Source organism: Apteryx rowi, unplaced genomic scaffold (assembly GCF_003343035.1).
Source record: "Apteryx rowi isolate R43461 unplaced genomic scaffold, aptRow1 scaffold_15, whole genome shotgun sequence".
Taxonomy (NCBI): Eukaryota; Metazoa; Chordata; class Aves; order Apterygiformes; family Apterygidae; genus Apteryx; species Apteryx rowi.
In genome coordinates, this window is record NW_020447752.1 from 2951679 (window position 1) to 3240036 (window position 288358).

At 40.5% G+C, this 288358-nt stretch overlaps 3 protein-coding genes across 6 annotated transcripts in view; 2 read left to right on the top strand and 1 right to left on the bottom strand.

The window, feature by feature from the left end:
- The first annotated feature begins 60615 nt into the window (after positions 1-60615).
- TMEM132C (transmembrane protein 132C) lies at positions 60616-214015 on the top strand. Of its 2 annotated transcripts, XM_026058830.1 has the most exons (8): positions 60616-61391; positions 122589-122735; positions 158759-158942; positions 184977-185120; positions 201732-201937; positions 202449-202722; positions 203748-203939; positions 212816-214015. In XM_026058830.1, exons 1-8 carry the CDS (start codon positions 60631-60633, stop codon positions 214013-214015), a joined length of 3108 nt encoding a protein of 1035 aa, XP_025914615.1. In that variant the 5' UTR covers positions 60616-60630. The 2 variants fall into 2 exon arrangements, with proteins under 2 accessions (XP_025914615.1, XP_025914616.1); XM_026058831.1 differs by lacking the exons at positions 60616-61391; positions 122589-122735; positions 158759-158942; positions 184977-185120 and having other exon boundaries at positions 201774-201937; positions 212816-213320; positions 213366-214015.
- A 39293-nt stretch (positions 214016-253308) lies between these two features.
- SLC15A4 (solute carrier family 15 member 4) lies at positions 253309-284641 on the bottom strand. The gene is made up of 8 exons (XM_026058790.1): positions 283970-284641; positions 275681-275976; positions 274652-274820; positions 273499-273576; positions 268183-268351; positions 264762-264917; positions 258517-258675; positions 253309-254779 (listed from the first exon to the last, which is right to left on the bottom strand). Exons 1-8 carry the CDS (start codon positions 284543-284545, stop codon positions 254628-254630), a joined length of 1755 nt encoding a protein of 584 aa, XP_025914575.1. The 5' UTR covers positions 284546-284641; the 3' UTR covers positions 253309-254627.
- A 178-nt stretch (positions 284642-284819) lies between these two features.
- GLT1D1 (glycosyltransferase 1 domain containing 1) overlaps positions 284820-288358 on the top strand; it is a 65450-nt gene continuing 61911 nt past the window's right edge. For 2 of the 3 annotated variants that reach the window (XM_026058759.1, XM_026058761.1), the window contains exons 1-2: positions 284820-285392; positions 286271-286352. In XM_026058759.1, the coding sequence (XP_025914544.1) occupies positions 286294-286352 (59 nt within the window). In that variant the 5' untranslated portion in view covers positions 284820-285392; positions 286271-286293. The remainder of the gene's footprint in view (positions 285393-286270; positions 286353-288358) is intronic. The other variant, XM_026058760.1, reaches the window with a different exon arrangement.

A 288358-nucleotide genomic window follows, 5' to 3' on the forward strand; every position in this document is an offset into this window, starting at 1 on the left:
GCCCGGAGCGCGGCACCAGTTGATCCGCAGGCTGCCCCGGCTGCCCCGCAGCCCCTCGGGCGCTGCCTGAGGCTCCTTCCTGCGCGAGCTTCATGTTTGCCACCGTAGCGGCATGTGAACGAAATGACTTGTTCCTCCTCCTTTCCCCCTTGTCTCTCTCTTTTTTTTTTTTATCCTCTTTTTTTAATCCTCTCCCTGTCTCTGCTGTTTTAAAATTTCGATTTTTCTCTCATGTTTATTTGTTTGTTCAGAAACCTTGCAAGTTTGCTTTTGACTGATACGAGAGAACGGGGAGTTTCCTTTCTTTTTGCCTCAAGATGTATTTGCAAATAATATCGTTAATTATTGCATTGTAATACTGGGATCTTCTCTATGGGAGAGTGTGTCCCAGTTTGGGACAGAGTTTGTGGCAGGGTGAAAAGATTGTCAGAGGCACTAGTAGTACAGTGGCARTGTTCGGGTTATGGACTAACCTTCGTAGCTGATGCGGGAGCCGTGCGATAATGGAGAGTGGGCAGAAACCCGCGACCCGCACGGGGCGCGATGCGTGTGATCTTGCTGCGGTGAGGAGCGGGTCTGTGTCAGCAGAGGGGTCGTTCGCGTGATCTGATGATCTTTCCATCACTGAGCTTYTGGGACCACGGAGCTCCTCCGGCAAAGGCAGATCTCCTCTGAAGTGATACAGGGATGCGAACTGTGGTATGTGCCTGATCGAAACAGGGATTTTTTTGTGCAGAATTGTAGGTGACTGCCGTGTCTCGACACTTCCCAGTTCTTGCTCAGAGCAAGGTAGTTGTGGATGTTATTTTATTAAGACAACCGTCCCCCTTCCTCTTTGGGGGAGGGAAACTTTTAAGCCCTCTGTAATTCTGTTGTTGCCATCCCTAACAACAGAAAATCATTTTGCTTTTTATCCTGTTGGTATTAGTGGTGCTGTTTGACTGATATAAGAAGATTACTAATAAAAGACTCTTCATTGTTTAGTTTGTTCCAGTCCTCCCAACCCCTTCCCCAGGGTAGTTGATTGCAGAGGCAGCCATGAGATATACAGAAGTACCTCAAGAGTGAAGCAGAGGCCAAATCAGTGGCATTTCATAAAAGGACTTTTCCCAGATTGGTAGGGGAAAACAAAGTGCCTGGCAGAAAACTGCATGGCCTGCTTAATGCCAGTCATTTTAATATAGTACATTAAAATTRATGGACATCCCAGTGACTCAACATGCTGTAAAAGTGCTGATGTGAGGAATCTRAAATATGGGATTCTGTTTTGATTGCTGCAGTCTGGAGGTGAGAATTATATTAGCCTCCTGCTCACCTTCAGAGACTGCAGGAGATTGAGACTTGTAAAGAGGATCTGGCTTTCTTCTAGAGCAGTACATCTCTCCTGCCACACTGGTTTGACAGTCACAAATGCATCTTCTCAAATAATCATTTGCATTAGACTTAGAGTTAGGCACCAATATGTGGACATTTTCTRTCTGAAAACAATTTTATAAGAGAGGGACCTGTAGGTTACACCACTTAAAGGTGGGAGAAAGCGCTACAGCAAGAGGTTATAAACAACCAGACCTCGTTAAGCCATTTCTCTCTGCTGGAACCTGGGTCAATGTTGACCAAACCACRCTCTAAAAAAAGTCAGTAGCGGTGCCAGAGCTAGCCACTACTAGCAGCAGCTGCTGTGAGGTTCTGGGCCATGTTCATTGAGAATAAAAGAGGAAAAAATATTAGTTTTCTGCAGAGGAGTAAAGCAAAGCTTCTGAGCAAGGAATTTGCCTCTCAGCATTGCTTTGCACAGTACGATTTAGAAAAGAGCCAGTTAATTAAACTTATTAAATAAGGTGTTTGTGTGGTTTCCTTGTGAGGCCTTAACAAGTGTTTCATTTGCTCTCCTCTTGTGTATTTGCACTCTTTTTGTTGGCATGTTAGGATAGGGATTGTTCTTGGGAGCTGAAGTCCGGCTAAATGAAAGTCACTTTCTAGTTCAGAAGCAAAAGGTTTGTAAATGTGCTGAGAAACTTACTATTATAGACAAGTTGTCATTTGTTATTTAAAGAACTATATTTACTTCTCTGAACTCATTAACATCTCCTATCAGGCCCGAATTTCTAAGAAAATTCTCCTGAAACGTTGCCTTAGGCTTCAGTGTGGCATTATACTGTGGTTATTATCTGGCTAATAATGTTAATTCATTCAATCTCAAGAAAGAAGCTTGGCATTTAATTTAAGCCATGCCTCTAGTCAGACCAAGTTGTATAAAAAAAAGTCAGCATGCAAAAGTGCTTCTGCATTTAGGTACATGCACATGCTTTACATACTAATTATTGGATGACTGTGTTCTAGGTGGAGCGTATGTGTGTAAAATCATATTTGCATAAGTAAATCCCAAGTGTATATAGATATTCCTTTCAGGAAATGACCTCTCTTCAACAAAGTGCTAATGCATGTGCTTAAATCTCTTTATAGCCAATAGGAGGTATTCATGAGCTTGAAGCTAGGTATCTGCTTAATTGTYTTCCTGAATCAGAGCATTAAGTGTGAAGGCAAGTGTGCATATTTATTTTACTATTTAATATATAGATAACTGGGAATTCTCRGTTTCAGACTTGCTGTGAGCTAGAACAAGAATTGTAGAAACTGGAAATACAGAATGTAGGGAGTCCTAAAAATGAACTCAAGGATGGATGACCACAGTATAGATTCACTTGCAGAAATATGCATGTACAAAGAAATATTGAACATGAACAGCAGKCAAACGTGCATGGAATTACCTGAATTTTAGGCACTCATGATAGTGATTGTACAAAATGCATACACAGTTGTTCATCCGGAGGTTGGCATGGCAGCTGCTTTGGTTCTGCACTCATTTGTACCACAATTGTTTGATATAAGTCCTCATTTTAGTTAGTGATGTGAGAACTGACTGAGGATCTTTATTTTGAATATCATTTCATTCCAGTTTTAGACTTGTCACACAGTGGCATTTTTATAACTTATTTTGGAGGTTCAATAGCATGGCATACCTTATCGTTATGAAAAAATATCCTAAATTTTCTATTTCTTAATTTCATCCCATTAGTGCTAGCTAAGAACACAGCAGGGACTTGCATTATGTTAAATTATAATAGCATAGAGTTTTATAAGTGGATAATGTCTTTTGCATATAACTTTTAAAATGGAAATAGTGCTATTAATATTCTAATTTATCTTGTTTTCATATTTTGTAGTAGATCTTAAAGTTTGTTGGACACCGTGCTTAACTAGTGAAGCATGTAGCAGTTGCTATATTGTAAATGGCTGTTCAGACATGCTTCTAAATGCACATCTGTGTGACAGAGAAGTGATTACAAGTATGACATGTCTTGTAATGCATAATATGTGGCTGGCTCTTGAACTGTGTAACTAAGTATGCATATGAAATAAGGTGATAGCACACTATTAAGCTTTCTTAAATTGATTAATATTAGTAAGTATTGACGAAATATGTTTGAGCTGAAAGGATAGGGATTTTATAGAGATTTGGGGTTTAGTTTTTGGGGGGGGTAGGGTATGAGCTGAAGAAGTGGTAGGTCAGCACCACTGAAAAATTGGCTTGTAATGAATAGCTAGAAACTCTTGTGAATAATAGTAAATTTGCTGGAAGTGTTGGCATACAAACTTTTTTGTGGTGGGGTTTTCAAGGAAATGCCCCTTTGCAGTGAGAGGAGCAGTTCATATGTCTGAGCTGTTTGTAACTGCTGTTAGGGCCATGTTGAACTTTAAGGCAGTTAGTCTAAGGCAAATGGATTAAGGAAAGTTTGAGATCTTCAGCGTATCATCATGCAACTGAAGAAGAGTCAGGTTTGTTGCACTGTATTCTACTTTTCTTCAAGCCTGTAGTAAACCCTTTGACTGAGGGAATTTGCTCATACGCTGCATGCCAATTAGTGCTGCCACACTGAGATTTTGGCAGTGGTTCACATCTAGCAGGCTACACTAGATGTGTCCTAGCTATTGAGTGAAGCAAAAAGCATGATGAAAGATGTGAAAGCAAAATGGCAACAAGTTGAGAGAACGTGGAAGAAGTGTGTAAATACAGTAATTGAAAATCATCTAATATGCATACTAGGAAGCTGAACTGAGCATATAAGACAGAGAAGGCAAACAAATATTGTGGGAGACTTATGAAAATATTCATCCCTCAGTTTGAAGGAGACATATACTGGGTAGATTTGATGCCAAAGAGGAATGCAAAAAGGGAAGCTGCGTGGCAGGAATCGCATCTTGCCTCTAGTGCCGGAGATACCACTGACTTGCTGTCTGAGTTTTGGTCAGTCATTTCCCTCTTACTCCTGGTCCGTCTTATGCACTGACATTATGGTTTCCTTGGCACAAGACCTGATCCTTGCTTTGCTGCTTTGTCCAGTGGACCTTTTTATTTTTTTATCATCTAAACACTACTGCAGTACAAATACAGGTAATATTCTATGATGCTGTAAGGCATTAACTCAAGGTCTTTCACTGAAATGTGAGTGATACCTCCTTCATAGTGATGTGCAATAACTTAATGGCCAGCCAGCTTGCCTTGTCTGGTTCAAACTCTGTTATCCTGGCTTGCTCTTACAGGCCTGCGTCCTTTATATTTTATTCAGTCTTCCTACAGACTCAGTACCCTAGAAAAAACAGTTTCGCAGTGTTCAGCTCTTCAAACAGTTGTACTGTTTTGTGTTCTGTGGACTGGCTCAGGCTCTAGTGACAGATGTGACCCCTTTGAAACAGGGACGGACAAATGGTGCATTGAAAGTTCATAGCTTCTGCAGTCTCCTCACTTAGAGGTATCTGGTAAAAGCCTGCGGATGCTTCTAGCTTTGGAAATAATTTTACTCCAGTAGTGCCTGTGTCTGTTTTAGTTAGTAAATGGAAATACTCTCTTTATCTATTTGTGCACATATTTTTGGGTCAATACACAGCCTCGGGTCACCATTTTTCTTTTCAAGTGTACCTGGTGGAGTGACCCAGTGAGTCTACTCTTTTATTTTCTTTGCTATTCTAAAGCATATTAATCTGTTGAGCTTGAATTCCATAAACAATGTGTCATCCCCATCACTAAAATTACAGGCATCTTTGCACTACTGGTCAATTAGCTGAACTTTTCTTTAGGGAAGTACATTTTGAATAAACGGTTCTTTGCCACTGTGCTTAAGAAATGTGCTAATGTCTCACTGTTGCATCATTGACGTCTTGGGTCAGTAACTTTGTCCTCAGAGACAATGTTTTCTGGCACCACTTCTTTGCTTGAATAACACAGATCATGCTAATCACAGCTTCACTGTCATTATCAAAAGTACTGTGCAGTTTCAGCAGCTTGACAAATGTAAACAGCTAGACAAGCCTCCTTAAGTGGACACTTCTTTTATTATATACTGCAGTAAGAATTTAATCTGATTTTAGCATCCGCAAGTGTCATGTGTAAGGTCAAGCACCCTTTTTGTTAATTGTTTCTTCTAGTATAACGTTTTCCACTTTCTTCTACAACTCTTATAAAAGATTCAATTTTGTACAAGGACAATGTGAAATTTGTAGAATTTTTATCATAAATTCAGAAACTAAGAGAGAGTGGAGCCCTATCCATTGGTTTCTGTTGTGACCAGAATTTGTGCAGTCAGTACTTTTTTGTTGTGCATGTTGCTCTTTAAGGATCCCCAGACCTGCTGCAGTGGGAGACTGAGAATTATTAAGTGAGTTGGCCTTTTCAATAATTTGAGGCAAACACTTAAGTCAGCGAACAGTGGTCAGGAATTTGACACTTACATGGAAACCTTGAAGTTAAATAAATAAGAATGCAAAGGGGGATGAGAGTTTGCTCAGTTATGAAAACAGACTTCTACTAAAATGTTTATGTGTTTGGATGGAGCAAATCCTTAATGGTCTCCTGAGCACATATAAAAGCCATTTTTACTGTGCATTAAGAGGAAGTCTTAAGTAAATAAAAGGTATGCAGAAATACCATGATATTGGTGTAACAGAGGGGTTGGTCTGCTAGTTTTTGCTGTTTGTTAACTGTAACATGGAATCATAGAGTTCAGAGGCTGAAAAATACCTACCAGTACATCTAATGTTGTATTACTTATGTAATTGCTATATTTTTCCACTTGATAAAATTTTTCAACTGATCAGTGTTTTGTTTAATTATTTTTCCCATTCTATTTTGTAAATTATATCCATTTCAGAAATATTTCCAAACAATTTACTTTGTTTTTTATTGTACTTTCATCTAAATGAGTTTTACTTTATTTTTCATTCAGGTAACTATTTCACTTCAAATTATCATTTTTGCTTCCACTAAATATATGCTATTGCCAGTCCGTATTTGAATACATACTATGTAGAATGTATCATTAGTATTTTCTAATATGTTGTTTCTGTATTACAAAAATGAACCATCTTGATATGATTACTCTGAAAAGATTTGTCATTCCAAATAACCTTTGAAAAGAACTCTGATTTTACGTAACAATTTAATTTCTTCTTCTGCCTTGGAAAGAAGGTAAACTTTAAAACTTTAGCATTTCTGTTCTTTTGAAATTCCATTTTGTAGCCAGTTATATTGCCTGAGGGTGCAATTCCTCATCMGTTTAAGGCAATGTAAATTGGTACTGCCAAGTTTCTGGTTCCTGCCTCTCCCAAGCTAAGCAACCCTGCCCAGACCGCTTGATTTGCTCATCCTCCTTTTGTGCCAGCAGTGGCATGTCTCTGATTCCTCTATAAGCTGCTTCAAGGAGATAAAACACATAAAATATATATACACACTCACTTGTAGGAGGGTAAGTTTATATCACCTTGGGATCAACTGACTGCTTGTATAAGCAAAAGAGGATGGGCCCAAGTGAGGGAGGGACAGCTTAAACAGTTATGGCACTGCAGCCTAACACTTAGAGCCCTATGGCTTTAATTTGTTCTGTGACAACTTAGTAAGAAGAGATTGTTTTGGGAGTTGCTTAGATTATATGTTCAGTGCAGGATATTAAACACTGAGAGGTTAGAGAACGTGAGAGGCACTTGGAGGCACTATACAACTTTGATTTCTGTATTGAGTGTTTTCTTTTTTCTAAGTGATGCTTTCATTTAAATATCTCCATATTCTCATGCAGATAAATGTAATTTTTAATACTTAAGTTGTTTTCCTGAAATAAAACTAAAAATATTAAAACTTTCATGCACTGTTATTACAAACAGGACTAGTGGCGTTGCTTGTTGTTATAATTGCCATTAAAAGACTTTGGTTTTAGTTTCTTATGAGCTCTCCAAGCATTAACTGTTTCAGCTAAAATACTCCATGCCAAGCATCTGCTTCTGATTGAATATTTTTCTTTTTTCAAAACTTCAGTCAAGAGTTCAGTGGTTTACAAGAACAAAGCTGGGGAGAGGGGAGAAAAAGTGCCAGTACTTACTGGGCTGTTACAGCATGTTTGTTGTGTGCACTCATCTTCAGTGTTGCCTCAGATGGTGTTGTGTATGTGCTGGTGGAGAATGTAATTATGCCCTATCAGTCTTTAATCTTTTAAACCTGATTTATTTTTGCAAGACCTGAGGGTTTGTTTTTTTCTTTTTAATTTCATATCTCTGTAGAAAGAGCCAGAGTGTTTGCACTCTGTAGAATCAAATGACTTATCGCTCTGCTGGCATGAAATAAGGAGAAGCAAATACAATAAATAACTACTGTGGAGAAGGTAATATAGTATTGACCTCCCAGTGCTTGTTAATTTTCACTGATCATAACATCGGGGAAGACAGAGACTGAATATGGTTGCCCCTTAGTGAGGCTGGACTACTGCTTGTATTAGCCTGTAAACTCTGGAGCGTTCCTGTTTTGCACTAGATTTATTTAAAAACTCCCCAAAAAGCAAATTGTATTATACTTTAGTCAGACTTCCTAGCGACTCTAGGTTGTCACTCCTCAAATGTTTCTGCATTTTTCAATGATTAGATCAATTTAGAGTTTCCTCTGCATCTGCCCTGCTCTTCTAGTTGGTACTCTGCTTGATACTTGATGTTGCTTTTCACAGCTCCTGGTGTGCAATAGCAGACTTGTTAGATGGAAAAGATGCTTTTCTTTGTCTGCAGCCGTAATACAGGATTCAGACTTGAGTCATACAGCAGCTATGAGTGTCTCCATGGGGAGCATGACTAGAAAGGGCTCCAAATTTTGTGGAGGCAGCATCTGTGGCATAAAATGCTTGCTCATTGAATTTCTATGTGAGACACTTTGTACAAGTTGTGGCATTAATAGCCAAAGAGAGCTGCAATTGCCCAATGCAAGCGTAAAGCCTGTGCCTCTTGTAAAAGCTGGTATGATGCTACCTGAGTTGCTCTTTATTCTTGACTGGTCTTTCATGAGTCTGTCTTGGTATGTCTTTGAGTCTCACTGCTTCAGGTGGCAAAACTTACTGTTAAAAAAAAAAAAGTTTCAGTTAGCAAAGTGACTCTACCTAAGTGTTCTCCATCTTGGTTTTTAAAGGTGCTCACAAAAGGCTCTCTTATGAGAAGACACTGTTGAGCTGATGCCGCTTTTAATGCCTTTGTGCTTCTCCAGTTCATGCCACTGACACCTTCAGAATGAAATCTATTAATAGAGTTCAGAAATAGGGAGCTCTCTTCTCAAGATGATGCCCTCTTGTCATTCCATTTTGGAGGGAAAGGGACTTCTTGCATGAAGAACAAGAAACTGTGAGCAGGATCTCTTGGTTCCTTTAGTAATTTTTCTTCCGACTGAAGTGCAAATGTAAATGCTTCGGTAGCCTTTCTCTGATTTAATTTGCTCATCTGTAAAAGGGATGTGATTATAGCACTTGCTTACCTTTTTGTTATCATAATGCGGGTAAAAAAATATTTTTTTCTTTGGGGTGAAATTGCGCATTCTTTTTACAGTAACATCTGCAGCTGATTAAATAGTAATGTGAGTTATTACTGTTTCAGTTTTATCCAGAAAAAAAAACCACCTTGATCTGAGATCGGTGTCATGTAATGGCACTCAGCAATTCACTGGAGCTGCTCATTAGCTTATGGAATCAGTCCAAAAAAGATGACTAATGTATCATGCTTTGGAACATTAGTAAAATGGTAGAAAGAATTTTTCTAGTTGTGTGTGGCACCATGGAACCAGTCTTTTCTCCTTGGAGCATCGCAGGCAGTCTGTGGCTGAAAGGAGGGTGCTGCTTGTGAAAAACAAATGCAGTGATCTGGTCTGAAAACACCTACAGTGCAATGTCCATCTGGAAGGTCTCATTTTGTTAAATTTAAGCAGTTATTCAGAGAACTGTAGATTCATGGCACTGTCTTGGTTATTTCATGGATGAAATTTGTATGTCCCTGTATTTCAGGCTCAAAGCTTCACAGGTCCTCAAAGCTTTAGGCTTCCATTGAAATTTTGTCTGGGTTTTGAAAACACATTTTAAATTAGCTGTAGTGACGAAATTGTGGCACTTTAACTGGAAGTATCAGGTGACGTTTAAACATGATCATGTAGTGGTATAATGTCAGAACAGGTCTGAGGTAAAAATCGTGCCTTTATGCAGTATTGCTCAGGAGAGTCACAATATGCAAATAGCCTCTTTGAAGAGTAACTTGCATTGGTGTGTGTGGTGGGGTTTTTTAAGTTCTGTTTGGGAAGGGGGGAAAAAATTGCTTTCATAAGTAGTAATGATGTATAAAGCTGGGGTTGAATCTACAGTTCTGATTGCATGTATGATTTCTAATTGCATATATGATTTTGGATCCTGACCTAGACCCTGAAATGAATCTCTTACCCTTGTATGTTGAATCAAACTAACAATGCTCCAGATGCACTTAAACTTCAGCAATGTTCTGACCTTTTTTTGTACTGTGTGGCTCTTGTACCTACTCTCTTCATTTATCATTTAATAAGAGTGTGTCAAATTGAATCCCTGGGGTCGCCAGTGCTTATTAGTCTCTCATGGCTTTTTGTAATTCATTATTGTGTGCCTGTGGACTCTTCTGGGGGGAAAAAAATTGGATTTTAGTGTGAGATCCTGAGCATAAGTAACTGCCAAGACACTGGCATAAACTGTTAGCTGGTCAAGTTCTAGCTCTTCTGTAATGAATGATGCGCTTCATGAGTGAAATCCTGGCTCTACTTACTTCAATAAGAGTTTTGCCATTCATCACAGTTTCAGCCCACATATGCATTGGTCTGTATATCTACCAATTCATGGCTGCTTGCTGAAGTGTCCTCACCCTACCTCATTTTGCCATGCAATTTCCCTTCCTATTAAAGGGAACATATTGGATGAAGAGGACGTTCTTAGTGCTATTCACAGGCAGAGAACAATTTTGTATGAATTCTTCTTTTACAGCATTTACATATCCACTTGCTGGAAAAGGGGACCTAGTTCAGGTGCCAGATAAAATTTGGCACTGCTAATTATGCTGTCAGAGTTGAAGTGATTTTGGAAGTCTCGGTCTCTCTCTCCCTCCCCACACCCTCCATAATTAGTCTGCATTTATAAATGGTAGGCGCAATTTAAAAATTACTGTTTCAGTATACTTAAGGGGAAAATGTTTTAAACACTGTATTTGAGTTCATGCGTTCAAATAATTTTAAATACATTTAATCCATATTATATGGCTGTTACAAGCACAGGAGTTTAAATTTATGCTTACTTATTGCTTTGGGGTGAAAACATTAATTATAAAAAAGTAACCAGTGTTTTGAGTGATATGGCCCCTTGTTTTGCGATAGCCCTGCATAGAGTTTTAGGTGGCACAGAAAGAAGCTCAGACATTGGATGGAAGTTTTGTCAGCACAGCAGTTGCTCATTTTATCTATTATTTTGCTGAATAATATTTAGTTCATGTAGTGCTTTCTCTCTTCATCTAACCCTCACTGCTCCTGGATGTTAGCCTTACTTTCTGCCTTTTATAGCTGAGGGATATGAGAAAAGACTGAAAGAAAGGACAGTATTTTCACTAGTAGTCTGTAGAATTTGGATGCTTTAGCTCTTAGAGTTGTGGTTGGGGGTTGAAGATTGCTTAACTTCTGGAGCATCAATTGCGTTGCACCCATTACAGCCATCGGTGATTTGGTCAGTAGTCTGCGGTGTTCAGGAGTGTGATCCATCTGACCAAAYGCAGATGTGTGCTTTAGAGTGAGGTGATTTGCTCTCTGGGTTTCACTGAGAATGTTGGCTGCATCTTCGCTCACTACAGTGGGAGCAGCAGCTCATCCACGCATAAACATGTACATTATAGCATCATAAATATAGGTGAGATTAATTCAACCCTTATAGACTTATTTTTCAAAGAGCAGATGTGCCTGTAATCTCTAAGTGGTCAGCACTTCTTGGAAAACCATCCAGTTAGCCCAGATTCATATTCGAGCTTAGGTGTCTAAGTTAAGATCCTAATTACTCTGTTCCCTTGGTCACTGGAGAGAGATAAATGCTTCCAGAGGGTGACTCAGATTGATATGAATTTGTCTGACCACATCTCAGATTCTACTTCCTCTTAACTGAAAATGAAATCAAACACTGTGAGCTTTAAGGAAACGGTTCTGAAGAAACAGAAGATGTAGACTACGTGGAACACTCGGATTATGAAGACCCAGTGAAGAAATCTTTCTTCATTGGAAAAACTAGTGGGTTTACTAAGCAACACTTCAAAGCTGTTTAAGAAGATGAAAAGTCTGTGGTCTAATTCATTGCATATGTGATATTTCCTAATGGCTCAGTGTTATATCAAAAAAGAAGTTGAGGAAGTGTAGCAAAGTGGGTTTATTTTTTGGTCTGAATTGATAGTTTATAAACTAATTTTCGTCACAAGTTTTAATCAAACCTGTTGTAGATATCCGTCTATCAGAAAATCGCATCCAGATTACAATTGTTTGGCACTTTTCATTATAATACACTTAAAAATAAATAAATAAAAAAATAAAAGACTTTCTCAAGCTGTAACAGCTCTAGCTGAAGTTTTCCATGCTGCATATTTTCTGACTGATTTGGGAAAGTTCAGTGAAGTGGTTCAGTTGTTTCCAAGARCAAAGCCAGCTGGAAATCCGGAGTTCTGGGCAGCTAGAAGTGTTTCAGTAAACAGCACTAGTTGGGTTAAATCTTGTGATTTTTTCACTGTTGGAGGAAAAGATAGATGATGTTTTCCTTAATCTCTTTTTCTGAAGTGGTGATGATATATGAGTGCCAGCATTCATTTTTAATAAGCAAGATTCATGACTGCAGATAACTCCTGCAAACTTATTCCAGCATTAAAAAGACAAATAAAAGCAGGGCTAAAAATGTTTTTTCAGTTTGTTTTTATGCCGTATAGATTTCGAGCTAATTCCACTGAAAAAAAATCTATTCAAAGTTGCCACAGGTCTATGTCTGAATGTTGGGTTTAGTCTATTCTAATCGTGGACTTGAGAGAGAGAGTGGCAGGTAAATTAGCTGAAAACCTTGTCCTTGTGGAGCGTGCTGCATCTCAGATGCAGGAACCTATGTACAGATTTTGCAGGGTATGTTCCTCTTAACTTCCATACGTCTCTATGGGCCCAGCTTCCAGGGCAAAAGCTGTGGAGCCACAGAGGCTGTCTCACTTGTTCTCAAAATGTCTCCTTCCTCTATTCCATTTCATGCAGAAAAGGAGGAAGCAATCTCATGGGATGACAAGGGTTAAGGAACAGGTGGTTATCTACAGGACTGCTCTCTCATTTTGTACACAGGATGGATAGCTTCCTGGGAATAAATCCTGTTTTTGTACTGAAGGAGGTTATTGTCTGTGGACTTCTTTCATTTGCTACAGAAGTTGGAAGGTGTGTAAATGTTACAGTCTCGGTATAGTTTAACTTCTGAATCTGAATCTGTACAGAGAGAAACTTGGCATTTTTGAGTATAAACAGCCTCTGTGGCTGTCACTGTTTTTCATACTCAATGTTGGTGACAGCATCCTAGAACACATTTTTAATAGCACCTCAAAGACCACATGATTGTCCTCATGAGGCAAGTGGAAAGTACAGAAGGAAGACAGAGGATGTCTGGTTCAGAGCATCTGATGTTATCTCTCAAACTTCCCTTGGCAATCGGTACTCCATTTTCTGAATCCTTTCTTTATTTACTTAGCCAGACGTGCTGGATAAGTTTGCAGGTTAACCTGTGTATCATGGAAGAAGTAGAGACTGTAGAAAGAGAAAGATGGTTAAAGCATTTTAGTAAGACTCTGGAGAACTGGATTCTGTTCTTGCTCCTGACACAGAGTTAGTGTTATGCTTGAAAAATGCATGTTTTTACGTTATGCATTCAATTTTTTCATAGCTGTCTCTAAAGATAGCAAGAGATTTGTTGTAAACTTGCACAAATACTGTATTCTTTAGAAAATCAGGCCAAAGGTTTTCCAAATTAGGCATCTGTATTAGCAACTGTACTTTCAGAAGCATCTGCTAATTTTGCTGTACTGCAGGTCACTCTCTTGCAATAAAAAAATCCTGTTCTAGGAAGGCATTGTGAAAATAAAAGTATTAATATTTGTGAAGTGCTCTGTATAGTACTGTGACAAGCAGCATAAAAAGCTTATCAGAATATTAATAATTCAGTACCACACTTACATATTGTGTCTTGAATTAGTACGTAGGGTCATACATAACAATAAAGAAATGGTGAGCAGCTGTCCATTTTGTCAGCATTAAGGCAGAAGTTCTTTGGAAGAAATAATACATCATTAAAGACTGCATCTTAATGCATATGTATGTGGGGATGAATTAAGTTTAAGTGTGGATTTCCTTATTACTTTTTTGGTGCTTGACTTGGCAAACTTAACATTCTTTTTTGTGAGGGAACCTTCTGGCTCATTGTAGGCTATTCCTGCTGCTTTTAATATCCTTTGAGATTGATTCATGGAGTGCCAACATCTTGAGCTGTGGAAGGAGAATAAGAAGCCTGAAGAAAGTTCCTGGGTACATGGGAATGGATTTGAACTCGGATTCTTTCAGTGCCACTTTGTGCTGAAAGAAACATCTTGTGGTTCAAAGAACTTTTCTCTACCTGACTGGGGGAAATCCATTAATTCAATCATTTCCATTTTGATTAGAAACTGGCAGTGTCAGTTAGCAAAGAATGTAAAGAGAGAGCATTTGGCTACAGTTTATTGGAAGGATATCTTAGGGAACGTAGAGAGGTGTGTTGGGTAGCTTTTGAACTTATCTATATGTAGTACTACTTTGAGAAGATTGCTGTGGGCAGGTGAACTTAAGAACGCTTTTGTATTATTGTCATTCAAGAGGTGAATGTCCTGGTGTTGGATAGACCAGAGTGTGTTTACTCCYCATCAGAGGAGAGTGGAGTTGTGAGGAAAGATTAGAGAAAATGCAAGTTCAGTGGAAATATTTTAGACTGCTTGGTACATCTGCATGGGATGGAGGTGGACCTGCAACCCAGATGGATCTGAGCGGTGTTTTTTGGAAATTTGCCAGTCGCAGAGGTAATGGAAGGAAGAGCCTATGACTGCACTTGGCTTCATTTCACAGCCCTTTGAACAGAGTGCAAGAAAAAAAATCAAATGTGTTTCCCTATAAACTAGTTAAGGTTAGCCCTGTTTCTGGCTTGCTGCGTGTGCTCCTCTGAGTTGTTTTAGAAGTATCTGGTTTAGGAACACGTTCATAAGATGATTTTAGTAGCTTTCAGCTGAGATAAAGCAGCAGCAACTGTACACAAATAAATGATAGACTTTTATTTGCCTCTTACCTGTGTCACTTTATTGACCTGCAGGAGAGGTAATAATGGCTCCTTAGAGGCAACAGAGATAGCAAAGCTGCAACTTGAGGCTTGATCTTGCCAAGATCAGTAAACTTGCTATTAGACTTGATCTGGAAGCATTCTTGTCTCTCCATTGATTATAGGGAGAGCTGAAGGAGACAGACTTCAGATACTGTGCAATCCCTTAGTGTTTTACTGCTATCAGGGAATGTGGGCTCAACACATTGCAGAAGAGGCTGAATGCATTCAAGGTCAAGAATGATGCTGACCTGTGGGCTTGATAAGGAAGTGGTCAAGATTATAGGAACTACTCCTAATTTCTAATCTGATGCATTTTATTGTCTCTACCTTTAAACTTTTTTTATTCTTTTCTTTAGGCTCCTACAATAAAAAGCAGTCAGTTCCTTTAAGAGCTGACTTGGTAAATGCTCTGGCAAATTAAGCTATTAAGTGTGGAGTAGAGAGAATCTATTTACAGATTTTAAATGTGGTAGTTAATGTTTTGAAAATGGCCTTGTCTGCTGTTTATGTTATTATGAAAAGAAATTCCTGGGGTATCTTTCCGAAGAAGGGGAAGAAGGAGATAGCAAGGGTCTATGAAAAACAAAGCAAAACTAACTGCAAATCCAGCACAGAGATTGGATGCACTGTGTCATATTATAAAACCCCAACTGAGATCCAGAATTTTAGTACAGACAGTGAACCCAGAAGCTGTACTTCAGTCAAGTCTGGAGGATGCTCTGCAAAGCACATGGGACCCTGTCTGCTGTATGCATTCAACAGCTCTGTATATCACCAGAACAGTATCGGGCAGCTTAATTTGCTGCTGTTCCTACTCACATGCAAATTATAAGCAGATCTGCAAACATGCTGTGCTTTTTGTCAGTCCCCGGACCCGTCCTCAAGAACTGTATGGACACAGTCAGTGAGCTTTCCTTTCGATACAAAGGTAAGTCCCCTGATTCCTGCCATGGGTACCAGGCATGAGTTTGGGTTCTGGCCWGKTGGTCCTTGTCARGACAAGATTTATTTGCTCTTGTTTTATACTTTGCTTGTTTTTTAAATGTGGGAACTTGGCCAATGCAATGGTCATAGTAAATTATTTTCTTTAATGTACCTAATTCATTCTCATTCTCAATGAAACAAACCAATACATTTAGGATACCACACTAAAAACTGTAGCTCATTGTGTTCTTGTGGTGTATGACATCAGTAGAATGCCACAAGTTAATTACATTCTTAATTACAGCTTTGTATTGAATTAGGGATCTATTATACATAGAATAATTGAAAACCTGCTGAGATCACGTCTGGTAATGTCTAATTGTATCCCATGATTTTTTCTTAAACTTTAAATAAAAACAGGTATTTCACTTAGCATGGTTTTAATTAATTGACAAGAGAAATGTAATTAGAGCTGAGGCAATGGACCAACTATCTTAAAATAATCACTTGGAAATTAATCACATTTTGGAAAACAATTAACAGTTTCCAGAGTAGCAGCTGTTCTGCTGCATTTCTGGAGAAATGTCTAGCAGGCGTTTTTGGAGAAAGGACTTAGAAGAAAGAGATTTGAATGTTCAGGAGGTATTCAGAGTGCTGAACATAAGGAAACTTGATCTCCTTGCAGCTTCAGGCATCAGAGACCTAGGAATAGTACAGGAATAGAACTAAGAACTGCATTTTGTCCTGAGTATTGAGAAGGACAGGGCATGGCTGTATTGTGCCAAGAGTAGAAGAGGTGGCTGGTGGCCTGAAGGGCTGAGCTGCTCTTTCCCAGCTTTCCTTGACTTCAGTGGTATTATCTGCTATTTTCCAATAGTGGAAGACTTTCACCTGAGCATCGGCAAGTGCAGGTTGTGACTTGGACTTCTTGAACTTTCTGCCCTTGTTTGCTGAAGTCCTTCCTACCTATGTGGATGTGGCATAAGTTTTATGGAAGCAGTCTTTGCCATCCACCATCCAAAGAGCGCTACTTCAGGGAACATGGAAACATTACTTCCTCTTTCTTTCTGAAAGTGTTAGCCCACTCCTGTTCTTAATATCAGGACCAAGTAGTCTGCTAATTTAGGGAGGATCTGGTAGTGAGAATGGTGATCAACTAGTGGGCCAACGCATTGGTCATTGCTCTTTTTGTTCAAGAAAATCTTGTGTGATCATAGGCARAAATCTGGATTTTAAGGGAGACATCTGAGAAGGAATTCAGTGCAGGGCCTCTGAGGAGCTTAGGAAATGCTACTGAAGTACTTTCAGTGACGATTTCATAGGCTGACATCTAACAGGAGGTTTTAGTCCATTCCTCTTTCTTTCTTCCCCTTTGTAGAAGCTTTGAAAGATGTTTTTTGGAAAGGATTGTGATATTTTTCTATTGGTATTTTTCCAGAGAGTCACAGCCTTTTCATTTTAATCAACCTGCAACAAAGCTTTAATTTCGTGGTGAAAAATAATTTCACTTTGATTGCTGTTTGCAGAAGGGTTCATTTATTTTGAGATGTGCAGTTATATTTGCTGTATGTTGCCTGAATTAGATGATCTGACTTTTTTCCTGTTATCTTCAAAATTAATGTGGAAGTATTTGGATCTGTCTGTACATAAATATGCATATACTTGGTTTATAAATGGAGAGCATATGCAAGGATAAAAATGCTGTGTGAGAGCAGGTTTAAGAGATCTCACTGTACTTGGACACAAGCAGAAAAATGCTGGGTGCATCAACTGAAAACTGGCTGGCAGCCATGGCATACAGAATGGAGGGAATGTTTGCCTAAAAGACTAGATTGTGTCAGGCGTGACTAAGCAGGAATTTTAGCTAAAGTGTGTTAGCAAATTGAATGCTTAGAGGAAAATGAGAACGTTTGTGGTCTTATCTGTGTTCACTTGAGACTGGACTTGATATTTAATATAAAAATCAATGGTAAAAGAGAGTTCTGGGTGTGTTTCTGGATTTCAGGAATGCTTATATAAGTACTGAATGTTTTGCTATGGCTATGCTGAAATTTCTTTTGGAATATGCTTGCTTTTTRATAGCCTTATTAATGGAGCTTTGGGGTGTCTGTACATTGCAGGTCTCAAATCTGTAGGGATATGAGAATCACCACATTTGGCAGCAGACTGCAAAGTGATAGGTTCATGGAGTAAGTTACCCAACAGGTCAGAGAGCCTAGAGCTGAGAGTGTTAGAGATTTCCTTCCCTTGGTGTAGGACCTTTCATACATTTAAGACAGGCCAAAATGGTATTTTTCTTCTTTTCTCTTCCTTCAGATTCTTCTCACTTCTTGGGAAATGTGTGGGTGTTTTATTTGTCTTAACATCTTTTTATTTGTCTTAACCTTTCTCCCAGGTAGAAGTCTTTAGCAGTTAAATTGTGCTCACATTGAACAGGTGAGAACCCTGGTTGCAAAAATGTTTCTGAAAAGCTGTCTCTTAATTAGTGAAGAAGATAGTATACCTTTCTAAAATATGACCCTGTGCACTTGATCTTATTCACATTTTTATTGACTTTTAAAATTTTTCTTTTAATGTTCTTTGTTCATTACTTTTCACATATTATACTTATTGGGTATGTATGCAAATTGGTAAACAAATCACAATATTAATGTTTCTATAATCTGGCTAGGCTTAGCATGTAAAACATTACTGCTCCGGCAAGGTTCTGGGAACATCTGGAATGTAGAAAACACTAAGGGCTGCTGGAGGGCTCATAGAATAGCTAAGCAGTAATTCTTCTACTGCTTTATTTTACCTATTTCTGGGAATATGGGAAAAGAGGATTTAGCAGTGAAGCAGGCATGAAATAGTGTGGTTAAGCTATTAGAGCTAGGGACCATTACCTGTCACAGCTAGTGAATTCAGCCTAGCCTTACAATGAACGATTTCCATTGTGTCACAAGAAAGAGCTGGGATAGAGCTGCACAGCTTGGATCTGTGTGAGGAATAGCATTGGAAGAGAATAGCAGGAGTCAGTTGGTGGGAAATAATGCTAAGAACATTGTGGAGAGCCTACCTGTGGGACTCCCTTCTCCAGAAAATGCTCATCTTGTTTCCTAAAGTCAGGAAATATATTGTAGGAATGTTGATTATTCACAAAGCATGCATTACAAACCCAGGAAACTCAGCATTAAGGTTAAATTTATATCCAGGGTGCTTGCACAGAAATCATCTTGTGATAAGCGTGTGGGAACAAAAGAGGAGGACATAGCAGGCCAGTAGCCAAAGTGGTGAATTTGACAATTGGTGAATTAAATTTTTCCTGACAAGTGATTTCTCAAGGATTCCTGACTCCTGAAGGCTATAGGAGTAGGCACATGGAATGAATCGACAATAATAGGAAACGATCTTTTTCCTCATCTCCCTCTGGTTTTGCTGAAGCCTCCCATTTTTCAGTGATAATAGTAAATGAAGCACGRGTGTGACAGCAGCCAGGTGTCAACACATGGCAGAAGGTTTTAATTCTGCTTTTAGAAGCTAGATAAGTGGTGTGCTAATACAAGCTAACATAAGCGCAACATCCCTTCTCATTTGGACAGCTTGAGAGTGAAGATCACAACACTGCCATGTTGTAGCGTTTTGTATTGGAGAGCTTGTTAAAGCTCTAATTATTACAGCTGTCTCGGTATAATACTGAGACAATATTTTACAATCTATTTGATTATATGCAATGATGGAGTAACTAGATAGCAATAATTCTCTGTGAAGCTTTTTGCCTCTGTATCATGGATGTTTTCCCCCTGTTGTGCTCATACTCTGACACTGTTCAGGATTCATAGATGCTGTTCTCTTCCACCCACCCCTCCTGTTTCGACCTCAGAAGCTGTACTTCTGAGCAATCAACAGGTTATGCATTTAGCGGCTTCCTCTCTGAGATTCCCTAATTTCTTCAGGTGCCTTGCAGCCACAAAGTATGCTGTAACTTGTACCCAGTACAAGCTTATAATGCTGTAGTATATGCTTTCTGGTGATTAGTGAAGAGTGAATGTATAGACAGCTTTTGGTTTCAGTGAAGAAATTCGAACCAGAATGCCTCTGCGTTCTGCACAGAAATGGACTGAAATTGGTGTTTTAATGTTATTTAAAGTACTGCTTTTTAGTTCTGTTTCTCATTCTCTGCAGAATTTAACCCCTTCTACTGTTCAACAAAACTTTCTGCTTGTGTGTGTGTGGKTTTTTTTGTGTGTGTGTAATCTTCTAGTGTAGGGAAAGATTTTTCTTTTGTGCCTTTTTTTAGGTGTGGGATTACTGTGAGTCATTTTAGAGATCAGTGCTGAAAAGAAGTGACTGTCTTTCACTCTGAGATCTTCTGTTTATGGAATATGGGGATTTCTGCACTAGGATATGCCAATTACAGATGAGCCTGAGATAGTCATCTGACACATCTTTGGCATTGAGAGATGTTAGTCTGAGGCTGGATTTGCACAGGATAGTGCTCTTTTGAATGGATCCAAAAACTGGATCTAAAAGGCCGGACTATTGCTGTGTTGGATGGGTGCACAGAAGAACATGCTGCACTTTAGACTGAATTAGAGTTTATATAATACAGGACAAAGCTGTGACAGTACACTCGGAAGCGGTCTTCATGAGTCCTTTGCCAGGCTGCTGTTTGCCAGCTGAATTTAGTCCTCTGGTTCCCCTGATCAATGAATAGATTTCCCTCAGATCCTCTTTTATTTTTTGGTTTCCTCTCCAGCTTTTTTCCTGTGGAAGATGAAATCCATCACAGGGACTTAGATTTGTTAACCGCTGCCTGAATCGCTTTGCGTGATGTCAGGGGAGGAGAGAAACTGATTGTATCCTTAGAACTGACTTAACAAAAAGGCTTTGGATAATTCCTTAGATTTTTAAGATGTTGAGTTGGCTGAAATGATTAGTGTGAAAGCCTTAGAGAAGACTTAAATATTTAAGGCTCCCTTACTTACACCCATGCATAACTCTGAATTTTCACATTTGAATGAAAAAGTATTTCTGTGTGTGTGTGTGTGTGTGTGTGTGTCTCCCTCCCCCCTTCTCTCCTCTCCCTTATTCAGATCACACAAAGTTGGTATTCTCCCCTCCAGTGCTTGGTGAGCCTCTAGGGAATGTTGCCAGGTACATGGGAAGGGGGAAGGCGATGTGTGGAAGGGGGAGGAGTGGTTCCCCACGGGCATGTGACACATCCTTCCCTGTTCCTCACCAGTGCTCATATAGATGCCCCTGAATTTGTCACAGTAACAGCTCCCTTCAGGTTTAATAGCTCAGAATTTGGGGATGAATGCTTTATTCTTTGCTACCTTGCTCCATTTTGCCCCCCCCCCCCCACTGGAAATCATCTTCCCTCTCCCAGCTCCATGACTCTCCTCTTCTGACAGAATCTTCTCTCCTCTTCCATCTCCCTGTATGGGCTGCCATGTAAAACTCTTCAGTTGTTGTTGGGTGTACCTGCAGTCAAGGTGGTAACCTCGTACTCAGAGTGTTGGCATCCACTGCTGCACATCTAACGATGCCAAGCGTAACACTGCTGCTGAGAGCAGGAAGGCCTCTCTTCAAAATGGGCCACAATGTGCTAATGAACATCTGAAAGTAGATGCCGAACAATCCCCAAGGTGAATGGTTGGCCAACTATCATAACAAACAAGATGATAAAAACTGAGTTTTCTAGCCCCCATAGGCACCCATGGGGGAGTTGGCAGCCTGCAGAGATTAGCATGGGGGAAGGAGATGAAGAACAGAGAAACAAGCAGGGGAGTCTGATCTCTTGCTGCTGAGATATCTACTGTTAGTTGAAGATCAAAATCTGAATGACACTTAAAGTTGGTAGTTGCTCACAGAAATTTATATATAGATATGTAGCTTTTTGCTTGTATGTGATGCATAGTAACAACTGTGCAGGGAATGGACATTATCTTTGCCTACTACTGATTCTCAAATCAGACTTCTGCTCAGTTGTGCCCAAGTGCTTGATCTTCTGCCAGTTCCTTCTACTTCTTTACTAGGCCTACAGCTTATGGGACATAAGCTGTGAGAAGAGGGTTGGTGTATTGTTTGCAAGGGGTCAGAAAACATAGCATTGATGCTGACTGGTGATCTCCATTTGGTTGGGCTAGTTTGCAATACCAGTGTACCTGGTATAACGGTATCACCATTCCCAGTAAAAGACAGTGCTTCAGCTCTGTCTCTTTAAAATGACTGCTGGGTGCTATTCTTATCATGATCCCATTTGCCATCTGTAACAGCAGAGTCACTAGGAACTGTTCAGTCAAGGTGAAAAGCTCACTCAGCCTAGGATTTACTTTTTGCAGTCCCAGGTGTAATGTGTTCGTTAGTGAAGTCTGAATTCAGTGTGGAAAGGAGTGGCTTGGTCTACTCCGTTCCCTTGGAGCATTTCATTAGTGAGTGCTTTTCAGTTACGTGTGTAGGAGCTAAACTGTGGATTTTGTCTATGCTAAGTGGATTCTAGTTATTCTCCCTAACCTTCAGCTCCTCTCTCAAAAGTTCATGCATCAAGGAACATACTTTGATGCTGTTCTAAGGAAAGTCTATATCTCTTGGTTTTCAATACCTTTACAGTATGAAGGTATTAGTCAGGGTATCCAGGCAGCCTGACAGCATGACTGGACTGGATAACACAGTTGGCACATCCTGTATGCCTCAGACAAGGTATCAGTCAGTGTCAGTGAAGACTTAAATTAGTCAATGGATGTATTTTGCTTTCTAACTGGCTGTTCTGTGTGGTGACTCAGAGGGATGAGGAGGCTGGATGAATTGCTTGAGCTAATTGCATTAGATTAGCCAAACAGAGCTGCTTGCCTTTTGCCTATCTTTAGCCCTTTCAGACAGGTGTTTTCATGCCATTTGAGCCAGGGCTTTGTATCCTGCTAAGCTTAAAATTATGATTTAGAGAGATGCTGAATATCYATCCACCTTTCAGTGAAGTTGCAAAGCCCAGAAAGCTCTTAAAAGAACACTGCTCTAATTGTTCAGAATAGCTCTTTAAGGACACTCGGTAGTTAGTGTGTAGAGATGCTCTTAGTGAGCATTGATGTTCAGATAGGAGCACCTGTTGGTTTACTTGGAAAATCTCACCAAGCCAGCGAATGGTAGAGCTTGCACAGCTGACAAGTCTGTAGAGCTTCAGAGCCGCTACTGAAAGGTAGCGAGTCCTCTGAGGAGGGTCTGTCCTAGGGATTCCTGGATTCAGAGAGGGTCAGGATGGCGCTTGGCTGTAGGTGAAAGGCTAGTGGAGGAAGATGTACGATAGTCTAGCTGTTCATTATCTGGTACTTGAAAATAGAAAATTAATACCTCAACTCACAACTGAGTGAGCATGTTTTAGTGTAGCATTGGAGTGGGTGAAGTTGCTATAGGAGTCATTATTCCCTTCCTTTTGTGAGAGGATAAGACTTCACTTTCCTTTTGCTATATCAAAGGATGTATTATGTCAGAGAAACCAGTATGTTAATGTAGCTGTTCATGTTGGCAATTTTTTTTTTGTGCTGAAAATATATACTCCAGTGGTGTTGCTGACTTCCCATTGCTTCTTTCCATAACCCTGTGCTTGCAAAAACACTTTTTTTGGTGTGAGCTGCTTATGTCTGACTTGCATTTGGCATGCACAAATTGTGTGGTAACTTGTGTTTTTATGTTGAAAGGTGGCAGGGGTGTTACTTCAGGTTTGCTTAATGATGCACTGGTGTTTGGCCAATAGGGATGAGGAATGRTAAGTTTGTTCTTAAACTCAATGACAGATTGCCAGGGGAATGAGGGCTATGAAGCCATTCATTTGGCCATCCTCAGGGGAGAGTCAGCCAGCCAGCTGAGTCAGCTATAGCAATAAGGCAGGAGAAAATCTCCAGCTAGCCAGCACATTTAGAAAATGTGCTAGCTGCTTCTGGGGATTAATTTAGTTAATCAGGTTAGTTTAGCAAGTGTCAAGAAAAGAACTGACCAAGTGGCCACTAGGTCAAGCAGTCCATGTAAAAGAGAAACAATCAGTGGCAAAAGATAGTATTTTTTCCATGAATAAGGCATTTCAAATTATAAATATTTAGCAGCATATTTATTTATTCCAGCACTGTTACACTTCCATATTAACACCTGCACTTGGATCAGTTTGAAAGGGTTGAGACTTATATTATTGTTTTGAATTTACTTCTTTCCAGCTCCTTGCATGTTGCTTCCTTTCATATTTTCTGTGCTGTTAACCATCTCTCACCAATACCCCTTTTTCCCTTCAAATTCTTCTTTAAAGACTCAATGAGCTACAAGAAATGTCCTGACACAGTGAACTTTCACTTTGAATCATGGAAACACCTGTATTGTATCCCTTATCTTTTTATCCTGCTTTTGTCAGTGAGGATCTGGGCCAGCTCACATTACAGTCAGTGGGGAGCAGGAGATGGGTAGGAATTTGCAAAGTAGAGAGAGCAGCACTTCAAAATGGGCTCATGAGCTCAGTGGAAACTGAATTGCAAAAATTGGGTGCCCAGCATCATCAAAAATAGGATTTTTCAGTAGGAAATGGTGAACCAGAAGTGTAAACTATTGAGCTACTGCACCATTTATTTATATCTTCTGTAAAATCCTGCATATAATTAAAATGCCATGAAAGTTTAGCTGGTGGAAAATTATGATAGTCTTGTAATATTGAGGGAGCTCTTTGACTCTCACCAGTTGAGAATCTGGTGTTATATATGTGTGCGTGTGTGTATATATATATATCTATATATATATCTCATAAAAAGGATACACCTATGCAGCTGTCTCTATGCTCTTCATCACTTGAACCCATTTTCAGTACAAACTCTTCAAATGTATTGTAACATGCTGAATCAGATTGCAGTGTTCTTCGTTACACTGAATAGCATCTCTTACCATGAATGTTTTAGTCAAAATCAATAAAGAATAATATACTAGTATTAGTAAAATCCTCACAAAATATTTCTAAGGAAGCTCCTTCCTGCACCCCCCCCCCAAGATGTTTGGTGGCTTTACTTGCAAATATTTATTTATTTTGAGGCATTTTCATTACTTTTGTAGGAGACTAATTGCATGAGCTCACATATTCTGTAGTTTGAGGAATTAGCCATTAAATGGCAATGGCCTAAAATCTTCTGTGATTGATTACATATAACTGCCTGAATTGTAACAGTAATTCAGTGTAACAGGCCTTGCTTATGAGGTGAAGAAGTAATTTATCCTCCTAATAAAACATCGATGTACAGTTCCTAAGAGAAAATATTAAACTCATTCTTGTTACTCTACATTTTTGTATCTTAATTCTGATCAAATTTCTGCTGTGATATTAAAAAAAAAAAAAAATCAGTCGCATCTTTTTGTGAAGATGACTGAAATCCTTTGCTGTGAAAAAACAAGACAAAGAACTGCCAAACAGAAGTTATATTCTGTGAATGTAAATTGGTTCTGCACCATAATTAGTGATTTTCTAGGGCTGGACTGGAGGCCCTGTATTTTCATGGGAAAATCCGTTTGATGTGTACCATCCCTAATTTCTGCAGTGCTGAATAACCAGGCTCTAATTCTGTTGTAATGAACCATGTGTTAATGCTACAGCCTTCTGTCCAGCCAGAAGCCAAAACACCATGTCTGACTTTGTAATGAATCTTGCAGTCATCTTGTTGACTCCGTGGGTAGGCTTTTATTCAAAATCTGTCCTCGAATATTGCTAGTTTTCATTGAAACTTCAGTGCTTCCTAGATTTGCGCTAGTGTTTACTCAATTTGCTCTCTTTCCTGGAGAGCGTAATACATTTTTCCCGTCTCTTTCATTGTTTTTTTGAAAGACATTTTAAAACAATGGAACCGGAGTTGTTTATATTTCAGTTTAGTTTTTTTTATGAATGGCTCTAGCGTTTTGTTTAAAGAAGATATGAATTAAACACAGAACTAGCACAGAGGTGAGGGTCTGTTGTGTATCTCTAGGTGGAAGGTTTATTTTTACAGTCACTTGTTTCTCAATATGTCATTTAGTAATGGTTAGTTTCCTCTCATTTGTTTTTATATTCTGGCCAGTAATTTTTTTTATATGCACTTTTTTCATCAAATGAACTTGCTTTCTGCTACCAATTTGTGAGGCACTTTCATATACAATAATTAAATGGATATTGACTTTTTTGCTCAAGTTCTGCTTGTAGTAAGGTTGAACTTAAGTTTTAAACTGGCAAACAGAACATAGTTTTACTTGATAAAGGTATGGATACAGTTAGACCCAGGAAGAAACTGATTGGGTTCAGAGACAGTTCAGTACTGAGACTGAGTTATTCCAATCCTAATCAAACGTGCGGAGCCTAAGCAGAGGGAATGCCTCCTCCCCTGCACAGAAAGCCTCTGGGAGACCATTTCTGCACTGCTGATATGCCTCCGAGTCCAGCAGCGGCCAGAGCAATGCTCTTCAAATACATGSCTTCAGTAGCAGATCTCCATACAGTATCTTGATGGAGTGGTGGCTGTGGTGTTGTCCCATTAAGATATGACTGTCCTTGTGGCTGGGAGAGACCTTCCACCTCCAGGCGAGGAGAGGCCCGTTTCCAAAGCTTTGGGGATTTACCTTATAGGTTACAAGCTCATGTGGAGATTTTATCGCTTGTGCAGAAGCGGCATTGGTGGCTCGCACAGAATGTAAAAGGCTTAGATAAAGAATACGCGAGTCGAGGCTTTCGTCCATTGTAAATGTTGGTCTATGAGGTAGGTTTCTTTCCAGTTTTGTTGATTTGCAGACATGTATAGCACCATTGGTTTACATATAGAGAGCCTAACCCAATTCAACTGAGCACTTGTATTCTTTGTCTGCACAGCTTCTCCCCATTAGCATAGTTGTTACTCCTGAGAGTATGTGTTCATTCATTGCATCTCAGTGTGGCAGTCAAAGAATTAATTACTCTGAGAAGGGACAGGGCTCTTCTAAAGAGTTTCACAACTTCAGCTTTTAATGGATCTCTCTCCCCTGCTGAGGCTGCACCACAGCTTGTCAAAGCATTCGCGGCAGCTCCACGGGTCAGTGGTTCCCAATGGAGAGACAGTGTTAGAGGAACTGTGACACTGGTTCCTAAGGCAGATTTACTTGGAGTTGGGGGGAGGGARCAAGGAAGAAGGGAAATTGTAAGCCCTTGGGTCATTGTTCGCAGGAAGCAGGTTTTGAAATTCTCATTTAAAAAGGTACTTTTTATTTTATTTTTTTTAAAGCATGTGCAACTTGTACGTTCAAGCACTAACCTCATTGGTTACTTCCTACATGGCCTGCCTGCAGTGCTGCTAGACATTTGTTTCATTATCTAATGTCACTTATTGATTTTCATTAAAAACATGTCAGCATTGATTTTTCTAAAGCACCCTCGGAAATGCGTTTTGACCCCTTTTTTTTATGTTGAATCCACTGCAATGTCTCCCACTGAATTCGTCTAAAGCAGGATTATTTTCTGACTAAGAAATGTTGATTAAATATTTTGATGTATGAGTGGTTAAGACTGCTTTAAGAACAAAGCATGCCACAAGGAAATGAACTGAGACAAGAGAAATGCTGAAAGGGAGGATGCTATAAAACAGGCACTCTGTCCATTCATGCATTGTTATTTAAAGTTAGTGATGTAAATCAGCTGAGGATCTGGTCCCATGCATTACCATCAGTTAGCACACCAGACTGTATCAACAAGATGCTGATACAAGAAATAAAATGTTGTTTTCAAACATATTTAAATCTGAACATAGCCATGTATTGTTTCTTCTCTTTCCTAGGAAGACATGAGCTTTCAAGGAGCCTGGTGTATTTGTTCCTCGTTTTAAAATGCTGACGATCAGCACTTAAGTTGATCAGCCACTTTTGTCATATGCCTGTGTTGCTTATTTTGTATCTCTCCCGCTTTCCTCCTGTGGCTCATCACACTTATTTTTCATATTTGAAAAAATGCTTGTTATTAAATGTGTGTGGTGCTGTGCAATGACATGTGAAACATGTTCTGTGGACCTTTGTGGAGCAAATCTCTAGCACAGCTGCCTGTGTTTGCAGCACACAGCTCACTGGCCTAAGCCTTGTTTTTATTTCTTTGCTAGTTAACACTGTGGCTATTTTGGCAAAAACTTGATTTTGAGTAATTAATGACTTCTTGTCACAGTAGTGACAAAGAGCTGAAGACCACTGACTGAAAAGTTCTGGTACTGGTGAATTGGCTATTGAATTTGAAGCTGTTGTGTAGTTTGGGTAGCAGTGGGCAGCAGAAATCCAAAATCACAAATGAAAGTGGGAAAAGGCTTTTTAAACCAGCTTCATGTGCATCTCTTTCTAAGGATGGACAAGCCAGTTTCCCTAAAACCTTGAGTCCCCTCCTATAATCTGTATTTTGAATAAATTATCTCTAATGTAGTTGTTTACTAGATTCTARTATTCTGTGGCAGAAAATGTGGATGTAGATTTCTGTACAACAGATTTTTGTCTGCTGGAGAAACAACACTGTGCATTCATTACCTAGTTATTAGTCTTGTTTGCCTGGACTGGATCCCAAGAAGATTTATAAAGAGAAACTTAGCTTTGAGTTTGCTGTGGGGAGAAATGAATTTGAGGCATATATCTGTCACTACTCACCCATTTTACACTGCAAATGACATCTCTGAGAATAATGTGTTACCTGATATAAGTAAGGTGGCCAAACATGGTGAGGCAGAACAGAGTGGATTCTCAGCTGATGGAAGTTACTCTTGTCTTGCTGGAATATAACACAGGCTTCCACTTAACTGATAAACTCATGGGAGGCAAAAGCATCATTGATAGAAGGGAACATTCAGAAACTTGGTAAGGATGTGCCACTCAATGCATGGTTTGAAGAGCATGTGAAGTGTTCAGCTCCATGAGGTTGCTACTSTGTCCTAACTTTCTTTTTAGAAAGAGGAGAGTGGGTAAAAAGTACAACTAGAGTCTTTTGGGAGGTTTTACGTTTTAAATACTGCTGACCAAGTGTGACTTATGTCGTCTGCATTACGAAGCTGTAAAATATAAAGCTCATGACTTTCCCCTTCTGGGGGTGAGCGTGATGGACAGTTGTACCATAGTGTCTGTTGCAGTAGTTCTTGACCTCTTGATCGGAGATGCATATACCCCAAGGGAAAAATCTTTTGAGTGCCTCTCCACGTGCACCCTAGCGGACAGCTCTTTAGAAGCTCTCTGCATGGAGATCACGTGTGCTGCTGCTTTCTTTCTCTCTCTCTTCTCTGTGTGCACTACGTTCTTTTCTCCTGCTGCCTCCTCTGTTCGTAGTGCATGTTCTTATACTGTGTCTGCCTTTTCTTTTCCTCCTTTAACGGGCTCATAGGAAAGCTGAACCTCGTGATCAGTGACTCATTCTGCAGAGTGCTGCCAAATAATTCATCGATATAAATCAATGCATAGRTGTTTGTAATATTACTTTTCACTACCTTGTTTCTTGGCTTTTTATCACACTTGGGATTTGCCCAGGTCTGAGTGGCAGCTGTTTCCTTTCTTCTGTCAGACACTCCCAAGAGTCCATCTTGTGCAGTGAGGACCAGCTGGAGTATATATTGCTACCCCAAATAACTACAATTTCTAATCAGTAGATTAGAAATACTAGTCCAGGCATGCATCTGTTGTAACCTGCATTCATTATAGTCATTGCGCTGTTACTTTTAGTCAATGCTCCCTGTCCTGCAGCACAGCAGATTTGGGCTAGACATCTTTACTCACTTTTTCAAACCCTTGAAATCCAGCATCTGTTTAAGTGGGCCCAGCAGCTGCAAACAGTGTTGCTTGCTTATGTCCTCCACCTCTGGCAGGTCCGTAGATCTCTAAAGGCAACTGGACTGCTGCAACTCCGTTGCGTAATCTAATGGCTAGCTTCTACAAAAGCACCAACTTCTTGCCTCTTCATGTAAACTTAACTATTGTTACACAAAAGCGGGGACAGGGGTACAGACTAGTGGTCCATCAAATACGGTGTCCGAGCTCTGGAGGTGGCCTTTCTCAAAGGCCTCGGAGGAATGCGAAAGAAACCCCCTAACGTGCCTGGCCAATTGTGCGATTCTGTACGATGGGGCTGGAGGGAGGGACTGGATTTTGTCCTGACCCCCACCTGTCAGTCAGCTTAGCTGTGGAGGATAAGCTGATCTTTTGAAGTCAAGGCTTAAAATTGTTGGGACTGGAGGGCATTTCTAATAGGTTACTGGGTTAGCAAGGAAAAGCGATGGTGCTGTGTATGGTATCAGCTTTGCTTTGATCAGACATTGTGATGTTGCACACACACAAGAGTTTAATAGCTCCTACTTAATGCTTGTCTACATTGTCTGCATTACTAAATCAGAACCAGAGGGTGTATGTAATACAGTCCTCTCCTTGAGAAAACAGATCTGAGAGCTTTTTCCTGAGGTGGTGACTAATGAAGCAGYTCTCTGTTTACTGATAAAACAATGAAGGAGAAATGCATGAGCTCATGTTTTCCCTCTATGTGTGTGTAAAATCCTAGGAGGATGCCCTGGGTTGGAGCTTTCAGTGCTAGTAAAATACAGATAATGCAGGCAGAAACGGACACAAACCCACCAGGAGCAAAGCACTGAAAATAAAACTTCTAAAGGGGAAACACCTTCACCCCTCACAAACCACCATACCATAAATTTTCTCCCTCTTTTGGTTTTATTAGTGCTGTTGTAAAAAGCCCAGGCCTGCTTTAAAAACCTGAAACTTTCTTTTGCAATGACCAGGGCTGAGCTTTGAGACACTGCCACAATTGATTGTCTGTGGAAGAACCCTTGCTGGGAAGGCTGTGATTTATATCAGCCTGCCTGTCATAGGGTGAAAGGAATGCCCAGTTTTTCATTTTGATCAAATGTTAAGTTTGAAAACCACCCACTGCTGTAAACTCAGTTGGAGTGGAGAGATGAGATGGAGCACATTGCATGCTTTGTTGCTGAGATAGTGTTTTAAGGCTTTTGAATCTGTTTCCCATTGCTGAGTGCAGGGAGGAAATATGTGGATTTAAAGACGGGAAAATTAAACTGAGAAGTTTTTGCTCTGCACCTCTTCCAGTGCAATAGAAAATGGGGTGAGGGCAGTTCAAGATGAATACTTAGCTGCTGTTGAAAACTGGGGGACCTGCCCTTATGGCCGAAACTGAGAAACCCAGTCTTGTTCTGTAATTGGATTTATTTTCTTTCATCAGATTTCTCCCCTCCTCCCCCCTTAATTTTTGTCTTCTGTTTGGCAACTTTCAYGTGAACTTTTCTTTCTGAAAGGAAGGATGCTAATACAGTTCTAGGACCAGGGTATTATTTCCATTTAGAAACAGGCAGTAATTTCTGTGGGATTTTCTACTGCTCTTGACTGTGTTGGTAACAACACATAGGACTTTCCCTGGTTTTATGTTTCATCACAAATTTCCAACTCAGGCCAGCCTTGTTAAGGTATAAAAGCATCTGATCTGAGTTTGTGGCTTTGAATTAAAATGATGTTCAATTTGTGATCTTTCTTAGATTAGTTCTCGTTTTGCCTGAGTTTCATGGCTCAGAATATCATTTTTACATCACTAATACTACTTGTGTTTGCTTTTCCCTAATATGAGTATAATAAAAATCAGAATTTGAGATTCTAATTTCAGAGTTTGGGAGCAGCCCTTCCTAAGACTATATGAAATTAAAAATATAAGAGGTGCCTCTAGACTTGTGTGTTAAGGATGTAAGAAATTCTCTGCTCCAGAGCTTGGCTGTAGTCTCACGATCTTCAGTTAGTCCTTATGATGCCACTGGGCAAGTTTCATGAGTAAGGACTCAGCTCTATGAGTAAGAGAAGCTTTATATCTTACCTACCTCTAGTGGTATTACATTTGTAAGTGTAAAATGTAAAATTAGAGGGTGTAGATCAGATTTCCCCGGTCTGCCACAAGCTGTCTGTGTAACCGTGGGCAAATCACTTCGCATCCCTGTCTGTGTTCACCTGATACAAGAAGGGATAATACAGTCTTGTAGAGGTGCTTTGAAGCTAAGCACATTCAAGATTAAGATATTATGGTGACAGTGGCAAGAAAAATATCCAGGGTAATTTGACCAGTATATTTGATCAGTCCTTCAGGTCAGAGCAGATTTAAAGGCCATCTGTGGTGTGACTCCATTGACTTCTGTAAAACAGAATCAAACTTGATTCATGTATTTGTGTGGTCTGACCCCTCTGCATTCTCTGGTCAAGTTATGTTAGGAAGGGAGAGTAATGCAGAGGTTCGCCTTGATTTTTTTTTTTTTTTTGGTGTGTGTGTGTGTGTGTATCTTTATTTAAAACAAAACCCTGTCAGTAGCTGAATGCAATATTTGGATTTTGCAATTTTTATCAGAATTTTGGGGTCAAATACTTCTAAAAATTTGAAAGGCATATATGAGCTTGTTACTTCTCACAGGTGTTGTGTCCTTGTTTGTAAGGCAGTTAATGTGGATATTATAAAGTATTAAAGCTGTAAGCTTTCATATGATTTTTTTTTAACATAGCATATTCTAATGTGTTTTAATGACAAAGTAAGCTGCCATACTAGAAGTTTAGTTATTTTATGGGTACATTTTAAAAACATTGTTGTTCAGTCTTTTTTTTTCTTTGTAGATTGTACCTCTATTGTTTTTATATTTCCAGGCATATGGAAAGGAATCACATACTTCTGATCCCATCTGGGAATGACCGAAAGGACTGATTGATTACAGTACCTAACAGTCTGCTCTGTAAAGTTGACTTAAAAATGTTAATTTTAAAATGTTTAAAAGTGTGCCTCATCAGGGCATTAAAGGATGAGTTTCTGAAAATTATGCTACTGCTAATTCCCAGCTGGAATGTGTTCACTGCAGCCAGTATTGTTAGAAATGGCAAACATCAAGTAAYATTTTACTTTTGAGCTGGAAATGCTTCTCGAACCTCTTACAGCTCATTTTCTTGAAATCTCCATCCTGCATTTGTCCTTGTAAGGTTCAGCTTTTTTTTTTTTTTTTTCCTCTCCACCCTGGTATTAATTTTGTTTGTTCCGCTTAACATATGGCTTACTACCGTCTTGAGTACTAAATGCCAATATTTTTTCTGAGAGTTTTTCATCAGAGATGTAACTGAGGAAACCACTTGCTTCTTCTCTATTTCCATGTTGTGCCCGTCCCTCTGGTATGAAAGCAGGGTTGAGTTCTGACAGGTATGCACCTGAAACTATTGCCGGGAAAGATTTTAGAGTTTGAATGAATAGCCTCTTAGTTTTGAAAATCGTTCAGACAATATTACAAAGCTTCTGTCAGTGAGAACTCTCACTTGTTGGTAAGAGCTAAGATCTCATTCTCAGCAAATCCTTAGGTGTGGGCTGCAGTGCTTTTCCRAGGAGGAACGCTGCTCAGAACTGGGACCCAAACTCCGTAATAAGACCTTGCACAGTGCACCTTGGTGTACCATCAAACAGATTCTTCCTGTTTGGTAAAAGAAATTATCAAATGAGAAATACAACTTAGGTTTATTATAACACTCCATATTAAATGAAGCAAACTGAAAAGTTATCATTTCTCCATTTTATTAGGTATTCATATTTAATTGTTGCATTTCTATCACTTAGATAATGAAAAACAGATCATCTTCATCTATAATCTTATTTGTTTCATTTGTGAGCTTTCGAAAAGGGATGCAAAGCTAAATTTGTTCATGGCAAAAACTGAAAAGATGAAAGGAAGTAARAAGGCATCGCTTACACTTTGAATTGATGTGATATTACAAACTTGAGACTGGATCATCAGTTAATATACCTACTGTATAGCATACGTATCTGATTCCTTGGTACTGTGTTAAAAAGTAAATAAAGCTATAGCAACATAATTGTGGAGTTAGCAGTAAGTAGAAGAAGAAGAAGATCTGATCTTACTACGATCTCCAATTAAATTGTTGGTGTATATTACAGAGTCTCTTGAACCAATGCAGTTTAGGTCTGGAAGTTCAGGGACATCAGGATCTCACAGAAATGCTTACACCACTGACCCTGATGCAGGGATCTGCGGATGGCTGGAGGGATAGGTTCTGATCTCTCTTGTGAGACTGGTGTTTACTTAGAGTTCATGAAACTCCCTCCCACGCCTCAGTTTTGCTGTTGCATTTGTTGCATACGTTTTGCAGACCACAAAAGGAGTGCTTCTAAAAGCTTCCTTAAAAAGGCAGGCTGAAGAGATTGAGGGGAAAAAAGAGAGCATGCATTCTTTTTACTCCCCTTTTGTACAAATAATTTACAGATTAAGGAGTTTGATCAAGTAAGATAGGGGCTGAAGGCTGAAATGTGTGGCCCCCATGTGGGGCTCACACAGAGCAGTTGAAACCAGGAATGCTTCATTTCAATAAGCCACTGCACAACTTCCTTCTCTGTTCTCAGGGAGATGAAGAAGAAGAAAAAAGACGACGACTTTGCAGTTGATTAATCATCAGGAAACAGTAATCGCTAGTGGTGTGTTTTGGATCATTATTCAAGGACTTTCAGACAGAAGTAAACCAGAGAACTATAACAGTAGCTTTGTCTAATTATTTTCCTGTGCTCAGCCCTGCTTCATGTATTGAGCAAATCATTTCTCTTCTTCCAATTTATAGTCAGTGATTTCTGGGGCACAGATTCAAAACATCCTGCAGAGTTTATTCTAGAAGCTCACTTGATGAGAGCATATTTACCTCTTTAAAAGAGACTATTTATTATGAAATTAATTCAGGCTCCAAAATCACAGCTCAGACTTTATAGCATACTTAATGTATATATCTGAAAAATATTTTGAGACAGATCTTTACCGTGTGTAAATTGGCACAGCCTCTCCATAGCTGAAAGAAATTGAGCTCATTTACACCCACTGATGTCTGGGCCCTTTTGATTTTTCTTTCCTCCTCCGTGTGTATAATACACTGARAAAGAAGACAACCCTCTTTAATCTGTGGAGAATTTAGACACTAATCAAGCACTAAAGAGGCACCATGCCGAGGCTGAGAGCTAAAATCCTAAGGATGAAATCAAGTAATTGCTTTATCTCTTTCTTTTCAGACATCTAGAAAGATGCTTAAAGGCAAAACTAAAAGTAAATGTATGAATTTAGCCAAGTGGATTTAGCTGTGGATGGATGTATTAACTTTCCACTGAAAGTAGCAGCAAATAGGTGACATTCAGTGCCGCTCACACAKGCTAACACTAGACAACACGAGCTTTCAGGGATCAGTGTGGTTCTCTCTGATTTGRTATATCCTGTAAGTACATCAGACTGCCCCAAATCAATGGAAAGAATGGTTGATTTAAAAATTAAAAAATCTAATTTTTGGTTAAAAGTAGCTCATAATGGAGAAACTACAATAAATATTAATTTTATTCATAGTTCACTACCTTCATTTCTATAATTTCTCTGAGATTCCTATATATGCTCAAGTGCTGAACAATCTTAGTAGTAGAGGAAGTCTTTTTAAGTGATCTTCCCATGAATAGAATTTGTGTAAAACTTGCTGCTATCAGAAAGGAGCAAACCTAAAAAATCTAGGGGTGGAAGTGCTGCGAAGAGATGGACCCATTTTTATAAAATGAGCTATTGAGTCTGCATGACACCATCTAGCAGACACTTTATGCTTTGCTGATTGAGATACAATTATTGGTATTGGTGGGATTTCTTTTTTCCTACTTCTTCATCTAGATGGTTTTATGATTCTGATCTAGACTAGGAATAAAAAATGCAAATGTCTTACCAAAGACTGAGTAGCAAAGCTGTTTCCAAGAAAAGGTTCAGGTTTGGRTTTTAGGTCTGGACAAAGAATTTACAATATTTTTGAGTTCACTTAGTAAAACCAGTAAACTAATAATGATACTGCAAAATCAAGTAAGGGTAGAACTAGAAGAGTTAAATTTCCCTGTTTGTACTTCAGATTCCTTATTTGTAGTGAGCAGCCTTGTTGCACATCAATCGCTTGTTCTGCGTGTGGGAAACTCATTGACATCAATTAGATTTCCAACTGCAGAGTTAGGGGATCTACGCTGCAGACTGGATTTTTCTTAAACCCCAGGGGCCAGACTTTCAAACGAGCTTAGCCCTCAAGTAAATACGGAAAGAAATGGCCAAATTTCTAGAGCCCTGTATGTTTAGTTTCAGAATTACAGCCTCTGGGTGCTGGACTCCAACTGCAGTTATGCAAGTTAATGCTTGAAAGATTGCGCCCTAGATGTGCTATAACCTTAATCTTGGTTCCTGGGAAGGGGAATTAGCTCATAAAGACATAACAGCAGTTCATCCTCACTTTAATTAGCCATGGATGTGATCCTATTTAGTATAGGAAACATAGTAAAATGGTGCTCAGATTTCCCTTTAGGAGTGCTGTTTCAAAGATACCATCACTCAGGAATGAACTGATGTTGTTAGATTTCATAAACAATCWCCTGAAGTAAAGAGTTGTCACAGAAGCAGGCTTAAGTAGTGCTTTAATGTAATATCAAAGGCACTGTTGCACAGTGGACAGAACTAATAGAACCTGCCTCCCTCCGGAAAGGAGGAGGTCATCCCACCGTGGTCTTGCTCACCTGAGTGGCCGGGTGGTATTTGTTCAAGATTCACCTCTTTCTTCTGGAAGTTAGAGATCATTTGTGAGGCAGCCGAACCTTTCCTAGCATCTGCCCTGGAAACGCGCGCATAGCGTGTGTGTGTACATCAGCTCTGTCTGGTGGTGGTATTTCAGTTACTGAACTGATTTCTGAACAATAAAGAAATGTGATAGAACAGCAATAAATTCAAAAGAATGAATATCATGGCCAAAATGAAAGAATACGTACATTTTCCTTTCCATATCCACTCTTTAAATGTATGAAGTAAGGTGTGGTTGCACATATACTTATTCTGACTTGACTAGTAGAACTGAATATTACAAACAATCACTTTTTTTATGGTGGGTGATGGTAGTCTAGGCAGAAAAAAATCTGCATGGAAAAAGTGTGCGCTCACTGTTTTTAGATACTGAGACTGCATTCAGCTTTTCCCCTCATGTTACGACCTTTGCAAAGGAGAGATGTTACTGTACCTCCTAAAAGACAGCACCTTGCCAGAAGTATAGATGAGAAGTAAATCTGGCTAATTGTTCGGCAGCTGTGTTGCTTGAGTATGTAAGGAATTATGGTATTTTGGGTTTCTTGTTTAGATGAATTAACACGGTCACAATGCAAAATACAAATGGTTTATTCAAGGCATTTGCAGTTCACTCATGGTTTTAACTCTGAATCCTGTAATCAGGGAGATGAAACGATACCATTTGACCTGTGCCTGCTCAATGCAGTGTGAATTATAAATATTCGCAGTTCATACCTGCTGGCACTGAAACAATTATTCACTGCAGAAATGCATACATATTTCTAATTATTGCTAAATATGCAATTCTTTGGAAATGTAACTAATGGTAATACTCAAACAAGGCAATACACACTTTAACTATTTGGTCACTTTTCAATTATTGAACACATAGCTGCTTCTCTGATTTTTTCCAGTCAATTCAGTAAAAATACTTTCTTTGACTGCAGAAAGACCATATCAGAGTCCAAATTACAATGAGCTTGATACCTTTGTGCAAACAAATGATTTCTAGCAGGAGCTGGCAACGCCATCTAGAGTCGAGGCTGCCTGACATTTCCTATTATTGGGCTTTTTTTCTGTTGTCTGTAAATGCATTGTAAATGAAATTGAAAATTTCAGCACCAGATGTTTGTCTCTGCCTGAATTTTACTTTTTGAAAAATGAAAGATATTCAGTTTTTATGAGAAAGAAATTAGAGAAAAAATGTTTCGTCTGATAATCTTTAGTTAATATCTTACATTTCATTGAGGTTCTCTAAAGCCTTCATGCTTTGAAGAAAGGACTTGAAATGTAGTGGGGTTATTTTCATAGCATTTTGTTTCATGAGTGTAGGCCCTGTGAGAATGCCAGGTAGTCATACAATTTAGCATTACATATGCACAACAGAAGGAAATTAAGATTGCACATAGATTGAACTCTTGCACTTCCTAATTTAAGAATTTCATAACTGTCTTAGCATTTTTTAGGCATAGTTTTTATATGTAATTCTGAATATATACCTGGTATTGTGTTCTATAGCGTGTGTGCAGCCATATCAAGAACTATAATTTCATTTTTATATGTGGGTAGTACCTATAGCAAACAACACTTTGTTATATTTATTCAGCTTCTCTTCAGTCCTTAATGGATTCTAATACTTTCTTTTGATCTTCAAGAGAAGATCTAGAGGTTCCTAATCATCATTAGGAATGATTTAAAACAAACAAACAAAAAAAAAACTTTGAACACCYTGAATGTGGTACAGTATTGTCTGCTTGACTTCTTACTAGAAAGCTATAGAGAGACTAGTTTTTGTGCATAGATCTGGTGTAATGCAAGTAACTAAAAGAAGCAAATCAAATTAATGATATGATATGCTCTTTTCCTTTTAATTGTTATATCATCCTTGAGTTCAGAGATGATTCTTTGTCCCCTCAGCGTGTTTCTTTTCTCTAGATCTCCTAAGCATGTCCTGCTGAAGCAAGAGGCCATCATGTTTTCTGGGGTCACTCAAATAAAAATTTCAAGACCAATACTTTCCCATAAAAAAAGATTAATGATGGGAGGGAACTATCAGCACAGGCAGTGAATATACTGGGACAGTCTACACCTCCCACTGCACTTCAGAGACTTTGGTTCATTTCCAATAACACTGAAGTCTTAACCACTGCAATTACCACTGAACCTTCAGATTCCTAGCAACTAGCAAAGGAACAGGGAAAGCAGTTATCTGGGTAACTAGGGAATTTAACACCAGAACAGCCTTCTGTTTCACTGCCGCATTAACGTGCAATGATTACATACCCAGAAGACAGAATCTAGCTAAGCTTCTGTTGAAGGCAAGAATGCAGAGCAGCAACAATCCCAGATGTCTTTGGAGGAAGAAATGGGGCATTCTGTAAATAGCTGGAATAAATTTTAGCCTTAAAATTGGGATATGAATTTCCCTGCAGTTTAGGGCTACCTGGAGTTTTTTGCTGATCTGTGTAAAATAGATGAAGTTCCTTTGATATGAATATGTATTAATATAGTTGTCCTTGGCATAACAGAAGAACTGCTCAGAACAGTTTTTTCATCCTCATGTCTCAAGTCTTGTGCAATTRCAGTGCTGGTCCTTCAGTCCTGTAGTTCAATAGACTCTGGTTTTGGTTCTGCCATGAGTTGGGCAGATTGTTTCATCTGTTCCTCAGTTTCACTGTCTGTAAAACTATGAAAATGATACTGACTTCCACTGTGAAGGACGGGGATGCTGATGCATAACAGGTGTTTTCYTCAAATCTGTTTTTCACATGTATAACTGATGTATCTAAAAGTAAAAAGCRAATAACTGGAATTAAAACAGAATGATTAACAGTTTGAGATAAATAAAGGAAATGCTTATCTTGCAATTATCCTGTTCTCTGCAGATGCAGACATACCAATGCATTATTCCAACAGTGCCTGTTTGTAGAGGTTGGAGACAGATTGCATAAACAGTGAAAAACCCACAAAAATAAAAATCTGTGTATTACTTCTGCTGTTCTAGGATGGATCTGGATTTTCTGGAGAACTGCATAGGATTTAACTTCAGTGTGAGTCTAGCAGTTAAATCTTAAATAGTTTTTTTAGTATATAGTGGTAAAGTTCTACTTTCATTTACATTTCAGATGCCTAAGTGTTCAGCATTAAGTTAAAATAAGAAAAATACTTAAAGCATGTTTCTCAGAACTTCTTTGGCAGACATACTATAATAGAAATAAAGAAACATTATCCTTTAGAAGAGCTGTCTTATACAACCTCACAAGCATACTGAAAAAGAGACTTGCTATAAGATCATTCTCRTTGCTCATGGGCTGGTTTTCATTTTTCCCCAAAGCAGTTGTCTTTTAAAAAAGTCTTTCTGCTGCTTGAACTCTATTCCTTAGCGCTTGATTGCCACATATGGTGAGTTCTGACACACCCAATACTCCTTCTCATATCTGTAGTTACAGAAACCCAGACAGATCTAAACCTACACCGGAAACATGCTGATTTAATCTTGGTTTTGATCAACTGTTGGTTTCCCCCCTTCCCGCCCTCCACCCCCCCCCCCCCCCAAAGTGTTTCAAGATGCTTTCATAGTAGATGTGAGGGAAGCCTGGGAGATGGATATAAGAATTCATATGTAAAATGTGGGATTTGAGAGGGCTTAAAAAGAAAGATTAATTGGGTGAAATGTTTAGATCTGAGTATTTCCTGCTGAGAATGCATTTTCAATTGGAAAGGAAGGATGAGCTGTTGTGAATGTTGCRTAGCAGTACATATGTTGCATAGCAGTATGTATCTTAAAGGACTGAAACAGTAATAATGCTATATATTTTTGCGGTCTTTTTCCTCCAGCATACTTTAAAGGATGAACCGAGACACGGTTAGGATGGGTATTGTCCCAGGTTAGCCAGAAATCTGTAGTTTGTTGCATATCAGTGATGGTAAGAATTTGAGTTACAAGTGAAGAAAAAATCCGGACTGCAAGTAGTTACTACTTAMGTAAGATTGAAAAGAATCAGTATCTAGTATCTTAATCTAGAGATGTAGGAATAAAATCCAGATGTGCCAATTCAGTTTATTACTCTGACCATTAGACCACACTTACCTGTAAAGGACTATTTCGATTGGTGGCATTTCTAATGAGAGTTTCAGAAGTTAAAAAGCCAAAGGGACATTTAGTCCTGAGGTTTTTTTGTTGTGAGGTTTGTTACGGTTCAGTAGAAGCTCTTGGAGCTGCCGATAGTATTTCAGAGTTGTGCCTGGAAGGAAACAAACAGAAAATGTAGAACAGGAGATTCAACAGGACAAAGTGGTTTATGCCATCATTTGCCAGTTACAGGAATTAAGATCTGCTCAAGAAGTTACCTACTTGAGTATATCATGAAATGSATTCCTGACGACAAACACTGCTGGTACTCTATCAGGGAAGCTTATTTATGCTGTTGTATTAGTAATTTTAAAAACACTATCAGAAAACCATTTATTTACATGAATAATACCACTAATATTTCATGAATCTGTTGCACTTATGGCTTGTAGCTGCTTAAGGAGATATGGTAACTCAAGTGTATAAACTAAAGGAGTATCAGGAGAGCCCCTTTTGTTAAAGGGGATGAGTCTAAAGCTGTCAGATCTTAGGAAATGTTCTTCTAAGCCTACATCAGATTCAGATATTGGTTTATGTGAYAACTAAGAGCTGGTCCTGTAATTGCAGCTATGAAACAGAGATGTTTGCCAGATAATATTAAATAGGTCTGCTCCTGACATTCGAAGCAYGTGCATCATTTGAGACTGCATTTGCAGAAACCACACTTCTTTTTGCACTCAAAATGGATAGAATACCTGAGGAAGACAAGAGTCACCAATGCTGGCGTGGTGGAGGCTGATAGAAATTTTCAGAAAGAATAGCTCTGGTTTGTCTTTAGGTACTGGAAGTTTGCAGATATCTCTAACAATTGCCATTAGTCTATAGAAATCAGTAGCATGCATAACTAGACRATATAGACTTACTGAATAAGGCCCACACATTTTAAGACTTACATATAGGTTATTCCTTAAATTTCTAACCAGATGTTAGAAGCAGTAAAAGAATATGGTATAGGAAATAAATTGATTAGCCTTTATTTTCTCATGTTGTCTGATGAGGCACAGTCAAGACTAGGCCTGTTTGTTCTGACTTGGAAGAAGGTTAAAAGTCATCAGGGACTGTCAAACTTCTGGTGATGTTAAGAATGTGGAAGCATGTTAGCGGTAGACTTCTTATAAACTAGTTTATGGAGATCAGATGGTAAATAACCTTACAGTGTCTTCTCTGTGACCAAGCTGTCTCTGCTAGGGGCTTGACGAGGTAGGTGGAAGGGTGTTGATTACCGTAAGATGATGCTGCACTAACAGTCATTAGACAGCAGTGCTTTGGAATATCTAACAGTGCAGAAATCCCTTGATGGCAGTGTGGAGTAGTGGTGGCAGAAATGTTAACTGCTGTACCAGTCCTTGCTCTTCAGATGTGATTTGTCTGGTTGATCTAACAGTGGACCAATTCCTCTTGCTGTGTGGCCTGCTGGAGAGGCAACCTTGGGGTGGCAGGACAGTTGCTGAGTTGCTCGAAGAGCTCCGCTGCTGACTGACAGCTGGGGAAGATGGATTCTGGGCTGCAAAACCAGCCGTGCATTTGCCATCGCAGTGTCAGAACTGAATATGCAGTGGGAGGGTCTGTGACCAAAGAGATGATAGTACAGGCGTGAGTCACCACCTCTTCTGCTGTATTTGGCTTTGATATTAGGGCAGATTTAGTAATGCTATTCGGTAGCTTGTTCAGCAAAAAGCAATGTTGATAGCTTTCAAGCTGAAAACACCATATAYACTAATGAAAAATGGTGTTAGTGCCTCCAAAACATTTAAATGTAAGGTAAGGCTGGTGTGGGATTTTGAAGTGCTGAGCAGTAAACATTTTGCTTAACTTTGCTTCTATTTAAAACTGAATCTCAGCAGATTTATATACAAATTTCATAAAGTGTAAATCTTTGTTCAGCCTTTGGTATGTGGATTTTTTTCATTAATTTGAAAGCATTTAGAGGAGGGAAAAAAACCCAATGTTTTTCTAACTGGGTAACCTAAAGTAAAATTGCTAAATCCATATGTAGGCACCAGACTGATTTGTTTCTTAATGGGGCTAATTTTACTGAGACTCAAGGGAGCTCAGCAGCATCTCTGAAATCAGATTACAAATGCAGGTGTTCAAGACAAGGTAAAGAGGCTGGTCCCATGCTGTAGAAGTAGGTGCCTGCTGTGAGGCGCACCAGTTGTATTTGCACAATGGTCATGCGGAAACTGTTACAATAATGCTGAAATCCAGATTATTTTTTTAATGACAAAAAGTTGCAGTTCTACATATTGAGAATGATTTTAATTCAATTTGCCTAGATTTTCACAAGTCAGTCCCAAGTACCAAGGAAGTTAGGAGGAGTAATTTCATTGACTTAACTGGATCAGTATCATGCCTTTCTTATTCTTAATAGGATTCAGACTTCCTGTACCTACTATAAAAAATATATATATATTCAGAGTGAAATTACTCAACTCTAGTGAGACTGACATCAAGTATCTAGTGGGAAGCAAACTGTAYCTCCTTCTTCTCCCATCTGTATTCATGCTGACATCTCTTGTCATGTGGAACAATATGAATGAATAAAGGATTCGTGAAAGTATATATTTAAATATGTATTTTGTCTCATTGTAATATTAGAGTTGACTATAATGTATTAAGGAAGCTTAATATGGTATGGTTMTATAATACTAATAATACCACTTTCCATTACATACTCTGATTCTTTCAAAGATCCCAAACCATTTTATGAGCACTAGTTAAGGCTCCGGGCATTTCTTTATGCAAAAGGACTCATGCTCATTTTACTTGGTGCCTCTATCTAAGTATAAATGAATTGCCTAAGGTAACTCGGCAACTCTGGGAGAACTGTGAATATTATGTGATGTCTGCATTTCGGGATTACCTTAAAATTACTGTTTGTAGCTAACAAAACCTTCATCTGAGTTCAGAATTTACCCTCTTATGGTAATTACAGTGAAGAGTTGTATGGTTTATTCTTGACCAGTTGATTTGAAGCATTTTACTTTTCTAATCATCACTGCTTCCACAGAGTTTTTCAGCTTTTGATCACTGCAGGTTTCTAAACTATAGTTTTGGAAAAGATGGTGTATTCTAAGTACTAAAAATTTAATTCCAGCTCTTTTTGCATTGGAAGATCTTGGTCTTATAAGAGTATTTTGTATTATTTCTTCTCTAGTAACCAGCATGAAAACTTTCAGAGGAACAGAGCTGACAAAAACCTCTTGGAACAGCAGGTCATTTGGCAGCTACTAAGTTCATGATGCCCACTGCAGTGCTATGGGAGGCTGAAACAGCAAGACGAGAGTCTGTATGGAATATATTTACTCYTTACCTGTTCTGCTGTGGATTAAATGAGAACAGATTTCTGGCTCTGAGCATCTGTGCATAAATTCAGTCTGAATAGGAGGCAAGTTATGAAATGAGATCAGCTCTGAAAAATAATACTAAGCACAACTAATTTTAAAATAAGAATATAAATGCTACCTTTTGAGCAGCCAAAGAAAAGTAGGGGCTTGTGTAGACTCTCAGGTTTTGCCAATTTTCATTCTTTAGCTTTTAGGCTAGTTTTCTTGCAAGTTTGTTTCAAAACAGGTGCGAGCTGTATGCTTTAAGTGAACRTGTGTGCATCTTCATCTAAGATGCGAGTACAGAATGCTGTGTGTAACACTGTTAGTTTAATGCAGATTCCTCCACTAATATCCCTCTTTATGACCTGAAGAGACTTTTCTGACCCTTTTTGCTCCCCGAGTTCCCCTATCATTGTGTTCTGCAAGTGTGGGCACTGCTCATGCCGCTGCTCAGACGTTGTGCAGCCTGGCTGCCACGCAGCTATCAGCTTGATGCAAGTTGCAGCTACTGCTTGGCTGGATTGGATTTGAACCAGTAGTCTGGAAGAGAGATTCTCTTTTCTTTTGCCAAATCTCCTGAGCATAAGGATGACTGGTAAGGGCAGGGGGCCTGGAAGATAAATTTAAAGAATACTAATCCTGTAAGGGATAAGGATTCCTGTAAGGCAGGAAACTCATAACAAAATACTAGCATGTCATTAAGAATAGCTCTTAGTGTGCAAGAGTATCATTTTCCATGCTTGATGAGATGAGTTCCCAGCATGGTGTGTATGCTGGTAGTGGTTTGCAAGCCCCTTTGAAGTAAGGCTTTGAATCATGCGAATGTGTAGATCTAAAATATACACCAATCTCTTGAAACTGGCTGCAAAGAGTGCCCACACTACTTTGCTGCAGAGGTGAGCCTATGCAGAGGGACTGCTTTCAAGAAACAGATTTCTTTGCTGTAGACTCTTTGACATTAGATAAGTTACCTATTCTGTCTGCCATAATGGTTCCCTCATTGTAAAATGAGGAGAATAGCACATCTGTCTCACACAAGGTCTTTTAGGGATAGATATATTACAGATTGTAAAGCTGTAAGATACTGTGGCGGTGACAAGGGGTGCTTGATTATCATGGATGGCCACGGACTACCACAGCATTTCAGTGTTTCTCCCAAGTCGGGACTAAGGTGCAGGGCAGAGCACATTGAGTAGCTCTGCACAGTGCCTCCCACTGTAGCTGGTTCTAATTAGTCATTTTTATGAGCTCCAGAGTCGGACAAAAATGAGGAGCCCTCCCCTTGTGTAGTTTCCTGTTTGCTGGGTGCATGTAAAAGAGATCTGGCCATGATGTATGTTAATAATGAGCTGATAATGTAAGCCAGCTGAGAGATGTGGAGTTAGTCTGGTATGCTGCCAAGCGGGAGGTGAAAGTTCAGGAACTGACTCATGTTGCCAAGACCTGTTCCTGCAGAGAAGGTCTGCCCATTAATAGATTGAGTTTCTCATTAGGGCTACACAGCATATGCTTACAGCTTTTGGGTTTCAAGCTGAAACCCAATACCGGTAAAAGCCTGCTGAACAGAGTGGCAGATTTACTGGTAAATAAAGGATTAAAGGAACACTTGGCAGGGTTGTTGGACTGCAAACCTGACTGGCCTTTGAAGATCCTCCCTTTACGTTTACACCAAGAGACTTTTTCCTCTCCTTACCATACAGTCAATCAGGCGGTTTTACGTTGTCTGCTCTCCTAAGAGCTGTATCCATCAAGGGTATAAGATGCTTMCATCTGTCTTTGAAACCCAAATGCATCCTATTGCCTCTAAAGCAAAACAACCCAAATAGGCTGTTAGCTCAGAGGAGCCTGGTGTAAACAGACTGCCCTTCCCCCCTGCTCCCCGCAGGCCTTGTCTTTCCATGGAGAACAAGTACCATGCATCGCTCTTCACAGTGAGTGGTTCAGTATTTACAGCATCTCTAAAACTCCTCTTGTTCTTTCTCTTCTGTTTTGAATGAGCATCTCCAGCAAGGGAGCAGGATTGCCTGCTCGGGTTACAGCATGTCACGTTTATTGCAGCCAGCCATGAATGGAGTTCATACGTGGCTAAACAGCTTTAGCTAACTTAAATTCAGACAAGTTTAAATAGCCTTATAAAGGAAAAAAATATATACTGCAGTAGTCCAAAAGCCCTACAGCTTACATGAGTGTTAATACAGTACTCTGGGACTTCAGGGTAGCATTGACTTTATATTTGTTTGTTGGAAGGAAAAATGATTCCCGTTACAGTTTTGGATTTTGAACTTGCATGACAGAATTAATGACTCTTGTACCCCTCTGCTTTAGTTGGCTAGCTTTACCTGAAGAAACACGGAGTCAAAAGGAACTGCAAGATAAGCATTGTAAATTGGTCATGTTCAAATAATGCCTGGCAAGAATCTTAATTTAAGGGAAAAAGTTAACTCTCTATTACGGGGAAAAAAATTAATCTGACCTTACTGTTTTATTAACTAATGAAAGTGGAGACTAAGCTGCAGATGTGGAGACGGCAGTGAATTTTATTTTATCCCTCTTCCAGCTCAAAGGTTTTCTTTGTTTCTGCCTGCCCAGAAGCCACAGGCATCTTTAATCATTGGTGACACAGTATTGTCTTGATTCCATTAGCCATGATAGACCGCAGTCTTTTCTGAAACAAGTCGTCTGGCTTCAGTAAAGTTACAAAAGGCGGAAGGTATTTAGCCCCTTCCTTGCTGAGACGGCATAACATRGTCAGCCAGTCCGAGTGTTAGGTCAAGACTTTGATTTACAGTTTATCATATAGAAGTGAACTCTTCTGTGTGCGTAAATATCTATTGCCTGTATGGTGGTTACATGCGTAAGTACATATACACTCTAACAGTATGTACTATTTTTTGTCATGTAAAGTTATAAGTAAATCAGAATTAGCAAAAAGTGTTTTTCAACTTGCTGCCTCCAAGAGAGCCTAGATCTGGGAGTACTGGCCAAGCTGTGGTTGTGGAGCCCACTAAGAACTTGGAGTTGCAGGTTGAATTTTACCTGTGAATGTCTTAGCTCTTATAGTCAGTGACTGAAAATCCTAAGGCAGAGAGAAGCATTTCTGAGAAAATGATCTGGGAATGAGCATTTGGGGTCCTGTATGGATCAACATGACAAATTATACACAGAAAAAAAATTGTAGACAGAAGCACACGACAGGTTGGTTTGTGTGTTACAGGCCTCCCTCCCCTTCCGTCACCACTGGGATTCACTCCCGAAGAACAGTGGGGACTGCCCTGTGCCCTGGCTTGGAGGCCAGCCATGGGGGAATGAAAGCTGTGCTCAAAGCCAGGGTTTTACAGGCTCTTGGACTTTGAGTAGGTCTTGGTCTTGCAGCATCTCACTGACAATGGAGCCCTTAACACTTCCAATGAAACCAGCTGCCTTTACTCGGCTGTAACCCCTGCTTCTGCTGCAAGTTCTTTTGTCACCGAAGCTGGTCTGGTTGCCCGCTGCGCATTGCAAACCAGCAGCATGTTTGTGCAGCAGACGCTACCAGTGGTGAAGAGTGAACTGTGCTCACTGTATTGAGACATCTTTGGCCAGCCATGTCAGCTTCTCTGGCCCTTAGAGGGCAGATTACTCCTAACGTTTAATAGGATAAATCCTGARGTAATCTTATGTAAACATATTCAGTGAGCATTCATTAATTTCCCTCAGGAGCCAGGCTGAATGAAGATGATTTGCAAAGAAATGAAAAAATTAATTTTATCTTTAAGAGCTGCACCTGTGTGTGTGGGGGGGTGGAATGTAGGAAGCATTTTGTGTCTTTAGCTGTGTGAATTAAACAGGGATCTCTGGCAGGTACATGGGAGAGGAGAAGGATTTGGAAGTTTTATTGGGAAAGGGCAAAAACACATCTTGCAAAATGTATAGCAAAGCTCCATTTCGTTGATTTGCAGAGAGGTCTCACTGATTCTTGAGCCACTGCACTTTAGGAGCATGCCACATTCAGCTTCTTAGTACAAGAGTCATTTGCTTGTCCAGTTTTGTGTCACTCAGCATATAACAAGCTGACATCCATCACAGTCATTTGTCTTTGTCAGTGACTTTAAGGACACTTGATGAGCAACTGTGAGGTAGGATTCTTAGAAAGGGATTCTGTTTTCTACCAGCCCCAGGAAGTACAGACCTATTGTACTTTCAGAATTGTACAGGACAATTCTTTCCTTGGCTCATTCCTTGAAGGCTCACCAGACTCTTGTTTTGCTTCATCTATTGCATCCAGGTTCTTCTAAGATATCTTCATCTTGGACATATCTCATTCTTCTTGGCCTCCAAGTTTATTCCTTGAGTATAAACTTTGTTTTGGAAGGAAGCACTTGGTCTCATTAGTTCCTGCATCCTAATTCCAAAATTGGAATTGCCAGATGTCCTCTCCCAAACACTTTCCTCAGGTATTGCACAGATGGTGTGTTTGTAGTTTGGCCCTTTCTGGACAGATGACAGAAAGACAACTGAAGAAAATAAGAGACTTTAAAGAGGGATTTCTAAACCATCATCTCTACTTTAAATGATAAAAACAGAACTACAAACACCTGTACACAATTCTTTTTCTGCATTTTCTCACTGTGTTTTAGCATTCCATGAGGCTTGTTTGTGTTCTTCTGGAGGATGCCTTCTCTTGGAACTCATTCTGATGCTTCCCYCCCATTCTGCTGCTGTAAGATACAGAAAACAACCATTTAATTTTCTGTTAAAAGTACACTGAGTTCATAATATCAACTGGAGTTCAGAAGTGATATGCAAAGAGGTCCGAAGGGCTATTGTATCCTCCTGCTTGTGATACCACTAGCACTGTTTCTTCAGTTCCCCTCTGAATGTAGAGGGCCTCCCTATGTCTACAAGAAAGATAAAGAATGTCCTAACCTTGCACAGTTTGGGGAGGAAGTTGCCTTGGGACCATTTTCTCTGCAGGGACTAAGCTCTTAGGCAAAGCAGAGACAAACTGATGCTGTTCCCAGAAACGCTAGTAGTGTTAGTAGCATCTTACACAGCGGTGTACAAAGATACYGTGAGTTTGGATGCCACAGGGTAGCTGTGCTTACTATGGAGGCAAGGTTTTGGGGCATGCTTTCAGAAGAGCATTGCAAACCCGGCTGCACTCAGGGCTGTTCCTAGTGCCCCTTGCCCACTCCTGTTTTTCCTCAGGCATTAATGCAGCTTTTAGCAGTGATTCCTCCCTGTCCCCTTCCTACCTTGTTTTCCCCTTTGGAGCCTCTTAAAATGGAAAGAGAAGGAAGAGTCGCCACTGCAACAAGGTCACTTTTTAGGTGATATCACCTTAGAGGCAGCTGCTAGAGGTGCTATGACCACAACATCGCCGATGCTTTAACCATCCCTTTTAACTGATCTCTGAGAAGGACTGTGTTTAACCAGAGAGGTTTCCACGTGGTTTCTGTGCTGCTGGTGTGGTGAGCTTGCTGTGCGCTCTGCGGCAAAGACTGCTTGGAGGTTAAAGGTGACACTGAGTTCATTTCTCTAAAGGGCAAGGCTACCCCTCACGTACCCACCCTGCCCCTGTAGCCAGGATTTTTAGATATTTTGACATCTTTCAAGGCATGTAGTTACATGCAAGTGCTAAAAAGGCTCATGCTTTGTCTCTTACTGTCCCAGATTTACTCATGTAGGAGGAAGAGAGAGAGAAAAGGGATAACTTTGTCTGTCTTCACAGTCAGATGAAATTTTCTTACAAATATTAAACTCTTTCAAGAAGCAATTAGAAAAAAATTTATAGGGATCAGGTTCTTGGTTAGTGTAGCACGTGATAGTTCTTCTGACTTTAGTGGAACCGTATTGATTTATACTAGTAGAGAAACTTTTCCATGGGTGGAGCTCTGCAACAGTTGAAGCTAATCTAAGTCAGGACTTCAGTGCTCTTGCCCTTCACAAATTATACCCTTGCACTAAGTTTGCATTGGTGTGGATGTCAGCTAGCAGAGATTTAGGCACTTAGTTACCACTCCTTAAAGTCTGGAGACTAGAATTTAATCTTAGAAGCATTTGCTATCTTGTCTTGCTGAATCTTATACATTCACCCTGAGACTTGCACGTTGTATTACCTTCTTAGACTGTCTTGTTCTGATGCTTTCACCAGATACGTGCCATATAGTGCCAATGTCTCTCTCCCGCTCCATGTACGGAGTGCAGCTAGTTAGCTTTATCTGTGATCTGCTGAAGGGGTATCTCCCATGCTCCCCAGAATGCAAACTAGCACTATTGCCATGTTGTGTGTCACCACCTTAGGCAGTTGTCAACATCTTTTCCATGTGATCCTGCAGGTAGATCTCAAGCATTGAAATGTAAATTGAGAGTTCTACTACTAAGCTTGATTTTTGCAGATTCTGGGCCTGGATTAAAGCAAACAAAACAAGGTGTTGTATAACAGYACTGGGGGGGATGATGGAACTGTTCTTTGCTAATAACATTTTTCTTCCTCTGTAAAGAAAAATTCCCTTGAGACCATAGGATGGGAAGCTGAAAGGTTTATTGAAGGCAATTGTTTAAAACTGCCACTAATCTAAGTCACATATCCCTTCTGTCAGCTATCAGTGCTCTTGTGTAAACATTTTCATTATGATGACAGGTCTAAGGAAAGTGCTATTAAAGAAATTAAGCTGCTATCCAGGAGGGGTTTTGCTTTGCTGTGTATATCTAAGACTGGTTGATGCATAGTCTACTGGAGCATGAAAAACTCTCAAGCCTGTAAACAAAACCCCAGGGAATCCATGTGGAAGTTGGAACATTATTGGACCTAAAGATAACTCGGATGTCCATTAAGACATATGGTGCTTGTACTAAGTTTTTTGTATTAGGAGACCAGTTCCTTATTTCAGCATTTCCAGTGGTGTGAGGATTCAAAGTCTGTTTTAAGTACAGGATCTTGAAAATGATTCTTTCCCAGTTATGGCATCCAAATCTGCGACTCTTTTCACAGATTAGGAATTTCTGTTCCTACAGTGTTCCCGTTGGCTTGCACAGGGTTATTGGCTGTTGCAGCAGCAAGTGTAAATTACCCAGACTCTTTAAAAAAACAACAACAATAAAAAAACAACAACAAAAAAAAMACCAACCACCTATGGCTTTTGCCATAATTTTGTCATCAGTCTGTATACAAAGAAGGTTCGGAAATGTAGGATGCCAGTCTTGAACATGTCAAGATGCATACTAAAAGTAGATTATTGCCCCCAAGAAAAGACTGGTCCAGGTCTGATGATGAGAAATCCTTTCTTTATCTTCAGCCTTAGAATTATTCACTGCCGGTTTATATCTAGCTCTTTGAGGAGTGTCCCTTATATTTGTACAATACAGAGCATAATGGAGATTGAATCTCAGAGTGAGCCTCTTGGAGCTAATATAATACAAAATCATGTTGTTTCTGGTTGATTTTGTTTCTAATTAGCTTCTGATAAGGTACCTATTTACAAAAATTGTTATTTTCCTCTTTTCTTATTGAATGATGGAAAGAAAACATTGCAGTTCATGTGTTGACTCCTCTGTGTCCTCCTCCTAAACCTGGGCAGCTGGCAGCTCCACCCTGCCCAGATCTGAGCGCTGCTCACGCCGAGCTTTGTGCTCACAGCTCTTGTTGATGTTTGTGACAGTGGAGAGTGCTGAGCAAATTGCGCCATTCAAGCTCTAAGATCCTAATCTCCTTTTAAACAAGGGGCCTGTGTAAAACAACTTGGTGTCTAAACAGAGGAGTGAGTGCCTATCAGCACCTAACAAAGGCTCAAACAGCAGAGGAAAGCACAGCGCTATTAAAAATGAGAGAAAGGGAGGACAAGGAACTGACATACTGCCAAGGCCAGAGCTGTCTGTTCCCTGTCTGTAACTTGCATGTGTGTCGCCATATTTACAGCGCTTCAGTAATTAAAAAATACTTTTTACTGTGACATGATCATGTAATAAACATTCTAGTCAAGGTTTTAAAATGTCATTGGGGATTTTGTGTGTCATCTTCTTGGTAGCTAAATTTGAGACGTCTTCTGTCCTGGCTTTCGCATGATTGTACTCCCCTGAAAAATCAGACCTCTTCAGCAGAGTGCCTCCAGTGGGAAATCAGCAATCCAGATCTCTCAAAAGGTACTGGTTAAGTTAGAAAATCCTGACTCTATAGCCTAATTATTCCCCACTTTCTGGCTTCTGTTGGGTCATTTTTGCCTGCTTTTAAGAAACGATTCATTCGGTGCTTTACTCAGTCTCTTGTCTGATGATCTCAATCTGTTTTAATCACAAGTCGGTCAAACTTAGTGATAGCTTTTTTCGATTCATAGCTAAAGAAACTGGGTTGCAGAGGTTGCCCGTGGCTACCATAAATCTTTGGCAGAGCTAGGAATAAACTCTAGTGTCCTAAATCCACCCCCCCCCCAACTATAGCTATCAGACGAAATCAGCTTAAGTGTTATTTGCTGTGGACTTCCAGTGCTGACACAATGAATGAATGCGGAAGCCATGGAGGGTACCACAATGAGGCAAGCAGCATTGCAGCGAAAGGCCATCATATGACATTTTACCTGCTGTATGTTGCTCTTAGGACACTGACATTTGCAGTTACTTGCAAGGGGAAGAAAGCCTAGGTACCTGAATGGTGCCTGTACAGAAGTTTTCTAAACCTTATCTCTTAACAAAAGCTTTCATTAGCCGAAATTTGAGTTCCAGATATTTATCTTTGATTCTAAACAGTACAACAGCTTAAATATGTCAGATGGCCTCAGCAGTACAGACATTCTGTAATGTCAGAACTGGGAGTGGGAGCCATTTCTGAAACCTTCACTGACCTTTGCGTACACACTGTTTTACAGAGTTTTAAGGTCATCAACCAGTCTGAAAACAGTTTATAGATTTCGGTCCTGAATGTCAGACGCACTCTTTGACTAACACACGTATCAATTATATGAACTGGGGATGATAGAGAAGACAGGTTTGCAATAAAAGGATATTTCAGAATTTCTACAGTGAAAGGGTCAGATATATAGAACTATGACCATCAAAAATTGTAGTCATTAAAAGATGGGAAATACATTTCTAACTACATGTTTTCTGTAGGTTTTCACTTTGTGTTTCTAAATTAGACTTTAAAGATGCTCTTTTCTGTTTGTAGAAAGGTTATACATCACAAAACAGCTATTTGTGGTTTATACACATGCGCCTGTAGGGTCAGTATTTTTGAGGAAAACGTAGCAACCTGACAGATTTTGGATAATGCCTTACACTGCATATGTCTAATCCTAGTTTCTAACAGATAAATACTGAAACAGGGAGTTCAAAAATTTTACTTGTAATTAATGACATTGCTGTAGATAGTCTGCATATCTTTCCAAACATCCAGATCATCAGTTTAAGTCTTGTTAAGTTCTTGGCCTCTGTGACTTCCTCCCTGGCAATGAGTTSCATCATCTAATCACACACTCTGAAACATTTTTCTTTTATCCACTTTGAATTCCCATCATTTAGTTTCAGTGAATGTGCCCTTGTTTTTGTGTGTTAAAGAAATACAGAAGTTCCTGGTGTACCTTTGTTCATTCATTATTTTAGGTACTTTTGTCATGTTCCCTGACAGTTCTGCAATATCAATGTTCTGCCTCTGCTGGAGAAGAATGGGGGAAATGTTCCTACTTGTACTAAATCCATGAATGTCTGTTGAGATTTACTGAAGATTTTGGCAGCAATAAGATACAGCATATTATTTCAGTTAAAGATATGCTTTAAGTATGTAAGAGAAGCTTATTTAATAGAATATTATTGCAGTTTTCATTTAACAAAATACTGAGTGAAGTAAGTTAATCTGTTTGTCTCACTTAAAATATGAAATTTGTTCAAAATAACTGATAATATTTTTCCCTGCCATTCTTTGTCTGATGTAGCATAACTGAACTCTGTGTGAACTGGACTAAATAAGGTTCAGTCTACATCTGGGCTTAAAATGTAGTGTCTGGTTGGTTACCAAGGGTATCCCTATGTGTGAATAGGGAATATGCCATTCCAGGTCAGTCAAGGAAATACTGCTATTTTATCATTGGACATCAGGTCTCAGTTTAATGAAATCTGGGTTCTAAAAAGAGCTGAGAAAATAATTTTGTTAGCTATCATTTATTTGACAAAACTACCTTCTTCCTGTGCTCACAGAATATGTGAGAATAGACTGCAGTTTCCCTCAGATACGTTCACTATATGGATTTCTTTGACAAATTTGTTTCCACAAATTAGTTCTAACTTCACGAATTGGTCTCAAGCATTCACCACAAGCATTTGACACTTGACATTGCCTACATGCAATTACTCAAAGAGTCCCTCTGTTCTCTCACTGGATGAGAAAGTACATCCGATGGACAAGCATGAGAAATTGAAAACGTGGCTTCTGCAATTATTCTGTCATGCAAGTTTTCTAATTGATTTTTCTTGAATGATTGTAGATCCATCTGATTTTAAGYCAGAAGGGAATATTAGGTTTCCTTTATCCCCGTACTGAAACAATAAGTTGTGGCTAACAAAAATGTGTCTTTCAGAAAGGAATCCAGTCTTGATGTGAAGAAATGGAGAACCCATTGCTCCCTTTGGTAGTTTGTTCCATTGGTTAATCAACCTCACAGTTAAGTGTGTTCCATATTTTTAATCTGAGTTTGTCTGGTTTTAAGTTCCAGCCAACCTTTCTAATAATAGCGAAATTGAATTTTCTGTATGTTAAGAAAAGGGAATGCAGAAGGGCTGAAAGTACAGCTAAGGTCATTTTGAAATCTAAATGAATATTCACTGGCATTTCTTTCCTGCAGTATTAGCTGAGCTCTGGTTCTAAGAAAAATACTTGCTACAAGATTTCACATGCTCTGAAGTCACTAGACGTGGTGCCAGTGTAGAAAATTAATGGAAAATGAGCAAGAAAACATAACTGTTGACATTTTGTGGCAAGGGAAACATCTGTATTGATTTAAATGCATCTTTCCTACTTTTATTCTTTCCCTACTTTCTCTGTATTCCCTGAGCTGGGATATGTGCTTTGCCATGCAGCAGCAGGACAGGGTTGGAATAGTGGAAGTTGGAATAGCAGAAGAAAATTGAAAGGTTGGGGACTTTTGTGAGAGGAGGGTTGGTATAATGTGCTTATCGCACATTCAGCATGTCTGGGGTAGGGGTAGCATGGGAATGAGAGCCCTCCTGAAGCATCGGAAGGGAGAGTGTTTACAGCATTTGAGTGCAGGGGTGTAAATAACCAATACTAGTTTGTTGCTCTTGCAAATCTATCAGCCTCGAATTTGGGCAAAAAAGTTTTAGTATGATACAACATGCAGTTGCAACTACATTTAGGAAGGGAGGGACGAGGCAGTGGGTAAAGCTATTATAAAAAGGAGATCCTGCCTTAAAAGTTACAGGATTCTTGGAAGCTTCAGCTGTACTGATGTCCTAGGGTATGTGCTTAGGGAAACAGGAGAATGCAGAGAGATGGAAATTTGTCTACTGCTTTTCACGTTTTGCTTCCTGGAAGGAGTAATTGTACATGTGCCTTTGAGGGCCATACAAGGTGCAGGGAAAGCTCCTTGCATTACTCCTGCTTTGCATAGGCAGATGACTTCTGCTTCTCACTGGCTTTCTCTGCCTAGGAGCTTTCTGGCTGGGGGGATAGGCAGATGGTTTCCTTGAAGGCTCAGTGGCTCATCAAACATCAGTCAGTGGATATACGTGGCCATTGGCCAGTAATCTCCCACCCACGATCTAAACTCTTAATTCCCAGTCCAAAAGAAAGTTCTTTCAAACCAACCTCATAAAAGGATGGCTTAAAAAATATTAGACTTTTATGATTGTTCCAGTGAATCCAGCACTCAGGGCTCCAGCTCTGTTAAATCCCCCCAAAGAAAATTCCTGTCACATTGGAATCCAAGAAAGAATAATAGAGATCACAGTTCACCATTTCATGTCCAGCTCCAAAAATGAACTTGCTAGGTTATAGGAATTTGAGCTGGACTGTCACACTGGAGCCAGTGATGTGCTTAACAGATGCCTGTTTAGGTTCAGATGAAGTGCTGCAAAAGCATGTGATGCCAGAAGAAGGATTACAAAGTCACTAGGCTGTTACAAAGGAGCAGTAATTACTTGTAAACCTTAACTTTTGTTCTTGGCTAATAGTAACTTTGTTTTCTGCCCCTCGGTCTTTTCCAGGCTGTACTTCATCTTTGGACAAGTTGGGCTTCCGTTTGATAATTCAGAAGGGCCAAAGCACTTATTGCCTATTCGTGAGTCAAGCCGGTTGTCATGAGGGTTAGTTTTCAGTACAGAAATGGTGTTTCAGCATTTCTTTTCTTACTCTCATCTGTATTCTAAATTTCTGTTTTAGCTTGAAAAAGCCCTCATGAAATGTGAGTTCTACTTACATGAACCCAATTGCAAGGTTGACAAGCTCTGTCTAAAGATCCAGACTCTGAGAAGAAGCATCCAGGGTCTGCTCAGGATATATATTTACACCCTTTAGGTAAACTGTTTAGAGAGATTCACTTCCCTGGTGTGAATGAGTTATATTAGTATAAATGTGCTTATAGTACTACTGTCACAGGAACACAGTTCCCTTTTACTGATACAGCTGTGCCCACATCAGAGACTGAACTGGCAGTGAAATATTGTTCCCTCAGGTGACACTATCATAGGGATGCAACACTTAAATTTCGGCCTTGCTTTAACATAAAACTCTAGAAATGTGTTTCAGTGATTGATCAGAAAAAAGTTTAAAACCAAGAAAACCATCCTGGAACACCTGAACATCACAGACAGGCTTGTTTTCTTTTTTCTTCTCTAGCAGGTGATCTTTTTATTTTTCAGCTAGCCAAAGTAACCTTATGCTTAATGCTTATTTAAAATAATAAATTATGATATGAAACRCAGGAAAGCCTTGGTATCTTGTTAAATAGATTCTCTGATAAATTAAAGAACTTTGTAGCAGAGCTGATTATCAAGCGTACTAAAAAGTTCTCTGGAGACACTGGTAATTAATTATACCAGGACATGGAGGTTATTGGGTAGAGATGAAGAGTATAAAACAAATCCCTTAAATGATGGCCTGTAGATGCTGCTGCACGTGATTGGGTTTCTAAAATAGTGGACATTTTTTAACTACCAGTTTTATCAGTAAATGGCTTGAAACATTTAAATAAATAGATTGTCTAAAGTACAGCCATCAGTATAGAATTATAGCATTGCATTATGTACGGTACAACAAGCAGAAATCTTTAGACCACAATAAAAAAGCAAAGCTTTTTGTTCTTTTTGCTTTCAGTCTGACCAAATAGATTTTGCAGTTTGCATTCAGTTTATTTAAGTGGAAGCTGCATGGCCATTTTTCTTAATATTGGGCCAAGTCCTACTTACGTTCTCCATGTGATTTGATTCGGAATAAATGGAGTGCCTGTGAAAATGAGATCAGTGTCTGTCTGAGGATAATGTGTTTACAGCAAAAGTCCTGAGAATTAGAGAAAAACAGCTGTTAAGATTTGGGCGTAGATCCTGATCAACAACCCTTTGAAATCATAGCAGTTCACTTGTCTCTGCAGCATGTGTCATGTATTTCTACTCCTTACCTGCCTGTTGAGGGCAATGGTGTTCCCTCAGCAGTAGTGGCTCGGGTGCTGGTTCTAGAGCACCCCTAATCATGGATACACTTCAGCGAGGTGTACCTCTGTGCTTAAGTCAATTAATGCTTACATTCAAGGAAGCGCTTATATGCTTTCCTGAATTAGAGCCTGCTTCCCTATAGTATTACAAACCTCTTGTCCTCTTGTTGGCAAGAGGATGCCTAATAAAGAAGTTCTAATGCTTCATGGAGTTAAATTCAGTATGCAAACTGATTGCTAAGATTGGTAGGAAACGAGCCATTTCTAAAAGAATGATGGTATCTGTCATGTAAATGACTGTGCCCTTTGCAAAGGGATTCAGGATGTTGACCAAATCTCAGCAGGCTCATCCATCGCGGGTGAATGAATATAGAGGGAAAAGTGAGACTAAATTGCTACTGCCTCAGTCACAACTAAGTTCCTGTTGTGCTCCTGGACCAGAAAGAATATGTAGACTTTGCTGTTTTCTTGAAGATCCATCGTGGTTCAGTGTATCTTCTTTGCATTTCTTATTTCAGTATTATATCACTTCAGGATGTAACCCTAAAAGACTGACACTCTGATTCAGCTAAGGGAAAATCTGTGCAGTAGGTGTCATCTGGAGATTCCTTTCCAGCAGAGTTAAAATGTATGCCAGGATTTGGAGACTTACAGAATTGTAACAGTATGCTGAACTGATGTTAGACTTTAAACATGACTCTGCTTGACAGAAAGGGTCTCGTGCTGGTAATTCACAACATGCTAGAATTTTCATTAACAGGCTTATTGCCTTTTTCTTTTTTCTCTTCTTGCTTTCTAACCTTTTGTTTGCTTGTTTTTGGTCTAGTAATGGCAGTTCACTCATTTATGAGAAAACTAATTCTACCATCCAGTGCTGGTGCATAAATTAAATATGAATGAACTTGATCAAATTTATGCCTTCCATCCTTTGTGAGCTCTKATTTTCTCCCTCTCTGCCTTTGTTTCTTTCCTTTTTCTTAATTGCCTAACACCTGCCTTCAAAGCTATTCACTTTTGCAGGGCTGAGTAATGCCAGTGCACCAGCAATGGGCTCACTCTAGAGAATTGTAGTCAAGCTGTCTATCTGTCAGCAGTAGCAATTGTAATGACAAATATTGATTATTTATTACTTGCAAACATTTCATTAAATTTGCCTGGATAATTAATGTGCTAGCAGCCAGACATGCTAGTGTGAATCTATTATTTGAAAAAATCCTCAAGCCACAGACCTTTGTGAGGAGGTTAATAGAAGAGTCTGTTTCTGCAGGGTTCTTTAGTGGTAGATGTTCCTGAGTGTTTCAGCAGAATCTGCGCTTTATATGTTGTCCTTGCTGTTGCCTTTCTTCTTTAAAGAGGTGCAGGTGTACAGAACCCTAAATCCTGACTCTGGGGTTCCCCAAGGACACTGGAACTGACACGTCTGAGGCAAAGTCTGCTTTTAAATACAAAAGGCAGTCCAGCATTGGGTGCATCATCATTTGCTTGCCTTCTGTGCCTATGGTTAGTCTCTTCAGTATGAGTTAGGAAGAGGAGTTGCGAGTATTATGTAATCTATATGTTGCACTTGTAGACTGTCCTATGTTTTTGCCTGCCCTAACCAGATAATAAATTTTCCCTTTCAACATCCTGTTTGTTCACATTTTATCTGTTATTAATCTTTATAACAGGCAAACCACATTTTGGTCAAAAGGAATTTGATATTCAGCTGAAACTTAAAACTGGCCACTATATACTAATATTGTRTGTGTGTTATATGTAAGCACCTGTTGAAATATTTCTAGCCTGTGTGATGTGCATCTAAGTTTAAATAACTTAGAAAGCAGAGTTACTGTCACTCTTAAGAAGGTGTAGACCATAGGGTCAGGGATAGTAACATGAGAGCCGAGTTTCTTGTTGGAGGAAACGAGTGAAGTGGGGTGTGTGTCAGTTCTTAGAAAAGCAACTTTTGTCTTTGGCTGTGGAACAGAAACGAACTTGGATCTCCTCACCAGCGTTCCTGCCATGGCGGCGATTAGCAGCCGCCCAAGGGCTAGGCCTCAGCAGACCTTACCAGTGCCCTGGATACCTTACACATGCTCCAACTGAACAGAAAGATTGAAAAGGCAGGAGGGAAGTTTCTAAGTGGGTGGAAATCTTATAAGGGGGTGCTATGGCCAGGAAAAGAGTGGGGAGAGTGAGCGCTGGTGGCTTAAAAGACACCCTGTGTATTTATGGAATTGCTTTGGGGAGACTTTCTTTGGAGCTGCTGATTTGTGGCCAGTCCCTGGCAGAGAATTGGTGTGAGCAAACTTGTATGTGTGCTTGAAGTTTTGTTAGGGGGGTGAGACATTGAACAGAAGTGAAAAGTAACCCATCTATTTCTCATCCAGGTGACAGCCAAATAAAGTATTCAATGAGTATTTCTCCAGTGAAGCCAGTTCCTCCAACAGAGTGATGTTGCTGTGTTATAACAAGGCTCCATATTCAGCTGTTGCACCCAACACTGCTGCAGTTCAGTTCAGCGCTATAAAATGGCTGTCGAGACAACCGTCAGTTCTGCCGTGTTGTCTGAATCTTCCTCTTCCCAATCCCTCCAGGGAAACAAAAACAAACAAATAAAAAAAAGAAGGTCATCCCAGACTTACATGGGGAAAGATTGTTATGGTCAGTTGAAGAGTGTGTGAAGTATAGGGCTTTGAGTCTGGCGTGGACATTAGCTGTAGCATCGGGCAAAAAAGACTGAAGTGCTCTGCTTCAGTTTTTCTCACTGTGTGTTGGAGGAAATGATAGCCACTTGCATGACCACAGTGAGCATAACTTAGTGGATATGCAACTCTAAATTGTGAGTAGCTGATCATGCTACAAACAACCTTTTCTGTGTACCAGCTCTGTGTCTATATGTGCATATTTATGACAGATGCTCTCACAGATAAATGCAAGGTAGCACCAATGTCTGCATCAATTTTTCTTTCTAGTGTGTAACATAGAAGAATATTAGCTGCAGTTGAGCATTTAACTACACTGTAAATATTTTTGCATTAAATTGTACTGGTCCCTAACTCATCAGGTAGCATCGTTAAAGTTACAGTAAATGTTCTTTTGAACCTGTAAGCAGTTCTGATCTAACCCACATAACCTTTTCTTTTATTAGTGACAGAGAGTCGAGGGGTCGTGGACAATATTCAGAGATTTTCTTCATTACCAACATACCTACCTGTGAGCTATCGGATCTTCAGTGCTGAGACATCTTTCTTTCTCAAAGAAGCCAACCAGGACTTCATGCGAAATTCCAGTTTGCAGTCTAGGGTGGAATCGTTCTTCCCATATAAAGCCAAGAGGCCACCTATATTAAATGCCAGCTATGGACCTTTTTCCGTTGAACAAGTTGTGCCCCAGGATCTAATGTTAACTTCCAACTTTTTTGGACCTACCAACAAGTTTACTTATAACTGGAAACTTAAGGCCTACATAATGAGTGACAAGATTTACCCAAGCAAGCCCAAAGTCCAGATCCTGTTCTACATTGTGGGCAGGGACTGGGATGACTATAGCACCACCGAGCGGCTGCCCTGCCTGCGGGTATTTGCCTTTCGAGAGACGCGGGAAGTCAGAGGCAGCTGCAGGCTGAAAGGGGACCTGGGGTTGTGTGTGGCAGAGCTGGAACTCCTGCCGAGCTGGTTTAACCCCCCCACGGTTGTTGCAGGCCGTAAAAAGGCACCAGATCAGTTTGAAGGGAGCCCTGTGGAGCTTTACTACACTATCCAGCCRGGAGATGAGAAGGGGGAGTGTACTGCTGAGGATTTAAGGAAGGGCAATGCTATCCGGCCAGGAAAAGATGACGCAGATGAAACCATGTCCCATTTACAGAGGATTGGATCCGTCAGCCTCTATCGAGGCCAGGAGACTTCTCAGCTTATGGAGCTGCGGCTGGATAGTAATATTGTCATCTGGTTGCCCTCAAAGCCTGTCAAACAAGGAGAGGTTGTGAATGTTTATGTGACAATCGCTAACAACTCTACGGTGGATCAGTTCATACTCAGGTATGGTAGGTTGTTTTTTGCCTGTTCCTAATGTGGTAGCACACACATGTTGGGGGCAGGGGATGGATCTCAACCAGCTTGGAGTTTTTCCACGCTAAAGGATGATCCTAGGCATTGAAATCCATTTTTTCCCCGCTCTTGAACACGGTGAAAAGGGCTGAAAGCCTCCATCACGAGGAGGCTTTTAACATATATGCCATTTAACACATGCTGACATTCTGCAACAACACACAAAACACCACAATTCGCTGCCTTAGTGGGGCCATTTCTATGGTATGACAGACAGTAAAGCACCTGAATAGTTCTTTGCTTTACAGACCTTTTAAAATCAGCTTTTTATTGCACAGGCACAGAGTTTAAGCATAGCAAAACTTCAATTACCTGCTTTCCTCTAAGTGCTCCAACAGTGCTTTGCCTCTCCCACACAGAGTGGTTTTGTTATGAGAACCCTTTGGGGGGAGGGGGGTTAACTATCTACTTGTGTTTAAGTGGCATTTGTCTTTTTGACAACACATATACCCATTAAAATAAGGCCTAATGTGTTTGATATAGCTGTTGATTGTAAGGGACTGTTAGAAGTAAGTGCCGTTATTTTGGAAAGGAGTGCCAAAAGGGAACCTGGGAGCAAGGACTGCCTTGCTCGGTCAGCTCAGTTTCCTTTCATTTTCTACTTCAGCAGTTTCCCTACCAATCGGATGAAAATCCTTTGAGGATGACAAAGGCTGGAAAACTTGTTAATCACTGAAATATTTGATGTATCTTTTTTTTCCGGTTACCAGGCTTTAAATTCAAGGAAAATTTCCACGGTGATAAGCAACAATTGCTCTTTAAAGCCCCAGGGAACCTGAGTTTCCCAAAAGATTCTGCACATGAAAGTATTTATTTCTAAGGCTCRTATGAATTAGATTAATACACAGTTGACAACTACCGAGGAGAATAGCCTTTAGAACAGGAAGTGTCGCTCGGCAGATAAAAGGCTTTTATTTTTAAAAAGGGGGATTTTAGTCATCCCAGAATCATTCTGATGTTTGCAGCTTTGGTTAAGTTGGTGAGATAATCTGCCAGACACCTGTTTACTGAGTGAAACCCCGATAGAGAAGAGTCTTTTCTGTGTTGCTTATCTTCTATTGAAAATTCTTTTTTCACAAAATAGTGGAGACAGAATACTTTTCCACATAACAAGCGTAGCTGTGGTGAAAGAAAAAATCTGAAGGCAATGGACTGGGGTGTTTGGGTGGATGGGAGAGGGGATCACCCTTTGAAGATCTGTGTGTCACTGGCTTTTATCTTCCTGAAAAGTGAGTTGGAGATAAACAAGCTTATTGAAATCTGATGGTGTATGTCTTTGCTCAGAAGTGAATCTGACTGCCTAGGTGAGGATRTCGTTTGCAAGCTGAGAGGTGCAGCAGAAACGGTAATGTGGGACAACAGGAGTTGCCTGTGTGACCTACTGTTATGGACAAACTGGATCAGCTTTGGTTTTGAGAACAGGTGATTCTGATTTATTTGAAGTGAATAATCTGACATTTGTTGGTTTATTGACTGTTCCATGTTATCATAAATGTAGAGCTTAGGCAATATTCCCTTGCTGATGTGCCCTTTTGCCAAAAACAGGCAAAAATTACTTTGAGTCAGACACAAGAACAAGAAGCTGAAGAGACCAAGATTCAAAAGATGGCTTTTGCCTGCTTCTAGCTGGGGTGGGAAGGTAGTGATCGCCTTGAGACATAGCATAAGGCTGACTCACTTTCTAGAAATCAGCACTGTTCAGTGTGCTTAGTCCTCTCTCTCCCTTCTCTCCACCACCAAAGAGAAGAAAAGCAGGGGGAGATATTCCAAAGCAACCATCAGTTTTGAAAATTTTGTCTTGCAAGCATGTTAGTCTCTTATTTCTACCAAAGGTRCTGATCTGTGCAGTTGTTCTTGTTCAGGCATCAGGTGGACGCCTTGGTTTGGTGAGGTGCAGAAGAGTAAGTCCGTGTGAGAGGAATGGAGATGGTTTTAGCCATCTACCTGACACTGCAGGAGGAAGTGACAGCTAACTGTCTCCCATAGCATCCTCATAGACAAGCTCAGGAAGTGTGGGTTAGATGAGTGGACAGTGAGGTGGATTGAGAACTGGCTGAATGGCAGAGCTCAGAGAGTTGTGATCAGTGGCACAGAGTCTAGTTGGAGGCCTGTAACTAGCGGTGTCCCCCAGGGGTCAGTACTGAGTCCAGTCTTGTTCAACTTCTTCGTCAATGACCTGGATGAAGGGACAGAGTGCACCCTCAGCAAGTTTGCTGACGATACAAAACTGGGAGGAGTAGCTGATACGCCAGAGGGCTGTGCTGCCATTCAGAGAGACTTGGACAGGCTGGAGAGGTGGGCAGAGAGGAACCTCATGAAGTTCAACAAAGGCAAGTGCAGGGTCCTGCACCTGGGGAGGAATAACCCCAGGCACCAGTACAGGTTGGGGGTTGACCTGCTGGAAAGCAGCTCTGTGGAAAAGGACCTGGGAGTGCTGGTGGACACCAAGTTAAGCATGAGGCAGCAATGTGCCCTTGTGGCCAAGAAGGCCAATGGTATCCTGGGSTGCATCAGGAAGAGTGTTGCCAGCAGGTCGAGGGAGGTGATTCTCCCCCTCTACTCAGCCCTGGTGAGGCCAYATCTGGAGTACTGTGTCCAGTTCTGGGCTCCCCAGTACAAGAGGGATGTGGCACTACTGGAGCAAGTCCAGCGAAGGGCTACAAAGATGATTAGGGGACTGGAGCATCTCTCTTATGAGGAAAGGCTGAGAGAGCTTGGCCTGTTTAGCTTGGAGAAGAGAAGGCTGAGAGGAGATCTTATCAACGTGTACAAGTATCTGAAGGGAGGGTGTCGAGAGGATGGGACCAGACTCTTTTCAGTGGTGCCGAGCGTCAGGACGCGAGGCAATGGGCACAAACTGAAACACAGACACTTCCATCTGAACATGAGGAAGAACTTTTTCACTGTGAGGGTGACAGAGCACTGGAACAGGTTGCCCCGAGAGGTGGTGGAGTCTCCTTCTCTGGAGATATTCAAAACGCGCCTGGATGCAATCCTGTGCAATGTGCTCTAGGTGACCCTGCTTGAGCAGGGGGGTTGGACTAGATGATCTCCAGAGGTCCCTTCCAACCTCAGCGATTCTGTGATTCTGTAATACCCACTGTTGAAACTACTGTGGCACTGTCCCCTGAGGCATGAACTGTGTGGCCCATTCTGTCACCTGCTGAGATTTCTTTTGTGTTTTTATGGGTGAGAGCTGGGGAAAGGCTGGCAAAGTCAAGCTCAGCTTCCTGTTCTGCGGGTGAAATCTGTTATCTTCAGTGAAACCTTCTTGGTATAAATGAGTGTAGAGTTTGACCCAGGAATCTATAAAGTGCCTATACAGAAAAAAAGTCAAGCAAAAAGAGCAGCCAGAAAGTGGCCAGTGCATATGCTGGGTCTGCCTAGGGGCTGCTTTAACCTTTTCTGCGACCATTTGCCTGGTCATATAGAGGGCTGTATGCTCTAGTATTCATGAGTTCCTGGCAGAGCAACCCCTACATCCTATGACATGCATTCACATTTAATCATCCTAAAGAAAAACATAGCACACATTATCCTCGGGCGTAGTGGGTTTGTTTATTTTCTGCTTCGTGTATATTATTCATTGAAGTATTGCAACATACAGTGCTGAAGCAAACAGCATGTGATCTTTGCTTGGGGTTGGGGGTGGGGAATAATAGCTACAAATCTTCTCTTGCAAAAGTAAAGTAGACTGGTCTAAATGACCTCATATCCACAAATCATTGGAATTGAAACTGTGTTCTTAAATTGTATCTTAATTCAGAATCCCATTACTGTATCCATAAATTTATCAGCCCAAGAACACCAGTAAAGTCAAAGAGAATGACTAATATGACAGGAAGTAAGGCGAATTATGCATGGGAGTGCATTAACGCAGTAGGAACGCCATCTGAATATACAGAGTTCTCCCTCTCTTGCATCAGGGGCTGTTGTGAAGTGGTTCAAACAATACTGGTAGGTTGTAGGATATAGATTCTGTTCGTGGCCCTGTCCTAGGCCTGCCATGTGATCTTTGGTAAGTCTTTATGGTTGTTTTTCTCTACATAAAGTAGAAAATGTGATGGTATGCCTTTCTTCTCAGGAGTATGAAGCCTATTTTGGTCCTATTCCTAAAAGACTCTGATTTCCTCTGATGGAAGGGGTTCCGGATTTGCCATATATTATCAGCAGTAGCTTGAATGGAAAAGTATGTAAGAGAACTTAAGAAATGAAAAAAAAGTTGTGCTGCCCTCCTACCATAGGGAGGGACTTAAGGACCCCCAAAAGAGAGATGGTGACTGCTCAGTCAAGAAAATTCCTTTCACGTCTAGCAGTTGGGTAAATTATGAACAGAAGAAATGTAGCRTCATTATAACTTCTCTTTAGATAGTAAGATACAACAAGAAACTAATAATATTTAAATTGTAGGTCACTTATGTCTTCTGTGATCTTCCCAGAGCTGTTGTAAATCAACACTTCTGGCTTCAGCAGAACTCCAGTGGCTGATTGTCATTTCACCAATTTTTGTAAATACAGATTTTTTTGAGTCATCAGTTGAGTATATTTAAGGATTAGATAGAAAAATCCTTAAGGGCAAGATCCTGTTCTTGAATACTCCTGTGAACTTCCCTCACACACATCATGCTACAGAAAAGGGGGAAAAATCATAAGCATACTGAAAACAGGCTACTCTTGTGAGTTTAACTTTTAAAAAATAACATGTAACTGTGTATATGCTGTGGTTGTGCTATTTGTAGGTAACTAGGAAGCTGGTCACTCAATTCCTATTTGTAGTACTGAGGAGTTTGTCAGCTAAACGCATTAGGCAGCTTTGAAAAGGTTGGCCTGTGTGCATAGCTGGCTTTGTTCTGTAGTTCTGCTTTTCCACCTACTACGTTATTAAAGGATCCTTCCATCTGTTTTTCATGGCGTGATATACCACATTTGATCTGGCAGGCTGCTATGTAGCACAGGGCCAAAGCAAAAGATGTGGGAGTGCTAAGTGTTTGATGTTACTCTGCTGGGCAGCAGCTAATCTCTAACTTACTGTAGGAGGTGCTGAACCGCTAGATAACCCTCTTTATGGTAGGTATTGAGCAGGATAAGTAGAGGGAAAAAGGATGAAGTTATCATCTGTCCTGCTTAGAGACAAGGAGTTAAAAACAGTGATACTTTTTGTCCACTTGGGATTATTAATTACAGATTTTGCAGTACAACTTTCATTGTTCCTGAAGGGTTGTAGTTTGTAAATGGTATTACTGAATTACCTTTGTCCAGCAAACAAATCAACCCAAGACAATGCATAATTAGTAGTGATAATAAGTCTGAAGATTGGAAGAAGGATAAAGGATAAATTCAGTGAGAAAAGCTATTAAACCAATCAGCTGAGGCAGCTTTATATGTCAGTTCCTGATGAGTATTGTCAGCAGTGCTGTATTAGGTAGTATGAAGAACAGCTGAAAGCCTAGAGGCAGATACACACAGAGTAGCACTAAAGAATAGCTGTAGCTAGGAAAAGTAATGATCATAACATCAGTGTACTGTTTGCTTGTGAATCTCAAGGATTCAAAGACAGCTATTCTGGAGAAGCCGTTCATGGAAAGGGATGATGTCCAGCACTAACTTTGCCTGTTTTGCATGGAAGACCTATTGGAGCCTCCCTAGGGAGCAAACTGCTTGGAGGAGTGGTCTGTGCTCAGCCCTGCCCTGAGCTGCTCTTCCTGTTGTATGTTAAAGAAACAAAAATAATGTTTGCAAGCAATTATTGTTGAATTTTAGATACAGACATCCTAATCTTACATTATTATGAAATAGTCCTTAATAGCCTGAGATTTACCTATGCTAATTGTTTATCATTTTTTAATGCTGAAATGTACTAGCATCACTGTCTGCAAATGAAGAGGACGTTGTAATGACTAGCTGAAGCTTAACCAGAATGCATGAGACCAAAACCAGAGCTGAGTTCACTCTGTTTTGTGTTTGACATGTAATTTGGGACAAATTGTCCCAGGTACCCATTTTCCACAGTAAATGGAATGTTGATTTCCAACTGTGAAATCTTTGGAGAGTGTGGGGTTTTCTACTGCTTCATATATTAAATCTAATACAGCTCAGAGTGAAATGAAGAAGGGCAGAATGATTCTGTGGGACACTYATCTGGGTGTACATGTGTGTCTTCAGATGTGAATCACAACAAAACCTTTTTCATTTCCTGTGCAGCTTTGCAGTACTTAAATATTTAAAAGTGATTTCACTATTGTTAGGAAACATCTAAGCACAAAAGCAATTCATTCCACATCTGAAGAGAAAGGAGTCTGAAGCCCTGGAAGTTGCCTCTGTAGTCTCATTATTTCATGTTCCATTTTCAGTTGAAAAGAAGATCTGATCTTCGGAAATCCAGATCCACAGCTTTAGCTATTGCATGAATATAAAAAATAAGAGACAGTCTCTGAATGCTAGATTTCCTTTTACTCTACCTTAAACCTTCTCTGTAGACATGCATTCTGTATTCTGAGGCGCAGATAAAACTATTTTCACTGGCTAATTCTTATACTGTAGAAAGAAAAGTGTGCATCTCAGGCAATCTGGGTAGCAAGCTGTCATTTGTTCTCACTTAAGATATAATCTCTGCATTCATGTTTCCATCTTGAATAAACAAAATGTAAACTTGTTGYTTAAGGTTTTTCAGGGTATTCTAGTCACATTTTTCTTTTTTTCTCTTTTTCAGTAACGTCAATTATTATGAAGTCAAAACTGAAAAATTAAAGTATTTCACTGTTCAGTTGAGATGGTCATTTAAGGTAGCGGTCTCAGAAACRAACCTATAATAAAGGTTCAGAGAAACTGGAGAAACTCTTCCCTAATCTTTCAGACCATCAAAGGGAATTTCCCAGTGATTTTATGGTATTGGATAGACCCATAAAATCAGATGCTAGGCCAGAGCTGGTTTGCAGAAGCATTCAGAACTAYGGATTACTGCTTGGGTCATGATGAAGGATTTATATACTTACTTGTCTGATGCTCAGCCTTGTGAAACTTTCATCCTTATTGAATTTTCAGATATCCCTTCTATAAAATGAATAGTAGTAGTTCAGCTACAGTTAAATAGTGGAGCAGGTTAATAAAGGAAAGATGATGGTCTGGTCACTGTTGTGCACTAATTAGGAAGAGAATCCAGATCTCTTGACTTCCTACTTCTGTCTAGGATTTACTGTGTGACCTTGGGCATATCATCTTGTCCCTGTTGTGTCTTCACCACCTTCTCAGATTGCTTGTTTGTACTATACACAATTCAGAGAAGAGACTGGGCCTTGCTCTGTATGTACCATTCAGTAGAGTGAGCCTCAGACCCCCATAGGGGATGTAAAGTGGCAGTAAATCATACAAGAGTTGTTACACTTTGGGCATTGCTGTTTTTGCAAGTGACAAAGTGTGGTAGCACTTTGCAAGTGTTTCGTTAAGATTTCTGCAAGATAAATGTCTGGTTAAAAATTAATAGCAATTTTGTGCTATCATCTTTTATATTCTGGTTCAGCAAGCAATGGGGACATGGTCTGTTGAAGTCCTGCTAATTCTGTCATTTACTGCAGGACATGACAGACTCCGTCATGGTATGTATGATATGTATCTCCCCATATAGTTTTAGAAAGCATTTGTGGCATCAAAAATGTATTTTCAAAGAAGGGAATGTGTTAATGTCATACTGAGAGAATGGCATCACACTCCAGTTAGTTTAATTTCATTAGCCCAGAGCAGGCACTTTTTATGGATACTAGTGTGTCACATCCAGAGACAGCTGGGYTCTCTAAACAAGTGACTCATTCTCAAAAATGATAAATTGGTGAGGATGTCTTTTAAACAGAGATTGAGAAAAGGCACTTCTCACCAGGATAAATGAAGAGGTGAAGAGCTCACTTGAGTCTGTGGTAGCAGTCATCAAGGTTTGGTAAAGTTTAGAAAGGAACTGATTTAAAATTGAAGCTACTTAGAGAAGAGAAAATGGGCACCTTTCCCTTGACCCTCTTTAAAAGCCTTTAAAAAAGGCTGTGTTTGAGAGACCTTCTGAATGTTTCCATTGACATCTTCTATGCAAGGTGCCCTTTAGCATTGAGAATAAACTCTGGATTTGTTGTTAGAAGACTGAGTCTCTCTTCCGTGCTTTGAAAGCTATTTACTGACTGCYGATGACTGAATCACTGGAGCGCAGCTCTGCAGCCAGTGAACCGGGGTCAACCTTGGATCCCAGGATGTTGAGAAGCTGAGCTCCAGTCGTGCTGGAGTCCATGGAAATCAGACTCYGAGTACTTGGTGTTAAGAATCAAATGTTATAGACTCCCTTTTGGTAACATCCTTAACACCTTAATTAGCTATCTGTAAAGCGGAATTCAAATCATGCAGAAGTCTTGTAAGGCTTAACTAATCAGTAGTGTCACACTGGTAGGAATGTTCTTTATATGGCGAAAGCAGGCATTTATACAGTGCATGCTTTGTTTAAATCTGTGGGATCTTTGAGCCAAATCCAGGGCCTTATCCACTTGATAGCCTGCACCTACAAACATGTGGGTGTTGCCTGTCACATAACCAGGAACACTGACAAAGACATGAAGTCCATTTAGCAGAGCACAGACAAACCTGAAGTACTATATCACCCCACAATAAAACACATTTGGATTTTTACACTTTAGGCATGTAAGTTTAAAATCTTTTCCCCAGTCTGCTCATTGGCAAAGTATAAGAAATTTAGTGGGGGGCACTGCAGGGGGAAGACCGTAAATAGCAGAGAACAAAACTATTGCATCAGCAGTCAGCCAGAGGATTGCTATAGATGCTTCATCAAATGCTGGAGCTGAAGTTTTGGGTTGACTTTTGGCAAATTTAGGTGCGTATTTGAGTTTTAAAAATGTTATACTGAGGCCTCTTGTTAAAATCGCCTCCTGTAAGTAGTTTCCCTTCCCATCCCCTCTAGTTGCAGCAAAGCAGTGAAGTCATTTCTGGCTTCTTTTCCAAAAGTGCTGCAGCACGTGTTGTTTAAATGCACGCTGGCGCCCCTGGCTTTTTCCTTCTGCTCAGAGGCACGGCTCTGAGGTTCGATATGCCTCCTGCTGGCTTCTGCTCTCTCCGACCTTTCCAAAAAGCCTGTGCTTGTGCAAGGCTGCTTAAAGATRAGATAAGGCACCTCTGCTTACTTTCTATATAGTCTATTAGCCACTTGTGTGACTGAAGTTACACCAGTTAATTAAATCYTTGGTTACCTGCCTAATTAGAAACAATGGTAGCTCGTTAAGAGATCATACTGTATAAACCCCAGCCCTCCCCAACTAACAGTAGGGAGGGAGATCTCGTACTACTGGGCGTGGGTTTTAGTTTAACAAAGATGATGATTTCTGGCCATCTGGAACAGGCTGTGTTCTGATGTGTTAGGGCTGCCCCTGGGAGCCCTCGGTGTGCTGCCTGACGGGCTGCGGGCTCCAAGGCCGCCCTAAGCAGCAAAGTGTGCAAGCCTGGCGGTCCAAATGGAAATGACTATTCCTGAGAAAAAYGTATCCAAAGGCTTTAAAACTTGGTGCATCTGTTTAAGCTGTAAAAGCAATAGTGACTTGCCAGAATGCTACTGGCAGGGACATCAGCAAGTCATAGCTCAAGGTTTTGGGGAAGTTTGTTTTGTTTTGGTTTTTTTGTTTGGTTGGGTTTTTTTTGCTGGGGGCGGCAGTAGGACAGTCCAYGAGTAGGTGCCTGGCCCAGTAGAACTCTAAAATCTGGTGGTTTCTTCGCTGTTGTTTTATTGGCACTTGTGGAGCTCATTATTTCTGACAGAAAGCATCAGATTGATGGCAGTTTCTGTTCTGGCAGGCTGTCCCTCCTCCCTAGTGACAGCACATGCACAGTGAACTTAAATTGTTTATAAGTTCTTATGGCACTTTACAGTTAAAACTTCCACAAAAGGCATGGGGACAATGGGAACTACTGATCTAGTCTTAGGAGTTCATTTCTGCACGATACTGAGCGTTTGACTCTGGTTGTGGTGGTGTTTCCTTTGGGACCCTTTTGGGGTGCYCTGTGCTGCCTTGAAAGCCCGTCCTGCTCCGCGTGTGCCGCCTCTTCAGAGAGGCGTGTTATGTTGTGTGTAACCTTCCCTCTGACAGAGAGTTGCATTTCTGTGGACCTTTCAGTGCATGGACAGGCTGATTATAGTTTAGATCAGACTGGCTTAAAAAGAAATTCACTGTATTTGTTTGCTTCTCTGGTTCCTGGTGTGTTATAAAATGTCTCTAWTAACGAAGCTGCCAGGGGGTTAATTTGCACTAGCAGTCTAATCATCCAACAAACCAACAAACGCCTTTTTAGGTTTTCAAATCACTGCTTAGATCAGCAAGACTAGAGAAAATACTTGAGGAATAAGACACATCTTGAAGGAAAAGAAAAGGGGGGAGCGGGTGAGAGAGCATTTCATGCCGTAGCCCTCTGCATTATCAGCTCCCAGACTGCTTTAAAAGATTTGCTTTTCCTTGGGAGCTCTGGTTCTAAGATGTAAGCCTTGGTTTCCAAAGTGCTATGAGACTGAGTCTTTTATACAAAAGAGACAGACTCATTAGAGGGAATATGTATTTAAAGAGGTACTTAAACACCAAAGTCTGGAGCTCGGTTCCTCAACCCCCCTTTGATGAGTTGTTAAACAGGACACGCAGTTTGTGCATCATGAATCACAACTCCGGTTCACAGATAAGAGTGCCCAATGTCCTAGACCTTAAAGTTGTACTAAGTGCTGCTATGACTTTGCCCCATGAGTCCTGGGGAAGATGTCTGAGCCCTAAAGAAGGGCATTAAGACACAAATCCACCTTCAGTGTTTTTGCTGACCAGCCTGGGGGGTTCCTTTTGTGGTATATTGGGAATTTGTGGCTTCCGTTTTGAGGAAACTAAATTTTCATATGCATTGCATGGCTTCTCACTCAGGATTCTGAGCTTTGCAATAGCTTTTAAAAAATAGGTGCTGTGATGTTAATTATTGCAGTCACTGAGTCACTTGGTGTATCTTGGCCTCAGCAGGTTGTAGAAATACCACCACTAGCAACAAAAATATTTTTCTGCTTGAGGTTATGTCTAGCTTAGAAAAAGGCCTGATTGCATAGAAAGCTCTTCCTATAGAAAGGAAACACCAACCCACAGTGGGAGCCCGTCACTTAGGAACATACCTAAATTTAGTCCTGTCGAAGCTAATGAGAATATTCACAAGCTTCAGGCTGCTTTTTATCCCTGCAGGTTCTGCRACATTCACGAGAAGCCACGTTAGCACCAGCTTCTGCTTTTCTCTAGCAGCCTCATTCTGGTTCTGCAGTAGAAGGGAACAGCCAAACACTTTTCTTTGTAGGTACTTAGTCAATGTTGGTTGTCTGTTGTTGATGACAATAGTGGACAATGCACACTTGCATATTTTATAATACTGTTTTCTTAGATGGTAGGTGGAAAAAAGGATGGTGTTGGAGTCTTAGTTCATTTGATTGCTCAGTACATTGTGAAAAGGACGGAGCTGGACTGAGCAGAGAGGCTCAGGACCCRTGCGAGAAGAGAAGGCAGGCAGCGCTGCAAGACAGCTGCAGTGTCAGGAGGGTCACGCAGCCTTGCAGGTAACACCAGCAACACTCAAGTGTGTGACCTGGATCCTTGACACTGGACTTAGATTTCGTGACAGATACTGCTGTGCTCGTGATGACATGTGAATGTGGTGTTTCCAGACCAAACGAGCTCAACTTCATAGCAGACTCTCTGGAGGGAGGTCGCAGAAACCTCGTGGCTTGTGTCCATTAGGGTCCAAGCTAGGTGTTGTTGAGCTTCGAAGCAATCCCCCAGTGACTTCTGTGAAGTGTTAGCATCTTCAGTCAAGCTGTACAGAGCCCTGGTAAGGGTCTTGCAAACAGCAGTCTAGCCTGGGCAGAAATCATGAAGTGGATGTGTAATCTCTATTTTCGAAGACTGCAGGGTACTGCTTAAGAATGTTTCTCTTGTTATCGGTCTGAAACTGATTACACAACACTCCTGTAATTAACCCTGGGCAGAAATAGTGACATGGTTAAGCAAAGATTTTATCTGCTGGCTATAGACAGTAACAGCAGGTTAATTTTAGTATTAGTTTTCCAAAAGAACTTCAAAGAAATCCTGGAGAGTTGTTCAGAAATTAGATATGCCTCATCTCTCCATGTTACTGAAGTTATGACTGTCATGTATGGTTTGCTTTCTTTAATTTTCATAGAGTCTCGGGTGATGGGTACTTTGTCCATTGCTATGGTAACAACTGTTTATATTTTGTGCTTGAAGTAAACATTGACATAAAACCCACTGTAATATGTTCTTTTTATTCATCATTCACAGGTCCCCACAGTGATCCTAATGGGTGCCATAGCTGTGCAAATGTGTCTTGACTGTAGTGGATAGAGAGCAATAAACTGAAGGTCTAGTGACCTGGTATTAGACTAGTTTTGCCTTTCGACTCGTGCATAATTTTATGTCACCTGCTTCAACTCTATTTTCTCTCCTACCCATGTTTAATTAGGTTTCAAATACTTCCGGGTGGGAACGGTCTCTGTGAGTGTTTAAAGGAAATGGGATCTAATAGCAGATGAGGCATGTTAACTTTGTCTTTGCACTTAAACAATTCCATTCTGAAGTTAAATTGATCCCCTGAACTTTTGGCAGTTGTTCAAAATCCCTCCTATCCTCATTCTGAATGTTAACGATGGGAGTAGCAGTTCTTCTCCTGTGTCAGTATTTCTATTTCATTGCCTTAAAAACCAAACATCCCGTGACAAGGGACCTGAAGACCTGGCAGCCGCAGTGCCTTCCATGAGGAGGAGGCAGGCTCTGCTACCCGTTTCCCTTCARCTACAAATTCCAGTTCCTCAGAAGCTGGGTGGACTGATGCAAATGCAGAGCTAAGTGTTACCATTCCTTCTTCACAGCAAGGGGAGCGATTTGCTTTGAGTYCTAACACGGAGTGGCCCACGTGCCACCTGCATGCAGGGAGAGCTGCTAGGGCTGGTTCTTCTGGGAGGAAAAAAGCCTGTTGGAAAAATCCTTCCTGCAAGGTTGGTAAGGCTCTCCCTGCCCCCCATCACCATTATCTGACAAATGTAGCAATTCTCTTTTAAAGAACCTAGTTTTTATCGACAAGAAGGGGCTTGCATGTTCAGTATTATATTCTGTATGCTTTTAGAGTAATTCAGATGGAACCTCATTAAACATCTTTATAGATCTCTTAGGTTTATATCTATTAAGTGTTACAGGGTTTTCCCATGAGGGAAACAGTCTGCACCACCTTGCTCTAAAAATCAAGCCCAATTTAGTCTCATAGACCATTGTACTGGGAACGATTGCATTAAAAATGCTATGCCTGAATATAAGTGCTTGCAAGACTGAAGTTGTAAGCCCAGTTCTGCAGAAAGAACGTTCATGCACCTAACTGCACCTAACATGCTCTGTGGCCAAAGTAAACGTGTGCAGTTCTTAAGATCATGCTTTTAAAAATATTTAATCCTTCAGGTGGGAATGTGCTATATGCTCTAATGAATATTACTGAAAGGGATCTAATTGCTTACTCACTTGATACAAATCAGCTAATACTTTTGTAGCTGTTTTAAAGCAAGAGAATGACAAAGCTAGGTTTTAATTGTTATTGATTATCCTAGTTTGGGGCTAGTATTCCTTCCTCCCATATTATTAAAGCTAATACCAGAAGGTGTCACTTCTGGGATCCCTYGCTTAACAACGTACACTAGGGATATTAGGTAAAAGTGCTCAATAGAAAGAGCCACAACAACTCTCTTGTTCTCATAGTGCTAAATGAGAGTGAGTCATGGCTAGATCTCGGCTGGATATAAGAGTGATCCCTGGGAATGGGAAATGGTCAAGAACTTCTTGTTCTGGGAAGCTCTGATTGTTCAGAAAGGCAATGRTTGTCCTGTTGTGTTGCATAATTATATCCACCTCTGCATGTCCCACTGCCGTTCATTTCTATTATGTGTTTTTATTTAAATTCTAGCTATTCAAAGAGGAAACTTAACAGATTCATGGCATGAGCAAGTGAGCATCCATGCGTCCTTCTCTACTAAAATATCTCAATGGTTAGGGATGTTTATTTTGGTAATCATTTAAATGGTGCTTAAGGGACCCCCTCTCAGTTAGTTACATTGGTTCCAGAGTTTGTCTTGTCACCAAACACTATCGATTCAGAGTCAGAACCATGAAAGAAGAGGGGGAAAAATGCAAGAGGGTTGTAGTAAGCAAGTCTTTACAAGTATAAGAAAATGAACGTGTCATATTCAAAATCACAGTTACTGCTTTGGAGAAAAAAAATATATATATATATATAAATATATATATAAAAAGCTTTTATTCTGTGGATATCTGTTGGTTTTGTTTTTTCTGGAACAGAGAAAAGATAAGGAACACAAATTGAGTTTAACGCAGTCTGGGCATATTCTTAAGATTTGGGGGGGGGAAAAACGGTAAACCTCTTGTCTTTTGTCTGCTCCATTTTAGAGCTTCATCATTCAGAGCAGAAAAGATCATCTTGTGGGAATTCATTCCAGATAGGGAGTTTGGAGAAAATTGGAACTGGGGTTGATGTTGGTAGCAAATTCTAAAATCCGGCTATTTATGCTTGTTGTGTCTTTCCAAGTATGTTGCCTAGGGTTTAAAACACCCGTAGAAAAGTGTTTCTTGTAAGATTCCAAGTGAGGTTTCCTGATCTCTGATAGCTAAAGCCGATTGTGCTAAATACACAAATTTGAGTTGTTTTCTGATCTAAACAGCTCAATTATCACCTGTGATTAAAAGCAACTGGGCAATGTATGAGTCTGGAAATCCTTACGTTGTCAGGGCAGACTCGTGTGAACAGTCCTACCAGAGCTTTGGGGCAGGTTCTGAGGGTCCAGACTACTCATATGAGTAAGAGCCTTGCATAATCATGCTTCTCTGAGGGAAACTTGGAGTGCTAAGTTTTCATGCTGTTTTGAAAAACGTTTCAGAAACAGGAGATCCAAAACAGAGATGGTCATGTAACRTAGAATAGAGATGCCCAGCTCAAGTGAGTGAATACGTCATTAAAGACCTGGACTGAATCGAGCTCTGGCCACACGTCTGCATCGCCATAAAACTTTCTGTTCTTGGACATGTTGCAGATTCTTTCTGCTACAGTATCTGCAATTTCCTGCTTGTCACAGTCTATCCAGGACACTCCATTAGTTACTGATTGGGCAAGAGACAGCTCATCCTCTTTCTCCATCTGGTCTGTAGTATATGCATGTAGAAAGCTGTCTCTGCTGCTACACCAGCAAAGAGCCTGCACCGCTGCCTTTTGATGGGTCACAAACCTAGAAAACGGCTTCACTGACCACTAGCTGCATGTGCTTGCGATAGTTATCACAAGCTCCCGAGCAATGTTTGCCGGAACCCTTACCCTGCTCTGAAATAKGCTTAGAACAGATTTTCTTACAGGCACAAGTATGATGTTATTGTAGAAGTGTAGCACTCAAATGGGTGTGTTGAGTAGAGATTGGGAAACAGCAGCTGTATAATGTGGGGGGGGGGTTGTTTGGTGGTTTGTTTGCTGTAGAGGGACAAGGAGATGCTTTCCAGCTTGTTTTAAGTTGAACCTTAATTCTTATATTTAATTTGTACTGTTTCTTGTGCAGATCTTGATGGGATCATTTCAGTTAAGCTTTATATTCTGATATGAGTAAATTTATAGAAGTGAGTAAGTATTGGTTGGGTTGGGACTTGAGATTTATTTTTCATGTATTCCTGTCTGTTTTCCTTTCTTCCTTTCTTTTCCTTTTCTTTTCCTTTAAGGAGCCTATTCATCTTTTTGCTTTATCAGCACCTTCCACTCCTTACATTCTCACTGGAGAGAGAAATATGGAGAATGGAGCTGTAATTTCCCTTGTCTGATTAAACACAATGCGAAACTTGCATTTGATCTGATGCATCTTGGGCTCTGTTATGCTGCAGTAATAATATCTTTGCAACATGTGATGAGAGGGGACAGAATATTATCAGTGTTCTGGTGTTTGTATATTAAATTTCCAAATGGTTAGGCTTCATAATAATAATGGTGAGAATTATTCTGACTTTTCTAAAATAATAGCTTTATAGACAAGTGTCTTTCTCATCATTTACTGTATGGAAGCAAGTGCGTATTACATGCTTATCACATACATGTAAGTATACTCCCTTGGTGCAAGTGGTAGTGCATAAGGGTTCAAGCAGTGGGCGATGGAGTAGGATACCCCTGGATGCCATCCCCAGTGCCACTAGATCAGGCTGCAGTCATTTGTCGCTCATTTGGTATTTCCATGTCTCATACATCCAACACTGGGACTGTAACACTGAACCAGCTGACAAGAGATCTGCAAGTACCCAAAGGGGTAGGGAAAAGCTGTATGCTAGGAGTTGTTCTTTCTCTCTTATCGCTGCACTGGTGTTAGTTGCAAATCCAGTCCTTGATCCACCTAAATACAAGGGCTGCTTGAGGCCACTGCAGACAGCTGCTAGAATGCCTCCATAGAAAGCACATTTATAAGCGTGTCCCCTCTGCATGGGGTGCAGAGCTGGAGGTTTGCGCTCAGCGCCTTTCAGACCGCTCCGCTGCACTGCCCCTGGCTTAGCCACCGGGCTCCAGAAGCTGCTTTGGGTCATGCGTCTCCGCCACTGCTGCCCCCACGAGCAGCAGCTGAGATCCAGCCGCTCCTCAGCCTTTGCGCTCTGGTGTGTAAATATGTGACCCATTACTGACTACAGTGAGATTTGGATCAGTTAGTGAGTACTGCCCAATATTATTATTTTATCATACTAAGAGGTTGCCTTTGGTGTAGGGGGAATTTATTTCCCTTTGAGCACAGTCACAGCAATATTTGTTTTGTAGCTTTTTTTTTTTTTTTTTTAAGTGCATACTTTAGCATAGAAAATTCAATGCATCCTCCTTTCATAGAGCCAAGTGGACTGTTGTTTTCTTGTTTGATTTGGCTGCTCTTGCTTAATCTGGAGCTAGGCCAAAAACATGAATATTCATGACACTGTTAAACAAGATTTTTATTTAAAACAAAAAATGAATTTGAAGTCTTTCATTTGTCATTCTGAACTCAGCTAGTGAAAGCCCCATGAACAGGAGCATTTATCACTGAGACTTTCTTTTTTTTTTTTTCTTTTTTTTTTCCCCTGTTTTTCTTTTCTTACTGCATAAAAAATTTTAGGGCCAAAGAAATAGTGCATGACTGTCCAGTAAGCCTAATGTTAAGATATTTTTGTATTCTCAAATAGTATCCTATGTAATACTTAAACAGGTGTTGAGCTCAAGTAAGCGTGCAAGCAGAGGACGGATTTAGCTGGGTTAACAAATGCTAGTCTTTGCTTTCCCCAGGGCCAGAGTTCATTTACAAAAAAAAAAAGCTTAGCTTTTAGATGACATGTGTAACTGATTTTAAATATCCATGTTCATTTATTTTGCAAGGTGAAGCTCTCTTGAGAGTTACCTGTTTCATCCTGCAATGCAGGATATAACTAGTATCTTTTCTTTCCAAGCACTTTATCTAGGAGAACCAGGAAAATGTCTGGGGATGCATTTGTGCAGAAGCAGGCACTTTGATCCCGACTAGGACCTTTTTTGCCCTATTACAACTTTTTTTAATTAGTAAAAACAATGTTGTGTTTTCATGATGGGTTTGAATTCCAGAATATACTGGTTCCCCTCACTGGAACATCCATTTTTCTGAGGCTCATTGAAATGCCTGTTATAATAGAAAGAGCTTCATCCAGAAATATTTTTCACATGATATGTTCACTTTAGAAACCATGAAATTCCCAGGTGTAAGCTTTCCACATTGACAAAACRTATATATAGATAAAGTGTTGGAGACAAGAGAAAAATTCTGCTTTTTATTAAGCATAATCAACTTGGTTCTTAGTAAAAATCACGTTCACAGAGTGCTCTGTGTTAGTCCTGTTGTAATCAGTGGTATGTTCAGACTGTAGATATTAATAGGAATTTGTTCAAGCTAACGGCCTCATGATCTGACCCATTTTGGCCGCAGGATTTTTTGGGTTGGTGTGGTAGTACCATAAAATTCACTTACTCAAGCATGTAAATGCTATGTAAAAGTTGCAGTTAATGGCATGGATTTAAATTGATCCAAAATCTGATCCCGTGACAACTTGTGTCAGTGTCAAAGCTTCCATTGACTTCAGCGAGGACACGATCAAGTCAAAAATTGAGTACTTGTGCTAAAGACTAGTAGCCTGTAACATCGCACTCCGACTCCTGATTCTCCCAGTCTCATCTTTTGGTAATTAGTCATACTGTTAAAAACAGATAATTAAACAAGAGATGTCCAGAAAGAGAAATAACTTCTGAAGCAGCAGACTCACTACTCTTTAAAGAGTTGTTCATGCAAGAGTACTAGTGAGGGCAGAAGTACAGCGTGAGGCTGAACAGAAGTGAAACGGCTTTGCTGGAGAAGTACGTTGGTGAAAGCACGACTGCAGCTTGCTTGTTAAATGCATATTGGTGGAGGCCAGTAAATATATTAGCAGAAAAAACATGGCATAAATGATCATGGACCTAGAGTACATTGATGGGGTGAGTCTTTCCGTCTGTATGGTGGGTGGGCCTTATAGAGAAGTGTAAATTAGCTGTTGCCTGCAAGCAAAGAGTTAAAGTCCTTTACTCACTGTTGTAATTTCCTACTTCTGGATTCAAAGGTCCTGTGTCCTCTGGATGCTTCAGTGCATGATGCCTTTGCACCTGGTTACCCAATATGTTAAGGCAGGGATATTTCTAAAATAAGAACGTTGTTAACCCAGAAGTCTTGTATAAGCTTAAGTGAGGCAAGAATTCTTTCAGACACCTTAAAAAAAAATCTTCATCCTAGCTAAAGGAGGATAGTGAGAGCTAATTCCCACACAGGAAGAGCTTGGAACAAAAGAAAAAATGCATCAACTACCATGCAGGAAGAGTGAACACCAAAGTGCCAGGTGTCATAGGTAACTCAGAAGCGAATCCTGTTTCAGTCTATTATAGAGTGTTATGTACCATTAAGATTTGCTGAAATTGTCATGACAGAAGTGCAAGAGCTGAAGTTTGCATGCAAACAATGGAAAGGGTTTGGAGCAACCTGCCTGAAGAAAGTGTGGAAGGAGCAGAGAGGACTTTGGATTCCTAGCTTAAGAAACCGGGAAGGCCTGTTGTGACAGAGGGAGAAAAATATGTAGCGCACCATCAAAGAGGGACTAGGATTCAAAGGGAAACATATGTCTAAAATATATGGGTCAAGTTTATTTGAAAGGAAAATTTGTTTGCTTTTGACTCTTTATAACATTACCCATGGAGACTAGCAAATAAAGCAGCCACATTTTTGGCAAAGGGGATCTTATACGAAACTTGAAACACTTATATACACATACTTGCATAGATATGGCATKTATTAGTTTCAGCGCTGTGACTTTCAACTCCTGCCTTTAGTAGTTAATTTTTTATTCTCCCCTATTGGCTGTATTTTAAGCTTAAAATTGGATTATTAATAAAAAAGGTGTTTTTATTATTGCTTTTATAGAAAGTAAAAGTAGGACAAGGTGATAAAAAAAATTTTCTTCAGTGGTTATGCCATGTTGCAAAGGTCTGCAGGACATGGGACCCTGGTGATAGACTACACTGTAAACGCTTTCTATAGAGTTCAGGGAGCTGGAAACCATCTGAGGTTTGTAGTTATTGAAAACCATTATTAAAATTGGTTGGCTGTTACAAAAAACATTTGGGTAGTAGTAACAGAGGAATTCTCTCTGGCTGTGCTTTTCACAGATGGCCATTAGCAAAGTTGAAATTCTGAGGTGGGGCAGGATAAAGTCAAATCAGGTCCTTTTTGCGAAACCACTCTGGCCTCTAGTGCCTTCCCTGGGCTGGAATAAGGTTCATTTTTTCCAAATAGCGAAGCTGAAYGCCCACCACTCTCTTTGATACAGTTCACTTTGTTTATTTTTACATAAACAGATGGCACAGTCCTCTCTGGGGCAAAAAGCTCTCACTGATGTTAGTGGGAGCCACACCACCTTCAGGACAAGAGGGTCAGGATCAATAGAAGAATGGCTGAAAGCTGGCCAGGCTTATATTCCCCTCTTCATAAGCATATAATAGTTGGAAGAGCAAACAATCTACTGAGACTTATTAAAATTAAGTGCATTTAAATTGCAGATTGTGAGTGTCGTCAAGGGATCGTAGTCAAAAGAATTAATATAAACCTTGCAAAGCCTTGGTGCAAAATGATGGGCGTGCACATGGCTACAATAATAGCCTTTAACCTGCAGCAGACTTGCAGTCTGCAAGTAGCTTGCAGTCTCCTGCTCTACTGGGTGTTTCTTAGTCTGGTGCTTACTGAAATATATAAATAAGTATTTGTATACAAGTATGTGCATATAAATTTATTTAGAAGCTACAGAAGCAGACTCTTCCTGTAAGCATACGACAGGCTGATGAACACTACGCCTGTTCTTAGACTCCACTTTTGGGTCCCCTGTCAACAGGCTGTGTAGGGCCTGGGACTAGATCTGGGATCTTATGGCTTGTGCAAAGAGTGGGACTTATGGGTCAAAGCACTTGCCTTCCCCTCCATGCAGGTGGTGTGCTTGCCTTTATATGTATGTTACAATACTTTAATGGCTGAAACAAGATAGTAGTGACAAACAGAGGGAAAATTGCCAAAGTTGTTCTGGCATAGTTTCCTCTCTCTGGCCCAAAAAAAGAGAGGGAGAGAAAGAACAGAGTCTGGCTATTTGTCTGTTTGCTTAGTGATCTGCAGACAGACGTATCTGTCTGTGAAGATGGATGGTTGCAAGCACTTATTAGTATGTGGTGCCAGTGATGCGTCTCAAGACAGCCGTCTGTCTTGTGAGGACATTGCTTACCCACCTTTAGTAATGAAGTGACTGAATCTTGCTCTTCTGACTTTTGACAGTGCTTTGTTGTAAGSCGGTGTCAAATGATTCCTAATCAAGCTAAGCAAGGTATGCACCCACAGTGGGGCCCTCTGTGAACTGTATGTCCCAAAACCTCATTTGTCTTCGTTATTTTTACAGGGGTATACCCATGATTTTGGGGGACTGATAAGGGAGTAAGCATGCGCAGATTGCGTTTAACACACACTGGAATCAAAATCCCTACTGCTGGGCTTCTCTGCTGAGAGGGATGCATATATATTCTTTAAATATTTCCTCACAGCTGGTGCAAAGATTCAGTGGTCTGCTGTGGAGGCAATGTTTTTATGTGGATCTCATGTAAAATAGAGTTTGGTCTTGGAACTGAGCTCAGGGAATTCTGGTCTTGGGATTCACAGATCATGAAATCTCCTGAGCTTTCAGGATCCAAAATGGCAGAACTATCAGGTTTGTCTGAATCTGAGAAATCAGCTTTCCTTTCAAGAGTGATTTTACTTTTAGGGTTCCTTGGAGCTTGAGTCTTATCCTCATTCATTTTAGTTCAGATATAYACTTCTCTATATCATTAGTTAATGAAAGCAATTTCATTTTTTCAGGAGTCAATACTTGTTTTCAGCCTCTCAGCTATAAACAAATTTAAGAAAATTCACTCCAACATAAAGATACAAAGAGGTTCTGCGCTACCTCTAGGAACAGCAGTAAATGGCAATGGAGTACTGTAAGGAGCCTTTTCCAGTGAGACTTCTCTCCAGACATATCTAGACTTTGTTTAGGAAATATGATTTCCCATAGTAATATAAAGTCCTCAGCCCAATCTTGTTTTGACTGTGTTACCCAGTAAACCTGAAGGATGGTCTCTTCAAGAATGACCTGGGATAAAAGTAGTATCTTCTTACAGAAGTGGGTGAAAGAGTTTTCACAGACCTTGCCAACAATGTTCCTGGCTCACAGCATTTCTACTTATCCTTCTTTTCCAAAAGCACTGAATTCACTTTCAAGTTTGAAAGCAGAAAAAAAATCGTTGGAGATCCAATTTGATGGTGCAACTGAAAGATCCAGTAGGCATTCCAGATGCATCTTGTATTTGAGTTGTTCTTGAATATTAAGCATCAAGATGCCTAATTATTAAATACTGGCAGTGTTCCCATTTGCCTAGTAAAGCAATCCTATTATAATTAATGTGGTAAAGCTTCTCTGTGTAGGAAAATGTTTATGGGATCTTCAGAGACCACAAAATGAGCCATAGTAAAAGAGTTCTGCCAAGTTTGGCTATGCAGATGAGGGACATATGGCTGGTGTGGCTGATGCTGGCAAAATCCTGTGACGCCTCATATGTCTTCTTACTGCCATCCATCACACTTCCACATAGTGGCAGGAGATGTCAGCAGAAGCTGTTATTTCACCTTAAAATAAACTTGGTGTGTGTTCTGCATTCAGGTGAAAGACTGCAGCTTCAAGCAAAGAAATCCAAGTAGAAAGACACAGTAACATTGAGCTTTGTTAGCATCTCTGTCCGTCTATCTTGTCTCTAGCTTGTTCTTGGAGTGTCTGTCACTGTGTAAGCACTTAACACCAGTAGCTTTGAATTTCTCATTATATTAATTTCTTTTGAAGTCTTGSGGCCAAACTGATTTTTAGATCTGCTGTTAAATAATCCCAGTATTAAATCACCATAAAAGAGAACAGAATTTGGCCTGGTATATACAGATAAAATAAACCATAGTGGAAATGCCAGTTAAAATTTTAATTTCTCATTTTGATTACTTCGATACTTTACTTTTAAAAATCTATTTTCTGAAGCAATAATACTTAAGATTATCTCAAAGTTTTTTTGTTTTTTAGCCTGCAGAATACCTAAAAGCTATCACTATTGTGATTTTTAAAAACAATGTTTACCTCACTGGAAGGGCATCGGCAATGGGGAGCGTGAAATGATGAGCAATGTAAACAGAAACATCCTTCACTGTCAGAGGAACTTTGCTGCAGAAGTGCGTTCAGTTGGTGCTGGTTCCCTCTCATTAAGTGGTGTCACTTAATTACAGCTCCAGGTGAAACAATGATTTGCAATAACCATATCAATTTAATTAACATGATACAAATATAAGCCTTTTTTTTTGCTCCTTGCATAATGCATAAACATGACCTCTTTAAATGTATTTACTTTTATTGACATTTAAATTGGCTGCCCACGCACGAGTTCTCTACACGGTGATTTCCATAGTAACAAAAGATAAATAATCATGTCACTCAGACTAAGAACCACGTGAAATTACATTGCTGGCCACATCCCATTTCTCTTCATGAGGGCAGAAGCATCCTTAAGAACCTGTAGTGCAAAGAGTAGAATAAGAGAGAAGATCGTATAGTGCTACCCTATGCTAGGCTTATGTATTTTAACATGACATGYGATTAAGATACTGGGTTAGTGGTAATCAGATCCCTGATAGAGCTCCCTGATCACTCATATGGGAGAAACTGCAAAGGAGAGATACTGCTGCTCTCAGAGTATTGTTTAGGTACTTTTATTTCTTTTTTTAAATCAGATGTGTTTGAAGGCAGTCTAGCACTGTAACACCTCTWCCCTCATCTCTAACTTTGTCCCATGTTGCAGTTTGCAAGTAGTTTTGCAAACTCTCTGTGTGGAGTTTAGGGTCATGGGCAATTTTGCCTCGTATTTCTATCTCCTTKTGCCAAATGGAATAGAAAAGCTTGTAAAATTGAGAAATTTAGAATTTTATTTTCCATTTTTCAACCTCCCCTCCACCCCCCCGTTCTTACCCCTGAACATTGCAAGTCAGTTCCATTTTTCATTCCCTGAGGAAGGATTGCTGGGCTCTTCCTGCTGCCTGAGGAAACCATAATTTCCCTCTTGCCAAAACCAGTTTTTATTAAGTCATACTGAAAACACATCTATTCCCCAAGAAGCAGAATACAGTATTTTGCTTGAAAAACTCAAATACAGGTTATTTTGCTTAACTAACTTTGGATTAGCTTTTCAGAAGTCTGTCTTTGTAGGATGCCTGAAGAGAGGCTTTAAGATATCCAACACAGAATGGGTGTCAGGCTCTCTTCTTAAAATTAAATCATATGTTACATCCTTTTCTGCATTTTTAGCTTTCTGAGTACCTTTAAAAATCTGTGYGAGTCTTGCTATGATTTTGGAAGTCTGTCTTTTGAGGCCCCCTGTTGGGCACCTCATGCCCCTTTATAGTGTCTCAGRTTGGGTATCGCATGTGACTAGTCACTGCTGAAAACTGTGGTCTTTTCTTAAATTAGAAGAAAATAGTTGCCAAGTCTATCTTGCAAAAATCATTACACCAATATGTGAGCTCAGAAATGAAACCTGCTTCTTTACTATGATGRTAGGCAGAGAAATAACTTGTAGTTCTCTTTTTCTCACTCATTGCAAAAATTACTTTCCTTCTGTGAGCAAATAGAGTTTTGCACCATGCCTTGAATGGCCGGTACTACTCATCTGTCTACAACTAATGTTCCAATTGCTCAGTTAAGTCATTTGAAAAGCCCCTCTTTTCCTTCAAGTAGGAAAATGTTCTGCAATGGTGTCACAAAAAGCAGCGATACAGAAGCAGACAGAAATTCACAGAAAAGAGRACAGACTTGTAAGAGACCAACCTGCAGATTACCACCAGTTCTAATAATTATAGATCAGTGAAAGAAACTGAGCTAAATTTTGCCAACATTCACCCTCTAACAGTCAGCTTATGATTAGTCATGTCATTAAAATATAAACAAATATAATTCAGTCATGAAAGCCTCATAATCCCATCTGCATGGGGCACAATTACTAGGAATAAAGCAATGTTGCTTTTTAGAAAGACTCAACAGGATTGTGTGTTGTCTTCAAGAGTCTAGTCTGAAAGCCTGTTTCTATGTACAGTATTTAGCAGGGTTGAAACTGCCATCAGAACCTCAACTTAGGACAACAGAGTGACAACTGTAGTGTTCGGCATGTGAATTTGCTGTTTTCAGGTTTAAAAAAATCTTGGCTGGCAATTGATGTGTCTAAAGTTGAGTTTTGGTTTATATGGCACAGGTAAAGAATGAAAATTTRATTAGTTCATGCACCATCAGCATAAAGAATATGAAATATGAATATTCTATTAACARGTTTGAAATARACAAATGACCATGTCTGCYAGCTTGCAAGCAAAGTATTTCACGGTCGCAGGAAACTATTCTGTTTATAACAAAGCATGATACATAATGCAATATTCAAGTATTCATCATTCTACAATAACATTCCTAGGACAGTTCCTGGTCTTCCATAAAAGCAAAAATTGGAGGTTGACATTATAAATGAGAAGAGAAAATTTAGAAGAAGTCTGAGCTCACTCTGCCTTGTGATTCTYATGAATGTAATGAAGAATGGTTGGTCTATATGAGTAGCTTGGTGAGGGTTCTACCATGTATGATGGACATATAGTATGCATCAGGAGAGAGAGCCAAAAAAAGTCCTGTTCTCATGATAGAGGTTGGTTTTCAGGTGAGATGCAACCAAGAGTCTCACTAGCTGTGGTCATTAGAAACTCTCTTCTTGCTCCCTTTGAGATGTGGTATATTGATCTCMTATTGTCTTACATAAAATAACTCGATCAGATCTTCTGTCTTCTTGAAATGCTTTCCGTAGCTGCAATTCTATAAACAGTTCTTGTGCCCTTGCCTCTTGTACTGTTTTTCTGAAATGTTATATAGCTCCCTGTTTCCAATAATAGGAAAAACATCATCTTTATGGTGTTCTAGTTCAGGGTTATTAGGAGCTGAGCTTGACTGAATTCTTGGCAAAAAGATGTATTCTGCGAAGAGCACAATTTTGGAGCAACTGAAGAAATTARTACAGCAAATTTTATTTTAAGAAGGAGCTGAAGAACCTGAAAATGAAACAGAGCCTTTCAGTTTATGGAAAAAAAAAATGCTCACTTCATCCAATAACATTTTTCCTTCTTTTTGATAACAACCGCCCAAACAGCCCCCCAAACCATTCTGTGTTGAGAGTAATCATTTTATCTTTTTTTAGTGGTTTGGCCTGACCAGCCAATTATTCACGAAGCTCTGTTTCTGAACTTTTTTTTTATTAATATGCTTTAAAAAATGCTGTGAGTTCTTGTAATTTAAAATATCATACCGACGCAACCACTGTCTTTGCAGTTGTATTYCTGCTGTTCTCAGACCATAATAGTCCTATCCACTGTTTTTTCAAGTYACTTTCCATTGTCAGAAAACAGTTTCCAAGTGTAATGGAAACCAACCTTRAATGAGGAAGACAAGATTAACGATATATTGAATGGAGTCAAGGGAATCTGCTTCATTTCTTGTTTATAATGGAATAAATAGCAATACGTAGGTCAAGTAATGGCATAGGTAAGTTACTTTTAAAGATGGGTCATTTCTATATTTGTTTTTCATTCTGTTTGTCTCTTTCAGGCTATCTTAACCCTGCACTGTGTTTAATACACAGACTGTCAAATGCTTTGCATGGTGGTTTAGTAATGTGCAGTATAGATTAAGCTGATCACATAAGAAGTTCATTTCATCTAGGTTTCCCMAAAAAAATTTTAAAATATTTTTTTGGGAAAAAGACTCAGCCTTCCTTTGCCCTTCTTCTTGAATTTGCTTGCAACAAAAGAAAACTTTGTGCTGCAATAATTTATGAATGCAATGCATGCATTGAAGTCCAGTGTTTGTGCTCTGTTTGAAGAGGTATTTATGAATTTTTGATGGTTTGCATAAATGGTTGATTATTCTCACTCCCATATTTCTGTGAGGGCATGGCCATGACACAGTCCATCTGCTTTTTTTCCCCTCGCTCTCTGATGCACGCTTTGCTCAGCAGGGAGGTAACTCTACCTACACTCTTTCCTCATGTGTCCCTTGATAACCAGAATGCCTGGTGGCCCTACAGGCCAGAAGGTGCTTTGGGGTTCAGTTACATTTCAGATCTTGACAGTGAGTTCATGGCTTTTGCGAATATAATATGATTTACTGCAAACCCTGCCATTAGTCTTTCAGTTACTCAGGTAACAAAGCTAGGGATATAAGGAAGGTAGAAAAGTATAGTTATTTTGAGGTTATATAGTTATATTTAGGTTTTCTTCTGAGGCGGCCACTGCCTTGTGATGTTGTCATGGCTGAACTTGCAGAAAACTTATGTACCAGACCTTTCTGAGTTCTGTGATGCTGAATGATTTTTTTCTATGAAAAGACCCATTATTACAGCATAGCAGTACCCTTTAGTGTTGTGATGTGTATTAGCCACTGCCAGTGCAGAGTGGCTGAGGGCCACGTTAACTGCAGAGATCCTGAGCACCGTTACTGGGATGTAACAACATCTGTGATGTGAGCGAGGGCTCCTACTGCAGAGTTAGCAGAGCAAATGWTCTGGCTCTTACTGGCTTACTGCATGTCGCAGAGTGCTAGAAGCAGTAGTAGAACCAGGAATATGCTTTGAGCCTGTTCTTTTGGCTCAATCTTTGGCTGTTATAAATCAATGCAGTTCCACTGACTTCATCGATATTTCCACCTAGCAAAGATCTTTCGCCAGGTCTTACAGTTTTGTCTTTGGAAAGAAAATTCTACRTAGGTGATGAAAACATGGATCACTGACCAAGGAGTCAGAGTTTAAAAAGGTTTCCAGATATTTCTGCATTTCCTATGGATAACATTTCAGTACAATGTTGAAAGTATAATAGATTTTCATACTCTTTTAAACAATTATGATGGAGAGAGGAAGGAGCATTTTTCAGAGGTAGTTTTGTTATATTAAAAATACCTACCTGCCTTCACACACATTTTGTTACATGAGATTACAGTGAAATCCAAGCAAGTATTTTGATCTTTTCATGGTAATTGGAGTCCTCTACAAGGGTGCTCACTGAAGYAGAAAAAATTCTGACATCCCAAGAGGAGAAATTACACTGCAGTGTCTTTGTGATGGTCCATGTAATCCCTTATTATTATTTTGAATACCTGAGTTATGGCCGTGTCCTACTTTAGAGTGCTGGTTTGTCAAAAGCCAGTAGGTGATACGTTGTACAAATTGGGGAAGCGTAGTAAATCTTTGATATGCTCCTCTTCTGTCAAGAGCTCTGTTTAGATTGCTGGGAGTAATCCACCTTGTTGGGTTTCCTTGGTTTAAGTGGGCTTTGGAGCATTTCATAGTATTTACCGTTTGCGGAGTTAYGGCTGTTGTCAGGACAGAGAGTCACGCATGGCTCTGGGTCAGCTTCACAGTCAGTGGAAGTGTTTCTGTTCCATGTTGCGCCAGCCTAACTCTGATGTAGCCAGGTCAAAGTTTCCTTCCCAAACACCAGATTACCRAAGGACAGGTTCTGCTTTTTCTCTCTGTGTGCTGTAGTATTACAGACTTTAAAGAGCTTTGGATGAGGTTTTTGTGAAAGGGACATATTACCAATGAATACRGATAAGTATAGCAGAATCTGGATTAAATTAGGAGATTGGTCTGAATGGGAACGTGTTTACCGAAGCTCTGAATTTTAGGCCAGATGTTGATATAGCTCTTAAAAAAAATTAGGGCCAAACCTCAAAGTTACAGTCTGTAGCAAGCCTGGGAGAGACTGAGGAAGTGAGATGGACAAAAAATTGCGGTGGAAAAAACCAGCATCTCAGTGCTGGATGAGGACAGAGACATAGAGAGCAGTACCCTCTTTCATCACAGATGTGCATGTTTTGGAGAGAAGTAAATAGCATTACTTTTGAAATTTCCTCCTTTGATTTTCAAGTTCTTTGCAATCAAGTGGGTTTATATTATAATCAGCATTTTAGAGAAGGCTGAAGAACAGCGAGGTTAAGAGGCCTCGTCCAATGTCATGCAAGAAGTTGGTGTCAGATCCAGAAATAGCTTCCCGTCCATTGCACCATGCTGTGACACAATGCTGCTATATAGAGAGGAGCTTACTCTGCATCTGTGCTACATTATGCAGCTGCAGAGAGCATTCAGCATTTGGGATTGTAACAGCACAGATAATCTAAACATAGAAGCGATGGAAAAAGTCAAGTGATAAAACCTGCATCTTTGTAACCTCCCCCAGCAAAACAGCAAATCAAAATTTATATTATAGGTGGCACAGAATCTCCTAAAACAGGAGTTGAGCAGTATTTGCAAGAAGAGAAAGAAGCATAAGTAGACCCTCAGCAGATGCAACATGTACATTCTGGTTCAAATGTTCTCTTTCTAGTGACAAAGGGTCCCTAAAATTAATGAATGTTAAAGCATTGTGATTAGGCCAGTGCAGAAATGCTGAGTAAGACTTTGTCTCAAAACCTTCTGCAGGCATTAGAGATTAAGATGTTTGACAGAGAAATGTGTAAGGTAGTAAACAAAATCCTGCTTCCAGTGAAGCTAGGCTTCTTTAGACCCAGTGGCAAGTTGCAGTCACAAGGACATCAAGGTTACTCTGCCACTGTTGGGGATTGATGAACTTATGTCCAAAAGGTAGAGTGCTAGAAGCCAGTAACAGTAGGCTKTTAATTCTCAAGGACCAGACACTACAGATCTCAGTGTGCATGTGTTGCATAATGTACTACAGTCATATTGAGAGAATATTTTTAGATTCCTGTTTATCTTACTGATGAGTGGTCATTTCCTTTAATTAAAGATTAAATAAACCATCTCTGCCACATCCTCTCAACCTACCTAAACCCTTGTAATAGTTTTCTGACTCTTTTTTTTTCCCTACAGAATTAACTTTGTTCTAAAGGATTCTGGTGGGCAGTAAAATAGGGTGACAGCTCTAGAATCCAAGCAGATAGGTTGTTCATTTGCAAATTACCCCCTTTCCTTAAAGCAGATGATTTTTCTTCTTTAATCACAAACATTTGGGAAGTCTGAACCTTCTACTTCCCCCAACACAGTCACACGCTTCTAATGAAGTGCAAGGTGTAGCTGCTGAAGACATTAATGCCTGCTCTTTTAACATGCAAGTGTACACAATACAACCTATCATGAAAAAACAGCTTTTGTGTATGAATCATGTTAAGGATAGCATCATGCAGATTGATATGCAAGAGAAATGACACTTAAGTGTAAAAGAAATCTAAATGCTGTGTTACATCAGCACATGCTAATGTAAAATCTCTGAAAATTTTCCATTTTAGTGTTTAGACTAAATGCCTTTTTGCCTATCTATATATATGTGTATGTGTGTGTATACACACACACACACACACACACACACGCACACACGCACACACACGCAGATCTTTCACATAGATTTTCTTCTTGTTGATGGCAAGGCAAGTTTCTGCTGTATTGCATCCTGGCCATGCTTGAGCCAGTAATACCATCCTGTAATCATATTACCAAACTGGCACAAATGAGAAACAAAAATGTAATGCAAGCTTTTGGAAGAGAGTCACGAGATGAAGATAAAGCATTTCCTGGCTCCTTGATGGTTTTGTTTCTTTTCAAGGGAAAAAATATGCTTTTATCAGCTTTAAAGGTCAGCTAGTAAAATACAAAGGTTAAGCAGTTTTACTTTAATTTTGGATCCAGTATCAGAAATTCCCATTCAGGGGCTGGATAGAGCAGCATAAGCAGTCAGTTCTGCCTGTTCATCGTTCTTTGCACTGGCACATAAGTTTAAGGGATCAAATCTCGCGAGTGGTCTGAACCAGTAAGGAATTCTGTGCTGCCTGTTTCCATGCTGCTGTTATCCGACTGTGTGTATTTTTATGCAGACAGGGCAAAAATCTTTTTTTTTCTTTTTCTTCCAATTTCCTTATACTTTATTGTCATTTTTTTGTGATTCATTTTCTGTTCTCTCTTGGTGTGTGGAAGGAAAAGGCTCAGACAGCTGGAAGAAATAAGGGCTTCTTTTTTATTATTATTATTTTTTTAAATGGATCATTTGTAGTCCAGGTTGAGTCACATAAGGATAAGTTTTCCACCATTTCTTCATCTGTTTACTCAACTCTTYTCTGATGGGACATCTCCTTCTATAGCCAGAAGTTCAGTGTAATTTCCAGAACCCCTCATAAACAATCGAGTAGCCCGGCGGGATACTGGTTTCCACATCAGATTCCTGTCCGCTTGGAACTGATCAAAATCTACAGACAGGTTTTATGAGGTTAAAGCAGGAAATCGGAACTGCAGTTCCTTGGCTGAGTGCGTGTGTTGAGAAATAGGTAGCCATAGTAGTCATTGGAGCTCTTATTTTCTTGTCTTGCCACAGACTTCTCTGTTATGAACAAATCTCTCGAGTCCCTTTCTTCTTCACATCTGTAAACATGGCAGTAAAAAACTATTTCATGAGGCTACTGTGGGACTGAACGTACTGACAATTGTGGTGGTGAGAGCTGTAGAAAGTCGCTGTCACGGCTAATTTGTTGTTACTGCTTTGGAGTTTGGCCAAAGATTCTAGAAGGCAGTTGCTCTTCCTGGATTTGACACCTGCGAGAAATATGATGTTAAAAAAAACTTTCTTAAATGTATGTTGGCCTTATTGCTACCTCTTAGGCTTTAATGACACTTTGGCCATTCTATTGCTAAACCATTTTCCACCAAGTTCTCTACTGGTTCCTCAACTCTTAATGTATAGTGCAAATCCATAGCTTGTAAGGAAACCTTATAGTAAAGGAGCAGTGTATTTTAKAAGGGACTTTGCTTTTTTCAGACAGCCTGACATTTGAGCCAGTGATTTCCAATAGGCTTTGCAAACATACGCAGGCTGCCGTTCTTGCAAACCAGTGTTGTGATAGATGGCTTGTCTTGCTGTGGGAATGGTGCCCAGGTTCCTGTGACCATCTTCCCATCCTTTGTGAGGGTCTGAGTGTCAATTCCTGGTTATGTCTGCGTGATCCAAGGTGGTGTCATGCAGGTAACCTGCCCATGCTCAGTGAAACAGTTAGCTCTTGCTCTTTTGCTGCAAGGAAGATTGCAGCCATTTTCTGCTTGACAGGTGTCTGTGCTTATGGATCAGTATAAAAAAAGAGGATTAAAAAGCAGACAAGAACAAGAGAGGACAGTTGCGAGTGAACCATTCGTCTAATCTGTCCAGTTTCAATAAATTCTGAAAATTCTGCTTGTTGCTGTTAACTGTAGCTACAGCAGTTTCTTTGATGCTTGGAAAGTATCCTATTTTTGTAAAATATTTTGTCATTGTTCCAGTGCTCCAAATGCCAGCACGTATTGAAATTGCTGTGTTGTGCAAGAGCTATATGCAGTATGCAGGTGATGAGCAAGAGCAGAACAGTCAGTGGTGGCTGCGGTGCTGGAAGGGCACTTCCCACGCAGCGCCTGGAGCAGCGCTGGACTGCGCTTTAGCCTTCCAGACCTAGCGCTTCTCACGGACATGACCATTTAGACTTAAAGTCGGGCTAAAGAGTGTTAGAAACTGTCTTTTGACAGGTGTTGCACATTTTGATTCTTAAGTAAGCTTATTCAGACTCCTTTGAGAAAATCATTAACAAATATCTGTATCATTTCCTTAATATATTCCATTACATGAAAAATATTTGTAGRAATATCATTACTTGTACTTTAGTAGAGTTTTGGGGTCCCAGGCAGGCTTTGTGTACTGAAAGATAAACTCTGTCCTGAAGAACCTGCTGTAATTTATACCCCGTCCTGACACCACAGAATAATTTATAGACAGATTTGAAAAAAAAAAATGTAAGAAACTTAGAACCGTGAGTGCTTCTGAAAATTAAGAGGGGGGTTGTGTTCCTACATTTGAGGTAGGGCAGTTGAAAGTTTCCCTGTTAGTCTTGGTTCATCTGCTTTTGCTCTGTGCTTCATAGAAAGAGTCTTTAATTAAAAGCCAAATGTTTTTTTCTGAAATTCCAAAGATTTCTGCATCAACCTCTACTGTTTTCACAGAKATAATTCTGTATTAATGAGGTTAACTGAAACTGCACTTGTGCAAATTCRGATTGTCTGCTCTGTTCCCCAAGGGCTCTTTTAAAGATGGACTTGAATCTCTCTGGCTATCCTAAAGCAAACACTTTAAATAAAATAAAGCCATATTCTAAAAACTCAGGGCAGCTCACTATGTTGATTTCTGTTCTTTGCTTCCAGCATTTAGCTGTTCAACTTAAYAGAGCGGGGGAGGAAACAGAGAATTACCCTTTGGTCACCTTTAATTGAGCAGCTGAATATATGAACGTGTAGGGAAAATCCAGGAGCATTTGAATCTCATTAAGACTGTGTGGTTCCGAATCTTTAGGTTTCCTCACTAGCTCTGCTTGGCAATTTTGCAGACTTTTGAAACAGAAGAATCTCCTGTCATGGCAGAGGTAGAAGTAGTATTTCACTTCTGCAGTTGTTCTACTTATCTTCATTTGATTCCCCTGGAAGCTTTTGGAGTATGACGTATTATTGCCCACTTCAGACAGTTCAGAACAAAGGCTTAGACCCCCCCCAGAATCGTAGCATTGGCCTGAAAATCCTGAGGACAGGTTTTTTTAAACAACAGGTATTTGGGTTAGTATTTGTCTTTGGAGCATATTATATGAGCAAGCACTGTCTGCCTGACCATGAAGCTTAGGAATGTATTTTAAAAATTACAGCTGAGATTCTGGTGTATTCATATAGCAATTCCAGTATGTTGAGGGAGACACCAGATATTACAAGACACTGATCGCTGTGACTCAGCAATACCATCTGTACTGTTAAGTCTCCTAATACTTCAGAAAATGACAAAATCTTCTTCTAAATTGTTGTCCAAGCAATGATCACAGCTCTGAGTAGCAGCTACTACAACTGCAAATACAGCACCATTGAGAATCACTCATGCTCTTTTATAGAAATTTTTTTCAAGGAAGTTGCCTGCCCTCCTAAGGGGATGATAGGTTTATTGTATTCCCCACTTTTCTCCTTTTTCTAGCTTTTTGTATCAGCTTTTCTTTTTACCTCCTCCCCATAATAATTTATCCCACACATCAGGATCAAACAATATGAGTTGTCCCCATACAATGCTCATTTCTGTGTTCAGATAGGAGAATGCCACCTCAGCCATTACTGTGCCACAGATTGTGCCTTTCAGGTGGCCTCTTCGTCTGCTGTCCTGAATTGCCAAACAAATGCAGGTTTTAGTGACCTGCAATCAATCAGTCTTCACAGATACCCCAAATATGCCCATTTTTCTCCCAGTATTCTCTCGGCTTAACTGAGATGTTGTGTAGAAGTCATTTAATGTCTTCTTGTGTAGTTTGTTGGTAAGTTCATTTAGAGAAGAGAGTTGTAAAAAAGATAGGGCTTATGTTAGAAGTAGCTGGTGATTTTGGTTTCCTCAAGAAGACCCTGCAGAGGAGCACCCAATATCCAGTACCAGGGCGGTAACACAAACCCGGGGTTGCTAATGCCTGAAGCAGCAAGAGTTCTGCCGTGAACACCTCCTAGGGCCTGAGATCGGGAGGCTGCAACCAAGGGCAGAAACGGCCTGAGTAACAACATGACTCTTCCTGTTGTGTTGTTTTGAGTTTTATGTTTGATGCTCCTGAAGTATTTTACAGAAGTGAGTATAGATATMTTTATTAACAGCTTACAAAGAGGAAAAAATGAATCAAAAAGAAATGTRTAGGCGGAGGATATCTGAAATCAGATAATGAGTTGGCCTGGATTGGACCAGCTAAATCCTCCCTTTTTTGAGAATGTCTCTGTACTGAGTGACATCTGGCACTTTAACAAGGAAAGTATATATTATTTCCCTAGAAAATACTATCAGGAGGATGAGATCCTTCCTTTTATTATTAGAGGACACTATCTTGACAATTCTGGCACACTGTGGGTTTGATGTTTACCAGTAAATAGCTCATAGTTCAAAGTCCTTCATCACTAACCTTAGAAAAATGTGCACAAAGATCTATTTCTGTTGTTAAGAGACCAAACTCTCTTTGTGGATGTAATGTTGCTGTTTAATCAGTGGAATGCAGAATGATTGACAGGATATTTTTAAAGACTTATTTTAAGGATTTTGTGCAGGCCTTCATCAAAAAAGTTCTAACCATGATTTATTTTGAGGAAAGGCAAAAAAAACAACCCCCCCCCCAAAAAAAAACCCCTATGTTTTCAGACGTGCAGCCACCAGCTGTTTTCTAATTTAGTTCAATGCTTTAACAAGATATGTATTATCAACAAGGGAAGAAAGGCTCAGTGGAGAAGCTGCACAGATTTCTTACGGTTCTGAAGTGTGAACTGATAACAAAACAAGTCAGCGCTAAGATTACTGATTATGCTGTAATACCCTGTTGATATGAAAGTTAAAAGACGAATCCCAAACCACTGAATTGCTGGTTATCTCAGATGTCTCCAGTGGGTCTTGTGCCTTGCAAAATTCCCATGTTGCTCCAGAGTCTATCACAATCAATTGGATGTCCATTGACTCCAGTAAGTTTTAATGAAAACTTTTATATTTGGGCAAAGTGGGTGCAAAATATACTGTGACTGGGAGAACAGCATTTTATAATGACTTAGACATTTTCAGATAGGTAGGAATGTTTTCTGCTGTAGTGCAAGGTAGTGTTTCAGGATTCTGGGTTTTAAGTATCAGAACAATACAGCAGAAGGTAGGGCAAAATCCTCCTCCCACTGCCTTCGCATTTTGAATTTCAGGCACTTTACCCCCACCTTTATGACAGCAGTATATCATATTTACAACATATAACATTTCAAGGTTAGATGGCAAAATGTTGAGTCAAAAAAAAATTGCCTTCCCAGGGATACTCAAATATTTCAGTTCATGTTTGGAAGACAGGGTTGATGTGCGACTGGTTGATTTCATTTCAGGAATGGGCAAGACAATGATTCATCTAGACAGAGTCAAAAAGCTGATCTCAACCTTAGTGCTCACTTCTCAAACCTAGTCTATGATCAGGTATCTTGTGTGGTGGCAAGGCATTTATTTATATACAGCACTGCTTCTGGAGCTTTTCATGTTTTTCAGACCACTATGGCACAGTATTTCAGATATGTGCCAGCAGGCTAGGTGTCCTCATCAGGATTCATAGCATCATCAAGTTTTTCTTTTTGCTCTACATTGCTGTGTCTTTATGCTCACTGTAGGAATGAAAGCAGGAGATCAGAAGAGGTGAGGAAATAAAATAATTTCTGGAGGGTGCTGAAAATCAGTTTCCTGTGCTGACAGGGACCCCCTCATGGGCGGTAGCTAGCTGTGAGTTAGAGTGCCCCTGGGCAATGGCGAGTGCTAACAGCGTGCTGGGCTGTAGCTAACTCCTGTTGATAGTAGATCAGGGGAAGTGGTTATTCCCCTTGTCCTTGGCACTCATTAGGCTGCAAATGGACACTGCCTCCAATTTTGGGCTGACTCCTGGCCTCAACAAAAAAAAAACAACAAACAACATGTTGGTAACATTGAGCAAGTGCAATGGAGGGGTGCTGAGCTGGTGGACTAGAGCAGATGGCCTGTGAGGAGAGCCTGAGACGTGGGCTTGTTTGGCCTGCAGAAGAGGAGGCTCGGCAGGACCTAATAGCAGCCTTCCACTACTTAAGAGAAGGTGACCAAGAAGACAGAAACAGGCTCTTTACTGAGGTGTGAGGGAGGGAAACAAGAAACAGTGGTCATAAATCRAAACAGGGAAGATTCAGACTGGATACAAGGGAAGAAAATATTATTGTGAGGATAACTAAGCATTGAAACAGAGGCACAGAGAGATTGTGGAATTTCTGTCCTTTAAGGATTTCAAGACCTGCCTGGAAAAAGCCCTGAGCACTCTGGTCTGAATTCARTGTTGACCCTGCTTTGAGCAGGGGACTGGAGTAGAGGTCTCACAAGGTCCCTTAACCTGTGTGATTCTAAGATGCTATGGAAAGAATAGTAATCAGAAAGGAGAATCTGGAGAAGGTTAAAGGGGGATGTGAGTATAGACATACAAAATCAATAAGAGGGCGTAAAGATAACCATAATAAAGTACAGGTCACTTAAATATCATCTGTCTTAATGTATCATCTTTTTCTTTCCCCAGTTAGTGTAAAAAGTAGATCAGCAAGTTCAGTCATACCAGGAATTAACAGTGACTTTTGCAAATAATTCTGACCCCTTCTTGCTTTTCAAGTGTGGTGCAATGGCCCTTGGCTACCACATTTCCATCCTTTGTATTTTTTTCTATTACTTCTTGTCAATAGAATTTTAAGATACCTATAAAGATTTAATGATCTCGGTATCTTTTCTCTGGCTTTGTGTGTTTCTAATTTTAAGCAGTTCAGTGTAAAAGCCAGCATTTCCTGCACACAAAAGCCTCTCTTTGCAACAAGAGATGACAGGCTTTTGTCTCCCTGCAGAGCCCCTGGGAGACTGGTCCTTGGCTATCCAGGACTGAATCCTTCACGCAGGAATTCTGGTTCCTGGGCTACTAGTAGGGTGAAGGCAGTGAATCTCAGGTGCTTGGCAGGTGTAAGCGCATCCTTGGCGAAGGGTTCAGCGGTGTAGCCATGACCTCATTGTTTTCTTGTGCTAATGGAAGGACTAAGGCTTCCTCGGTTTCCCTGGTGAATCTCTGTCATTTTTATATTCAGACTGCCTGTTTCCTGAGCTGGCAGTGATGCCTACACATAACACCCCCTCTAGGTCATTCCTGCTCCTTGCTGGGCAGGCAGCAATGGGTGGTGTCGAGGGCTCACTATGAAAACACGTGCACACCTTGACACCCAGTTTGTAGCCCACTGGCTATTTTGCACAGAGCAGCTCTCTTGCTTCGCCATCATTTGTGATGGCCAAAAAGTGCAGTTGTAATATATGCTACTCTTCATGACCTGAGCTTGATTTAGGCTATTATAATTTRTAGGCTTGCTCCATTTCTTTGAATCATTGGTGACAGAGTCTGGTGATTGTAATTACCTTCTTGGCTTTAACATTTTCCAATAATAATTTCAGAAAATTCAAAGGACACATAAGCAAGCAAACGTGACAACTGCATTATTGCAAATAAATGTGCTGTAAAAGACTCATTGCACTTTTTATGTCTACAGTATTGATGTTTCCTCCCAGTGAGGGATGTTATACCCTACAGTATTTACTTCATCTTTTCAAATATAAATTTAGTTGTTTTGCCAATTTCTACTAATATTTATATATTCATGTTTGAAGCAAGGCATTTATCAGATAAAGGCATAGACAGCCTGGCCTGATGCTGCTGTTATGATTAAAACAAAAATGAGGCTAAATGATGCATTGTTAATAGCAAACAGAGGAAAAACTCTGATGTAATTGAATAGATTAAGAAGGTATTCAGAAGGAGATTAATATTTTCAATAGAAAAATAATATTTTTAAATTTAAATCTCCTGAAGCTAGGAAATATTTTTTTATATAAGCTATAAAAAAGGCCTGTGAAACTCCTTTTCAGATGATAATACTGTTTCCAAGAATGTGGTAGAATTTAGAACAGACTGGATATCTTTGCAAACGATGATAATGCTTTTCAGCTTTGGAGGAGACAACATTATAGTGACTTTCAATTAAAAATTAAATTTATTCATTTAAGCCTTCTAAAAATGTTGTTCAGAAGCAGGGCACCTATAAGGTATTTAAAGTTATCTTCGTGCCTGTTCTACTTAGAGAATACACCAATGCGTAAAAAGGTTAAACAACTTCACTGCACAGTGAGTAAATAGCAAAGGAAAGACCAGAGCACATCATTCCTATTCCCCAGGTCTGACCACCAAATGTATAGCTTCCCTGACCTGCTTGATCAAAGATAAGCATTCCTGAACTATAAACATGCCAAGCTATGTTTTCATTGCAGTACTTAGACCAGTTTATATGGATGTCACAGCTTTCTTGCATAAAGCTCTGAAAATGTCATAGATTGAGTCAGTGGATGTCTGCTTTCACCCAGCCAAACACCACTGTCAGTCTAGGGCCTGGGATCTTATTTTTTACTGTGTAACTATTGCATTTTAAGGGAGTGAAGGCCACTTTTCTGTTTAAAAATGTTTTTGCAGAAATAACAATCATACTGTCTTGTTAGCAAGAATGGTTTCGCTCTGCATTTACATTAGCAGGTCAGTAACCAGTACAAGCTCATCACTGTCCTATTTTCCTGCAAAACCTGTGCTGAACAACGTTCTAAATTATCCCATCTTACAAATGGTGTCCCTTTTTTATCAGTCGAAAAACTTTTACAAGCCTCATAAGAGTCCTTGAAGCAGTTACCTTTGAACAATTACATTGGATTGTTATAAATTTTCCATATTGTTTTTATTGCCTCTCTGAAGTGATCTGGGATTTTATATCCCTACTTTTTCATGGGGTCTGGTTCTCCTGACAGATGTGCAGTTACATCTCCCAGGAACTCTAATGAAAGGCAGGCATATGTCTGGTTTGGAGACTAGACCACCTCATGTTCATATTGCATTCGTTCTTTTTTCTCGTTAGGTAGTCTGTGAGGTTAGAGAGGAGAACTGGCATGGCCATGTCCCATTCCTAGCTATCCCTCTCCTTCACAATATAATCATCTCCTTCCTGACATCCCATCTTCAGTGAATTACAAATTAGTGAGAATAGTTTGTACTTACATACATACTTAAATAATGATAGGAAGGGGGAAGCTGATCCTGCAGTCAGGGGATTAGATGTACATCTGATCTCTACTAGTCAGCGTGGAAGCCTGCTATTTTTACAGGGTTCGATATATCTATCCCTTTCTTTACTATTCTACAAACATTGAGGCATTGAGCAGGCTCCTATTGGCTTTTCATACGTCCTAAATAGTTACTCTGCAGATTTTACATCACACGTACAATAAGACAGATGTGTCCSTATCAAACTTATTGAGCACGTGCCACAGTTAATTTGTGTGCATGTAGCAAATCCAAGGCATTCTGGAGTTTTAGATGCTGGCAGGTACCAGASAGAGACGGCAGGAGTTCAGCTCTTATGCAAACTTGTGCAGTTCATCTCTCTGAGAAGGATGCAGTACTCCCTTTCTTTCAGACTTGTCACCTTGACATGTGGAGAGAAATTTCTCCTCCTACCAGTTTGTTTAGGGTTTTGGTTATAACTGGAGCCTCTGGACATCTAATACTGCAGGGAAGAAAAAACAACAAAAAACCCACCACTATATGAGGCCTGGCAACTATGTTGTGATGGAGCTGATGCACTGAAAAAATCCAACAGTTGTACAGACAGCCTGTGGCAGAGCTTGGATTAAACACGAGTCTCATGAGACCCAGTTCTGTGGTTTAACCCTACTGTTATCTCTCTCCTAAGTGTTTCTAATATTACCATAGTGGCAACAAATATAATTAGCTAGTGCTTGTACATTGTGTTCAGATCCTTAGATAAAAAGTCACTCTACATGCATGCATAAAGTGCCAAGAAATATTATAGTTAGTAAACTTCTTGTGCAGCAGGGTATCTGAGATTAGCATGGCTTCTGATAATGGGGTAACTTCCAGTTTTCTTTTCATTTCACTGTCTTTGCTTATTGAAAGGAGTAAATAGCTGCTAATTAATGTGGGCTTTTCATTTTTCTGTGCTTAATACCTTTGTTTATGTGGTCTGGGTCATGGAGACTGTCAGAAACCACTTCTAAGTTAAGTATTTAAAGAGTAATATGTAGTAAAAACAGCAACTATACAAGACTGGCTTTGAGTACCAGCTCAAAAACAACTTGAAAATAGCAGACTTAAAAATCCCTTATAATAATAAAAAGGAAGGAARAGATCTATCACTCGCTTCTTTTCACTTCTGTGAATCTGTGTTCAAATCCTATCTCAGCACAAAAGCAAACGACATTGTGCTGCTCAACGCTGCAGAGCTCAGGCATTGAACTGTTTGCTCCAAAGGTATGGGGCTGTCAGGAAGCTTGTATGCTCATTTGTAATGCTCAGTCTCATTAATACTAAAATTCATTAAGAAACTAGATGGAAAATACAATGCTTCTGTGCTAGTTAAATTCCCTAATCCTATTTTGAAGACTTAAATAGTGGGTAGACTTKAGGCTGGTGTTCTGCACAGGAGGAAATTTCACTCTCATCAGAAAGAGGCTAGACTGATTTTAGTGCAATCCTGCATTCATTAAACTCATCCCATCCTGACATGGGTGGGGGGAATGGTTGCATAATTTTGAAAAGCTCTTTTGGAAATGTCAGATCATCCAACTCTGTTCACAAATTATTTGACTTTAACAAGCTTTAAAATAATTGGTCTCTATCTCATAAAACTTGCTGTGGGTATCACGAAGGACTGACAGTTTCATAAATTGAATAACTTGGAGAATAAGAGAGAAAATGCCCATGTCAGTATCAATTGTAACCAAAAAAAAAAAAAAAAAAGCTATTTCTGACTGGTAGAGCTATCTACTGGTAGAGCTGTAACTTTCAGTATTTGTTTGTGTCTGGGATTGCAGAGTTGGTTTGGGAAATGCCTCTTACCTGGAAACCTTGATCTGTTTACATGGCTGTTAGGTATGATGAAGGGAAGGAAACTTTGTTTTATCGATTGTACCTCATCCAAGTTATTTCATATCTGAAGTGAAGTGGTCTTGCTTTATCTCTGTCATATATTTGCTCTCTGACCTATCTTTGGAGACTCCAGGAAATAGTAGCTATTTCCTGCTGTAAGTGGACACACGCTCCCAACTCAAATATACAAACCAGTCACTGATAACGTTAGATTTCATGGTGTGCAAGGCAGTGTGTGAAAGGAAATCAGGTCTTATGCATTCCGTTCCTTTATTTTCCATTTAGTCAGTGTACGACCTTGGGTAAGTCATTCAACTCTTTTGAGCTGCCTGCCCTCTACAAAACAGTGCTAGCGTGGCTTGGATCATAAACAGAAATGCTTTTCCTGCCTGCAAGCGCTACACCTTTGATAATGATCCATAAATAATATGAATATGGACCATATTTGAAGTAGAACCCTAGCAATGAAAAGTCAGCATCAAGGATCATGCATACTCCATTCCTTCTCCTTTTTATTTATATGCTTTGGATTTATCAAGCACCTTCAGGTAAGACAGAGAGAAATGCTGAAATGCACAAATGCCTCTTAACATACCCTTCAGTCCTCTGCTTGCATTGCTGCTTCCTGCTGAATAGAAAAAAATGAGGTGTCTGTGGACATTTTATATGTGCTCTATGCTCTTGATTTTCCYTTGTTCGGTCTCATTTATACAATCACAAAGCATTTTATGAGAATATGTCAATCTTAYGCCAGGATAATGGACATTCTATTACTCTCTCTCTCTCCAGACATTGTTGAAAACATGAAGTGTAAAATCAGATTCATTACCTAAATTCTCAGAAGGGAACAGGACATTAATCGCTACTTGGCCTGTTAAATCTTGTTGTTCATTGTCTCCTCCATTTAATTAATTATATTTCTACTGCAGATTCAGAAAAACTGCATGTGTCCCCTCACACAGTGATACTTACCCATGGAATCTGGAGGTTATGCAAAACATTTTTGCTGCCAAAACATTTACAGAACAGAATTTTTTTTCCTTTATAGTTCACAAGACATGTTTGCTGATGCTAACTATCCAACAGCAAACAACAGAAAGTATATGGCATAAACATAAGCTTCTGATGCTTAGTGCTATACAGGAATCATCAAATAGGTTCCATGCTGGATATTAAAWAAGGAAGCTAATGCAGACAGCGAAAAGAGGGCACAAAATCACTCTGCTGTATTTTGTTAAAGCAGGGAGTTTTGAAACCTTGAGGAGTGAAACCTCCATTCCAGCTTTTCTTTTCATTAGTTGATTAAGTTGTTATGTTAGAGGTTATGCATCAGCACAGATAAGTATTCTTTCTTGGTGTTAGATATTATGTGGATTCTATGGGTGCTAGATGGGACTTTCTTTACTATCATAAATATGACAGTATAGCATGTCTGGTGTTCCTTCATGCAACCTTTCTTTATTTTCTGGGGCTGAACAGGCCCCCAAACCTGTCCTTTCTGCTTACCTTGGAGCAGAGGATTTTTGGGACCCTTGCTGTGGCTTCTCTGTTGAACACCAGTTTTGTCTGTACTGCTCGGTGTGTTTGTATGCAGGCAGTTCAGATCTTGAAAACCGAACAATTCTATCAGTGCACTATTGTACCCAGGAATAGCTCACTCTCCTGAGCGATGGGGCAAATTTGCACAGATATACTGCAATTCTGACATTACTAAGTACTGCTCCGGCCCGTGATACCATTTCTTTGAGTAGCACTGTGGCATAGCTGCGTGCTCAGAGCTAACCTGTGTACTGCTAACACAGTTGGTGGTGCATTGGGAACACACCAGGAGAAATCTGGTGATCTCCATTTAACACATAGAGAGGATGCTCAGGACTTCTTCCCTTGGTGCTATTCAATTTATGGTTCCTACCCCATATCATTAAACCAAAGCACAAATTGTTAACTCATTGACTTTGAAGGAACAACTCTACTTGTTTTCATGTGATGATTTTCTGTTTCCCAGTGAAAACCAAAGCTGGAAAGATAACCATCTGAATTCTCCTTCTTTTTTTTGGAGGGGAAAAAAAAAGAAAGCAAAAGCRGCACTGTCTGTAGGGTCTGCAGAACACAATGTGTAATTGAGGAGCTAAAACTAGAGATGCTGATGTGTACTGTGGTTCTGAGTGGTTTGATGCTGCATTAGATGGTTTGTGGCAAAACATTGCTGTTCTTCAGCACCTCAGAAACTCCCAGTTCCCTCCCTGCTTAGCTTCTCAGTTGGTGACTCCCAAATGTGAAACAAGGCAACCAGAAAGCACATTCCTCTGGAACTGGGAACACTGTGAACTCAAAATCAAAACAGACTCAATGGAAGTTAAGCTGTTTGCTTGGGCATTTCTTAACAAGACAGACTTACTGCGTAGCTGTTTTCAAGAGGAAAAGCTGAGTGCTCGTGACCTTCTCACTACAATCARTGTTTTTCAGGTTGTTCAGTTTTAGGCTTAGCTAGATGTTGGGAAGAGAGAGGAAGAACATAAATTTTTACTGAGCGTGAGACAGCAGTGTTGCTTGTCYGGGACCCAGCATGAAAGACTTTCAAAAGTAAAGATAATCTCAAGGCCTGAGGCTCTTCTGTAGTCCTTGTACTTGCAATGCTTATCGCTCTGCTGCCTTAAAGCTCTTCGCTAATATGGACCGAAAGACTCCAATTCGACTCTGAGGTCGGAAAGTGACACTCTGCCTATAGAAACATGGGGAAATTAAGGCCGAGAAGTGCCTGAAGCAGACTGRCTCACTGAGAGCTCCACCTTTAACYGCAGAGGTAGAGATTCAAAGGCCTAAGATGTACCAGCAGGAAGCTTTAAATTGATAGCCGCTCTCTAAGATGTGTGTGCCGAGGGTGGTGCCCACTTGTCTGTTAGTGCACTAGTAATAGCCAGGGAAGCAGCCTGGCACCCTGGAGACAGGCTCACTTGCATTTGTAGAACAGTGTCCGTCTGTGACCACCATGGCTTCTTCAAACCCACGTGGCCGACTTCCACCGCCTCCTCGGCGAGCTGCACTCCTGGTGATCGTCCTCAAAGCAGCTTCGTCTGCTGCAGTTGGGGGATATCGCAGCTGCCAGGCACAGAATGAAGTTTCTAGCCCTTGTATTCACAGAGGAAAGCCGCGGAAATTTCACAGAGAAATTAAACTCGATAGCACGGGCCCAAAAGCAAACAAAGCACCTRGAAGGAAGTGAAAAGAACCCGAATCTCATGAGGTTTGGGGTTCCTGTTCATTGTGTTTTGAATAGTTGAGATGAGCAACTTTATAAAAAAAGGACTTTTGAATTTTTGGGTGTCTCTATTTTAGGCCACCTACTGTGAAACATTTTACAGGAACATGTGCGCTCATGCCRTGATTTCAATTTTATTAGYGAAACAGCAATACCACAACAAAATCTCTTGCCCAAGGCATATTCCATATGTTACTTCAGTGCTTTATTTTTCAGGCCTGCAAGAGACAAATGCACTTATTCCATTAATACAGCCTGTGACTTAAAGTGCAGTTCTACCCTGGAAAAAATAGAAATGTGAGGTTCTAAGTTCATTTTCCATCAATAGCTTCTACATTAAATTTGTTCAGATTACAAATGAAAAGGTAGTGTTATTTTTCAACCCATGTGCCCGTAGGCCTTATCCCTGTCTGTGAAAGCCAGCCTTTCCATTCTCGTATGGAAATCACAATAAGGAAGGCACAGATCAGCTCGCATGCTTGATTCTGCTCTGCAAGGTGACTTCTTATTTTTGTAAAATTTACATTATTTACTACTGCTACTAAGCCTCATTTAACATGCATATAGAGGGCAATAAAAATTCTAATAATTAAAATATGCTATGAATATTCAGTCAGGGGAATAAAAATATTATTTCCCTGCTTTTTTCCCTTCATGAAACTCCATTTAAGAGTTTTAATAGAAATGTATAAATACAAAAATTTTTGCTTTATACCCTTCTCCTGTACAGTAGTGATTTCATAACCTCTCCCTTTTTAACTCTGCCTTATCACTGGAAAATAAATCTCCCTGCTACCATTCACATGATGGATTTATTGCCTTCGTGAACCTAGCGTTACCCTTGGTATTACTGCAGCTCAGCTAGCAGTCCTTGTTTTTACCAGAAGCTTTAGACAAATGTCATTAGCCAATAGAGGATCCAGCRTGCACTGTGGAAAATGCGTTCATCCTGGGCCCTTAAGCTTTGTGAATAGTAGAGGTATAAATAAAAAATAAAAAATAGGTCATTGGTCTTCCAAATGCCACCCTTGCAAGCAGAGGCTGGGACATTCCAGTCAGAAGGGCTGCACAAAAGGGCAAAAATAAGCATCTGTTTTCAAAGAAATTCCAAGGTGCTCAAGAGTTTTCAGGGGTTAACATGGAAAGTCACCGTTTTGGGGGGAAGGAGGAGCAGAAGGGGGATGGTGGAGGTGGTGTATTTTTTCTGAATCACTTGCAGCAAAATCTTTTTCAAAAACACCACTATAATGGGATTAAGAGGGCAAAGATTCTTAAAAATCAGTAAAATTGGGTTCAGAGAGCAGGTTGATAGTGGAAGATTTAATTGGATGCCGACTAAGAGCATTCTTCAGTAGTTCTGTTTCCGCTGGCCAGTGAAAAAGCCAAGCCTGCAGTCCTAATGCCGGCAGCGTTCATCTGGGTCAGTGCGAAGCTGGTACAGGGATTGCCTACAGGCCTGTACCAGCCAGCATCTCAAACACGCGCAAATACACTTCCCAGCCAAAACAGAAGGTGCAAAACTTTATAATAATGAAGAAATGTTGCAAGAGCAAACAGGTCACCTGGAGGAGGAAGGACCCGCTGTTGTTCTTCGATAATCTTTCCCTATGGACCTTGTCTCTCAGTAGGGTTGGTTAGCCTGGGTCTGGCATAGATGACCCAGATATTTACTTTCTGTCACAGATATGTCTCAGATATGTACATTTCTGGTTTGTGTGGAATAGATGTTTGTCATTAGGTCCACAACTCCCATATTAGATGTATAAACATTACCCCTGTATCTCAGCTATATCTACTTAGTCCCAGGGAGGGTGTCCAAAACTTACATACCTGACTTAGGTGCTTAATCAAGGGTTAGTTTTGAGAGATTTCTTCTGAAACTTTCCACTATCACTTTTTTGTAACAGTGGTTAAGTATTTGAAACAGTTTCTGGTTCACCTTGTTTTACTACTTGTTATCTGCTGAAATGAGGGCCTTAAAATGTAATAAATAAAGTGAAAATGGCTTACCAGCATATGAAATAAAATGAAGTCACAACCAAAAGCATCTTGTGAACAAGCATACTGCGGTGGACCGTTCAGTGTTATAACACAGCAATACTGGTTTATTGCAAGGCCTGGACACCTTCTGGATGTTCAGTGCATACTGAYTTTATTAACTAATTGATTACTTGGAATTGTACTGGCAACTTTGTTCCATATAATGYAAGTGTGCTGTTAGTATTTATTCATCCTAGTGATTCTCCATGCTGATAATTAATACGCATTTTCCCTTACAATGATAGAAACAACAAAGCTAAAGCACAAACCTCAGGGACTGTGATAAATTTTCAGCTCCATGTGCAAACAGGCAATACCCAGGCCTTACACAGTTTGATCCATTACATGAAAGTGGTGCTGAGGCTAACAAAGTCAGGGCTCTTCCAGCAGTTTACAATGTGACTTCATCCCTTCCTTTTCCCTTTAACAAATCCTTTTGGGGTATAAACTCTATAATAATGTGTTAGTACAACAGCATAATAGGGTTTCTGTCTGCTCTCATGAGGCTGCTATTTCTGCTAATAACAACAACAACRGTATGATCCAAGCCGTATTCTCACTTGAGTAGCCTTATCAGCTCTGTGTTTGCTGGAGGTATGTTGACACTGGCATGTTTGCATTTAYGTTAAACTCAGCACCGTGAGCACTGAAGCAGAGCGTAGAATCGTGCAAGGTGAGTGCATATGAGCTAGCTTGAGTCTGCAAGAAATATAATTGCATTCGTGTGATGCTCTTTCTAATATAGTAGACATTGCTGAGAGCTAATAAGCCTTGTCCCACAAACACAGGTGCCCTGTTTCCAGGTGCCAGCTGGAAGTTCACAGGGACACGTGGACTGGAGCAGGGGAGTAGAAGAGCTAATGATAGCTTGAGAGAATGTGCTAAAAATTTAGAGAAGCTTAGGTACTAAAGGTACTAGGTACTTAAGTACTAAAGGCCTGATTTGGTGATCATGCACAGCAGGATAGGATGAGAACTGGCTCTGCTGATCTGAGTTGCGTTGTCTGCATGGAAGTGATGTCACTGAGAGAAGACTTAGTATCTGATGCCCAGTCTTGTCCCCTTTAAATTAAGTAATGGTAGCAGAATCAGGCCTAACGGACAGATAATTGAGAAAATGAGGTCTTGCTTGACTGAAATATGTGTGGAATTTTGTGGAAAGACGTGGGACTTGGTAATTTGTCTCTCACCTGAAGTGCTCCAAGTGTGAAAGTGTGTCTGCTTCTCGCAAAAAAATAAACGTATAATCGCATGACCGGCTGATGAAATCAAAGTGAAATTGCTAGCAGCCTTCTTACTGCCCTAGCTGTGTTTATATAGCATTAACATTCTAGCTTTGTCACCTCTGATCAGAGAAAGATAAATCCCTGCTTTTGTAAGGAGCAGAAGCACTTTCCCTCAGTACCTAGAATAACGGCCTCTTCTGTATATTATTCATATGCCTCTCTCTGTGCTTGTCATTTCTCTATATCCTTGGTTGTTGTGTACCCCATAACTCTCAGTGTTTTTATCTAAGCCTTTCAGATAAGGAAGTGAATGGCTCAGGGGACTGGCAGAGGTTTGCTAGGGCATTAAGTTGGCAGGCTTGCGTGATGTGCGAGTCCAGTAACGCCACCCTCTGAGGCTGCTGAGCAACCTCATCAGCTCTCGAGTAGATAGAGGCCAGTACTGAAGCATCCCTCACGCTGACAGGCTTGTCGCTATAGCACGAAGAGGCCTGTAGGCTGTTGTTCTCCCCTGTTTCCAGAAGTACTCTGCAGAATAGCACAGAAATGGAGTGGAGAAATGCTGCAAGTCCACAGTGCTTTCCTTGGGTTTTTGGCCCAATAAAGAATGTGTAAGCTAATGTACTTATACCTGAAACTCTCTGTGGCAGTTGACTAGCTGAATCTTTGCCGGCTGAAGGTTGAAACTAGAGCAGATGAAATGGGGGAAATTCAGGGTGCCAAAGACTCCAAATGGAGATTGCTTAAGAGGTTAGAGAACTTAGAGGGCATGAAGAGAGGTTTTACCCAGTGTTTCATTTTGAACGTTATTAGGCGGATGCATACAGTGTTGGATAGTAGCTGCTTCAGCATTTTCAGAAAGCAAATCCTTTTGTTGCTGCTGAAGCCTGTGCAACCCTAAATCAGGTGCTTGTGTGTTCTGCCCTGTCATATGCTGTTTAGGTCTAGTGCTTTTCTGCTGCATCAAGCTGAAACAAAATGATTTTCATCCCTGCAGTTAGTGGCTGGCTGCAGTTGGATGAATTGAAATGACTTTTGGGGAGAGTCATGGAGGGGATAAAAAGATTCCCCAGGAAATAAGAGGGGAATGTGATTTATGCTGATTTGCAATCCTCACAAAGAGAAGGAATAAACACAATGAGAGTTATTAATATCTTGATCCATTTTATCCTGTTTTTTTTGTTGTCGTCGTAAGTGTATCATGACCTTAATATCCGCATCCAGGAACAAGCTGTTGCCCCTGCTTTCACCAACAGCTGGTTTTCTTTTGATACATCCCAGAATCTTCCTGCTGATTCCTGCAATATGTCAAAGGAGCTCAGCAGTTTGTTGACCTCTCAAGACTTCATTCTGTTCACTGTGGCTTCAGGAGTCCGCAGTTGTCCTCAAGTGCAGATTCACCCTCGGAAAAAATAGGTCTTTGAAAGGTTCTGCTGAAATGGCTGATGATAGCACAAGGGAACTATTGCCCTTGGGTATGTCCGACAATGGTTATTGAGATAATATTGATGACATAAATGGGCTTAGCAAATCAAAGGTATAAAACCCGATCCTGTAACTGTACAGTGATAAACAAAAGGTTTGTGGTTTCTAATGCACAGACCTCTGCCCGCTCAGTCCTAAGGCAACAATCTCCCTAAAAAATCTTTTCAGCCTTTTAAAAAGGGCAAACTGTACCTGGTTTAAAAAAAAATCAAGTCATAATTTTATTTTGATTGTTGTCCTTATTCCCTTTCTTGCTGCTGAGCTTTTACAGGAAAAGTCCTCTCTTTGATAGTCTGTAATTAGTATTAAAGATGACTTTGACAGCCCTCTTTGGGCAGAGAGGACAGAGTTGGCTAAGATGTTCTGCAGCTGCCTTTCCTTTTATAATTAGATATTTGAACCTGTCATAAGACAAACCAAAGCATGCACATACAAAAGGGGAGAGGAGAGCAACTTCCAGGTGAGTCGCTACCCAAGCTCTTAGTACCTAATCCTTTGGTGCAACAGTCCTGCAGCTGAACAGACTCATTGCTGTTACAGTTAATAGTTATTCCTGTTTTTCTGTAACAGGAATTGGACCCCACTTATCTAATGTGTAAAGACTTGAAGGGAACTCCTTTTGTTGCAATACCATAGTTGAGGCTATTTAGATCCAATCAAGACAAATCAGCTTTTTAATGGAAAGAATTTGTCCCAAAGAGGAGCAGGATAACTGATCAGCAAAGACAGCAACATAATGAAGTGGAGTTTCTCCACTAAAGTATTGTGTAGGAGTTGAGAGGTTTTTCGTTTAACTTAGCAAATACTTTTGGACACCACAACTTCCCAGCCTCAAGAGGACCCCTCCTTGCCTGTGTTTATATCATCTGGAAGCCTCAATGGATGGGCTGTAAGTCCATGCTTATTGGAAATGATTACCTACATTTCCTTTGGAGAACACAATAAAATAAAATAAAATAAAATAAAATAAAATAAAATAAAATAAACACCTCTGCACTGTGATGTGACCCAACTGCAAACTGAATTCAGAAAAATAAGAAACTGAAGGTCTAGGGCTGGATTCAGAGTGCACTCTCAGTGCTGCTAAAGAAAAGCGGGGATGGACAGGTTGGAAGTTCAACTGTAATTCAGCGGTGACTGAGCTGGTCAGCCAGATCTGTCAATGAACGAGGAGGGTGAAAATAAATGAGAAGCGAATGAAAAAGGGGTGTTACAAGAGGAGATGCAGAGATACACAAAAACAATTGAAAGCAAATACGGAGGGACTGACATGAAGAGGAGAAGACTGAGTGGAGAGAAAGAAGATATCTTTGTATATGAAATGATGGGCATGTGTGTATACAGACATACATATACAAGGCAAAACCTGCCAGGTTTCTGAGTGTTTCTCTATGATCAGAAAATTATGTGGCTGTCTCTCCACTCAGTCACTTTTTGAAAAGAGAGAAATATGGGTTTAAATTACAAAAGAAACTGCAAGAGGATGAGAGTAGTTTTCTACAGTACTTGAACTCCCTGAACCACATCGCATCCGTAATTTGTTAGCACTGCTTTCTCGCTTGGGAGGGCAAGGGGAGTTTCCACCACGTGCCCTGCCTGCTGAGCGTGCCCGCGGGCTCTGGCCGGCCAGGTGGCAGCCCCGTGGAAGCCCACGTGCACTTTATGTAGCTGAGCCAAGGCCCTTGAGGTCAGCAGGAATATTTGTGTCGACTTCAGATCTGTACCTAAATACACAAACTACCAGCAAGTGCCTCAAGGCACAAGGCTCTGTTCTATTAGTGGGTAATAGAGCCCAATTCGGAGGCTGTAGTACAGATCACTGGCAGCTTTTACTAGATTGAGACTGAATTCAAACATAAAAGCTAGCAGTTCTGTGCACTCTGTCCCTCTAGACTATCTTTGTAGCATGTCTAGCACACTCCTAACATGCAGATTAAAGCAGGTTTGTTTGTTCTGAAACAAAATCAAGAATAACAGCAGTGTTAACGTGCCTTGAAGTGACTATATGCAAGTGTGAGCAAAGCAAGAACTATTACCAAACACTGGAGTTATGGTACAAGGCGTATAAGGGAAACCTGTTGCCATGATTCTCATTTTAATCTACACTTACTTTTCCCAGCAGTCTTCCCACTTTGTTGACTGCAGTCTTGGCACTCGTATGTGCTAAAAGCTTGTTCCTGGCTGGTTGGTGCTGCAGAGAGAGGGGAGACGAGAGGAGGCAGGACCTAACGCAGCCCCTGCGGAGGCAGCAAACTCCCTGCTGCCTGGAATGCGCAGAGGCATCTAGGAAGCGATCATCAGTGAAATGCTCCAGCCTAGAGTCAATTTAAGCTACGCTAGAGTACAAGTGTTGCGTCTTGGGATGAACCAGCTGATAATCTGCCTTTTCCTTTCATCGCTTGTACAGGTTTTGAAGTACATAACATTTGAAACAATTATTTGACTGAATGGCTCCTCTCTTTCTTGATGTTTTAAGGACACCTGCCCCTTCCTCCTCCTAGAAGTTAATTTCAGCAATGTTATATTTCTCTACGGGATAAGAACCCTCCTGGCTGTATGGCTGATAGCAAAATTGCATCCCTAACAGCTGCTGAAGAGGGGGTGGGGGGGTGCAGATGGGATTAAAAACACAAAGGGACTGCAGGGGAAGATTACTTCAAAAACTCACTTGGGGTCTAAGTAATAATCCTAATAAATATTGCAAACAGTGAGGGTTTTTTTCAGCAATGTTAGTGCTCTGCTAGCTGGGAGAATGTCACAAATATTCAGCTTAGAGATCTTTTTGTAATAATAGAAACTGCACACAGTAGTGAATATAATTTCAATGCATTTATTTATCTAAAAAGTCTCTCCAATCCTATAAAGTAGATCTGTGGAAGTGGTGAGCTTATATTTAGCACGTGCAGTTGACTCTGCACCCTGCATTCACCCTGGTACGTTCTTGTTTACTTAACACCCATGTCTGTCTGCCTGTCTCTGTCTCTCTCTCTGCAAGCATGTGTTGGTGTGAGACAGCTGCTTATTCTGACTCACTTTTCAACAGACAGCAGAGCGGAAGGCATAATGTCCAATGTTTACTTATACAAGGAATAATTACTCATTTACAAAAGAGCATTCACCTTTAAGTACTGATCTTGCAGCAAACTTTTCAGGGACTTTAACTAGACATGATTACGTGTCAACTTCTTTGCACTCCTTGCAGAGGCCATGAGCTAGATCTTTGACACGTACCTGTTGGTTGTTTTGAGTTTTGGATTATAAAAAAGTTGTTCCACTCATTCAACCTTTAAAGAAATGGAAAGGGTGAACAAATCACAAGAAAACTGCAAACTTGGGTTGTCCCCTCCCCGCTTAAGATTACCAGTGCATCTAAAACGCTTACCATGAGGAGTACAATGGTTTTAAAGCACTGCTGAAAACGCCTCCCAGGCACTGGAAGACTTTGGTCCTCTGTCTGAGGTCTTCCCTTACCTTTCTTGGGAACCCAGAATTTTTGCTGAGTCCAGGAGTAACAGGTGAAGGACAATGCAAAGGGGTTGTGCCACCAAGCTGACCAGTCTGTGCTCCCAAATTGTATTTGCCATCTGCTGATTCGTGCTTATAAGGTAAGCTCTGAGGAGAGGGGGATCTTTCTGCTCCGTACTTGGACAGGGCTTATCACAACGGGGTCTGGATCCTCCCTAAGTCGAAGGGATTTTTGTATTTTGGGATGCCAACCTCAAGCATTAAGGAATACTAAGGATTACAAAAAGAAGAAGCTGCATGGGGTTTTCTTATTGAAAACACTCATTTTTCTGCTTTATTTTCCCTCTTCCACCTTTCTTAATAGTTGTGGGGGTCTCGGACCCGCTTGACTCTGGAGCTGAGGCTTGACTAAACCCACTGAACCCTGCAATACTTAGTTGTGGGAGTTGGTGACAACTGCTATGTCCAAGAAAAATTATTGAAGCTTTAAGTTGGATGTGTATGCTGAACAGCGGTGTCTGGTGAAAGACTTTGCTTTCTTTGAACTTGGACCATCTTTTTCTCTGTGTCCTATCTTGTTACTGCTCTGATGATTTGAGCTCGATGTCGGTGGTTTTGCCACCTAAATAAATGCAGTTATGCAGGGCAGAAGCCAGGTAGGACCGTCTGTAACCATTGCAGGAGCTCCATTGCTTTTTGGGCTCCTACAAGCTGTCTCAGGTCTCTTAAATACTCTGCACTTTTCAGAAAGGGATTTGAGAACCTCTCAGTGATATCTGGGCTGAAATGTGGTGGTTTCTCTGAGAGCCCGATGAGCTGAAGAGGCCAAGTGAAATGCAGTAGCAGCCCCAGAACAGCTTCTGTGAACATCAGGAGTTTAGCGTTTATCTTTGCTGGAGGCAGGATTGTAACAGGTTGTAAATTCAGACTGAGTTTCCTCTCGGTTAGGAAGACAAATCCAGATTCTCTGTGTTGTATAGCTCCCTCCTGCTTATATATGCCTTTTTTTTTCTTTTTCTTCTGCCTTTCCTATAATCCTTTAACCAGTGCTGAGGAAAAGGTATTAACTTTCAATGCTGGAGAAAGCAGTTTTGCCATGAGATATATTAGAAGCTTAATTGACTAGTTCAGCAACTTAAGTAGTGATATCCAAGTTTAACAGAAACCATACCTTTTTCTTTTCTTCTAAAATGAATAATGGGATATCTGAGACCTCAAGAGAACAGTGCTAACAAAYAGTTAACCATAGAAATGGGGCATCCCAAAGTGCATTTGATTTCTTTTTTGGAAAAAATAAAAATACAGCTGACAGCATCCACCTCGTGCCTTGCAGCTGAGCTCTTCAAAGCTTCTTCAGGGATATGAAGCACCTATTCCCACTGAATTAAAGGACAGCTAATTTTCCTAGTGTCTCAGAGGATTTCAGTAATATAAGAAACACTATAAAAGAACAGCCCCTGAGCAATTTCAAGTCCCAGGATTCCTTGCTGGCAGTGGAAGGAATTTATATAATTTTGATGAACAGTGAAGTCACCAAAATATGCAGTTTTGGGGCAGCTGAATTTAGTCCAATTCAGCTGACAGAGGAAGTTTCAGAAACACTGAAATCTGTCTCAGCTGCTCACAAAATTAAACCTATATTCAAAAAAGCTCAAGCATTCTGTTTTAGAGATTCTTAAGCATTTGATTGCAGCATTTTCAGGGTAAAACATTTCAAATTTTTGTTTTGACATAGCATTTTTTTTCAAAGTTGTTTCAAATGGACCAACATTTTAAGAAGTGAAAGGAAAAGGGGAAGGGGCCAAAAATGAGAGATAAATATCTAGAAATTAACTGTTTTGACATTTTCAAGAGTGTTTACCCTTTTCTTCAAACACCATTTCCTGAAGGCCTTTTCTTGACACTCCATGAGGAAGAAAATACTTGGAGAAGAAAGGATGCTCTGAGGAGCAAGCTCCTCCCTTTTAGTAATGATTAGCCTGTCCCTTAAATCTAGAAGTCAAAAAAACCCAAAATGCACCTATGGATGGCACTTCACAGTAGCCAACCTAACAGGAACCAAATCTGAAATACTATTAGCAGCAGCTTATTAGTGCCTGAAATCCCCAGTCGAGATGGGGCCCTCTTGCACTGCTTACCTGTGGCTTATAAATGAAACCCTCCGTAGCAAAGAGGGGGCCGTGGGAAGCACAGGTAGAGATCTATTTGTTGCTGCAGGACCGAAGCGAACAGGAATCCTGTGGCTTGTGCAAAGTCATGCAGGAAGCCTGGGACTGACATCCACTCCCTCATATTCCCAATGCCATAGATGGACAGAATAAGTGTGATTAAGTGGCTACCTTGCAAATTAAATGAGCGTATTTGGAAGGTCAGTGCTGTTAACCAGGTCATTTTCTTCAGCTCTGTTCTGCTTCTGAGTTCTCTACTAAAACCAGCAATGAGGCTTTTAATGAATATTGTTTTGTGAGGCAGATGTCCCTCCTGCTTGTTCGGATCTGTGGTGAGATCTAACAACTCATTTCATAGAGAAAAATGAAAGGAAAAAGACTTACTTAATAAAACAAATCTTGCTTAATTGCTGTGGTTAGTCTCCTGCCTGGGTTTTATGGGTTCCTGCAGCTGGCTTTAATCTCCTGATTTACTCTGGGAACAAAGAAGGGAAGGAGTGGACTTAAATCATGGCAGGAAGAAGTTGAAATGTTTTTGGCAGAACTTGGGAAGGTTAGAGACTTACTGTAAAGTGCAGCCCAGAAACAAGCCACCAGGAGAGGCTCTCTGGGTTTCGGGAGATGCAATAAAATCATTTCTTACAATGTGACCTTTAGAATCAGTAATGTCAAGTGCTTCTGCTGGTCTGGGCAGCTCAGGGAGGGTTAGCAGATAGTTGCAAGAAACATTGAGGCACTGGAGAAGACTGACCAAAAGGGGTCAGTATTTGTTAAGTTGAAGCATCAACTTGACAAATATAAATAGACAGGGATTTGCATGTGGAAATGCAGATGATTTAGCAGCAGCATCCTCTCTCCCCCCATCATGGCGTGTATGGCATGCCTATGCTCAGCTTATGCGACCCAGGGACTGCCTTACAGATGAGCTGATCCCCCAAGTTAGACTGTACTGGCATCTATTTCTAATATTTACATTTAGATACTTCCTAAAGAAAAGTCTTCCAGCGCAGCAGCTTGGATACCAGATGTGAACCAAAGAGAGTTTCTGGGCAAAGCAGCAGTCACTGCTCTAAAACCAGCCCAGGCTAAGCTCAGTGCAGCTGAGAACAGGATGGCGTTTATGCGGAGTACAAAAGACGCAGAGCTGAGGATAATCCTCTGGAGAGGAACAGTCTAACAAGAACCAGAGCGTTTAGCGTCTGGAAAACTTTTCCAGACATTATGCAGCCCACTGGTTATCGAAAATTAATTTTGATCTAGCTTTTTATTCTCTAGTGCAGCCTTGTCTACACAAGCTGCAGGGCAAACTTTCAGTCTGGGTGCAGCGTGAGGGTACCATTAACCCAGCCTAGCAGCTTGCCGCTGCTGAGGGCATAGTCCTGCTCAGCCCGCGGCCCCTCATGTCGGGCTTCTCCGCTTCTCTGGCACTGACATTGCTGCTCATCTCATCTTGTGGTGAGCCAGGCCAGGAAGCAAAACTGTCAGCAGACGAACGCTCGCAGCTCAGCCGGCTACTGCCAGCAGCAGGGCCTTAGCGCTAGTCTAAAGGGAGATGGGGGACTGCCTGGCCAGGGGCTTCAGGCGGGAAGGATCAGCTTCCAGCTGTACCAGCCCACCTGGAGCTTCAGCCTTGGGTTTCTTATCTATTCCACAGCAGCCCCAGCAACGCAGCCCCACTGGGATCTGGGCTTTGGGGATGACTTTCTCTGGAGCTGGAGGTGATGCTCTCTAGGATTAGCACACGTCAGCAAAACCGTACAGCATGTGAAGACATTTGTGAAGTACTCAGCCATCTGCCCCCTCTATATCATACTGTTGCAGGTGGTAGAACCCTTTCATGACCATAAACAGTTGCGTGAGATTTAAATTTAAATAGGAAACTATAATTTGAGCTTCAGAGATTCCTGAAATCATAGCTCATATCTTCAGCTCTGGCTGTAGCTGATTCGTTTGCCTTTCAGTTACTGCCTTTATCATCTGTATAGTATTATTTTTAAACAATACTGAGATTTCTTGTAATTTGAGGACAGCTAAATGGAACAGCTGGATTTTCATCTGTAGTTGATCAGAATGGATTAATTAGAAGTATCATTTCTAAGTTCTACACATTAGGAAGATAAGGTGCTAAATGAAAATCTTCATATACAATTGATTACTTCAATTTGGAAATAGAATGTTTTCTTGGAAATTGTAAATTTACACAAATATGTTTATCGTGAGACTTTCAAAACAAGTAAATATTTTTACTCAGGCTTGACAAAAATTATGTAGTGGTTTCTAGGTGAGCTGCTGGAGACTTTTTTCTGTAATGTCTTTAAGATGCTGCTTGTTCTGCATGCCAGCAAAAATTTTAAATTCTCCCTCTGAGAGAATTAAAGGGAGAAGGAGAAGTTATCCTGTTATTTTGAGACAAAGCTGAGCAGAGATTTCCTGCCCTGTGAATTAGTAACCTTAGAGGTTCGAGGAAGAAGGTCCCTCCCCATTCTGGCTGCCATGTGTTCGTAAAGCTTCAAACCTGCCTCTGCTGGAGTCCTGTTGGCCATGTGGCTTTGGAGCTGACCTCTCTGCTATCCTGCTCTGCTCTTGCTGACAGCATTTCTTTCATCTTTCCATTGCAAGGTCTGCTTTTGTCAAGAGATCAAAAACTGTGCTTAACTTTCAGCACATACATGATCAAATTCAAATAAATAAGCTGCCCTTGAAGTTTTGTGCATATGTAGGTGGGTTGCTTAGCAGGGTCTGTGTTCAGACCTAGGACAAGGAAAGGACCCGTTTTTTATTGCTGGTCAGCAGACTTGAAGACTTGGTTTAGTTAATACTACTACTGTGGAGAGCACATAGTCAAAGTGACAGAGGAAATTTGGTGATACTCACAGAAAATGCAGCAATTGTTGAAATGATGTCGGAGAGGAGGATTTTGACTCGCCTTTGGTGGAAGTCCCCGCTGACAGCTGAGGGCTGTGCTGGTGGGTGCTTACAGGTTGTAGAGCTGCGTAGAAAAGCCTCTTTGTGAGGATGCCCATCCACTTGGAGCCTCTCAAACCATTTCTAACGCTCTGCAGAGCAGCACGTTGGTAAACAGGGGATGCCCAAAGAGGTCGAAAGGAAGAGTGAAATAAAGTTTGAAAAATACAAAGCAGAGTTGAATTAGCTAAGTTTTGGGAGTGGGTTTCAGTGCCCCTGAAACCGTCCTGGGTGTGCGTATCCTTCCTCTCTCCTGGGGAAAGCAAGTGGCCATGGAGTTGGGGGGGCCTCTGCGGCAGACCACGTGAGACGGCTCCATGGCTTGGAATCCGGAGTCGCTGCAACTGGAGCTGGAGAACTGCRGCCAGCACAGTTATCCCATCTGAATAGCAGCCATGGCAAAGGGGGGAATTTGCCAGGTGGAGTGGGGAACCATGCGCTAAGGAAACCTGGAGCATTTCAGCTGTTTGTCATCTCCATTTATTGTCACCGTACCTCCCTCCCTAAAGTAAATAGGATGAAAGTATATGTACTGCATAGGTTATGTGGGTAAATACAGGAGTCTGTCAAGCAATTTGGCCTCCAGGTCTTTGGTCTCAAGGTTTATTGAGGAACTGTAACTTACACATTTTTATATACAAAGCTGGCATTATTGATTTAAAAAATTGATATTTAATCACAGGCATACAACAAGGTCAACAAATCTTTGGAAAGGAATTAAATAGACTTTTCCTTACTAGCACTCAAGCACTAGGTAAATAAAAATATTAAGTGAAAACATTCGTAGCATATGGGTACAGACTGCATTTAAAAATGTGTGGGGCTCAATACTGTCCAACTTAATTCTGATTCATCCATTGACCTTGTTATATAAAACTCAATGCCCTTTTTAGAGGAAGAGTTGCAAATTGCGCTTCTGCATATTTATTTAGGAAATTCAATCTTCTGGGCATTCATACCCTAATTCCAGTGCTAAGTGCAATCACAACATTGTTTTTTCTCACTAAACATAACCTACTTTACCCTGGGATGGAGGTGGGGGTTTGGGGTTTTTTTTTAATGGGCATTATATAATGGCATATGTGAAACCCACTCACCTTAATGCCCCATATTGTAGTTAATTAACAAAATGGTATCATAGCTGTGGTCTTTCATTCTCTGGCGATGGATTTTGCCACTAACCTTGGCCATACAAAATGTCCATCCTAATTAGCAGGAGCCCAGGTATTGACTATGTCAAGCTACATGGTGGAAAGAGCAATTTGCAGCTGCTGAGGAAATTGTAATTCTGTTCAAAATCTAACCATGAGGTACCTGTTTCTGATGGGCACTATGCCATATCAAAACCCATCTTACGGCACAGCTGAACAAAGTGTCTAAGTGATCAGCCTTTACTTATCTCCAGTGGCTAAATAATAATAGTAAAAGAAATGTTTCCTAAAATGCATACTACCAAGTACAATCTTATGGTATTATACAAATTTCAAGATCAATAGTAGTGTTTTCATATTAATGAAATGTATTTACATTGTTCATTTATTTAAACTATTAGTGTGCTGGAAAAGTTAATGGGGCTTAATGCTTTAATGAACCTTCAGTAATGGATTAGATTCTCCCTTTGCTTTTTCTGATTTTATTTCTGAGTAATTGATCTGAAGGCATTAGAGATACATCGTGTTTGTAGTAGTTCTACTAGAGCAAGACTGTAACTGGTGAAGCTCTGTGATGTTCTGTGCTGCAAGTGAGAGCAATTTAGCGCTTTGCTTCTATACTGAGAAAAATCTTTGTTTTCCTCTTGAATGCCTTAAATTAATTGTGTTTTGTCTCAGTGTTAAAAAACTGCAGCAGGAAGAGAAATAAGCCCCCTCAACTTATTCATAAATACTTCTTTTTAAGTGTTTTAATGTCTAAAGATGCAAAAAGGCTGGATTTTCTAAGGAGCTTAGGTGCCAAATCCTTATAGATTTCAAGAAGAGACCAACGTCTCAGTAGATGTCAGTTTTCTCCTCAATAACCAAAATTTTGGGTTGCATAAGTATTTTAGAAAAACATGATTTTTCACCATGTTTTGCTATGGTGAAGCCAGTCTCTGCAGAGCTAGAGGCCAAACAGACCATACTCTGATACATACCCCAGTACCTTCTCCCTCTGACGCTGTGGCCAAGCTGGTCTCAGAGCCATGTAATTCCACCTGGCACCCTGCTCCCCATGTACACATCACAGGCGGAAGTTTGTTCCTCGGTGTCCTTTGAAGACGAAGGCTGTGTAAGTATCTCCGCATTTCTCATGCCTGATGCTTTGTAATAGATCTTAAGATCAGCAGTTAAGCAGTCTGCATCCAAATAGCATCTTTGCTGGTAGTTCTTTGTACAAATGCTCCTTAATTAAGCAAATGTTCTTTAATTAAGCCTCCATACAGTCATTGCTGATGTTATTAGCATCACTGGATAAATACAATTAACTTTTCCATGATAGATAACAACTAACAATGACAGAAATTCACATCCTGTAAGAGCATCTCTAAGTTACAAACTCATGTTTTAACCAATAGCTATATGCTCTCCAGGCCAGAAATTTCTAATAGAGATTTCCTTGAGAAGCTGTCGCAAAGAGGGATTGCCAGGTAGACAAGCAGCAAAATAAACCAGTCCACTGATACCTGGAAGAATATAGACGAGCAACAAAATAAACCAGTCCACTGATACCTGGAAGAATATCGCAAGGAGTATAAACAGATTATTTTTAAAAATCCTGGTAAAGTATTCCTCTGTGCAGTGGTCAAGCGCAAGGCTGTCTTCATGCAGGTGAACAGAACTTTACTGAGTCTTCTACACTGGGACAGATTTTTCTTTGAGAGAAATTATTACCAGAAGAGAGAAAGGAAGCTTGAGTGCAGGTTTTCCTACAAATTTAGTCTTTATCATAACCTAGCCTGCTGTTGTCAGAACGTATAGAGGCACACAGTGAGTTGATTCTCTCCAAAAAAAGTTAGCAGTTTCCTTTGGTCTATATTCATGATATCACTCCTTTTATTTGCTTGTGGATTAAAAACATCTCTAATACCTAGCTTAGTGCTAATATATTGAGTTTTCCATGCCTGAGCTACATTACGAAGATCACAGACCTGAATTACTCTCTTATAAACTTTTTACAATTGCTGTTTCCAACAGGGCAAAGGTGAAGAAAGGTGTAAACATTCTCGGTGCAAAGACAAGTGACCCCCGGCAATGGGATGTGAAACAAGAGGTGGGGAATGGTGGAAAGCATTCGACCACGACAGTTATTTGTCAGAGGATAGCATCAAGTTCAAGGAACAGGTATGAAACCTCATATTCTCGGCACATTAAACTCATTTATATCCATGATACCATTCACTGGTTGAAAGACTTAGGGCTCATATTAACCACTACTCGTAGCTATTAAACCTCTAGCCTGGAAATCTGGAGACACTTATGTTAACTACAGTACCATCTGCTGATCTATAACAGGGCATCTCACTTTCCAGGTAATAAAATTCATCAGCTTAAATTTCAAAATGAATAGAATAGGCACAGATTTGGAGGGGGGGGCATTTTGGCATGAATATGAATATCTCTAATTTTAAAGGGTTTTGCTGAATATAGTAATAGTTGATAGTTTTGACCTTGTTTCTCTGGAGATATCACAGCCTCTGTGGTTGGTTCATCAAGCCACCAATTAATTCGTCCGCAGTAAGCCTTGTAAATTTAAGCTTGGTACAGGGTGATTATTCAAAGCTTTCAGTATTTATTGTCTTGTGTGTAATATAAAAGAATCCCCTTCTGCAATGAGCTGCTTCTTCCAGAACTTGAGATTCATTTGCTAGCCCATACATGATATAAATCCTCCTGCTCTGCTGCAGAAGTCGACTTTCTGGGCTTTGGAAGAGATCTCTCTTCTGGCCAGTTTGGCTATTCCATAAGTATCTTATGCACAGTTTCTTGCCTTTGGGGGCAGAGGGAAAGGCTGCATTGGCTACTGGTAACTGTCACAGCCGGAGCACTGGTGTGATCCAGCCTGCGCATGACTCCTTTCCCATTTGATACGTTTTTACTGAGAGTTGGTCTAGTTCCACAGCATTAAAGCATATGCCAGTGATTTTTCAGTAAGTCTGATTGTCTTTCAGGACAGATAATGAAGGCATATAATGTTGGTTTTAGTGGAAATCATTTGGCTCTCCCTGGGTGTCATCTTAATGAATTCTCACAACACTCCTGTGCATTAGTCCATGCAGAGCATTTTCATTGTATAGATCTGTGCAACACTAGCTCTGCACTTGGTTATTAGCCTCAGACCGGGGTTCGTTAAAGAGTATCATAAAATCTTCAGTGGATGCTAGGCTGGTTAGTACTTTCGCATGTAGTTGGTTTGTACTGTCTTCAGGCAGAGGGAACCTGAGCAGGTTTTAATGTTTGTATTGTGTGCCCAGTCAGAGTCCGTAGTAAATATTAGACTTCCATGAAGTGTGGAAACTTCTCTTGTTATGAGCAGCTCACTGATGCAATGCTTTTATACTTGATATCGTTGCCATTCGTGAGATTTTCAGTGGAGAGGTTGTCGGGAGGGGGGGTGGGGGCCAGAAAGGAAAAAGAAAACTAAATCACTTGAGCCTACCAGAAGTTAAAAAAGTATGTTTGAAAGGGAAAACATGGCTTTAGAACTGGCCTGTAATTCTGAGTGTATTTGCAGCTGCAGAACAATAATAGGTTATCAAAAATGAAATTAAATCTTCTTTATCCAATTTGCATAAAGTCTAATTAACCTATAAAAATATTTTAGCACTAATTATGCAAATAAAAGTCAATGTTTTAATTAACGCCTCTTTCATTTGTGTATGTAAATAGTCCCTGTCTTTCAAAAGCATGAGAAGCCTAGGTTTGAATAAAATGTTAACATGCAAGAAAAAACTGAGACAGAGAAACCTTGATTCCCACCACCTTATCAAATGTATCACCTAATGCATTGGAGTAGAGATTTTACAATATGATTTCGCATAAGGATTTCCTCTTTAAATAGTTAGGAGTGACAGTTAGGCATGTGTTTGCACGGAGATTCGAGTAAGAAAAGCATATGATGCAGTGGGCATTACAGTAGTTACTGAATGTCACTTGGAGCTCTCTGTGCAGAGCACAAATATTCTATTAAGCTAATTTAATTTGGCCAAGAATTGCAAGCCTATAATGAGATCTTTCTGAGCTGCCACCAGCTTTTTCAGAGTAATTTAGAGATATAGTTTATCTAGGCAGCATGCACTGTCCTGCAGCAAGGTCAGAGTAGATGTTTTGAGTTCCAGCATCAACATGGGTTAATCTTCTCCTGCAGCGAACACGTAAGTATGTTGGTTCATTTAAGCAAAGGGAGGTGTTTTCCACTATCTTTGCAAAAGAGTTTCTGAAAAGCAAGTAAATAAAGATTTTTAGTTCTTGACTGCTTTATGAACATTGACACAGCTTGTCATGAAGATGATAATAGCTGGTTGCACAATATGTTGCTTTTCTTTATGTGACCAGCTACTTTCAGCACAACTCAGAGAATGAGCTAGCAGGAAAGGAGAATGAAAGGTCTTCTACAGCTGTGCCTTCTTCCTCTTACATTGCAACCAACAGGAGTAGTTTGGCTCTCCTCTTGGATTGTCACCTATCTCCAGCTGGTTGCAAAGTCAGAATATTACTTAAATTCTTAGTAGATTCTCAGTGCATGGGAGTGCTGCTTCCTACAAACCATTCTGTGCTAGCCAGAGAAAGTTTCATCCCAGGGTTTATTCTGATCGTAATGGGGAAGGGTGTGCCAGGGAGTTTGTTCAGCCCACGAACAGGAAATTCTGGCCTTTCTCCACTGTTCTCCTTTACTTGGGAATGTCCCTGACACACCATGGTTAACTGTTGCAGTCTTTCCCCTTCAAATCCCTGGAAACAAAACCCCAGGTTCAGCATAACTACTCATTTTCACTGCTGTGTTGCTTTTCTTTTCTTACAACCTTCCACCATCATTAATGTATTGATATAATTACATTGTAAGCACTTTGAGGCAAGTACTTTATATGCAGATGCAACATCACTTAGCAACTTTCACGTTATATAAATAATAACAAAGGACRTATTTTAGCTATAGAACATCAAAAATTGTTTGCCATTAGATTTTGAAAATTTATGTGGGCCATGCTTTTCTACTTAAATAAGCATTATTTGTTCTCTTTAAATTTGTGCTACTAAACGCAAAAGCCATAGCATCTTAACTTTGATTTATTCAGATGAATTTTACCACTAAAGCAAGTAACTGAGAACAGCTTGAAATCAGCAACGTCTGTGTGCCTGATAATTCACCTTGTGCTGCGATTCAGATCGCTAATGATGAAGACAGCAACAGTGTGCTGATTAGTGACAACGAGGCCTAGATTACTGCTTGGGCAGTTGGTTTCCCGTGTTGCTTCTCATTTCTGGAGGACAGCTGGTTTGTTTGGAGTGTGCCCTCAGGATAGAGGAAAAGATTTTTTTGGTTACCATTATAACTGTTTCTGTATTTTGGTCTTGCTTCAGTGAAAGGGCTCTCATGTTTGCTGTGTAGTTTATTCTGTATTGCTACTACAGCACATAAGAGTTATTCCAAGACAGAGCAAGGGCTATTTTTAATCTAAGTAATTTTCATAGTCTTTTTCTTACAGCATGCCTCCGTTGGCCGGTGGGCTGTCAACTGTGGGGATGAGAAGGATGGCTTGAGGGTAGGAACAGGCAGGGTTCGAGGAACTGCTTAAGCTGGCTTCTCTGCCAAAGCCCGAGGATTGTGTAACTGTGGTATCAAGCACTATGAAGAAGCCACCAGGGCTAATCTAGGCCTAACTCCTCTCCCTACTCCTGTAAGCCTGGAAGTAGGCTGGAACAAGCCGCCTGCCGCTTGTTTGCAGGTTGATGTTTTGGCCCGTGGATGTCGTGCCACGTTTGCGGAGGACTGGAGTCRCCCGGTGCTTTGGATTTCTGTCAGCACGGCGGCGTCTGTCTCCCTGGCCGGGTAGAGAAACTGAGCGTGGGAGAAAGGAGAGGCATGTTAGGAAACCTCACATAATGGAAAACTGCTGTGATGCAGCACTTTATCCTCTTGGCCTTGAACCTTTCGAGAGGCCCGTGGGCTCCCAGCTCTCTAGCCATCTGTCTGAGAAAGAGCCAGGCTCAGGAAGAGCGCTTCCAGATGTGGTGTTTGTGTTTCAGGCTGTGTCACAATCACTTATCCCCCGCCGCACGTGTGCACGCTTTTTTTTGTTGTTATTTAGACACTGCCTGGGTATCAGTGCATTCACAAGGAAAGAGCTGATGATGTTAGCAGGTTGTGTTTCGTCTCACGGGGCCTGGAGGACCCCGGGAAGGCCGCAAAGGTTCTGTGCAGCGCCTTCCTCCGCCTGGCAGCACCGTATGGTGCCAGGTGACTTCTGTGAAGTGACGTTCTCTTGTGATTAAAAAATAAAAGTAAAGCATATGTGAACGACATATCTCAAACTTGTAATACAGTAAGCCATGCACTGCATGTATCTAGCTTTACCTGAAGACAGTCAGTCCATGCCCAGTATAAGGACATACAGTAGAATATTTACAGATTGCAAGCAGGGTGGATAATATTAAACTTTTTAGAATGTGTGTCCTCTTCACCTGGCACAGTTTGGGGTCTGTGTGGTTTGCAAAGCTCAGCAGACTGGCAGTGGTGCCCACTCACCTCCAAACCTTGCAGTCTGAGCAGACAGCACCACAGTTTTCGCTAGATTTCAAATGTTTGGTGCTCATGGGTCAGGATTTTTCATTAGTTGTTCATCTTTCTGACTGATAATTGAGACAGGATCAGGGCTAAGATGGCACATGCCACTGCTGTAATATTAGATGCTTGGAAAATTATGTAGATTTCCAGGAGGTCACATCTGTTTCTGCAGAAATTGCTTTGTACAAACTGGAAAGCTGCTTTAGGAGGAAGACATCAGCGATGGATTTCTTTTGCTGTTGAACCCCAAGAGAGGAACAATTTCCATTCATTTGTAAGTCACAAATGAACAAATATCAGGGCCTGCTGAGTATTTTATTTTAAGCATCATGCGTATTTTGGTGCAAATTAGGTGCAATCTTTTAGGTCGCTGGCAAATTACCAGTGCAACCYTCAGAGTTTCCAAGGCCAGTCATTGCTGTGATGTGCATCTGTCTGCTTAAAATGACGCACAGGAATGTGTGCGTGAAGCTTTCAACAACAATATCAGGAATAATTTAGCTAAGTCCTAAACTACTGCTTTAAAAATCCTTTCCCTCCACCCTTTCTCAACTGATTTATCAGATAATTTATCTCTGCCTCCTATCTTTGCATTTTAAGATTTCTCTTTATTTTAGAACGCCTGCTTCAGGTCAGATTGGAGCACAGATGTCTCCAGTGTAGGCGGTGGGTTCCAAAGACACACTGGACATCTACACATATGGTGGAGGATCAGCCAGCTGTGCCTTGTAACAGGATCTTTTCTAGGGCACAGAAGACTAAGGTTAGAAGGTTGCTTCCCAAAGGAGCCTTTCATATGGCTCCTCTTTTGCTGCTTTGAATGTCAGGAGTGTTTATGAAGGCACTGGGCTGGAGAGGGAGGAAGGATGAAGATTATCTTTTGTATCTCTTTTAAGAGTAAGCTGCCTGGGGGAAGGAGGCGTATGTGTAGTTACCATTGCCCACTCCGTATGTCTGCTGCAGTGTCTAAGCAGGCATCTGCACAAACTGCTGGAGAGGGAATATTTGTTTCTTATGTCTTGCTGCCTTGGTACTTGTGGGGAGCAGAGCGACTTGCTGAACCTTGTGAATCCTGAGTGGTTTCAACTTAATGGGCAGCTCTCAGCTGCATTAAGGAAAAGCAAATTCACGGGGAGTCCTCATGAACAAGGACTCTCACTGAGGCTGAAGGACCCTTTCTTTTCAGTACTTTCAGTAATGAGAGTTCAAAAAGATTAAATTTGAGATAATTACAGCAATAGTCATGACAACAACATACCTCTGCCTACTTTTCATATAGCACCTACAACTGCGAGGCCATGATCCATAACTAGAGTTTCTTGGCCCTACCATAATCCAAATAAATAATAAAGCACTATCATCAGCCAATAGTTTCGCCAGGACTTTGTGTCTAACTTGTCATCAGCACAGACACCTGCTTCTTAGCAGATAAAGGCTAGGTCAGAAAACAAACAGGATCTGCACGAGTGCTATGGAAGATCCTAGATGCAAAGTATTTTCTTTCTTATCAGGTCTGTTGCAACATTTTCTCTTCTCTTTGAAATTCAAAATGAGACATTATAATCTAGGAGGAGACTTTTTTTGGTTGTTAGGCACCATTGAAATGAATTTTCATCTTTGATTTCAACAGAAGCAGAGTTAGATTCAGTCCTGACCATTCTAAAATACTACACTAGTTTTATAGATAACTGAACATGGTATTAGCCAAGGAGTAAGGCAGTCCCATGGCCTTTCTCTCCAAGAAAAGAGATTAATTAATAGGGACGAGGTAACAAGGTGCATAAAATATGATCCACCGTGATCTCTACAGAAGTTCCAGCCCAGTTCCAATAAATTAATTTTCTTTTTTTTGCCTACTTTGGAATTCTTGGGTCTGTTGGGAAGCAGAAGGGCTGAAGTACCAAGAGAAAGGTCATTCTTCACATATTTCTTGCCCAAATGAAGGCATCAAATTTGTTTGCTCAGCAAATCTGTATAGTCTGGAAAAGCTTTTTTACATGCTTATCAAAACCAAATGCTGGGGGTTTAGCCAATGCATGCAATAAGCCAGCCTTGCTGAGAAAGCCATCTCGCTTGCTGCCAGAGCCTTCCCTGCATTCCAGTCAGGTTGGTTATATTGTTTTATATCATTATTATGTAAATAGAGCAGAGCCCCACACATATTAAATTGAATCGGATGTGTGATCATGGAATAATGGGACAGCTTTATATCCGTTCCAAATTGATAGACGGATTCAATAATAACTGTAATTCTTGATGTCCAGGGTGAGATTATTTTTTGTTTTCTGACAAAATAATCATTTCTCAGAGAGTGACTAGAAAACATACTGTCTACTTTTCAGCCTTGTACGCTTTTAGCTTACGTTTGAGCATGTGTTTTGCAGAGCTCTTGGAAAGTGCAGGAGGAGAGGCTGGCTGGTCCCTGGCATGGTCTGCAAAAAGCCGCTGTGCTCTTGCCTCTTGCACACAGCAATCCTCATTACTTTCCACTTTAATAAGCTGTAATTTGTAACTAGGTTATCTGTGAAAATCTCTCTCTGCTGCAGCGCATTCATGGGCTGACACTTCTGTTAATTTTTTCTCTTTGCATCTTAAATCATGAGTTCTCGTCTTGGGTGAGGTCAGCTCTTGTTTATCTGTGACAGCCGACACAGTTAAGAGATTTTAGCAGCTATTGTAATGCGGTGAAAGATGAGAGACAAAAGATGCAGAATGGGGTGGAGGGGAATTTGTGCATGTGTCTTTTTTCTCACACTGTCTTTGAAGCAGAAACATCTGCTGAAACCTGTGAACAGCTGAGTTAGCAAAAGCACATCATGCTGCCAAGCAACTCTGCTTTCCTCTCTAACTTGCGCAGCAGAGGAAATAAATCAGTCAGGCAATAAAGAATGAAGAAAATTTAGGAAAAAGAGCCAAAAGCCAAACCTTTCTAGAATATAGTGAATACATTTTCTGTTAGTATTCGTCAAAGCAAACTGAGATATGTTTCTTGCACACATAAGCACACTATACCGTTGCTGCTTGAGGAATTTTGTAATAACAAAACTCCTCTGAACTCCTCTGATTTGAGTTTTACTGCAGGTATAGTACACAACAGTCCTAAGCACACAAGTCACATGCTCATTTTTCTCCTCCAAAAAGTTGTTGGGCATCTTGTTTCTCACAATGCTTAGTGTTGGACAGGAGAGACCTCTAGAAAATATACTACGGTCTCATAGAAGTGAATTAGATTATTTTAAAAAATTTGTTCCATCCTGCGCCTCTGTCGGCAGCTAACCACCTGAAGGTGGTAAAGTACCACCATTTACCTGAGACCTTTGCACTTCCTTGGACAAACCAGAATATGTGAGACAGGTGAACCATTTCTTTCTGCACCACCTTACTGATATCACATTTACCTTTCCACTCAAGGATACTTCAGTTTTATGAGTTATTTCATATTTAAAGTACAGATAAAATCTCTTCTCAGTTTTTTCTGTTGTTGTTATATAATAATGGTGACTACTGTATGAGACAGGCAGAAAATTATTATATATTCGCTAAGTGTTTGTTTTAAGACTTACAAATTAGGCAAAATTGGTAAGAAAACTAGCAAATCATGGTAACTTCTGACTTGGAGGATTTGATGGCGCGTTGCCTGTGCTGTGTGCTAGCAGCTCCCCATTGGCGGCAGGGCTGTCCTCTGGTCCCCGCGCCTGGCTGCGGTTGTCATTCAGAGGGTCAGCTGCACTCCCCATCGCCTGCGTACGCAGTTATCTCAGTGAGGTTGGTTGTGCACCTGCAGCTAGGGATGGATGAACACTGCTCACGCTGCCTTCCCAGTTCAGCGACCACGCTAGCTGTCCTTCGTCGTCGGACCCCTGGCAGGGCCCAAATAATAACAAAACAGAACTTTGATGTTCTTTGCACACTGCATTTTTTCTATCTTTTTAAAAATTCAGAATGGATTTAAATGCATTTTATTAACCTCTGTCATTGCACCCATCACATACCTTCCACTTGGAGATAGTTCTAATGAAAAAAATAATTTCATAAGCACATTAAATTTATCACCAAAAATCAGTTAGCTGGTTGATTTAGGGTTTATAGAAGTTTAGTCTTCATAAACACTTGGCAGACCTAACTGTTGTCTCATTAACACCTGTTTAAATTGGTTTAGCACTGCTGAGTTGAATGAAATTAATCTACTGATTCTTACTTGTGTAACTGAAAACAGGATCAAGCCTTACACGATCAAAAGATGTTTGTTTAGAAACTCATTCTAGTATCCAGTTCTGTGACTACAAATATAATGGTTTGAATACCAAGCCAGTGCAAGGACCTGAACTAGAACAGTTTGGAGACCTGACTTAACTGTTGTTATTAGTGTGTCAGTCCATACATGTTTGCTTCTTTGAAACACTCATGTGTCGCAGGTTGTCTTTCTTACTGCCTTCCGCTGAAATGGTGGTGGGGTCTTGGAACGGCCCATGGGGCCCGTGGTGCAGGACTCCATCATTTAGGTAAATGCTTTTCCTCTTGTTGTCTCCATGCTGGGATAACAACAGCATTGCATCGACATCCACAAAACCCAATTCTCCTTCAGTTATCTTCTTAGGAATGTTTTTGCAATGACTAAGCTTCTGATGAATACAGCTCTCTTCCTGTCCAGCTCTCCAGTGTTTTTTCAATATTTCCAAGGACTCTGTCTGTCTGGGTCTGTCCGTCTATCCATCTGCTGTCTCTGTTCTTCTGCTATGCTGGTAAGCTTGCTGAAGCAGACAGTGTGTGTGTTCGTCATTTGTACAAGATGCAGCACAGCGGGGTCCTAGCCTGTGATGAGGCTCCTACTCTTAATAATAAATAGTTGCCTCCTTTATTTGCCTGTAGTTCTGGGTCTCTGCCTGGTGTGAAGCATATTTGAAACTTTTGCGAGCTGATATAGGGAGAAGGTTGCTTTGTTATATAACTGTACTAATCAGCCATGTTAGCAGTGCTTTGCAATAAATGAAGCAACATCATTATTCTGCAAAGCGCTTTACAGCATACGAGCGCAGTTAGCAAACAGAACAGTTTGTGTAATTCAAGCTGCAGATAACACAAATTAGCAAAACTAAGGACTTCTCATATTCCATTATGATGGATTCCATTTAATTCTCCCTGCATGTATTATGTAGTAGGCAGAGATAGTATATGCTCCTATAGGCCTAAAAAGTAAGAATCTTTGCCTGTTATAGGCAAAGCAACTCCTATAGTCTAAAAGTAGCTTCTATCACATGACATCATTGCAGTTCCCCAGACATAAATGTCTTATGCAAGAAAGAGTGGTTACTCCGTTGGCTTCTGTAAATCATCATTTGCAAGTCATCATTTGCCTACTATTCAAGCAGCAGGGTTACATCTGGTATTTCACATTATAGGTATGAAGGAAGATGTTGTTTTTCTTCACTATCACTTCATGGTGATCACCAGCAAATGTTGCTGTTTTAAAAGGCAACCTTTCTTTTCTGAGCTGTGTAGCCACAGTCCCTTAAGTGTAAATCAGTGTAGAATTTGTCTTGCTGTGTCAAGTGCTTGTACGAATCACCTGGTTTGAGCTGGTTTCTGTTACTTAAATTGGTGGGTCTGAGGGGAGATAGGAAGTGTTTGGAGAATACTATATGTTTCCTGGCAATTGGACAAGGTAGAAGCAGGCTGTTCTTTTGAAAGGTAGTAGTTCTCTGAGAGTCCTCAAAAAATTGGTTATGATCCATCAAATCCTGCCTAAATAAGTTCCCTGTTGCTTTCAGTAGGCAATATTGTATAATTAAGCTCGGTAAGCATGTTCTTTTGTAACACTTTCAAAATTAATAATGAAAAATGAAATTGGAGTAGCTACACAAAATTTGCCAATGTGTTTTGATTGCACTTTTTCTTAAGCAAAGAAATTCAATATTTTTTCCTGGAAAAATCCACAGCGTGTCCTTATTACTTTGAAGGGTCAGAATTAGGAGTGTCAGTAGCTGCTATAAATGGGCGTAGGTCTGCTGAAATGATGTGCACCAGTTAGGACTTTGTCCCACTGTCTTTCACAAAGAGCTCAGACAAATCTCACGTTATGACTTTGCCAATATACTAGTAATTCCACTGGGAAACAAGTTTATTAAAGCAAACTGAGATGCTTGTTACTCAGGGTTTTTTGATAGATCAGTGCCAAATTCCTGATTGCTTTTCAGGAATTTTGGTTCCAGTTAAATTTCCAGGGAAGAAATCTTGGCTTCACTGAAGTAAATGGCGAAATTTCTTTTGCAGTCTGAATTTTATCCCAACTTCAGACTAAATTTTTAATGTTCTCTCTTCTCTCTGATATACAGTTCAGTAAACTAGATAATCTCTTTCCTATTCAAAGCTGTGAAGAGTAGCTTGCACGCTCCCATTATATGTGTATACCTGCATACAAGATTTTAATTATTACAAAAGGAGTTTTAAGTAGCACCCCATTGATTTTTGGCTTCCATGCTGCAAATTATTGGACTGAGCATGCACTCTTTGTAATCACACTACTAGAAATTCAATAATGACACTGCCAGAGTATTTTTATGACCTTAACCACTGAATTCATTCCAATTTCAACTACTTTTAATGAGGCTGGCATATTTAGCAATGCTATTGAATGGCTTAAAAGCACACTACCCTGTTAGCCAAAGCATTACTGATAGCCAACTAACAAGAATTTCAATGTTTATACCTCTTCTTTTACCCAAAATAATTTACAGCTTCTGTGTGACAATATTCATTGGAATGCGCTAGGCAAAAGAAATTTGTAATGTATATAATCTGCATGAAATATTCCATTTTAACTACTAGATTTAAACCAAATCAGAGCTCAGCCAGTACTGCTGAGAATCCTCAAGGAGTATAACCTCTGGTTAGTTTAGTAACTGCTCAGCTAGGTTTAGAGGCTTGAATTGTATTTGATTATCATTTCTTATGGCTTTTTTGTCATCTCTGAAAAAGTGTGATAGGAGGGTGAGGCTCTCCACTTGGAGATGCTATTTCTCAATTTTTGTCTTGGGAAATGTTCAGAAATTCAATGAGACTGAGTGGGAAGGAATATTTAAAGACAGATATTGTTCACTGATGCTTATCTGTTTGGCTATCTATGCTTGCATAGTTCTGCAGTTTGGTTGTATCTTTGTGAACTCCTCACAATGAGCTATTAAACTCCTATGTATTACAGATGAATAGTATTTAAATACATAGGAAATAAGAGCAGTTCTCAATGATGTTCTTATTTGGAATAGTTAACGTAGAAACGTGACAATAAGTGTAGGGGACTTGATCACTGAGAATTGGCTAGAAATGCAGCTTTTGCTAATGTTACTCCCAGAACCATTCAAAAAGGGGATTGTTGCCATGTTCTGTTAATCAAAACTGTACGAATTATTTTGACAGCAGCCTCTCCTGCTCCTTTCAGTATTCCTGGGGTTGATAGAATTGCTGAGGTGAGAGGAAACATGTAGTCACCAAACATCATATGATGGCCACATCCTTCAGTGATGCAAATCAGTAGAGATTTGTTGTGGATCTGAATCACTGTGTGGATGTATAATAAAATCTGAGAAGATACCCAGAATTGCAGAACCCAGGATGTTAGGGCACAGGGGTTTTTACAGACCCAGCGTGGACGTGCGCAGGCACATGAGCAAGGGAGTACTTCCAGGTCCTGTAGTTTGGCAGTGGCCCACACGTTGGATGGATAGAGGCTTTAACCACCAAAGTGCAGCAAATCATTTGCATTCATCTACATCATATTTTCCATGCCTCCAGTGCTGAGTTCCCTGTGTACCTCAGATAGAGTGGGAGACTTAGTTTCACTGACGCTCTCTCAAGATAAAAACTCTACCTTATTTGGAGTAAACAGTTGACTGAAATATTTGTCAGGCTCTGTTATAGCTGTTTCTGCATTATGTGAAATTATTCACATATATACAAGCCTGAGCTCATTTTGCCAGTAAGCAAGACCATTAATCCTGCCTACTTACTCTGAAGCCGTATCTTTATGGACTATGGTGGATGACTTACTGTTCAGATTACTTTGATTATTGGAAACTTCATCGTGTTGTAATATTAATGGCTGCTGAGTAGCTCAGGCCTGCGTGAAACATTTTTCTTATATTTAAGAACATTGTTTCTTTTTCTTATTATATTTTTCCTTCATTATATTTTCCTATATTTTTATATAATTTCTTATATTTATTTTCTTCTATATTTTATGTTTTTTCTTCTTATAATAAATCCTCCTGTAGAGGGATTTAATTTTTAAAGAGAGAATTGCTGCATGCTACTTTACTCACATGAGCCAACTGAGTCAGATAATTTGGTGTTTCCTGAGTAATGTCAAAGAGTTTAAAGAGAGATCTTTTGTTCAAATGATGGTATTAGAGAGATTGTGAGGATTCCTTTTTAGGCATATCCTTTACATAAAGATTTTAAAGTATGTGCCCTACAAGATTTAAAAACTCTACTATTTAAATATAGATACTTATAATAAATCAGTAATATGTTTGAGGTCTAATTCTGCCTTTAGTATATTTATTCAGACTATTCCAGATGTCCCTGGAGACAGATTCAGAAAGTGTATAAATGCTTTAATATTATAGTTGCTGTCAGGTTTTCACCTTTAGCAGGGGAAGAGAGGTAGGATTTTCCTAAGCATTGAATAGCTAGGGTTATAGCCCTGAGGTTCAAGAGCTATTGGCTGCTGATGGTAGTCACTGACTTGTTGCTGTAGGACCAGGGCCTAATCTGGGCTTTGGGGGGGGGGGGGGCCAAGGGGAGGGGGGAGCCTCCAGCATCTCCTCCTCCCCAACAGCATAGCACTCTCGTTGCGCATGTGCGAAGCAGAACTGGGCTCCCTGTGGACACCTTCCCAGTTCCACCTTCTTGTTGGGTAAGTGCTGTTTTCTTATAGGAGTCCAACAGCCAGAATTCTCATGTGGGGAAACACCTATATGAGAGAGGAAGAGAATGAAAGATTGCGAGGGGTTGAGGACAAGGAATATACAGCTCTGTAGCACCTGTTATGGAGCTCCCAGGAAACTGGCTCGCACTTCGCCTGCATTACTTGTTTCTCATTGCAAAATATGCATTAAACACTAAGAGTGCAGAGCTTGGGACCTTTATATCACAAGGCTTTTTCACAATTCAGAAGCCTAAGATGCTCTGCAGATCAGCATTGAACTGTGCTCTGAGGTCACCAGACCTCATGTACCTCATCTCAGCAGTGGGGATTTGAAGAAGAAAAGGATTCAGAGGGGCTAATTAGCTGGGTCACCAAGTGCTCAGGGTTGGTGGACCTGCAGGGAGAAGCACTCCGTAAGTTTGAGTAGGATAGAAACGAAGAGGAGCCTGTCCAGGCCAAACCTCTCACAAGCCTTTCAAAGCTTTTTGTCTCATTAAAAACAAGTGCAGTTTGCATGAGCATTTCAACTTCTCTCTTCCTTGTCTCTGTAGTGCTCTTTCTCAAATCTTAATGCTTCTGACTCCAGTGGCCACAACCTTACGTTATTGTCACACTACGAGTAGCTTAATGGCAATAATCCTCTGTAGGGAAAAAGAGTTTCAACACATGGAACTTTGTAGCTCACTGTGTGCCATTTCTGGTGTTGGCTTCCTTCCGTGAATTCCTGTCTGCTCGGCCATGGAAACAGGCTCAGAGAGTTTCCATGTTGCTGTAAGTCAGTGATAATATTTTGACATTTATGCAAGGGAATGTATATATCCAAACCCAAATCTATTTGCATTGAAATTGAAATAAACCATGATGACATCTGAAAACTTATTTTTGCAAATCCTGAACTTGCAGGCTTTTCCAGAGCTTCTTTAAAGGGCATAAAGTTAACCTTCAAAGTCTTGTAGGACTGGCTTCCCTCTAGTCTCCTCTGTAAACCAGCTCCCACTTTCATCTGTCAGTCTTTCTTTTTACTCTGGCTTAGACTTACTGATATGGTAGAAAACACCTCCCTAACTTCTCCCTGTTATAGGACATATACTGGGGATAATGGTCATTATTCATCTGCTTGACATTCTGGGTTAAAAATACCAAATGCACTCCACTCAGTTCCCTCTAGTTTCAGTCAGTTCCTGGGGAAGACACTGATTTGATTAATTACTCATTTGTAGCATGAAAGCACTGGAAGTTGCTAGGGTGACCTCCAGATTATCTAATGGCTGATACATGGGAACTCTCTGTCCCAAGCTGGGCTTTGGTCTGTGCCACTCTCCAAGTCTGTAGTGTCCAAAGGGGTAAATGGTTAATACCTTGTTGTATCTGTAACATTCACTTTAAACCCGGTGCACTTTCTCCTATGTGCTGTGTTTTGGCATAGCATCAAAAAGTTTTTAATTCCTAGTGTTTCAGCCTCTCCTGTCTGACTCATGTTTTGTGACACCAAATAGCCATGACGAGAAAGCCGTCCCTGCCCTGGGAGTGCTGTGCTGTAGAAGAGCTGGGGTGTACGTCACAGGGGGTCCAGGAGGGAGCCTCAGCAATACCCAGGTATTAGTGACCCACTGATGTTAAGGCCACCCAGGCTTGTCTAACACAGCGCTCCTTCATTCAGCTTAAATTTCTCTTAAACACTTCTCAAGCGCTGGGGACTTTGTTTATATGGTTTATAGCAATTTTTCCTGACAAATATTTTCCATGCCAGTCAGCTTGACCCAAACAATCTCTCTGATAGATATGCATCAGCAGAGAATTTAAAATCCATATGGGTATGGCTGTGCATAGATATCTTTCAGAGGGCTTGATGGCATCACTATTTCTCAACAAACATTTCCTGCTTTAAGACTTTAGAATCTTTTTAGCTATGAGTTTTTGTTCAAAGGTGGTACTGAAATTTTTTGTCCGTTATTTTTTAACTGCATGTTGATTATTGTTAATTTAGAACAATGGAAACTGTTCAAGTTTATTCCTGTAGCTGGATCAGGAATATATAAAAGTCTTTGCTTTGTGAGTTCTTGGTTTTAACATGAGTTAAGCATTAGTTGCACTTTCCAGACAGGATGGAGCTGGATTGGCTAACAAGATAGTAGATGGCAAATCATTTACAAAAGATTTGATCCTGACTTTAAGCTCACTGATTTCCTTTAAAACAATGTCAAAGTACTCAAAGCCTCACTTACATAGTAGGCAGAGTTCTGCAAAACCTTCAGTACTCAATTTAACCGTGCACTTGTAGTCTATGTCCCCATTTCTCCAATGGCCTTCTGTGTGACCTTGGTCAAATCACTTCATCTTTCTGTTCCCTAGCTTGCGTTTCATAAAATAGGATAATGGTACTCTTCTCTTGAGAGCTGTGAATAAAAAGCTCTGTCCAAAAGCAACAAGAGGAAGGTATTAGTATTGCTGTTGTTATTGTTATGTATTATTTAAGCAACATGTTCTTATGGTCGAACATATCATGTGAGCAGACTTACTGAAGGCAGCAGGACTATTTACACATTGGAAGTGCTTTGCTGGACAACGGCCCGAATGCAGTGAGGAGCCTAAAACTAGTAAATATTCCCCAAGGCATTTAGCAGCAGGAACTATGGTTCAGAGCCATGTGAGGAGTGTGGATTAATATATAAATAATTATCATCAGGATTTTAAGTCATTCAAGAGGCATAGTCTACTTTGCATGTAAACAAAATGTAGGTCTTGGGGGAGTCTGTCTCAGCTAAATCTGCTCATGTGTAAATCCTCTTTTTTAGGCTTTATATTTTGTAATCATTGTAATTTAAATTCAGCCACAGTGCACAGGATTTGCACATTTTACCACCATTAAGGAAGTCAATGCAAGCTGTGCATCCCACTCGCTGTAGCTGCCCTTCAATAATTAACTCCTTCAGATCTCCTAAATCTGGAGGCAGGCACAGCAGCAGCCCTTGAGACAGCCTTTTGGAGCATTCAGCCTGGGAAATGTGCATGTGGGGGACAATTTATTCAGTCATTTTGTTTTCGTCTGTCTATTCCTGTCATCCTCTCTTTCCTGAGATATTAAGCTGCCGACTTTGTTGTGCGGGGTAAGCAAGCAAGCCTGCAATTATCAGAACATCAACTGTCCCCTGTTGGCTTTGGTGCCAGGCGATCAGACCRCCGGGCAGCATGTTCCCTGAACCCTTGGGTTTCATCCTGATGTTTATTTGGCATCCTTCCCGCCATGCGCATTGCATGGCATTAACCAGCTGCATATGTTCTCCTAGCTAACCAAATTCTTCAAACGTGATTCATCACTGAAGCAAACTGATACTGGGAGATGAATCCCCAGATAATAAAGCTTTCCACCAGAAAATATTCCCTTCTGCTATTATCCCTTTTTGCTCTTCCTTCAAATGTTTTCATTTTATATCAAGAAAGTGGTGATTGTTTTGCAGTAAACAACTTTCCAGAAATGACAAATGTTGCTTTGCCCATTCAAAAGAGAGGCAGATGTTCCAGAGAATAAGAAGGAGGGAGGAAAATACCCAGGCTTTTACCCACCAGACGTGTTTGAACTTTTTTCCTGTAGTTAAAAGGGTAGAATTGAAACCCACAGGAGAGTTGTTGAATGTTACTTCACCTTAATCATCCCTGCTAAGTATTATGATTGCAAGAAAGGGATCTGTAATATCCCTGTTATACGCAGAACATTTTATTAGTTCAGTGAGACAGTTGGGGTAGGCGCTTTTTTTTTCCTGAAGGAAATAGTAAAATTTGACAGGTAATTTTGTAAATGAAGACAGTAAACATCTGTTGAAGATGATAATGTCTGAGTGGTTTTGTTGTTTCTATGAAAACTTAGTTACACTCAGTTTAGATTAATTTTTCATTGTCTTCTGTTAAGTGAGAATTGCTTACATGGCTGCCTCAAATGGAACCTTGATTGCTTTCCATCTATTGCCAAAACCATAAAAGACAAAAAAATCAAACGCATAAAAACATTTATGAGCAGTGATACAATAAATTCATGCTATAGAGCATTTTAATTTGATAAATTAAAGTTTTGTTCTGCAGCGGTTTGTGTTCATGTGTGTGTGGGAGGAGCATGTACATTAGCCATTTAAATTCAATACTGTGTTAAACAGCAGTAAAAGCAATTCTAGCTGCTATTGGGAGCTTTTGGTGGGGTATTATGAAAGTCCCCAAAAGTCTGAGTAGTACTGTGGGAGAAATGAAATGAAATGTATTCATGGAAAAGGAAGTGCAAGCATAGTCTTGCAACAAAACCACCAAACAGGGAGCTAGAAGATGGAGCTGCAGTTGACACCTCACCCCCCGGCTTCCTATGGCACCTCTACAGACGCTGCTGAGCAGCGCGGGAGGAAAGGGCAGTCCTTGAGGCTCGGGCACTGAAACGAGAGCCAGGTCCAGTGTCTGACTGCTGCAGCTAGTCAGCAGGGACAAGTCGCTCTGTTTTCTCAGTGCCTCATTTCTCCATTTATAAATGGGACTAATAAACTTCCTTTCATTCTTTTCTTGTTTTGTTTTCTCTCTGTGGTCCACAAGGTCTCCTAGTATGTGAAACCGTCCTTTAGTAGGTAATACACAACACTTAGCACAATGGTGTGCCAGTATTCAGTGGGATACTGTAAAAAGAAAGAAAACATAATAGTTGCAAAGACTCTAAGCCATAATTCAGTCCTGCTTTGAAGTACTTTAGAGGCGTTTACAGCTTCTGTTGACTCTCTGCATATGGATGATTTCACCCAAGATGGATATTTCTTTGACTCTGAGAAAGTGGTCAGGATCTATTGTTTGCGAGTTCACGGAAGGATCAGGCAAGTGTGAATGAAGGTCATTTGTTTTGTTTGTACATTCATACACTTAATAACACTTGAGTCCTGTTATGACATTTTACAGAATTTTGTTTTGGCATAAATGTCAGGAAATGCAGCTGGGGATGAGAATCTCAATAAATATATTGCCAGGGTTTAAGCTGTAGCTTGGACTTGGAAGAGAACAGATATTTAGGCAGCCTTAATGATTTTTGAAACATTTCTTATCACCCACTCCTTCATGAATACTTTTGAAAGTGCTTCTAAATACTCATCATTTTCCCTTTGCAAGGCTTCACACCATGAAAAGCATTGTTCAGGAAAGGAATAACTGCCTCTTTAACAAATTGATATTTCAAAGTTCACTGCAGAGTCATTTTTTTTATAGCTTCTTCACCCAAAAAGTTCAACTCAGATGTCTCRATACATTTTTAAGGAGCTTCTGCTTTTCTTCTGTTGAACCAATTCTCTAACAGGCTTAATAAAAGGACAGGCAAGACAAATGACTGGTGTGAGATCATACAGTTAGTCCATGACTCCAGAAAGGGCTTTGACACAGACTCTTAACACTAGAGCACGTGGTATTTTCATGAGCCAAAAGCATAGAGCTAGCTGAGATTCCTGCCATTTAACCCAGAATCAGTCTTCAGAGCTTTGAAGTGGAGAAAGAGAGGGGGACGGCAAGTGAGCAAGGAGAATTTATCTGTGAATAGAAGATTTGATCTGAATCCCCTTCGGCAATGTTCCTCTACATGGAATGGGCCCAGCTGATACGGTTAAGTGTCGAAAAGGGTTGGCAGTAGATGTTGACTAGGTAAGGATAATGTAAATCTAATGCATAGGTTAAGAACAAGCACGGGGAAGGAAAGTAGATGTAATTTAAGCTTGACAAACTCTGCCTGTCCAACATGTTGTTTGTGTCTCTATTACCTTCCACTATACACACACACACACACACACACACACAGCATTTCATTCGCAAGTTCAATTTTCCCAGTTTTTTGGCTTGTCACAGATATTTTTGTGCTTGCCAGTCAAGTATATCAATAATTCCAGAAACCTTTTTTTTTGTCTGCTGGCATAGGAATAACGTGGAAGTAGTGAACATTATTTAATATGGCCAGCTAAGATGTTCTCTGTTTTTCTCTTCCCTTTCTCTGTCCATTTCACCAAGACATTCTCATTCTGTGAAACACATCATCAGCAAGAGGAATTGAATCTAAATGCACTAATGTTGGGAAATACTGTCAATGTACACTACCTGGCATCTACTGAGGATGAAGAGATGATCTCCAATAGCCCAGAGCACCTCTTCCTTCCCTAGACGCAATTTTGTCTTTATTTTTGAATATTTGGAGCTCCAAATTCCTGTAATACCCTTTTTGTATATTCAGAATGTTCCATCTGCTTTGGGAAGCCCTTTAAATTGCTCRTAAATGCCAAATCTCTTTATAGAAGTAACTGGATAGCACAGTCATCTTAACTGCAGAAATAAAAACTAATTTGCCTGTGAAATGTAATTCTTGAAAGAGTTGTCAGTCCTGCTGAAAATTCTTAATAACATATTTGTCCATTTTCAAAAATCGTTTAGGTTAAATAGCATGTAGATATGAGCATGTCCAGAGTCTATAACAGACTCAGAAGACCCATCCCACCCACAATATGTTAGTCTCATTCTTCCTGGTACAAACTGTATACTCTGCAGTCAGCAGCAGTAAGATATTTGCAGCGATTTATAACCTGTATTTGACAGTTCTCTATACACCATGTTGGCTTAACACTGCTCCCTCATCGGGATAGCAGAACTGAACACCTCTGGCAATTCAACTCTTAGTGTCAGATTACTCTAAAGAGATTTTTTCTCTGCTTTAGCCAGAATTTAAAATATCTGCAATTGAAAGCATTTATTCAATAATTTTAGCCTGAATTCCATTGACCCTGCAACACTTGCTACTTTTCTGTTGCGATATCAAGGCATCACATTGATCAAGGTATTTTAGGTGACCTGAATGATTCAGGCTGCTCCAGCTATTTTCTTGATTTGTGACCAAAGAACTTTGGACATGGAAGTTTTTACTTTCCATGGCCTGGCATGGTACCAGTCAGCATATACATTTCTGGAACCTATTTTGTTGAAATAATCGCTGCACAAGGAAAGTATTACTGTTTGATTATCCTTTCCTTCACAGCCCTATGCCAAGTGACTCTAATAAAAGCACATATCTTGTCACAGATGGGAATTATGACAAAGGTGCAGAGCAGAGGAGAATCAGCCAGTGAGCCCTATTCATTGAATCAGGGGGAGGAGACGGACAACAAAAGGAAAACCCATCTCCTACGTGTAGTGCAGCCAGGTCACCTCGGGGAGCAGAGCATTACGCTTGGTGGAATAGTCAACACCAGCCTGGAAGTGGCTGTTTGCTGGTGGGAAGGGTCATCTCTTGGTTCGCCTTGGGCATCAAAAAATCCTTAAAACATGCCCAGGCTTCTCTAACCAGATGCTACTGCTTGGGAGAGGGCCTGTGGGTACAAGAGAGATGACAGTGAAACAGCGGCCCTCTTCCCATGGAAATCAAAAGCAGAACGCCAATTGATTTGAGTGAAAGTAAGGTCAGGAGCAAAGTGTCACATGTAACATATTTCAGTGTTGTCATCGCACTGATTTTTCAGACACATGAGAATGGTTAGCAGTGTTCCCTCCACAGCTCCAAGAGTTTTGAGAGACGTTGACACAAATTTTAAAAGATGGAGCATTTCCTGCATACTACAGTTTCTGTACTTAAAGGAAAAATGCTGCGTGCTGAGGGGAATAATAACATGTCCATGATGCACTTCTTTTATAATCTTCTTCTGAAGGGGATGCATCTGACAGATCTCTACCCCAGGAAAATCAAACTACATTAAGTATCTGTAGCTGGGAAGAGGCTGGAAGGTGCAAACTCCTTTATATTCTGCCCTTAATTTCAAAGACCACCCAGTCAGTGCTTGGCTGTCATCCTTCCCCCTCCCAAAGCCTTTTTTCAGCATTGCTCCTGTTTTGTCAAATCAGAGTCCACGCCAGTGCTCTTGGATGTTCTTCGCAGGTAGTCCGACTGCATTTTCCCACTGGCAGCTCGAATTAGAGTATAGCACAGCTCGTGCTGACAGAAGTCTAATGGTTGTCTTTAAGAATCGTCTCTTACCTGACATTCTCACAGCTATGGAGTCAATATTCTGCCTGCGTTCTCATTGAAGGGCAATTAACAAGTGTAACAAGGTTTCTTTAAGATGTAGGCAAAGGTGTAAAAGTAATTGAATCGCCTCAGCTTGGCAGCCCGGGGCGGCGCGGCTCGCCGGGGGCGCGCTGCCGTGGGAGCCGGTGGGACCGAGCTCGCTCCCGCTCAGGAGGCCGGGCCCCCTGGCAGGAAGGAGGTTGAGGAAGGAGTTGTTAACGACACCGGTAATTTTTAAAGTGTCTGCTGGCATCAAGCTTTTGCTTCCTACAAAAGCGTTTGAGGTAGAGTTTCCGAAGGCCAAATTAGGCCCAGAGACGTGGCCTGACAGACAAATCGATAGGATTTGAGAGCTCGAGATTTTGTTAAAAGACCACTGGCAAGTAGTTACTACGGACCCAAATTAAATCGTGTTTAAAGAATGAAGGAAACCTTTATGTATGCAAGTCACACCAGTACCAACCACCTGCACTGTGTAAGGCTCATGGTGGGACATGGTCAGTTCCTTGAACATAAGCTTCACCCTTCGAAACCAGCAAAAAATCTGAGCACGTGGCTGTAAGTCCGATAACATACCCTCTTCTGATTTCCCTGTATGATCCAATCTCCGTTTTTCCTACTCTTTTCTCATTTAACAAGAAGATAACTGAATTTTAGTTTTGAAATGAAACTAGCTGGCCCTGCTTGATCCGCCTGGTTTGACTGAGGCAGCGGCAGTTCTCCTCGCTGTGGTTTGAAAGCGAGTCGGCCCACGCTCTCCTCGTCTCTGGTCTGCCTCTCTCAGTTCAGTTCTCTGATACGTGGACTTGTGCAGGTCAAATCCACACAGTGGTGAGTTTCACCCCACGTGACTGTAAATAAGTTAATTAATTTCCATTCCTTCTTCCCGTGCATCCCAGATAGCTCTATTTCAAATGGTGCTGCCAGCAGCCCGCTGATAACAGATCGTGCTTCCATATGGAATGGTGGTGTCCCACTGCAGTATCTGGAGCCGAACTGCTCCTGCTTCTTTGTACTCTTTCTCCTCTCACATGGGCTTTCCACCACTCTAACCCTGCACGCATAGTAAGTGTAGAGATGAGCTTGGGCCGCTGGTTTTGTATTACTTCAGAGCCTTGGAAAACTGGACTTCCGTCAGTCAAATTCCACCTGTCTGATCAAGTGAAGTGTAGAAAGTCAGCAAAGAGCAGGAATGGTGACTAACGTTGCTTCAAACTTCAATATCAAAGGGAAAGCTTGTTTTTTCAAATGGTTTTTCCTCCTTGATAGCGTCCTCTTAATGTCATTTGTATGATTACGTAGAAACCTATTTCACCTCTTGCAGAAAGGCATAGCAAAAGGGGTATAAAAAGGCAGTAATGTTTTCTTGGAAAAAAATCACGGTAGATTCTCTTTGCTCTGGGCTGTGAGACAAATATGTAACTATATGGTGCATAGAGAGATTTTGTGCTACACTCTTGTTTATTACTTTCTTTAATAAAAAGCTCACTGTTGTTTAAAGAGTATTCTGATCCCTTGCAGCATATGGTTCCCTCTGGCCCTCCTACACTCTTCCTAAGGGTCAAGTTCAGATGAAAATTTTTTTCCTAGTGATGGAAAGTCACCTCCATAAATCATGACATCGCTCAAAAGCCTCATCCAAATCCATTGTAATAAGGAAGTATTTTCTTGCTTTGAATCAGGGACTAATTTAGCAAATTTGAAGCTGAGACCTACCAACAGATTGGATTTAGCTGTTTTCAAATTGAGTTTCTGTAGGGACAATACAGATAAGAACAGAACCGGAGATGTCAGAGTCATCGCTTGAAAGTTGTTTTTGGAGTTTATTTGTAAGCGTTTTGTCAGTAGAGCAGGCACTTGCTTCTCTCACAGGCCATTTAACATTAGGATCGTGTCTCCTTCATTTGTCTTCTTGAAATATTGAGGACACATTGCTCTTCATGTGCCTGACAGGCAAACAGAAATGTCTGCACCATGCCTGAAAACTGATGTCCGCTATCAGCTCTTAGAAGAAACATTTTAGCTGCAAATACAAATATTCAGTTGTTGTCCAATGACATTTTTAAAAAGTAGCTGGCATCAACTAGAAACTTTGATGAACATTTAGTTTAGAGATAGTTCCGCTACTATAGCAGATATATTCTGTATTTCTGTCCTTTTTCTTTCTATTAAGCAGCAGTGTCAGATGGAACTGCCAAGAAACAAAGATCCAGGACTTTTTTTCTCCATGCAAGAATGCTGACTCTAAACCTGAAGTCTCCATCCTGCTGGTGACAGCGTTGTCATTTCCACAACAACCAACTGCAACATCAATAATAGAGAATGACTTTCCTACTTTTCCTTTTTTAACTCCACTCTAAGACCAAAATGCTTTTGCCCCACAATACACTTTCTTTGCTCCAAAAAGAAGTATTTTTTGTGGAGAAAAATACAACTTGCTTGAGGAAAGCAGAACACTAAAAAAAAAGAACTTTTTGATTGCAACTGTGATGATTGTAACTGTAGCACTACATCAGAATGTTCCTGTGGGGGAGAAGTCACTGGTAAATACATATTGTACTTTCAAGACAAAGGACATAAGGAGAAAGAAAAATACAACTATCCAGAAGTGAAAGAGTGAACTTTCTAGGGAGATGCTGAAATATGCAGAAATCCAAACATAGATAGTTTGGTGTAATCTCAAATCTATCAGCCCTGACAGTATCCTTTTAAATGACTCTTTAAAAATGTTAATTGCACATCATAAGCACTTCAGCAATGACATTTCTGCCATTGAATGTCATGGGGACATTTTTCATTTTATTATCCTGGAACAAGAGAAGTGAACTAGTAGAGTTAGCCACCAAATAACTATATTGTGAAATCTAATGGATCTACTTCTGATATTGATGTTGGTCCAGCTTTTAATAAGCTTCTTTTTAAGTTTACAATGAAAGAGCTCTGTGGGTGGTTTTAGGAAGGCTATACTGTGAAGCTTTGCTTTATGAACTGTAAAATAAGGATTTGTCCATTAAATTTCCAGAGCTGCAGATGCTGAAAGCCCTGGAGTCCATGATTTTTGTAAATTTGAATAGGAACTGGCTTCTAACCACGGACCGTGGAGGTTGGTCACATCATTGTCTGTCTTCCACAGGATCTTCACTGCCATCAGCTCTCTCTAGCATACATTTATATTTTAAACTTGCAGAAAGAAGGAAAAGGGAAAAAGAAGGGGAAGAAGGAGGAAGGGGAAGTGAAATAAAACATCCCAACAGACCCTGTTGACGTTTTTGCACCAGCTGCAATTGTCACTGGAGTCCAGCCTTTTCCCAAGTGGGGGTACCGCAGGCTGTGAGCRAGCATCTCCTGCCTGTTCCACCCAGGTGGTGGTGCACCAGTAGTGGTCAGTGCTACCTGTATGGCCTTATCTATCAGTTTATGTAGGGGAATATTTTGAGATGAATCTTGAAATCATCACATTACTAATCCTGAATCACATGTGTAACAAACTCCTTCAATCCATTCATGATTCATATGTGCTCTCCACTTCCTTGTGCTGTATTTCCAGAGAGCCTTATCAGTCATGCCTGCTCCCTGGAGGAGACTTCTCCCTGCCTTGACTGCCACTCAGTCATGCAGCTAAGGATGAGGTGCTGTTATCCTGAGCTTATCCTAAGGAGGAATTAGGAACTTGTTTCTATCCCAGCACTCTGGTTTAAGGAGACCCACGCAGATGAAAAAGGATTCCCTTCCTGAAGGTCAGGTCACACAGAGACAGCTCTGCCACTAGTTAAGAGTTAGTCATTTAAACAGCTTTATTTAAAAACTTAAATTTTAAGTAATGGCACAAAGTTACAAAAAGATAAAATTACAAAATACACCATTAAAATAATTTTACTAAATTTTACTTTTAGGGTAAGGTAGAATTTTTCACTGTGAACTCAAAATGGAGGTTCTTTGTCTAAGATGACTCCTGCGGCTTCCTCTCCCTCTTTACTCCTTCAGAAGATGGAAAAAGGAAGAGAGAAGAAGCTAAAACTTTTTTTTGCTGTCTAACCTAGATTGCTGCTGTCTTACTTTAGGAAACTTTGTTCCTTATGATGGAGTATCTGGATGCTGCCTGGTGCTTCAGAGGCACCGTCTTCCCTTTTTCCCCAGGGTCAGGGGAGTTCTCTGATTAACGTGTCAGTGTGTACCTCATTCTGCCCTTTCCTGACTTTAGGATGATTTCTTTCTTTCATATCTTTTTGAGGACAGATTTGGTAAACTGCATACATAATGTACATTGAGAGATATTAAATGCATATTCTTCCTAGATTTATACGCTTTTTTCCTATGGTCATCATGTAAGAGCCAGCCTGATGCCAAAATGGTGAATTGAGGATGGGAAGCTTCATGCGAGCAATGCTTTCAGAGCTCCCCCTGCCCTCCTGTCCTTCACACTCTTCCATGCACAGCCTCGGTTTTACAGTGCTTGTCACAGTCTCGTACTATAAACTCACAAAGCACTGCAGCAAAGCTATGCCAAGAGATGGCAAAACGTTCCTTTGCAAGTCTGACCTTGCGAGATCATACTACATAATTGCAGGAGTTTACAGAGATTGAGAGAGAGCAAAGCGCTGCTACTCATCATTGTGGTGATAACTTTTAGACATATGTATTCAAGGTGAACCAGTCTTTTCTATTATTCGGGGCAGTGCCCTAAAGTATACCTGCAAAGAATCACTAGATCAGAATTAGGTCACTATGCCTGACACTCCTATCAATTTTCATCGATGTCATTTCTTGCATTTAAGTGAAGTTCCACTTGATTTACACCAGTAGAGCTGAGTTCAGTATTTATCCTATTATCACTGCTCAAATTATCTTTTCTTTGGACTAGTTTGATGTTTCTAGTTAACCCCAATCATATTTTACTGTAGCATGGTAAAGAATGCATGAGTAGCTTAAACATAAAAGAGAATTTACAAGAAAAGTGTTGGAAATAGATTTAAATAGGACATCATATTATACAAATACCAATAAGGAGAATAATATGGTCTGAGATGTGGTCTGAGGTTGGAGAAAATGAAAATATTCCTGCTGCAGACTCCACCTTAGTGAAGCTTGCAAAAATATATTGATTCTCTAGAATAAAACTACTTCTCCACCTTTCCTAGGATGATACTTTCTAAGTCTGGATTGTACAGAGTATTATTGAGTTCCCTGCAGCTTCTAGTCCGGGGACTTCACACAAACTGAGTTTGCTCTGTGATGAAATTGCAGCTGTTGAGCTTATTTCTCAAAGGATGCAGCTCATTCCAAGATCTTTTATTCTCTATTCAGGCAGCTTCACAGACACCTAGAAAAGCTCTTCAGCTAATTTGGAGATCCCTTCAGAGAGCTGCCACCAAGCAGTTGTAACATCAGTGCTTCTGATCTTAAAAAAACCTTTACTTTCTTTGTGCACTTGAATTGGAGAAGCTGCACTCATGTTCCAGGCCTCCAAGGCAGGACAGGGCACAGCAATGTCACCTACAGGCTTTGCTTTCCAGCGCCCCATGAACTGTTCATAGCCAGAAAGTTTGAAAAACGTACTTATTTTGCCTTGGGGTTATTTTCTCCCTGATATTCAACACTCATATGTTGTTTTCCTTTAGTATGCCATTAGGTGCATGTTTTATTTACATCAGTTGCCTCTATGAAATGCAGATGTTCTATCAACTTTACATGCCTGGTGGATATTTACCTTTCTAGGTGTTTTTCCAAGAGACAAGCGCAGGTAGCCAGTTGGAAAGGAATGGGGATCTGTATGCCCAAATATTTTTCAAGCCCATAGCCCAACAGCAGATATGCTAGGAGAACAGTACAAAAAAAAACAACAGTTAAAGCCATATGACCTGGAATCTGAAAACATATGACTTGTAAGTTAGATGTGCATATCACACGTCTGATTTACATATACAGTTGCATATAAATAAATGTGATTTGTGTAGCCACCTGATTCATAATGCAGCTGCGTGTTCAGTTCATTTAAAAACAGACGCTAATGCCTTTTATCACTTAAATCCACATGAGCAATACCTGGAGGGATGTCATGCATAGCAGTCAGCACTTAGACTGCTTCTCTTTCTTTGTCAGTGTCATTTGGGGGAGGAATTAGACCACAAGTGCAAGGATGCAGTCCAGTATTAGTAACTGGTTGTTAAAGAAATCAATTGCTAATATCGACAACAACTGACACGTCTTCACTGTAAAGAGTAGCCTGTTTGGGAGTAGTCCAGTAACCAGACCCTCCTACATCTCTGTGCCGTTTTTGATCTTATTTTCAAAAACTGATAGCTAATTTTGGGTACCTTGATTTTTCAGTTCCCTTCCAGGACCTACCAGTTTGGCACCTGAGACTGCATGCATGAGAAGTTGGTGATCTGTTTCTGAGTCATGCTGCACAGTAGCATCCACAGGTGGGACTTGGCATGAATGACAGGCACAAGCAGGACTGAAAGAGAAAGCAGAGTCCACCCAGGCCATAAATGGATTTAGAACATGGCGTACCTTTTTCTGTATCAATTCCAGCTGCACTGTTCCTTAAAAATGGAATAAAGCGCATGCACGCAAGACGTTTGTAATCAGCAAAAACCTTTAAACAGTCTGCTTTTTTAAAGGTGTTCTCCAGTCTCTGAACGCATTTCACCAGCTGGTTGCAAACTACTAAACTAAGCAATTAAAAGTGAATGGTAAAACATGGTTTTGTGTGTTTAATCTGATCTCATCTTGCTGCTTTTAGTAGGGTGAAACAGCTATATAATCTAATGCTGATTGGAATGGTTCCGACTTCCTTTTTCCGTTGACATTTTCAAATTAAAAATTTTTTTGAAAGTACTGGGTTTGGAGTGAATGTCTGTGACAATCTCTGCTCAGGGTCTCCTTTTCAATGATGTCACTTGGAAGATTTTCAGTGCTTAAACATTTGCTATCTCCAAAAGAGGAAAATACTGCTTACTTATAGTGGCTCTGGAGAAATTCCAGCACCGAATGAATACTAAGCAGTAAATGCCCTTCTCAGAGGAAGGAAGAGATGATGAATCACTGAGAAAGCTTATTTTTTGAGAAATCTGCCAATGTATTTTGTTATTTGAAATTATATAAAGACATTAGCAGACTAATATCTTGTGCAAACTGCATGGAAAACGAAATAAAAGTGGGAGATGATGACAGCTCACTATTGGGATGTGGATATAGCCTTTTTATAATGGTACCAGTCTGAGGCTGAGAGTCACACATTTTTTCCTTTGGAAAAAAGGAAGATCAATCTCTTCTACCTGGCTGGATGTGATGTAGTATCAGAGAAGACTAATGAGCCTGCTGTCTTGGCTGCAGCGTTTATTGGTGATTAGTGACTCTAAGTAAATGCTCTGCATAGAATGAAGGAATGGGTGGGTTATTATGATCCCAGGCAGGTCTGCCTCCATTAGGGAATCTCTCGTTCAGCTTTCTGTCTGTCCAGGCGAGCAGCATTCCTCTTGTTCTCTGCTCTAATAAACAACATGACTTTTGCTGTTTGTTCTAAGATAGCAGTTAACATCACTAACTGAGATTAGCGTCAGTGGGCAAGGCTTGTAAAGAGAAGGTCGGGTAGATACCACAGACGTTTAATTATTGTTTAAGACGAGATGAAAAAAATAATCACTCTCATTGTTCAAATGGGAAACAAAGGCATAGAAAGACAATATCCAAGGCTCTAGCTAATCTTTTGCCACCCAGATGGTGCATATTTAGCCATCTAAGAATTTCCCTAGCATGTGGGAGGGCCATACGAGTGGTCTTCTGCCTCTTTCCAGCATGGAATATAGTTGAACCCAGCTGAGATCATGGCCCTCAGAACCAGAGTTTTAAAGGTACTGTATTCAGGTGCCTAAAGGGGCAGAGAGATGCCAGGTTTTTTTAAAGCTCCATGATGCCTAATTCCTATTGATTTTATTCTAGCAGTAAGGATCTGTCTCTTAGTGCCTTGCCTGAGGTCATTCAAGGATGCTGTGGAAGAGCTCGGAAGTGAAATGAGATTTCCTGTCTCAGTCCAATACCTTAATCAAAAGGCTGTGTTTTATATCACAGTTTATGACAAGAAAGCTTATTAACTAATCCAGTTCTTCATCTAGGCTGTATGAAGAAATCAAGTACAGGATAATATTGTCTGTTTAAGGATATTCACATATATTATGTTGCTCAAGAGTTTGCTGAGTTATATTTTGGATATTTTCCTTTAAAGACTTTCATAATAGTTTTAATGTGGTAGTTTTCCATGAAATTATGCCCTCCCTATATGTTAATTGCCAAAATAGCTCATCCTTTTCTTTCTCCTCTGATGGATTTTATGGTTTAAAGATGAAAGCTAGGCTAATATTGCAAAATAAGAAATTTAAACTGCATTTTGTCTCCAGTAGTTGGCATTCTTCCTTAATTACCACGTGCTTTCCATAGTTTTGCATAGGGATTACCTTTCTTACAGCTCTTATTAAGTACCTGCCAAAAGAAATTGATATTTAGCATTTGTACTTCATTTGCTGATCAAGCAAAAGGGAAGTGGATGGCTCAAGGGAATGGTAGTGGGTATTAGAGCATTTAGCTCATAGGTGACTGATTGAAAACATCCTGGGTTGCTAATTACCCACCTTTTGTTAATGTTGGGGGCTAACAATGAAAGCGAATTGATATGTTTTAGTACAGAGCTACCCGCCTCATTTCATTATTTTTAACGTCATCATCAGTCACTTCCCAGATCAGACTCTAGTCTTTGTGTTTTGTTAATTTTGCTTAAATTGTTGCGATTCATCTTGATACTAAGGTGAGTCCATTGCAGGTAGCCCAGCTATCAAATGTAGTTAGGAAAATGTGCAGGAGGAGAAGGAAATTGAAAATAGCAGTAATAGAGGAGGAGAATCTTGTACCCCATCATGGCCTGATGCGAGATGGGAAGAGGAACTGGTGTGTAAGCTTAAGTGGACTGAAGTACAGATCATTCTGGGGACCGGTTTGACCCCGGCCTTTGATGAGAGTTTATCTTAGTGTATGGTAGTAACATACTTCATCCCACTGAGTTCAGTGAAGTGTAAGATGTGCAATGTAAGTGAGGGAAAATGGGGGTTTGTACTCCTTGCAATTTTTATGTCATTTAGTAAGTGCTGATGTTGCATTAAGATGTCACTGTCAAACTGGATAGCATTAAAGAGGAAAAGCATTGCTAAATTTTCAGCACGTCAAAGTATTCTTGGTTCTGTAGGGACTTTCAGTAAAAATCTGTTGGACTAAAGGCTGGCTTAAAATGTTTTTAATCTAGATTTTTTAAATTTCTCTTCCGAGGGCCACTGTAATAAATCGAAATTATTGATTTAGCCTGTAGCAGTTCTAAGATTCAGTCATTTAAGAGTTGAAACCCCTCTATTACTCAGAGTAATAACGCAGCACTTGGAAATCTCTCATCAGAGACTCCTGGTCCACACTTGTAGACAGGCATTCAACAAAGATTTCTGTTCGTTTATGGATCTTGCGTCAGCTGAGGTCTCTACCCTGCTTTTCTTAGTAATTATCCGCCTTCCCTCGCTGCACTCTGAAAGCCTGTGCAGCGCTGGTCGTGGGGTGCCTACACCAGGGCTCTGCTGAGCCCTGCCCATGCGTGGCCAGTGCAGCCCTCTTCAGCACTGAGCCACTAAGCATCGCTCTACCTGTTACTAGACCAATGCAGATAAACTGAATCTGTTTGGCATTCCAGCCTCCRTGCTGTTACCCACATTGTGAATGCAACCATGGACTTATGGCTGGGTCGGGTATGCATGGATGTTTTAAAATTGCTGTGTTAAAGAGGGGATTAAATACAGCTTTTGATAGAGCTGATCTTAGGAATCCATGCAAAAACAGTCTCCTATTAAGGGGAAGTATATCTCAAGGCACTGGAGGTTTGAACGATCAATAAATAGTTCCTAAGGAATGGCTAATAACATGCTCAAAAAATATTCTAAAATGAAGAATCCTGGTTAAATGAACGCTAGCTGATACCAGAAGTGTGTGTTCTGTCCACAGAGCTGGCAAGAGCTGGTAAGTTCCGTGGCACAGTTTCTCCCTACATCACCCCTGTTTTGCCGTTTATGCATTTTTAATTATCTTTCCATTAACAGAGAATTTCTGTTCCACCTTCTTTCTAAAACGGAGCTCCTCAGCAGCCTGCACGCAGCCCTGCAGCGCAGTCCCCCCGGTCTCTGCGGGCAGTGATTACCGCCAGCCGATGCCAGCCGTAGATTGCTGACCCCGACTCTAACTCGCTGGGGCAGCTGCTGTCGGGAGCGAGCCGCACCTAATCATTGCCCATCTGCTCCGGCAAGGGAGTTAGCGGGCTCCAGCGCTCCTTGCTTAYGCCCGCGTGCCCAGACCCGGAGCCAGAGCAGGCTCGTAGCAGATCAAAGGGGGCCCTTACTCCCTTGTGCGAGCGCGTGGTCCGATCTAGCTCTGAATGATTAACATATTTATAAATCGGGATAAATCCGCAGAGTGATCTGGCTCAGGGGAGCTCTCGATTCAATCAAATTAGACTCATACATTCACCTCAGAGCAATTCCTTAGAAGCCCTGCCTTCATGAAGCCTCATTTGTAATCACTACGTGCTGTGTACTTTAGAAAAGTTTTATAATTACTTGCTGTTCCGGCTGTTGAGCAGTTCTAAATGTTAGATATTAAGGAATTGCTGTTTCAGTCAGTGAACAAGCTCTGAACATTAAATGTGCTTCATGAGAAGTTTTTTTCTCAGCCATTACACATCTCRGAAGGCATATTTTTTTTCAAGTGGATGCTTTCCCAGCTGTTGATCTTCTCTCTGTTTCTTCTATATGAAGAGAGAAGGAGGAAACTGATGGTAGTGCGGCACTGTATGAAGGCTTTATTGCTGTGAGAGTGAGATGGGTGCATTTACTCACAAATAGAGGTATTGAAATAATTATGCAGGTCATCCTAAAGTGCCAATAAAACCTTTATCTTTTACCACACAGATTTTGGGTACTGTATGTCATGTATTTTACAGAAGCATATTAGCAATGTTTTCGAGAATTTTAGAATTCTATTGGAACCAGTTTTTATATCCCTCCACCACTAGAGCCTGATACCTTGGGAAGAAGGAGCCCATCTGTTTCATGGGCCAGGAAGTTATTTGGCTGAAATAGTCTAGGGGCTCAGCAAGAACTGGAAATCCAAATTAAGTAGGTGTTTTTGAAGCAGTGTCGTAAAAGGTGATAGTAGTGGTTTCTTCCATGGAATAGCTCAGCAGTTATCAAAAATATGGCTCATACAGGATGAAGTTGAAATTTAAGATTCACACACTACAGATCATTTAGGACTAGAATCAAGTATTGTAGTTCCCATTTCCAGTGATATCAAAATCATGGTCCAGTGGTTAGCAAGAGATGTGGAAAAGCACAGGTCAGTTCCTTGCCCAGGTCCTTCCAGTGACCTTGTGCATGTCACACAGCCTCTCTGCCATTCCTTGTGTGCAAAACTGAGGTAGCTGTGTTTCTGGTGGAACGGGAAAGACATTTGGGAGTTTGTGGCCCTCAGACCCCACTACAGCAGATGGTGTATAAATAGGGCATGGACAGTAAGTCCCTCGCTTTAGTCCTAGAAGATCTCAAGGTGGTGGATGCAACTGTCACTGGTGCAAGAGTGATTCTTATAATTCTACACTGGGGAGGAAGGAAGACAATTTTTGTCACACTTGTTTATGGTGGAGTTTAATGCTTCTTAGAGATTTAGACTGTTGCTTTTGGTTCTAGTGCAGATAGGACCACATAGAGTGCAACTGAGGCAATTACTGTCCAGGACAGTTTATATTATGGTTGTGCACTTTACCCTATAGTACTGCAGATATGAGTGTGCATGATAGATAAAAAAATTGCTATTTTCTTTGATTGCATTAATCAAAATCATTATGCTTCATGGCCTTAAAATACAAATCCCAAAGATGTACTGGAGTCCTCTAAATATTGTTAGGACGGAGAAGGAGTAGGATCTCTTGACTTATAAACTACAGAACATATAAATATACATTTGAGATATGGAATAGAAATATTGAGACAATAGCTTAAAGACGTTATGTCTACACAGAGAGCTGACCAGTCCCTGCCTGTAATATGATCGCTGAAGCACTTTCCAAATGTGTCTGCATGTGTGCATGCTAACTGTAACCAGCTTGAGCCAAGGTTCGTGYTGCCTATGTATAGCATCTGCCCATGCTGCGATTGATTTTGGGAATCATGTAGAAAAGATCTGGTCCCCTCATATTGCCTGTTGTCACTCATAGGATGTGGTTACAAGGGCGTATGGATACCTAAAGATGGCCAGCTACAGGAGGCTGTGGGCTGTCCACACTGCAGTTTAGCTTGCCATTAAATGTTCCATAAAAATGGGATGCCCAAAGATTTCCTTCTGGGTATTTCACCTGGGTATCCCAAAACCAGGTCCAAGGGAGTGCCCACAGGTTCGCRATATGGGCAGTTGAACAGATCTCCAGGCTGCTCTTAGAAATTGTCTGAAGGACCAGGGAAAATTGGGTGTGCTCTGTCAAGAGCTGGGAGCCAGCAGCCGAAGGTCGGCCATCATGTAAGGCTGCGTCAGGAAGCAGGGGCTGCCTGGAAAGGAGCTATTTCCACCTCCTGCTTCCCACCCGGAGCTCTCTGATCATACCGGTGGGGTTACTGGGCTTTGGGTGTTGTAAAGCTACACATTCCACATCTGCTCAGAGGCTATTTAGAGAAGTGCTCTGACTTCCTGATCAAGGGAAGCTTTCCTGACATGTATTATCTCTTTTAACAGCTTTGATATGTGCAAAAATTTATTCTCTGTTTAACATAAGTGAAAGCACTGAGATAGTCAATCACATGTAAAAACTTTTCCTTTGTCAGTTACTAAGCATCAGACCTAGAAATGGTGAAAATAATGGCCTTTCAGGTGTCATTAATCTAAGGCATAATGATGTCTTTAACAGCTAAATGAACACTGTAGCTCAGGTGATTCAGGTATCTTTGCATATAATCATGCTTTCAAATAAATTACAAAGTTCAATGCAGTATGTAGTCATTTGGGGATGTCCCAGAAGTGTGTAAACTGCAGTTACCACAGTTGCCTTTTATTTACAAGCTATAAGATTTATTTAGTAGGAACTCTTCAAATGGGAATAGGCTGATCCTGAGTTACGAATTGCTAAATCTGTCTACCTATCACATTACTACACAAAATCACTCTTTAAATGCATGGAAGAACCTGGACCACTATCACACAAGTGTTAGAAAGTCTCTCTTTTGACACTGTAGGAAAACAGTAAGGAAATAAATTTAAAGCATTCAGGAGTATTAAGACTTTTCAGAATAAGCCATCCAAATGGAAACCCATGATCAAAACAATAATTATCAGGGGAATGCATTTACTTTTAAAGTAATCATGCAAAGTAAAGCACAAAATATGTCTTAAGTAATAAAAAATAGTGGTTTCTGTTCAAGAGGTAAAAAGAAAGTATAGCAATTGAGAATATAAGTGCTTGGTACATGATCAATTCTTAATGGATTTTCTCAGAAATGGACCTTTGTGTATTGTGTATTTAACAAAAAGGATAATCGAAGCTGTTGTTTGGTGAATGCATCCAAAGCTGGATGAGGCTAGAACTGGGTTACTGATGCTAGGCAGGTGCCTGTCTTTCTCTTCATTTTAAAATTATTACAGAGAAAGGTTAGTCTGAAGTAATACATTGTGAAATATCAAGATTTTCTACACTGTGGAAAGACATTTGGAAAACACCAGAAAAGTTAATGTATGCTTTCTGATTCAAATAATTTCTCATATATGTCTTATTTTTTTAAGAAAACCAGCAGATAGTCCAGCAAATTCCTTTCATACATTTTTTCTTTCTGATGAAGTGAAAGAAATTTAAGGTGAAGGAGGAGAATTTTAGCCTGTCTTTTCCTATTTGTTATTCAAATTATCTTAGCCCTCCTGACTTCATAGTATATTTTACCTTTGTTCTTTCTATTTGGTTTCAGTTGCATGGGTTTTTAATTTCCAGAGGGTACCTCTAAGTCTTGACTAATCTCGTCATTTTGCCGCTTAAGCATGTTAGATTTTTGAAAGGCTTCTGTGCTGCGTATATGAACTTCAGTTACATTGAGTGTCATTGCTAAGGATTTATACAGCTCTGATATTGGATTTATACAATGAATCTTACTGTCTTTTTCGCTACACTAATTCTGGCCTCTTTTGTCTTTATGAGCTGCACCGGGCATGACTCTGGCCAGTCAGGGTCAAGTCCATCTTATTGTAAGATTGACTCATACTTGCAAAATCATAAAAAATAATTGAGTAATTGAGTAAATATACTTTGCTTTCATCAGACACGTTATCCTGGATTTTATCGCTTCACATAGTGTTCACAGTTAGAGCAGCTGACCCATTTTGAATAATTCCAGATTGTCTGCTCTGAAGAAAAGTTGTAGATTGGAAGAGGCCTTGTTTTATATCTGCATGTAAATAACTGCATTTTCTAGTAGCTGATATGATTCACTTCATTTGCCTTCTTCAGTGAAAGTAATAGCTCTTCCCTTTCCCTGTTTTCCTCTTCGCAGAAGTAACAGTTTATTCAATGAGGTCGTGCAGATGAACTTTGAAATAGCCAGTTTCAGCAGCCTTTCTGGAACGCAGCCCATCACCTGGCAGGTGGAATACCCTCGGAAGGGGACAACAGACATAACCTTATCTGAAATCTTCATCTGCCAGAAGGATCTTGTTGGAATCGTTCCACTGGCAATGGTAAGAAACTGTTTCAGCATGTTGCTCCATCCTATCTTTATGCGGCCTGGGAAAACATATACCAGCAGCTTTGCAAAGGAGTGCTTTCTGCCCTGCTCCCTTTCTATAGCTGTATAGGTCTACTTGCTAAAATCATGCTGACATGTCACACAATTTCAATTCTTATTAATTTACCACAGAAGAAAAGGATGCTGCCACTTTAAAAATCTCTCTCTCAGATTTTAAATCCTGAATTTGTCATGCACGGTTCCCTCCAGGCTACCAGCTGCTAACACACAGCCAAGTAGACTTACCTTCCCATTTCTAATTTTTTCATTACATTAATGCTACAGGGCTTGAACTTGCAAGATGCAGAGCAACTCTAGGGAACCTTGAGCGCCTTCTGCTGAAGTTAAAGTTGCTTGGTTCGTAGCAGGCTGAGGCTGATACTAATTTGCTGGCTATTTCCCTAATGGTGTGAGAACCTGTAGTTTCAAGGAAGAAACAAAAAATGTCTTTCAAGCGAGGAAAAAAGCCATTGGTCTCTCCAGGAAGACRTTGATCAAGATTCTGTTTAGGAAAAGTTCTATTTGGCTGTCATGTAATTTCTAATGATTTTTTTATGCTTTCATTAACAGCGATCTACATCCATACACATATTCACAGTGAAAGCAGCCTCAGTAGTATGTTTAAGACAAGTAGGTGTTGAGCAAAACTGAAGAACTCTATATAGACTTTCATGATACATGCAAGCATCTTATTTATCTAAGAAGTAGAAGTATCACGGAAGTATCTTACTTACCTTACTTACCTTACTTCTGTGCATGTCCACTTCCATGTGGAAGGATGCCTTGGGTTAAAATCCACTTGCTCTGCTCAGTGCTGTATCACCAGTTGTTGGCCACCTACCTCCCAGTAAAATCGTACTCATTGCCTGTCTTTACAAGGCTCACAAATGCGATTTGTGGAAGCAGTGTCTCCTTCTCTTCCTCTGGCCCAATGAAGATGCAGCAATTTCTGCAAAGCAAGAAAGTGCTGGTAGGAGCAATGCAACCTAGCAGTTAGGGTCCCCTCCTGTGAGTGAACAACCTAGGATTAAATTTTTGCTCCAAATCAAGCAAACAAGAAATTCCACTGGAGTCTCCTACATCTCAGGTACACTCATTTTGGGTATGCGCTTTATTTTCTATGGGATTTAGGTGCATGCCAAGAAGAATCCCTTCCACACTCACAGGTGAGGTCGGCAATGAGCATTTATTTTGCAAGTCCTACTAAACCTCAGAAAGGGGAGAAGCCCAGAACTGCCAGCTACCCAGAACAGGAACAAATGGCAATTAAGTAGAGGAGCTGTGAATACCACCATTACTCAATGCTAGAGATCAGGTTTTGGAAGAAGAGTTAGACATCTCCATCCCACTTGTGAATCTTGCCTTTCCTGTGCATAGTCTCGGCAGTGAAATTCTGGCAGTCTTTTCTTTGAACAGTATTCTGTGGTTTGCAGCAGATAATTAGATGAGTATTATTTCCTGAAAATGCTAGTCTTCAGTATATTCTTTCACTTTGATGAGTGAAACTGCTGCTCATATCAAATGAGGTCATGGACAGCAATTTCCTGATCCAAAGTCTGTTTGAGTCAGCAGAATGCCCATACTGCATTCCAGGTCTGATAGGGAAATGTTGTCCTCATTACTTGTGGAGTTGAACAGGGAAATATGTATTTGAGCTTCTGTCCTGTAAAGACTTACGAACACACTTAAGGAAGTCTCCTCTGGTCAGAATTTATTTCGAGTTAGACACCTTGAGTAGCTTCCAGTACTGAATGATACATGTYTGTCCACTGGCAGACTTAACATCCCCTTCCTGTTCATTTTTGAAATCATTCATCAGCTTCTTCTGTTCCATACCTGAGGGAATCAAGATTTTTCTCATAACAGGGTCTAATGCCTTTGCACCTGCATACAAGATTCAAGCTTGATGTACAGACTTGTGTCATCTATTCTAGATGAAAATTTGTCCTCTTATGATGGTTCGTCTAAGATCTAACTTAATGAATTCGGGGGGGACAAATCATGTATGGTGAGATCCTTTATTCCCAACAGATGTGCTATTAGGCACTGTGATTTTTGCAAAGGGTTCAAAGAATGAAATCATTAAACCTTTCTCTTTGCAAAGCTTTTTTGTGTTATTTATCTCCTTACTGTACCTTATGATAATACTTGGCTGGAGCCAAAATATACTGTGTTAATAGAATCCAGTTGGATGGGATACCAATGCAAAATTGGCTTTACTAGCAAGATATTAATAGATAAGGGGAATTTTCACAGTTTTCTGTTAGCTAACACTGCAGATCCAGCCAGGGTGCTTTCTTCATTTCGGCATTAATCTCTAGCTGAGCTGGCAATTCTCCTGTTCAGAAACAAAAGTCACACTGGAAAAAGGGTGATACTGTGTCTACTGAGAAGTCAGACTGCACGCTTTATCTCAACTACACACTGTAAAGCACAGCCCGTTATTCTGCGCAGAAATTATGTCTTAGATCTCAGTGCTTATCAGCAATTGTGTTTCTTAAAGCCTCTCGCCAATAAAGATTAGAGTGATCTAAGCATGAAGTGTTCCTATATAACAAAATGGTTACATCAAAAGTAAAATCTGTCCTTCGGAGTTTTTAAAGGTGGCCAAAAAAGGGAAAGAAGGAGTTGCCGGTGGTATTGTACTAGACTAGGATTCGAGTTTCCCAAGATCTGATTGAGTGTCTGCCATTGGTCTGATGGGGTTCCTAGTCAGTTCTTTGGGGATGAAAGCAGCAAATCTTTCCTTCATTTGAGTATAACATAAAAGTTGCCTCCGACTTGTGGAGTAAAGCATCTCTCACGTGAGCCATTCCCAATGCTAAAACTTACAAAGCAGGAAAGATCATGTGCCCTTTATTGCCCTCTGCCTGATTACCCTAGAAAAAAGATGTAAAATGAAAAAGTGGGCCTCCAAAGGATTAGTGCAATCATTGCTACAGTATTTTGGAGTGGAAGAGATTAAAGAATTGACACTGTCAGTGAGAACTGAACCTAGAATTTAAAAAGAGCCATATAGGACTTGGATCAGTGGAGCAAATGGTAAGATACAGCTTCTGAAAAATCAGTGAAAATTGATCATACGCTCAACAGAGAGCGTTTTAGTAGAACCCAGATCCTGTGTGCCTGCCTGCAAAGCTAAATAGTGTGGACAAGAAGAAATAGCAACGCTGTGATGCTGCTACGATGAGCACTGCAACAAACTACAATGAACAAGAGAAACATCAAAACTACTTGGCTGAGAATAAGTGTAATAACTTTTTGTCCCATTTTACCTTTAAAAAGAGTCACAAAAAATCAGATGTAGATTTGAGGTGGATGTCATATTTCTTCCTGAGTTTGGAAGTTAATCAGTCGAAGTAATTTTGGAGGACGTTTTACCCCTGAAGATATTTAGAGAGAAAAATGAGACAAAAAGTTAGAAAAATGTAATTCCAACTGGCTCTGGTGCTTTCTGATTCTCACATACCAAGAATGTTAGTTAAGTAAGTACTGTGGGGGGTGATGCTTCAAAGAACAGATCTCCGTCAGACATATGCAGTAGCCTTCTCACTACCAAAATCTTAAATATGGCAGTTGGTGTAACTGTCCATTCCATATGTTTTTCATGCTGGCTGTATGAGGTTCTGTGTGTCTCACTCATAGGAGGATATCAGATTTATATATTATATTTCCATCACTGAGTAGCAACAATTAACTGAGGCAAGACTTGTGAAGGGGTAATGTGATTTGGTAGACCAAACGATACAGACAGAGAAAGATAGATGCCATTTCAGGCACACAATCCCTCCTTCAGATCTCTGCCTCGCTTTTTTACTTAGACCACAACAGCTGTGAAATACTACAGCTAGAGAAATTGAGGCTTGTAAAATTCATGAAGAGTTAAATAAGAAAACAAAGAGTTTTCTTAAGGGAAAGCACAAAATACATCCCACAGTTTACCGACAGGAAGAATCTGCTGCAAAGATTTAACCGTCTAGTAGAGAGAATCTGCTGTCTGAACTGTGTCCCATTCAAGCGTTTCTTATTTCATGTTACTTGTTCCAGGATCAATTAGAAGAGTGCTTTCATAGAAGCTTAATTAATTATCTGCTAAGCTGCTTTTGAAAACCTCTTCAATTAATCACAAGTAACCTCAGAACTTGCCAATTATGGTGTACAGGGTTGCTTAGCTTACTTCCCACATTTTCCTCAAATTTCTGTCCTGTCATGAGCAAACACAGCCAACTGTATTGATTTTGCCACTTGACTAGATTAAAAAACAAAACCAAACTTGTTCACTTTGTAGCATGCACACACACACAAATCTCATTTAATTAAGAAGTCTGTATGTTTCTGTTCAGCGCTAGAGCAAGTGCTAGGAAATTTAGAAAGAGACTTCTTTTATGCTTTAAATGAATAATACATATTTTTAATACCATTAAATTTTGCTTTGGTAGAAGGTACCAAAGCAAACCTTTGGAACAAGGTAGAAGACCTATGTATAAGTTCATTGTTTGATGCCAGTAAGACAACATCAATGTTAAAGTAAAACTCTTTCCTGGGAGGTGGCTTGATGAATCAGTGGTTTAATATGTGTGTGAGACCATCTGGGTTCCTCTATGTGGAACTGGAGAAGGAGTCCTTCAACAACAAGACAGACTCCCAGTGAGTTAGTCCACCTCTAACTGTGACTTGCATGAAATCCAGGTATTCAAAGTGATGAAGCATAGACCAGATGTCAGGAGCACACAGTTCCAGTCTGAATTTGCTCCAAAAGACTTTGTCACTGTGGGAAGCCGTGTAACGTGCCCACGCATATTTCCTCTTTAAAATGACAGTAATACTAAACTTATGATGGCTCTTTGAGGCTTCATTCATTAGGCTCTGTAACCTGTTGATAACTGCTTACAAGCAAATTGAAGTTGGAGCAGTCCTCAGCCGTGAAAGGTTGTTGCTGCTGTTCAGACTTTGTGTGCCCAGAAGCTTGTCTTTTCCCCATCTGCATCAGTGGGTCTAATAAAAGGTGTCTGCTCTCCCTACACACCCTGCCTTGCTGCCGATGCAAACTGCATCTTTGCCCTGTTTAATAGCATCCTGTGAACTACTGATTAATCCAAGTTCAGAATTTTTATGTAGAGTAACCTGGCAAACCCAGTCATAATGTGTAGGCGAGATTCTCTTCTGCTTAGCATTGCTCAGTACAGTTTCACGTGTACTTTTTGCTCTGTGGTAAGTTGTTTCATTAGGAAGTGTTTGGTTTGCATATACCTTTCTTTACATTCAAATATATTCAGAGTTCTTCTGTAAAAGTAAGTGGAGATCTAAGATGCAGAGCTGTGACTCTTAGCCTAAGCCAAAAATGCTTTTTACCACTTTTATGTGTGCTTGTTGACCTTTCTTTTAAAACACACCATCAAAAATTTAGCTACCAAAGCAATGGTTGTTTTACATATCCATATAGGTATACCATTCTCTAAGGTACAGATTTTTTTAAGGTATCTCATTGCAATAAAGAGAAACTAAGTCCCTGTATAGCATTTTAAAATATGGACCAAAATAAATAGAGTTCTCATCCCTGAACAGTCATTTCACACCATGAAGCTGCATCTGTTTCAAGGTCATAGCAGTGCAGAATTCCCACTCCCATTACTCCTTGAGTCTGGAACGATGCAGGGTGCAACAGGCACTCTGAGGAGTTGCACAGTTCAGGAGCTTTCCAAAAGATACAGTCTGAAGCTATATAAATACATCCATTTCCTAATTTACTTAACACAGACAAACTAACAGATAATCTACATATTAAACTTTTCAGCTGACATATTTTCTCAGATAATGAAGTGATGAATTACATCAAATAAATACTGTGAAATGAAGGAAATTTGATGTAAAAATGATCCTGTTACTCTTAGTAACTGGAACAAGTTTAAACTAACTGTGAAGCCCTAAATAATACCATGAAGTCATGAGTTTTCCCAGATTAATTACAGGACTCTGTATTCTGGGCGAAAGACCAGACTTGCAATCCTCTGATGTTGACTGGTAGCAGAGAATCAGTAACTCAGATCACATATATCCCTACAATTTCCATTATGTCAGGTTACAATCTTTTAAATGAGAATAGCATTTCTTCCTTTAGATTTACAGCGGTACAATTCCACTAAAGTTTGTGTCATTGCTCTGTGTTTATACCAGATGAACTCAAGTGCCTGCATACCTGTTTATAAATTGACCATGTTGTATAGTGCATTGAGCAGTGTTTCAATTCAAGACATTGTCCACTAGCAACTGATATCGGTTAATCTTATCTGTTAAAAGTAAGCTCTTTTGTTGTCCACCCATCGGGAAACAAAAGGAAAGAAAAGAATGCGCTGCTGTCCATTGATCCCAAATTGGTCAGAATATGCAGACCACAAAAAGAATTCAAAATTGCTCAATTTGTCAGTGCCTTTTTAAGTCCCAGGCACCATTTCTACAGCCGCTGCACTTTTGCCGCTAGCTTCTGTTTTCCTTCTCGTTACTACAATCACATTCAGTCCTACCTTTTGTAGGAAATGAGACTGGATCGATAAGGCTATCTCAGCTGGCTGGAATTAATTTTTCCATTGCATCGACTTGTATGTCATTTTCTATGCAGCACAACAGTATATAGAATTTCCTCTTCCAGCACCCCTCATTTCTGACAATGCCATTGAATGGATTACTTGGGGATTTTTCAAGTGCCAAGGAGAGATGAGGTCAGCAAGCTTCTGCATTTTTTAAGTATTCTGTAAAGGATCTCTGCCATATAGAGCACTTTTGGTTTTCTTTGCCAATTTTCCTGCTGGTACTTGAGAGATACCAATGTGAGACTTTATATATATGCTTCTCAGCCTTGACAAGACGGAAATCTTGAGAACCACATAAAAAAATGACAGAACAGCCAAAATGTGCAGAGAGACGTTCAGTGACTTAATTATTTTACTTCTAGTCTTACAGTAGTAGCTAAATTCTCCCCTCGGAGTGTCTCACAACACATCTGTCTGCTGCACAGACAAATGATAGACAAGTCAAAATCTTCTCCAGAAAATTTGCAGTCCACCAGTCAAGCTGAGGAAATTTCAGGAGTTTTTCAAGGGTGGATAAAGCTGAGCTCCAGGAAGGGGAGAGGAGGGACGGCGTAGCTGGCACTGAAACACAGGATGCAGGATCACGTGTTCGTGCTAACATGGTGGGAAGGAGGGATTGGAGATGCCCTGGAAAATCCATGCTTGGTGCTGATCGCTTGTGCACGTTGGAAGTCTGCTGTCGTGGTCTCTGTCCCCTGAGAGCGTGACACAGTGCAGCGCTCGGTGGAGACAGCCGGGCTCTTCCATGCTGCTTCTCAGCACTGCAAGTTAGGCTGAGTCGAGGCCATGTCCTCCTGCCGATAACTTTGGTTTCGGCTCATGGYGCTGCGTGGCCTGACGCGCAGAGCCCAGAGATTCCTTCATTCTTGTGCTTTATCAGGCAGGATTTCAGGCCTACTTTACGTATTGGCTCAGGTTTACAATACCCCTCCCATCAAAAGAGGATATTGTAAGTAACATTTTAAATGTTAAATGGCATGATTAAATGATTAAAAACCTGACTGTTCAACATAACCACAAAGGCAATTTCACAGCTGCCCCATGCATGTGAGCAGAGGCCATGCAGAGACACGGTAATGAGGGAGCAGGAAGTGAGCTTGGACCCAGCCAAAAATGCTYGAGAAGGACTTACCAGAGCTGGGTATTTGGGGGCTGTGGCTGCTGAGGACTGTATTCACCGCAGGTGCCCCCCGCTGCCACCTGCACTGCCAGGCCAGGTGGAGGAGGAGGGCAGCGAAGCACTTTGCAGCGGGGACAGAGACCAGTTTGAGGCTGATAGTGTCGCACGAGTTTGCAGCTGGAACAGAACTGGAATTGAAAAGCAGAGAAGTTACTAACTTGTGGTAATGCAGTTGTGGGTTGGGCGATTCCCACCTTGGGGCCGTCGTTGGGAGGCAAACGTTACTTGAAATAGGTGCGAGGCTGGGCAGGGACTGTGAGAGCAGACCCRGTGCGGCCGGAGAGCCGGCCGGTGCTGAGCCAGCCTGAGCGCCAGGAGGCCATCCGTGAGCCATGCTGAAAAACCGGAGCAATTGCTCTGAATTGGCAACTTTGTAATGATGGGTTTGATCTGTAAAGAAAGTTGGAATGTTTAGGGGGAATACTTCCCTGTTCACCATCAGGTGAAATACCTAGCAGAATTACAAATCGTTCAGCTGGGCTCTAATTAATGAGGCCCTGAGGTGCAGGGCAGTGGGACTAACTAGACAACAAGGAGACACTTTACCGTAATGGACATTAATGAGTGAGCAGGGGGAAGAAACGCAGCAGGACTTGTATAAGCCTCAGGGTTATAATGAGAAAAACCCAACAACTTTTCACCTTTGGTCTGTTATTGGGTGCATGTTTGCCTTACCCTGTTTACAATTTATTATCCAGGCAGACTCTGAGCTCTGAGGGTGTTTGTCAAGCAAGGCACCAGGAATCTGCACCTCCAGCTCTGGTTCTGCTTGCGGGGGATAAAACAGTAAAACCGAGTCCAGGGGTGAGTGCTGTCCGGGCGAGAAAGGCAGTACTGCGGGGAGCAGCAGCGGTGATAGGATTTGATTTATTCGCAGTGCTAGCACCAGAGGGTACCAGGAGAGCACCAAAGCTTGGGCTGCTGTTAAAACCTGCCTTGCTAAGTTAGAGGGGCTGTCCGTAAAGGTCTTTCTCCAAGCCGCAGGCTGTGCAGATTGATGCGCATATGCTGGACGGCTGTGAATGAGCAGATCAAAACTCTTGCACTGTGGCAGAGGCCCCGTGGCCCTGGCGTGTGCTGCAGGCCATACGTCGACTGTAGGGCCTGGCAGCGTAAATCAGCACAGACCACGGACCTGTCGAGACTTTTATTTTCCTCCCAGACAAGTCAGGCCTGATATTTAAAGCACCAGCACCGTGGCATAAACGTTACAAGCCCACATGTTAGCGAGCGAGGGAATTTCAGCAAACAGAAACAAAAAGTAACACTGACATTAATTTTAATCAGTTCCTAGTCATCTGATTTGTCCTCCGCGTTTTTTTCTCTGTGAGAGCTGATCGTCTTTCCGCAAGATTTGTTACCTCACAGAACAATAATAAAGGCTGTAATGATGTAATTTATTACTGCAATTTGCTTTTGGAAATCCTCTATTAGTGAAAAATGGCAACAGTGTAGTTTTATTAATTGCGGTAGTTGCATATCGAATAGTGATGGTCACTCTCAGGATTCCTGGCTGTGCTGCCCTTTGCTTTCCGAGGCCCTGTAGACGCAGAGCTGCGCATGTTTTTCAGGGTTGTGGAATGAATGTTTTGATTAAACTAAGTAAGTGTAAAAAAAAAAAAAAAAAGTTCATTGAGAAGTTTCAGAAAAAGGATAGAGAGAAACATTAGTCTGTAAATGCAGTATTAAAAAACACACCAGCGTGTTACTGCACCGTGTAAATATTGTCTTACTAACATTTACCCATTTATCCAGCTCCCCCCAAACTCCTTCTGACAGCCTGAACCTTTGGGTTCTCTGTGCAGTTTTCCTCCCCGTATCCCATCCCAGCAAGAACAACTTCTCTTTCATTTATTTTTTTCTTTTAGTGTGAAAATTTTTTACCTAGGCATAAAACTTTTATTATAGTTTGCGGAAACCAGATTTTACCAGGAGGTAGATGGGGAAGGAGCATGTGGACAAAATCACCATGTGTGATTTAAGGTGAATTCTCTTCCTTTTGTGTTCAGAAACGGTGCACAAGTGAGTGAAATCCAGAAGGTTTGCTGTAACCTCTTAGTGATCTTGAATTCCCGTTCTGGAGAGCTAACAGAAGGCGGAGGCCTCCTGCTGGATGTGTTATGTCAGCAGCAGAAACCAAAGCGATCAGTCTGCGACCTGGAGGTACTTTGGGATCGTTTTGTGTAGGGTATTGTGCGTCTGCCTGCCAATAGCGAGAAGTTTTGTATGGGCTTGAAGCTTAGATTGATCCAGCAGAAAACACTATGTTTTAGATTCTGGATCTGGGACAAAACGTGGATCGCAGGCATTGAAAAGCAGCGACTAGGGGTGCAGTTGCCAGCTGGCACCAAGCACCCTGTGGCATATGTTTTAAGAATGCCTGGAAGCTTCAGGAGTGAGTTTGGTGTGGCAATAAATAAGTTATCGGAGACTCAGTAATTCCTCCTCGCTGCTCTTACCTCATGCAAATTATGGACTATTCATTAAACAAGGAGAGACGCTGATACACAAAAACAGGAGTTGTCTGGTGGATTGGGAGCCACGTGTCTGGAGCTGGTTTCTGCCCTCGGGTCTTGGGTGGCGCTCACATCCACACCAGTTTGCTCATCTTTAAAATGGACGCAGTAGTTAATGCTTCCTATGTTACAAAGCAGGTATTTGATTCACAGGTTCATTCTGTAGTGCCAGTTCTTTAAAAATGAGAACTCCCTGCTTGAAAACAAAGTGCGGTCTCCCCCTCTCCGTCCTGGTTATGTTGTTCCAGTCATGAAGAGTGAAAATGTAAGTGAGGCAAGGTTTATAGAGCGAGGTAATATCTTCTGTTAGGCCAGCCAACAGAGCTAGGAAAAACAGACAAGCTTTCAAGCACACAAACCCTTTTCCGAGCCTCTTTCAGTGTTTTAAGTTGCTGTGAGATGCTCAGATAAAGATAATAATGGTCCCTGTGCTTGCTTCAGGTTATACTAACAAATAAAATACTGCTTTAAGTAAATGGATTTGATCTCTTTGTCCTTCATATCAGTGACTCACACAATAGTCATAGCAGCATATTTCAAGGACGCTTCTCCAGCTGGAACTGTGAACCCCTCGCCAGGGTGATCTTGCAAAGCAGCCCCTCAAGTTAAAGGACATTTTTGCTTGAGTAAGGAGTAAAGAATTGAATCTGTGATTATACCTATGCTTTCTATATTTACTTTTCTCCTTTTACATATACACCATTTTTAATTCCTATATATAGTAAGACCCCCCAGTCTGTTAGACATGTGCCTAGTCAATAATTTAATTTTCCTGTGTGTCACTCTCTCTCTCATCTTTTTAACTGTACTAAGTCTCTGATGTCTGTACAGTATCTGCTCTCRTTAATGCAGTAATCTTGTTTCTGCCCTCTGTGTGCTTTGCTTTTGTGGACTTGCTATGAAGTTAGTGAAATCAATAAACTATTTGAAAAGGAAAAAGAATCAAGGAGCAAGGATAGGAAATAATAATAAGAATGATTTTCTTCTGCATTTTTATTAGTACTTTTTCATAGCAGTTCCCTAAGAAACTCTATTGTGTGTCTTTGTTATAGTTTGTGCTTATCAAAAATTAAAGTTGCACAGCCAAAATGAGGAAAGAGCAAGTAGAAATTTTCTCTTGCTGATTTCAAAAKAGACTACATTAAATCAAAAGATTTTAGCAGAAGCTGTCTGATTCACTTCCACTGTGTTTTAAATAGAGTTCTAAAATCCACAAACTTGAGCCAAGTGTTCATGCACACTCCACAGCCAAAAAATTACAGAGCTTAAGAGACTTGCATGAAGATGAATACTCCCTATTAGAGGGAGAAAGTAACTCATTAATAATCCATGACATGTTAATCTACGCAAATAAAACAAGTTCACAACCCTCCACAGTGGCCATAAAAATCATCTGTGTATCACACAATACCCCAGTTACTTAAAAAAAGAAATTGTCCTTGGGACTTAATCCTTAAAGTCCGTAAAGCGTTTGCAGTCGCTTCACCCCAGCTGTAGAGTGCATCCAACCCCACAGTGCCACCAGGACCATGCCGTTCCCCTGAAACAAGCAGGCTAGATGAGACTTCACCTCCTGTATCCAAACGGAGCAGTTTATTCATCATCAGCGTGGCTTGTGTTAGCGCTACATAAAACATGGCTTATTTCACTGGGATCTGGGGGCTCTGACTGAAATCCCAGGAGCTGGTTACAGTAGGTACCACATTTTCACTTATTATAAAAGAATTTCTACTTCCACTCTTGACAGAGGAAGTCCTATAGCCCCCATGTAGGTGGGAAGCTGAAGCACAAAGAAGGCAGGTTGGAAACTTGCCCACATTATTTCAAGGGGAAGAAAGGAGGAGGTGATCCAGGTGCCTAAACATAGGTGTCTAAGACCATTATAGATGCCCTAAAGTCTGAGCCATCCATCCAGGACTGGCAGGTATCACACAGGACCTGCAGGAGACTTGTGCCCTTCTGGAAGAGCATCTGGAGGCCAGGCGTGATATCTAAGAGCATCTAAATGACACTCTATTCTTAGGCACTTCAATCATTCCCCAGAGCTGCAGACTGGGAATTGGAGCTGTTGTGAAGCACCTGCCTGAAAAGGCCATCTTCATTGTCTGAAAATATATGGATTTCTTCAATGTACAGTTTTATTCTATCAAAATATGCTTCCTGGACAGCATTTCCTGCTGCTGATGAACAATACAGCGCTCTGAACTGAAACAATTAGAAAGTGCACATAGGTATTCATAAATATCMGGCTTCAGTTGAAGGCCACTTTAAGGTATTCTTGACTCCCATCATTCAGAAACCACATTAAGATTTCCATCTCTGCTGTCCAGCATGACTTTGTGCTACTGTTGTGTCCTACATCTCTACCAGCTCCATCCATGTCAGTGATGGTGCTGGTTTCATATCAACTACAGTGAACACATCGAGCAATAAACTCCCAACAAAAATATTGTAATCCAGGTCATCGCTAATTGATGGAAAAACCCTGATATCTTTCATATCTTATTAGCATAACGGCCAATTACATCGATCAGTTTTGTCTGAGGAATAAGACCCTAGACCTTGAGGTTGACGTCAGCAGGGCTCTGTAGGAGTGCAGGGTCGGACCAAAGGATAGCACATTAGGGCAGATTCTTTAGGGCTTGCCTCATACCACTGGACAGAACAAAACTTGGCTTTATTGAAGCCACCAGCAAAATCCCTGTTGGTTTCACTGGGGTCAGGATTTGAACCATAATTTTTGCAAAATATTTGCAGTATGAAATACATGAGGTAGAAATGTGTTATATATAAAATGAAAAGTACTGTCTCTATCTGTCTATAATCAAGTATGTGGCTTCTATTAACACAGAATGCCTCATAATCTATTTTGCATTATAGTTGTGAGTGTATATGTGTGGATATAGATTACTCGCATATATATGTACAGTGCATAATTGTCTGTGCATCCATGCATGTGTAGCTAATATGCTTGTATATTTTCAATCTGCAACTATCTATTGATTACAGCTATTATAGCAATATTATTATAGATATATAGCCAACTATGTAACAGTGCCACAGATTTAATTGGTGTGAATGTGGGAAGAGTTTCAAATTGCTAATGAAAATTGCCTTTTTACTACAAGCTATTTTCCCATGGTGGTCACACAGACTGGAGACATCACTAGAGCTGTGCTGGTTCTGATTCATGGCAGAGCAAGCCCAATTTTAAATGGAGGTCCTTTTCCAAATAACTTCCTCTGACTCCTGAAAAAGGAGAATAAATGACTAACACATCTTGAGCCTAGAAAATGCCCTTAAATTGACAAATTTCACTTATTAGTCTTTTTGCAACAGAAAGAGAATTGTAAGCCATGAAATGATTTCAGCAAGAAGACATTATATAGCCCCATCCCTGGCTGCTTAAGCATCCATGAACCATTCCATTATAAGATCACCAGGTGGCTATTGCCCTTCTCTGCTATTCAGACTGTACCACTGTTCCTGTTTCCATCTGTGATATACTTAATAGATCCATTCAGTAACGGAGAAAAACGTGAGAGGTGTTCATCATAGCTGAAGGCTTTCCCCGACAATTATTCCTTAGATGTTTGAGTAAATGAAAAGCTATTTTTATGATTAAAAAGGACAGAACATGTTGCAGGTTCTGAGGCCATTTTATTGGCACAGCTTTTGGAATCAGTAACAAATATTTATCATTCCCTGGGAATGTTGTAAATAGCTACAGTCACCAAACTAATGTTCTTGGTATGTTTGCCTCTGCTGTCTTTTTCTAGCATGTGACTACGCKTCTAAGAGTGCCTGTTAGAAAAATATTATGACTATGTATTATGGATAAATGCACATATCGAATATATATAATTTATGCACTGTGTAAATGTAAACTTGAGTTTCAAAAAAACTTAAGATAGTTAATTGCCTCATATTCATGGGATCTAAGTGTATTTGTAAGTATCCTTGAATATACTTATATCCATAAGTAGCAATGCCTAAAACAGAGAGTCATATAACCTGTCAGTTCATGGTTTTCATATGTTTGCATTTTTCTATGCTCAAAATAACCAACAACAATTCTGGAGTCAGAGTATCTCAGGTAATCACATTTCAATGCAAAACTAGAAATTTTTCTCTCTAGAAAATGTGGTTTTCTATGTAAGTGCTCTTATTTTCTACGTCCATTTAGCAAAATATTAAAAGTGAGGAATTAAATTTGACAAAGAAGAGGAGCGGGTAGTTGCCTGTGTTACACATTTGCATCTTTTAAAAATTAGGGTTTTTGATTCATTTATGTTTAAATGTAGAAAAACAAAATGTGGGCTTCTGCTTCCCATCTTCTCCAGTCCTTCTTATGTCCTTTTTCTACGTTTTAAGTGGTTCCAGAGTTTTTTTGTTTGAAGTCATTTTCAGTTGCAGACTCTTCCTCCACAAAGCAGGAAATATCGTCTGTCTGAAAATATCCAGTGGTCACTGGATCCTGACATAGCCATTCTAGTCAGCAGGAAATTGAGACAGCTTTAGTATAATACTTGTCTTTTCAGGAAGCTCTACCTAATTGAATTTAGTGTCACATCTTCTGCGAAGCAGAGTGGCCTCCAGCCAGAGGCTCGGTCACTGTTGATACACATTGATTATGACAGACACTTAAAAAGACAAACTGTGCACATTTACAGCTTTTAAGACAGTAAGGGAAGACACAATCAAGCATGCAAATGTACTGTGGATTCTATTTCATGTCCCTATTAATTTGCATTTCCTGTCACCTAAGGGGTTAGATTATCTAATGAGATCATCTTGTCAGATTAATTTCGGGTGGAAGGGAAGGTCTGAAGTTATTTCCTGTGGACCTGATTCATTAAAGAAAAATGTTTAACACAAGTGCAGTATAATGTCATGTGAGCTGAACATGTTACTTTCTGCCTGATTCAAGGACTGGAGTAGTTCTTACGGCAGAGGTGCAAGGAAGGCATTTTGGAGACAGTGCGCTTGCTTGTCTGGAGTCTGGGGTGGTCTGTCTGACATCTCTTTCCTTGCAGAAGGGATGATGGTTGTTGCTGCTGGAGGGAATGCCTCTCTCCAGAATATTTGATAATTAGGCAATTCACTCCCCCTCAATTTGGGCCTCTGGATCTTCTAAACTCCAAGGATACAAGTTCTCCAAGGGGTCAGTAATCTAATTGAATCCATAATCTCCATGGGGAAAAGACCGTACATTTTTCAGYTGCACCTTGCTTTGTGCTAGATTAAGACAGATTTTTAAGATAAAACAAAACAAAAGCTTTATATATTAAAAACCTGAAAGGGCTATAAGTGATCAAATCAAGACCCATCAAGCCCAAGTGGTATTTGAGGAGACCATAATTTATAAACAAAAGTAATATGATCTTTTTTTTGTTTCGATGTAACACTGGGACTACATATTTCCCAAAATATTGTTGGAAAATAAAATGTGAAGAAAACTAGAACGTCTAAGCATCTATTGAGCATTTTTTCAACAAGAAAACCAAAATTGAACTGTGTCAGACTCTGCTGGAATTCTTTTTCTCATTCCTAGATCTGTTCAGCAAACAAGAATCAGTAATGCAMCAAGCTGGGCTGAGAATCAGTTGATCTGGTTGCTGAAATTTGCTCCTTGGTGTAGAAACTGTCTCTTATTATAGTCAGTGCTCAACATATTGAGGCCCAGCTATCATGTGGAGCCAGAACAGGGTTACTCTTATACAAATAATAAATACCAGTAGCATCAGTGGAGCTTTACTTGAAGAAATATTAATGGAAGTCCTTGGACCCTCATCCCAGAAGGGAGAGGAAATAAGATCCCTTGATTCATCTCAGTGCCTATGGTAAAATATTATTGCTCCGAAATCAAGTTTTGAATTGGCATTGTGAACTGTATATGATTATTTTAGTGAGTATGACAAATGCAGTAAAGTAAATATTTAATCCCAAAACAAAAGAAATCAGAATTTGATTGTCAACTCATCACCAGTGGAAGAAGTGGCATATAATGCCTTGTTCGGAGGCATTACACCTTTCTAGTGGCTGCTAAGATTTCTTCACTCATGAAGCAGAAAGTTTCTTGCTGTCTTTGTTGGAGAGTTTGTTCTTATTCTGAAACAAACTGTCTCTGCTAGCCAGAATATCATTTGTAGACTTCGCACCTGGGAACAGGTTATGCAGATAAGATTTTTCTTTTTTATTCAAAATTACAAGAAATAAAAAAGCGAGATCCTGTTGCCATAATAAGCTTGATAGAGTCAGGGCTCTGATGTGACCCTAAGTCAATGTGGCCTTCACACAGATATACAGATCTTAGTAATGGCTTTATAACCTTTTTCCATCTGTGTAATTATGTCACTAACTGTAAACTGAACACAGCAATTAAACGCATGGGTAATTTGTTCAATTGCTCCAGTTTCTTCTTACTTTTTTAAGGAGATGCTTACTTTTGAGTGATGATATAATTGCATTTAGCAGTACAATCTTCATCTGGTACATCAAAATAATCATAGGCTATGTTCCCTTTTGCAAGTTCGGATGCTAACAGTGTAGATTCACTGTAAAGAAAGCTTGGACTAGGTATCCAAGGATATCTTTCTGCATCCATATCTTCTAATATACTCTACGTTCTCCTTTACTGCCTGCAGAGTCTAATTTATCAGGACTCAAAAATTCCACCGATAGGGTTTTTGAAAACTGTACAATCAGGCAAGAAAATGGAACGGTCTGTTACTATTGTGTGGGGCCAGTARTTAAGATTTATCTCAATACGGAGACTGTAAACAGACAAGATCATTGATTAATAAAGCATTGCAGCTGCAGAACACTGAGTTCCCATCTTGAAAAGACACTCAGATCTTTGTCAGAAATTACATGGTTCACGAAAACTACAGGAAGATTGTGCTGAATGCGAGACTTCCCCATCCCAGCTGAGCGCCATAACCACAGGCACCTCTTTGCTTTCCTTCCTTCTGGCYCCAGGAATCTGGCAGTGGTTTCCCTGCAGTGGGCCAGCCTCAAGAGGAAGGGGTGAATGCGCCCAGCCTCGCCTGCGCAGTGATGGGCTTTACCTACATGCTGATGCCGCTCTTCTGGGAGATGAGAAACATGGGTCTGAATCCCTTCCCTGTGTCCCTGTTTCCACTCCTCCTCCATTTACCTTCTCTTTAAGACCCCTAGAGACCCACATGCATCACATTCATCAAGCTCATCAGACAAATACTGTGTATGCAGGGGACAGAGCAATGCGAACGTCCTCCTTTGGGTCTTCCTGTGGCTAGGGTTTTATCTGTGTTTGTCTTCTGGTTTCTTTGTTCTTCGGGGCAGGTATTATCCTTAATTTTTGTGCCATGTACAGTGCTGGCCCCTTAACAAAGATTTAATGAAGAGAAGATACCTTACAGGGCTGTCGTGTGTCAAAAAGAATTTAGCATCCAGAAGAAACTTTGAGACCTTTTGTTCTGCTATCCTGATCAGAAACAGACTGCAGGAATGGCATCTCTTATTGAATAAATCTGTTTCTTATGTGGATTTTGAATGGCCTGATTTTTCCACCAGTATTAAGTTGCTCATTACTTTCCATTTTCCTTGGCACTGTGTGTCTAAGAATCATGGAGTAAGCTGGGCTCCATCTGGATCCGCGTTTCAATACTGAGGGATGGTATTAAGTAAGCAGGTTACCTTTTTGGTTTTAATGATGAACAGCATTACCCCATTTCTTTTGCAATGTGATGTTACTAATGAAGCAAAAGCCCTCATTTTTATAAACTGACAAATGAAGCAGAGCGGGATTTACATGTGGTGGGCATGTAGCACTGGAATCAAGTGAAAGGAAAGAGGCAACCCAAATCCCACACACAAAAGCTGCCTTCCCCCACTCTCTGCATTGGGGTGGCTTTGCCTCAGGGAGGCCCTCGGTCACGATGCAAACTCTTTGGTCCTTGGAAACCTTCCTGTTATTCTGAAGTGTGTGCTGAGAATTTAAAAACTGAACATCAGCTCCTTTCTTTTCTCATGCATAATGTCTGTGAATGTGGAGTGTCAGAGAACCCAGCTGGCTGAAAGCTCAATGTATAATTTATTTTTAATCGCGGGATTATGTGGATAAACAGAATCTGCTGCCTAACAATGTCAGTTTGTTAATCAGCTGTAATCTTAGTAGTATTAATAACCCAAATCTGCAACCATCATGTCAGCCAGCCTCACAAATCAGCATAACAATTGTCTGCAGTGCAGCAGGATGCTGCGCGTCGCTCTAGCTCRGGCACCCTGGAAACTCGTGCTGCATAACTTAGCGCTCAGCGGTGGAATATTTATGGCGATTGCAACTGGCGTATGTGGAGTTTACGTTATATCTCCCACATCTCCATCTTCGTCTCTCGTAACTGTTGCCAAGGTGTCACTGTTCATCGGGGTGCTGGGCTGAACAGTGGTTGGAAGCGCAGTCCGGCTCCTGGAGGTCTCCTATGCTGCCATTGTCCCCACCAATTCAAGTGCTGTCACTGCCACGCAAGGGCTTGCTGCTCCTGTCCTTTTTCCATAGGGCAATTATGTTTCTGGTTTTAAGGTAGACGGTGTCCAACTGCCTCTTTCCCACAAACTCTTTCAAGAAACTTTCCTTGTAAATTGAAACGTAAGTGGCTTTTCTGTGTCGCTCCTTCAGATCTACAACACAGGTTTGTTACTCATGAGGTAGTGTGTTTGTATGAGGAAGAAATCTTAATGCTAAGCTATGATTAACATCCTTCGGTGTGATTCCGCTTGCAGAATTTGCAGCCTCTAAACAGGTCCATTCTCATGACCTCAGGCTCCCATGGATTTCTCTTGATAACACCATCTAATCGGATTTAGAGTTTAATTAAACAGCTGTCACTTTGCTTCCTCATTCTGCCGCAATTTAATGTTGAATTAGTTCCTAAATTAGTCATGGTTGAATGCTTGCCTTCTTACAATTGAGAGGTTGGATGAACATAAGGTTTGCTCTTCAGCTAAATTTTAGCAACTAAGGCTCATATTCTGTATTCTTGCTCTTTGCACAGAACTCCCACTGACATCAGTGGAAGTTCCCTGGCTGAAACAGCGATGGAATAAATTGTGATATTCTTGCAGAGTTAACCATAATGTTACCTAACTTCAAGGAATACGTAGCTGACCAAATGTGAGCCCATGCATCTTCTCAGCTCTGGCTAGAACACATCAGCTTTATGGATGTTATTTTCCATCTCTAAAAAAGAGCTGAGTTTTTTTGAATACTCTGCTGAATTTTCTGTGACATAGCACAATGAGTGTGGAAAAAGTGTTTATATCAACATTATTTGTAGTGGCCTTTATCCAAATTAACTCTGAAGTAACCAAGACCAGAGTATGACCAAAAGTTTATGGTACTCTCAATCATTAGTCAGGCTTAGTTTACAGTCCAAATTTCACCTGCTTCCAAGCAGCAAAGCTTGCGACTTTCTGCCGTAGTGGTGATACTTGCAACTGGTTTCACTGAACTCAGCTCTCAATGTGATGTAATGTTAGTGTCAAAGCCTGCTTCTGGTCTCATCATTTTTCTTTGTAATGCCAATTAATTCTTTTCCTTTTATATAAATGTGATATGAAGATTTGTGACTGTCGTAACTTGGTATTGGCATATACAGAGGAATTCGAAATGATGACACATAATTTAACCCGTTCTTGCCTGTGGGATTCTTGATCAAATGTTTTTTCAAATCAAGAATGCAGATAAATGAATGCAAGTATCCCCTTTGTCCTGACTGGTTGCTCTTGAGTCACAAGTAATCGAGTGCTTAGCTATAAAGAGGTAGGGAAGATGCTGAGACCCCCTACTTTCTTTGTGTATCTGGGGAAGATGGATAAGTGACAGAAGTTGCTCACACCATGGAGGGTTCATACCGTGCTTGCTGCATAAGGTGCCAGCACAGAAGGTTTTCTGTATCTGTATTAGGTATTACATTGTTCTGACCTCTGGCTTCATTTCTGAGGTCACTGAAATGTACTGAAGGTTGGTGCGGAGGAGGGACAGTCTGTGCCCTTGATGACGAGTCTGACGGTTCAGGTCCTTTGTAAAAGGGTGGGACTTCCATCAAGCAAAAGAAGTGCTGACTTGAGCTGGGCAAGGGTACAAGAAATTATCTGAGCTGGGAAAGGATAGGTGTTTTGTTAGTGGGTAATGAAAATGCTATGTTGGGTGAAGACATTTACTGTTTTCTGTTTAGGGGAACGAGGTGGAAGTTAAAACTTTTCAGTCACTTTTTAAAGTCATTTCTTATGCACACAACTAAATGGTTTGTGTCTGACTGTCTCCTTCAGTGAGAGCCTTAAGTCTAGCCATTAGAGTCTTCCTATAACCCATACAGGAACAAGAAAGAAAATGCTCCCTAATACTACTGTTTGTTAATTAAATATGTACAAATGGTAATGGTTTCCTCCATATGCTGTATTCATTAAAGCGATGCCCTGGTAACAGGAAAGAATGATCCTAGTCAAGAGTTGACAGGCAGTTCTTCATGCAAGACGACTGACTTTGTCTCTGCAGTGTCAGAGTCAGACCTTGTGTTTCTGTTGTCATACTGCAAAGACAGCGTGGGCCTCCCAAAGAAGTTCACGGCTCACATCTCCCTTCCAAATCAGTGGGAATTACATAAGTAGCTCCCCACTTTGACTTTGGAAATGACAACCCTTGTTTTTTAAAAGTTTGTAATACACTTACAGAAACTTCTTTCCGGCTTGGATATTGATGCCTACTTATAACTCATCCTCTTTCTGTTCTCTCAATTTACTTTAAACTGCTTTCCCCATTTTTTAATTTATTGGGAACAAGTCCAAACATTGCTATCAGATGCTTTCAGTCTTTTGCCACACAAAATAAATTTGATTTTAAAACTTTAGTTGCTGCCTGCACAGAAAGTAGATTAGTTCTTGGGGATTTTAAAAATTAAGGAAAGTGGAAATGGCCAAGTTACTGTAATTTTGAAAAGTGCCTACATTTTAAATGAGTTCTTAGCTTCTCAAAAGGTTTCTTAGTAATCTTGCTTGTACACTCCCAAATTAGCTTGTAAACAGGATAGTGTATTGCATTTAAAAACAGAACATAAAAATCACCACCTATACCAGCTATCGTATTCCCTGCAGTTGCCTGATGTGAGAACAATTGTTTTCTTTATATTACTTGATGTATTCTTAAAGATTCAACTGCAATTTCTGTTTATCAATGGATAATCGAGGGTGCTAGAAGCAATGGCCGAATGTAAGGGAAACGCCGGTCCCGGGTGGTGAATGAGAGCCCTCTTGTCTTTGGTGCTTGTTCAGAGTGCTCAATATTGCAGAGCGGACACACATAAGAGTTCTACTTAAGCTCCTTTTACTTTTATGAAGTTCCAGTTCAGCTTTTGAGGAGTCTTGGACCATGGATCCTTTCATATATTATTTACAGTTTTCTGCCTAACAGCTTGTGTATGGGCGCAGACAGTGGGCTGATTCTCTGTCACATTGAGGCCTTTGATTCTATCACAGCAATATAAAGGAAACGTAGAAGAGGCAAAAGTTGTGCCGTAAAGCCATTCAGTATACAGGGATATAGGATGCACTTTTTTCTATTTTAGTCCTAACCAGAGACAAAAGAAGTAAGACTGAATTCCTTGGTCTTGCCTGTTTAAATATCGCAGCTGAATAGCACAGGGCATTTACAGACCAAGTAAGGGAAGTGGCAGATTTTGAAAATTGCCTTTGCCATAGTGTGTAATATATTAATAGCTTATACTTTAGTGTTTCTTAATTTGTGTAATACCAATAAGTTGTAACTGAGTTCAGTGGAGGTGAAATATGAAGGTTTCCATCTCTGCTCAAAGCAAGGTAGCTACCAACTGCTTCCTAATGCTGAGGATCGCTAATGATTGTAATGGTACCAGCTATGGACTCGTTAGATAATGTGTCCAATATATTTCCATTTCCTCTGTGCACATCATGAATGTGAAATTGCTGTAGTTGGTACTGTAAAACTATATGTAAAACTTCAGTAGCCTTTATCATGACAAACTATGCCTTTTACAGTTTTTTTGTGCAGATGCTGACCTGAAGTAATTAATCAAAATAAATCCATTCAAATGCACAGTGCTTCCTTTAATGAAACCATTAGCAAAGGGCAGAAGATTGAGGTTTCTAATTGCTGATAATGTGCCAGTAGTYAAATTTGCTGTACCTTCTCTCCAGAAAGGTTTTGGGGAATTTCAATGGGTTTTTTAACCTTTATAATTGTAGCTTTATATGAAACCCACTTAGAATTCAGATTCCCCAATAATGACCTATTGGAAAGAGAGAAACAGAAGTGACAGGTTATTACTTAACGATTGGTACATCAATTCTGTACTGTAATAGTGCACAAAGCAGGATTATCAGTCACAGTTGCTTGTTCAGCTTCTTCATTTTAAAGGTATAGATCATTTTCTTTTGTCCAGTGAAGAAGGATCATATTATTTGGGATGAGTGAAGCAAATAGAATTGTTTAGGATACAAGATATATATTGCGTTATCGTCCGTTTGGAAAATTTCAGAATCATAAAATATAGGGGTGGAAGGAACCACAAGAGGTCCTCTGCTCCCTTTCATCTGCTGCCTGACTCAAAGAACTTGTGTTATTTCTGAAAGATGTATATAAAGTACTTAAAAAATCTCTTATGATAAACTGTGCATTTTGTTCTGTCCCAGACAACCTATTCCAGCACTTCTCTATCATTATTTTTATAATAGAGATTGTCTTAATGTCAAACTTAAATCTTTGTTGTTGAAGTTTAAGCCTGTTCCTTCAGGCCCTGTACATGAATATGGAAAACAGTTTATTCTTCCTCCTTTTCAGTAGATTTTTATGTATCTGGAGACAGTGAGCATCTTTCCACTTAATCTTTCCTAGGCTAAACTATCCCAATTCTTTCAGTCATTCCTCACAGATCATATTTTCGAGACTTCAGATTATTTTCATTGCTCTTTTCTATTCCTCTTCAGTTGATCCATGTCTTTCTTGAAGTGTAATGCTCAAAATTGGACATAGTCCTTTAGCTGAGGCCTTGCTAGTGCTGAGCAGAGTAGAAAGAGTACCTCACATACCTTACAGATGATACTCTTTATACATCTTACTTCAGGAGGATCCTTTGTTTTGATTTGTTTTTAAACCACAGCAGCATGAAATTGCTAACTTATGCTCAGCTTGTGATCCACTGTAACCCCCAAATGCTTTTCTGAGAGCAGCTTCTCTCATTAGATCTTCTCCATCCTGTATTTATAGAATTAGTTCTTGCTACAATAATGTAGCACCTTGCTTTTAACCTTAATTGCATCCTGCTTTTTCAGACCATGTTTCCAATACTGGATTCTTATCCTGTCCTCTGGAGTGCTTGCAGTGCCATGGTGTAGGCTCAGAGCTTAGCGGCAGCCCTGCTTGGCGATGCAGCAAACATGAGTTAGTGTGATACTGCTGCCATTCTCCCCATCACCCAGCATAACACCAAATTAGAAAAAGCCGGTCTTTTCCTGGTGGTGCACAGGACTGGGCAGTCTTAGGAGCACAGCATTTCTCCTGCCCATCAGAGTGCCTTGTGGTCTTGTCTGCTGGGCTTCTCACTTACCTACCATCCTGTTTGTGTTATTATTTGACTGTATGCTGGGGCCACTGGTTACTCAACATTGCAGGCCAGAGCAAAACTGAGCTGGAGGAAGATCTAGTGACTTGCAGGCGTTTTGTTGCAAGGTACACTCAGATGATGAATTTGTTCTGTTGCTCCTGGCACTTACGTTTCACCTCACTGCATAGTCACATCTCTTCATTTTCATCTACTCTTGGAAATGGGGTGGGTTTTGTTCGTTCTGTGTGTATATGATTTTCTTATGTGTCTGAAACATCATAAATTACCATTAAATGCACACAAGGATAAATCTCCAAGCCACACAGTATGTTTTCTATCTGAAACGCGTTTCTGTTTATGGGATTTCTCTTCCTCTGAACCTGTCCTTTTAAATTAGATTTCTCTATCAGTAATTCATTTCAGTAGCTAAAGACAAACTGGATCAGAGTGGAATTATTTCAAAGCAGAGCTGAGATAGCCTGAAAAGATGCCCTGTCATTTCCACAAACTCTCTTTCTGCTCCTTCAGCCTGGAGTCCTTAGTTTGCACTGTTTAACACTCTGAGTCACAAAAAATAAGTAAAGGCATTAAGGGATTGAGGCAAAAGATTCGTTTCCAAGGACACACAGCACTTCCAATAGCCAAATAGGCAGTGAAAAATGTGCTGAACCTGCCTATTTGTGAGCCTATCTGGGTTGTTCAATGTTTGTTGCTTTGGAAATCTGCAGACAGAAGAGTGGTTGTGTTTATTATTGAATTGTTAGTCATGATCTGCTCCTTTGTGCCTGTTTCTGGCCTTTTGGAAAAAAACAGTACAAGGAAATAAATACTTTGGAACAAAATTTTCAAGTTTGGTTCACAAAAGTTAAGTGCCAAGAGCCATGTAGTTCCCTACAATACTCTGCTGTTAAAAAATGCCAGGCACCTGGCAGAACCTGTATGGGGTGGAGAGTCTCCACCTTTGAACAATGAGTTCCTAAGAATGGCCTTAGACACCTAAAAATTGTTATTTATAAATTTGCCTCTGATTTGCTGTGATAGGTAGCAAGGTTTACATAAATGCTGTAGGAATTATGTAGGATTCTTACTTTCCCAGAACAGTCAACATCACTTTTCTTAACAGTTTTTTTAAAGTTTGTTGGGGTTTCTTATGAGAGATGGAGGAGAACCTGAGAAATAACAAGTTGCAAGATGAAAAGAAAATCTGACCCAGATATCAGACTCACTAAACTTGAATCGAAAACAATGTCTATTGAATCAGTGCTCCGTTTTGCTGCTGCTGACATCAATAGCTGCAGTCCTCTCAACTTTGGTGCTGAGGATTTTGCTGAATATTTTATTCACTTTATAGAGCTGAAAGTTGAAAAGTTGGAGAAAACCTTGAAGTTGTTTCTGCACGGGAATCTTGGGAATACAGTGATGATGAAACAATTCCAGTTGTTAGAAGAGCTAGCTTAGCTGATGGTGCTTTGAAAGGCTTTTGTATGCCATGACCCAAGTTCAAACTCCAGATTTCCTTGTTATTTCTCTACAGTTAATAGTGTCACTCTTTCTGGATTCCTTACATTTCTTCATTGGCCATATCAAAGGAAATTAAATCATATTGAAACAGTTCCAGATGAAAAGTTCACAGAGAGGCCCCATCTTTGCAATGGGCTTCAATTCAAAGGGTAATATTTTTTCTTGCAGACTTTTGCATCCTATTCCAAACATTGCCAGTCAGATCCAGTTTAATAAAAATTCTGAACTCATGTTTTGGAAGGTAAATGTTGGGAAAAGCAGCACATACTTAAAAAGTAGAGGTGACCTGTGATGTGTTCCTGCCTGGATCGAACTAAGCTGCCCTCATTTTGCTCTCTGTTTGATAGTGTACAATGCAGCTGATGGTGGTTATTTAGCAAACATAGGGGTGGGAGTTTGCTACATTTTACCAAGTTGAGCCTGACTGCAGGTAAGGTTGGATGATGAGCCACTGAGAAATAACGTGTTTGTCTTGAGTGTAAGCGCAGTTGAAGAGCTGGAGCTTGTGTTTTGGAAATCTCTTTGGCAGTCCCTTAGCAGTGCTGTGCTTTGCTCTGTTTGCAGGACACGGAAATTCTGAACACGGCAATTCTCACAGGAAGAACCGTTGCCGTGCCCATCAAAGTGGTCTCCATGGAGGAGAACAGTGCTGTGACAGACATCTCGGAGTCAGTTGAATGCAAATCCTCTGATGAAGATGTCATCAAGGTAAGTTCATGCCGTGTGTTGGCTTCTGAAATGTCACGCCTTGCTTACACAACAGGATAATAGTCCGGGATTGACCAGTAAATTTAGTCCTGCAAATTGATCATTCTTTGGTTTTAGCAGTGTAAGGAGGAGGTATTTAAAGACAAAGAGAGAGTTAAGTGCATCGGTACAGTCACCACACTGAGTTTCAGTAGAATTTTAGTGTTTAATTTTTATCTGTGTCCTTGCTTTAAAAGATCTTGATAATGTCACCTCAAGTCCTGTGTGCAGTTAGTCATTCACTCCAAAACCAGCTCTGCTGCAGCTAGTTAATACTGCCTCTCCAGATGTTTCTCATCACCTTTCCAGCTGTGATTATCACCTCCGCAGCTGAATCAGTGGGACGGACTGTACAAGCCTTCCCCAGCAACTGCAGTGCAAAGTCACCTGGCTCGACTTCACATTCTGCTGAGGGCTGTTTCAAACTAGCAAGTTGATTCTGCACAGAAGGGGCTGGAAAGCACTCACATGACCTGATCCACCACTTTAACACCAGCAGCTTAATGTTGCGCGGTAACAAACACCAGTGGGGTGGTAGGGTCTTAAGGCAACACAGCTATTTCTGCTGTGAATATGTAGTCACAGCCCTGAAGGGAAATCCCAGTTGTGCAGTGAGTTGGTACAAAGACAGTGCTCCATGGGAAGCCCACTGCGGCTTTCCAGATAGGGCTGTCATAGCACATGGTCTTTGAGCAAGGGTGATTTTATCCTTGGTCCAAGGATAAAAGCTCTTTGGAACAGGGTTTTTATTATATTATGTGACTGTACAGCGCATAGCGCACTGGGCTTTGTGATTATATTCTTCAGGTGTTTTTAATAGGCTATCGGCTCTCTCAGATGGATAGTGTACAAATAGCACTACCACTGCATTATGTATTGCAGTGAGTTTGGTCTGTAGGTTCATGGAAAGCAATAAAATTTGTGTAAACCTGCAGCATCCAGCAGCTTACTGCACTGTTGTACAATTTATGTAGAAGCATTTATTATACCAGCAGCCAAGCAGGTGGGAAAAATAGTCATTCTTTGAACTAATGAAGCCATTACAGAGATGCAGAGATGGTTTTCTCCTTCTAGTGGACCCTCCAAAGCCAAACAAATCTCTCCAGTCTGCTGAAGCTTGAGGAGCTCCCATTTATCAGATGCTTCACAGAGCTTTTTCCAAAGAATTCCTGTTAACCTTTTTTCCTATAAGGTACCCACCTAACTAAAAAATAATAGCTAGAATTTGACTTGGGATTCATCCAAATTGTAGTCTTATTGGAAATGACATTGGAAGTGTTCCTGAGGAAGAAAAAATACAAGATGGCATTTACAAATTAAAAAAAAACTAAATTCAGGAAGGACTGCTGTGATCACCAAGACAAGCCTTCTTCCTTAAACAGCTTACAGAATTTCACCAAATAATTCCAGCCCCAAAGGGATTTGTTCTTCCCAACTGTGAAAATGACCACTGAACTTCCAAGTCTTCCACTCAGAGAAGGACTCATGTCGGGAGAACAAAATAAATCTGGTGGGTGTTTGTTCTACATCACCGCATGATGCATAGAAGATGACAGCACAATGATTTCCCAAATAAAAATTCCTTCGCAAAAAAACATCTTCTGGGTTTCATAGTTTTGAAGCATATTGATCAAGAAGAAAAGAAATTGCCAAATCTCACAAGAACAGGAGTGTTCTTCTTGCAGTAATTGCAGTACATCTTGAACTCTTGCAGCTCTCCAGCTATTTGTTTGGAAGGAAGGTTTCCTTGAAGTGCTGTGTCCTTTGATTAGCACTTGGGACCCTGCTGTACTCTTCTCTGATTTTCTACCGAAATAATTTATCTCCACTAAAAGGGTTTTTCTTAAAATGGAGTCTCTTTGCACTAGCTGAACATTTTTAAGTGGCTTCTAGAAGCTTCCCTATGTAGCCACTCTAAAGTTAAAGTGAAGCAAATAACTGGAGGCTAACACACAATGTTTTTTGGAATCGACTAGAGAAATTTTTCAGGTGTAATTTCTTTCTCTTCAGAAATGTTTTGAAATTACTCAGATGAATAGAGAGACTATCTTCTGTACCTTTAGAAATATATGCAGAATCCCAAGAGGAACGCATCTGTGACACATGAGTGCTAACTGCTATAAATCATGCCATTTGTTAGTTAAAAAATAGAGTTCAATGAAATGCTTTGAGCAAAAATTTTTTATCTTTTGATCATAAAGGAAAAAGAGCTTTTTTCACCTAGAATATTCCAGTTCCCAGGAAATTTCTTAACACAGGGAGATTAAGTTAGTGGTTCACGTCAAGTTGAAATGTTCATTTTGATTCTGGTTTTAGAAAGCACTCAAAGTTTCAAATCTAAGCACAAAGGCATTTCATCCTTAATTTGTTTTGAAAGTCCCCATCAAGATTTATGTTAAATTCATTGGATATATCTTCTTCCTCTCTAAAATGTTGTTTTAGAGGCTTTGTTGGGAGTAACATTTGTGTTTAAAAATGCCCAGTTATAAATAATATCTGTTGGTAGAAAATCATGGTATCTTTAAGAAGGAATGTCTTCATGTGTTTCAGTTCATGCTCCCAAGCACAGCAAGTTATAGCAGCATCAGTACGTATTTACTGGTATGAAAGCTGATTAATGAATTTAAACCACAAACTAAGAAAAATAAGGAGATATTGATAAGAGCTGTTTACTACTTAGACATTTCACCTTCTAGAGGTTCACACAGATATTTTTGTTCAATTTCAGTTATGTGGAATTTCTGATAACTTTAGATTCTAGCAAACGTACAGAATTACACTGGGAGCTGGAGCTGTTTGGTGCCTATTAGGACTTAGTCTGTAATATTTAGTCATCAGATAAGTAAGTGTCCATTTGTGTGGTTCATGTAAAGAGCCCAGAGGTAACGTTTCTGCCCTTCTGTTTGAATGGCCACCAGATAAAAGCCTATTTCTATTAATTTTTGCAGTACCTTCAGTTTGGCTTCAATTACATATTTCTCAGTAGCAGAGCCCAGTGGACATCTGAACATAGATATATCTGCAAGTAACAGTTTCTAAAAGGTAACTAAAGGTAATAGCTTCCCCAGGGTTAAGAAGCATGGTCTCTAGGCAGCTCAGCACGGAGTCTGTGTCCTGGCTTAATCTGCTGACTACAGTTCCTTTTACTTTTTTTAATAACTCTGTTTCAGCTCCTAACAGCATTCTACTCCTTTACTTCCAAATTTACAGTTGATTTCATGAACTTTAAAAGTCTTTGAATGCTCTAGACCTTCACACAATGATCCAACCTTTTAAAAGTGGACAAAAAATTTATTATGGCAGTAAAAATCAAGTAACAGCCAAATTCGACTGTGCTAAGCTAGAATTTACCAATAGGATCCATATATCTGGATCCATTAATAGTAATTGTAGTTCCTTAGCTAGACACCTTCCCATTTCCTGGAAATTCAAGTGGATTGTAGCTGCTTTGGTGCAGTTTGTTCAAGAGCGAACGCGGCTCCAGGTTGCCAGGTCATTGGGCTGCTAAAACAGCTGCAGTTTGATGTTCTGGAAAGGAGCAGAGTTTCAGGAGACTGGTAATACCTAGTGACATTTCCAGATTGCAGACTCTTGGTGATGCCTACAAAGTTGTAGATAGTTTTGCCATGGAAATAATCTGAGTTCGAAAATCTTCTGTCTATGTGTATTTCAGAAGCTACTGTAAGCATTTTGGGTTTGCATTTTGTCATTCCTGGACTAGTTTTTATGCCATTGCTACATGAAGGGATGCTATATACATGGTATTTTATTCTCATATTTATTTATATTATTTATAATTGGTAAATTTAAAAAATGGGTAATAATCTCAATGTAGTCATCCTGAACCATATTCTGAAGACCTTATTTACTAGTTTCTTTCCATTTTTAAATGGCATTAATGGCGTGGAGATGTTTTCAGATCAAAATATGGATTCAAATAATACTAATCCATGCATGTAGCTGCTATGGTCATCACTAAGAACAGAAACAGAGATGTAACCTTAAAGATGACCCTCAGTAGTCGTTAATGAATGTGGGCTCTTGTTTTCRTTGGGACCAGTGAGCAGAGAGCGCCATAACCACAGGTAAAGGCCACTGGAAAAATTTTAAGAATTTCTGATTTGAGCTCAGAACCAGAGCAGAGTGTCACGGCTGTCCCTCTCTTATCACAGTAAGTTGAAATAATATCCCAGATCAAAGCAACACTGAACTGCTGGGGGCTGAAAATCTGGCTAGGGATTTTTATGGTTGAACTCTAGCTTAATAGTGACAAGTATTGGAAACACTGTTGGTGTCAAAGCTTTCAAAGCAATAGTGATGGGAATTATAGGCACCTGTCAAGGTTACAGTTCTTTTTTGAAGGCTCAATCCAGTAGTTTTTACCCACATGAATAACTTTTCTGTGAATACTGCTGACTTCAGTGAACCTACTCACATGAAATAATTAGGATTCATAAAAGTTTCAGAGATTTTGCCATTTGTGATGAAAACAGTTTATAAAATGAAATTCATTCTCGCTAGATAGACACAAACTTATGTTGAAAAGTCAGCTGTTCATTTGTGAATCTATTCAGATTAAAAGCCAGTCTGGATGCTATATAACACACGATGCAGGAAAGTCTCAGTTTGCCAGTAAAGAAGCTGACAGATGGACATTTTCCTAAGAGATCAATAAATAGTTGTTTACTAATTTTAATAGCTTATTTTCAAAATTTTATAGCTGGAGCTATATCACAAGACACTATTTGCTAATGAAAAACAGCCGTCAGCTGTTATTTAGAAGATACCTGGCTATTGTCTTAATATTCCTAATCTTAAGCAATTAGCTATACTTCAACCTCTTCAGTTGTTTATTTAACTACAAAGAACTTTCAGTGCTCTGCCTTGCTTTCAAGTATTTGCAAAACTTATATCTATTTTAAAACTAGATACAGAAATGCTGTTTTCCCTTTGATATGCAGAAGAACATCTAGTTAACAGCATCCATAGGCATTTTTAATAAAAGTTGAGTTATGCATTTTTCTGCCAGTAGGTTGAATGCAGTTCCAAGCTGAGTGGCTGAGCTGCAGGCAGCTAATAAAGAATCGATCTCTTAAGCCTCAGTCCTGCACTCATTAAAGTCTCGCACTCATTAAAGCCATCAGCAAAGCTCCCCTGAAATTTTAATGGTATGGGAACAGTCCCTGAGGCTCCTTAAGGTCTCGTCATAGTACCATGGTTATTCCAAAGCAAAAACTCTTAACAAAAGTAAGAGTATGTATTTACAGATGGCCTTTCATAATATTGTTTAGGCAACAACTAGAAAGTTATTTACTCTGACTTGAATCAGTGGCCATGCACTGAGGCAGCAAGATCGCTTGCTCTCTGAAATGCAGAGCCTGGATGCCAGGACCTTCCAATTCAAAAGCAGGCTTCTGCCGCCAGAGSTCAGGGAAAACATTCAGTCCTTTATTTGTGGTAGCCTTACCTAGAAAAGCACAGTTATACACACGTAAACAAGGCTGATATGGTTAGTTCCCACACTCTGCACATGTACTGACCTGAATGGGGATCAGCTTCTCCACACAGCTGATGGACTGACTGGGGATAATGTCCTGCTGCAGCACCAGCTTCTGCTGCCCAGTCTACTCCAGTCCCCGTGCCTGCTGCACGGGCTTGGCTGCTCCGGGATCCCTTCGAACTTTCCAGACCTGCAGTCAAGAGAGAGCAAAACCGGGACCCAGGGAATGGTGAGATGGGGACATGCAAATGGTGATTTCAAGGGGAAGCAGAGTTTTGGAAGATTTCATCCTGTTAGAAACCCTGGCACATCATGAGCACATTACAGTTTTCCCTCAGACCTTCTGACTCCTGCTGCGTCCGGCAGCGTAAGCATCCAAACAGGCATTGCATTTCCTCATCTTAGTATACACATATCTTCTTTGTATGGGGCTTTATTACAAAGCCTTCAAGCCTCAGAGGATTTAGGGCATCACATTATGTTTTTAGTGCAGGTTATAGGAGAAAATAAAAACAAGGGAGTGACTGGAAAGGACTGGTTGTTCCTACCAGCAATTTCGATCCAGGAAGAACACTAACTTCCAATAAAAAGTTTGTACAGTGAATATAACACAATTGATTTATGGCTCATTTCTTACTTAGGTCAAATAAAATTCTATTTGGAGTTTGTTAGCTAGGTGCAACTGTTGTAGACATGAACATGCTGAAAAACAAGTGGATAAACTTCTGCTTAAAACAAGTCTCATTCCTAACTCAGTCCTGTAAAGCAAAGGGAGAGGTGGAAGGTTACCCTGGATGGGGTTCCAGGAATCTAATGCGGGCTAATAATAGATCGGCCGCATTCTGTGCAGTCACTTTAATGTAGTGCTTGTGAATCTCTCTTTTATGGTTTTACAAGAGTCCTACAGGGCTCAGTGGAAGTGTGAAGGGGTCAATCTAAACAACAGCAGCTACTGCCTGTCCTCCTCCGYGGTAATATGCAGGCAGCTCCTCATGCAGGGTGGATCCCTCTTTCAGGTACTTCGTCCCAGAGCACAGTCTAAATTGTACCAGTGCTCTCATTTAAAAAAATAAAATAATTGTCTAGCTTTCTGGCAGGAGTGTAGAAAAGTTGGGCTGTTGCTTGTGAGGGATCTGTGTGTTCCTTCGCAGGTGTGCAAGTCCTCTGCTCGCTCCAGGAGCAGGAGCAGAGAGCTGGGTCGGAGCCAACAGAGCCCCGCTGCCTGGGGGCCCGGAGCCCGGTGTCCGCCCGGAGCTGTGGGGACACACAGGCAGGCTCAGGACAAGCAGGGGGTCCCTGTCCCGTGCTCCGCTGCACGGCACAGACCTCCCCGGAGGGTCTACCCCAAACGACTTCCCTGCAGTCCGAGTGCGGTAGCTGATGAACTGTAAATACATTCTGACTCACCGTGTCCTAATATAGCCTTGAAAACCCTCAAAAGCGGAAGCCATATCTCTTCTTGAGTGCAAACCCAGAACCTTTTTTATCTGATAGTTCCTCTTTTCTCTTCTAATACTTTATATTCCTGTGACCTGTGTCAAAATGAGAAGCCTTAGAAATGCAACAGAACAGTGAGAGCATGGAAATTCCACTGCTTTATTGGTCTGAAGCCCTGTTACTTTTTTGACTTTTCTTCTGGTAAATCTAATATGATATGTTGTATTCTGAACAGAATTACAAATAGAAAGTCCATCCCTCATACTTTTCATAGTCCTGTGGTTTACTGGGATCAATATACATCAGCAGAGCAGAAAAACTTCAGGAAAGCTCTAGAAAAATGAAGTTTTACTGCACACTTCTGTCAGATGCAAGTACGACATACAGGCCAGCAACGTGTGGAGCTTTCACAGAGGAAGTTCTATCATGAATGTATATATAACACTACTCCCCAGCAGTCAGCCTCTGTGGAATTTGAAACTCAAAATTGACATGGGCTGAGATACTTAAATTCAGCAATGAAAGGTGTAAATACCTTGCCGTCACATAATACACAAAAATTTCAAGGGCAACTTTAGAAACATTTAAGCCATATCCTTGCAGACTACTTTCCCTGTCATCTCATGCCTCCATTCAGCTCTCCAGCTGTGTTAGTAATGTCAGTATGGAGAACCTGTACATCACAAATGAAAAATCAAAGCAGAGTGGCAATAACAATGCCTGAAGTTCCACCGAAAGTGCTTCAAAATCAACTTCAAAGCTGCACGATGAAGACCAAGAAGGGAAATGGGAGAAATAACATTAGTCTTGTGATAGCTGTAGGCTTGATGGGAGGATTAGTAGCAGTTTCCTCCAAACTTTTTGAGAGCAATAGAGAGTCAGAAGAAACAATGGTACCCTTCTTTTCCTTTTTTCCTGATAGCTAAAATTCACACTTTGGGAATTTCTATATTGTAGATGCATATTAAGTTAGAAAACAGCAAGCAATGTGATGTTTACAAATGAGCAACTGCTCTCCAAAGTGTGTAGTTTAAAGAGATTAAAAGTCACTACATTCATCCTGTGCTCCTGCTTTGTCATGCAAGCTATTTGGACTCATGCTGTATGTATAGCATGTATATATAGTCTAGCATGTCCCTAGTGAGTAGGAGCCAAACTCTCTGCTCTTCCCTGTTTTCAGAAGTTACTTGACTCGAGAGTGCACAAAACAAGACAGATTTGGTTTTATGTGATAATGCTAGCTGCAGAGAGCTCCTGTGGCTCAGTGGAGCTGCAGTTCAGCTTCAAAAGCTGGTCATTTGGGAGCAAATAGATGCCTTCCAGTCTCAGCAGGCATTTTGTGCCCCTTTTACTCTCTCAGTTCTGTCGAGGTGAATGATAGTCAGTTAGTTAAATGTACAGCTTCTGCTCTGCAAAGCTGCCAGCAAAATCTTTGTAATGAGATTAGATAATGTGCAGCCTTTTCCCTAAGAAAGGCTCTCTATCTTTGGGGCTTTCTAGTTAGTTTTGCTAATCTGGCTGCTAATACTGAAAATGCAGACCCTTCTAAACAGAGCGATTCCAAATTGCTTCCCAAACTACAGCCCTGACTTTACAGAGCTCTCCTCTTCTTCAGCCCTCAGGGCTTGATCCCTGTGTTATTTAGTGCAGGTTGCTGGGAATTTTGCCTGAGGACTGATCACAGGGATTGAAGCCGTATTTGGATCGTGGCAGCTGCTTACAAGCACAAAGCAACATTAAAGCACAAGCCTTTTTATCCATTGAAAACTGCAGAAATTCTAAGAATGGCAGAATGTAAGAGGCTTAAATCAGTTATTAAAGTATAATACCTACCCTGCTCCCTCATCACTGTTTCCAGAATGGGAGTAATTATTCCATGCAACTATTTCCAGAAACAAGTTAATTCTTTTTCTTTCAGTGGGTCCTAGGTAAAAACAACTCTCAGCATTATTCTTGCCTGTAACATGAAAAATCAAGCCTTTCATTTATTAAGTTGACAGTGATCGGTGTTAAGCCTTCGTTATTGTATTTGCCTTTACTGCTCTGCCTGTGCGGGAAGTTTTTGGCTTACTTTCCGAGTCATGGCGCACAGCTCCAGCTGAAGTTGGTGGGAACAGTAGGTGGCTCTGGCAAGTCAAGTCACACTAGCAATGAGCTGCTCCTGTAATGGATGCTTCCTTTTTGAAAGCTGCTCTAGCGGTGTCACAAAGTCTGTAAATATCATTTCAGAGATCATGGAACAGCTCAAGTCTGAAGTTTTAGCTCTTACCAAACTTAAGCAGTTTTACATGAAAAAATAAATAGCATAGGCCTTGAGACAGCTTCCATTTTCCAGTAGTAGCTTATTGATTATTCAGAATTATGCAGCCAGGTATTCAAATCCTTCTTATGAAGCAGTTGCTGTCACCTAGTGTGCATGTAGCATAGGACTTCCTTTATGTGCAAAACCATAGTCTTTAATTAGAATTAAGGCTAGAGAGCTGGAGCTAGTTTCTCTCAAAACTTCTAGAATTTAATAGAGAATAATATCCTTTCTACAGATGATTTTTTGAAAGAATATTATGAAATTCTATAGCAGGGATATTACAAAATTCTAAAGGAATGTCCAAAAATGTTGTGGAAAGGTTATCACTGTCTAATATACTCTATATGATATTATGTAAAGCAGTATATTCAGCAGATAAATCATTCTGGTGCTCTGTATTTCTTAATGGAACAAGTGAATTTGTTCGCAAAGCTTAACCTTCATGTGCTTCAATTGCCCTTCTGTTATGTAAGAGTGATGATACTGAGCTAAAATGCTAGGAGAGTCATATATTTGAAAAGTGCTGAACATCACTGTTCTTTACTAATTATCCTGTAAATTTTTTTCATTGAAATTGAGATTCCTTTAAAATCTACTGGAAAAAGCTTTTTGTTCATAGGAGTGCTTTCATAAATATGTAAGCATTTATGTAACATTTGAATATTTTAGCAACACTTATATTCGTATAAGAGAAATGGGTAAATGGGTTTACGCACCAAAATATAAGATTCTGAACCTTTCCAGACAGATAGGAAAGTTTATCAGAAAACCACTGCTCAAGTACTGCAAAACTTGTTATCTTAAATAAATGATTAATTTGTTTAAGAACACTCTACAATACTTTTTGTCACGTCAAAATCACAGTGTGAAGATAATGTGAGCCTAAGTCTTAGAGGAGGGATTGAAAGCCACATATCGCAAAACTGACCTTCCTGGGCCCTGAGAAGAGAGCTCATCGGGGCTGAACCTGTTCAGAAATAGGGACTCCATCTGTGCTGCGTCCTGCTAAGGGACTCAGATTCTTCTAAACTGCAGCAGTACTCTCTTCACTGTATGAGGCTATTGCACAAAATGTAAATATGTTCTTCCAGCAATAAAAACAGATTGGAGCAGAGACAGAAACAGAAGAAAAATCTCTGTGATGTCTCTTTACAGGAATGCAAGCTTCTTTTTATCTATCATATTAAAACTACTAGTGAAAAGGAAAAGAGTCAACATCAGGAATACTAGATGTGAAGGACCCTGGGGGCTCTGTCATGCAAACCTACTGATATGTCTTTCTCCTGGCATGCAATATTCCTGCTGTTACAGTCCAGACATTTTTTTGTGGATTATTCTAAAGTGAAGCAGATTTTCTGACAGCTTGGTGCTATCTCCAAATGGAGTTTGGAACATCAAAGAGTTTTCCACAAACCAAGTGCTGAACCCAGAGTTAGATCTGAATTAGGTAATCACTGTCTTCATGCAAAGTTCGATGAAGAGGGGAGATAATATACAAAATAGGGGAGAGCAGTCTCACTTTTGAAGGAGTGATCTAGAAATCACAACTCTTGAGTTTTATTCTCATTTCCACTGCTGACCTTAGACAAGTCATTTTGGCCTAATTTAATTAGAGTGGTCACTAATTGGGTGTGCCTCTACTTTACATATGTATCCAAACAAGGTACTCATCACCACAGGCCCAGCTCATGCCAGTTACATTTAAAATTTATCTCTAAGAATACAAGTTAATTGTAATCATTTGGGTCTCCCTGCCTGCATTTACTGAGCAATAGCCAGTTAGGATCCTACTGGTGTACTTAGCAAATTCCTTTTCTACCATAATTATCTTTCTTTGATTTCTCCAACACAATGTTGGTTTTTTTGCTTTCGAGTGATGGCAGCCAGGCAGCCTGCGAAGCAGCTGACAAAAAATAGAGTTTAAAATATTTATTGCATGGGTATTGAAGCATGTATGCCTTTATTTGCAGGATGTTTTTCAGATCTAATAGGCTAATGAATACAAGCAGGCCATCTACCATTATCATATCTCTTCATTTCTGTTCTGTTTTAAAGTTCTGAGACCTTTTAAACCTCAGTGTTTAATTAAAGCCAAGCCACACAGACTTGTTCCTAGAAAATGGGCTGATAACTCGCAAATATGCAGTGTTCATAAGCTTAACAGTTTTGCCATATTAGGAGCTTCTCTTTTTTGTCCTTTAGAATTGTTCTTCAGAGGCCTGTTGGTAGAGACTGATGTCTCCAGAGATGAAAAACCACTAGGGGATTAAACAAGCTTAGAGTAGGCTCACAGAGTCTATAACACTCATTCATTTTTAGGTCTTCTAGTCGTCATTCGTTCCACTGCTGGCTACTACAGATATGAAACAGAGCAGACGGTGTTCTGAGTTCACCATCTTTTGAAAGACAGTCTTAACTTATATTTGACATGGAATTTGTCTTGTAAAGCATCTGCCTCCATCTGTCTGTAATTGAGTGAAGATTTCTCAGGAACCTGCAGTGGCGTTGAACCCAACAAAACGGGGTTACCCTATTCCTCCCTCTTACAGAAGTGTCAACAGTCCCTTTTATGGCTGCAGAGTCCAAGGCAGTATGTTGTCCCATTCTTCATGGTGACTTCAGGCAGCTCGTGCTGTGATAGGCTTCTCTCTTCTTGCAGTTCCGCAATGCAGAGCTCACTGTAGGATCAAGATCTTAATCTGCAAAGTAGCAAGTAAAGGAAGAGACAGAGGTTTTGCATTTGTTCAGGAACCTCACCAGGAATCTCCTTAATATTCACTGCAACTAATTTGTTCATTACCAGGTGGAAAGCTACATTCGCTCCTCAGATCACAAAACCACCTAGTACCATAGTCTGTGATTCAGGAGTGACTCTTCTTTTGATTTCCAGACAGTAGTTTGCTCTGTCAGCTCAATAAAATGTGATTTGTGGCAGAGAGAAACTATCCAAGTCATTTGGAAAGGCAATGGCCTTTGTTACAAAGGGGCACAAAAATATAATGGCAGAAAAAAGAAAGACAGAGAAGAAACCTCTTGGGAATTGTGCTTAGCCCTGTCTTTTGCTGTCTGGCTTCTTTATTTTAGTTGTAATCTAGAGAGAAGTTAGAAAAATAGAAAAAGGGGGAAAAGTAGCTGAATGCAGCTTAATAATGAAAGAAACTGCTGAAATAGCATCAGAAAACTCTTTAAAATGCAAAACTTCTTGCTGATCTGCTATTCAGAATGGAAAAAAACAATCACGTAAAGGTGGTGGCTAAGCAGGCTTTCTCTTCATCATCTCACACCTCTTCAGATGCCAAAGATGAAAAGCAGTTTCAGAGGGAAAATGTTTTCATGGCAAAAGCATAAATACTACAGGAGGTGAGAGGCATATCACTGTTCACACAAAATCTCCAGCCTTCCAGCCTCTCAGAAACTTCCTTAAAGTGTTGTGGGCAAGACTCTGAGATGAGAGGTGGTCATTGTATTGTTCAGTGACCTTCCCACAGGTGTTTTAAAACACTGGTGAAAAACAAAGAGATACTGTCATCAGTCAAAAATGTTTAGACAAATACACCATTTTAATTAAAAAGATTTTGAGTTCCCATATGCTCCCATTTAATTTATTACTCTTTTTAATCTCCCTACCATCTTTCCTCTATGTTTTAGGTTCTCCCTATCCAGTCTTGTGTTCCCACCTTTCTTAACCCCATATGAGAACAAAACAAAATAGTGTTACAACATCTGCTTTGAATAGCTCCAAAAACAAGATGACTGTGATGTGATTTCCATCTGAGTTAATCTGAGCTAAGGGGGTCTGTTACTACATGATGCAGTCACATAATCCTCTATCTTTTTTTTGTGAGGGGGTCTGCTTAGCAAATCAGACCTTACACATGCCCTCTGATGTTCTAAATTATAGCAGAATCAGCACATCAGGATTTGTTCACTCAGGCTGAGAAATCTTTTTTATTTTTTATTTTTAAATGGTATTGCATGAGACAAGGACGAGGGAAGTGATTCTACTTGCTCTTATTTCACTTAGCCTTCTACAGCTGAGCTTACCTGAGATGCAGTGATTACAGAAGCTGCAAACTGTGGAATAGCTTTAATCAAATATTTCTAGAGAAGGTATATCCTAAGCCTGTGCATATGGAGAGCACATTCACACTGTGAATTAGATCCTAAGATACTATTCCTCCCTTCTCCCTTTCAACCCCTGTATAGCGCTAGCTGTAGCCTGTCTTTGTCAGAAGCAATCAATGTTACTTCAAGAAGAATGGCTACCTGGAAGTACAACAGTTAAAATGCATACAGTAATGCAATCCAGTATAACTTTGGTCCTACTGTACTCTCCATGTGCTGCCTCTTTATCAGAAATAAAGGAACAGAAGAAAGAGCATATGTAAAGACATTAACAATGCTTGTACTTGGTGAAAAGAGTAATGTTTTTCTCATTGCAAGTCATAAAGACCTGCCACTGTGGTTGATGCATATCCAGTAATAAATATTAACCTGTGGCAATTTTAAGGGCTGCCTGATAGCTCCAGCAGCCACTTTCCTTAGGATGCTGGATATATTTGTTTAGCCATTTGTTTGTCGCATATCCATGAAGGCATGTAGCAGCTTTACAAATAAAAATGGAGATTGGATCTCAGCCCAGAACCATTTAGGAATTGCAGTTTTGCTACTATTGTTGTGGTTTTTCCCTGACAGTTGCATTTGTTCTGTTACTGACAATATTGGGTTTTAGATAATATTACATCATACACCTAGGCCAGACCTGGTCAGTCTGAAGCTGAACATGTTACTGGAAATCTTTATCAGTATGTGGTTTACTATGTGCATAAATAAGAAACTCAGACAGTTAACTGCCTCAAAAAGGTTCATTCATTTGCCTTTGGGAGCAACTCTGCAGAAAGGAACAGGATGGAGCCAGTGTCAGAATGGGAATGGTTGCTGCTCCAAGCAGAATTAGATTAGATTGTACTGACAAGCCTCCTGAAAGCTTCTGCGCAAAGGAAGATAGGCTAAGAAAAGAAGAGCCATATCTGAAGCTGCTTTTCAAATGTCCCAGAGATAGGGCCTTCTCCCCCAGGGACACCAACGGCTTCCTGATTTGCCCTAGAAGATGGTCCGCGCTCCAGGTGCAGTGCGGCTCTCTGATTCTCGCTAACTAAGGCTCCCTGAGCTAAGTGGTGCTCACACCAGGGGGGAAAAATGGATGGAAAGAGTTGAAGTGACTTTCCCGAGATCACAGAGGAAGACAGAGATTAGAGCCCATGCGAGCCAGGACTTCCTTGTACCCAGCCCTGCGCTGAGGATGATGTGCCACAGGTAACATTTAATCRTGGTATACTGTTTAGATGAGAATTCCTTTAAAGTTTATCCATCTATGAATTCAGTGTCTAGAGAGGAGAGTCACCCACAGGATATTCCTGTTTCCATCAAACAGCAGCTAAGCAATGGGCTTGCATTAGATACTAGCAGTGAAAATAAGAGGATTGAATGCCCCCAATACATCCTGGTAGCTGTACACAGCTTTCGGCAGAAATAACTCCTAGATCAGGAAGTCAACGCTAGCTCCTGACATGTAACTCTTGCTTGCATGTGCAGTTGGAGTTGTTTTCATGAGAAGCACTTCCATGGTGCTGTCCCCTCCCAAGGTGAAGCCGATGCAATGGCACTGCAGCCCACCTAGGACAGGCTTCTGAATCACTGTGTTATGTTATATATTATATTATGCATCTCTGCTGCACAGGACTTTTATATGAGACAAGTAGTCATTCTGAAACAGCCTAATATGAACTAAGCCCCTTTTGGTATTGCCGTTCAAGTAACGCATGTAAAAACAGGGCATGCCATTCATAGTTATAAAATGAGGGCATTTCCACCGCCTTCCCACTTTTCAACCTGCCTGAGAAGGTCTGAGGCAGAAGCCTAAACAAACAGGTGGGTCTGGTACTGTAGTATGTAATCGTGTTTTCGGTGAACACAACCCCGTTAGAGCATAAGCCTCTTCAGGGAATGTGTCATAGAAATGTTTGTACTGTGTTCTCTGAAGTTTCCTCTTGCAATCTCACCGTCAAATATTCTACCAGAATGCAAGCAGTGCCTAATCCTGACAGAGGATACAAATTGGATGTGGATGTCAGACTGGGAACAGTTTAGCTCCTGTTTCTGTGGTCATAGAGGGCACCCATCTGTTTGATTAGCCTGCGGACATGAGCATTTCCAGCTGATAAACCTCATTTGAATAAAATGGTATTGGAAAGGGCGGGTGGAGATTAAAGGGAGCAGATGATAGTATAAATAGATGTTCAGGTGGGAGACACATTACCACTGCTAATGATACTCATTATGGATGATGAAATAGGATTCTGAAGGGATGGGAGCAGGCCTAGGAATTGAAAAGATCTGCTGGGTTTACTGTTAATTTCTGCAGACATACCAACTCATTTAGTAATGTAACAGCTCCCATTGCTAGCCACTTAATGTATGATTAATGTGCCACAGGATTTCCCCAGACATTTATGACACCTTTAGGAATAGATATGACAATGACTTTATCACATGGAGTCACTTCATACTATCTGCATCCCTCTTAATGATTTATATATTCAGGAGTGATTTTATCACTCGTGCTCAGTAAGGTAATAAATGAGAAAACTCAATGGTCTGTAAATTACAACATTGATTAAAGCAGTGATTACTGATATAACTCTTACATGACTATGCTAATGCTTGCTTATATTTCAGGACAGTATTTACATGTTAATGATAAATCTACTGCAGTGTTTAGAAATACTTTACAGCTTTAATCAAAATGTAAACATTTATAAACAGATAACATTTATTGCAGTTACTCTTCAATGGATGAAATCCACTCCAGAGCCAGCTTTGTCTTTAGACTAAAAGCACTGTCACCCCCCGTGGAGGTCAAAACTCATCAGGGCAGAGCTCTGATCTGCTGCGTGCCTCCAATGAGACCTGTCTTGGTTTGTTGGGCTCCTCTTGGCCAAGCTGGGAAGGAGCCTTGCTCATTATAAATTCCAGAGAGCTGTGGTCCGCTAGTGGCTCATTGCAGAACAAACAGAAAATCAACCACCACTTTCAGAAATAGGATCCAGTCTTCAGGCATCTCCAACATAATTACACCTCCTGAGCTTATGAGGAACTTTTGCGCTTAGTTGCCTCCGTTGTAAAAGGCTGTCATTAACATGCATGAAGAGAAGGGAGCCTTTTCTGTTTGTTTTTGTTGCTGAGGTGCCAGAGTTCCACTTTGAGCCTGTTTTGGCACAGCAATTACCTTCTGCTCTTTCTCTCTCTCTGCTTCCTCCCCCTCCGCTAGGTTTCTGACAGGTGTGACTATGTTTTTGTCAATGGCAAAGAAATGAAAGGCAAGGTGAATGCGCTCGTGAACTTCACATATCAGTATCTGAGTGCTCCTCTGCAAATCACAGTCTGGGTTCCACGCCTGCCTCTTCAGATTGACATTTCGGACACTGAACTGAGCCAAATAAAAGGCTGGCGAGTCCCCATTGTTTCCAACAAAAGGTAGGTTTGAGTTGCTCAATTTCTTAGGTGTTTTTGTGAAAAGAATGGAGTTGATTTTAACCCTCAGCAAGAACAGCTACAACACTTGCACCCAAAAGGCAGGCTCCTTCCCTGAGGAACAGCAATACTGGAGTCCCCAGCTTTGCATGGGACATCTGCAAATGTAATAAAACTTTTAAAGTCTATGACAGTTTTGGTCCTTTGTGTGTGTCTATTGTGTGCAACAGAGTACAGCGTGATGCCCTGGTAAGGTCTACTTACTTCAACTGGCCCAAGTTAATAAGTGCTGTTCAGACATACCAGCTTAGGTGAAGAAGCAGTATAGTCCATTCATATGGTTCTTCACCAGGCTAATTAGCCATGAATCAGCAATGGTACCAACACTGCAGAAGGGAAGGCTGTTACTTAAGGGGGTACTTTCCATTAGCTAATTTCCATTAACTAGTTAATGTTAGTTTTCACTAACGTTCTTGAAAACGTTTCTTTGTGCTTCATTTTTTAATGAAAAAAGACCCACCAGGGACAGTGATGATGAGGATGAAGATGAACGGAAAGGACGAGGATGCACTCTGCAGTACCAGCATGCCATGGTGCGCGTCCTGACACAGTTTGTAGCTGAGGACTCTAGCCCTTGGGGTCAGCTGAACTACCTTCTCGGCTCAGACTGGCAGTTTGACATTACAGACCTGGTAATGGATTTTATGAAAGTGGAGGAACCTCACATTGCCAAGCTGCAGGATGGCAGAATTTTGATTGGACGGGAAGTAGGAATGACAACGATGCAGGTACTGTGCCCTGGACCAGATTCTGCCATTCCCATATAGTGTTCTGCTATCTTGAAATCGGATAATTTCCCATAACATTCTTGTGGCCTTTTGCAATGCTACACAAGGACATTGGCCCAAGCTAGCTACAGTCTGAGGYGTGCACCATGTCCAGAAGCCGGAAGCCATAGAGCCTTCAAAGACATTTAGGAGAGGCAGCACTTCAGACTCATTGGGAATTCAGAGCCTTTGCCCCTCGCAGGTGCAGGTTACCACCAGTCAGCTGATGGGCACCATTTTGACTCTGAGACAAAGAGATCTTTAGATAATGCTGAGTTTCTTTTGATTCATTTAAACACTAATTCAGGAAACAAAAATACAACCTGGTTAATAATCCTGAGAGGCTGATAGTGGAATTTGCCAGTACCATATTCCAGTTCCCCCCTTAGCTGAATCCTCGCTTAAGTCAACACACAAAGAGTGAATAAAGCTTGTCTGGGGTATAGATGTGAGATGAAAGGGAGGCAAAAGGGGATGTGCACGAACTAGCTATCCTCAGTTCCCTAAAGATAGCCATATGGCCATCAGTCTCATTAAAGGGAATACATCCTAATACCTTGATGTTTCATCAGAAAAAGCAAAGACAGAGGAATGAGTATTTCCAAGCAAAGAAGTGAAGGACAAATCCTAAATGGTGCTAACCTCCCTTTGAAATGGTTGGGAGATAGGTCTGATGAGCTCATCCATACTGGGACCCAGAGTAGCAGGGGAAGAAAGTTTTAAATCAACACTTTAAATGAAGCAATGCAAATAGCACAGCTGAGACAGGCTGTTGCTCAATATTGGGTACAATCTTCTTGGTCATAACTTCTCTACTGAATGTTTTTTGCCCACCCTCTGCCTGAAACCAGACAGCCTTTTCAGCATGTTCTGTCACTTCATTTCTGTGCCTAAAACTTTGAAGACAAGAGGGGATAATGACCAAATAAAGATTGTTTTAACTGATCAGCCTTTTCCTAAATACATTCTTTTGGGTTTCTCCAAAGGTTTTGTCTCCTCTGTCTGACTCCATCCTGGCAGAGAAGACAGTGACAGTGCTGGATGACAAAGTGACCATAACAGACCTTGGAGTCCAACTGGTGGCTGGGCTTTCACTCTTTCTTCAGCCAAGCACAGCAAGTAATCGGGCTATTGTGGCTACAACCATTGCCCAAGAGCTGCTTCATACTCCTAAGCAGGTAGTGTGCACTCCAGTTTTTACTGTTGCTGCCTTTTGGGATTGGTCGATATTTTATCAGTGTGGTATACTGATGGTGTTTCAGTGGCAAGTTTACAAGCTAAGCGCCAYGGTATAGCCTTAGTACATGTCGGTGGCAATCATTTTCCTCTAGAGGCACTCTGGAATCGTCCTCTCATTTCTTACCTTGAAATATGGACTTAATCCTAAGTAAAAGTTTTGACTACGCTTATGTTTGTATTATTTACATTTTTAGTACACTTTCTTTAAATAATGCAACATCTGTGGCTGTCCCAAGCTTTTATTATTGCAATACAGGCAGTCTGTGGAAAGTGATCCCTGTTTGCTATATGAGCATGCCCTTGTTTTCCATGCCAGCGAGCACAGAACTGCGGGTATCACAACAATTTAGTATTTTGGAGGGCTATAAAATAGAGGCAGAAGAAAGCCAAATACATTTGTTTTTCCTCCTGGAGTCACAGCAGACAGCCAAACTCCTTTCTTCTTTTATTTTCTAGCTGGAATTTTGGGGGGTTCATCATTCAGTTCATTAGGGCGTCACTCTGCTGATCCTACTTAATTCAAGCCAGCAAATTTCCATCTCCATAAAGGGAGTCTTTCAAGAAGTGTGTTTCAGGTCACAACCCATATGGAAAGGAGGACTGGAGAATGACACCAGATCAAGGCAAACAGTTGCTGTGGAACAGACTAAAAACAAGGGTCAGTAGCAATGGAACAAGCTGTATGCTCATCGTTCTTTCAGTCAGTTATTTGACAGGTGGGGCTGGGGACCATGCAATTAATGCCATCCACAGCTACTGCTCTCACAAAAATTGTATTTCATCTCACATAAGTAGGGAAAGAACTCAAGTCAAGTTTTATGGCCCATTTTCATGATTATTGCTACCTAATTTTCTGGAACATAAAAATAATTTAGATTGTTTTATAACCTAGTGACAGGAAAATGCCCAAACTAGAAGGACATGCTGCCCATCTGTTCAATTTACTTCATCCTGTAAACATAAGAATCTTACGTAATTAACCCATTTATACCCTTCTCCAGGGCTTAGAAACCACTCCTGACATATTGTCTTCAGACAAAGACTGTAAAAGCAAAAGCTAAAGCATGCCTAACCTAGTTCTGCTGTATAGGACAGAGTGCACTGTTTGTCCTCCAGCATCATTGGAAGTATCGTGGCTTTGACTGCAGATAAAAGAGCTTGTGAGTCTGGAAAGGTTTCAGAGTTATTTAATCAGCTAATCAGATTTATAGATATTCTGTCCTAAGTATGCAAAGATATTTATCAAAAGCAGGTAATAACATATTATGACATGGCATTCCAGTAGTGCCTAACATGGCATGCCATATTGTATTATGGCATGGTGATATGATATGATATGACATGTCATTATACATCATTACAATTGACAAGCTATGAAATAATAGAAAAGAGTAAAAAAAATTAAATACTATAAATATAAACATAAAACTGTAAATATAATTTAGTTTAGTTTAAACATAGTTTATAAAAATATAAACACATCAAATAGGTTTTGTTTTGAAATTACTTTTCCCAGCATCTGTGTTATGGAATGATGTTCATGAGATACTTTGTTGAAGCTGATGTTCTTTTGCAAAACAATTTCAGCTTCCTTAGAATGGCACTTTCTGACACAAAAGTGATGGGCATACCAGGCTCCCGTTCTGAGCAATATCTTCTAATTCTGGTACTGCTGGACAGTGCGGTGATGTTGCTACTGTCCTCTTTCTCAGCCTACAGATAGCACTACTGCCTTGTGCTTTCTGAAGACACCGGCCATAAAACAGGAGGCGAGAGCCAGTCAAACACTTTTTCCTCAGTAAGAGAAGTTTAAAATCTGTTGTTTCTTCTCCAGCCTTCAAGTGGAAAAAATCAGGATCTGGATTCCTTTAGAAGGCAATGGAAAAACTTTTCTAAACCAGGACCTGGAAAGCCCAAGGAAACCTAGCTGCTTAGTAGCAATCCCAAATTAATCAGTTTTTTCCAATCCAGGCATCTTCTGTCCCAGTCTCCAGCAAACTTAGAGCTCCTTGTTCTTGCAGAAGCCCACTTCCATCTCCACTCTGGAGCCCTCCTACCCATTGCCTACATCCGCATCCCACCCACCTCCCCTTCCCTGGGAGAAAGAGAAGTGGCCTGTCTGCTTGCCCGCTGAACGCTTTGCAGGGAGCATCACTCCTCCCTTCGGGGAGTTGGTAACGATCAGTTCCTACTCAGGCATTGTGAGATTTGCCTCTTAGCGGTCCCGGTCACGCTGGGTTGCTGGGGACACAGTCCCCCAGCTACTAGGACCCTTCAATGGTGGCTTCATACCAGAGACCTCTGCTAATTCCATGTGCTGTGGAATTCGTGTCCCACTTGATTATAAGCCATTTGTTTGTTCTCAGGCCTAAACCTTACTCAGCCTTGTGCAGGGAACACTCCATGCCCAAGACAGGACTCTTGAAAGGAGACCTTGGGAACTTCACATTTGCATCACTAAAATATAAAACAGGAATAGTTTTCACACTAGAAAATACAGTGAAGGGAACGGTCCTAACATAGGAATGGCCTATAGAGTCACAATGAGCTTTTCCTTTGCTTACAATATAAGTGCAGGATATAACATTTCAGCCACTTGTCCTTAGAGGGTTTAATGCAAATGCAGGAATGCTTGTGGCTCAAATTTACAGAAGTGACTAGCAATTTGGAGTATACCAGCTGAGATCCCTACTGGAGCTGGAATTTCAGAAGGCAAGCACTGAGTATTTTCTGAAAATTGAGCCTTTTTGAAAGAGGGGGCTCGTTTTCTTGAGGGCAGCCCAGAACTAAGCATATACTTGTCAGTATATGAATGTTGCAAGGACTTCATTATTGAAGTGTGTTTTTTCCTGTCAAACAGATTTATAAAAAGACCAAATCAATCATGGAAACCTTACTGATACAGCTGAAAAACAAATAAAATAATAGCTAAGATAGCTGAAGGTTTGATTTTTCTCAGAAATGACTGTATATGTCTCAACATTGTTGTATGAAAAAAATAGTCAGTGTGTTCTTAGTCAAATATTTTCATTGGCTCCACTTTAACTTCTTCAATAGCCAAGCCTAAGCATAGATTAGCAAATGTCCTTGGGTAATTGGTACTCTGGCAGGCACGGTATTGTCCCTTGCAAATTAAACAGTGCATTGCTATAGTACAATGGAAGGCATAAAGCATTATACAGATTGTGCTATTACACATCCTTCAATATCATATGAATGAACTTAGTATTTTAGCTGTGACTTTCTTTCAGTGAACATAATGACTAGATTATTTTCTTGATAATGACTGCACCATTTCTGCATAAGTAGCATGAAGCAGCCAAAGCACAAGTCTTTAAAAGTTGACAGTTTCCCCAAATACTTAGCAATCCAAAGAGAGTAAGTCAAAATTTTTAATCTTGTATGCCTAAAGTTAGGTATTGCTATCTGTAGTTAGACAGCTAATTACCTGAGGTGACCCTGAGGGATGCTGAGCCCATGCCTCTTTTTTTGAAATCAGGGGGGAGTTCATTGATGCTGAAGAGCAGATCATTGATTTAGGTGCCTAAAAATAAATGCAGGTTGACCAACTTTTAAATATCAAAGTTGAAATATCTTGGCCAAGGCTACTTCTGAAAACTTGGACACTAGAGCTGTGAACAGTCTATTTTTAGTGGCCATCTGCTCAGGTAGAAAAGCTGTTCCATTTGGCTTGCAGATGACTTTTGAATCAACACTATCATCTTTAAGGCTTCTCCAAAATCATAAATAAAAGAAAACTTTCAGTGTTTTAAGTGTTTTGTGATCAGAGTGAGCTTCAAGGACTCTTAACATTTCATCTGGCTCTGCAGGGGAAGCTCACAGCTATATCATAGCTTTTTCATCACTGTAGGGTATCGCCTATGGTCTAAGTAACTGAAATAGGAGAGTGGATAAAATAAAGAATAAAGAAAGCCTTTAATAAATAGCTGTTTGCATTAATATATCTCTAAGTGCTACTGGAAAACTACAGACATTTTCTTAGGCAAAAAAAGAGCAATGTTAGTACTTGCTAAAGGCCAAGTTCTTCTCCTTCACACGTGTAACTCCTGTTGACATCAGTGACAAGACCCAATCCTGTGAGGTCCTCCTTCACCTCTGGGAGTGTCCTCTGAACTGTCAGCTCTCACTCTGATAGGAGGTGCGGGGGGCCAGCACCACTTGAGCCAGGGAGACCAGCTGGACTTACTTATGCATCCCTGCCTTTTGGATTGACACGATGCTGTTCTGTTTTAGCTTATGTCCTTCATGCAGACTAGTTCTGGGAGTTCACTGACATCTCAGAGTTAAGTAACAGATATTAAGGGTATTTTTATGGTATGGATTCATTATCCCATTCTGGCAATATAAGTTACATTTAAATTGTATTTATATCTACTTTAAAGTGACAGAGCAATGTAATGGCACACCAGTATGACAAAGGAATTAAGCAGCTTGGGAGAGGGAGAAAGGATGTATTGTTAGATAAGAATCTGAATTCTCCCCTTGCAAATACAAGCAAATTCCCACTGGAAAGGAATGTCACATTAGCAGATTGGACAAAAAGGAGAGAAACAAATACACAGTAGGGGAATGCATGGTTTGAATTAAGATCTGAGTCTTGGCTGCCTTTCATTTCCACATCATAACGATCAAGCCCAACTTTTACTACATAAGCCACAGGCTTAAAATAAATGCACATGAAATACTTTGATATTTCATGTGATAAAATTGCTAGGGAAACCCATTTCAGCATGCAAGTCCCCAGATAAAATAATCAGAGCTATTCTAATAGAAGCTGCTGAAAACGGTATTCCCTGGCCTTTGTTTGAGGAAGGGATGCATTTGTTTTCTGCAGAGCCATCCAGCCATCCGTTTCTTGCCTTTGGTGTCCTGATCACTCCAAGACTATTGCAGCTGACCCCAGCAATTGAAGGCTTATTCACAAATAATTTTATTTGTGCTTTGGTGAATGAAGACCATTAAAAGGACTCTTACTCCTGGGCATGGAATAAAATCAAGATCATCCATCTTTCTAAGCAGCAGAATTCTCTAAAATRTAGCCAATCCTACATCTTTTACTCCCCCTAATTTTTGCTTGAAGAATGCAAGCTATCATGCCCTGATATCTAACTGACCCTAGCTTTTTCAAGCAGGTACTGAAGGACACATTGTAGTCACAGTCTCTCATACTGAAAGGTATCTAGCAACATTGACTGTGATGCCACAGATGGGCTCACTGGAACACAGTAAGATAAGCAGACTTTCAAATGCTATGTAAGGCTTTAAAGGGCAAAATAATCATCATTATGTCTCCCAGATTTTCACAGGCAACTTGTGCGAGGCACAGCGCAGCAGGACTCACTAGCTCTCAGTGTGCCATACTTACTGCTGAGCTTCCAAACCAGCTCCGCTTTCTGTATTCAGGTCACTTTTGGAGTGTGAGGCTGGTTGTTTTAACCAGGTGGGTCACACACAGGCAGCAGATGGGTGTCCATGCTCAACGCCTGCCACAGGGTTCAAGGCTTGCCAGCTTAGGCAATGCAGAGCTCCTCAGGTGCTGTTGGCTTCTGTTAGTGCCATGTTACTGATGTCTCCTGATACTTCCCCCTTTGTGTTTTACCCACCTAAACATAACAAGTGGATAACAAGGGAGATAAAGCTACTAACAGCAAGCAAAATGCAAGTTGGTTGTTTATCAGGAAAGTATCTCAAGTGGCATCTTTGGGGTGATGAGCAGCAATATGATTCAAGGCCAAAAAAGGTGGTGGAACTGCAGCTGGTCAAGAAAAACTGGCAAACTTGCTGATCTGGGATGTAGTTATACCTGGTATGGAGAAGGAGAGTAGCAAAGGGCACAAGAGAAAATGATAAAGGAAGTGCTTTATATACTTCTGGAAAGCATGGTATTTGGTAATCAACAGTGGTTCTGGGAAGTAGTTTCTTTATCTCTTCTGCACTGAATTGTGCTGTCATTGATGTGTTCTAATATACAGTATCTGACTCACTTCATATCATCACAGTCACCATATAAATCATCCCGTCCTCTAAGAGACACTGACAGTAATGTGTAGTTGTGGTTAATTTGTTTAGAGTGCAAATGAGTATGCGTTTGTGTGTGCGTGTGTGAAAGAGAGAGGAAAAGAGGAGGAAAGAATGACTGGAGAGCCAGATAATCCCTCAAACTATTTGTTTATGCTTAATAATTAATGAGCACAGCCATTTGTAACCTCTGTGTTGGGGGCATCAGACACGGGGCAGCAGCTTTGCAGGTAAGAAGGCTCCAATCCATCTTCATCTGCTGATAGTAATTGGAGGACCTTGTCAGAGATTCAGAGGGGATTTATTGATGCGGTACATAGGATTTGCAGAAACAGCTCTTTGAAGGACATGGCACTAAATCATTTCTTCTTTCTTTCCTTTTTTCTTTTTGGCCTTTCAGAATTTATAATCATTTAGGAAATTCACTTCCTTCCCCTGCCTTAAGCTTGCCTTTAACTATGTGAATGAGGGAAGATGATCTTTTGCCAAATAGAATATTCAGGCTGATGCAATGCATTTTGGCAGGATTTGAGATTCTCTCCCCTTTCTCTCTCTTTTTTTCCTTTTAATTAATATCGTCCATAATCTAAGCATGACAGCTTTGTGTTGTGCTGAAAAGAAATTGGTTCTTCCTGTAAAAATAGGATCTCTTTGAAATAAAAAAAACCTCAATGCTGACTGAAAATAATGGTTTGGCTATTGCACACCTCTGATACCTATAGTAAATCACGTGTGCCCACAAACCTCAGCTAACTACCATTTCATTCTTCTCTACATCTGCTTCATAAAACCAGGAATACAGAGTGAGGTGAGACCTTCCCATTATGCAAGAAGTCCATAGTAGAGCTAGGAAGAGATGCAGGCCTCCTCATTGCCAACCTTGACCCTATGAAATTTTCCACTCATTTTCTCATTCTGCTCTCCAAAAGAGGGTACCACTGGTAGACAATGTCAAGCCGGTTGCGATATATGCTTGAAATGATGCTGTTGTTTTTGCCTTCTGTAGGTTCATGAAAAATAAGTGGACCTTTTTAATTATCTCAAGGATAAAGTGTGTTTCACTTAAAACAAACCCTTCTCCTGCAAAATGGCACTTGTTCTATGAATCTCTTTCCTTCAGGTGAATCTTTTGCTCTAATCATTTCTAAGATACTGTGGTACCTCTCCAGTGGTACATGAGGCTGTCCTCCTTCTGCTTTAGGGATAAGGAAGACACCAGTGTCAAATTCCCTGAGGAGATGCATCTTTTTCTCTCCAAACAAATCCATAGAAAAAATATTCCTTACTTTCCCACGGCTGGGTTTGCTCCACTATAGACTTCTATGATGTAAATTCAAGCTGCAGCTCTGTGTTTCAGACTGTTCAGCTATTTCAGGATTGTTTCTCTAATGAAAGATCAGCTGGTTTAATTTCCTTAGGCACATCACCCTTCCCAGCTTTTGAGTTACCCTGGCTCCATTTCAGCTGTTTGAAGTGCATTTGAATCACCAAGTATTTTGCCTTCTTTCCTGTTGTGCCACAACTTATTTTCCCTCTTTCAGTCCATTAAGAACTTACTGATAGCACTTTGGAAATCAAATATTCAGTATATTCCAGCCTTCTGCACAGCTAAATGCCCCTTGCTGTTTTCATTGAAAAGCTTTAAATTTAACTAGAAGGGTAGCARTTCCCTTTGTTTATAACCATAGTGTAACAAATTGTAACCAATTGAAAACCATATTAGGTTGTAAATTTGTATTATGACTGGATGTTAACAGGGTGGCGATATTTTTCCCTGATGGTGATTTTCAGCCCAGTTGTTCTGATGTACCCAAATGTAAAGTTATTAAGGCTATCTGCAGTTTAAGTCTGGTGAAGAAAAGAAGTTTGTTTTTATGTGAAGTTGCATTCCGGCAACCTGCCTGCATGTATTCTGGCTAAACAGGCAAGACATGGAGCAAATGAAAAAATAAAGAAATCTCCTGCAAAGAAAGCTACTGAGACGTGGAGAAGTAAATATCTATATCATCTGGATGGGATTCAAATGGTAAAGAGCTGACCTCTAGCTTTGTATTTGCTTCTAATGATGACTTCTAACAGTGCTACCCGCAGAGAACAAAGACAGTCCAATTAAATCCAGGCTATTTGTATATCATAGAGATCACACCAGAATCCCCATCGTCCTCTCCTTGACATAGAAATGTAGTGGACTTTTTAATTATCTCGAGGATAAAGTGTGTTTCACTTAAAACAAACCCTTCTCCTGCAAAATGGCAATTGTTCTGTGAATCTTTTTCTTTCAGGTGAATCTTTTGCTCCAACCGTTTCTAAGATGCTATGGTAGCTCTTTATTCCTGCTGAGGTATTTATGCCCTGTATAATCTGACAGCTCCCTGTGAAACCTCTGCATGGGGAACATGAGGAAAATAAGTGTACTGTCAAGTGCCTTTAGTAATTTTTCTGTTTGCCTCTTTCAGGTTTTGTATGACAGGAATGGTTTTCTTTATAAATCATGTAAATCGTAGCTTGTTAATGTTGGTATTATGGACATCTCATATCAATTATTTTATATTTTCTTTTGCAAAACATTTACGTGAAGGATAGCAGTGGAATCTTAGTGAAAAATGTGACCAGTTTTCTGCCCCATCAGTTGAGCGTGGTGTGCTTTGAATGTAGTGCAGAGCCATTGTCTCCCATGTCCTCCTGCTGCCTTTCAGAGCTGAGAGGCTGATGAGCTGCAGTGGGTTGAGCTCTTTTATTTAAGACCCTGTCTTTAACCATATCCCTCTCCTTTCAGGAAGCTGTGGTAAGCACCTGGATTCAATTCAGTGACAGCTCTGTTACTCCCCTGGACATTTATGACTCCAAGGACTTCTCCCTTTCTGCTGTATCATTAGATGAATCTGTTGTCTCGACCCATCAGAATGCTGCTTTAAAATGGCCAGTTGTGACAGCAGAAGGTGAAGGTCAGGGCACATTAATCAAGGTAGATATGATGATTTCCGAAGCCTGCCAAAAGTCCAAGAGGAAAAGTGTCCTGGCTGTGGGGAATGGCAACATCAAAGTCAAGTTTGGCCAGAATGATGCCGATTCCAATACAGGTGGAGATTATGATGCTGATGAGATTGAAAACCACGCTAGCGACCGGCGGCACAAGGTGTCGGATCAGGAACGGTATGGTCAGGATGGACGATATTATGGTAGCTCTTCAGCAGAGCGAGAGGAAAGTGCCATCAGGAAAGTCAGTACCACAGCAAAATCCGTAATAAAAAATAAAGTAATTAAAAACAGTAGGCTAGATGGCAGCAAACTCTCAGATGATAGCCAGCTGCAGAACATTCCCATAGACTTCACCAACTTCCCTGCTCAAGTTGACCTCCCAAAAAGCAACGCAGGCATGGAGGAAAATGACCTGGTACAGACACCTAGGGGCCTTAGCGATTTGGAGATCGGTATGTATGCTCTGCTAGGGGTCTTCTGCCTGGCAATTCTTGTCTTCCTAATAAACTGTGCAACATTTGCACTGAAATACCGTCACAAGCAGGTTCTGGTGGAAGGACAGGCCACCATGACCCATTCTCATGACTGGGTCTGGTTAGGAAATGAAGCAGAACTGCTGGAGAACACAGCAGACATGTCACCTCAGCAGGATGAGCACACAACTATTATCGACCGAGGGACAGGCTGTGAGGAGAGCAACCAGCTCCTCAATGGCAGTGCTCAGAAGAACATTCAGAGCCAGATTCATAGGTGTGCTGACTCAGGAGGCAAACTCGGAAAGGAACAGAAATCCGAACCTTTACATTCTCCGACATCTAAACGGAAGCGGGTAAAATTCACGACATTCACTACCATCCCACCTGACGATGGTTGTCCTACTGTCAACTCAATCCTAAGTAGCAATGATGATGATATTAAGTGGGTGTGCCAGGATATGGACCTGGGGGACTCCAAAGAGATACGAAACTACATGGAGAAGTTCAAAGACAAAGTGTAGCTCCTCGCTGGTTTTATGGGTTTAACCACACCTTGATGCCTTCAGTTCTACAGTATATATTGGGACGGAAGAGGGGGAGGGGAAGGAATCCACAGGAGAAATGATAAGGCAGTTTTTATAATCAGGGAAAGAAATTTGCCAAACTGTCCATGGTTTGTTTTTTGTTTCGTTTTTTCACTTTGTTTTTCCAGCGGATATTCTACCATTCATGGATTTAGGAAGTGGAATATAAACAGCAGAAAGGAATAAGAAATTGGAATGACCAGTATGATGAACTGGGCAAAGTGAAATTGTGAAAAATTTTTTATGGGTCATAGTAATCATAATGATAGTAATGTTTCAAAGTACCAAAAATATTTGTTAAAAAAGAAGAACATAAAAGAGCATGAAAAGAATAAACAGGAGACAAACAATAACTTGTTTATATTTCTAATAAAACATTGTTTATATTTCTAATAAAACATCAGGATTATGGACACGTGACCCATAAGGAGACTTTTTAGATTGTTACTCGAGCCATTTCTTTCTGTTCCTTCATTTGAAGTGAAGACATGTCCTTGGCATTAAGTGTGTGTGAAGGAGGAAGGAATTACCTGGTATTTTTATTTTTACTTTTCTGTTTGTCTTGCAAGGTGATACTGAATCATTTTCCATTTTGTATTTTTCTTTTAAAGATCTTTAAAAAACAGGAAAATTTGCAATTCAGGAAGTTCACAGTGGACCAAGAATATTTTGTTTCTAAGTTAGCTATAAATAATTTCCTGTCATTTAAGGAACTCAGAGGATAAATATTGACTAATAATTTCAATGTGGTGTCTCTTCTGAAAGCATAAGCCTCAATTGTTTCACACTAGCTAGAAATATGTTCTGTTTGGAAGAAGTGTTAATTTTACTTTCAGGTTTGGATTGTTTGTTTAGTTGTTTGTTCTAAATTTCCACAACCAAAGTTCCCATGTTTCACCAAGGGAAGAAGGTGCTGTTTTATGTTAGCATTTAGAAGTAACAACCGATGGGAATGCCCCACTGGTGCATTTTAAATGTACCTGGAACTGAGACCATCGCAGGCCAAATATGTACAGCCTGGATTTTATTTTTTGCCGAGTCCATGAATTTATAATTTCATTCTGTAATTATCTGTTTATTCTAATGTCACCAGCTCTAAACAAGCTCTGAAAGCTAGAAGAAGAATGGACAGAAAGACACTGATTGTCCCCAAACATTTACGTCCTTGTACGGGAAGAGCTGGCCTCTGGACACACTGTTTGAAGGGAGGGAAATGTTACTGAACCAAGATCARGAAATACCTGGAGCTATTTTATAGATTTTTTTTGCCATTGGACCAGCTCAGACTGAAAATTCTAGATTAGATTGTAAAGCTGTTGTTTTGAATAACAAAATACAAAACCAGTAATGAATCCGAAGCAAATACAAAATAGAGTAGTAGATTCTTTGTGTAAAGTGGCAGAACATCCACTCAGTGCCAGTTTACACTAATGGAGGATGCAGATCAAAGTCTATGCAATGAGGAAACCACAGTCATCCAAAATCCTTTGTAACTGAAAGGAGGTTGCTATAGCCAGCCTTTTGGCAAGCAGTATTATGTCTTGACTGTTAGCTGGAAGCACTTGTGTTGTTTGTCGGTTCCTGTCTTTAGACCCATGTATTCCTTTTTTTTTTTTTTAATTACTAAACTCAGTAGTTTGGGGTTTTTTTTTACTTGGACAAAATCAATCCTGCCACCCAGTAACATAGATGGACGTTTTAACAAGATATGCCTAGTATGCATTGTAGACTGAAAGAATGTAATATTTATTTATACGTTATACAAATTGTAATTAAAATGCTTTACATGGCTTGACAAATTAACCTCTCTTTTCTGAGGGGAGGGGGCCGTTTCTCTCATTTCTGTGTTGAAGTACTGCATCTACTGCCGAACAGCTGGAAAAAAAATCTAAGCTGCTTTCTGAAGAGAGAAGAATAGAGATGTATAGAAGTTTTTCACTGCTCTGACCCTTCCTTTGTGAACCATTTCCCCTTCCCACCCAACATGTGGTGATGATGATGGATGGCAGGAGAAGACAGCAGGCAGGCACAGTTCATGGCATTGTCACTATTAATCATGCTCATCTTCACACCTACCATCAGCATGAACAACTCCAGGAATCTTGCTTCTGATGTGTGTAACTTCCTTGCAGCCCGGTCATAATTAATTATGTTGCTTCTCTGATTGATACAGTAGGTTCAGATGGAAGCAAGTTGCACTGAATCACAACTGACATGTACAAAGCACCCTGTATCCCAAGGGACCCCCAGCTCCTTTACAAGCTAAGCACAGTGATGCATCAGCCACACCTCAGGGATCAGTATATTTTCCTGTGAAAATGCAGGTGTCTCTGAGGTGAAAAAGACATTTACAGCGTGGAGCTGCAAAGTACAGCAGGAGAGGAGCAAGAAAGATGATATGGAACAAAAATAATACACCAGGGTAGCACAGATCTACACAGAGTATAATTGTATAAAATGCATTTTTAAGAAGGCGGAAAATGTTCCTAACAGCCCCTGTGGGTTATAGCACGTATGAAGGATGGCACCTCCAGAAAACCAGCTCTCCCTTGCACTTTCTGGGATGCTGGTACAATACTGGCTCGAGAGAAAAGGAGTGATTGCTAAAGCACTATTTCTAGTCTGTGCACCCTGACTTTGTTTTCAGCTGCTGAGTTTTTGCAGGATCAGAAGAGAAAATGGTATCTCTATCTAATATAATAAATAATTGGTTACTGAGAGAAAAACTTAGGAGGAGAATTCATCTTGCTCTGTATTTTCGTGATGGCATGTGCATGTTTTTCTTGACCTTATTGGTCCTTATTGACCTTATTTCCTAGCCAACCATATTGGCTAGGAAAAGTATTTCACAGTGAATAGAAACATTATTTCTAATTCACCTCCGCTCCAAAAGCTCAAATGTTTTTTCAAGAAAGAGAAACATTTTTTCATGGAAATGAGGATGGGAAAAATTGAAGTTTCCTAGGAGAAAGTATTTTGCAATCCCTTTTCACAAGCAGTGATGTAAATTTGTGTTGAAAGATGCATTGCTATATTAGTGCACCTCAGGTTGGATTCAGCTTTCCCAGAGAGGAGCAGAGATCATCTGTTATCAGTAGGAAAGTTATAGTTTATTYGTTGTACTACAGTGAAATAATCACAATCGTTTCCTTTTTTTGTTTATTGATTGTATGTATAGTTTTCTGTTTGGTGTAGATTCAGACTTAGGAAGTATGTTTGAGATAACTGCCCTTTGGAAAAAGATATTTGTAATGTACGGTGATGATTATTGTGGCATTGGCCAATGTGCAAATGACACCTCCTTTAAGAGCAAAATTTTGTTGACTGTTAGCCATGTATGAGTTCTCAGTGACATTATTTTGTCATGGTATTTGAATTAGAAAAAATTGTCTCTGTGGAGCATCTCCCAAGTGGCTGCTGTCAGAGCCTCGCACACATGCAGGGCTCCTTTGCCTGCAGCCTGTAACCCAGAGCTGGACCTGTGCCATTCACCCGTGCATGCAGCATTTTACACACGCTGCAGATTACCGTGGATATTCGTTAYACTTCTGACTTTTTATCTTGTCTGTGCCGTAATAATCACTTCCCAARTGGTAACAGTCACATACAACCGCCAGCGTAAGCACATGCCATGGCCAAAAAGAGAGGCATAAGCAGCAGTTTTAGAAGTGCTGCAGGATTCTCGGGGCAGCCAGTGCAGCCACTTCCCCAGAGCAAATTGAAATGGAAACATAACATCCCTGAAGCGCTTGCAATGTTTTTCTCTGTTGCTTTTTCACTAACACATGCCAGTTATTGATGTCTTTTAGTTCCCAGCTTATCAACTGATGGATTTCAGCTAACCTCCACATTGGCTACAAGGTGGGGTTTTAAAGATATAAGAGGAAGACACCTGACATACTGCCTATCTTAATATGACATCTTCCTACAGTGAACAGGCAGAACCAGAGCTCCAGGCTCTGCAGCAGATATGCAATAGTAATTGAAATGTGGAAAATGGGTTCAGACAGGGCGAGATGTGTTTAACCACAGGCCTGCATGATGTGAGGCCTGCAGTAGGTGTGGGGGGGCAGGACTCAGGAAGCCTTTCTAGTCCCAAGATCCTGTGTCAACTATTTTGTTGGTCACAACTACAGCATTTCTGTCTAGATCCACACATGCTGTAAATCTGTGTGTCTCCATTGAAGCCATCTGGTAGAGCCACGTTAATTGAGAACAGCTGGGAGTCTGGACCTTTGATTTAATATATATGATAAGTCCTTGACTGTTTAGGAAAAGTGTTTTGGTTTTGGGGGGTTTTTTTAAGCTGTCTTGCCACATGGTGGAACTGAACTTGTGTGCTTCCCAGTCTGAGGGGTTGGTTTGCTCCTGCCATGGAAGTGAGAAGAGAGAAGGCCACAGGAGAGCTGTAGAGAGCTTGGCCCTGCCGCCTGGAGTAGGAGGGATGGGGTGATGACTGCCTCTCCTGGCACAGGCTGGTCTCTTCAGCAGCAGAAATCGTTTTATGTATTTTGGTATTTCCTTTAGTAACAGGTGCCAGCCTGGCTGTTAGGACACTGATTCAGATGAAGTAAGCAAGGCGACTGTCTCTTGCTGCTTCCAGCAGTCTGCTGCTGAAGTACCTGCTGCCTCTACCCTCACCTCGATTTGGGCCTGGCTGAGCGGCAGGGGAGATCACAAAGGGTTTGGGGTGTTTATGGCTGCTCCTCCCCAGTCCCACTAGTGTGCAACTTTAGAAGAAAAGGTGCTTTTCATATCTGGGCAGTGGTGAGTTTGAAGAGAGGGAGAGGGTAATTCGTAGGGGTTGTGCAGCGTGGGCAGAGCAAAGCCTGCCTAACTGRTGCTGCTCTCTGGCACGGGCCAGGCTCTGCACAGGGGCATTTCCTGAAGCCAAAAAAAGCCTTCCTTATCTCAAGAGCCCCAAAGCGGCCCCTAAACTTCTCAAATTTATAACCTAATCCTGCGAGGTCCCTGGCTGGGGAGGGGACCTGAAAGCTGCTGGTGCTTCTCTAGGGAAGTGCGCCATGGCCTGATGCCTTCCCAGGTAAACGTGTGTGAAGGATTCCCAGCACAGAGCAGGACGGAAATTCAGGGCACTCCTCACTTGTCTACACGGACCTGCTAAACACAAGGGAACAGTTTGCAGGATGTCTGTATAAAGGCCATTAAACTTCTCCAAAATAAGGCTTCCRTTTTTTCAGAGGGAAAAAAAAGGAGGCAGAGGGGTTTTCTTTCTTTCCTTGGAGACTTGGCACTGTGATTCTCTGCTACTTGTGTTAAGCCCGGAAGAGGCCACTAGGCTTGTATGGCCTGACTGATTCCTATAACGTGCGGCTGAACGAGTATATCTTCAAAATAGCATGGTTTCTGTGAGGAAGAGAGGCCTTATTTCAAGAAACAAGGGAGAGAATTAAAAAAAAAAAAAGCAGCCCTGGCATCACATTTAATTTTTCTGAAGCTGCAGGACGTGGCGCTTTAGAGACAGAGGCAGATGCTGAAATTTTTCAATTTATCTTCCGCTGACCAAAAATTCTGTCAAAGCCCGTTTATGAGCGAGCTGGCATAAACGATCCTCTCAGCAGGGAGGAAAYCACCAGGCTGTGAAATACAATTTATTTGAGAAATTCACTTTGGGTCAAATGTCAGGATTTGCATTTCTGAGGCTTTGCCGCGCGGCGGCTGCAAAGGCACCGGGACGGGGCTCTGAACGGCGCTGCTGGCAAGGGGCCGCGCTCGCCCGAGGAGGGCATCGCCAAGCGCCAGGGCGCGCGGCTGCAAAGATAACATGCCGCAAGGTACATTTTCTGTCAAGGAGCCAGGACGGAAATTCATTAATAATAAATTTGCGCTTAGAAGCGTGCCTTTCATCTCAAAAGCTGGGTGACTTACAGTTGCCCTCTCCGTGAGGGCAGAGCTGCGAGGAGGCTGAGGGTGGCCTGCACTCCCGGAGGAGAGGCTGGTGCTCTGGGCCAGAGCACACGTTTCCCTTTCCAAAGCCAGGGAGCTCAGCCATGCCGGGACGAGGTCTGGGCCTGCTGCCCGGGGGGAGGTAATTAGTGAAGTCACCTGAGGAAGGTGGTAAYGAGGAGCAGAGCCTGCTGGGGGAGAGGGCAGCAGGTTGGAGGGTCCATAGCCGAGGCTGGGGAGAGCTGTGTTGCTCGTGTGGGGTGAGAGGCTGCCCGGGAAGGAGAGTGGCGGCTGCCAGAGGCGAGAGAAGAGGAAGGGACGCTTGGGAGCTGCTGGGAGGACACCTGGCTGCCGATGTAGAAAGGACCTTGGTGGAAAAAGTGAGTCCTGCTTTATTTGGTCTTTTTTTATTATAGGGCTGTGTTTGGAGAGAGGGAGAAGTCTTACTGCTTGCTTAGGTGCCCCGAGGCTGGGAATTGGCAGGAGAAAAGCGTGAGGGTTCCTCGTGTGTCGCCCTGGGCAAGGAAACGGCCCCTGCCATGGGCATGAAATGGTGCCTGTGTTGTGCCCAAGCGGGTCGGGGCTCGGAGGGCCGTGTGCTCGGTCAGGAACCAGCAAGCCCCAAAAGCCCGTGCTTTCAGGGTGAGGAAGAAAACTAAAATGGCCTCTATGCCACCAGTGCCGCTGCCCAAACTGTTCATGGCTCCCAGACGGAGCAGGCTGGGTTTGCACCGCTCGGGGCCCGACCCCACTGGGGCGGGCTGGCCGTCCCCGGCGCTCCAGCCTTGCGTCTCCCGGCTGCGCGGGGCTCTCTGGTGGCCTGAAAGCAATTATTTTGTTTGTGCTTCTCCTTGTTTCAAAGAGCCTGAAATAACGCGAGGACCCTTGCGGCTGTCGGGGTGGGATTTCCGTGGCATGGGGCTGGGCACGGGCATGGTGCTGGGGCGCGATGCGGGTGGTGGCTGCAGGTGGGGGGCGCGCAGGGCCGCTGGCTGAGGTCTGCAGGCGGAGGAAACGAAACCTTGCCCCTGCCGCATGTTAGAGGGAGCCTTGCGGTGACCTGTCTCAGGCTTGCGCTTGCTTTTGTTTTGAAAGGGATCTTCCAAAAGAGCGCGGGTGGCAGCTGGTTGTGTAACATGGGTGATCGCAGGAGCAGGACATGGGGATGGACTGTGAGCTAACTTACTGGACTGCGAGCAGATGCCAAATACCTACCCTCCTTTGGAAATCCTGCATCTCCTGTACTTGTGCTGTGCTGGGCTCACTAGATTGGCTTCTCACATTTGGGATACACATGCTGTAGCTGCTGGGCTTTCTCAGGGTGTTTCTCTGCGATTCAGATCCTCCAATGAGGAATTCTTTGGAGAAATCAGTCTTAAGCTCTTGGAAAAAGTGGTGTTACTAGTCAGGAAAAAATACTTGAATTCCCAGCTCATTCTTACAATAAAAGTCTTGCCCTAAATTTTGCAAGCCTAAGGTTCTTCATCCACCAAGCGCTGGGGAGGCTTTCAACTGAATGGGTTTTGGTTTAAGCTGTTGCTGGCAGGATTGAGGAATAATCACCTGCTAGGGAAAGGAAACATTTTCTGTCTCCGTGAACAACTGCCCTGAGGGGTATACCAGGTTTTTTTTACAGTACCATGGTGAAAGTGTTTGAAAGAGAGATGAGCAGAGCTTCAAGCCAATGTACACATTCTAGTTGGATTGGAATTTGTTGTGACAAATGATGGGTCAAATGCTTTAAATCCAGAATTGGAGCAACCTCACTAAAGGGGGGAAGACAGGTGCGGTAACAAATCGGCAGAGAAGCCTTTAGGGAAATTGGACATGATTAATGGGGAGCAGAAATTTCTTCTGTTCTAGCCAGAATAAACACTTGTTCTCTGCCTCTGGAAGACAAGTTGAAGAGGGGCTCTCATAAGGACCCGGCCAATCTGTTTGACCAGCCTTGACAGTAGATCCTGGTGTGTGGTGAGACCTCCCCAGGCCCGGGTTTGCAGGGGTGAGTTAATACAGAGGGTGGAACGAGAAGTGGAGCAAGCTAGCAAGCAGGAGCTGCACTTTTAGAAGAGGGCCTGAGAAAGCTCCCAGTCTCAGAAGTACTGGATGGGCTGAGATGCACATAAAAGATTGCAAACACCAGAGCAGAGAGGCTGATTAAAAAGCTTTAGCCTTCTAAACATTCTTCTAAGGCGTCAGGGATTTTAAACTAAGAAAGTCCCCACTCTTTTCCTGAAAGACTGAAGTGAGATAAATTCCAGGGATTGTTTCTTACTGCGGAAAAGCTTGTCTGCATTTGTTCCACATCACAAACAGGGGTCCTAAGTTTGGCCACAAGATGAGTGCTTCTGTGAAATGAGTCAGCAGACAGGTTTCTGGTACGTGCATGCTGAAACACCTGATAGTGCAAAGCCAGCACTATTCTGGGTCCAGCACTGCCTCCTAATTCCCTCTGATATGGCTTTACTGGATCCTGCAAAAGGCTCCACCTGAAAGTGCATATTCCCCTAAACAGTGAGCATGCTGGCTCACCCTCAGCTTCTGGAAATAGTTAGACTTTGGTTAAGTTTGGGAGACAACCTGGCGCTCAGAATTGGAAAGCAGGGATGCACTGACCAAAGCAGCTCATTCATGGAGCTGTAACCAACTTGCTGGGTTGGAAATGGGACAGTGACCCTCAACGCTTGCCCATGTCTGTCTCCTTTCCCCCTTGTCAAGCTCCAAGACCAAGTAGCCGTAGTGGCAAGAGAGTTTCTCTGCTTTGAAAGGCTCCTAAGCCGGATTTCAGTGCTTAAAAACAAGCTGTCAGCAAAGATGCAGCAGCGGAGAAGAATTATGATGCAAATTACCAAATAACCCCCTCTTGATTACTTTTTTTGGACAAACTCAGACCCATTCTTTTTATGCTTACACTAGGGAAGGATTAAAGTTCTTTGTATGAAACAGCAGTGTTAAAGCCAGCTACAAGCATTGTAGGGACAAGATGTCTGACTGCACATTCAGCTGAGCTGTATCAAGTTGCAGAGGCATCCTGTGCTGGTCACTCCCCTGGCTGCGGGAGAGGAAGCCTTGCGCCCTGCCAGGCGGCTTCCACCCAATGTAACAGCTTTCTGGAGATGCAATAGCACACTTAGTTACTTGATAACTGTCTTTTTTTTGCCTTAAAAGGCAAAAGTAGGCTCTTGTTTTGCCCCTTTTTTGCTGGCCTGGTTGTAACCACACCCCTACCTGCTGTGGAGTGCAGAGGATGGAGAAGTGCCCCTGCGGTCTGGCTGCTGGGGTGGCTTTGCAGCATCTAGCTTTTCCCCTGCAAGGTTGAAATTTGATTGTCTGAATTCAACTACATGTGAATAGCAACTGAATTCCTGAAAGCCATGATTTAGGCTGGAATCCTTCATAACCAGAATGCAGCACCATAATTATCTGGGCACTTCTGTTTGGCTACAAATGCAGGATAGGAAGAGAAATCCTACAGAAGACTCTTGGTTGTTTTGCCAGTGTATTAGAGTTGGCCTAAAAGATGAGGCACCTGACTGAGAAATCCCTGCTCTACCATTGGCTCATATCAAACTCTCCTCATTCACTTCTTGTTTCTGAAGGTCCTGTGAGAGAAGAGCTTAAACAGTATAAAGGATAGGATTGCTTTTTAGTGTGGGGTTTGTTTGTTTGTTTGTTTTTTGTAATGTGCATGTAATTTCCCTGTCTGTTCTGATCTTTCCTGATTTGGAGTGGTAATTTTCCTGGTTTGGGACTAAGATCTGTTGCAAGCACCTTGAGACTTGCAGCTCCTTTGCCTGGTTCTCACTGTCATGGGGAGTAGCAGAAGCACAGCAGGTACCAAAGCCTGGACTGGTGCTAACACCTAAGGAACTGTATGATGAACTGTACTGTCAGTAAGGACTGTCCAAATAAATGATAATCAAGCTCTTAGTTACAGTGACTGATTCTCGGAGTAAGTCATAATTAAATGTTATATGATGATGGGCGAGATTTTGGTTCCCAAACAGAGTTGTACAGCTTACAAGCCTCTAGTTGGACTGCTGGACTACAGGCAAAAAGCTCCATTCTAGACAGGCACCCAAAATGCTCTGCAGCTGATGACCATCACTGCAGTGTCATTTAATAGTTATGGGAGCAAAATTATCTGGGGACTCTTCTTTGGTTATTATGACACTATAGATCTTATAAAACTGAGCTGAGGTTACCATAATGATGAGACTCCATTAATTTAATATGATATTGCTACAGGGTCTTTTCATGTATTGTCTGGAAAGATTAATATTTTTTAACAGAAACACTTTGACAAATCAAGGCACCATTCCACTCCACCCCTGCATTTTGGGATCTGCCATTTACTTTTTCCATCATGCCTCTATGTTTGTCATACCACATCCACCAGCACGACATGAGTTTTACATGTGGTGTGTGGGTGGTTTTTTTTTTTTTTTTTTTTAAGTGCTACAAGAATATCTTCTCTGCTCTGTAGGGTATTGATTGTAGTAGTAGTAGACTTTAAAATATGTTTCAATAAAACACAAGATCGTGTTGGGGAAGAGGGCTTTTTGGAAACCCACTAAGCAGACTAAAATGGGATGTTCCCCCAAATGCTATTCCTTGTGACTCTACCTGCAGCTACCAGAGCTCTGGGGCTTTTTCTCTCAGGTAGCACTAATGGGACCCAGACAGCAGCAATCAAGTACATGTGAGTGAGGATTTCTTGGGTTCCTTCTGTTACCTGATCCTGCATGGGAAGTCCTCAAACCAACCCAAGGGCCTGTAACCTCCGTACAAGTTATCCAATGGGATAATCTGGAACTTGTTATCCGATTCAGATACTTGCAAAATGAAGAACTTGATTAAATGAATGGAATCTGCTCCTGAAAAATGCATTAATGTAGTAACTTTGTTTCACAGTTTGGAGAGGCAGTTATTCCTTGTTGCATGAGTTGCAGGTAGCTCAGAGGAAATACTGGAAGCTGAATGTCTCTGCTCTGACTGCTGCCCCTCCACAAGGCTGCCTTAGTTCTTGCTCCATCAGCAAAGTCTGTGGACTCAGACTTAATCTGGCATTGCCTTGTCATTTGTGGCTGAAGGGAAGACTCCTAGATGTGTGCTAATGAAAGAGCCAGCTTGTCTCAAGTGGGAAGGAGTTAAATGTTTATATAAGAATTATGGGTTTGTCACTCCACAGAAGTGGCCAGAGTGAATTATCACCCAGGATAATGTGCAGTTGTGAGTGATTGCTGTGGTTCATCACTGCAATGAATGGTTACTAGGTGTAGCATTTCCCATTCAGTTTCTCAGAGCTTTGTGTTCACACAAGTCTCTGAGTACACACCTCTTCTAAAACAAATTTTCAGAGCCCTCCATATTTCAGGTTCCTTCCTGGCAGTCCCTGTAGTAGCATCATCTCTCCATACAGAACTAACTATATAGTAGGGCTTGTATTTATTCAGCTGTTACCTGTAAAAAGAGCAGATTAAAACACAATTATTCAGACTGTTTAGAAAAGACTAAGAAAGTATTTTTCCTCTTAAGTCCTTTCCTGCCATTCTGTTTCCACCCACCTCCAAATGGGAACCAGCTGGACTAAAAAATCCAGTCTAATTAAACTGAGATGGTGGGAAGTGCAGCACTAAAGATGCAGATATCAAGTGCCTTTTCTCACAGTGTCATTCCATTCACYGGAGCAGGTATGGGAATATCCCGCAGTCTTTTTGTGGACCAGAGGTTGCAATGGTGGGCTRTTCCTGCCCCTGCAGTTTCTGRGATGCAATACCTATCAGCAGAGGCAATGGCATGCAAGTTCCACCACTAACACYTAACCAGCTGAACAGTACTTAAATATTCCTGTGTTTGTCTTGTCCCTATATAGATTGACATAACGTGCTACAGGTCTGTGCAATATATGTCTGCAGTTGCATAAGCTGCTGGGGAGTGGTGGGAAAAACAACATTAAAAYGTGTGTGGAAAGAGCAGAGGAAGAGAGAAAGCTTGTACATATTCACAGCTTTTCTTGCATCTTATTTTAGCTCAGTTTTTAATATCCTGGTTTAAATTGCTCTTAATTTTGGATTTATGAATCAAGTTATGCTTTGATGAAATAACCAGTCCTGTGTACTTACAGATTTTATTAAAAACATGAGCAAATAAATATGAAATGAAACAAGCATATTACTAACGTAGTATAATTTCACTAAACTACCAGAATGGAATAATGCAGCAATCAAACAAGGGCTGTGATTAAAACTGAATCCATAAATCAGTGGATTCAAATTAACAATTCACCAAATTAAACCAGCAGGTAATCGAATTTTGTGATAGGGTTGATGCTAAAAGGAATTGCTCTGTGTTGACCTCATTGGAAGAATGAGATTGATGATACAAAAGGTCTTCAAYTGATGATACAAACCAGTGCTTCAGCCAGTACAGTCCTTCAGCAGGTGAAGGGCATGAGCACATAGGAAGTGGGTGCAGATGGGACAGTAAATTAAACCCTTTCCAGGGTGTATCTCAGTGCAGACAAATGCAGATAAYTGATTTGCATATATATCTTGGATGTAATTATCAGCATATGCAGCAAAAGCATGACCTCTTCAGGTCTGGTTCTCCTTTCCCAGTCCTGCTCTTTTCCTTCAATAATGTTGAATCTYTCAGTGCACTTGTTCTTCAGGTAGTGATTAACTCATATGCATCACTAGTCCTCTGTAGACCTTTCAGGCTGGTCAGAAAGGGGGAACATTCACAGCCTGGTGTTCCCTTCTAGGATACTATTAAAATGCATGCCAGTCTCAACTACAAACCATTTCCTAGCAGGAAGGGGTGTTTGTGGAGGGAGGGAAGGGAGCCAGAGCTCATCAGCTCTGTGTTGTCGAGTCCTTGTCTCTCGAGGTAGTCACAGTAATGCATGGAGAACTTTGGAGAGGGACAAGGTGGTTATTTTTCCTGCCTYGCTGCTTCTGGACCAGTGTTGGTGTGAAGCAGTGTCCCACAGGGCCATCATGGGCCTTCCGTGGCACAGCAAGGACTRTCACACATGACCTTTTTACTTTACAAAACCTGCTCTGTTAACAGTAAGCAGGTGTACTTTCAGAAATATTCTTTGATATCAGTWTGAGAGCAGAGGGGGGTGAGACCAGCCAGAAAGCCTGATGTCAGCCTTCTAGCTGAGGTAATGGACATAAAAATCTCTGTATGCTGAGAAATCATTTTAGGAAAAAGTATTAACCTAATTAGCCCATTTGTCTCTTCTCTCATCAAGTATCTTTCTAACAACAGTTACTTCCTGCCTTGAATTAGGAAACTAATATGGCTAATGTCATAACTTKTGTTTTAGAGTCATTAGAACAAGTTGTCTTGCTCCTAAGAATAAATTACCTTCAAGCACTTTCTGAAGCCAGCTAGAACTCAAATTTGTCCGCTCACTCTGTATGGCCTAGAGAACTTCATTGGCCTAAACTGACATAGTAACGGCTAGATTCAGTAACAGATCTGTGGCCCTTTAGTAGGAAGTTCAAAATAAGGAGAGCAAAATTATCACAAATTTCAATACAGGGTCTTTATTGTAAAGCTGGAATTCCATTACAAATAATGGAGGAGTTGTGCAAGGGTAAAGCAGTCACACCAAGGTGGCACACGAGTACTGTATTTGTATGTTTAATTGATGGTTTAGCTGATTGGGGGAAAAAAAGATGGTTGAACAAGGTTTAATACAATTTTTGTTTTAAAAAGGCCTGCAAATATGTTTGCTAGCAATTTCAGGGCCCAATGACTTAATTAAGCAAGCTTAATTAGTTCAGTTTCATGCAGAATTGTTAATCTGCTAGAATTTGAAATTACTGAATCTCCCTCAAATATTGGTGACACAATGGTTAGAAATGCASTCTGAAGGCTTTTACAGACCCCTTGTTAATCCAGCACTGTAGGAATTCTCCCTCCAGCCCTGAGTTGGAAGTCCAAATTTGAAAGGTGCATTAGGAATGCTGCTGAGCACTACAGAAGAATGAGGGCTATTTCAGATGCTAGGTCCTTTCAGTGGTAGGTGCTTAAATCCATTGACTTTAATGGGGGAACATGGTGTTTAGGAAAGCCTTTGGACCCTCTAGTTCCAATGACAATGTGCTGGACCAGCAGCCTGGAACTTATTTAATTGTTCCATCAGGGGCCTCATGCCAGATGACTCTAACCAAATCCATGCTGTCGCGTTCAGGCACCATCAATCTGATTGCACAGTTACCTTGCTTGACTCACCACCTCAGAAAAGTTGCTCTCCTTTTTTTGTGCGTTTAATTTCAGGCTATGTAAGAATCTCATGTGGCATGAGTGAAAGCAAAGTATTTCTGAGAAGAATGTGGACCGTTAATAGCAGTCAAGAACTTGATTTCAAACTTGAGGGGTTTTGGCAGGGGGGATGACAATTTGAGGACCTCATTCTAGAGTTGCTTTTGAAATCAACCAAATTAAAATTTAAACCAATGGAAAAGTTTCCCCTCCCAATCCTGGACAAAATATCTTGGAGCTGATTTATTAATTTTATAGGAAACACAAGTCCTTGAAGCAGACTTGCAATTTCACTGCAGAGGATGTTTTTATAAGTCCCTGGACTTCAGTATGTGATCTAGTGGAAAACAGTTCATGCCAAGTGCCCAATTCGGAGTTGCTAGAATTTAGCTCCAGAAAATCTTGATCCTTGAGTTCATCTCTGAGCTTTCCATCTAGCAGAAATATTAGCAATTACCTGGCAGAAAATCTTCAAGCTGAAAGAACAGGACTCATTTGGCATTATGCAGTGCCCCTTAGGACTAGGCACTTTCTGTCCTGGGCTTCAGTCCAGAGTTTTCATCATTATATTGTTTATGAAGAAAAATTCTAATGCATCCATTATGAGCAAAAGATAGCTCTAAGATTTCAAGGTTAATTAAAACCAGACTAATAGTGGGGAAGATAAGGAGCGGGTGTGATCCTAAATAGCTAAGAAGAAATTTCTCAGCAAAGTACGTGCTAACCTGACACAGTAAAGGGATAGTAGCAAATGCTCACCTAGGCAGAAATCTTGGCCAAGAAGGCAAGATGCAATTAGCTGCTTAACCAATGTAAAGRCGCTGTCAGCACTGTAAGAGTACTCTGTGTACAGTGCTCTGGCATACAATGCTATCTGCCAGAAGGTGGCACTCAAAGTAAGGCATGCCTACATGCTCTGGAGCCTATTCACTTGCTCCTAATCTACTGGGTAACGGTTTATGTGTGTGCAGACCTAGAGCTGATGGAGTTCTGTGAGTGGCGACATCCTTTCGTATGCCTATAAGGGGCCTGTCTTCCAGGAAAACAGTTATTTCAGCATATAACATACCACTACTGAAACATTTGATCTTGGTGGCTTTCAAGCTCTGTTGAGAGACTCCTGATTTCATGGCACAGTTTCAGTGCTGCTGTGTGTCTCTTGGGAAAAGGAACCTGTGTTTCAATAGCGCAGTTCCCCTGTGGTGTGTGAATTTAGAGAAGAGCTGAAATTTCTCTATCTACAAATACAGATGCAGAGTCGTCATTCTGTATAGCTAAGCCTTGAATATATCTGGCATACTAGCTTCAGGACCTCTTGTAATAATTAAATGGAAAAACTGGAGCTCTTTTCTGAATGAATATCAGCTACAAATGAAGATGAAAAGTCATAATTATAGCAGAGATGTTCCCCACCTTAGGTGGGGCTGCTCTTGTTAATGGCAAGAAAAATAACCAGCTTCCCAATGTGTCTTGTCAGTAGAAGAAACAGTTTTAAAAGGAAAAACCCTCTGAACTTTTTCCTCCATTTTCTGTGTTGCTGCTTGGTACAGAGCATCAGAAAAGCCCATGATAGTTGGTAATGATTTCTTTAAAGACTGCAGATAGTGTTACGAAAGCGGGCGTTCTCTGGCTACGGCTTGTCAGTGTGTGTGTCCTTGATGCAAAATCTGAGTCATGAACAAGCTACCACGAGAGCAGTCAGGCTGGGAATCACTAGTGTACTAGGTCCTCGGGGAATTGCTAGCGTGCCATGTTGATCTTGCTGCCAGGCTATTCTGTGTGTACTGCAGAGTAAAAGGCATGTGCAGATATTACAGGGTGGGTGATACCTCAGTTTACACTGAGTCATGTAAATTGAGGTATCTTTGTATTTTAATCCATAGATAAAGCTATAGCGAAGTATTTGAATGCTCAGGATATGCACCACCGCCACCCCAAGGCTTGGTCCTTTCTCCTCCTGTTGGGCTGCGCCCGCTTGTCTCCCTTCCCGGCAGTGCCCCCCTTGCCCTGCTCTCGTTGTGCTTCCACCAATGAACGTCACTGAAGATAACTTTAACTATAGCGGAAGAGCAGGCTGCAGGGTGTCTCCTCCCCCAAGACCCCCAAGAATTTGAATAAATAGCGCGCAGAGTGTGGTTGTACCTCACCGCACTGTAAGCACTCTTCCACGCTAGTGAAAAGGCAGCTCTGTGCCATCCTGATAGGGCAGGGCTGAATGTAACTAGTTAAAGAAAACCTTGCATAGTGCCTGGGAAATGAAGATTGGGTATTGTGCATAGATTTCCATACAAAATTTCCTATTGCTATGTTTTAAACATCTGATGGAGCGGAGCACGAAGTGGTGGCTAGGGCGTGACTGTATCAGCGAATGTTTCTCASTGACAATAAGGATCAGAGTGTCAAGGACACGTGCCCTGCTCAGCACTGGAGCATAAATTCCTCTCCTTGATCAATAGCTGTGAGCAATCTAGGAGATGTGATACGAACTTCTACCAAGTGTTTTCCTGGGGAATGTTCTGGGAGTGACTGATCGTATCAGCTGGCATCTTGCAAAGTAAGCAATAAAAAAGTTCTTCTGGCACAGATGCCTCTCCCTCTTTTTTTCTCCTCTCTCCCATCCCTCATCAAAACCCCACACACATTGCTATTGCTTCCCTTCCCTGAATTATGACCCATTTGCACAGACCTTCCTTAAGCTAAAAACATATAAAGCAAAAGTAATTCTCTTCCGCTGCTCACAGATTTTGTAAGTACAATAAAACCCCCTCTTCCCCAGCCCCGAGCATGAAGCAGATTTGAAGCTAAGGGGGGGAAAAGTCAATCTTTTCGCACCAGGGCAATAAAGGAACTGTAAAGTCCACTAGAGCTCATCTTTGGCCACACAGGTGAGTATAGCCACACAATATTTAAAATCTGGAGATTGCCACATCTGCCTTGCTCTCCCTTCTCATCTAACAGCAAACACTTCCATTGTGCTGAAACACATATTAACAATTTTCCTCCCCTCTTTCCCCCAGCGCTTTAGGAAATAATCCTGTTGCTGTGATGTTGACATACTTTATTTAATTCTCCTATCTGGAAACAGCTCTTCTGAGGCTGGAATTTAAGAAAACAAAACAACAARCAGTAGCCTCAGACTTAGTATGTCTACTACTGTTTCCATGGATTTTCTTTAATGAAAATACTAAGCTAAATGAAATTACGGAAGGCTAGTAAGCGGCTGCCTTGGTTCACTCGGTGTCCCCTGCCCTGCTCTTGATTGTGGAATAGAGACAGGTTAACCAGCTCTCTTGAGTGGCAGGCAAGGCTGGGACCTGGGAAGGACAAAGGAGGCTGGCTCAAGCCAGGAAAGGCATTAAATCCACAGTTATGAATGTGGAAATCCTCTCCAAAGCCAAGCACACCCAYTGAAGAACCCCAACAGGGACAATCCATCAGAGCAACCCTGGACTGGGATTCAACTTCCAGTACTGCTGCAATTTTGTTTGTGGCTGCAATTCTCCTCTGCCTGTTTTCTGTGTAAACAGCCTGTATGGAAGCCTGAAAGCAATTGGTAAATGGTGAGCCTTTTCTGTCTTGGCTTCTCTGTAGTTACTTCAGGTCTGGAGTGAAGCTGGGGAATGAAGGCAGACCTAAGTACCTCCCCAAGCTTGCGAGAGCGCCCATCGGAGAATACTGATGGGGCCAAGTTCTCTGGGAATCCCGGCTGCTCTCCAGGCCCCTGCATCAGGATGACAACTGAATCTGAGGTCTCGTTTTTCTTGTAATTCACCAGGGAGTCTGGCTTTGATTGTACACCTCGGCGGTCCTTTTCAAGCTTATGTACTTCCCACAGCTTAACTTCTTAATGAATTGCACAGTCATCAAGCTCTGCCACCTTATTGGAGTGGCTTGTTCAGACTTCTCTTACCATGGTTTTGGGTGAATCTGGGATAGTTCTGCTGCTTCAGGTGAAGGACTGGGCCTAGAAAGCAAATCTCATTTTAAGAATGCTTCTGTGGTCCTTCAGGAGAAGAAAACATCCTCTTACTCCATCAAAGTAACATCAATGCCAACCATGTCTGGCTGCTCGTGACCTGGAAGAATAAAGTAGAAACAGTTCCTACCCAAGTTGGTTCTCTTTGTTTAACTCTGGGACTTCAGTCTGGTAAAAATGCACCCCTGTTTTATCAAGGATTTCTCAGCTTTAGGCTAAAGAGGAGTACAAGGGATCCAGTTTTCGACTTAATAGAATGGCAAAAGCGATCAAAAGAAAGCTAAAATGAATTCAGTAACAGCTCTGCAGACTCACTAACCCCTACCTCCTTGTTGAATTGCATGTCTGTGTCTAAATTTTGTTCCCCATGTTTCAAGACTGTTCTCTTTGCACAGATGCGGTGGTGAGATAATCTCTGCTGCTGAATCGAGCCCCAAATCACAGGTCCTCCTCCTTCCGCAGGGCTGGCTGCACTGGCCATGAAGGTGGCATGGCTAGCACCCTTCCTCCTGACGAGGGCTGTGCCCTTTGCAGCCAGCCTGCTGCCAGCAGAGCGCTCCGCTCTGTCCTTACACCCGAAGCTTTAGTTGTGGCACTGATGGCCAAGGTTTCCCTGCAGATTCACAGCTACATAGGCTGTCTTCAACATACATTTGTTTTAATAGAAACAATCCTCAATCTTCCTTTATTTTTAAGAGCAGATATGATTATATATTCTGAACAGTCTGCAATGATTTTCTTATGAATAATCCAAGCACACGGGTGGGACTCTTGTTCTTTGAGGACTGGGCCTCTTATAGGACTCCAGCCTTTGTGGTCCGTACAAAATGCTAGTTTGAGTGCTGTGGTCGTGAGGGTGTTCCACCAGCCCAGCACCTGCGTTCTGGGTGCCCTGAGGCCAAGACCCCAGAAGAAAGCACATCCCATGCATGGCCAGTCTCCGGAAAGGGAGCATGTGTTAAGCGAACAAGCAATGCTAAGGATGTAGTCCATACTGCTCTGCTGGCTTCTCCTCTAGAAGAAAGTCAACCTTTAACTAGCAGAAATCAGGTTGGCAAAGCCCCTCTGAACAATGATAAAACTCCTGTCTGTTGGGCACGGCATACCAACAATATATTTGTGTTGAAGGGAGAAAACACCTTTCAGATTCATGTATTTCAAGCACTGTATATTTCTGTTTGTCTCTTTCCATGGAGATGCTTATTTGGAGCCAAAATAAAATCTGCCCATATGGTATTTCCTGTAAATATTTCCTTGATAGGAAATGGGAAGGGTGTGAGGAAGGAAAGCCGATGAAAAACAAACAAAAACATCTAGGTGCTTGAGTTCCTTTAGGCTTTTGCAGAATTCAAATATACATTGTACAAGGCACCTTTCTGCTAGACTCACTGCAGAGTCTGACTTCAGCAAGAACAAGAGACCAGATAGCACTGATGGCTCTGCTGCACTGACCATGGGGGCACTGAGTAGCTATGTGACTTTGCATTAATTATTCATGGACCTCTGGCCATCCAAGAACTACTGATTTTGTTGTTGTTGTGTTTGGTTTGGACTGGGGGGGGGGTGGGGGGGGCCGTTTGCCTCAAGGTTGGTCTGTATACATAATACACATTATATGTTTGTTGGTTTTGGGAGGTGGTTTCTCCTTGGTTGGTGGTTTTCTGTAAAAGAAATAATCTAATTGTAAGAGCGGAGGATCTGGTGGCCAGGAGACTTTGGAAAAGTGAAATGAGAGGCTGTGTTACAGAGAAAGAGAAGGGAGGATCTGAAAAAGAGGCAAATGAGAATTGGAACAAACAAAATGTAAAAAGGAGAAATGCTGTGACCTTTTGAAGAAAATTGAATTGTGATCAGTTTTCTGAGGCTTGCTTGTTGCTTCTGATATTCCTCAATTGCATTTCCTCTTCGTGACCTAAGAGGATGTGTCTATTGTCCGATCTCTGCCCCAGCTGCTGGGGTATCTTTTCTGCTTTTTCCTGGTTCTGCTCTGGCTAACTCTAGTTTCTTGTTTTTTAAAAAAACTTCTGGGACCTGGTCTTTGGTTATAGATGCTAGCTGAAAAATTCGGAGCCCAAATGAAGTTTGGGTAGAAATCCCCCTGGTTACAGCACTGTTTCTAGACTCTGATGCATTCCCCAGGAAACCTGCCTTTGACTTCCAGCCTCGGTGACAGCTCTTGTGCCTGTCACAGGGCTGACGTTAGGTCACCTTTTGAAGCTCATTATGCCGCTCCAGCCTATATTCCACCTCTTAGGTTTATCTTGTCCACTGCATCTCTTGGGACTCTTCAAAGGGACTCGTTTTAGGCAGGATTATTCAGCCAGTGAATGTAGATAATGGAACATGAAGGCTGGGACCTGAGCGCCRATACATTTGTCTGGCTCGCTCCCTTCCGCGCTTGCCAGACTGTTCAATTGCCCTTGCAGCTGTGTTAGTCTCTTCTCTGTACCTCTGCCCTGGACGCTGTCTATAATTACTTTCACGTGGAGCCGTGACTCTTGATCTCTGCTGCATTCAGAAAGCTTGCAGCAGTGTAAATAAACCCTGTATTCTTCTAGTGCCCTGTTATATGCAAGCTTAACCTGACTGGGCTCAAAACAAGGCATTGCTAAGTGCATCTGTAGTGCATGTATAACGATCTATTAGTTCCAGGAGAAAACCATGCATCAGTGTAAGAGATGAGGCAACAATTTAAAGTGAGCTAGGAGCCCACGTAGCAAAAAAATCAATGCTTTTGTGAAGCATTTTAAAATTCCTTCGTATCTCTAGAAATTGTTCAGAAATCTTGCTCAGTCCTCACTGCTGTGTGCCAAGTATTTTTAGAGTATGGTTTAAATGACTCTTACAAACGGAAATTAGGGTCCGAAATCACCCATCACTTCCAGACTTCACTTGAAGTCTTCGTCAATACCACATACAGATTTCTTGGAAACCTTTCTTTTCGACTTGAAGATCATTACAATCACAAGCCTGCCTTGTGGCATTAACACAATGTATCGGTAAATCTGCAGACCTTTCCTTAAGTCTTGTACGTGATTCCTATGCATGTATACCATCGTTTATGTATTTCGGCAGTGACTTTTGTCACCATGTACAATAAATACCAAAGCTGGATATCATCTTCACTGCTCAGGATATCAAAGGGAAGCCTGGACCTGAACATGCAGTAATGTAGTGGGATTCCTGCTTTCCCTGCTCATAAAAGCAGAGAGCTGCAAAACTCGGTAGCAAAATGGCGCAGAGGGAGGGCTGGATTGGGAGAATGATGATTCTATTGTGTTTAGTAACTAAAACAGAAAGGAAAGAGTCAAACACTTAGAGCCCCTGTAACCCCCAAGGCAAATCTACTGCTGGAAGCTTTGTTCTACGGTTTGTTGCCACAACTGTGTATATACACAGAGAGTATACTGGGTTTTGTTTGATTTTATATATATATTATAAATAGCTGCAAAATGAAAATGGAAAACATTGGCAGTTAAGGGATAAACACGTTTTTGGACAAAATAAATGGTGCGTTGTTGACTATGTAGGTATTAGCTTAATTACTGTGCAAATCTCCCCGAAAAGAATCTTAGAGCAATCTGCTATCATAAAATGGATTAATTTCTGTACTGTAAGTTCTATGCTGTCTTTCTTAGATCACTTGTGGTGCATTCGTTAATCGAAGTAATGCAGTGGTTTGGCTAAAGGTATAATTCTCCTTGATGAGGCTTCCCTAGTAAATGCCTTCTCGAATCTGGCATGGCTTAATCAAACATACACTTCAAGATCTTTTTGAATGAAAAATGGCTGCCTGGGGGGGGAGGGCAACTGAGTTAAACAAAAGCTCTTCAGGAAAGTTCTGTTTTTATAAACCTGTAAATTTCGGAAATTTTTATCTTTATGCGTAGCAGGTGGCCAGACTGCCAGAGTAAGTTTCTGGAGAGATGCCCTGCAGCAGATGAAGGCTTCTAGTTTTATTGCTTTTTTTTTGGGCGGGGGGGTGCTGGGGGGGTTGTCCTTAGAGGTCTGTAATGGTTCAGGCAGTGGAAGCACTTGCGTAGTCCTCAGCAGCCCTGTGCTGGCTTAACACAACCATTTTACCCAGGTAGCACTTCCCTTGGGAAGGAAGGAGTGTGGATTAAGGGGTGTGCATGCTTAGCCTGGTCTGGATTTCAGCTTCTGCTAGCCAGAAAGACTTGTGTTAGGTGCTTTAAAACACTGTAGAAGCTAAACAGCACAAGGAGCTGACAGCTTTTTTTAAAATGAAGGGCTAAGGTACGAAGTGACTTCTCGAGAGCAGACAGTTTGGAGCAGCTCCAGCGTGATGTTCCTGCCTCCAGGTGCCTCGAGTGATGCTGCCTCTAGCTACCAAAATGTGTTTGGGTTTCTACTGCTGATCTAGAGCAAAACTGACTTCACAAAATGTGCAGAAGGTATCTGCCTAATCTATTTTAACTGAAAAATACTCCCAGGTTCAGCAACTGAATAACTAGGTCTGATCAGAAGGCCTCTCCCTTCTCCTTCCCCCCTCGGAGGCTCTTTGGAAATATTACTGCTACAGTAATTCTGCTCTCTGTCAAAGAGACTTCATTGCCCCATAAAACCGACACCTTCTGTTGTACGTATGTGCTGCTCTGACACAGACAGTTATTCAGCCCCGCAGGGCCGGCCTCGTTCCTGAGATTCAAAGCACCATCTTCYGTCTCCTTCATACATCACCACCAGCAACGCACGTACATTAATAAAATTCAGGCGCAGAGAATGATTATTGTTGGTTATGTCAAGAAAATTTAAATGGTTTTCCCTCTTTGGTAAATCACACCCGACAGCCGTATTTCATAAGTTATGCTGGCTCCCCGGGACTGGAAGTTTGTGACTAACAGCTGTTGTTTTTACAAAGTGAYGTCCCTTGGCTGGAGGAAAACAAAGACAGATAAACGTAAGGTGATTTGCGGAGTCRCTTAGTGGAGGCTTGTCAAACCAGGCCGTCTAAATCCCGGTGATAAACGCGGGGCGTTCGCTGCTTTGTGAGTAACGGGAGCTTTCTGTACTGTCAAGCTCAGCTCCTGCTTCTGAGAAAGCTGCTTGCACGCGCCCGAGAGCGTCCCGTGACTCTCGAAGTGGTGTCAGATGAGCCTTTTGAATCCAGTCCCGAGGTGCCGACTTCACGGGAGCCCTGTCTGGGAAGAGGTTGAAAGCAGGTTGTGAGGGGCTTGCAGAAGGCTCCCCGGCACTGAGTGAGGGAAAGCCTGGCCTGGGAAGGTGCTGGGTGCCCCTCTGGGTGCGTGGGAGGCCGAGGGGCCAAGGCGGCTCCTCGCGTGCTCCCCGGGTTAACCGCGAGGTGCTGCCTCCTCCGGCGTCGTGGCTCTGCACACGTTAATCGGAAGCCTGGGATGGTTGCATTTTAATTGAAGACTAGATAGTCTTTAAAAAATACTTAGTGGGCTTGCAGGACCACCGAATATGAGACATAACCTTATTCATTTAAATAGGCTACCTGGCCCTTAACCTCTGGGAATTCAGTACAGCTATTTTTGTCTTGAAATATTTAACAAAAGAAAGTGCAAATTACATCCGAATCAGAGAAAAGTGCTTCCAGACCCTTCTATTAAACAAGCTTTTTGCCTGTTGTTGGGGCATTAAGCAAACTAACGTTTCCTCTCAGCAGGCTCCTGCCCTTCCACGTGCCCCTCGCGGCCGCTCTACGCACGAACCATCTCTTTGCCCAGCCGATATCCCCCCTCCCCAGCGTCCCTTTGCTGAGGTCCGGGGCTGGCCAGCTCCGACTGTCTTCTTGCTCCTGTTGGGCTCGAGGGAGCAGGCTGTCGTGGCTGTCGCGTCTTTTCACATGCCTCAACCTGGTCGGGAGCAGAGAGGCTGATGGAAGCGCACCGCTTCCCTTGGCCGTCTCTCTGCTCCTCGGCTGCACCAGATTGACGACGGCRGGAACTGCAGACCAGGGTGCTCCGCTTGCTGCCAAGTGCTTCGGGCTCCCGGGAAGCTCAGAGAGCTGGTGTTCCGCGTTTCTTCCTTGGCGACATCGAGCTCTTGCTCCGCGCCGTGGACGAAAGGCTTCTGCCTTTCATGCTTATTTACCTCAAGTAGCTCTGATAGCGCCTTCTGCTTTGCCCCGATCATTTCATTCGGTAGCAACAAGGCATCCAGGCACTTCAGCTGGACGCTTTGACACGCGACGTGTTTCAATGGTAAACTTATTCCTGCGCAAGAGGTTTGTTGCCATCAAAGCATCTTGTAAACAGTCTTGGTAATTACAGCTCTCCACAGCCGGCTGGATTTTCTGCTTGATGTTCAGATGGCCTTCAGAATTAGGAAAGCAAATGACCACTGAAGAGAGAGCGGAGAAGCTGCTTTCTAAAGCTTCAGTAGATCCTACAGTGTGTCGGTAGAGTTGTGTTAATTCTTTTTTTTTTTTTCTTTTTTTTTTTTCCACTCAGTAGCCAAACTGAGTAGTCAGGTGGCTGGATGAAGGGATTTTATTGGAGGATGATGAGAAACTACTTAATCTTCCCCTCATCCTTCCTACTTGAACAAGTCCCCTGTGACTTCAGTGCTTGGTTTGCTTTTCCTATGCTGAATGAACTATTTAACCTAGCAAGGACTGTCTCTTATGTAAAATAACAGCTTTCCTAAGTGCAATTTTGTTTTGAAGTAGAATTTTATCCCCCTGCCCCTAGTTCAAACGGTTTAAGATCTTTTCACTGTCTCTGCTGGCTGGTAGCTTTTCAGAAGAAAGGTCTCAAACTGCCTGTATGCAGCCTGCTTTGCAGGTTGCAACCAGGTTGATTTTTGGCCTGTGCAAAGCCTTTGGCCTTCTCCATTTGTCTCCCAAGGGTTGGCTGGGCCAAACCTTTCATTTAAAAAGAAAAAAAACTTCCCTTCCTCTCCCAGTTCTGAACTTAAATTCACATAGGATTGTTTGGTCTGAGCAAGTTGGATGATCTCAAGCTTTGTCACGTACGGTTAACCTGGTTTGTCAGAAGGAAGTTTCATGGCATAAAGCGCAATGCGTTTAGATGCCACATGGAGTTATTGCTGCTCTCCTTGGGAACACAAACTCCAGCATGTGCCGCTGCTACCCAGCCTTGGAGAAGGATCGCGTTAAGTCCTGTTGCTTTTGTACCGAATGCTGTTTTGGCAAAAAATGTCCCCTAAAAGCAGAGAATATCTAACTGTGCTAATATTTAGGCCTCTAAAATGGAGGAGAATGTGAAGAGAACTTGCAAGTCTTGTGACACGGGTGATGGAGAAAGGCCTGCACCTCAAAACTGTCCTGACCAATGGCCTGAATCCAAAGTCTCTGCTCATAATGTTACAGATTCTCCCCTTTTATCTCGAGTACCAGGCGCCACACCAGCTCTTACCGGCAGCAATGCAGTCACTCAAGTGGAAGGCTTAAGCGAGCTTTCAGTTCTCAGCTTTCCCCAAGAGCAGGGGAAGCTCTCGGCAAGGTGACAGCGCAGTGGAAACTTGTAGTGCTACTGCACATCGCAGTGATAAAGAATGCACTGCAATTTCAAGAGCTGTCAAGCAAGCACCTCTTGCCTCTACTAAAAATCAGTGTTTAAACTGGGTTTCTTGCTGTCGCTGTTCCAAAGCTTATTTAGTATTCAAGGATGCAAAGAGAAGCATAAATAATTTGATATTCATACTGACAACTCTAGGCACTGCCATAGCCCCAATTTCGCCAGTGTAATGGACAGTATGTTATCTCATAATGTGTTTTGAGATCAGAGCTGATTTAAAGCTTATTCATCCTGGGAGAAATTATGCTGTAATTGAATTTATCTTGCATTTATCTATTCAAGGAAACACAACTACAGTTTAAGGGAGAAAAATACATCTAAGGGCTAAATTTTTATTATCAGTTTGTATAAAAGATACAAATTATTCCAACAACCTTCCTCCACTGGCTGCTTTATTTGCTGCGTAACTGGAGTCTGGACTGGAAAATAGAGACTTCTCTCAGCAGATAAGGCTCTATACCTTTAACTCAAAGGATGGCTGAAGGTGACAGTGAGGGGGAGCAGGAAAATAATCAGGATGTAAAATGAATTTAAAAGGAACTGTCTGGGGTTTGAGCGAAAAGGAAATGTTCAGTTGTAAAACATGGAAATGGAGTAATAGCATCCGCAGCTTGTGCACCAGGAGCTGAGGCATGTGGTGGGGAGAAATGGGTGAGTGGGAATTCCTGTGTGATCATCTGTTAGGTGGCCTGAGCTGGAAGAAGTCCTTACTCAGTTAACAGATGGCGAAGAGCATGTGAGGAGCCGTTAGCTCCTGGGAGCCCTTTCCCAGGGCACCTTGTGGCCRTTCTGCGCTCCCTCCGGGGCACCTCCCAAGCATGGTGGCCTGGAAACGGAGCAAGAGGTGATGTTTCTGCGTGCATCGCCCACCTTTGACGCCCACAACAGCACATGGCGACAGCGGAGCGAAGCTCTCCCTCTCCAGGCATCTCGGAGTACTTGACCACAGTCAGTGCTGTCAGTACAGCGGGGCGAGAAGAGCTCAGTGATGGGGTCGAGGGCACACTGCAAACTTCTGGCAAAGCCAAAACTGCAGGGTAGGAACTCGCAGCATGTACTGTGCCAGATGGCACCTGGCTCGACTTGCTTTGAGTTGCTTGACTTGCACAGAGGTGCCTGTTGCATGCTGCTTTTCAAAAGCTGATGAAACCCTGGTCTGACTGTGTTTCCACATGTGCCAGATCTGGTCTTGGACATGGGAGCTTCCGCTTTGAAATCCCAACAAGCGGCTCAGTGGAGAGGGGATCTCTGCTGAGGCACAGGAGAGCCGCTCCTGAGTCTGGTACTATTTTGGCTTTTTCTTGGTGAGCTGTTTCAGCACACCTGGCTCTGATCTCTCTCTCGCTCTCTCTCTCTGTCTCAGCATACTGAGATGATGATGAAAAATCCTGCAGAAGAATTGGACATCACTCCTATGACCAGGTTATTTCAACAGGATTTATTTCAAGGGAAGGACTGCCTTAGCTAATCAAAACACTCCTAAATGTTGGTCGTCTCGTATCTTGGTTCTCTTGCCGAAATACTGCAACTTTGATAAAGGGAAAAGAATTCATTTACCTCTGAGATAACAAATTTCATGCTAAATTCCAGCCAGATGGTAGAGAAAACAGCTGAGACATTATAGCCCCCAAACCAGACTTTAAATAGAAAAGATAAGTTGCTATAAAGTTGCCACTAGCACTGTTCTAACAATGGAAGAGTTATTCCCCCATCCACTTTCCCATTCCTTATTATTTATCTTCCTGTTCTTCATTATCCATGTCATTTCACCTCTCCTACAGCTCATTATATTAGAGGAAAGGATTCTAGCCTTGGAGAGCCTCGGGAACAGCAGAATTTCATGCTTTGCTTTAAAGTTTTCTCTCAAAACTCAGCTTTTATTTAGCAAAATTATTCTGGATGGCGATTGTAGTGCAGTAACCTGGGACGCTCTGTGTGTGTCTGATTTGCTGAGGCATCAGGGAAAAGCTTTCTGGGTGGGCTTGTGCACGCTAGTCCTGCTTGTTGCATTAGGAGTTACTTGTTTCTGGAAACCTGCAGTCTTGCAGGTTTGCTCTGGAATCTGAAACTGTAGCCGGACTATATTGCACACGCCAGAAATAATGGGGGGGAAGTAGTCATTTCTACAGTTGATACCTGGGCAAGAGGAGAACATTTTAGTACTGTGAGCAGGTGTCAGTGGGAATATGTAGAAAGGTAGCGTGTTTGTATAATTGTTTTTCTTGTTTTAAAGTGTAGGGCTGTTTGTCACAAGTTTCTGAACATGACGTGGCTTTGTGGAGACTCCTTGCTCCTGGGACGTGAAATAGTTTGTAGTAGAAGCCCCTTCCCTGCTGGAGGATTGAGCAGCGAGTCCTGGCCGAGGAGCTGTGCGCTATGGTCCTTGGAGAGGGCTGGCAGCGCTGGYGCTCTTCCTCTTCCCCTGGCCTTGTACTCTCTCAAATTCGGGTCCTTTGCGAGATAACRCTTGAGTGTGGTTTTTACACCACGCTGCCTTCTCTGGGCCTCTTCYGTCCTTGCAGCATCCTGCCCCTCCTGCTGGGGAAGCAGCTACTCAAATCTCGCTCYCCTTCGGGGTCTCCTGCCTTGGCCGCAGGCTATGGGACTCCTCTGAGTTGCCAAACTAATGCTGTGGTGTTGCCTGCTTCCCTCCCTCCCTCCCTTCACCCTACCAAGGATCACTTGTAGGCTAGTCTGTGCCTTTAAGTCCTGCTCTAAACTGACTGCAGACGATAACACCCAAAGTACTTTTTAAAAAGCAGCACACCGGCAAAATGTTTATTCTCTCAGTCAGAGAGCTTCCAAAGTCTGAAGTGATTGCAGAAGCGCTGAATGTTATTTTAGTGGCACTTGAGCACAGTCAATATTTGGACAGTACCGGGAAAAAATAGCAGTCTAAGCAACGCTTGCACTCTGAGTGGGCAGAGCAAGCCTGTTGTTTGCCCTGTGTATTCGGCAATGTTCCCTGGTGAGATTTTTCCCTTCGTTAAGACTGCCACCATGAAAATGAAGTATTCTGAGAAATCCCAGCTCTGTGAGGCTTTCAGCCCCTCGAAGATAATAAGAAAACAAATAGGGCTGCTGCCTGCTCTGCAGTCTATGAATAACCTACCCTTCCCTCGGCGTTCGCAAGGCTGAGCCCTGAGAGGAGCGTTCAGGACGGGAGAGTCGCGGGCACGCGCTGGGGGTGGCCGGGGGAGGAGGGTGGGCGATGAGCGGAGACCTGGGAGAGCTTGCCTGAGTTGCCTGCCTTCCTCCAGGCTTCCTAGGTAGTCTGGGGCAAGTTATTTAATCCTTGGTGCCTTGGGTCCTTCACGTGCGACGTAGATGYGGTAGTTGCTGTCTGACATGCCTATCTGGATGAAAAATGACAGGATAGCTTACGTGTTTGTACAAGGGCAAGTGCAGTGGGACCCTTTAGTCCCAGTCCTAGACTCAGCTGGTGATGGTGAAAAAACTGAATATGGGGAGACGAGCCAACCCTGGAGACCACTCGCTGTCGCTGGAACACGCGGGGTTCTGCTAAAGTGGAAACTATCCGACCTGCAAACAAAGCAGCGTGTTTGGTCAGTCCCTGGCTTGAGAATAACCCCCCTTCCCCTCCCTCAGCAATRTCATTATTTTGAAGAGATCCCTAGCAGGCAAGTCAGGGAAGTGCGAAGCACTGAACTAGCAGAGCCTGAAACCCTGAACCAGCGTCCTGTATTTCTGTCCAGACGTGCGCTTAGCTTGCTGAAATGGGAGAGTGCTGGGGAAGGGTGAAGCAGTATCGCTTAATACAGAAGACAGCTGTGTTGTCTCCCAGTTTTGTTTTTTATAGGCATCGTCACCATTAAGGAGGAACTAGCAGAGAGTCTGATTTATAAGAAGGAATGTAAATATGGGTCAACTTTTTAATTTTGAGCAACCGTAACTGATCCAAAGAGGGGAAGGATGGGGGGGGGAGAAGGGCAGTGTTTCTCTTCTGTCCTGAAAGGTTTCATCCCTCTGTGCCACTTTAGCGCAGGGCTGGGAAGAATGGCACAGCGGGTACAGTGCCCGAGCAGGCTGAGCCCCCCGGTCCCCCCCAGTTTGAACTCTGCTGCCCTGCTTGGCAGGGAGATGCCAGCAAAAACCCGCTGATTGGAGCCTATAGCCTTAGTGGCCAACACAGTCCTGTTCAGGAGYGGGAACTGGGGACCTCGGGTCTAATCCTTGCTCCAATCACCCCTTAATGTGGAAGTCAGAATGATAAAATAAAACTCGGTCCCAGGCAGCCTGCAGCCTGGTCACAACATTAGGTTCAAATTCATTAGGCAGCAGTTGGTGGCAATAAGTTAAACCTTCTCTCACACCCTGGCAAAGGCCCCCGGGCACCTGCTGCCTGCGCCCGTGTGGAGCGGTCGGCAGGACCGGAGACCTCTCTCTCTCTCTCTCCCTCTCTCTCTCTCTCCTCGTCAGGGTGCTAAGGACCCGGAAAGCTCGACCTGAAATGGAGCCACTACTGATACGAGAATCGGTTCAAAGACAGATTTGCCCCGTTACAGGGTGTTGGTCTGAATAGATGTTGCTTTATCTTGGTTCATATATAGAGTTAAGCTGATTTTAGCTAAGCAAAGTGATAGTGGAATGGACTGGCTTTTTTTTTTAAATACCATTTGAACTTGCTGTCTATCTTATTGTTGACATCAGATACAAATTGATGACTTAATTGTAACAGTTTCTCAGTATGTAGTAGTTTTACCACACGCACTGTAAACAAATCTATTCTAAATCCTGGCAGTTAGGGGCAAACATCTCTATAAAATATCTAGAGCTGAGCAAATGCCYCAGCCCATCTCTTCCTCCGCTCTGTAGATTGCTCTCGAGTACGGCTTTGACTGCGCTCACAGCGCTTTTGCGTTCTCTGCCCACGGATGCTCTAGTTTGTCTTTTGCTGGCACATCCAGGGCTCTTAAGTGGGTGTGAGGTAATATTAATGGGAAGTGAAATGTTTTTCTTTCATGCCTGTCCCTGCGCTTCCAGTCTTCAACAGAACTGGATGAAAAATGACTGAAAATTTTCCTATACCCTCTTTCTCCCCACATCCTTCCCCACAGTAGATGTGAAGCATTACCAAAATTGCAGTAATTTCAACAAAGCTTAAGGGAAAACAGATGTCCATAATTTCTTCAACACTCCCACATTTCTCATGTTCAAAAAACTAAAAACCTGCAGCCTCTACCCAAAATCTCCTCCTCCCCTTCTTTCCATGCACCTTGAGAAAACTCCAGAGATCTGGCTACTCTGCTGGAAGCAGCAGCAGTTGCTCCCTTGACCCTCTTGCCTTTCCCATGCCCTGCAGCGAGAGGGCCAGCACAGGGAGCCTTCCTCTCCTCAGCCCTGCTTCGAGTTCCCTGCTCGAGCCCCTCTTCTTCCTCATCAGCCTCCCAAAGGGTTTGGGGAAGGGGCAGAGATGCTTCTTGTGATGTTTCCTTTAAACGCTGTCTCTTGTGGAGTTGGTTTGAAAGGCGAGCAGCTGCCATGGGGTGCACAGATCTCCCCTCTTCCTCTCGGGCGTGAGAGGGGACAGACACCCAGCGCTCAGCCACGGCCTCTCGGTGTCTTGCAGCCCCTCTCTGCTCCTAGACTGCGTCTGCCTTTCTCCCCCTAACGCGGCAGCAGCTCTGCTGCTGCAAGGTGAATCGCTGCCTGCGTGACCGAGAAGATGCCTCTGCTCCTTCAGGTCTCGCRCTGGATGGGCTGTCTCCCCCTCGCCAGCACTGCCGGTCGCTGTCAGGACCCTTCTCCCTTTGGAGGGCACAATGTCCCCTGAAGCAATTGCCACCTGCCCTTTCACAGAATAGGGGGCACAGGGGGCTCGCTCAGCTGGGGCACGTAAGGGCAGGTAGGGACCATTAATACCACCTGTCCTTAACTGCCTGTATCAGCAGCCAATCTGCATCTCCAGCTTCTGTTCACAGGCATATTTTAAATTGCTACATGTATATGARAAGCAGGCAATAGGGTTCTCTGCCTGCCAGAGACATGAGTCAGGTCAGGGAAGTATGAATAATAAAATATTGTTTAATATACTGCAATAGACCTGACAGATATTTAACTTTTTTTCTTACAAATGACCCCATATCATTTTATTAACTCCAGAGATGCATTTGTGTCATCTTCAGAAGGCAGAAAAAATTGCATTCATTGTGCCAAAAAAGAAAGAGGAAATTGAAGGAGGATGTTATCGTGGCTTGTTTTCCCACTACATAGTCTGTAGGACTGAGTGATGCAATGATACAATTTTAATTAAACTGACTTGTTTGTGCAAAAACTAAACAAAACTAATTTGAACCCTGAATCAGCCATCTTTTTTAAGAAACCCGGAAATGAGGCTGCTGGATTTAGTATACATTAACTGCTGAAAGACCACATCTCATGTAAAACTTTCTTAGACCCTTTCACCCAGATGCACAGGCAGGCACACTGCACACATGCACGTACACGGATATGACCAGATCTCATGGCAATAGGTAATGGCCAGCTGCTGTCTTGGGTATGGAAATTGTTAGGAATTGGGACAATGTGGAATCTGCAGGTTATGTCATATCTTCCTCCATCAGAGCAGAAAGGTGCCTGAGTGCTTTGCTTGGTGCTTGAGAACATATTTTTCTCCCAGCTCAGTTGAATTTGTTGTATTYGTCAGATAACGCCTACTGCGAACATGAACTCCCACTAACAAGAACTTTAAATGGCTTTTCAAAGGAACTGATTAAGATGGCAGCTTCTAGGAAACCACAAAACATGCTGGGCTTCGAGGTCACAAACATCACTACTAACACTGTTCATATATAAAATTAAACAAGCACCTGTTTGCAGGCTCAGGACCTGAACTCAGAAACACATCCATAACAGACAAATCTCTTGCTTTAACTGCATCAACATACACACTTCATGTTCAGAGAGCTGCAAACYGAAATTATTTTTCAGGACCCTCTAAGTGCTGTTCACAGTATGTGGAGAGCGTTTTGATGTCTTCCGTTTTTACATCAAAAGACTATTTGACCACATTCCAGTTTGATATCCTTGTAAAAATATTTGAAGTGTTCCAGCAATATGAGAGTGCTTTGCAGAGTGCACAGCCATTTAAATTATTGTAGCACTTCATGTTTTTATAAGTACTTGAGTTTGCACAGTTTTGTATCATGTAGAACAATTTCATAATATTAGAGATCAAATTTGATGAGTTGGAATTTAGAAGTGATGAGGATTATGGGCATGCACAATATAATTTTTGAAATTATTGCACTTTTGAAAACCTATAACAGCATCAGCGACAGGATTTACCCACTATCCTCCACTGTTGCTCAGCTAAGCTAGTAGCTATAAATGATATTGGACTGCTTCAGAACTGAAGTGTAGGCTACCATAAGACGGTGAAGAGAGAAAACTTTGTAAAGGTTAAACTACCAAGATTCAAGTCTATTGAAAGAGTGCTTAAGCACTTCTCTAGACTCTAGATAGATGTTAGGCTTCTCTTCACTGTAAAGGTGCTTTAAAATTCACATTTTTGCTTGTTTTATGATGTAATTACTTCTCTATGCTGACTCGCTGTGCGGACCCTTTAGGTTCAGACATAAGATTGAATTGCATTTAAACAAGTTATTACCAGTATGTTGAGCACTTGTCAGTAGTTGCAGGAGGGCTCTTAGCCTGCCCTATATGCGATTTTGATACAAGTGTGTTTAGTTTCCCAGTTGTGAGGCAACATAACTGAAACTAAAAATATGTGCAATTAGTAGGGGCTCAGCTGCTGGCCACTAACTTGTCTGAGGTAACTCACACGTGTCTCTAAGCCCTCCTTCCATACTATGAATGCCTTTCACCAGTTTAAATTAACCCACTTCAAAACAGCTAGAACTGCTAGTCCAAGCAGAATAAGTATCAATAAGAGAGCTAACATAGCATAGTTATTGACAGACTAATCTTCTAGATGCACTCCTAAATATTTGCAGTTGCAGACAAGTCTAGACTCAAGTTCCTACTTAGTCCTTTATTCATCTAGATTACTTTTTTTCCAGTCTGATTTAGGGTAACTCTTCAAGCATTGACTTGAAGATTTTAGCACAGTGCTCAAATATACTAATAAAACACTGAAACTCTGGAAATATCTCCATAGACTTTTCATGTAATAACAAACAGTGAAGAAATTAGAAGATGCAGTAACAAATCACTAATTTTAAAGCTTCTCACCATGTAACTATATACGATATTGTAAATGCTTGGGTTATAGCAGAGGAGATGTACGCACGTGGAAGAATTTAACATCACTTCTGCTTATTTTATTCAATTTTTTTCTGCCATTTTGAGTAATTTGTCTCTCACAGTACTAGTGCTGTATTTGCTGGCAGAGGAATACCTGCTTTATGTTTCTAACTTATGCCTTTGAGGTGAAATGTCYGCTATTTGAGAGCAATCGTTTGCCTCCCTTTAGTCCTTCGGGCCTTGGAGAAGAAACATTTGTGTTGTTTTGAATTCATTTCTAGAAAAATCAAGATGAAATTTATCAACTCTTAAATTACAGGCTAGTAGCAGCTAGAAGGTTCTATTTAATGCAGAACAGATGAAATACACGATCAGCTTATTTCATTCAGACTAGTTTGCAATGCTGAATTCACCCATTGTTCTTGAAACATCTTCAGACTTTTATGTCGCAAGAGAGACATCTCAAACAGTTGCATGAGAGGATGTAGAACTTTAAAGTGTTTACCTGCAGGTCCCATGCATCAGAGCTTGACCCAGCTAGAACTGTAAACAGAGCCCCCACAGTGTACCACTTGTCCTCCTTTTAAATTATTAGGAAGAGAAGGGGAAGGGTACATTCTCCATCTTACTCCAGGAACTCTAAGCTCAAGCCCAGCCTATTATCTCTGGTCATAAAACATCTGCCCTAACACTGTGCTAGTTCTAAGGTCTACTGGGCCAGCTGGCCAACAAGCAGCACAAACCACAAGAAGTGGCCAGCACCACTGCTTCTTTTTAAAACAATGGTTAATTGAATTCCCCCTATCAGTGACATTTAATACAATATTCAATTCTGCATCAAAAACCTTGAGAAATTTTTAGGTGTCTACCAAATAAAACACACTTCTTCTAATCTGGGATGAGCTAACAGTTATTTAGATGGTATGGAGGTTATCAATCAGTAATGTCTTAAAAAAAGGAGTTTTTTGGCTTTTTTTTAAGTTTAACCTAAGAGCAATACTGCAATGTGCTGAGATCAATGACGGTATTCACATTTATGAAGCCAAGAGCTCAACTTTGAGTTAGAATTGTTATTGTGAAATTATACTGGATCATCAAGCTATAAAGGAGTACTTACCTGACAGTATAACAGCTTCCCTATTAGAAATGCTTTGTTAGCATAGTTTTACATGTTTAACCTCCAAATAAGTTATGAGTCACAGCTATCCCTAGTCTTTAGACAGTTTTCTATTGCAAAAAATGCACCCCCCAATGTATAGACATAAAATAGAAAGAGAAGCATCACATCTGATGCAACATCACATGAATTTGTGCATCTGTACATCTACTTTTTGTCATCCTTTAAATTATTGTTTTCCTATATTTTGTCTGATTTATTATTTTTTCCCCAGATGTGGCAGCATGTCAGTTATTGAGGGAATAGAGTTTATCAAACATTTTGGACATATTTCAAAGGAAATAACAAGACTATAAATGTAGCGTTGCACTTCACAAGCATCACTAGGTCTCACTCTCTCGTTCCCTGGCTCAAGAGTTACTGCCCTACTGTTATTATCCTTCTAGCTATGAGCATGATGAAAACTCACTTCAAAGTCTGTTAATGTGTCTTCGTTATTTCATGAACCACTTTGGGAACTTGATCCGGATTTTCCTATACAATATATTAATTTGTCATGGAACTTTAGGAAGTTGTGCTTTAACTCTGAACCACTCCACAAAGTTTTAAAATATGAAATTAGATTAATGGGAACCCTGCACTGTTTTAATTATTACAGTGTCTGCACAGCAATCTGCCTAAAAATCTCTCCCCCAGCCCCTGCGTCCTACCTCTGAGCAGAACTCTGCTCTTCGCAGATGTTTAGTTTCCAGAACAGTAGTTTATAGCATGTTGCCTGACAGTAAAGCCATTTGTCACTGTGATCAAGTTTTTAACAATTACTGCTATTTAAATATGCTATAGTCATTTTGTGTGTCAATACATGGTATTAACCAGTTTCCATAGCTACAGCAGACAGAACAATTCAAGACGTTAGGGTCTCCTTAGAGCTCAGAGTAAAGAGACAACTACCCTTGGAAAGGTGATGGGACAGAGAGAAAGTGATTGTGATGTACAGCATTAAATGTACAGAGATAGTCAAGAACATTTTATAGCTTTCAAAAAGCATCTTATCTGTTTGAAGTCCCATTTTTAAAGGCCTAAGCAATATTTACCTTGTTTTCCCTTGCTCAGTTAAAGTGTTCTTTTCCCTGTCAAAAGTGATTTACGGACTCTGTTGTATCACTAAATCTCATTACTGATGTAACACTTCCAAGTAAGAGGGATGTAAAATACTGTACAGTAAATACTGTATTGTAGTTATGCACCAAGGAAGGAATACAGTACTGGAGTATGTCTCCACTGCAATGTACCTGCAGTTTGTGTAGACTAGACCCAAGACTGCTGGTTGGATGTTGATGACGTGTACCTGAAGCAGCAGAGCCAGCCAAGGACTGTCTGTTGCAACGTGTGCTGTAGCTATCCTAACCAGTAGCTAGCTCAGGACTGTCTACACAAAATGCAGTCACAGCTTAGCTGTGCACAGAGATTCCTCCCACTGAAGGACATCTGTTAATGTTAGGTACGTATTTTGAACTTATTCACTGTAGAAGAATGTCCTGATAAAGGAAACATGTTAAAGATAATCAAAAATGCATCTGATMGAGTGTGGAATTAATCAAGGAATGGAAAGCAAAGTAAGCCCTCATTCTTCAGGGTATAAACCAGCCACTTAAGAAACTTCCTGGTTCTTACTCTTCTGATAATTCCCCAATACACCAGGCTATTTTACCTCCTTTTCAAGCATTAATACTCAGTACTAGGACAAATTGAAATTAATTCCTGATTGTGGAAGTATAATGTTTTTCATCCTTCATTATGATCTTTTAACTCTAACAGACTGTAGGTTAAAAGACCAGTAGTCACATAGTAAAGCACACTTGAAAACCAGTTTAAGCACATCCAATTACTATCCAACTAGGTTTTGACAACTATTCTTTCCACTGATGTAGAGAACACAAAATCTATGCTGTCAGTACTGTAATGGAAAAATTAATTCCAAGGTGGAATCCTTGCTCTGGGTCCAGCTGGTACCATGCTCTCAGGTGTATGCATTACTCCACCAACAGCGTGTTGGTCTAAAAATTCTCTGCTTCCACAGAGATGAATTTGCATCTCAAACTACTGACTGTTAAAATCAAAAAAAATTGTAATGCTTCCCCAAAGGGCTTGTCTGCACTAAGATAACTTGCCCTACATATAAACAAAATCACATTTTTCAAAAAGCAATTTCAAATACAAAATACGTTAAGAACTCCATGGATCTTTTAAGGCAGGTTTACTGTTGAGCTGAAACCTTGTCTGACAAGTGTCAGCCCTGAGCAACATTTGTTTAAAAAAAAAAAAAAGGCAAAATACCCCTCAAAGATTTAACTGTAGACTTTTAAGTGTAATACTGATAGATGCCTCAACTACTGTAATTAAATTCACTCTGGGGGTTTATAGAAGCAGAAAAAATGTTAAAGGACTCCCTTTTTCTAAAGAGGAATATTCAATATAGACTAGACACAAAAGCACAAAAGGCCCAGTAAAACAGGTCTTTCTGTATTATTAGAAGATCTGCAAGTTACATCCTGTGTAGGATACAAGCTCATATATCCTATACATCCACCTCATGATCTCAAATGAAACACAGGGTCCAGGGCAGCTGTTCTTCATATGTGATTAGATCATAGCTTGTTATGGGCATTATAAGGTACATGCTTATTCTTTTCCACAATTTATTGTGAATAACAGTAATGAACTTTAACAGGCTATATGCTGTCATGTTTATCAAATGCTTAATTTTCAATGTTGTGTGTTGAATTTAAGACAAGTGGCAAAGTCAGAGGCTTAGAAATGTCCATTAGGGTGACTCCTGTCAGATCTTTCTACTGCACTGGAACAATCTAAGAAGTGAACATACCTAAATTCAAATTCTACATTTCAAGGTATTTCTTTAATGAGGTGCAGTGCTCAGTCACAAAGTTAATTGATTAATCTTATTTCTGTGACTGTAGTGAAAACGCTAAAAGATAAGACTGGAAGGAAGAATCACCTAAGCCTGAGTCTCAAAAAGGCCTCATCTTTTTGATGAGAAGTGCCAGATTAATCTTCATAAATGGTCATAATTACTTGTGCCTGGAGCTCAGCCAAATCATTCCAAATAAAAATTAAATTATACAACTGATTGTATGTTCAGTCTCTTCTCCAGAGTGTTAGAGCAACCATAGCCCTAAAGAAACAAGCAGACATTTACTGTATGCTTGTGACTAGGTAGAAGGCATCCCCTTAAATATTGAATAGCCAAACCTAATATTTATTGACAATATTCTTTCCTAAATAATCTGTACAAGGTTTAATACTGTCAAAGCTTGCCCGCATAGGCTGTCACAGTTATCGTTAGACCTCCAGTTTACTTTGGAGTCATCCTCAGACTACCTTCTCCGTAAAACAAAATTCTCCATAAAACAAAATTCTCCATAAAACAAAATTCTCCATAAAACTCCATTTTAACTATAATCAGCAGTCCCATGGTAGATGGGAAATTATGAATGCTGTTGAAAATGTTTAGATCTTGGGGGAAAAAATAGGCGAAATTGTTTACTTACTGGAAAAGGGGGAAGTACACAGTCACCAAAGTTGATGCCATCTAAGACCAGAAGCAATGCTCCTCTTAGAGTTTCTGAGAGTAGTAATAGTCTTTTGGAAGAATGAACACTTCCAAAAGCAAAGTCTTCATAAACTTAGTTGAATAATACTTAGCAAGCACAGTACAGTTCTCTCCTGATTATAAATGCTTCAGAAATTAATGGAATAAACATTATACACTGTAGATTTATCTCCATGTCAAAACTKCATGACTGCGAAACAGCAGATAGATAGCAAGAAAGAAATCATTTTGTCTCTGTATATTCCCTATGCAGCTTATACCATTTTAATGGTAGGCCTTTTTAGCTGGTTGTAAATAGGATATTCCAGAAACATAGCACACAGAACTTTCAAAACAAAGTTGAAAAATAAATACTTGCTMGTTTTTCCTCATATGAGACATTACTTACTTAATTTCATTAGTTATTCAGATTTTAAACCGTACTGAGTAAAGCAATAGCTGAAGCATCTCCACTGATTCATCTTTAGGTAAAGACAGGACAGCTTGAAGACTGTTATATTATCTGACAAAACAAACTAATAGAATGCCAGTGTCGGTTTAGGAAAATAAAGGCTGAAGAACAAAACATTTGCAGTATAATTTTATTCACCTAGAAACAAAGGGTCAAAAGTCACAGCATGGAAGTTGATTTTATTTTGTAAACTCATTAAAAAGATGTCCACGTACAAAAAAGGACATTTTAACAACTTCAACGCAGACAAAAGAAACTATAAAAATTCAACACGTTAATAAAAAGTTGAGATTTCATTTTCTTTCTGCATAATTCCTTGCAAAGTATTGCTTTCCATACCGCTCTGCACACAATCTGCAGTACAATTGTTAGAACCATTAAAGTTCAAAAGGCTGAATGTAAAACCATTTGCTCTGCTATAGGAATGTGTTGCTGAAAGGTACAAGCCCTGTAGCATGTTAGCTAGAACTAAGACACAGGACTGAAGGAATTGGCTAAAAGGTTTCTAAACTGATGATGCACATTTATCTTCCGAGAACCCAATCTCAGTTCTTTTTTTTTCTGCAAATATTTAAAATATTCTTTATGGATGTAACAGCATTAGACTGAACATACACTTAGTTACATGATGCATGTTTCCATATTGTCCTGATACATCTAACGCTGATCCTAAAATGAAAACATTTCCGAAATAAAACCATTTCAGTCCCAACAACTGTTTATTGTGCGCTAAAACCCGTATCAGCTATGTGACAAGCTACTGTAACCTGTAATTCAGTCTTCAATGTTGGATACTCTTGACTGCAAGTTTGGACTTAAATTCTTGAGATACTTCCAGTGGAACCTCAATTATAAACTACATTCCTTTTTAAATCAGAGCTAATCTACAATTTAATTTGTCCCTGTTTCTCCCAAAAAATGACTTTCAGGCTTTATAATTTATCTTTTTAACCACTGCTTGAACTTCCTGTAAAATGTTTTCTTTCCTATGTGTCTTCAATGTAAGCTTGAGACTGTTGGGTGTTTCTCTAGATCCACAGTTCTTCACTTTAGCAGAGTTCTTCCGTCAGGACTAATCCACATTATAAAAGTTTTCTAAGATTAGCAGTGACTTGTTACATTCAATTTCCAAGTGTAAGTGTCCCAGCTTTTAAGAGTTAAGTAAACATCTCAGGATTAACAAAGAGCAACTTGAATGCCTATAGTTAATACACTMCAAGATGTGTGTTTGTCCTGCCAGGACGTAGTGCAAGAAATGAGCCCCGCCAACATAAGGCACTTACTTACCTATGTTACGTGAGAGGGGCAGGGGCGAGAACTCTTGTAACATGCAAGTCTAACAAAAGAGTCTCACTGGAGAAAATATAAGGTCTCGCAGACTCCGTGCGCTGCCACTTCACTGGGTGCTGCTGTGATAAAGTCTGCTTTGTAACAGTTATGAGATCCTCCCATTGGCAGTCAGTTCATTAATCTTCGATTTTTGATGATCGTATTTCACAGAAACAATAAGGAAAAGCAAGAGAGTGGCTCCTTGGATGGCAGCCAACAAAAAAAAGTAATAGTTTAATTGGCAGCCATTAATGTTACCTAGAAGGAATTGGGGAGAAAACAAAGCATAAATAAAGAATATACAACTAAAAATATTAGTCCCTTTGATCTTAAGTAATGAAGACTTCCTTGCAACAATATGGGCAAAACCAAACCATATGATATTTCCATCAGACTGAACTTTTTTTTTTTTTTAATTATCCAGAACAAAAGATTGAACTTCTGAGAAAAATGCAAAGTCTGAAGATTACTTTCTTTTGTSCTCCTGTTCCTTAAACTAAGTAATTTCCCTGTGGATACAGAAATGCTCTTACAGCACGATTTCCCTTAAAAAATTGCAGAAAGCTCCTGCTACCACTGTAAGAACTTTGTGCACACAAAGACTATGCACATACACCAGTGGGCCTGCTTCAGRAAAGTCAGAACAGTTTAAAAAAAAAAAATTATTAGCCTTTTAAGTCTGGTTTCTTTTACTGTAAAGCTGCAACGCTTTTCTTACTTCATATAAAACAGCTGAAAATCTCAATGTTTATCTTCATATATGATTTGCTTTTTCTCAGCATAAACAATAGAGATCATTTATCAATTTTTGTACAGACAATTCATTTTAAAAGCAACAACAGAAGACATCCTTGTGGTGCAGCCATTAAATGGATTTGCCAGAGAAATTTCTGCAAATAACTGGACTGTAAACTGTTCAGAAACAGCTCACAATGAAATGTAACATTCAAGACGGAAGCAGTGCTAGACGTCAGCTCCCTAATGAGCTTCCTTTAACCTGGACAAATAATTTTGGAGACAAAATCAGCTCTCCAAAATGTACTGTATGTAGACGCTTGTAAATTTTCCTTTCTGTGACTATTCGGTAATATTTTAAAAAATCTACTCTATGAACAGCCCTGGCTAAATTACTCAGAAAGCAAACAACRAAGCAGGATTTGTGTAAAGCATACATACTTTGAGTTCTGCAACATGCAACACCCCCTTCACACATGCGAGTCCTTGCAATGCTGTTTAGAGAATCTAGCATCAAAAACATTCCTCCAGCCTCCCAAATCAGTACATATGCCACCCGCTTTGCCAGTACTACCAAGTTATACAGATTAGTAACTAAAGATCCTTTACCATCTTTGTTACATATGCTTTTAAGGAGCTTAGAGAATATACTGAAGTGATAAGGCATTCATTTTTTGTTTGTTTGTTTTAAAAAAGCCCTTATGTTTTACAGCTTAACTGAAATAGGTAARAGTATGAATTTTTGTACTATGTTTCTATACTACAGAGCCCTCTCCATCMGTCTTCTCAGCCCTGCTTAGTGTTTCATGGTGTCCGTGCATGTGGAGGCCGGTACCTCCCTTCTTTGCTAAGCCAAAGAAAGAAAATAAAAAGAATCACAAATATATATGCTTTTCGGGAAAAGCTTTGGCAACTTTGTAGGTATAAAGAAAGCAATTACGGCAATTTTCTCTCAGCCTTCTCTTAGAACAAAGTTAAGAGCTCATGAAACCATATGCAGTTTCTTTTGGTTCAATTCACCTTTGACACTCCCTCAAAGTTGTTATAAATTAGTGATTTGTAGCACATTAAATAATGTCAAATTAAGAAAGCTCATTGCTGAAACATTATTCCTCTATTAAGAAATGTATACTAACTACTGCTGTATTTCCAAGAACAATATATTGTGGCTCATTTCCAACATGCCACATGAGCCACAGCCAACTGGACCATTATAATCATCAAAAAGGGTAGAGAAAGTAAAAATAGTGAAGTGTACATCCATCCTTACAAGCTGTTCATGCAGCATGCATATAAATGTTCAGATTAAATTACTTTAATTACTGAAACTTAAGATTCAATTAAATGAATATATAATAAAATGCAATAAAATTAAAATGAGTCTTTCCTTGACATTTAAAATACAATATACATGTGAATCTCCATTTCAAGAGCAGACATGTTTAAAAAGTAGTAATTATCCTTTATGAGATGGGATATTAACTCCATGAAGTCTCAGTTTTTGCCACAGAAATAACAGTTGTTTCAATAACAGCAATCAACACTGAACTGCCAGCAGAGAGTGAACACTCTTGCTAGGTTTTGGAGGCACTCAGTTATCTCAGATGATATCACGAGCTAACATACTTAGCGTAAACAGCATAAACTTGGAGCTGTGTTTATATTATGCAGCATCTAATGAAAAATTCAGAAGTCATTAATTCATAAAGCTTCCTTCTTACATTTCTTACCCTTGAAAGCCTAAGTAAATTTTAGGTGTGAATTTGATAGTATCTTTCAGTAATGTTATAGCGAATGAAATTAATTGAGAGGAGAAAGCCCTGTTTATTCCCAAGATATAAACAGTAAAAATAGCAGCAATACAAGATGCTACAAATCAAAATCTCCCACAGAGCGCTTCAACCTTGACCCAGAGGTACAGCTGCTGAGACGGCTCACTTATACATCAACCTTTCATACTAAGGAGAGTAGAAATATCCAGTTCTGACAGCTGCCCAAAGGACAGTTCACTGAGCTGAGTAGCTTATTCAAAGCAGATGACCAGTGAGTCATGGAAGGGTAAGTGGTTCCAGATCTAACCAACTCTGGATGTATTTGGCACAACCTATATATTTTATGGGAAGAATATTAGTCATTGTTTTCTTTTAGGCTGCTTCAGAAAAAAAAGGCATGAAAAGGCTAAAACAGCAGCATCAAATATCACATTTGTTAATTTGTATCAAATGATTATCCTCCTATTTAGCACTTATCAATGTAATTAGCCCTATATAGAACTGTAAAAACAAGATGTTCTTCCTAGGTTGAAAATGAGTAGGGAAAACTGCCTCAGTGTGATTAAATTTTCATTTGGTGAGGACACTTGCATAAAGCTAAGGCTATTTGTCATATTTTGCCATTTTAAAAGAAGAACTTACAAAACAAAGATACCAACTTTTGACATAAATGTTGTTTCAGACAGTGTTACTCTTTGGTAGCATCCAAATCTAGTTTAAATGGCAAATATGCTCATACCAAATTTAAAGTAAGTTTAGGCAGCACTTTTAAGCTGTGTATAAACAGTAGGGCTAGCATACATTTTAAGAACTGTTTACACACTCCTTCTGTTGGAACTAATTAAACCAGTGACTATGGTATGATTTTCTGAAATTCCCAAGGTGCCACCTACTGGTGCCAATAATTATTTTTAAGTTCAATTGACAATACAAAGCAAAAGTTACACTGGACTTTAAAAACAGTGTAAATAACTAGCAGACAGAAATACAAAATTAACTCATGGTAATTGCCATGAAGTCTCTTGAAACTAGAAAGCGGAATAATCACTAAAAGCAAGCTGCGTACATTTTACTCCCCACACCTCCAGAAGGTAGTTTTAGTACTTTAGAGCAAATATAGTCTTCTTCTTTAAACTATGTCAGTAATTTAAATAATTTTTTACTGACATACAAAGATTTCTAAGTAATTTCTAGTGATAAAATGCAATAAAACAACAGTTGAACAAGTAATTGACAAGCTCTTACAGAGTTCAAATAATACAAAGGTGTTTCCCATGCTTTCAGAAGTACAAGGTATTGTTTTCCATAGTCATGTTAATTTGTACTTACAAGCAAGATGAAACTTTGTCTTTAACATAATAGTAAATAAATCTATAAAGTCAAAATAATACTGTGTTAAGCTACAACAGTTCCACGTGCTCGAAGCTTAACTGTTTCTGAAGGAAGCCTTTTACTTTATAGAATTGGAATACACTGAAAATAACTTACCAAAATCTGTGTGATTACTCATCCAGCCAATTTCTTTAATAGACACCAGTGCCAACAGTCCAGAGCCAACAAATGATCCAATCCCCGAAAAGAAAAAAAACAGCCCCATAATAGCACTCTGCATAGATTTGGGAGCAGCTGAATATGCAAATTCTAGACCTGTATTAAAAGAAAAAATTGCAATTGTAAGATATAAGAAATAAAAGTAGTTTGTTCTAGTTCAGTGTAATAGAAGTTACAGATGCGTACTACTTCTAGTATGTTACAAATCTAAAACTAGCAGATTTCAGAAGACAGGGAATTGAGGTATTCAATCACCATCAATTTCCAGTTCCCTCTAATTGCCTAAAAAGCCCTCTTAAAGGTCATCAATATATGTTTTATATCAACCCATTAAATAGACAACATTTGTGACAAGCACTTTGATCTCACTAGTATTACATGTGCAACATTAAAAAATCTCCTGATGCAGCATGATCATTTCTCTGTCTAAAATTATCCTTAGAAAGAGCTTACATTTCTGGGATTTACTCATTTGATCTACATCAGTTGACTTGGAAAATAAAGATTGTATATGGAAGCCCAACCTAGAAATGATTTACCCTTCATTTATTTGTCTTTCATCCTTAACAGAAATTTATTAAAGTCTAACTTTGTTGTAATGATCATTTAGATAAACCTGGTGCTAACATTGAATCATTTTGAGAGACTAGCTTAAAACTTTGCTGAACAATTTTTCAAACCCAGGCCTGAAAGTTTTCTGAAAGTAGGTTCCGAAAACAAATCTCGGTCCCAGTGATTGTCTGATAAAAGCGAACTGTCAGAATGACTAAGGACCAGCCATTTTCCCTCTTTTTGCTAGTTGAGAAATGGCCTAGAGATTCAAGTAATTGCTTTGGCATGGATGTTCAAAGAACCTGGCGACTCCATTTTCGTGTTCCCCGTTTCATTTGTTTCTGTATTTCCTATCTATCTGTTGTGTAGCATTTACAAAGCATACGGCCTTCCTTGCTGAGAACAAAGTACTCAAGAACTGAAGGACATTCTTGCATTGACCATGAACATTTATTTCCCTTGGAGATACTGGCAGACACTGAGTCTGTATGTGCAGACAGAGAAATTAATTGTAGCTGGAAAGGGAGTAATTAATTTTAATTTAATTTTGATCTAGAATTCTCTGAGCCCACTGCTTGTCTGTCTATTCTTTTAAGTATTGTAGAAACGGAACTTAAACTTTAAGCTCCCCTTACTTAAGTTTCAACCAATAAAAGCAGGAAAAAAAAGCCAGTGGTATCAATTTAAAAACAATTTGTACTACTGAATTTGAGTACCGACAGGACACACTGGGTTAGGTGCTGCCTTGCAAAGACTAATGCTCATGATTAGCACTTTTTAGAGCAGTATTCCTGCCAAAAATCACATGGGATTATCCACAAGAGACAGTCAAATACAGTCTCTGCAGAGCTTTTTCTCTGAAGGATGAAATGCTTGTTTCAAAATAGGCTGCCTCATACTGAAATTAATGAGAGCACTCGCTACCTCATCTATTGTTTTTCTTGACAAAGATAGCATTATAGACCTAAAAAAGGACAAATCTTATGTCTGCATAATAAAGGTACACTTTAGTTTCAGCACCACTGTTATTTGACTTTTGCTACTCCAGACAGAGTTTAATAGAAATACACCCGCATTTCCTTTCAAGAAAAGGCTTAACACTTCAGGCCAGGCAGGTCAATTTGCCTGTTGCGAGGGAGCAACTCTGTTCTTGTAAGAGAATCAGAACTATATGTTCTTACTTATTGATCTAACAACATTTTGTACTGCCTCATGAGAAATCTCAGATAATCACCAAGCTGATTTTCTTCCTTTTCAAAGTGTCATCCTAGAAGAGAACTGAAGCATTCTTGGTGCAACTCAGCTCTGTACAGCTCTAAATTCAAACCAGAATGAGACAATATCTATAGAGATGGAAGAGGCAGTCAGGTAGAAACCAGGGGAAAACRAGTTATACTTAGTTTGAGAATTAGAAACAAAAATTGCTTTATCACTAAAATAATTCAGATTTTTCACAGAAGTATTTATCTGGCCAACCTCACTTTAAAAAAAAGAAAACTACTTTCATGACAGAGTAGCTTGTTTTTATCCTCTTGTTAAGTTACCATAGTTGTCACAAGTCTCCAGAATATCAGTCATATTTTGGTTACCAGGCTTTGTGCATACTGAACAATTTAAACTCAAGTACATCACGTGAAAGAATATGTCATTGTTCATTTAGAGTTACACTGGACTTGAGTGTTATTGCTAAAGAAAATCTAAAAACTTAAAACAAAATAGATATAACACTATGCACTTTTTCCAACAAAATAAGACACGTTTCTAAACTKGAATAGTGTTTCCAGCAACCCTAATATTTAATCTGGCATAAAGAACACAAAATCTTTTCTTTGCCTTCAGAGATATTCTTGCCTGCTGGCAACCATTGATAATGATTTCATGCTACCTCAAACAAGCAGTTTTGAAAGTAAACCCTCTAGTTGGTGTTGTCATGTGAGATTATGATTCCCAGTTAAATAAAGGTGCTTTAAGAGGATTGACAGAATAATACAAAAGATTAATGCAATGTGTGTCATCTTTTTAAAGGTACCTCAAGTGTAACTAATGTGGCGTAATAAGAATATGCTTAGTTTTACAGTAAACAAAAACAAACCTATGTTTCTGCTCTTATGATATTTAGTCCTTTTTTGTTCACAATAAACGCTTCCAAATCAGTGTAGCTTTATAACCATTAACACTTTACTTTTTCTAAAGCTGAAGTTCATAGCACAATAGATGCGTCTATCAATGTTTAATATCAAATTGGTAAAGTATACTCTATTAAGTCTTGAGGGGCCTTCTTAAAGATATTAAGAATTCAGTTTAGATAGCGATCAGAAGACCAGGGGAAAAAAGCTTTGTAAAACAAATTGAATGAAAGTGTAATACACAAAGCAATTAAGATCTGCATGGAATCTCTGGTTCAAACAGAAGCATTTCCATTTTTTTCTAACATTGGCCAACTAACAGTTTTTGAAGTTACAAAGCTGTTATTACAGATGCAGCAAGTGCAAAAGAACAGCAGGGTATTCACATAAGAATAGCGTAAGCTCTTAAGATTTTACTTCCCATGAAGAAGCCCACTAAAAAAGTATAAACAATCCTCAGCTTGGAGCTCAACAAAGACTGCATCAAGCCCTTGACCTTTTCATAAGCTGCAGATACATTTGTTATTTTTTTTGCTTGGGAACACCAATAAACTGATAATAGTGATTGACAAAGAGGAGAAACCAGAATGTGTAAGTGGAATAAAAGTTATCAATTTTGGCATGAACACTAGCATTTCCTGTAAGTCATCTGCTTGTCTGAGTTCAGATTTAATTGGCATGATCCCTAAAGCTGTACCTAAAGCTAAGTAACTCGTTCTACTCTTTTGAGAAAAATACTAAATGTAGTGTTATTTTTAATAAGTGACTCAACCGAGCAAGAATTTCATCTTCAGATTTTTAAGTGTTAGGATTTGTGATGGTTATTTTTCAAACATAATTAAATATACTATAATACAAGACAACATTGACTATGCAGATATATCATCTTGCAAAGGATACAAATTGCACTGTTAAAGCATACTTTCCATTTAAGAATCTAAAGTGTTTATCAGCTTAGGTCTTAGTGTGCTTTAAAGATAAGGAACTCTCCTTCCATCTTACTAGTTGTTTATTGAAGCAAATGAATTAAAGGACTTGTCTCTATATTATTTGGTGGGGGGGGGGCAGGAATGGGACCCATATCAGACAGTGAGTTCAGTTCAACCATTTGACAGTTACAGGTACATCTGCATTACTGACTGCTGCAGCACAAAGAGGGATGAATCAGGGTTTGATCTGGTGCAGTCAGGTAGGGTTCTAGGACCTTATGTCCAAATCATGTTCATTGTCACGAAAGTTTGTGCCAGTTGCTGATTCTAGATGCACACTTTGCAGGCCTAGAGCTAACTGTTGGAGGACCCTGCGTTCCCATTGCAAATGGGATGCTCGCAACAGCACTGTCCTGTGAGATATCAATCTGCCTTCCACAAGGAAGGAAAGAGTACGCTGGAGGTATGCTTGAATGCATACTGCAAGGCTCCAAATACAGACACAAGGCAAAGTTGTACCTAAAAAGGTACAACATACTAAATAACTAAGGTGGATTCTAATACACGATGGGTATATCTGTTTCTTCCAGTTCCAAGAAATTCCAGGCCAGACAGCTGGAAGAAAAGTTTACAGCAAATGAGCAGATCATCTGTGTTAATTCTCAAGTAGCTGGGTATAAAATGAGACCAAATATGGAAAACACAAGAAAAGTGTCTCAAGTGTCACGAAAGGAAACAAGAAAGAAGAAATGGTCGCAGAATTCAAAGCTGTGAAGTATAAGATTAGACAGCACACAATATATGCATTGCTTTTTGAAAAGCAAACAAGTTGAGTTTTGCAGTCCTGCCATATGTAGGTCACAGCAAGGGATAATATGCTAAAATGAAGCTGGCCTTTTATGCAACCTCTAAATACGCTAGATTTTAAATACGTTGAAACAGTTTTACAAACTTTGACAACAAAAGGTTATCAGAAATCTAGTACCTATTCAAAAAAAAGGCATAAAGCTGTTTCAGAGATAGAAAAAGGCAAAAGCCACATTTTTCTACTTGCCAAGCAGCCCAGCCACCTCGTTTTATTTCCTGTGATGACAGTGGAATACATGTAATCAGAAACCTGACAGAGTAGAAGTTCTGTCTTCCACTGAGAGGGAAACAAACAGCCCATGTGAGAGCTGGGGCTATCTCCAGCTGGGACTACCATCTTACAGAATCAGAGCATTTCAGTTTAAACCATTGTGCTTGCCGAGCACGAGSAATGAGACTAGTCTCTTACAGGGGAAGTGAACACAGGAAATTCTGTCAGGAATCTGAGGGAAAGAGCCATGTGCAATGCCAGTTTGAATGGATGATCTTCAAAATTCAACATTCTGAACCAGTATTAAAATGCATTAGTAAGTAACTATAGTTAAGCAAATACTACATGATTTTTAACTCAAGTCACTGGAGGAGTTCTGATACATCAGAGCAGCTAGCTCTACAATTCTACATAAGTAATATCAGAACAGCAATATAACAAATCTAAGATTATAAAAGGTTTCTGTTACTGGTACCTAGGCATTGCTTCCAAGCACTAAATGTGTAAACACTGTGCTGAGAGATTCACAATAGCATTTCACTTGTTTAATCATAATAAACCAGTGCTAGCCATACCACAGTGACAGCAGATAAATTGCCTGTGCTTTTTTTGTGCTAATGAGCCCTGCATGTGTATGAAACAGACCAGAAAATAAGATTTTATAGTCCTATTCACCCTCTCCACCCACTTCACTTTCAGCTTAAAATCAATATGATCAAACAGCTGTCCACAACATCACACAGAACAGTATTAAGAAATTTAAGACTATTTGTGGTTGTTCTAGAAAGGCAAGATTTGAACAGCGTCTCAACTTGTCTAGTATCATGAAGTATTAAATAACTTCAGAAAAGTTGGTCTATAAATAAAGCAGATAAAACTGTGCAAAAACTAGCTATTCTGTTATTAATATTCACAAAAAACTGTTTTTAATATCACATGATCTTTCATATTTCAGAGGTGTAAGAATTCAAGTCATATGAATTTGAAGTGGTGACAAATCTTGCTAAGATGGTTTCTTCCTTCCCTTTTTCTCAAAAAGGTATTTCCAAATACTAACTGACTTTCTAAACTGTGAGCTCATCTTTTAAACCACGAAATGACRAACCACAAATTTTATTTGCMACACTTGGAGGAGAATTCAGAGGAAACAATACAGCATTGAAACTATTCTTCCAAGTACAGTATTGAACAAGTATCTTGTTTTCTACTACAGCTGGTAAATATGCACTGCTGACTGGATGACATGCAAATATTCTAGATGTTACTCTTCATGAAACTCAGTTACGAAAATAACTTTTCACATAGCCAGTTTTCAAATGTGAAAAAAATGATGTGTGCTTTGCCATTGCACATTTAGGTATATTGTATAATATTGTATTTGGGAACATTACAGCTTATTTATAATGATTTGAAAAGTAAATATTTATTTTCTAAGAACCCATCACTCATGATGGATGGTATGTAGAAGCAGTTTTAAAACACACACCAAAGGCTTACCTGCTATACTTGCAAATATTTCACTGAATCCAATGAGCACATATTGAGGAATCTGCCACCATATTGGCATATCTGCAGCATGGTATGTAACATTTCCAATTGTCTGATTAATTGTTTTAACCTTTACAATTTTCAGTCTGTTGCTTTCCAGAATTCCTACATGGGGTGGGGAGGAAAAAAAGATTGACCTAAAATGCAAACACTGTTTCTTCACATTAAGAATTAAATTAGGATTCAGTCCTGCATGACAATTTATGAAATAGGTGTATATATATTTCTTTATTTCCTAATATAAATCATTTCAGACTACTTTTGCTATTGTTATTTCAAGAAATATAGTTCTTCTTCCATAGAATTACTGTGATTATATTCTTACTTAGTAGCAGTAATTACAGTATACAAATTCTTAACCCTTTTCCTTCTGCCTAAACAGGCAGATTAGCTGAGAGCTTTCACATACAAACACAGTTATTTTTAAAGACAATTTCTTTTTCATAAACTACTACCTTACAGTGTTGAATCACTGCATCTGCAAACAGGATATTAGTAAACTAGGAACCATTTTGCTTATCAAAATGATTATACAAATGCTGTAGAACTATAAAAACCCACTGTGAATAAGAACATGTCATTTATTTGACATTTAATATCTTAAGAGCTCCAAAAGCTCATTAGAGATTGATTTACAAGCTATACTTTGTAYAGAAATCACTTCATGTAGCACTGAAAAATAGACACTGTAAAATATAACAATTTTTAGCTCATTTACCGCAAGAGTTTAGAGTAGAAGTTGGATATCAGATAAACCCGTAAGAAGAATTGTGTGCTATTGTTGAAGTTGCCCAAATTAAAGTTGCCCAGATTCTTTACCTTCCTCATTTCTTTTTAGGTGACCACTTCCCTATCTTATTTTTAAGTATCTTTCCTTAGCTCTCCAGTCACCTCAATGCCCTACATTAAAATCTGAACTGTGAAAAGCTGATGCAACTAAAATAAAGCTGGGTTTCTGCATGTTTTGTTTTTAATGTAGCTCATAATTCAGTTTCACTCTAAAATGTTTAAAATATAAACAAAGCAGTATGAACAGCTAAGAACTCGGAAAAAATTTCATTCATACACATTCAACATGAAATCACTGCACTTCAAAGCATCTTGTGATCCTTAATGTGTGTGATGATATTCTTCAAGACTTAAGCAAATTTATCACGTATTTAGCCCCAAAAAGGAGCGTAACTACATTTTACCAAACTTTGCCATAAATTTCTCTGCAAAGCTGAATACTTTAGAARCTAGAATCTATTGATTCTTTCTTAGACTTTGATAGTAACAAGTTTCAGGTTTAATCTTACAATTTTAATAGTTAAAAGAACCTTAATTCTTGCTATAATTGTTTAAACTCTATAAATGAAGTAGATTTTCCAACTGAATAACCTTAAATACTGCTGCTCRGAATTTAGGATAAAATGCATGAAGCACAGCAGATGTTCATTAAATCTAATCAGTTGTATTCTCACACAGTTTATAAGATATTTAAAATAATCTAAACAATCTAATAGGCAGCCTAAGTAGTGTCCAGAACTAATGCCAGTTAGATAAGTAAGTTAAAATGGAAATATGGYGCAAATAAATCATTAAGATACTTCCAAGACTGCAAGTTAAGATATTAACATCTTCATACAATCCAGATTTTAATCAGTATCTCTCTCTAAGGCAGGAATGTTTGGAAGTAATGTTATACTTTAGGAATACTAAATTAAATTATGGTTTCTATAAATACCATTTAATGAGAGAATAAAAATGTTATGAAATATATAAATCAACAGAAGCTTCCTTCCCCTTAAAATAAGTGCAGTTCCCTGCACCCCAAAGTTGTTGCAACTGAAGCTCTCAAATTCATATTATGATGAATGGATGTTATGTTATTCCAACAGGTTATACTTTCCAGCCAGATTGAAGATAATTATTTCAATGACTAAAGAATTCACCTTCTCAGCTTCTACTGTGAAAGGGTTGGCAAGGATCAAACCAACAAAATCATGCATCACATTTGTAGGTGAACTGTTAACAAAAATTTGAAGTTTTAACAAATTCTGCTATATGAAATCATTCCCCGAGTCAGTTAAGATAGTTCAATATGCTTTTTTTCAGTACTAATATAGACATATATTGCTGTTTTTGAATTCACTTATAGACTGAGCCAGCAAGATCTATGTAAAGAGCTGACATTTAACTGTTTTACATTATCTTCCTGTGCTGGTTGCAGTGTGTTCTAAGTRACGTGGAATAAGAGAAACATTCCCATTTTAAGTTTCAGTGACTTTGCTGTAAGAACTTTACTTGTCCACATACAAAGTGACCTTGGCCTAATAAGGTAATTATCTCTCTCATTGAGAGAAATATTAATAGCTCAATAAAATGTCCCTCTCTCTAAAATATAGGAGATTACAAGTGCTGAAATTAATTTATATAATGCTATAATGCTTTATCAATATGTTCATTACAGTGATACTAGGTGAAGGCTATAGGTTCTATGAAGCATTGCTCAGAGATGTTCAGTTCCACATCAGCAGTACTTAACAACTTTACATCATCTCAAATGCAGCTGATTTATGGTTCAAACAGAGATGCCATCTTTTTCCTTTTGTGCTACAGCTAAGCTATTTTACACTACAATAATTCCCAAACATTAGGGAACATTAAGGTAGGGAAGAAAAGACCCAAAGTGGGAGGAAACTTGTTCAGCAATAACCCAACTTTATTACTTCACATAAAGGGAAAAGATTTTAGGTAGAATTTTGCTTAGTTAATATTTGGAAGTCAGACTGTATGAAGGTATATACTAATTTCTGAACATCTTTGTTTTTCAGGATAAATAAATTTTCAATTTCCAGATAAATGGTCAATAAATCAGATAACACAGACTTCCGTATTACAATAAATTTTATTTTATGAAGACTAAAGACTTCACATTCAAATGCTGGATACTTTGTTCAGGCAACCCAAGCAGTGATCAGTGAAGGTAAGGCCTAGGTTGAGAAAACATGGTCAGAAGATGAATAATTCCTCTATATCATGCATACAAAAAAAGTAACACTGGAAGTGGTGCATGTGAAAATGTAAACCCTCTACCCTCAAAACCTTAACTAACAAGTTTATTTTAAAAGGTACAGTCACAGTCTTATTCAGGCAGCAAATACGCTCCAGTTTGATCATTAAAAAAGTCAAAAAAGCTTAATAATATTTTGTGTAAAAGCTCTTTAATTGTGGGGAATGCATCCATGCTGCTACATTCTAAAAACCACTTGCAAAGGACTCTTGAATAATCATGAATTAAAGACTCAGGAAAATTTCTTTAAAAAAACGCTATTGGAAGTAGCCAAAGAAATAACTACGTAAGTAGATCTCAATGTTGTTGTCTTACCTGCAGCAAATGCAGAACACATCACAAAGAACATTCCAACTGCAATCCTCTTCAGTGAGGATGGCAGCAAGCCATTCCTCTTTAAAACGGGGTCTACCAATTTATCTTTTAAGGGTATTAGGATCAGAATAAGCACTGCATCAAACATAGTCAACCAGGCAGCTGGAAACTGAAAGGGTAGATGACTTAAGTTAGCAATTTCATCCTTAAGGGTTGATTTTTACTTTTCTTTAACAAATGGAAAAATGTAGTATTTTTCATGAAATACTGAGATCCAAGACAAATTGAAGTGAAGTGATAGACATTAGAAACTGAGTAGAATAAGAGTGTGTACGTGCTGAGGAAAAACAAACACTCAGATATTCAGGTTGTCATTTACTTTGGCAGYTCGTAATTATGTTAGCTCAGAAGCACAAATGATCCTCACCATAGTAATTCCAACAGGATGGCATACTCCCACTTTGAGATGCATCTCCAGCTGTGCTGAGGTTTTTTTTTTTTTTAGGAGCTTTCTACTGGGACTGAACAACATCAAATGTTCAGAGCAAAAAGAACATTGGGTTCCCTCCACTAAACCAAATAATAGTGCGTATAGAGTTTGAAGGARAATAAGGAGTAAGAAATTACTGGGCAGATGAAAAGAGTACTCCCTGAAAACAAAATGCAGAAGTCAGCAGAGTTGTTTTACAAAGGATTTGACATGGCATTACCATACTGAGCAGAGTACGAATGTTATCAAAGAGAGTATCCCAGCAAGCTAGGTTGCTGTTTGTTCCTAGAAAGGCGGACATTCAGCTAATCAAGCTTGCACTTTCGGAATACAGATACGCTCCATCAGGAATGTCCTTTAAGCCTACCAAAAGGCTTTAACAGCTAGCAGGCAGTGATGCAAAAATCTAAAACAAGCCCAATCTGCAAGCCCCCCATACAATCACTATCTCTATATTATAAGGAGAATGGCACATATCGGCCAACATTGTGTGACTACTTCTAAAAATTATTTCTAAGTTTCAGAGGGCTCATAGTTTAGGTCCGTATTCTGAATTATCACTGGCTAAAACGAAAATTAAATAACTGACTAAAGCTATGTTGATTTCTTTTCAAAGAGAAGATGGACATTAGTACCATCTCAACATTTTTTTTTCCAGATATCTTGAAATTTGTTTAATGGAAAACTCACTGTTTTGGGAGCTTTTCTGCCATTAAGATTTATTAGTCATAGACCACCTGTCTGAGGAATGATTGATTGTGCCACTCAAATTTAGTAAATAAATCATGCATATTATTTAAATGAACATACATGAAGATGTGTTTTTAAAGGCATTCAAAGCCAATATTAATGGCATATAGGTCAGGAAGTGATTTAATACAATTAAATATTCCCTACTTGTTTATTTTGCTTCCAGTGATGTACTCTAGTCTGACAGAGTTGCACATCATTTCTATTCCAGTCATGAAAAATATTTAATAGCCAGGTGCTGTAGATCTTTTATTATTAAGCTTAGAGCTTTTCACAAGTATGCCACAGAATAGTGGAAACAGTTTTAGTAATGTAATACAAAATTCAATTAAATTTAAATTATACTTGTCAAATGAACAAAGAATATTGTGTAATACATTCATCTTTTGTCATCTGCAAGATTCAGCAATTCACAACGAGATTTCTGTCTGTATGAATGTGACAATTTCTACCAAGCTTAATAATATTTAGAACCTGTTCTACGCTGGCAAACTAAGACAGTGCAGGGAGATTTCTAAAAATGTTCTGTTCAGGGAGAGGGGGGAGGATTTTTTTAATTGCATTTAGAACAGGGTTGCTGTGCTGTAGTATGCATATCACTTTGAATCTAGATACCCAAAAGACAAATACTGCTTGATCTATGTGTTTCAGGTGAAGGAAACAACTCAAGATTAGAACAGATGGATGTTTTCTAGAGATTACCCCAGGGCCTGTGGCATACTAAAGCTAAGGCCACAGTAACAGAGTAGACAACCACCTTCCCTTAGGACTACAAAATCTCAATCACTGTAAGCAGCTCAATATACCGTGCACTCAGCCTCTGACTTATGTGGGCATGAACCTCTCACTGCAGATCAGAATCCTATTTTACTGATCAGTTGTAATCGCTCCACCATGACCGAGACAACCATGAATTGCAGAAAAGAGTTAGGCAAATATGAATCCTTAGTTCTTCATAATCCAAGCAGGAGCTTGCATTTTCACAGGAGTTTCCACCCAAAAAGACCAAGTCTTTTATTGATATCAAGCCATGTCTATATTAGACTTTAACAAAGTCTCCAACTAGCATTAGCACACGTATGTGTAACAGATTGGCCAGTAGCACTTTTTTTTTTTTTAAACCACTTCCAGCATGCTGATGTGTCGTGACAAGACAGCAGTTATTAAAAATCCCATTGCTTCCTTGCTGTACATTACAGCTTTTGATTGCAGTTCTCCAAAGCACCCAAGTTCATAGTTTGAGAATCTCAAGAAGTTAAGGTGATGACGACTTCTCAGAATTGCAAACAAAACTGAATTCATTCTAATCTCTCCTGAATGTTTCCCCACTGTTTCAATATCATGGAGTTGAAAATAGAATAATCAGCTGATCTGGTTACATGAAAATATTCAGCAGTTTGATACATAAGGTTATGCTTAGCAACCTTCACCTACATTCAAAAATCCAGAGAATTGTGCTGAGTTATTTAAATTTTTGCTTATTTTGAAAGATTTAGCACATCTTTAGAGCTGTCTATTTCTCTCCCTCTCCTATTCACCTTTTCCCTTGCCTCAAATATCACATCAGCATTAACCTGTGTACAGTTTGTACAAAGACTGATTTGCATAATAAGAATGAAGGATGCAGAAATTTTCGTCATTGCTGAATTTGATAAGAATGAACAGAAAGAACAAATGCCTCTGGCACAGCTGTATTTCTAATCACACAATCTAATCACACACATGTATATGTATATATATGCTTTTCCATTAAACAGGAATACACATATTTCACTCTTTTCATATCAAAAGGAAGTATGTCTTTATTAGTATTAAGCAGGGATACATAAAGAGTTTAAGAAAAACCTAGACCTGATGAAGGACAATGCTCCATATCTAAAAATTTATATTACTGCTCCTTTCCTTAATTACCTCAAATTGTTTACATTTTGAGAAAACAAAGTAGTCAGAATTGCTTTAAAAGATATTATCTACATAATGTAGGGATGCAGCTTAGCATTCTTCAGGTGGACCATATACCAAGGAAGATGACAAAAATCAAATAAACCTATTTGATTTTTGTTGTTAATGCTTTGAGATGACAGCAAAATTATTTCAAAATAAAATAAGAACAGCAGAACTGATGCAATGCACAAAAAGGAGCCAGTCATTGTTACGCATGATGGAAACATCATTATTTAAAAGTATCAAGACAGACACTAGGATTATTGTTCCATTATCCTTGCCTCAAATTCTGCATAATTTAAGTAAACGCTAAATACAGCTGAACTAATTTTTAAAGCCATGCTTTTAAGTTAGAAAAAGTGGTCATATGGCATTAGTGCTATTTTAAAGCCTTTTCAGCTAAAGCTAACAATGAAAGCCATTACTTACTGGAACTAATTCAGTTAAATATAATGCTCTACTTACAGGTGAAAAAGAATTCAACCATCCAAAAAGGCGGTGAGAAAAACTCAGTTTGATGGCTAAAGCTCCATATTTATTCCTACAATAAATATTCAGACTGAAACTATGACATATATTTAGGATCATCAAGGTAGAGATTTGTACAAAAGATTCTTAAGTATTTTAGGTCATATTAATTCATACCTATGCAGCAGCCATTTGGGAAAAGAAAAAAAATCATAGTAACATGCTTCTGTGTTTAGGCTTCCAGAAAACGCTGACTATATTGATCACCTCGTGCTCATTAGTTCCTCAGACTATTTCTATGAAGTCTTATGTGTACTTTGTTAGAAAAAAGAAAATTCACTTCTTTAACTCAACAGTGACAAAGTTCTAACACTTATGTGGCTCATAATAACAGAAGAATTCCTATGAGGCCCCTCTCATGAGGGGGCAATAAAGAAATGTGAAAGGCTATATTAATGAAAAGGGCAAGAAGGGTAACATATCAAAGAGTAAAAAACATAAATGTAGTAACCTTTATTAAAGTGAGAATTAAGTGTATGCTAAAGAAACACCTCAAGTGTGGTCCAAGCTTAAAATCAATGCAACAAAAAGAGAAGTCTCTGACTAATTAAGATGTTTTCCTTTTTAAAAATTCTATTTTTAAATTAACATGTGACTTAAACACCACAAAATTGAACCTTGAAGTGGCAACAGCTTTCAGTGCCCCAAAGCTATGCAAAATACATGCAGACTGAGAACAGCTGAGGAAATTTGTTTTAGCTATTAGTGTTGATGGCATCCAGTTAACTGAAGGAATCTCAGACTACCTTTTCTTTAGTTTACTAACTGTGTAAAAATAAGTAACTAGAATTTAGAGTTTGAAAACAGGTTGGTTTAGCAGGCTTATTTAGCCAGTAATACTAATCTCCATTAAACCTTTAGCTGTGATTCAGAAAAAGCTCAGTTTTGAGTAAGCTTAAAGAAAAATTAAGTACAAGCATTTTTTATTTTTTATCTGTAAAAAAAATTACAGCAATTTTGCCTTATTGATATCATTAATTTTAAATAAAACAGAAGAAATTTAATTTTAAAAGCACATTTAGTAAGCCTGTTAATAATTTATACTCGTAATTTTTGTTTTTATTTCTCAGAACCAATTTTGCAACTACATGGTGCCAGCTTTCTTTGAAAAACACTGATTGAGCAACTTCCTTCAATATGCAAAACTGATTCAAGGTAATGTGACTATTGATTAACTAATATAAAGTTACAAATATAACTCAGATTCCAGTTTTGGAAATACTAATGTTTCCATTTAAGAATGGGTACTCCTACTGAGTTTGTGGACTGCTCATGTAAATACAACTTTGCAAACTTAGGACATAAAAATTTAAAAGCCTCCTTCAAAGATCATACTTCGTGCAYTGAAGAACAAAGACACTCTTAATTAAGGCAGCAAATGTTGTCCAAATACATTCAAAGCAGGATGGTGTGAACTCTGTATACCAGCAGAAATGCMAAAACCTCTGTGTTATGCCTCATGCTTCCAAACACCCAGTTATTAGTGCCTGTAGCCAYTGATTCCCCTTCACCACTACCTTGACTCTCCAAATTTTTGTAAAACACTTCGCTATTTTGCATTTCAACCAAAAAACACATATTTTTAAGTGTTTTGCCCTACTTACCGTATGAGTAGAGTTGGTGTCATTTGATATTTCAGGAATTTTCAGATGAAGACTTTGCAATACATAGGTTGTCTGCATCTAACATTAAGAAAGATGAGTTGACATTACTCAGACCAGTCATACTGAGATCAAGAGGTTTATACATTTTTAATAATTAGAAAATATTATACTAGAGGTGAAGTGCTAATATTGCAAAACAAAAAAAAATTGCTAGAACATTATGAGCTTGTTTTAAGTCCTAAATTTATCTTTATTAAAAGCACAAGGAATCATTCATGTGATTTTAAGCACAATTTCTGGATTTTTTTCCCCAAAATAATTGCTATCCAAATTCGTCCCACTAAGATAGAGGAACCAGAAAAGAATTAATTAAAATTAAATCTAGGCCACTTACTCTGACCTATCTATAGATTAAACAGAGCATAATATTTAAGATATGTTAATTTGTACAACTGTTAGTTTTAACTAACAGCTAATTTAATTTATTTTTAGTTATTTTACTTCATTAATTTAATTATCAAGTCAAAATATTGATTTTTTGGGGGAGTATTCTTAGTAACCATTTTTCATCTCTCAGCTTCAGGGGAAGCTTCATATTTATGAAAGAGACCCAGAAAAATGTGAAATTAGATACCTTGGGCATACCGCTAAGCTAATACTACTACTACTAAGCTACGGCTTTCCCTAGCTATTGTATCCAAGAAATGAACGAAGTTACCATTACTCAATATTATTTTTCCTAACACAATATTATTAAAGTGATCTCTGAGATGCAGCCTGGGGTGTGTGAAAGGAAAGGAGTTATCGTTATAGAGCACATGGGTATTAAAGAAGTGAAACAGTCAGTAATGGAGCTCTGGAAAATCTTGTTCAATACCCATCTTCTCTACGATCACAGCCACTGAATGCTAACTGTAACTTTACAGAACACTTCCCCCCAGAAAGCTTTCAAGCATTTCCTCCTGGTCACTGCTCTGTGGGGTAATTTTCAGGGAGGAGTTGGATTTACAACCTAGGCTCAGAACTGCAGTTTAATGATAGTGCCCCTAGACCTTCCAAATGCAGATGGGAGAACATGAAGTTATGGCCCTTATGTTTGAAATTCTATTTTTAGACATGTAAAATAGAAAGTTAGACATTTGGAAATACTCACTTGGAAATACACTGTCCAGTAAGGTATCAAAGCCAAAAATACAGGGATAATCTTGACAAGAGCTTTCACGTCTTCTACTTTATCTTCTCTGAATGGGCCTCCACGAGACAACTTGGCCATCTCAAACAAGCTTTGCTTGCGAGGCTGTTGAAGTACTCCCTGGCCTTCACTTTTGAAAAGAGTTTGAAACATTTAGTTAAACAACAACAAAAMCTGACTTGACTGGCAACCTTGTAACACTTCTTTTATTATGGAAAGCTCATGCATTTCCAAAGTAAGAATTATTTTTAAACTGTAAAACAACTAGGCCAGAATGGATCAGCAGTGAGTGAAAGCACAAGCTGAAATGTTTCATTATAAAGGTTTCCTTATTTCCCATCCTTCCTGCCCCCCCCCCATATATAGATAACTAAGCACTGCAATAGGCAAAACTTAGAAACAGTATCACAAAAGATAGGTTATTCTAAATGATCAAACTGTTTTACAATCTGAACACACAAAATCCCACAGCAGGGGAGGTACTTGACACCCCTCATCATCTAAAGTGACTAAATTCAGCCACCAATATTCCATGGGCATCTCTTAGAGCAGGGGAAACAGTTGGGAGGGAAGAAGCCAGTACACACTTCAGCTGCCCGTCAAGCCTCTTAAAACATTAAAGACAGATGATAGTGTTTTCAGAATCAGGAGCAAAGAAGAAAGTTGACTAATGCTTAAAAGCAGCATACTTAGGTAATGTTCTACATCCAGTGATTCTGGACTAGCAGGACATRGCATTCAAATGAAAACAGCAAACTTGATCTTGCAGCACAGAGATCCAGTGATCTCAAAATGTTTCTCTTTTTCATCCCAGAACTCCCAGAATACGTCTCCAGGACTCCAATTGTGAAGTTCCAGTTCTCAAATCAAAATTGCATATTCTAGTGTATTCTCTAGAGTGACTTACTGCCAGCTAGTTTGAACAAACTAGTTTCAATTCTTAGGCTGATTCACTGGAATTCAGACTATACAAAAGAGCTCTTTACAAACCTATTAGTTGAATGCTCCACATGTCTCTTTCTTGAACAACAAGAGTATGCGAGAATTTTAAACATGTCTGTGAAGGCACTACCATCAGGTGGTTTTGTGATGAAGAAACTCTGACCACATAAGAAAACCATGAATGAAATCCCAATGCAAACTGTTGGGATGCTATATCCAATAACAAAGCTCACGTTCTGTTGAATGTACGCAATGCCTCCCAGAGACAGAATAGCTCCCAAATTAATGCTCCAATAAAACCAATTAAAAAATCTTCTTGTGGCTTCTGGACCCCGATCTTTGACCTGAAAAAGATTAAAAACAAGTCATTCAATTTCTGAACAAAATGTTTGTTAGAATTCAATCAACTACAATGTACTGAAGAGCTTAGGTTTAATTTACAGTCATACTAAAATGATTTAAGTGTTTTGGGCTTAGCACAGTATCTGATGAAATGACACTGTACTGAGCTTCCCCATTATATCGGTGACCTTCTAGAAGTTCAGCATTTGGATAGAAAAGTTATCCAAGACTAAACTACACAGCTACCACAGAAAGGCAGTTATTATTTCTGCTGCACTGTGTCTCGTTTGGTCATTTCTCTAGACAAAGTCCACTCAAATTATTGTCCTACAAATACATACAGAAGTTGAAATAACTTTTTTAGTAAAAAAGTTACATTATCTAAAAAAAAAAAGAGCATTACTAGTATTGCAACAACTGTTTCTTCCAATTGAATACATGTAACAGTTACCATATTCCATTTTCTAAGTCTCAAATGACTAGTTGGTGATTAAAGCACACATTTCAAATTTAAGTTTTAACACAGTTCCAGTTGCTCTCATTAGAACATAAATTGAAGACTTGCCATTCTGACCTTTTTTAAAAAATAGAAATTAAATTCACGTTGCCTGAGATACCGCAAGGCCCCAGTAAACATTTGCCCTTCTATCAAATCAGCATTTTTTATAATGCTTTTTTTCCTGCTTGAACTCTATCTCAGTGTCTCTTCAGTCAAACTAAAGACATCACTGGTTTATAGAATTTGTCCTGTACAGACTTCACATTCTATGTCACCTACTCTAAGTAACCCTATGTTTTGTAATTAAGTCACAGAAACTCAGTATAACTCATAAGATATGATGTAAGAGAAATTATGCAAGTTAAAATTTGAAACACATAAAAAAGATCAATTTGTCTGCAGAAGAATCCATAACACCCTGCTTGTCACTGTGTTATGACCGAAAGTCCATTAATAGTGACTAGTGAATCAGTGGCATGTACCAGTCTTGCTGAGTCAGCTGTTTTTTGATTTCTAATTACAAGTCTCCCTTCCTCATTTGCCAGACCTTCAAAAGATCCGTGTTTAGTTTATAATATAGAAAGCAAGCTATGTCTTGAAATACATTTTTAACATTGTCAGTTCTGATTTTCTGATTTCAGGTTTCTCAGTTGATGCCCAAACCCATCTGTATTATTTAACCAAGCTTAACAAAAGAAATATTAGAGCATCTATTCATATGCATAGTTAATAGCATTGTTAGGCATTCAAGTATGTCTGTTAGCATGTCAAATACAAACTCAAAGCTTAAAATCAGGGAATTCTCCCTTCCAAGTTTAAACTTTGTACTCCTTCCTAATCTTAATAGTCATCATGCACATTTTCAGCAGTGTATCAACCTTATAAATCCCAAATGGCAGCAGGATATCAGCAAATAACTGCATCATAAACAGAACACTCCAACTTCTATAAAGAGTTAGCAACCTATTTTATCAAGTTTCCATTTCCCCATCATGAAATCATTTCTCTCATCCTTACTTCAAGGAGATGACTTCGCATCCTCTGTCTTAGACATGAGCAAGCTCATTTGTATGTGAAGAATAGTAGGAAGATTAAAACAAACTTTGATAAAGAAAAATTATAAGAACAGGCCTGCCCCCCGCCTTACTTCCACAGACCTCTGTGGTATCCTCCTCTTAGCTGTCTTTTCAAAGCTAGGAAGCTGTGGACTGCTTAGCGATTCCTTGCATGGAAACCATTGACCACATCTGTGGTCCTTTTCTGAAACTTCCCTCCCCTTCTCCTGTATGCTTCCTGAAACAGAGTGACCAAAAAGAAATACAATGTTCAAGAGACAAAAACACCACAGACTTGCAATGAAAAGAATCCATTTTCTGCTTCCTTATATATGCACTAAAAATCACATCACAGCCATGTCTGAAATTCCAGTATGGCATTTTATTGACCACCATTAACAACTGTTAATAAAAATCACACTGAACTGCCTGGTAAAATATCTGGTCAAAGTGAAAGAGCTACAAACACGTCTCCACAACCACAACCAGAAAATGCATTAGAGTTAAAAGGCGATCTTCATACTTCTTTTCAAACTCTGGGTTGGTTGTCTAAAATATTAACTATATTACATTTACAGAGGACTACTCCAAGTTTCCCCCTGCTGGCTATTACTTGAGCTGTGTGACAACATAAAATAGATTTGTTTATTCTCGTCATAAGTGTTAAATGAACAGACAACAAATATTTATTTCATGGAAAGCTATCTCTTCTGTTACTAATACTGTAGATGTTACATCTTAATAAGGGATCAAAAAGGAGAAGACCATGTTAGGATGTTATTTTTTAATCAGGTACAAATATCTTTCACAAAACTGCAAGAATTCTCCCTTTCCTCTGTATCCTAGCATTATTTTCAATCACCCAAGCAGAAAGAAAAATCTATCACTCCCTCTGCTCAATTTCCTCTGTGCTCGAGCATAGCAGCGCTCTCCTTGCTGTACCRGCACCACCAGCTTCATTATATTCTCAGTAATCTATTGGTGGCTGCAGCAGGAAAGCGAATGCACACAGATAGTACAAGTATGGTGTGGATCCTGGATCGAATTTGTCCTGTGGGCTAAAGGTTCCACATCCCTGCACTGAAAGTTAAAATTGGTACACTTGAAAGATTTTGTCCTCATCACAACAAAATAACTACATACCAGTAGTAGTGCCTAACAGGTATGAAGAAGGTCACCTTCCTAGATATAGCATCTTTTAGCCAAACTCCTCACATCAGGCCAGCATCAGTGAAATGCCACAGCTAGAGCGCAAGGCTTCCAATCACCAAATGGGAGCAGTGGAGTCAGACTGTTTCAAAGATGCCCTGACTCGAATGAATGTAAGCAAATATCTAATGCACATAATTTAATTGTTCTAGATAACATATCGCTGCTTTCCAAATGAATTCGGATTCAGACATTTTCCACAGAATATACCAGTGTGGGACAGCTGTCACTTATTTAGTTCAACTTCCATTGCATAATATCCAGTCCTGAATCTCCAGTCCACCACTGTGCATTCTTCAAACCTTCCGCATCTTTTTTCCCCCTAAATGGGCCTCACTAAGTATACTAAGGAACAGTCCAACAGTGCTTCTACTTTAATAAAAATACAGAATGACCTACTGTCCTGAACAAGCAGCATCACAATTACTCTAAATTTTCCTCTTTTAAAGTATATGGCAAATTTGAATAAAAAAACAACAACAGCAACAAAAACAAACAGCAAACAACAAAACAAAAGGAAATGAGGAACTCTTAGTGATCTGGCCACAGCTGCATGGTCCAGATGTCACTGCTGCCAGCATGCAGGTGCCAGGACAGACCTCTAAAGAGGAAATAAAACAACCTTGGTATTTTCAAGACAGCTAACAGGACTTAAAAAAAAATAATCTAACCTAAACCCTGATTTTTCTGCAGCACAGGGGTGTTCTTCTTGATCATATAATAACTATCCTGTATGTACAAGGACTACACTTAATACAAAAGCAAAAAGAAAAAAAAATACTTAGTTTTATAATTGGGATCTACAGAGCAATAGATTTCAAAACAGTAAATGAAGCAGTCTCAAAACCCACACTTCTTATACATAACACTTGCACCAGACTGATTATGGTCTGATGATATGCAGTTACCACCACAGTTTTCATGCTAAGGAATCCCGAATGCCTGGAACACTACATCATGGGAATTGTGTAATCATTAGGTCACTTACAACCACTTTCAGCAGAGGACACCACGGGTGTAACTCTGCACTGCAATAGTCTAAACCAATTTAGGATATGAGGCTAACATCTTACCCCTCTACAACCATAACAAAATTCTAAGTGCAGTTAAACAAAGAAAAAGAAAGAATAACTTGGCCTTCAGTTACCACACCAGATGAAAAATATCTGATCAACAGCAACTCCAAAGTACAGCTGCCCCTAAAATTAAAACCTAGACAGATCACTTGCTGAATTACTGCTCCTCCAGATTTTTCAACAGAAGCATCTTTCCTAGGAGATGATCCAAATATTGACCAAGGCAGTCTTAACAGCTTGACACAGAATAAAATTACAGAGCTCAAATATTAAGATACTATTAGAAAGATTCTCCAGATTTTTATGTAAAGAGCCAGGAATCTATACCAACATCATTGCTTCTCCATAACTCACGTGTTTAGATGCTTTGCTCTGTCACAAAGTAATTTCCTAGCTCTCTACAATTAGACAGTCTCAGAGAAGAAATCCCATGGATAACTGTTTATTTTTGCCATAGCTAGACTGAAACCAACTTGAAAACTTTTCCATATTCACATTTATCTCAATGGATTAGGAAATTAATCAGAAGCAATGCYGCTATATGCAAAACAAATTGTTTCTCAAGGATCTGAATTTCGCATTGACAAAACAAGTAATTCTTAACTAGTGCCTAGCACAGCACTGTGATGGCTGATTTTTGACATCATCTGCTAATGATCTCAAGTATTTCCTAAACCCCAACATTTCAAAGTTCCCAGTATGTCATCACCTTCCTTCTCTCTCTCTTCACATCATGACAGATCCAAACATTTGACCTCCTGTTTTAACTCACATGAAAGGAAAAAGAAGGTTTTTTAAAAGTTATTGACATGACTAGTTTTCATTTGTTCCTGYAATTGACTGACAGTCACAAATGATAAATGAAAAAAAACACCCCCAAATTTATCACAACCAACTATGCGATTACCCACACAAGAGAGCAAGGATAAAGGCTTAGAAGTTTGCCCTTGTCCTGAAGTCTACAAAAGAAAGAGCAATAAGAACACTTTTCAGCAGTCAAATGCAGAATTCAGACCTCCTGATTCATCACTACAGACACTTTTTATTCTTTGAGAGCAGACCTGGAGAGAACTCAGTAACAGATCTACACAGTACTACTAAGTAGCTACATAATTTCAAATTGTTATACTAAAAGTTGGCCAATTCACATTTCCAGTTTGTTTCCTCTCACTATTGTCATATCTGCGAAAACAAAAAGAGGTTAGTACTGCACACGTGAATGCCACGACTTCAATTTTCAGACAGTGATATGCAAACTCTTGGAGGCCCATAGCCTCCTTCTAAGAGGTTCGACAACAACAACAACCAGCAAGCCTGCAGTCAGTAGGCTTAAATTCTTTATGCAGGGCCCTCCATTCTTCCCCAGATGCTGGGAAACCTAGCTTCTACAAATGAAAAAAAGGTTGAAGATCACTTTAAAGCCATCTTTACACCAGAAATGTGTAAGAGTGTCCTGTCCCTGGTAAAGTTACTGTAAAATCAACAGTTTTAGCAGAGCTAGAAGAGTTTGGGCAGTTACAGACTGATAGAKTTAATGACTACGATGGCATTTTAGAAAGGACAAATACTGCGGTTAAAACTAGCATCTCTAATCACTATCTTAACTATATATAAACCAAAACAGATTTGTCTATAATTAGAGCAATGGTTATAGCTGATACTAGATCAGTAGTCTACTACTACCGATTCTAATCTCAGCTACAATGCTGGAGCTAAACCAGCTTTCACAATAATGAGATATAGTCATATTGTGTCCCAACTGTAGAAAGTCACAAACTGCTATATAGGAGAACAGGAAATGACTGCAAAGGCTTGTGCTTAAAAGGGGAACTGGAAAGTGTCAGGTTATATATATATCACATGCTTATAAACACTATTCTGAGAACCATCAGGTTCAGATTTAGATCAGCATGTTGGATCAATTTGCAGCTTTTAGAAAAACAACTCTTACTTATGAACACAATCAAGTAAAGATAGCTTATAACTAGTTTGTAACAGCTAGTTTTTGCTAAACTGACTGGCAAAAGTTATTCAATATTAAGTCACTCGTAACAGTACTTCAGAATGCATCTATTTAACAGAAATTAAGAAATTACATCTTTTTAACTTCAGAAAAAAAAAATATTGGAAGTCAGTTTCCAATTTTCCACACTTAACGTGATTCTTTTCTTCTAAATATAAAAATCCTCATTAAATTTGGGTTCCCTGTCCAAATTATAGATTATCAGTTAATATTGAAAAATGTAAATGGTATTTTTTTAAAGAGATTTGCAATGAAATGCAATTAACAACATCTGAAAGCTGGTTCATGTCAGCTAAAGTGCATGATATACAATTCGTAATATTTCCCTTTGTTTGGTATTTAAGGGAAAGAGGACAAAGCTTATCAGCACAGATCCAACCAAAACACGTTTGTATTGAATGCCGGCCTCCCAAGAATGCAATTCTGGAAGACGGACTTTATTCTCAGCAATATATATCCACCTACCCAGCCGYATGCTACATTCCTGTGCAGGGAGAAGCCACCCAAGAGAGCCCAAAAGTGCACAACAAGGTAAATGTATTTAACAATAGATAAGCCAGAAAACAGAAAAGGGGAAAAATCCAGTCCTCAGCAGAGCACTACTGATTATTAAGAACCAGAAAGGAAAATTTCTTCTGCTTCACCCTACATAAATCACTGTGAATTATCTACAACTCTAGCCAAAAACTGCTTTCAATGAAATCCTGGGGGAAAAGCTTTTTTTTTWAAAAAAAATCTAGCTACAACAGCTACACTTCCATTGGCAATGGTTCTTCTTTTACTCTCCTTCTGCCACTATTTATCTCTTATATTTAATGTTCATAAAGTGTTCTGGGGATAAGCAGTCTGTTTTGAAAAACACCTTACAAGACAAAGTTATATTAAAGCTATTTCACTTGATGGGCTTACACTGGCTTAAACAGAACCAATATACTGGGGACATACAATCCTAGGCTATAATAATGTTTTACATTTATAGACTGCCTTTCACCCAGAACTCCAGAATTTATAATATGTGAAATGCCAAAGAATGACAAATGTAAACTGCACAACAGAGAATAGAGGTCCATTTGGCAAGGACATTGTGGCAGATCCTACCTCTCACAAAGAATTTCATGGCATTTCTCATAGCTACACTAACCAGAACTCAATGGGCCAGTAAACAGACATTTAACTGGATTAGAGGTATTTTCCCTGCTTTGTCACCAAAAACTGTTTGGTTAGAAAAGCTTCACAGTATCTAAGCATCTGAAATTGTCAATTTGTAAAGCAGAAATTATACTCCAGTTCAACACACACAGTCAGCATGCTGTCTTACTTAGCATAAGATTGTAAAAAACACATGCAACAGCACACACCAAGTGATACTCAATTATGAGCTGCCTGTCAAATATTTTCTGTAAAATCACTTGGTTCTGCAGTGATGATCCGATGAATGATCTCACTGAACTGGATCTGAATCAGGTCATTTGACAGGACATGTCCTTATGAGAACAGGCTGGGTAACACATCTACCACGTTGAGAGCACCTTCCCACCTGTCATCTGGAGCAACATGGGCCTGCACAAAAACACCACTCAAGGCTGCAGTGCAGTATATGAGAATACTTTAAGGCTAAAATAGTGTTTGTTATCTATCCTTTGATTATCACAGAGGGATGGTAAAGGCCTCTGACTACAGCCCTAGAAGGCCCATTCTGTCCCTGTCAAAACTAAAGCATATATCAGATATTTCACCTGATCAGCTCTGAGAACCAGTTAACTGGGTATGAACTCCACAACAGAGGATATTTAACGATCCGCCTAACGGCTAGGAAACATCCAACCCTGCTCCTCAAGACTGTGAYGGCCTCAGCCAAACCAGGCACCGCACCTAAGGCAGGGCTACAAGGAAACCAGGGGTCGCGAGCGATCGGACTTCACCCGGATGCCGAGGTTACAGCCAGCAGAGCACAACTCCCCGGCCGGCGTTGCACAGGGGCCCAGGCTGGAGCACCCGAGCCCCTCGCGGMCTGCAGAGCTGTCAGCCCGCTGCCCACCCCACCCAGGCAAGCCCTCGGCGTGGCCGACGCTCATCACCTGGCCCAGATCTACCCCCACGAACGACGGTGTTGGCCGCCGGACGATACTTGACCTGGTCCGCCCCGAAAGGGGTGATGTTGGCCTTGACCGACCCGACGCCCAGCCCCACGAGGACCAGTCCCACGAAGGTGGCGGCGGCGCAGTAGCGGGTGGCTCCCACCTGGGAGCAGGGCACCGGGGTGGCGTTGGCCGCCGGAGAGGAGCAGTTCTCCACGGGGGACAGCGGGATGTCCCCGCAGAGGCCCTGGCGGGTGTGCGGCGCGGCGATGACGGGGAAGGCCAGCATGCCCAGCAGGTAGAGCGCCATGCTGAGCAGGATGGTGCCGAACTTGCCCAGCAGCGCGTCGGCCAGCCAGCCGCCGAAGGGCGACACCAGGTAGGTGATGCCCATGAAGAGCAGCAGGGCCTGGCTGGCCTGCGCCCCCTCCCAGCCGTAGGGAGGCCCGTTGAGGAACAGCACCAGGTTGGAGGTGATGCCGTAGAAGGCCACTCGCTCCAGCAGCTCGGCCAGCAGCACGGCGGCACAGGCCAGCCGCCGCCCCTGGAAGGCGCTGCCCGCCGCCCGCCCTCCGCCGCCGCCGCCGGTCCCCAGCAAGGGGCTGCGCTCGCCCGGCTCGGCCTCCTCCATGACGGGGCCCCTTCCCGGCCCCGCCGAGCCGCCGCCGCCGCCGCGCTGTCCCGCCCTGCTCCCCCCCTCTCCCGGGAGGAAACTTCGCCGCCGCCGCGCGGCGGGGCGGGGCGGGGCGAGGCGGCACGGCGCCATTGGCTGAGGGCGCTGTCGCTCCCCCCGGCGGCGCGGTCACGTGGCCGGGCGGGCCGCCGGGAGCCGCGGCTGAGGCGGAGGCGGTGGCGGCGGTGGGGCGGGACGTGGCGGGCCGGAAGCGGCGGGGGGGAGGGGCGGCCCCGAGGTACGGCCCCGCCGCGCCTCTCCTCAGCGCCGGGACCGGGCCGTGCTGAGGCCCGCGGAGCGCTACCGGGGAAGGGAGGCGGCCGCTTCCTCCCCGCAGGTTGTACTTTGCGGTTCCCCTGGGGCCACCAGCGGGGTAAAGAGGGCGAGGAGGGGGCCGCGGCGGGGAAGGCTCGTTTAACGCTGGTTTCACGCTGGTTTCCTGCGCTGGTTCGGCCGGGAGTAACGTTTGGGGCATTAGCGGGACTGTGTGTCCGTGTTAATGACACCTAGCTCGCACGCCTTCGCGTTGAAGCCCTCATTCTCTCCTTGTTTCTCCCGCAATAACAACGAAATTAAAATGTAATTTGTTTTCCTATTTTACTTCCCAGCCAGCAGAGCAAGAGCGAGTAGAAAAATAAAAAGGATTTTCACAGTAAATTCGCCGCCTTGTAGAAAAACGTAATTGAATGTTGCACACTGTTGTTTATGTTGATGCGTCGTGAAGCGGTGCACCGTCAGCATCCATGGCACGGTAGGCCGTGAAGGAGCACCTGCTGGAAGTGTGTTTTAGGTCTGCTGTCTGAAGGTACTTGCTTATCTGAGGGGTACTTGCAGTGATAATATGTCACAGGGACACRTGAAGAAATTAAAGTCTTAGATTTGAAGGGAAAAAAGCACATGGTAAAAAGAGAACGTGCATTAGTGGCCCTGAGATTGGGGCCCTCAATGTTCTTTTGTACCACCATGGCGTATGCTGAGTCATGAAAGTATGCAGTTGTCCTCAACAGTGGTCTTAAGTGATCGGTGATCTTAAAGTCATAGTTTTGGCCTGAACAATCTTTGCATGTTTTKCAGTAAAAAGGCACACTGATTGACATCATCTAGTTTCACCCAGCATCTAGGTGTGACTTAATTTTTTTTTATAAGACACTTTATAGCAGCCTTGGTAATTGAGCAGCACATGCTTGTAAAAAGAAATATACTCATTTAATGATGGGCCTTTGTAAATAACATATGCCATGGAAGTGACTCATTAAATATATTTGCTCACTTGTTAAATTTCGTGACAAAGGGCAATGACAAAAATACAACTAGCTGTAGAGAGAGCTCTCTTTTTTTTTTTAACTATTGTAACTGATTTTATAATTAAAAAATTACATTTCAGCTTTGTCCAACTTAGTACAGTTTCTCATACCAATACCTCCAGTTGCTACTCATTTGATTACATTTTCTAAGGGGTCTAGTAGTATTTCCCAGAGACTACCAAGTAAATAACCTCACTTTGCATTATTGCATGTTTTAATATGGGCAGATACCACAATTTAGGCCCTTCATAATTTATCTCAGCAGGTGTGGTGACATTTTTTATTGGYCTGCCCAACAAATATTTAAAAATACCTAGCAATGCTGAATAGTATTTGAGATGCACATTATAAAAATGTTATTTGCTTCTTGCTTCTTCAGGTATTGAGAAATAAGTAGTCTCAATGAAATTCAAAAGCTGCTATAATCACCTGAACCCTCTGTCTTTGGTAGCTTCAGGAAGGTAATTTTTCATTTTTCTCCAAACAAGAACACTTAGTTACAGTATATTTAAAAATCCTACATTAAGATACATCCATGATGAATATACCACCCTAATGCCATTTGGTGTTGCATAAGAATAATGTTTGTTTTTCCCAAGGAAAGACAACATTTTATAAAGTATTTGAGTGACAATTGATCAAAGTAGGGAAGCTTTAAAATATGAGTTTCTTAGAAAGGCTGTATACAATATGTAAAAGAGATTAAGAATTGTTTTTTTTTTCACCCCTTTCTTTTTTAGGTAGGAATCCACAAAGAAAGTCATGACCCTTTCCTTGCATACAAGGATTGCACCTATGTCTATATAGTGATGTATTTAATATATGTATATGTTTTCAAAGACGCAGCAATACTTAATGCTGCAAAGACTCTTAGACTGTTAATTCTGTCAGTCAAGCTCTCTCTCTATATATATCATCAAAAACAGTATTACCATTATAATAAATAGTARCATAATGGTAAGGCCTCTTTGAATGTTTCCTTTTTTTCCTCTTTACTTCCCAGATTGCAAGTTAAGCTTCCTCATTTGTCTCAGGTCTTTGGTGGAGCAGGCTATCTCTACTTTGATGTTTCCATTTTTCTGATTAAATATTTTCCTACTTTTAAGAATTTTTTTTTTATGTTAAACACTGAATCTTATATATAGCTATTGTCTGTCTTTTGAGCTAGCAGTGGTAAAATGTTACAATGGCCTAGTAATTTTTAATTAGATAGATCTCATGCAGATAATCAACACCACAACTTCATTTTAACTGAAAACCTGACTTTCTGGGCATTGCCACATATCCTGCTTTAGGCTMTGCAACTGGAAAATGCCCCTGCTTTGACTAAAAGGCAGCTGTATAAGCTTCATGCAGTAAGTATGAAACATTACACGTCTGTTAGACTGACAATTGTGGCAGCTGTGTTCCCTTCCTTTTTGAAACAGATATGGCTCTTGCTAGGTTTGAAGGTGATCAGGGCTCTCAAAAGTGCAGTTATGCGTGGTACAGGCCACTTAAAGTAAAACAAACTTCAAAGCTAAAATCCTAGCTATGTTGACAGAAATCCCTCTAAATTTCAATGGAATTGGGATTTTGTGCCAAGTCTCAGAAATGTCTTCTAAAATGATGATGAAAATAGTGTGATCCTGCCTACCCTTAAATTAGCAGTTATGCTATTTTCAGCATTTATGCAAGATTTATTGCTGTTAACATCTAAGTTGAAGCCAGCATTTTTAGCTTGGATGGACATTAAAATGGTCTCAGCAATGTGTTGTGCTGAATGATTTCTACGTGATCATCAGTGAGATTTTGCAAATCTCAGGCAGCTGAATGTAGCTCTATAGCATGAAGACCAAAACACAAGCAGCCTACCAATATGCTTATGATTTGCCTGAATGCACTCCAATATATAGTTCATCACTTCTAAACCCCCAATTTGTGAATACCTGCCATCCCCAGAGATTCATACAAGTTATTTGAAGAACTACTAGTTTTAGAATTACTAAATATAAGAGCCTTTCTCTGTAACTGGAGTATTTTTCTCCCTCTACCTGGCATTGAGACTTGAAGAGTAATTTAAGTCAATATAAACTGGCACTGCAGTTTGCAGACCATCTTCCACAGCCTTAGAGCAACATAAGCATCTGTGGATTACATCAGGGAACTAGGCTAGGTTGAAAGTATCCTAGCAAAAAGGTGAGCTTTCTGTCAGATGAGGCGGTCCTTTCAGGGGCCTGTCTCACTGTCACCAATGCCCTGCACTCTTTCTCAACGTTTTTACAAAATGCTGAATTAAGTTCAAGGCGCTGGATATCTGCAGTCAGCCACCTGGCCCCTATCAATCTCCCAAGAGGCTAAGACTGGCCTCCCAGTTCAACTGCCTGGTGCCCCACCCAGCTGTTCTTAGCTGTTGACTGTGTTTCTGCTTWTATTGGGGGTTTATCTGGGATCCTGTCTTTTTGGTCCCAGTTTTGGGCTCTTTCTT

Coding starts and splice junctions, on each gene's coding strand:
- SLC15A4 (XM_026058790.1), bottom strand. CDS start 284,545: ATGGAGGAGGCCGAGCCGGGCGAGCGCAGCCCCTTGCTGGGGACCGGC. Junction 264,918..268,182: donor GTGTTCTGCATTTGCTGCAG/GTAAGACAACAA, acceptor CACCCCATGTAG/GAATTCTGGAAAGCAACAGA. Junction 254,780..258,516: donor GAGTAATCACACAGATTTTG/GTAAGTTATTTT, acceptor AATTCCTTCTAG/GTAACATTAATGGCTGCCAA.